The sequence below is a fragment of the Rhinichthys klamathensis genome, unplaced genomic scaffold (genome assembly GCF_029890125.1).
Source record: "Rhinichthys klamathensis goyatoka isolate OS25496 unplaced genomic scaffold, OSU_Roscu_1.1 h1tg000657l_1, whole genome shotgun sequence".
Lineage (NCBI taxonomy): Eukaryota > Metazoa > Chordata > Actinopteri > Cypriniformes > Leuciscidae > Rhinichthys > Rhinichthys klamathensis.
Genome location: NW_026607100.1, coordinates 60,607 through 348,964, shown reverse-complemented (window position 1 = coordinate 348,964; position 288,358 = coordinate 60,607). Strand labels below are relative to the sequence as shown.

The 288,358-nt window shown below is 39.6% G+C and overlaps 7 protein-coding genes and 1 long non-coding RNA gene across 12 annotated transcripts in view; 6 read left to right on the top strand and 2 right to left on the bottom strand.

Moving 5' to 3' along the window:
- dscamb (Down syndrome cell adhesion molecule b) overlaps positions 1 to 18,342 on the bottom strand; it is a 173,110-nt gene extending 154,768 nt beyond the window's left edge. For both annotated transcript variants that reach the window (XM_056241621.1, XM_056241622.1), the window contains exon 1: positions 17,984 to 18,342. In XM_056241621.1, coding sequence (XP_056097596.1) covers positions 17,984 to 18,026 — 43 coding nt within the window. In that variant the 5' untranslated portion in view covers positions 18,027 to 18,342. The remainder of the gene's footprint in view (positions 1 to 17,983) is intronic.
- A 24,203-nt stretch (positions 18,343 to 42,545) lies between these two features.
- bace2 (beta-secretase 2) lies at positions 42,546 to 69,432 on the top strand. Its single transcript, XM_056241639.1, has 9 exons — positions 42,546 to 43,018; positions 52,697 to 52,785; positions 61,677 to 61,893; positions 62,577 to 62,708; positions 64,679 to 64,813; positions 65,038 to 65,139; positions 65,221 to 65,370; positions 65,776 to 65,944; positions 68,731 to 69,432. The coding sequence occupies exons 1-9, from the start codon at positions 42,740 to 42,742 to the stop codon at positions 68,970 to 68,972; spliced, it is 1,515 nt and encodes a 504-aa protein (XP_056097614.1). The 5' UTR covers positions 42,546 to 42,739; the 3' UTR covers positions 68,973 to 69,432.
- A 6,837-nt stretch (positions 69,433 to 76,269) lies between these two features.
- atm (ATM serine/threonine kinase) lies at positions 76,270 to 163,777 on the bottom strand. Of its 3 annotated transcripts, XM_056241630.1 has the most exons (62): positions 163,368 to 163,756; positions 161,771 to 161,892; positions 161,544 to 161,689; positions 161,227 to 161,391; positions 159,592 to 159,757; positions 159,272 to 159,510; positions 155,828 to 155,997; positions 155,384 to 155,556; positions 151,904 to 152,272; positions 150,126 to 150,329; positions 149,802 to 149,903; positions 147,559 to 147,793; positions 146,816 to 146,947; positions 142,454 to 142,579; positions 139,354 to 139,446; positions 138,036 to 138,228; positions 137,735 to 137,928; positions 135,927 to 136,009; positions 134,521 to 134,685; positions 132,383 to 132,458; positions 130,962 to 131,092; positions 130,779 to 130,887; positions 129,241 to 129,411; positions 128,984 to 129,159; positions 127,517 to 127,760; positions 127,258 to 127,376; positions 126,785 to 126,911; positions 126,489 to 126,688; positions 121,573 to 121,747; positions 120,203 to 120,367; positions 118,708 to 118,840; positions 118,491 to 118,586; positions 118,124 to 118,295; positions 117,374 to 117,515; positions 115,157 to 115,333; positions 114,867 to 115,044; positions 114,643 to 114,754; positions 109,557 to 109,715; positions 109,119 to 109,227; positions 108,452 to 108,540; positions 106,888 to 106,990; positions 106,642 to 106,790; positions 104,420 to 104,524; positions 102,395 to 102,514; positions 95,005 to 95,233; positions 93,388 to 93,558; positions 93,167 to 93,286; positions 90,931 to 91,148; positions 90,642 to 90,849; positions 89,758 to 89,886; positions 89,528 to 89,668; positions 88,871 to 89,009; positions 87,717 to 87,799; positions 87,489 to 87,629; positions 87,065 to 87,181; positions 85,033 to 85,182; positions 83,758 to 83,923; positions 80,829 to 80,915; positions 80,626 to 80,740; positions 80,402 to 80,465; positions 80,168 to 80,313; positions 76,270 to 76,501 (listed from the first exon to the last, which is right to left on the bottom strand). In XM_056241630.1, the coding sequence occupies exons 1-62, from the start codon at positions 163,437 to 163,439 to the stop codon at positions 76,321 to 76,323; spliced, it is 9,291 nt and encodes a 3,096-aa protein (XP_056097605.1). In that variant the 5' UTR covers positions 163,440 to 163,756; the 3' UTR covers positions 76,270 to 76,320. The 3 variants fall into 3 exon arrangements, with proteins under 3 accessions (XP_056097605.1, XP_056097604.1, XP_056097603.1); XM_056241629.1 differs by lacking the exons at positions 76,270 to 76,501; positions 80,168 to 80,313; positions 80,402 to 80,465; ... (24 more) ...; positions 115,157 to 115,333; positions 117,374 to 117,515 and having other exon boundaries at positions 117,994 to 118,295; positions 163,368 to 163,529; positions 163,659 to 163,777; XM_056241628.1 differs by lacking the exons at positions 76,270 to 76,501; positions 80,168 to 80,313; positions 80,402 to 80,465; ... (24 more) ...; positions 115,157 to 115,333; positions 117,374 to 117,515 and having other exon boundaries at positions 117,994 to 118,295; positions 163,368 to 163,529; positions 163,636 to 163,760.
- On the top strand, positions 124,002 to 254,047 carry LOC130076525 (uncharacterized). The gene is made up of 2 exons (XR_008805660.1): positions 124,002 to 124,045; positions 253,848 to 254,047. It is a non-coding gene; the product is annotated as an uncharacterized LOC130076525 (long non-coding RNA).
- nop53 (NOP53 ribosome biogenesis factor) lies at positions 169,417 to 179,665 on the top strand. The gene is made up of 12 exons (XM_056241633.1): positions 169,417 to 169,644; positions 170,274 to 170,350; positions 170,441 to 170,528; positions 171,080 to 171,288; positions 171,367 to 171,422; positions 172,831 to 172,926; positions 173,019 to 173,117; positions 177,013 to 177,174; positions 177,260 to 177,435; positions 179,137 to 179,203; positions 179,290 to 179,366; positions 179,518 to 179,665. Exons 1-12 carry the CDS (start codon positions 169,439 to 169,441, stop codon positions 179,576 to 179,578), a joined length of 1,374 nt encoding a protein of 457 aa, XP_056097608.1. The 5' UTR covers positions 169,417 to 169,438; the 3' UTR covers positions 179,579 to 179,665.
- Positions 189,049 to 225,518, top strand: LOC130076523 (gap junction delta-2 protein). Its single transcript, XM_056241637.1, has 2 exons — positions 189,049 to 189,941; positions 224,543 to 225,518. Exons 1-2 carry the CDS (start codon positions 189,871 to 189,873, stop codon positions 225,384 to 225,386), a joined length of 915 nt encoding a protein of 304 aa, XP_056097612.1. The 5' UTR covers positions 189,049 to 189,870; the 3' UTR covers positions 225,387 to 225,518.
- Positions 254,048 to 277,629: 23,582 nt separating the features above from the next.
- Positions 277,630 to 281,388, top strand: dmac2 (distal membrane arm assembly component 2). Its single transcript, XM_056241638.1, has 6 exons — positions 277,630 to 277,775; positions 278,617 to 278,813; positions 278,988 to 279,068; positions 280,200 to 280,339; positions 280,704 to 280,866; positions 281,077 to 281,388. Exons 1-6 carry the CDS (start codon positions 277,758 to 277,760, stop codon positions 281,273 to 281,275), a joined length of 798 nt encoding a protein of 265 aa, XP_056097613.1. The 5' UTR covers positions 277,630 to 277,757; the 3' UTR covers positions 281,276 to 281,388.
- A 1,078-nt stretch (positions 281,389 to 282,466) lies between these two features.
- sirt2 (sirtuin 2 (silent mating type information regulation 2, homolog) 2 (S. cerevisiae)) overlaps positions 282,467 to 288,358 on the top strand; it is a 12,692-nt gene continuing 6,800 nt past the window's right edge. Inside the window, exons 1-7 of one of the 2 annotated variants that reach the window (XM_056241635.1) lie at positions 282,467 to 282,616; positions 282,780 to 282,826; positions 283,630 to 283,681; positions 283,759 to 283,869; positions 284,075 to 284,116; positions 286,694 to 286,800; positions 286,893 to 286,949. In XM_056241635.1, coding sequence (XP_056097610.1) covers positions 282,607 to 282,616; positions 282,780 to 282,826; positions 283,630 to 283,681; positions 283,759 to 283,869; positions 284,075 to 284,116; positions 286,694 to 286,800; positions 286,893 to 286,949 — 426 coding nt within the window. In that variant the 5' untranslated portion in view covers positions 282,467 to 282,606. Of the gene's footprint in view, positions 282,617 to 282,744; positions 282,827 to 283,629; positions 283,682 to 283,758; positions 283,870 to 284,074; positions 284,117 to 286,693; positions 286,801 to 286,892; positions 286,950 to 288,358 lie in introns of both variants that reach the window. The other variant, XM_056241636.1, reaches the window with a different exon arrangement.

Genomic DNA, 288,358 nt, shown 5'->3' with positions numbered 1-288,358 from the left:
TTGCACCGCGCAAGGACGTTTTGTTGCTTCGTCGACCAAAGCGCAAGGGGATCTAGCTAGACCAGCACAAAACAACAAGCACGACGCCGCACACACTCGTTTGGGCTTGCGAGCCGGCCAAATAGTTGGTTAACGTTACGTTTTGAGTGGATGACGAGCGCGAGACGCCGAAATGGATGCCAATAAGATTCTGAATGGAAAGTTTACTTTTAAAAAGTTGCCAAATGGTCCCATTGACGAGACCAAAGTGATCTGTGTGTTTTGTCGTTGTGAACTGAGCTATCATCATCGCAGCACGTCCAGTCTGAAACACCACTTGATGATGGCCAAGCACACACACACACACACACACACACACAGCTGATGCGAATTCTCCGCCCCCTCGTCAACATCAGGACCTCGTCAGTATTTCTTTCACCCTTTTATTGATGGACAGTGTTACATTGTGTGAGAGATTATTTGCTCCAAGTGAGAATGTTAGTGTGAAATTGAACACAATATATGCCAATGATGTTTTCAATTAAAAACATGTGCACAAAGCAAACCGATCCACTTTTCCATGTTGATAAGAGCATTAAAATGAGAAAAATAATGGGACAAAAAGAAATCAAGAGACATTTAGAATAGATAAAAATGTGCGATTAATTGCGATTAATCGCGAGTTAACTATGACATTAATGCGATTAATCGCGATTAAATATTTTAATCGTTTGACAGCACTAACAAAAACATTTTGACATTTCATATTTTGTCACAGAACTTCTCGAACAAACAAAACAATGATGTGTTCTGGGCTAAATGTGCTCGTTGAATGCGTACATATGATAGTATTTTTAGCTGAGATCTCGTGAAGAGCTTATTAAATGTGTAAAGGAGTCAAAACAGCGGCAGGAATCCCTTCGTCACACACACACACACAAAGAACTGCTGGTTCTGATGCCTGAACTGTGATAAGCAACATCATGACTATGACGAGAAAAACAAGGTATGCTTGAGCATTCTGTCTTTTTCAGGGTCGCATCTTGCAACATCACATCCTGTTTTTGGTTTGTTTAGCTTTGGTCCGTCTTGCGTTCATATTTCAGTTGAACCGCACCTTAATTCGTTTGGAAGCGGACCAAGACCCATCTTTTCAGCTTGTTTGGTGGCACCAGTGTTCAGATGACAGCGTTCACACTTATTCAAATGAACCGCACTAACAGAGCAATCGCACCAGAGTTCGCTTTAATCCAACCAAACCTGCCAAGTGTGAACACACCCTTAATGCCTCAAACCACATTAAGCTTTCTCTTCATAGTGGTGTTCTATGGGAAAACGCTTAACGTGCAACTTATCACGTTGAGTGATATTCTGGCCAAATCTGTTCGGCTGCGTATAGTGTGCATCATCAGTAAGGTGTATACTGAATGGTCTAATAATATCACTGTCTTTAAACCTAATTAAACCCAACTAGCCGGCCGATGAGGAAACCCTTGTTTTGCCCTCCAGGGGGGTGTTCCTACACAGGTGTGATGCCACATGAAAACTATAAATATCTCAAATGGCATGTATCATGACTAGAGTCCAGTGAGATGTACCATCGAACGCTCCACACGCGTGCTGAAACTGCGCAGATCCGAGCCGATGTGGAGCTTCGTTCCCGCCCTGCTGGTTGTGCCAGGCCTGGTGTGGATATGTGGGATATCTGCTTCCCAATGACAGGCTCTGTCAGGGGCCTGGGGTAATTAAGCCTGCACTCAGCACACCGCCTGGGGGGCTTCGGGGGGGGGGGGGGACGAGGTGCCGAAGGGAGCGGCTGGGGACGGAGGACAAGGTAGGGGTGAGCAGGACAGGGTTTTTGCCACTGTGAGTATGCACTTCTCTCCTACAACCCCCACAGGCTTTAGCACTCGCAGCACTTGCCAAATGACTGTCTCCCAATTTGCTTTCATGAATATTAAGCAGGACATGACAGACGAGAAAATGCCTGCCGTCTGCTCGCCTGTGATATGTGCAGACAGATCGGCTCTCTGATGTCGGCGAAGGGTAAAGCGCGCCGACTGTGGCCCTGCGGTGCGCCTCTGATTCCCGTTGTCATGTTTTAAACGAGCGAACGTGAGCGGCTCGTTAAGAGCCGACTTGGCAGCGGGCTGAGATCGGAAAACGAAAGCGCCGCTGACTTTAATGTCTGAATTTGCCCAGCTGATGGCACGAACAAGGCTGTTAGTCAGGCAATTTTCAATCTAAGCACTTCCATATTCAAAAACTTCTAAATCTATTATGGCGAACCACTTAGCCAAGCACAGCAAAGATAATATTTATCACCGATAGTGTCAGGTCGGCTCTCTGGAGCTGATGCTAAAGGCTACTGACTGACGTCTCTTAATTCCAAAAGTAATTAACAATTATCAAATTAATTTAACCTACACACTACGTTACACATCCAATCCATTTCTAGACTTTCTGAGAGCATGAACAGATGACAAACACAACTGTTTTTTAATTAATTCTAATAAGCACTGTGTGTCAAGAAGATACAACGATTAGCTACTGCCACATTTCATCAATTTCGATTTTGGATTTAACAGATTGTTATTTACAAGGATATACAAGAATAATATACAAGATTCAAGTTAAGCATAAGCCTATACTATGCAAATATCAATAAAGTGGAGTCAGTGTCATTTTTATAAACGTGACCCAATTTAACCCAATATAAAAACGCAGATTTGTTAGCATTAGCAGAACTGATCTCATCTAACAAAAAATATGGGTAACACTTTAGAATACTGTATCTTACTTACTGCATAACTAATAAGGAATTATTGAAGAACTAGTAGGTAATTCTTCATTAACTACTTCTTCACTACTGTTAATTACTAAGGAAGATGTGTTAACTAATCAGTATGTAATAGAATTGTATGATTGTGTTAAGTTACAGTTAGTTAATCAATAACTAATATATTCTGTCATACCTCCTGAAGAACTACCATTAATTATGTATTAATTCAGGTTCAAGAAAAATAACTATAATTTGCAAACGTTCCAATTAAGATATAAAACTTTTTTTCTGAATGTTTTTTCTCTGAACGCTCAAAATTTCCAGTTTTTTAAATGTTTTAAAGTCCCCCTGTAGTAAATTATTGTATCCCTTAAAGCTCATCTTTAATCACCAAAATTACATATAAAAAAAATCCTTGAACTTTTTTCTTCATGCCTTAAAATATCTTGAATGTAACTCTACACCCTTGCCTCATTTAGTATACGCGGTTTAATGAATATGCAAATGAGCCCCGCCTCCACTCACTCACTCAGCTCAGAGATCCACTGGTTGACGATCACGCGTTGATCTGATTGGTTACAAGGTCGTTTGTGACGTCAGAAACACCAGCGATTTCAAACCGTGTTTTTGAGACTGTCTTTGGTTCACTGCAGTTTTAAGGAGAAAATACTCAGCAATGCTGTCGACTTATGAATTTACACATGATGTGTCTTAAAGCATATTAAAAACACCACATAGACATATAAACAATATTAAAAGCTGGATTTTCACAAGGGGAAACCAAGGGGGACCTGATCGTTCTTCAAACTTTATGAGAACGTTACTTTTAAATGTTCTCTGAACGATCTGAAACAGGAACATTTAAAAAAACGTTAAACGAAACGTTAAAGAAATAAAAGCTCCATGAACGATGCATAAATAATGTTTTTGTGCTAACGTTTGTTTTAAAAAAACAGATATCTTTGAATGAATGTTTTATTAACGTTACTGGAAGAACATTTGCTCCTAACTTTAAGAGAACCTTGGCAGAACATTAGCCAAAGTCCTGAGAACATTCCCTGTTAGCTGGGAAAGCGTCTGAATAAACACGAAACACATTGTCACTGGCGAATCCGGCCAATTGTGGAACAGCTGTGTCATCATCAGAGCTTGTGCAGCCGTTCATTCTGCACAGAATGAGCTTCAAGTCAGACACTAATCTAATTCCATTCACTTATCGCCTGGTACACAAAACATATGCTCCAATCTCATTGGCTGGCTTTTTGTTACATTTGAGGCATTTAAGGATGTCACAAGTACTGTAACAGTATTTTGGTAACACAAAATCTGATTGTGTAAAAAACCAGATCTGATATTTGATTGGGTCTCATCTCAGATTAGATATCAAATAATCTTTGATGATCAGGTGACCTTCAAAGACCACACTGCAAAGACAGCACAGGTTTTTATTAGGTTTGCATTGCACAACATCAGAAAGGTCCTTCCTAAATAAGCCAGCTGGACTCCTCATCCAGGCCCTTATCACTTCTAGACTGGACTATTGCAATGCTTTTCCGGCTGGACCTCTAGCATGTGCAATCAAACGTCTACCAATGATACAGAACGCAGCAGCTCGGCTGGTCTTCAACGAGCCCACGTCATGTCATCCAAGATATTCATGTCTTTCTTTCTTCAGTCGAAAAAGAAATGAAGGTTTTTGAGGAAAACATTCCAGGATTTTTCTCCATATAGTGACTTCAACGGGAACCAACGGGTTGAAGGTCCAAATCTCAGTTTCAGTGCAGCTTCAAAGATCTCTACACGATCCCAGCCGAGGAATAAGAGTCTTATCTAGCCAAAACATCTGTCATTTTCTAAAAAATAAACATTTATATACTTTTTAACCACAAATGCTCGTCTTGCACGTCCACGACTTCACGCATTACATAATCACGTTGGAAGGGTTAGGCGGTAACCTGACGTAGGCGGAAAATATAGGGCAAAAAACTCAAAATCATTCAACATCATTGTTTTAGGGTTGTTGTTTTTTTGTTTGTTTTTTTGTAAAGGGCGTTTGACCTAGTCTTTGCACGTTGGCTTTGTAAACACTAGGTCGATACTTCCGCGGCCGCCTACGTCACGCATGACTTTTCAACGTGATTACGTAATGCGTGGCGCATCGCAAGTGCAAAACGAGCATTTGTGGTTAAAAAGTATATATATTTAAAAAAAATTTAGAAAATGAGCGATGGTTTCTCTAGATAAGACCCTTATTCCTCGGCTGGGATCGTGTAGAGATCTTTGAAACTGCTATTTGGACCTTTCCCGTTGAAGTCACTATATGGAGAAAAATCCTAGAAATGTTTTCCTCAAAAACCTTAATTTCTTTTCGACTGAAGAAAGTAAGACATGAATATCTTGGATGATTAAATTATCAGGAAATTTTAATTCTGAAGTGAACTACTCCTTTAACAGTTGCTGCTTGCATCAAGTTCAAAACATTGATGTTTGCGTACAGGACAGTCACAGGCTCTGCACCCAAGCCCCTGCGGTCAGTGAGTGAGCGGCACCTCATGGTCCCATCACAGAAAGACAAATCTCTTTCCTGAACATTCACAGTTCCTCACTGTGGGAATGATCTTCCTAACCCTACCCGGACAGCCGTATCCAAGCTAAGACCTCATCTTTCCCATGAACACTTAACTCAACGCCTGCTGATGTTGATTCAAAAGAGGATTTCTGTGCTTTCACTGTTTCTCTCCCTGTGAAACGTAGTACCAGCACTTCTCATGTTATTGCCTGATTAGGATGAATTGCTTTGTTGCATTAGTCATTTGTAAGCCGCTTTGGATAAAAGCACCTGCTAAATGAATACATTTAAAGGTAGATATAAATATGTGAATAAGGCCTAACAGTGTGAATTCAGCCTAAAGAGGAGTTCACATTAAAGTCGGCACCAAATAAAAATTCATCCTTTCGATTTTCTTAATGTTATATATTATATGTATAGATTAAATTGTGAACGATTTATCCGTGCATTTTACCTCATAATGTTTAAACCTTTTGCTGAAAACGTCAAACTTCTCTCTGGTGACGTATGCAGGACTTGAATCCTTTAGTCCGCTTAACCCCCCCGTCCCAGCCAGCTCATGTTCATCTGCCTCCACTTTTTAGTGAAACGCTCACATCTGAAAAACCAATCAACAACTGATGCAAGTCCCCGCCCTATTCTTTATTTATTTTTCAGTAATCCATTACAGTCGGAGGTACATCACAATACGGAAGAAAAGATCTTCAGTTTTCTGTGACCATAACAGCGATTGGCAGCAACATAGCAACTAGATATTTTAAACTATATCACATTTGTGGGTGAACTATCCCGTTAAGACACAAGGTGCATCCCAATTCATGTGCTTATGCACTATTTTATGAGGGAAAGTAGTGCAATTAGTGTGTTCAGACTGAAAATAAAAAAAAGACAAAGTGCACTTTAAATACCCGGATTGATGCACTTAATTAACCGGGGGGGAAAAACAAGTGTGGATTGTTGGACACTTCTGCTGCGTCCCGATTCAGAGGCTGCACCCTTCGAAGGCCGGTTGCATCACAGCGGCGAGTGAGACGAAGGCTGTCACAATTCAAAGGCTCCTTCAAATGCGTCCTCCTTTCCCAGAGCAATGAAGGATACAACAGATGGATCCAAATTACATTTTTTAACGTAAGTATTGGGCTTCAACTTACTCAAATATCTAATGATACAAATGTAAAGAAAAAAAACCCCAAAAAACTTTAAAGCGGTTCAAATGTTGACTTATATCTTACTAAGATGCAATTATATATAGTTTACACTCTTTATTATATACAGAAATGGACCACGGTGAACATATTTAGACAGTTTATTATACAGTAACTTTCAAAAAAGACCAGTCCAAATGTTACTCTTGTCGTCAACGGCAGCTGTCAGAGTTGATAGGCGACAAGAGCAATCCTCTGTAGGCTAGACCGTCCCATTTAACAACGCTCAGTCCGACCTGTGTGGCCTTCGAAGGATGCAGCCTCTGAATTGGGACGCAGCTTTCATACAATCAACTGTCACAGTTTTAGTTACACAGCAAAGTGCTATTAGACTCCGATGCTGAATGACAAAAGAACCGTATAAAATTCACAAAGTATATAGTGTATAGTGTGCCATTTGGGATGCAACTACAGTCTTAACATAGTGGCTTTGTTTATGCAACTGGCCCAACCATATGAACTTTACGTTCTTAGTCAGAGACCCAAGTAGCCTGGGAAAACCCAGACAACTTCTGGCAAATTTAGATTTGCTCTGAAAGTTAGTCTAGGGCTCATTCAAGCTCATTTCCAATCCGCCGAAATCGAGGCACCAATCAGAAACGTTGGGGCGGGCTTTACACGATGACGACAGCGCTGGGATTTTGAAGCAGATTTTGTAGCCTACATTACAAAGATGGATGCCGCCGTCGAACATCACTCGTTCGAATCAGCTATCGCGTCTGTTTTAAGCGATTTGAACGTTTCCTTTTTGTTAAAAACCGAGCAAAGAACAGCACTCGGAGATGTGTCTCCGCCGCTCTGCATACGTCATCTCCTCCATCGCTCTGATTGGGTTTAGGTCTATCCGCGACGTCCGTTGGTGACGCCCCTCTGGAAATGATTTGTCTATGACGCTTTGCCAGACCATAACTCAGTTACAAATGAGAATGGTCTGGTTTTAACCAGGCTAAGACCCAAGCCAATCTTCTGAGAAAACAAAACAGTTTTGCAAAGTTGCAGTTCTGTATGATGTAGGAAAACTTACGATTTGTAATAAAATTAAGCATGCAAAATGCACCCCAAAACCTGGCCTCAGTGGGACATGAGCACCTCGTAAACAATGTATGAACGAGTTTGATTGAAAACGTGCTTTTGATTGGACAGAATATGTGATGAGGATGCTTGTATCTCCTAAATGCGAATTTTGTCATTGTTTTGAAACACACCAGCTTATTCATAACCTTAAGGCTAACATATTCATACTAAAAGCTAAAAAAAAAACGTACATTTTTATTTCAGGGGGCCTTTAATGATGTTTTAATTTGAAACAAATTAACTCGCCAAACCATGAATGTACTGAGGCAATACCATGTACAGTGATAATCAGTACCACAATACTTACATATACCATGGTAAATGTCCAAAAAGCCAAAGTATGTATGGGGGGGACGTGGTATTGTCATGGTAACATGAGTAGTACCGTGTTAATTTTGGTTACTTTTCTGTACCAATGATTATTTGTAGCCACTAAATGTTATCTGTTATCTATATTTCTTCTCAACCTTTAAGAAAATGTGTCTAATCAATAAAATCTGACTTCTAATCTTGGCGCTTCCTAAATAAGAGTCTGTTATTGGACAGGGGCAGAGGGAATAAAAAATTAGAGGATACAAGAGCTCTTTAGTGGGAAGTCAAAACTCCTCTGTCAACATACAGAGAAGCCTCTATCAAACGGCTCAAAGGAGAGACTACGAGACCGGTGTCCAGAGAGGCCGTCCTGCCTCGACGCTTCATAATGATGTAGAGCATCTTTACAAACAAGCATCCTGCCCTCATTAGAGCCAGCGAGAGGTTCAACAAGAGCCCTCATTGTGGTCAGCGCGATCGACTCCGGATAGTGGCTTTTCCCCCTGCTTGGCACGTGAAACTGTTCTGGGTTCAGTAAAAGACTTCCTCTGTGTCGTCTTTATCATGGTGCAGGTGTCTGTTTCAATAGCATCTGTACACATCCGTCTTATGTGAGCTCGCAAAGGCTAATGCCCAGCTCGGTTAGCTGTGTGCGCTAGTCAACTCGCGGCACAACGATGCCAAACATCACAGTACACCTGGTCATTACTGAGCCATTCCTATATAAGACAATATTTCACTATCTCTACAACACAAATGCTATATGATGATTAATGACACTGATGCTAATTTACTGACAAAGACTACTTGAAAGACTTGGATTCCTCACCAGATCCAGTTTCAGTAGTGTGGTATTCAGTATAATTGATACAAACAAAAGACCATAGTGGAAATGTTAACCTTGTAACATTAGCTAGCTGACTTTGCAACTGATCACCCTATTGAGAAGAAAATGGCTTTCATACAGTAAACGTTATGGTTTCGTCAGAGCCACGGTGTAGCATGAATACAGACAGCATCGCTGATTTTATCACCAGAGACTATTAAGCTTTTTACTAAATTAAGATTATTTTCTGTCCCATTGAAATTGACCTTCATTGTCCCATTTTTTTAAGTCAATGTGAAATGCACGTTATTCCAAATATAAAACAATGTTTATCTATGTAATCTTTCAAGAAAGAAAGAAAGAAAGAAAGAAAAGGAGTTGTGAATCCTATATCGTGCACACACATTGGGACACTGGTCGGGACCCTGACTCGCGACACATTGGGCCACTGGTCGGGACCCTGACTCACAACACATTGGGACACTGGTCGGGACCCTGACTCACGACACATTGGGACACTGGTCGGGACCCTGACTCACGACACATTGGGACACTGGTCGGGACCCTGACTCACGACACATTGGGACACTGGTCGGGACCCTGACTCACGACACATTGGGACACTGGTCGGGACCCTGACTCGCGACACATTGGGACACTGGTCGGGACCCTGACTCGCGATACATTGGGACACTGGTCGGGACCCTGACTCGCGACACATTGGGACACTGGTCGGGACCCTGACTCGCGACATATCGGGACACTGGTCGGGACCCTGACTCACGACATATTGGGACACTGGTTGGAACCCTGACTCACGACACATTGGGACACTGGTCGGGACCCTGACTCACGACACATTGGGACACTGGTCGGGACCCTGACTCGCGACATATTGGGACACTGGTCGGGACCCTGACTCGCGACACATTGGGACACTGGTCGGGACCCTGACTCACGACACATTGGGACACTGGTCGGGACCCTGACTCACGACACATTGGGACACTGGTCGGGACCCTGACTCACGACACATTGGGACACTGGTCGGGACCCTGACTCGCGACACATTGGGACACTGGTCGGGACCCTGACTCGCGACATATCGGGACACTGGTCGGGACCCTGACTCACGACATATTGGGACACTGGTTGGAACCCTGACTCACGACACATTGGGACACTGGTCGGGACCCTGACTCACGACACATTGGGACACTGGTCGGGACCCTGACTCACGACACATTGGGACACTGGTCGGGACCCTGACTCACGACACATTGGGACACTGGTCGGGACCCTGACTCACGACACATTGGGACACTGGTCGGGACCCTGACTCGCGACACATTAGGACACTGATGACATTATATTACCCGGTGACATGACTACGTCCTCATTGTACAATGTCACTACTGGTATTTATGAACAACAGCAGAACTGCTATCTTTCTGACTTAAAAAAAAAGTAATTTACAGTGTTTACAAGTTACAACTAATGCGAGTTAAGTTATCAGATTATTTTTTTCAAGTAACTAGTAAAGTTACGTATTACTTTTCAATTAAAAAAAAAATACCCAAGTTACTTTTTTAAATAAGTAATGCAAGTTACTGTTTTCCCATTTATTGACTGACAGCTCTTCTGTCCTCATTAAATCGTGAGTACGTTCAGAGGCGTTGTGTGTGAACATCATGATTATTGTAGTTCTAACTGTGAACATGCATTTACTCATCTCACTTTAACAAAAACAGATTCAGTATTCCTGAAAATGATTAAAAACACTAAAATCCAAACTCAGAAGATTACGCAAACCTGCAACAATTAAATATGTTAAATTACATAAATATACTTAATTTGTATGTATATGTTAATAATATATGTATTTTTAATAATATATGTTTAATCTCACTTTATTAACCAATGTATTTGCTGCTGGAAAAAGTAACATATTACTTTCCATAAGAAGTGACTTAAAAGGGTAACACTTTACAATAAGGTTCATTAGTTAACATTATTTAATGTATTAACTAACATGAACTATAACAATGAGCAATACATTTGTTACAGTATTTATTAATATTTGTTAATATTAGTTAATATAAATCCAGCTGTTCATTGTTTGTTCATGTTAGTTCACAGTGCATTAACTAATGTTAATACAACCTTTGATTTTAATAATGTATTAGTAAATGTTGAAATTAACATTAATTAAGATGAATTAATGTTGTAGAAGTATTGTGCATTCTTAGTTCATGTTAACTAAGGTAGATTACTAATGTTAACTAATAAACCTTATTGTAAAGTGTTACCCTTAAAAGTTTCTAAGTAATTAGTTACTTTTTTAAGGAGAAATGCATACTTTTAAAAGTAATTTTATGATAAATACTTTGCTTGTTAACATTTCTGCAAGGATTCGGCGATTGAGACACCCCTTAATGGGATAGTTCACCCAAAAATTGTTCCTCATTTATTCACCCTCATGTTGTTCCAAACTTGTATGAGTTTCTTTCGTCTGTTGAACACAAAATAAGATACTTTGAAGAATGTTGGTAATCAAACAGTTGATGGACGCCACAGACCTCCATTATAGGAGAAATAAGTCCATCAACTGTTTGATTACCAACATTCTTCAACATATCTTCTTTTGAGAAAGAAACTCATACAGGTTTGGAACAACATGAGGGTGAGTAAATGTGGACAAAATGTTCATTTTTGGGTGAACTATCACTTTAACATGGCCGACTCCCTGATCAGAGCCCTGACTACTGACCCAGCGAGCTGATTGAGACGCACCCACGAGTTTCTAGAAATTACCATGAAATTATTTTCTTCAGAATTAAGAAGAATTAATCTTCTGAGTCTGGATTTTAGTGTTTTTAATCATTTTAAGGAATACTGAATCTGTTTTTGTTAAAGTGAGATGAGTAAATGCATGTTCACATTTAGAACTACGATTAAGCAAAATTTCCCACTACCCATTGTCATAATGCAAAAAATATATAAAAAATCACATTCTCATTACTGTAATCCAAAAGATAATTACAGTATCATTGTTACAATAGAGAAATGAAATCATCTTGTCCGTTAACTACTGGATTTGAACAAGAAGAAAACAATATTTTAATTTTAATTGAAAATGTATTATAATATAATAAATAAAGATAATGCCACAATGCTAACTACTACTACTACTAATAAAATCATGGTGAACACAGGTAAATTGTAAACACTTTTGCCAAAATGCCCAATTATCCAGAATTAACCCTAATTGTCCTAAAATAGACTACATTTTCTTCAAGCAAAATATAATTTCTTTTACTTTTGATTTTAGAATATATATAACCTGGCCAATTTTTTTGACAGTTGTATCTAAATGGACAGGTTTTGTGTGTGTGTGTGTGTTGTTGTTGTTTTTCTGTTTTAGTATCAAAGTGGTCCAGTCCATCTGTAGGGCTACAGCGCTGTGGTGTTTTCTGAAGGAAGGACACAGTGCACCCCACACACACACACACACCCCTCTTCTCTGCAGAGTGTTTCTCCTTCCATCTCAGGTTGTCACGTTTCTTCCCCCCCCCCCCCCCCCCCCTTCTTCATGTGTGCTAGCAAGGTGACAGGAGACCGCTGCTCCACACAACCAAAGCCAGCCAGCCAACCGAGCAGACACAAATATATTCAGAGCATTTAGTACCCTGGATTAATCGAATTATAATTTAATCATCTGATCAAACAGCAATTAGCATAATCACTTGTGGGGAACAGCTGATAGAGGAGAGAGAGCAACACATAATAAACCTCAGGCAACTGCCGCTCTAATGAGACATTTAACTGCTAAAACACACATCAGAAAGCAACATCTTCATGCTTTCTGGAGCTGAGACAGCTGTTATGAGCTGAAGGACAGTAATGCGTTTCAAACGCAGACATTTAACAGGGAAAAGTGCATTACATTATATATAGAAGCGGCCTATCCTATGTGCAAACTGAGAACACAATTATTATGCGACATTTGTAATGCAAAAATGACAACATGATGTGATAACATAACTGTCATTAAATACATTTGACAAAATGATTTACACTTTGTTATGATTTACTATGATTTTGCAGCATTTACAGCAACTATGGCACAACGTCATGGTTATGATGGTCAAATCTCGGACATGGGAATATGAAAACCATATTGATCCTGAATACTGATACCGCAACAAAGACCTTCTACATATGGTTGATGGCATAGTGAAGATGATTTACGTGTGCGATTTCATTCTCTATATGAATAATGTCGAAATGAACAAGAACAAAACGCATGACCACATCACGGCTGCACACACACGCATGGCAGACATCTGGCCAAAGTGGCAGTGCTCTGAAAGGGGGCAGCTAAAAATACCGAGCACCAACTTGGTCTTACATCTTACAGTCTATGCCATGTTTAAAAATATATCACGATGTTGAGAAAGCAAGCTCTGGTCATTTGTCACCCTGTCACTTTCTCCCACCTAGGTCAGAGATGCCTCAGCCTACATTCCTCTCTCTGCCTCTCCTTTTAGAAATAACAAGACAGCGGTGGAGGGAAGCACATGAATACTGAGATGCAGAGATACAAGTCACGGGATGCCGTCTTACTGCAGGCCTTGATGACAGACACATTCATTTGGTTTGATGGATATTAGGTTGATGTCATTTGCACATATTGTAAAGATAAAGCACTGCATAAAACAATAAATAAGGAGGTTTTAAGTTTTTTTTTTAAACAAAGTCCTCGTCCATACTTATTTTGTCAAAATGTTTTTTTAAATACAATCTAATTTGATATAACCCTATATATATATATATATAGGGTTATATCAAATTAGATTGTATTTTTTTTTAAATTGACAAAATAAGTATATATATATTATAACCTTATTATAATATATCCTTATATATATATATACACATTTCTAGAGTCTCAGAAATAAGAAAGCCTCTTGGAGTGTGTTTTGATGTTTTGAGAGTGTATAGTTTCTATAAAATATAACTAGCTAAAATAGAGAAATTATGATTATAGAACATTAAATGAATTATTTTTTTCACGGTCAAGGCAAGTGACACATTTACTTACTTTCCTGTCAAGAAATAAGTAGGTTTTTCTTTCATTTTTTCAAAGTCCTCATCCATTACTTATTTTGTCACAATCTTTTTTTTTTTTAAATATAATCTAATGTGATATAACTCTATATTGTTTATATATATAACCTTATATAGCCCTATATATATATAATTTTAAAACAATTCTAGAGTCTCAGATATAAGCAAGACTCTTGGAGTGTGTTTTAAAGTGTGGTTTCTATTAAATATAACAAATATAACGTTTCCTTTCTTTCCTTTCTCCGAGTGTTAATACGAAGGACGAGAAACCTCTTTTTTGGAGCTACATTTAAATGTGATAAATAATGAAGTAAATTGAAATAAGAATTGTTTGAAGACGGTTCCCTTAAATGTGCATGCTTTTGAAACAAAATATAGTTCCAGCAACAACAAAAAATACTAATAAATACTTAAATAATCAATTCACAAGTAAATGTACAGTACCAAGTAATGAATAAAACTGGCATCACAATGTGACAGGACAACTGTTTCTCCATGTTGTCCTCAAAACGACCTCTAAACATGTTCGTCCTCTAACATGACAACGCCCGGGTCTTTCTCGGCCAGCAAATCATCTCAGCAATACCGCTCATTTCATCACAAATATGCTTTTTGGCATTTCGTGGTTGAATTGCACTGATATCAACAACACTTTACATTACAGTCCTTCATGCATCCTTAAGTGCTAAGGATACAGTCCTTAAGTATAAGCACATAAAAACGCTGTAATCTAATATTATCCAAAGACAAACGGTGAAATCAGTGGCTAACATTAAAATCAGTGGGTGGTTCGACTCATTCAAAGTCTCATCTTGATGAAAAGATCCTGTTATGCCACATGTGGCAAGGAAGCGGGGGGAAAAAAAACAGCTAAACTGCTAAATAACTGAACGAAGTGAGCAAAAAATGACACTGTGAATTGCAACATAAATGTGTACTTGAGGATTGGGGGTGTTGAGGACGCGAACTCCGAATCTTTATATAGGTAGGATTGCAGGGCGCAGGTCTTACAGGACTATCTCACAAACCGGAACAGATGGGCCTCTAATCAGCAAACTGCCTTAATTGCCCCCAATAGATTAACAGTTGCACACAGCCAAATTTAGTCAAATCATTCCTCGCATTTCTCCTTTAGACTCGTGAAGGAATCCCAGCTAAACCTGAAATGAAGTCATTATTCTGGATCATATCGTTCTGATTGCTCGGTGTGATTCAGTCAGCGCGAGGACTGAATAATCCCCAATAACAACGGCATGTTTTTGCGCAGGATTTAGCCGGCTGAGATTATAATCCGCTGCGAGACTTGCATGTGTTTTTGTGGACAACAAGTGACGGATTATCATTTGAGAGTAACAGATCCGAGGCAGTTACATTCCTCATCCCGAGTCCCTCATTGCTTTTACTCGGTTTTGCTTTAAATCAAGGTGCTAAAAATTCCCTTTTCTGCTGAAATTCTGGGTTACACTTTATTTTAAGGTGTCATTGTTACAGTGTAATTATATAAGTACTGAGTAATGTTAAGCAACTATGTATGGGTTAGGGTAGGATTAGGATTTGGTTGAAAGTTAGTTGCATGTAATTATGCATAATTTACTGTTATTACTACGGTAAGTACATGTAACATATGTAACGAGGACAATGTCAAATAAAGTGTTACCAAATTCTGTTATTAGATGTATAGAACATGCATACAACATGGCTGTCGTGCACATGCAACAGTTGAAGGGTGTATGTTTTAAATTGAGATTGAAAACGTTCCATTTTTCAATCAAATTTTTTGATTTGATCATCTTTGATGAAAACATGTTCCTAAACGGTAACAATAAGATGCCTATTCAACCGATGCTCTTTTATTGTACGTCAGGGGTCATTCATTCACACACACACACACACTCACACACACAACGGCCTTATTTGATGCGTGACTATGGCTCTAATAATAGAGGTTTCCATAGTGACAGGCCAAGCAGCATGTGATAAACCTTCTAGACTAGAGGCTCGAATGTTCTAGAATACAATGCTTTCTGAGACGAGAAAGTGGCCACTTACTGTATAACGGGAAGGTTATGTTCATCATTCTCAGATGATCATAGAAAAAGGGGCACAGAACAAATCACATTTGTCTAGTTATATTCATAACTTTTCCCCAATTAACAAATTAGCATATTAAGATGTCAACAGCTAACCCCTGCACGCATAAGACATGAGCTGGTTTTATACGGCAGAGAAATAGCCAAAACACACGCAGAAAAGCTACAGAGAGAGCGTCGTCGGGCGATGGTGACGGATGAGTTCCTACTGCTCTTTTATGAGTTTCAGCTGAGGCAGGGTGGCGCAATTTCAATTCAAAGTTATTACAAAATACATCTCAATATTTTTTTTTTATTTCATATTCGCCCCGAGTGAGAAAAGCCTCGGCGTTTGGAGCTCAAACAGCAAGAGTGCAGGGTGCATTTATCTCCCTCCTCTGAAGAAGGGGATTATTCTGTTGTTTTCTTTCGTAACATCCTCACCGCCTCAAAATGACTGCCATTCAAAGCTTCACATTGAGGATTTTGCCAATAGCCATTTTACATCAAATCTTTTTTTTTTTCTTTTTTTTTGGTCCAGGCATGGGTCTCTGTTCCCCTTTTTTCCGCCTCGTGCACTCGACAATGTCTGTCTGTCTGCAATTTTTCGAGAAGATAAGTCTATTTTCCCGTCTCGCTTGACTCTGTTTTTCCCTCCATGGCTCCCTCCTTACGTACACACCCTTCCATGTTTGCACCTACTGACCATCTCTCCAGTTCTGCTGGCGAATCACACCTTTTTACACTGCTGTGAAGATGCAGGACTGAGAACAGGTGAAGGGAAATCATGCTTAAGGCACAATCGGCCTTTTAAAATATAAAGATGGCTTTAAATTTCTAGCTGCACACACACACACACACACACACACACATCCACGCAGGCGCAGTCCCTTAAGTACACACACACACACTTATCAAGGCGTTGTGTAGTATTTTTCATCTACTTCCCTGCATTTGTCTTATGGACTATTTTTTTTTTTTAAATCACTGATTAATTTGTGTATGCTTCATATTAAAATCTCATTTTAGATATGCAATTCCAAAAAGTATGACCATCGAGCTAAACACATCATTTGTTTTTAAAGACTTCAATTTAGCATATAACACATTTAGCAAAAACAGTTAGGCCTGCATAATTTGTGTTTTATTTGTGATAACATGTGATAGAGATTGTATTATATTAAATTTAATCATATTTAATTTCCTCTGCTATCCACCTACTGTGAGGCTCAAGTGTACAGCAGGGGTGTATTACAAAAATAACTGGATGAAATAACTTCATTTGACGTGCCCGGTTGAAATATTGAAATATTCACGGGGTTTAATTGTGCGCCGTCAAATGATTGTTATCATACAATAAACACTATTACTCGATTTATTTATAATCATCGTAAATAAACAAAGCCTTTATAAATTAAACAATATATTGCAGCCATTAATTCAATTAAATTTGAGTTGGTTGATTTAAAACAGTAGTTGTACGGATGGGGAAGGGCGCAGCACACATAACCAATTTAAAATACGTTAGTCATTATAGATAAAAAAAAAAAGAGGAGGAGGAGGGGGGGGGGGGGGGGGGAGCTTTAAAATACGATATGCAACACTGAAAATCGAAAGCACATGGATGAGTAGCTTCTACAACACTCAGTGTGATAAACAAGAGGTCACGTTCATTAACATCTTCCCATGCGTAAAACAACCGACAAGAAACCTGTGCAATACCTGCCGGTGGCCCCTGTGTGTGTGTGTGTGTGTGTGTGTGTGTGCGCGCGCACAGGAATCATTATATGAGGCTTTTTGCAGTACGCAGTGCTTATATAGTGCTGGCATCATCAAGGCCATAATGTGACTAATGTAAGGTGTTTTTTTCCCCCATAAATGATTAGAGGAGGGGAACTCTCCCAGCCTATAGGTGACCCCCATGACACCATTACAATTCTTGAAATGAATTTGCATACAGTACACCCTTTCCTGAATGTCCTGATGAGGGTAAATTAAGTTTGAAATTATGAAGAAGAAAAAAAAATGAAGACTAACCATTCAGGATGCTCTGGAGAAAGAGAAATGCCAATATCCACATGCCCCGCTGCGTTCAATCCCCAAGCTAGATTTTCCTCTTTTCACTCCGCACACTTTGTCCACAGCTTTTTCCTGATCCCCCACTCAGAATGCCAACAGTCAGGTTAAAACAAAAGCCAGTCCAGATTTCCTGTGCCAATGACTTGATAGGATCTCCACCGTGCGTATTATGTGCGCGCTTTTGCGCCCGGTCGTTGCGCATGAAGGATGTGCGGATGTTCTATAGTGTGATTGTCTTGGTTAAAGCTCGGATGCTCTCCGGATGCTGCTGTGCTTCGGGGGGGTTGGAGGGGGGTGGGGGGTGATGCTGGATGCTGGATGCTGGATGCAGGTGCGATGCTGATTCAGGAGCGCCTTTCAACGGAGCAGATGGTGATGCGGGAGGAGAAAGAAAACTTTCAAAGCAAAAGCAACGGTGCCGTTCAAGCGTGTCATTTAAACCAGGGGGAACCAAGTATTTTTGAAAAAAAGGGAAGAAAAGGAACTAAACAGGGGAGTATAAATCATAGATGTTTAATCAGAAATGGGAATGGAAAGAAAGTCCGGAAAAGCTGAAGCGGCAGGAACAAAGGTGAGATCCCAGAGTCAGACCATCTTCTTGAGCACCTCTCGCCGTCCAGCAGGCTGCAAGCAGGCGCATCTTCCTCCTGCGTGGCGCTTTAATCGCATTGGTTCGTGTGCTGCTAACCCTCTCTGCCTCAGAGCATTAGAGAATAACCCTCTCTCTCTCTCTCTCTCTCTCTCTCTCTCTCTCTCTCTCTCTCTCTCTCTCTCTCTCTCTCTCTCTCTCTCTCTCTCCCCTGCCTCCACAGTCTGGCTCACTGCTCACTGCCTTAAAGGAGCCGAGACACTCCTCTGAAGGCTGAAGGATGAGGAGGACACACCTATTTCAGGTGCGCACTTAGTATGAACGCGGGAAAAAGTCCCGCGCGCTATCTTAGCTCGCGAGTCTTTGTTATCAACGTGCCAAAGACCTTCTCCGTGCATTTCTAGGTCTGTTCAAATTTGAACTTTTTTAAACCAGACTGTACTTGTGTTGTCGTCAATGTGTGTAGGATTTAAGAACGTCTATGCTTAGAGCATTCTTTAAAGTTCACAGAATAAACTTTTAGCGGATTTAAAATTGTATAGTTTTTTTCTTCTGGAAAACATAAACTTACCTTTTTACTCAGGGCTGTATGCATGTTCTGCCCAATAAAATGAAAATACCAGCTGCTAATGCTGCAGGCTAGTATTAGTAAATAACAAATCTTGATTTACGGGCGATGTTGTTTGAAAGACTTCTAGCCATTGCGCCATTACTACCCAGCAAACATTGATCCGACGGCAACGTCGTGTCCCTGGCCAAAAACAGTCGCGGTAGGACGTCATAAATCGGTTAAAAATATGTAACATGACATTTCCTAAAAATGCATTCAGGTACGTTTGTACATGTGTCCAGTTCTCTGTGGTTACATGTATAATTGTTCTGCTCGTATGATTAATCCGATTAGACCACATTATTTATAGTCAGTAGGCCTATTTTTGCGCTTTGTGTCTATAAGACGTTGTTTTTCTGTAAATTACTGATAACAGTTTTTGTTCTTAACAATTAATTTAGTCGAACTGTTGTGCTTGACAAAGCCTGTATAGGCCTACGTTTTTTGTTCTGTTTTTTTATTTTTTTTTTTATTGGCAAAATAGAAGAGTATGTTACAAATACCAAAGCCTGTATAAAACATAATGTAAAAGAAACTCACCTCACTTTAAACCATGTACAAGAAACAAGACTCCCTTTCTAAATATGGAAAACTATCTAATTGAAATAAATTCAGAATTTTGGGAAAGAAATAAAGTATTTTAGAAAAAAAGAAAGAAAATGGGCTTGTGAATCTGTACATTTCCTAGCAGACTGATAAAAATGTGCACCATTGGCACTATACAACAATTTAAGTACAGTAGCCTACACCTTGTGGCCCAAAACAACACCTCACCTCTGCATCCTACTCTAAAAAATGCTGGGTTATTTCAACACAAATTTGGGTAAAATATGGACAAACCCAAATGTTGGGTTAAAAATGTAATTTAAAATTTTAACCGAACTTCAACTTTCACTTTCAACTGTAAATTTTTTTATTACATTTTTAACCCAACATTTGGGTTTGTCCATATTTGACCCAAATTTGGGTTGAAACAACCCAGCATTTTTTAGAGTGTATTAGCATCAAATCTCTGTGACGTATATGAGGTCTCGTGAGATACCAATTCTGTAAGCTCAACTGTCTGGAAAACGTTCTTCTGATGTATATAAAACCCATTTTGTTGACTTTAGCTGTTGCAACATTTTCACCATTTAATGGTGTTGATACATAAAAAAAAAATGCATTGCATTCTCAGCACTTCATCAAGGGGGCTATAGCTAACATTAGCATAAACTGTCCTGTTTTATGGTCATACTGTATGCATGTTGGAGTAGATCATGTTAGAGCATTTCAATGTCATGCTATTAAAGTCACTGCGCAGATGGCAATTATTTAAACATCTCCCAGATAATACATGCATGTCTGGACGGTATTTTTGATGTGGTCTGTGGCTATATATCGAGAAGAGGGCGGGACCAAGTACTGAACCCTGGGGCACTCCCTTTACATGCATTTAGACACCCCTCCTCTGTAAGATACACTGATACTGTTCTTTTGTCTTGCCCTTCTTCACCCAACTCTTTAAACCCAAACCGAACCCTAATCAATAATTTTTTATGCTTATTTACTCAATGAAGATTACAACATCACTGCACAAGTATATATTTGTTTATCATATTCACTTAAGAAATACTGAAACAAAATAAACCATAAACATTGTAATACGATTCCTCTTCTGCAATCCATATTCTACTGATTCTGTCATTTAGCTTCAACCAGATAGGAATTTGTCCCCCTCTGTAGATTATACAATGGAGGGAACAGTTGCTTTAATGTGAAATACTTGTATGACAATGACAGCTGGATCACGTGCAGTGTGAAACTCAATACACCAGTCCTCTCTCAGGAGCACACTGTGTGAACCACTGACTGCTATTGTCATGTCATAAATCAGGGTAACTTGTACCTTCAATATACATGAAGGTAACATTCAATCACAATACAAGCAATGACGAGTGCAACAAGTGCAAATTGTGATAGATGCAAAATAGCAGGACTTTATGTCCTAGTAGTGTAAATAGTAGTTAGATTCTATAAATACGTAATACTGTAAATCAGTGTTTCCCAACTCAATTCCTGGAGGTACACCATTTTGGTTGTCTACATCATCTGACATATCTATTTCTGGTCTTGGAGTCTCTACTAACGAGCTGATGAGATGAATTAGGTGTGTTTGATTAGGAAGATGTGTAGTGTTGGTGTGCCTCCACGAGCAGGGTTGGGAAACACTGGTGTAAATAGTGTCAGATAGTATGTGCACCCCAGTACATTATAAAAAACAGTTTGCAATAATAACAGTGTCGGCGTCATGAGCGAGCCCATGGTGGGGCTTGCAAGGGGCGACTGACTACTTCAGTCACTGTGCCACTTACTTTTTAAAGTCATAAATAAATGCCTTATTGGAACCTTACTTATCCCTATCCCGAAAGCCCACACTCCTACACCTGCCCTTAACCCTATTGAACCTGCTGATCAGTAAAGGTGTATCCAAAGATCCAGAAAAGGAGCCAAGTTGATCCATTTGATCAACACGTGGACACCACATCCGATTTTAATTACATGCCTATTAAATATCCTTTTATCCATTTTTATTTAAAATAGGAAAAGAATAGAAAAGGGATCAAACTCAAGTTGCTTGCGTCAAAAGCTGAATCCACTATCCTTACTGTCCATGCCGCTGCTCCTGTTACTACTGTGTTTCTTCTATAATTGTATTTAGTTCAACCAGACAGTGGTGGGTGGAATTAGTGTAAATAGCATTTTCCATCAAGGCACATCTGCTAAATTAATAAATATACAGATTAACTCATTTGGCAGAGTTTTTTTTTTTAATCTAATGCAACTTTGATTTAAAAGAATTTTTTTTAACTATTTTTAAATCAGAGAGCAGTATAATCCCAACCACATTATGCAAGTGATATACGATTACATGTTAAAGCGATCCGTGGGATGATGTGGAAGATATTTTGCATGTTCTACACTTGGTCAGTATGACATTGACCAGATACATATAGGGTTATTATACCCACTTGGTATCGAGAACCACAAAATATGACACTTGTTTTTAGTGGAACACATTTAAGGAACTTCTTAAAGTCACACATTAACATGTTAATATAATTCTTAAGTTGAATGATTGCAAACAGATTTGATAACTTGTATCTTGTGAAACGACTGGCAGGATTAGATGAACCAACTCCTCCCAAACCTTTGTTTATAACTCCATTTATAATTAATATAAAAACATAAAGCTTGTTATGTGCTAATTTCTTACTCAAAACACAGTTCGTGACCTATTTTTAGTTGTAAAAATTCAGTGAATCCAGAACCCTAGTCACTCAAACTGAATTAATTTGAATCGAATTGTGTCCAGATTTCAAATTCTCTGTTCGATCATATAGTAAATAATTGTAATCGAATAAAATCAATGTCTGACCAAATATTTAAACCATTAATACTGACTTATTTTTCAGGTTTTGGTGTTGTGTACTTTCACACGCATCACAGTGTTCCACTCCTCTGTCATAATGAGCCATTTCAATATACACATACGCAAGTTGACAGTCAGTAAGTCAGTCCTGGTGAGAGCGGCCTCTTTGTTTTGACAACTCCACTGAGGCCTAGTGTTACCTTACAACCAAACACACACCGGTCTATCGGCGGCCAAATGTCAGCCCGCTGACTTCCAGACATCCTGCAGAGGATCAGGTTTACCTTTCACTACGTTGCCCATTAGCCAGGAATAGATCCGTCTAGAGCAACGCCATATGATCTCTTTTGTTACCTTAAACAAAAAGTGGCAATAAAGACATGAGGCGCGTGTTGAGAACTAAATATAACAACATGTAAAGTTATCCGCTGGCTATGCTGTCACTAATGCGCCATTTTCAAATACATGCCCATGAGAGCCAGAATTCACCTTACACATCCCCATTATTTAATCAACCCTTGTGTCATTCCCAATTTGTATGCAGTTATTTTTTTTCCATGCAACACAAAAGTAGAATTAAAATGGAAAATGATTTGCTAAAGTGTGTAACAGACACCTTTCATGCGAGTTGTGTCAGAGGCATGTTGCTACATTACGGATGCTATACTTAAGAGGAGACTTAACATGACTGATGTAACATCAGTTATAACTTAACTCACAACAAACTGACTGGCAATATCTGGTATGTGCAAACCCAATTCAGCCCTTAACTTCCTCCCAAACTAACGGTTTCACTGACACAGTCTTATACATATAGGTATTAGACATATAAAACATATTTTGAACAGTTATCTCTCCTTCAAAAGTTACATGTTTTCATGTTTCTGGTCTTATCTGGTGACAATATTAAGAAATTTCATGTGATGTGTCTGTATGAATGTAGACTAACAGCTGCTTTTAGAGCAGCACAAATGAGAGACCAGAACACGCTGGACAGACATTTGCCACGTGTAGGCTATACATGAAATATAGATTGAAAAACAGATTCAAAAACATCTAATGTCCTATTTAACTATTTCACATGTGTTGCTATTTATTTAAAAATGTGTTGGTGATTTAAAATCGATGGTCTTGTGAAGACATGTTATTTGATTGGCTCAGGAGACAGCTTTTTTTCCCTGTCCTCTCCCACGGTACAAAAATGGCTCTTTGGGGTTTGACATTTACTAGGCATCACTGTAAATAATAATAATAGTAACTTTTACAAAAAAAAGAATGTAAATATAAGGTAGGGTGGTAGCCAAAGAGCACAAAGAAGTCTCAGGAGTAGACAAACAAAAACAGCACGCAGGAGATCAATGGAGAGTTAATAACAGGAACTTGGGAGATTGCATACCACACATGAACAAATGAGAACATACAAGGATTAACTGGGGTTAATCACAGGGCTTAAAATACACAGGTCAAACAAAGAAAACTAGAAGAGACACAGGAGAAACTAATCAGTAAGTAAGGCAAGGAACTTGAGGGAAGGAGGAGCCTGGTAGAGCCGAAGGGATGGAGGGCTGAGGCGCAGCCGGAGGCCCAGAAGTCCACGGCTGAACCAGGACGATGATGGACCAAGGCGGAGCTGGAGGATTGAGGGAGCCCGAGGGATGATAGGCAAAGGCAGAGTCAACGGACTAAGGTGGCCTGAGGTGTAGCCAGGGAATCCGCCTCACATGGCCAAACTGGTGTTAGAGAGGCCCGAAGCGGAGCAGAAGAGCTGAAGGAAGCCAGCAGAGAGAGAGGAGCCGAGCAGCTGAACAGCACCAGTAAAGAAGGTGGATCCAGGGAAGTGGATGGAGCCAGCGGAGGGGGCAGGGCAAACGGGTGAGGGATGATTCCAGATAATAATAATAATTAATAATATTAATGTGTTTTATTTATAAAGCACTTTTCCTAATCTTAAGGTCTCTGTACAGGGAAATAATTTTATTTTTATTTTTATTTAACCAGGTAAGCACGTAGAGAACACTTTCTCAATTGAAACGGCGACCTGGCCAAGATAAAGCGAAAGGTGCAAGACATACAAATAGTTACACATTAAATTATACAAAATACACTATAAATACACAAGGAATAAAATTTTACAAGTTTTCTGGACAATAGAATAGGTAGTGTCGGTATATAGACAATGAGTACAGCATAATCTATAATAAAAACATTAAATTGTTACCTAAAAAGTAGCAAGGCAACTACATAAGTAGTAAATGATACTGGGCATGATTGTGCAAGATATTGTACAAATAACATATAACACATAAGATAATGTGCAGGACAGTGCAGATATGGTACCAAGGACAAAAGCACTAGAGCAGAGGTAAATTGAAAGTGAAGTTATAAGATGGGAGGTCAACATGTACATCGAACAGGCAAAAGCTCTGATAGTCGATTCTTAAAAGAGCTGAGAGAGATGGTGTTCTCAAGTTTCAGAGTCTTTTGTAACTCATTCCAGTCGAATGCAGCTGCAAACTGGAAGGAGCTACGGCCGAAGGAGGTTTTTGCTTTAGGGATAACTAGGGAGATGTACCTGCTAGAGCGCAGGTTACAGACAGGTAGAGCAATAGTAAGGAGAGAGTTTAAATACAGAGGCGTTTTGCGTAGGAGTGATTTATATATAAAATGATACCAGTGGAACAGGCGTCGAGTATGTAAAGAGGGCCAGCCCACTAAAGCATTTAAGTCGCAATGGTGGGTATTAAAAGGAGCATGGGTGACAAAGCGGATGGCACTGTTGTAAACCACATCTAACCTTTTTAAAATAGAGGTAGAGGCAGATCTATAGATGACATCGCTAAAATCCAATATTGGTAGTACAGTCATTTTTAACAGTGTATGTTTGGCAGCATAAGTGAAGGAGGCTTTGTTTCGGAATAAAAAGCCAATTCTGGATTTAATTCTGGCTTGAAGCTCGTTAATATGGAACTGAAAAGACAGTGAATTATCCAATCATGTGCCTAGATATTTATAATTGTTCACGTAATCCAGTCTAGATCCATCCAAAGTCAAGATACTAGTCAGTTTGACGGGTACAGGGCAGGCAGTGTGCGATTAAACAGCATGCATTTAGTTTTGCTCGAGTTTAGAAGCAACTTAAGTCCCCAGAATGCGTGTTGAATGGCGTCGAAGCTCTTTTGGAGGTTGATTAGCACAGTGTCCAATGCAGGATCTGATGTGTATAGGATGGTGTCATCTGCGTAAAGGTGGACCTGAGAGATACCAATAGCGCGAGCAACATCGTTAATATACACAGAGAATAGTATTTGTCCTAGAATCGAACCTTGTGGCACCCCCATCGAGACATCGATAGGTCCAGACATCAGACCCTCCGATTTAACATATTGAACCCTGCCAGAAAAGTAGTTGGTGAACCAATCAAGGCAGTTTTTAGAGAAACCAAGGCTACCAAGTCTGCCAATAAGGATGCGATGATCGACCGAGTCGAAAGCCTTGGCCAGGTCAATAAATACGGCTGCACAATAATGTATTTTATCGATGGCAGATGTAATGTCATTTAAGACCTTGAGTGTAGCAGAGGTGCAGCCATGACCAGCTCGGAAGCCTGATTGCATGGCAAAGAGTGTGTTGTGGGATTCAAAGTGTTTGATCATCTGCTTGTTGATCTGGCTTTCGAAAACCTTAGAGAGACAGGACAAGATGGATATGGGTCTATAACAGTTGGGGTCCAACGTGTCACCCCCTTTAAAAAGGGGGATGACTGCTGCTGTTTTCCAATCTTTAGGGATCTCTGAGTATACGATGGAAAGGTTGAAAAGACTAGTGATAGGAGTGGCAATGATTGCTGCTGAGAGTTTCAAAAAGGACGGGTCTAGATTATCAAGTAGACATGGGATCCACAAATGGGACCAGTTCATCCAATAAGCCCAACAGGACAGCCTGAGGAGGAGAGAGTTCTGGGCTGGGAACTTTGGTGGGGACTGGCTCCATAGATCACAAATCAATGAGCCATAGCTTCTCCTCTGGCTCTGGGGTGGACTGGTCTACCGGCACTGACTCCAGAATGGACCTGAGGCAGGCTTGGGCCTCAGCACAGATCGGGGGAATCGGACTTGATGTTGTCTTCATCAGTGACTCCCACGGTAAAGGAGGATCCGCACACCCATGAGGTGTAATTGATGAAGTCGATTAGGGGACGGCGGCCCAAGTATCTGGCCCAAGATGTCATTCATCCCGCTCCAGAAGGGGGACTTGAGTGGCTCATCATCTCACCACACCTCATGGTACAGTTCCAAGAACTCCTTTACATACTCCTCCAGTGAGCATCCGTTTGGAAGATTTCACATAATAAAGTTGAACAGGGTCAAAATCTTTCAGCCTCGGACAGTCATGATTGCTGTCTCAAGGGTTTGGATCTCACCCACTCTGAGGCAGCTTTTATGGATGGCTCATATCCTCATTGCGAGAACATGACTGTCAAACCTGCGATTGTGATGTTTCTACCGGGTCAATCCCCACAGGCTTCATCTTGTACATTGTGCCCAGTGGAGTTCCCGGATGACTTTGACGGTGCATCACATGGCACACATGATTGCTCATTTGGGGCTCCGGATGATGGAGAACTATCGATAGCAGCATCAGATGGTGGGCTTGTGCTTTCCAATGCTGAGGACTTGGCTGGATTCCCACCCTCAGGTCCAGAAGCTCAGTTTGAGTGGCCTCGCTTGCAAGGTGGCCTCTACGGTGACAACGTCAAGGATTTTGCCCAGCAGTTCTCGGCAGTCCAGAAGCAGACAGTGGTGATTAAACACATCCTCCCTCCCTCCACTGCCCCCTACAGGCCGTCGAGGTCATCGTCGCAGAGGGTGTCCGTCTGTGGCTTCCACATCAGCTCCTCTGTATCCCGAGCCCACAGCCCGGCTGCAGCGTTGAGCTGCCTGCAGGAAGGTGATGCAGCCCGCTCGTCAGCTGAGCATTAAAACCCCAAGAAGGCTTCCATGCGTCCCTGATACAATGACCCAGAGGTGAGAGGAGCTGCTCTTTCCCAGGAGACGGTGAATGCACCTCGGTGGAGGGCCGGGTGGAGAATCTTTGGTTTATTTTTCTTTTTGTTCTGCCACTCACCCAAGTGGTAGCGGTACCCTAATTTTCATAGAGAGATTTCACATAGGGTCATAGCTCACAGCCAAATCATAATGGATGCAGATTTCCCACCTCCTCATGTTCAGGTCAGTGTGGCACATTCAGAGGATGTGCGGCTTCCTCAACTGTCACAGGCTGGTTCCCATGTGAATCAGGGCCTTTCTCGCTGTGAGGCAATAGTGGTAACCAACCACTAAGCCATTATGTCCCACTGTTCATCAGAGTATGTTTTATGATATCAAATATTAGAAATACCATGACATAGAAATTAGGCTGCATAAATTAGGTCAGCGGGAACCCCCATGACCCGATGTACTTGTTACATCATAAGAAGAATGGCATCTACGCTAATGTTAGTCTTTCTGCTTATTCCGAGGTTTACTGTAATCAGCCGGATCCGGGCCGTATCCAGATCAGATGGTGGACCTGTGCCTGGACACGACCACAACGCATGATGTAGTCAGCCGAACCCGGGCCGTATCCAGATCAGATGGAGGACCTGCGCCTAGACACGACCACAACGCATGATGTAGTCAGCCGGATCCGGGCCGTATCCCGATCAGATGGTGGACCTGTGCCTGGACACGACCACAACGCATGATGTAGTCAGCCGGATCCGGGCCGTATCCAGATCAGATGGTGGACCTGCGCCTGGACACGACCACAACGCATGATGTAGTCAGCCGGACCCGGGCCGTATCCAGATCAGATGGAGGACCTGCGCCTAGACACGACCACAACGCATGATGTAGTCAGCCGGATCCGGGCCGTATCCAGATCAGATGGTGGACCTGCGCCTAGACACGACCACAACGCATGATGTAGTCAGCCGGATCCGGGCCGTATCCAGATCAGATGGAGGACCTGCGCCTAGACACGACCACAACGCACGATGTAGTCAGCCGGACCCGGGCCGTATCCAGATCAGATGGAGGACCTGCGCCTAGACACGACCACAACGCATGATGTAGTCAGCCGGACCCGGGCCGTATCCAGATCAGATGGTGGACCTGCGCCTAGACACGACCACAACGCATGATGTAGTCAGCCGGACCCGGGCCGTATCCAGATCAGATGGAGGACCTGCGCCTAGACACGACCACAACACATGATGTAGTGAGCCGGATCCGGGCCGTATCCAGATCAGATGGAGGACCTGCGCCTAGACACGACCACAACCCATGATGTAGTGAGCCATATCCGGGCCGTATCCAGATCAGATGGAGGACCTGCGCCTAGACACGACCACAGCGCATCCCTGAAGTGTCAGCAGAGATTGTGTCAACTAGACTCTCCCCTGTGAAGGCCTCATCGACACGACAGCCATCGGCCCTGATCCTCAACAAACCTGTCTCCATATCGGCGGGACTCCGATCGTCAACATGATGGAACTGGATAATATTCTGATTGTTCCCATCCAATATGACTTTTGACCTGTAATGCTGCCTGAATCATAATCATACACTGTTCGTTCACTGGCCAGAGGAGAACTGGCCCCCGACTGAGCCTGGGTTCTCCCAAGGTTTTTTTCTCCATTCTGTCACTGATGGAGTTTGGGTTCCTTGCCACTGTTGCCTTTTTCCACCTTTCTTGCCATTGGCTTTTGGCTTGCTTAGTTGGGGACATTAAATCTAATTCTCAACAATAATATTTATCTGCCTGCATTGACACCATTATATGAGAACTGAACTGAGCTGGACGATGACATCACGATTTTCTCCAGAGCGGCTATATATATATAAATTAACTAAATTAATAACTTTATTACAACAAAAATGAAACATCACAGAACTTACTTAAGCTGGATTGTGATGCTTTTTTCTTCTGGAAACAAACTTTGTTGCATTATATCCCTGTTATCTCTGTAAAGCTACTTTGAAACAATCTGTATTGTAAAAAGCGCTATATAAATAAATGTGACTTGACTTGACATGGCAACATAATCACAGTGGTATTGGGTCTCGTGTGTGGTAATATAGCATTTTTTAATCTTTGATACGAACATAGGCCAGACAAGCTTTTTATGGCCCTTAGAGAACTTGGAAACATTTTGGAGTGTGTAAATCATACTTTTTTAAAGATTGTTCATATGGAAAGGGTGCATTAAGAACTTATAGAGCCACATAAGGGTGCATTTTGGGGTGAACTATCCCTTTAAGTCTTGCAGACGTGCTGTCTCTATCAGAGCAGAGTTTGTGCTTGTAGGAGAGAGATGACCTTTGGGACAAGGGCAGATTGACTGAGCCTGACAGGACGGAGACAGTCTGTAACATTATTGAGCTAAAAGTCAGCTCAAAGTCTACTGTGATAAGATCATTTAATTGAGAAGGGTCTCTAAAATCTGACTTTGTCCTTTCATGAATAGGGAATAGGCATTTCATTAGAATAATTGGGAATATTGTTGTCAGTTAAAGGTGAAGTGTGTAATTTCTTTGCTTTCACTGGAGGCACCAAACAGAATTGCAAAAAAAAATCATAATTTTTTACATTTTCTTAAGAAAATGTGAACATGCACAATGCTAGGATGGTATTTTCTAGGAATGTGCCAGGGTGTGTTATGGCAAAATAATGTATTTTTTCATAGAATTAACTTTTAAAACCAGAAGATAGTATATAATATAGCATATGGATTTATTTTAGTATCATTGAGATACTTCTGTGGTTTTTATTAATATTTTGAATGCATTTGCATTTTTATATTTTCTGTTTTTATTTTAGTTCAAGTTTTAGTCATTTTGTTGTCTGTTCGTAATTTGTATTAGTGTCTTTGTAAATATGTCTGTAGAGTTTTTATTGATTTTTATTTAAATTTTAAATGTAGCTATTTTAGTACATCAAGGCCTGGTTTCACAGACAGGAATTAGATTAAGCCAGGATTAGGCCTTAGTTAAATTAAGACATTTAAGTAGCTTTTATAAACGTGCCTTAGAAAAAAGAAAAAAACATTGCTCGTGTGCATCTTGAGACAAAACAATGCTGCAAGTTGCTTTCAGTTAAGACAGCTCAAATATGCATTTTTGTCTGGAACTTAATCCTTATCAGTGAAACCGGGCACAAGTCAATCTAAATGCAAAAGAAAGTACAAGATTTGCTATATTTTATTTTATTTCAGTTAATGTTTTTTTAAGTAATGAAAATGATTTAGATTTAGTTAACTATAATAACCCTGACAGTATAGCAATGATTTTTTTTTTCACGAGTAAGTTTGTTTGCATTTCATTCCTAATTCTATCATCTTACAATATTCTTGAATGCATTTCCCTACATGCTGAAGACGTGTGATGAACCAGCCAGTCAATTTTCGGCTCTCAGCCTCTGTAATGTCTGCTCTTTGCACACACGCCGTCTATTCTTCTCAGGTTCTTCCCTGATGTGACCTGCCACAGTAAAACAAGCATCCCACACCCGTGGCAGCGACCACCATCCTCACAGCCTCCCACTGGCCACTCGCTGCGCTGCTGTGTGACACGACAGCCCCACCCTTACACTGCAACCGCTGCTCGCCTGCCATTGGCTGGCCAGAAGGCATGGGGTAGAATATATGTGGCCAACCTTGAAGTACTAAACTAGGGCACTGAGAGGGTTAGAATGCTAGAATAAGGGGAGGAGAGAGAGAGGGAAATGTTGAGGGAGTGGTGGGAAGGCGGGGTTGGGGGGGACAAGAACAGAACAGGGCTGTGTGCTTTGTGTTTTCCCCAGTTTCAGCACACAGCACACTTTAGCAACATCACAGGGCAATAACCGAATGACTGTGATATATTGTTATACAGATCATCTGCATCTGAGTGCTGTTCATTTATCATCTTGGAAAAATGGAAATTTAAACAAAATATATACTCTGAACTGAATTATCTTAAATGTTGTTAGTGTAGCCCAGGGTTTTCCAAATGGGGTTCGCGAGAAAATCTGCTAATGATTAATTATATCAAATGTACAATTAAAATAAGTATATGGGGCTGTGGCATAATCGTGATGCACCTTTTGGGAACATTGTGTGTGCTAAGGTTTGCTTTATTTACTTATTCACATAATTGCATATAACTCTAATAAATGTACAGCATTTCAATAGTATTCTGTCTAATTTAAAAGCTTGAGGATTTAAAATCTCGATGGTTTGAACTTTTGGAAGTGAAGAATTTAAGTAATGAAAAATAAAGTCATTATAATTATTATCAAATATTCATTTTTCATTTTATGATGTGATTGTAATTTATGCAACAGAAATATATTTCTGTCTTCATTTTTATAATTAGAGTTAAAACACTGATGATGATGATGATGATGATGATGATGATGATGATGATGATGATGTTGATGATAATAATTAACAGGCCTACATAATAATATGTCTGTGGGGTTTGTCCAACAAAAAAGTTTGGGAACCCCTGGTTTAGTAAAATAATACAAATTACTGTATGCCAAATAAATACAAAAAATGTGAAAGGAATTACTTCTGGTTAAATTGTTAAACTGCATACCTTGCAAATCCTGTGCATTACATTTTGGGATACAGTATTTTGGTGTATGCCAAGACGGTTCACTCCAGTTACAATGAATGGGAGCAACTGCAGCACACAATAGTAAAAGGAAGTCCCGCCTTCTAAATGAAATAGCCAATCGGCAATTGGTAACGTCATCACATCATTGCAGATGCTGGTAGAAGCTCCAGTTCCTGCAGAAACTCAACCTTTAGAAAGAGTCCTGAGACCACTGGCTGGACCAACCTGAAATATACGCTTTTTAATGCTATTTCAGCATATCAGATTTTATTGCTGGTTTGAAATATAGTGTTGAAGTGCTAGACGTTTTAGAGATTTCAGTAAATATGAGTGGGTCTTGCATGACCAAAACAGCTGCCTGGAGGCGATGAGAGAAACAGACTATTGAAAGGGATTTTGGTGGTGTGTTCTGTTGAATACTTATAAAAACTATATAAGTGCATACAGAAAATCCACAAACAGCATAATGCTGAAATAGCAAGTAGTATGTTAATATGCTAATATAGTTTTAAAGGTACCTCAGGTTTCAGCACGACTTCCAAATCTAGAACAAATTTGAAAAAGTGAGTCTAAGACAGAACCAAACACACACGTAATGAGTACAATGCAATACTTTTATCTCTTGGTAGAGACATAGTTTCACAAAAGTTAATTTACTTATTTTGATTTACTTTACGGCCATTTTCATTTATTCTAAATAAGTTCGAGATGATACATCTATGGCGCTGCCAGTAATTGACCAGATCAAGGTATCTTACCCAGACAGCAACATAGTGTCGTCTGTGTTATCTAGTATGTGTTGTACACGTTGAACGTACATGTTGAACCCAAAAGTACCAGATATGGCCCGGATCTGGGCCGACACTAAGTTGCTGTCTGGGTAGTAAACAGGTTCAGGGCTTGACATTAACCCCCGCCAACCCGCCGAATTGCGTGTGTATTTCAGTAGTGGTGTGTAACGTAGTCACTCCTACTAGCCAATTTGGCGGGTTGAATTTAAAATATATAATATATACATTTTTCAATGATGGTCTTTTAAAAAGGCATCTACAATAATAAACTAAGTGCAATGTAGTGTTGTCAAAAATATAAATTTTTCGATACATATCGATACTGAAATATGCGAAACGCTTCCAATACTCATTTTCCGAAGAACAGATCCACGATACCAGCTGCGGTTTCTCTCTCTCTCATCTCTCCGACAGCCAGTTACTCACAAACCCGCCTCCTCTCACTCACTCGTTTCATTCGCTCCGGGTGAATATTACATGAATATGTTACAGGGCTTGAATTTCGGTGTGGGATTACGTGTACTACGCATACATTTTACTCATTCCCATCTCACATCCAAAGAGCGGCACATAAAGCCGCCTCTCAGCACTCAACCGAGTTATTTTTCACTGCTTATCGCGCTTAAACAGTCAAACACACATAAAATAATATCAAAATGTCGGTCTTGGCGAGTGTTCACGTAAACACAGTCAGTTATGTTTTAAGTGAATGTAAACAGTTGAGAAAGAAAACGCATGTGTAACAGTATAATGGATCAGTGTGTTCGGTCTTAAAGTGACAGCAGCCTAATAAACCTACTGCCAAATTACGAGATATTATTAAAAATATCAATATGTCAGTTTTACCCCATGGTATTGATGTCAAAATTGTGGCCAGTGAAAATTGGGAACTTTGGGAATCCTCAAGCCACAGTGGCTGGTGGGCAAAAATGTTAATGTTAAGCCCAGGACAGGTTGTCATATGTGCCTCTTTCAGAGCCACTTCCCAGATCAAAGTGATTGCTATAGTGATCATCACTTAATGTGATTTCACCAATAACAAAATGTTCCTGGATCAACATCTTTGTTGATACTGGAACAACATTCAGTTAATGTCAAGTTTAGGTTTACAACAAGGTTTAGGTGCTTCTACATCAGTGTTATTCACTGTCATTTCCCTCATATTTCCATGATAAGTTATGGGTAGGGTTAGGTTTAGGGGAGTGGATATGGTTAGGACAATGTTTTTGGACAGGAATGTTGTTCCAGGATCATCAAAAGATGTACAGTATATCGTTTTGTGTTTGACGCAATTAGATTAAATGACCAGCAAGTGTGTCATTCTGCTCATGAGCAACTGTAAAACAAATCAAATAATAAATAAATAAAAGATGAGTCCAATAAAGCTTGTGAATTTGACTGCTCAGCTTCACAACTCAATCCAATACCGGGTTGCAGTGTTGCCTAGTAACGATGGCACACAACTGACCTTATCTCGTGCGGTCATAAAAATGTATGAAGTCCCCCCTATTTTCCTTCCTCGGTTCTCTATTCCCCGCTCTCCATGCACAATCACTCGCATGCAGCCAAGGGCAAAGCACACTATGCATTTTCTTATTCCCTACTACAGCACTGCTATCGTGAGTGTGTGTGTGTGTGTGTGTGTGTGTGTGTGCTTTGCCTGGGAGCTCCCTTGTTTCATTACAGCGTTGTTATCTGAACCAGAACACTGTCTCACAACACACTCTGGGTAGGAGAGAAGCAGATCACATGGTTTAAATTTAACACACACACACACACACACACACACACACACGTTTCTATATGGGAGAGGGAAAGGGAAATGTCTGAAAGGGAGAGGGCTTATAGAAGAGGCTGTACCTTTATTGGATTGGCCTTGACAGTGATAATTTCGGCAGAATCCATTCAGCCTCCGGGGGGAGGACAGACACCAGCGTTCAATAACACCTGACACTTTTTTCCCATCATCCACCACACTGAGGCTACAATGTAATTCTACTGTGTCTGTTGCAGCATTGCGCCAATTTCGTTGGAATATGATTTTACCTCTAAAGATCGAATAAATGTACAACTCTGAAACTGCAGGCTGCTTTAGGCGACACTGAAGAATATTTATTGATGTTTTCAAAGGCAAGCATCCATATTGCTTTAGCAGATTTGAACAAACCTCCATTTCGAAGTATTAAACCTGGGTGTGTGCCTCAAACATTTGTATGTGCTTAATTAAATTAATATACTAAATTAATTAAATACAGTTTATTTTGTAAATCCAGAAGATATGTTCTGTATTCCAGACCTGTATGTTCTTCAGTAAAAACAAGAAAATGTCAAATTTCAGTTTACATTTTGATGTGTTTTTTTTAATTTTGTGATATAATTTATCAATTTAAATATTTTAAGTCATCCAGCAGCCCCCTTGGAAGTTTGTTGAGGCCAAATACCACTCATATTTTATTTAAAAAAGAAAAAAGTAAGCATTTATTGTGACGATATTCACCAAATGTTTTGAATGCGGCTGATTTCGGACAGATGAAACTCCTAAACTGATCCACGTTTGGCCGGAAGCTAGTTATTTCACTTTATTAAGTTTTAAATATGGATATTCTTCTTACACAAACGCATCGCTTCGCTTCAGAAGGCCTTTATTAACTCCTGGAGCCGTGTGGAGCACTTTTATCATGGATAGATGGACTTTTATGGACATCAAAACAGAAACAGCAATTCACTGCCATTATAAAGCTTGAAAGAATTGTATTCGTCTGAAAGAAGAATGTCATAAACAGCTAGGATGACTTGAGGGTGAGTAAATCATGGGCTAATTTTAATTTTTGGGTGAACTACCCCTATAAGTTTATTCCGTGCACTGTCAAGTGCTTCATCAGATTGTGTATATATATATATATTGCATCGCGTGCTGTCGGCATCAAGCCTGGTGAAATGTAGCCACACTTTTCATCTTTTCCACATCTTCACCATCTATCGTGGTTGGGATGCTTACACCATACAGCCTCACGTGTGAGCCACGTCTCTGGGCGTAATCGCAGTAAACGTAGTGTTTTTCCTTGATGCCTCGCCACAGCCAATCATGCTGCATGCTTATTGGCTCACTGACGTTCACGATATTAACCCCTAAGATATCGAAATTTGGTAACGAACGACAAGACAATTTTTAATACTAAAAGATATTGAGGCAATTCGGTCGGTGCCTAAAAAGTATCGAACTCAATACCCAGCCCTACTTATAGTCAACAGAGTGTGTTAAAGGGACCATCGAAATAAAGTGAAACCAAAACGTGTTCTTTCTGTCCTAACTGTGTATTCATGCTGGCAGGGGTTAACAGGGCCATGCTAACCAGAGACACCTAAACCCCTTGGGTCTAACATCTCATCGTTCAACTGTCCATTTTCCTCGTCCTCCATCTTCTTCAAGGGTAAATCGTGTCAAGTCATGTTAGATTGAGTCAGGTCAAGATTCAAAGTGATTTTGCACACTGTCATCCACGGCGCATCTGTGTCACATGAGAAAAAAACGGATTCGACTGCACTGTGAACGCAGCCAAAAGTGGATTGAACTTTTATTGGCGATTCTAGGCCTTTTCTCCTCTGTGTCCTCTAGTTCCTTTTCAAAGGAGCCGGTGATCAACACACCTCGCGGTCATATCACAGAAGGTGTTTGTGATGCCGAGTGCAGGACGGCTCCGGCCCCAGGGGGCACCGTGAGGCAGCGAGGGTGGCAGCAAGACTTCACCACTCGACCTCCCGCTGTCCTGGGAACAGCTGCGGCGCAGTGTGGCGCACCAGCGTCTGTCGGGGCGCAGATGGCGGGCGAGGGTGATACCTCAGAGATGGCAAGCGGGCGATGCCCCTTAAGAGAGCAAGCTGGCAGGTACAGGGACGCTGAGCTTAACCCTGCCAGGGAGCGGGTCGTCAGCAGTAGTGTAGTAGTGTGTAGTGTGCAGCGATGCTCACTGCAGTACGGACAGTTACACACCGCAACAGACTCGGGTGTGGGAAACCTAGTGTACTGTTGCTGAATGCTGTAGGGTTCGCTTTAGATACAAAACAAGCAGAAAGAAAGAAGGAAGGAAGGAAGGAAGGAAGGAAGGAAGGAAGGAAGGAAGGAAGGAAGGAAGGAAGGAAGGAAGGAAGGAAGGAAGGAAGGAAGGAAGGAAGGAAGGAAGGAAGGAAGGAAGGAAGGAAGGAAGGAAGGAAGGAAAGAAAGAAATCAACTTTTCCTGATGTTTCTCATATGGTTCAGTATGAGAAATCCAAAGAGAAGACAGCACAGAGCTATAAAATGAATGTGGATCACCAGTGTGATAAATATGACAAGAAATCTTATGTTTGTTTGTCAAAGGCCATTTGAGACAGATCGAGACATCTTCTCTTAAGTCACCTAAGGAGACAACTGAGATTACTGGACTCTTTTTTTATCAGGATAAGCACGACACTTGAGGAAAAGTCTCCATTTGTTCTCCAATTAATCTCTGGTGATTGACTGCGGTCATGAAGAAACAATTGAGAAAAGCTGCTTTTTTTCTTCTTCTTCTTTATTACAGACAGGACTGAAGATAAACCCAGATGAAAACTGATCAGAGATTCGTGGTAAATAGGTTATTGGCCTTTACTTTTAAATTATAACATATAGGGCCCTTATCATACACCCGGTGCAACGCAAGAGTTTTTTGCTAGTTTCAGCCCGACGCAGTTATCATTTTCACGTCCTGCGACATGTTTAAATGCATTTGCGCCCATTTGAGAGCCCATGTGCTGCTGGTCTGAAAATGAGGTGTGTTCAGGAGCATTGTTGACAAAAAAAAAATAGAAATATATCGACCAACAAAAACCTGGTCTAAATTCAATGGCGCAGTATTTTTTTTTGTTATTTAAAGAGCGCGTGAGTAATATGCGCCTACAGGCGGGTCCACAACGCGCGTACACTTTGTCCCGTAGATGGACTACTCACGCTTTAGCCTCGCGCACGAGCAGATCCGTTTCCTCCCTAAAGAAGCGTTCAGTTTTTCTGCTTGCGAATTCTTCCATGTAAATAGCGAATCCGCCATAGCGCGAGCGCAACTGGCTTTTAAAGGGAATAGGAGATGAGACTCTGATTGGTTTATTGTACGTTATGCCCAAAACACACCCATTACTCATTAAGAGAATAGGGACAACCCTTTTAGACCATTTTTCCCGTCGTTAAACTACCAAAAGTAGATTTGGACTCACCCTGAGAGCACTTGCACTTGCGCTTTAGATCATGAGCTTAGATCCTTAAAAAAGTCTCAAATTTAAAATAGTCTCAAAAATAGTCCTTAAAATAGTCTCAAATTTCATAGTCTCAAATTTGTATTGGATGTTCCTTCTGAGCTTCCTTAATGTGGATATCATCTGATCTTAAACCCTTTTTCTTATAAGATCTAAAATGTTTTATTCCTAAACAATCCCAATTTCATTTGGGGTAAACTGACATGAAAGGAAGTGGGAATAGAGAGAAAAATAGTGACATTATGTGATCTTTGGTTTAAACATACTGTACTCCTTGTACAGTGTTTGTGGTAATCCAGCTAGCTGGTTTGGTGTAATCAAATAACATGTGCCTATTTTGAAAAGTTTGACTGGAATTACTGTAACATCGACATGTACATAACCAGCTGTTCTTTAAAGTAAACCCTTTTAAGAGTAAATGTGTGAAGATTCTCAGTTATCAAGGACAATTATTTTCTAATCAACTGGATGTGTTTGTGGCTCAGGGACTCTTCTTTAAATACATAGCCAGTGAGAGTTCACCAGTTACTAATGATGAATCTTTAAACAAGCTTTTAGCAGAAACGCTCTGCCTGATTCAATTTAGCGGTTACGCAAGTAATACACACTGGAGATATAAAACAACATAAAACTATCTGTAAACATTCAGATATAAATTAATACTTGCAAAGCAGAGAGAATTAGGGGAGAAAAAAAGGATGCTCCAGCTCCATTCTCTATTACTATATTTTATTAGATTTATCAGGTTTAAATGTTGCCTTTCATAATTTATTAAAGGGGTGGTATAATACCCTTTTTACGAGATGTAGAATAAGTCTTTGATGTCCCCAGAGTGTGTATGTGAAGTGTTAGCTCAAAATACCCCACAGATATTTTTTATAGCATGTTAAAATTGTCACTTTTTGAGGGTGAGCAAAAACGCAACGTTTTTGTGTCTGTCCCTTTAAATGCAAATGAGCTGCTGCTCCTCGCAAAGGGGGCGGAGCTTCAAAAGCTCGTGTCCTTTTACCTCACACAGACATGCACTGAAAAAATGTTTAGCCTTTTATGTTCAAACCAGAGTCAGACAATGATGGAGAGACTCAAGAGGAAGTGACAACATGTAGAATGCAACAGGACATTTCTGCATGGTTAGTTGATGAATTTATGTAGTTTGTGTGTAGTTATCTTCTAGTCATTAGCATTGTCATGATAATCTATAAATCGCATTCCCAGGGGAAGGGTTTATGTAAATTTTAGGGTTTGTGATGTCACTAACCCGGGAGCAATGTCATGTAGTCCCTGAGCTGTTTGTTGTAGTCCTTAAAAAGCAATTTCTTTAAAATAAAATATCTCCCTTTGCTTTGACCTTTGAGCGTTATAACTTTTCAGATGCATTACACACTAACTAAAGTTAGAAAAGTGAAATCATAATCAACCACCCCTTTTATATTGGTATCTGTTTATATATATATATATATATATATATATATATATTTATTTGTTTATATTTTATTATTTAATTTTATATTATATGCTTTATTTTTTACACTGTTGGCCATTTTATTTTACACTATCCATTTACTTGTTACTTGTATCCATTTGCACCATTTCCTGCACTTCTTTGGAAATATATGGTAAATATACAGTTCATGTCATGCCAATAAGTTCACTAAACTGATACTAAAAAGTAAACTTTGCTTAGAGCAGGGTGTCCAGACAGCAACATAGTGTCGGGCCAGATCCGGCCCACATCTGGTACACATGGATACCGGATCTGGGCCGACACTTGCTGTGTGGGTGGTACATTTCTGTTTCTGTGTTTCTGAAATTTCTGCCCACTTTTGGAACTGGATCTTTGCTTCACTAACCCACAGCAAAAGCTGCTCCATCACCTGCACACTAAATGGTCCAGGGTGGAAATTAACATTAGAGCAAAATCATGTGGACAGGTCACTCCTACACACATCCCTTCCTTCCCCCTTAATCCCAGATTGTCCAGCTCCTCTTCCCTGCCTGTAATTACACAATATCACCATGCAAGATGCCAACAGATGCACTGCGTCTAAGACAAGCATTATGGACTTAGAGATGCTTCAGTAATTCGGCCTGCAGATTACTCTATTGAACAGGTCTTAGGTCGAGCGGCAGAAATGTACAACAGGTGGTCAGTTTCAGGGTGAACATGGCGTGAGACTGAGGGGGGTGTTATAAGAGGAAGCGAGCATATGCTGTTAATAACCTTAATTAAATATTAGTTTTTAATATGAAATATTAGGAGACACTCTGTAATTGTTAAAGATAAATACATGTATTTGGTCACATGTTTTACTGGTTTACTTGTTTTTTTAATAAAAATATTTAATAATCTTATAGCCTATGTTTTTATTCATTTTATTTTTTTAGTGTTTTGCATTTTAATAATGCACTTTTTTATTTTCAAAGGATTGTGGTGACTTCACTAAATATAAAATGCTATAACCCACCATCTTTCCACACAAAGGTGTTTGGACGTGCTGGGTTAAAATGGCAGTGGTTCTGTGGAGGAAGATGGGTGTTGTCTTAAGGCAAAAGGACGCTGGTGCATTTACCTCTGACTGGTTCTGTGTCTTGCTCCTCAAGGCTTGTTCCAATCAGGGTTCGTGGAAGATTAGGGAGCAATGTTCCAGGAAAGGCGATTTGGACTGTAAACGGTTAGCCTGCTCACTCCGATAATCTCCCTCATTTACCGCACAGCTTGTTAGATGGGGTTAGTGAGGAGTGAGGAGAGGTGTACTGTGCCCTCATCTGACGATCAGCGGTACTGCAAGACAATGGCCCGAATGCAGGGAGATTTATGAACAGAACTCTGCTCATGTAGCCTATTGTAAAATATGTTACAGTTTCTCTCAGTCGCTTTGGTACATTTCTCGAATCATCCTCGACATTTGTAAAACAGTAAACTGTGCATTTCTCAAAACAATTCGTACAAATAGCAAAACACGTGCAAAAGCCAGTCTCTTGCTCAAAATCCTTAGTTCATCTCTCAAAAGTAAATATCTGTGTCAATGAACATGTCAGTGCCATCAGAATGAAAAGTCCTTGTGTCATTGTGTACGGATAAGACTATAAGATAGTCATGTTGTCAATATAACAGTGTACTCTGGATGGATGTTCTGATGTAAACTATGGATAACGTTTTGATGACAATTATTGTAAATTGTAGCTTACACACCTAGTGGGAGTTTGATTGCAAGAGACTGGACAAGATTCACATTTACGCTTTTACTGTTTGTAGCTACTGTAATTTGTTGACAGACCATGTCATTGCAATACAGAAAGGAAAAGACAGCACTGCATAGCTGTGAAATGTATAAATATGCTTGATTATGACAGCTTGTTCAACCGTTTTGCATGTAAAGACTTACTGTAACTTATGCTATGAACTAATGCCTAAATGTTGTGGGGGGTGAGATTATTCAACCATTATAATACATTTTGATCAACATGACATAAACAATTGATAATGTAGGAAACAGCAGAGAATTGTACGTAATCATTTGCATGGATGTACCAAAGCACACGCAACTTGTTCAAAGAAATGAGAAACTGCATTTTTGATGTGCATTGTATTTGCTTTAATGTAAATATATATAAAAGACGTGTACACAAGGGTCCACAAAAAGGTTATGAATGAATGTCATTGTTTTAGTTCCTATATCAAAAGATAGATAGATAGATAGATAGATAGATAGATAGATAGATAGATAGATAGATAGATAGATAGATAGATAGATAGATAGATAGATAGATAGATAGATAGATAGATAGATAGATAGATAGACAGACAGACAGACAGACAGACAGACAGACAGACAGACAGACAGACAGATAGACAGATAGATAGATAGATAGATAGATAGATAGATAGATAGATAGATAGATAGATAGATAGATAGATATTCCTTCAGAAAACACAAATAGTTATCATCAATATGGTAGTCCTACTTATTTTTTCGTTAGACTGAACACAGCAAGATTCAATTTACTCCCCAAAAGATTTCCCCCCTATACTGACTTTCAACTTATCAGCCTATCAGCCCGGCCGGGCCGTCCATAATGCTGCCTAGGCAGACAGTACACTAACTTTTGAGACACAGCCCAGTATAGGCTACTATAGTGTTTCCCTCTCCATAGCCTCTGGCCCTGTTTAAACGCTGGAATGTTTGCGAACGCTCGTCATATCCGTCATGTGCTCTTTCAGGAAGTTATCAATTGAACACATTACACACACATACCATATATCCCCGCGGCATCTGTCTGGTTCACACACTCTCTGCCGAAGATTATTCCCATAACTAATAATCAGAATGGAACTTCAGCCGTCAATGACAGAGTTCTGCACTTTGAAGCAAAGCTGAGTGTCTGTCAGGGTGAAGTTTGGCGAGATGCGGCTCTACTACGGTCTCCTGATACTTTCTCTCTCCTTCTGGACGTCCCATTCATTGTTTAAAATACCTTTGAAAATATTTGCTGGGAATTTCGACCCGTCTGTGCAGCTGGACCTCCGGCCTTTGCGACAGAATGAAGGCGCAGTGGGGAGCGGACTGTCCCTGGCGTCAGACCCAGCGGGCATCGTCAACTTTCTGGACATGATCAATAATTTAAAAGGAGACTCTGGTAGGGGATATTACATGGAGATGGTCATTGGGACTCCGGGACAAACGGTATGTAGCCTACACATTTTGAAACCTCAATCTTTTTCATGTTTTCCTTATGAAGTGTCAAAACATTTCAGTGTCCACTCCAGTTAAAACCCTGCGGGATATGTTTTGCATTGTAACTTTTACTAGATAGCCTACTCTGTCATACCCCCTTCAAAAGTATGTAGACATTTAAGTCGCACGAGCAAGATATCAAACCAACCATTATTTATTTGAAAGAAGGATAGCACAAGCACACACGTTTCACAACAAGAGATGCGTTACATTTGACATATGCTGTTCAAAACTAGGGCACACAGTGTTTTGACACTTTCTGGAGGTCAAACACTTGTGGAAAATGACCATAGTTGTGATGAACTGCACCTGTGGTTACTCTGAGAGGAACTGACATCATTCGTCCACTTAAAAACAACTTGGGACAGGTAAAAGACATTGCAAAAGAAAAGTGAAGTTACTTCTGAGAAAAGCAGAAGCATGCTGTGATATTTTATTATCTAATGAAATGACATTTCAGATATTTGTAGGGATGTGTTTTCAACCGTTGTCATATGGTTTGGCCCTTCACGGTCTCGTTCAAAACTCGGCTGATCTCTGGTTAGCTGTTACTGTGCTTCAAAAACATCAGATTAGATGGGGTACTGCAGGCCAGGCTGATCTCAGAGCAGTGTTTCAGCCTTTAAGAGCAAATCAGTTCAAGAAGCATGTGATGTGAAAGTCTCTATGAGACGCCTTGGGCGCAGGAGGGAGACCAAAGACCCCTTGATCTTTGTGCTGAGAATAAGTAAGAGCCAACTCACATGGGTTCACATGACAGCGGGCCCCTCCATCAGAGCAGCTGACTCAGATTAGGGCCTGGAGGAGATGCATGTGTCTCTACAGGCTTTATGACCAGTCGCAATTGTCCATTTCTCTTTCTGATCAACAGTGTTTGGTTAATATTAGATGTGTTGATTGTGTAGATGGTGGAAGGTTTTAAGTGACCGGACTTTACCGTCTGCCCCTCACAGCCTCGTTTTCAAACCTGACTATTTTAATCGTTCAATACATTTGATTCTTTGCTAAATTATATTGTATTTTGAAATATGAGATCTGGACAAATTTGGACCGTAATGTGATTAATTTGTTTTGGGATGATTCATAATTAAAGCACACACACGCACACACACACACACACACACACACACACACAGTTCAGTGCAACATGTGCAGTGCAAGTCTGTCATATAGGCGACATAAAATTATAATGAGAACATTATAATTGTGTGTTTGGGGCATGGCTTTTAAAAGTGAGACTTTAGTTTTTGTACCCAGGCTCTCAAAATTGTATAAAAATTTGGATTTAGATATATCGGCCAATGTATCGGATATCAGCTTTCAAATATAAAGAATTATCGGTTATCTGTATCGGCCAAAATGTTCATATTGGTGATCTTTTTTAAAAAGGTAGTAAAGTGTTTTTAGAATATCACAAATTATTAATTCAGAAATATCATTACATTTTAGAAGTTACACTAAATGCCGTTTTGCATATTGTATATTGCTTTGTGATATTTGAGGTCAAATTATTATTTTAAGAGAATGTTTTTCCTTTTTTCTCTGCATGTTGGGTACACCACATGATTCAGTTTTTTCAAATATTAACACAGTTTTGTAAAAAAGTTTAAAAGGAATAATAATGAAAGATTATGCCAAACCACAAAAAAAACGATTTCATTCTTCATCTTCAAACCTGACAATTTTTTTAATGTCTTTATGCCTTCCAAAAATATCGAAATGAATTTTCAATTTAGGTTTGTAAAATCTCTAACCCTAAGAATGCGGAGTTCAACCGGCAAAGCACCACTACTTAAATTGTTTAAAAATTGATGCATTAAATTTTTGTTTTCAGGTAGAAGCATTTTCTACTATAAATGTAATTGCATTCCTCTCTCTTCAGAAAAAATGAAGCTTGACTGTAAGTGATCATAAATCCTTCACGCAGTGTGTCTCTCTGGAAATATTGTAATGAAATCTCCAGTGTCATTGAACATCATGTTTATTCTCTCATCTCATCACAAACGAATGAGTGAGGTGAACTGCGAGAGGCCAGGATCTCTGCGAATATGTAATTAAGGGTACTCATGTTAATTGAGGCGCTCTTTCTAAACGAGCCACTAATTGCGGAATCTGTCGCATGTGCGGAGGCGTCGGACTGGAGTGGCTCACATCTGCTAATTGGTACAAACAGGTAGCAGATGCGTTCCCAGTGACAGAGCGCCTGCCAATTAGCTAAGCCACCTCGATAGGGGTGATTAGAGCCCGCTTCACCAGTAGAGGAGCCATGGGAGCGCAGAGAGGAGGAGCGCAGGGAAGGGGCCCGGTTCCTGGAACCAGCGGGAGTGTGTGTGTGTGTGCCAGGGCCCTGCTGCGGACACACTTAATGTTGACCGAAAGAAGCCAGTAGTCATGACGGGAACATTGCCATAGTGAGGAAGTTGTCCTTAAAGACCCCCTGAAATCAAAATTTTAGCTTTTATGAATGTGTTAGCCTTAAGGTTATGAATAAGCTGGTGTGTTCCAAAACAATGACAACATTCACATTTAGGAGATACAAGCATTCAAAACGTACAGTCTCTCACTTCCGCTATAAGCCTAGTTCACACTACATGCTTTTAAAACGTCGGGCTGAACTCTGCGGTTCACACTACATGACTTGCTCTCTGTGAAATCAGGAGTGTTCAAGTTGTTGAGCTAGTTCACACCACACGACACAACGTGATTGATCCGCAACAGGAGGTAACGCACTACACGAGTTGACAACAACTCTTTCACCCAACGATTCTATCTTGTCTACAAACCACGTTTTGTCACGAAAAATCACGCGATAAAACGAAACGGAAATGACGCGAAACAGCACGCGCGCCAATACCCAGCGAAGAAGAACACAACACGCGAACATGCCTTGCTCTGATTGGCTGTAGCTCATGACATCACGTGAGGTTGAGTCGTGCGACAGCTCTGGATATCTAGCATGCTAGATATTTTTCTGGGCTCGGCGACGCGTCTGCGAGGCGTCTTTGATGCGTTGTTGGCTCTTTCATACTAACAGATTGGCGAGCGTTCATCGCCCGCTAATCCCCCGCGATTTGCACGCGATAACACCATGACCTGTCGGCGAGCTCAACGATTTGCAAATCGGGCTTAAAATCATGTAGTGTGAACTAGGCTTAAAACGGATCACGGGATTTTATGACATCACCGCGGACTCCAGCTCCTCATCACATCTTCTGTCCAATCAAATGCTCTCTAGAATCTAAAGCTCCGCCCCCTCTGCTATAAATACCACCTGGCCAAAGCGACCGCTGACACGTCACAGAGCAATATGGGTTGGAGATGTGTGTTCGGTTGCTCAAACGCTCGAGTTTTATTCTGTTTTCCAACTGTACGTTGGTTAAGAATGAAATGGCTAAAATGTATTCACAGCTCTACTATTGAATCCAGCGTATCATCAGCGCTCGGATTCGCTTCCATGGGGCTGTCAAGTACGACTTGCAGTCTGTGAGGTAAACTAAACGCTATTGGCTGTTTGAAAAGGGGGCGGAGCCATTCAATATGTCCCGCCTTAGCTTCCTGTTTCAGTGGAAATTGCGTCAACGCATCAAACAAAACTGCGCGATCCAAAGCACTTCAGTGGGCCTTTAATGTATCCTCCAGACTTATTAGTTGTAAGGCAAGCACCACTGTTAATACTGAAAGTATTATTGTAAGTAGTATTAAGTATTAAACTATTGTTATTGTATTTATCTCTCCACCGAAGAATGTGATTGCAACCGTGATCGAAACTGGGTAGGAAACAACGGTTGCACTTTGTGCTGTTTGCCTGAAAATTTGTCCTTGATAATCGTCTTGAGTTAAAGCTGGTAAGGAATGAGGAATTACACACAATAAAGGGCAACTCTGATAAAGTTTCTGCTTACTTAGAAGAACTAGTTAAACACAATAAGAGGATTGTTCCTCTTGAATTTCTTTCACACCCTGCACAAACAGAGGCTATGCTCAGAAAAAAAAAACGTATTCATTCTATTTCTGTACTTTACTAAGCAAATACAAAGCAGACACATTATTGGCCAATGCTTGTTCTTATCAGTTTACTTATTAATGTGAAACTATGTGTACTAATGTGCATCTTGTGACAAAACATTGGCACTGACAAGATATGTCAAGGGAAGCGGAGGGGAGTGGCTATCAGACTCTAATGTTGAATGACAAAATAACCATATCAAATCATACACTACACGGTTAGGTACATAGTGCGTATATTGTGTATATAGTGCGTCATTTAGGACATAGCTGTTTTTTTCATACTAAAGTATGTGTATTATTTTCCATATTACAGTAGACAGTATGTAGTACAGACGTATTGTATTTCAAACATAGCCGGGGCCTTTCATTCTCACTTTGTCCTCCTCCTTTGAATAGATCTAAAAATCATTACTTAATAACAATTGAAGATTTCCCATAATGTTTAATTCAAACACTGCATTAAAATGTGTTCCTAGGTTTAAGAGTTTAAGTGTTTTTAAATAAGCTGTTAGGATCAGTGCAGTGGAGCAGATCTGTGTGTATATTATGATGGCGTTAACGATGAGGAATGCCCATAATGGCCTCTTTGGCAACTGGGTGAGATGGCACAGCTCTGTTATCTCATTAGTTCCCCCTCGTTGAACCAGCGCTCCAACAACATTATTCCAACTGCTGTGACCGCCTCGCAAGCGTCTGGCAAACAGAAACATGTGTGGAGAGGCTAAATTGGAGGGCTCTATGCCAGCAGGGTTTGATGGTTTTTAGGTGGTTGACATTTGAGGCACAAAGATTTAATATAAACTAAAACAATACAAGATAGTTGTTTGGACAGCTTTCGGCACTCTGAAAATTTGTGATTATTTTCAATTTGTGAAGGAAGGAAGGAAGAAAGGAAGGAAGGAAGGAAGGAAGGAAGGAAGGAAGGAAGGAAGGAAGGAAGGAAGGAAGGAAGGAAGGAAGGAAGGAAGGAAGGAAGGAAGGAAGGAAGGAAGGAAGGAAGGAAGGAAGGAAGGAAGGAAGGAAGGAAGGAAGGAAGGAAGGAAGGAAGGAAGGAAGGAAGGAAGGAAGGAAGGAAGGAAGGAAGGAAGGAAGGAAGGAAGGAAGGAAGGAAGGAAGACTCATTTGTAATCTAGACTACTCAAATCAATCATTAGTTTATTTTTGTTGCTTAGACAGAAAACCATTCTGATATAATGTCATATTTAATATTATTGTTATAAGTTTATGCCTACATTTTTAAAAAAAAATATATATTACGCATATCCAATATTACCAGAAACTCTTATAATGTTAATTCTGATAAACTACTAAAATATTTTTACTTGGTGACATCAGATTTGGGATTATCAATTGATTAAAAACTTTGGTCAAATGAATTGTGTGATATAGTAATTAATCAAACTAATCACTAGTAATAACTATATTAGCTGAGAAAGGCTCCCAAATAAAGATAATTCAAAGATGCTACATTATTATGGCTGACTACAAAGACAGTGGATCTACTGTTGAAAGACAACACACCTCTGTAAATCCCCTGGATTTTATGATCTAGAAATAAATCTTGTCAGAACTTTTGCACCTTAAATGTAAAAATTACAACCTGTGCAATGCCACTGAAAACCAGTCACACATTTCAGGAAAAAACAACAACTTCAAAATATAGCTGCAAGCAGCAATTACCGGGGCCAAGCGCAAAGAAGACGATAAGACATGCCAACATGGCTGAAAGTTTCTGACCAACCACAACAATGAGCAATTAAAGACATTTTAAGATGATTTTAGGCAAAATGGCTGATTAATCATATATACAGTCACTATTAATATGATTTCACGGTTTATCACTTTCGACCAATAGGTGGCACAATTACAAAATTGATGTGATGTGGTCAGAGTGTGGTGACAATGACACATACAAAGTTTGCTGTCAATATGTCAAGGCATTGCAGAGATAAAGCCTGAATAGTCATTTTGTCATCATACTTCAACTTTGCTGCTGTATATGAAAACTGTTTTGTCTATCAATACAAAATCCATAGCTTTTAGTCAGCACGGTCAGGAGATGATACGATAATTACAATTAGATTTTGGTGAAAATCGGACAAACGGTCTAGGACGAGTTTGAATAAGTAGGTTTCGAATGAAAATCAAGATGCCGGACAGGAAGTTTGGTCAAATACGGCAAACTCGGTATCTATGTTCTCGGCCTGACCCAAGAGATCTATTAATACCAGTTTCATTGCAAAAGGCTAATTTATTTAAAATTTATTAGCATTTTTGGAAATTTCATTATAACTTTTGACCAAAAGGTGACACTGTCTCGAAAACTTTTGAGTACCTTCAGGGCATGGTGCTGATGGCACATATTGAGTTTCGTAAAGTTACACCAATGCATTCATTAAGTATAGCATTTTATATCATACTGTATTGATGTCAATGGCAATTTCATGTTTTGTTCTATTATAGCGCCAACAAGAGGCACAATCCTACCATTTTTTTAATGTGTCCTCAGAGTGAGCCCATACATGTGTGTGTCAAATTTGGTGACAATATCTTATTTCATTTTGGAGTTATACATTTATATGTATAAACACATAAATTCCCCACACCTGACTTTGTTTGCCTTTTCTTGCCACTTCACTTACTATTAATATTTTATCATTTGGGCATTAGTTTATGGCTAACGACCTATGTTTCCAAACTTCTGACGGTGATTTCGTCTCGATCGATCTAACGGGATATTTGCAAATGTTTTTTAAACGCTAAATCACAACACTACACAAGCCGTAAGACAAAACCTAGCATGTTTGGTATCGTTGAACTCAGCAAGGATTCGGGAATCTAAGGAGATGACTCCCGTGAAAATAAGTCAACCACACCCAGAGTTATAAGCATTTGAAAAATAAATGTTACCACTAGGTGGCGCTGGTTAGAAGTTTCTCTCAGGCTCCTTCAGGGCATCGTACTGATGACCCATACCGAGTTTCGTAACGATACATTCATGCGTTCATAAAACACAGCATTTTGATACAAAATTAAAAATGGCCAACTCCTAAAATGGTCGACATGGAAAAGTTGGATATTAGTCGACTCGACATGATGTCCTGAATCTAACGAGACCACGTTTATGATTTTTGGACAAACCGTTCAGAAGTTATAAGCAAAAATAGCCATTTTTCGTATATCTGGACTAGTAGGTGGCGCTGTGCCGAAATGCAGCTTATTGCCTCAGGTCTTGCTTGTGATGACATGTACCAAGTTTGGTCTGAAAACGACAAAGCATTGCGGAGATACAACCTTTTGTCTGTTTTTGCAAGCGCTGATTAAAATTAGTTTGCGCGGTATTCAAGAACGGTTTGATGAATCAACTTGAATTCTTTAACTTTTTGTCGGCATGGTATGGTCTGAAGATGATCTGGTTAAATTTTCGTGAAAATCGGAGCAACCGTCTAGGACGAGTTCGAAAAAGTAGGTTTTAAAAAAAAATCGAAATGGCGGAAAGATTTACATGACAGAAAATTACGTCATATGGTGCATTCGAAACGGCTTTTTGTTTCTAGCCCTTATGGTTCAAAAGTTATTAGCATAAACATGAGTGAAACTTTGGACAGTTGGTGGCGCTAGAGGGATTGATTTAGAGACTCCAAATTTGCTATGGTGACTGTTTAGACTGTCCTCTATCAGTGTGCCAAATTTCATAACTTTCCCGCAAGCGGTTCTATGGGCTGCTATAGACTTCCATACGGAAGAAGCGGAAGAATAATAAGAACGCCAACGATTTCAAGATGTGCCTCCGCACTTTCAGTGCTTGGCCCCTAATAACCTAACTGCATAAGTGTGCACACCCTTTTATAATTGGGTATGTAGCTGTGTTCAGAATGAACTAATCATCAAGCTCATGTGAAAGTACACTCCTGTTTTGTGACTCAAAATAAACCTCAACTGTTCTTATAAGATTTTTCTGACATCTACCTGGTTGCATGCCACTATAAGAGTCATGGGCCACAAAGAACATAGGAATAACTCGGATCAACGGGATCTCATTGTTGAAAGGTATGACTCACGTGAGGGATTAGATATACCATGGAACAAAGTGAAGTCAGTCAGGAACAAGTGGGGAAAGTATGGCACAACAGGGATATTGTCAAGAACAGGGTGTCCTTCTAAAACTGATGAGAAGACAAAGAGAAAACTTGCCAGGGAGGCTGTCAAGAGGCCTACTGCAACATTAAAAGAGTTTCAGCTCTTTCTGGCAAGTACTGCTTGCTCTTTACATGTGACAAATCCGTATCCAAGCCCAGCTAATCTTTGCAAATATATATATCCACTTTTCCAAAACAATGAGGAAAAATGTGGTGTTGTCTGAGACCAAGATTGAACTTTTTGGCTGAAATTGTACAAGTTATGTTTGGTGCAAAAGAACACCATACAAACGGTGAGGCATGGTGATGGCAGCATCATGCTTCGGGGCTGCTATTCTTCAGCTGGAACTGGGGAATTTAGTGAAGGTGAAGGGAATCACACCTCCTCTCCATCCCTCGCTCATAGCAGACTGATGGATGGAGGGGAGTCGTTAAGGATATTCTTCCCAAACCGTCAAACTGATCCAGAGTGGAAAGCAAATTTGCAGATTTTGATTAAAGATTACCACAACAAACAATTGTTTTTCTATGTATTAACTTGCTCGGATCTAGTCAAGTCTAGTAATGTGCGCTATGAAAGTAAATGAAACTTTAAACATGCAAAAGTTCTGATATGACTTATAATTTTTTTACATCACAAAAACAAAACCAGCTGTTGGTTGTTAAAATGGGTGTGTAGACTTTTTATATCCACTGTAGACATTTATTTCCATATATTTAAACACTATATGGCCAAAAGGATTGACCCCCTTCTAATTATTGGGTTTGGTTAATTAGGACAAATCTTAATGCTACGCCATACAATGGCATTCTAGAGAACTGTGTGACTTCACACAACAGAAGGGAAGGTCCCTTTTTTATTCCAGCATGGCAATAATCCCATGAACTGCCTGCGAAAAAGCAGACATGAACCCCACTTAACACATTCAGTATCAAGTATATGCATATCCCTGCATGTTCCAAAATTTAGTGGAAGACCTTTCCAGGAGCGTATAAGCTGTTGAAGCTCTTGATGAACCTGGTAACTCTCATATGATATGGGATGTGATGTTACAATCCTTAAAGAGCTTTCCACATGGAGATAACTCCACCCACAATAATTACATCGCTAGGAAAGTAGTCCCACTTGAAAAACAAATAAATTAGAGTTTATAGCTCAACAGTTTTTAACAAAAAGAAGGTAGACATTTCTGCTTAATAAAAAAACATTCCATTAAAAGTACATTTGTTTGTTGTTTTTTTCTTTTACATTACATTTAGGCACTTTTACCCAAAGTGACATACACTGCATTTAAGATAAACATTTACATTTTATCTGTTCTTTACTAGCCGAGTGATGTTGTTTATTTTCTGTGGTAATCAACAGCATGTTACAGATGATAAGAAGTTATATTTAATATGGAGTATTCCTCTGAAATGTCATTATTACCAAGTAATGCATAAAAAATGAGTGTAACATCATTGTTTTCTGTCATTGCAGCTGAACATCCTGGTTGATACTGGAAGCAGCAACTTTGCTGTAGCTGCAGCAGCACATCCCTACATCACAGACTACTATAAGAGAGCACTGTAAGATCACATCCCTACATCACAGACTACTATAAGAGAGCACTGTAAGATCACATCCCTACATCACAGACTACTATAACAGAGCACTGTAAGATCACATCCCTACAACACACACTACTATAAGAGAGCACTGTAAGATCACATCCCTACATCACACACTACTATAACAGAGCACTGTAAGATCACATCCCTACATCACACACTACTATAAGAGAGCACTGTAAGATCACATCCCTACATCACACACTACTATAACAGAGCACTGTAAGATCACATCCCTACATCACACACTACTATAACAGAGCACTGTAAGATCACATCCCTACATCACACACTACTATAACAGAGCACTGTAAGATCACATCCCCACATCACACACTACTATAACAGAGCACTGTAAGATCACATCCCTACATCACACACTACTATAACAGAGCACTGTAAGATCACATCCCCACATCACACACTACTATAACAGAGAACTGTAAGATCACATCCCTACATCACAGACTACTATAACAGAGCACTGTAAGATCACATCCCTACATCACACACTACTATAACAGAGCACTGTAAGATCACATCCCTACATCACACACTACTATAACAGAGCACTGTAAGATCACATCCCTACATCACACACTACTATAACATAGCACTGTAAGATCACATCCCTACATCACACACTACTATAACAGAGCACTGTAAGATCACATCCCCACATCACACACTACTATAACAGAGAACTGTAAGATCACATCCCTACATCACAGACTACTATAACAGAGCACTGTAAGATCACATCCCTACATCACACACTACTATAACAGAGAACTGTAAGATCACATCCCTACATCACACACTGCTATAACAGAGCACTGTAAGATCACATCCCTACATCACAGACTACTATACGAGAGCACTGTACGATCACATCCCTACATCACACACTACTATAACAGAGAACTGTAAGATCACATCCCTACATCACACACTGCTATAACAGAGCACTGTAAGATCACATCCCTACATCACACACTACTATAAGAGAGCACTGTAAGATCACATCCCTACATCACACACTACTATAACAGAGCACTGTAAGATCACATCCCTACATCACACACTGCTATAACAGAGCACTGTAAGATCACATCCCTACATCACACACTACTATAACAGAGCACTGTAAGATCACATCCCTACATCACACACTACTATAACAGAGCACTGTAAGATCACATCCCTACATCACAGACTACTATAACAGAGCACTGTAAGATCACATCCCTACATCACAGACTACTATAACAGAGAACTGTAAGATCACATCCCTACATCACACACTACTATAACAGAGAACTGTAAGATCACATCCCTACATCACACACTGCTATAACAGAGCACTGTAAGATCACATCCCTACATCACAGACTACTATACGAGAGCACTGTAAGATCACATCCCTACATCACACACTACTATAACAGAGAACTGTAAGATCACATCCCTACATCACACACTCCTATAACAGAGCACTGTAAGATCACATCCCTACATCACACACTACTATAAGAGAGCACTGTAAGATCACATCCCTACATCACACACTACTATAACAGAGCACTGTAAGATCACATCCCTACATCACACACTGCTATAACAGAGAACTGTAAGATCACATCCCTACATCACACACTGCTATAACAGAGCACTGTAAGATCACATCCCTACATCACAGACTACTATAACAGAGCACTGCAAGATCACATCCCTACATCACACACTACTATAACAGAGCACTGTAAGATCACATCCCTACATCACACACTGCTATAACAGAGCACTGTAAGATCACATCCCTACATCACACACTACTATAACAGAGCACTGTAAGATCACATCCCTACATCACACACTACTATAACAGAGCACTGTAAGATCACATCCCTACATCACAGACTACTATAACAGAGCACTGTAAGATCACATCCCTACATCACAGACTACTATAACAGAGAACTGTAAGATCACATCCCTACATCACCGACTACTATAACAGAGAACTGTAAGATCACATCCCTACATCACAGACTACTATAACAGAGCACTGTAAGATCACATCCCTACATCACAGACTACTATAACAGAGCACTGTAAGATCACATCCCTACATCACACACTACTATAACAGAGAACTGTAAGATCACATCCCTACATCACACACTACTATAACAGAGCACTGTAAGATCACATCCCTACATCACAGACTACTATAACAGAGCACTGTAAGATCACATCCCTACATCACACACTACTATAACAGAGAACTGTAAGATCACATCCCTACATCAGACACTACTATAACAGAGCACTGTAAGATCACATCCCTACACCACACACTACTATAACAGAGAACTGTAAGATCACATCCCTACATCACACACTACTATAACAGAGCACTGTAAGATCACATCCCTACATCACACACTACTATAAGAGAGCACTGTAAGATCACATCCCTACATCACACACTACTATAACAGAGCACTGTAAGATCACATCCCTACATCACACACTACTATAAGAGAGCACTGTAAGATCACATCCCTACATCACACACTACTATAACAGAGAACTGTAAGATCACATCCCTACATCACACACTACTATAACAGAGCACTGTAAGATCACATCCCTACATCACACACTACTATAACAGAGCACTGTAAGATTGCATCCCTACATCACACACTACTATAACAGAGCACTGTAAGATCACATCCCTACATCACACACTACTATAACAGAGCACTGTAAGATCACATCCCTACATCACACACTACTATAAGAGAGCACTGTAAGATCACATCCCTACATCACACACTACTATAAGAGAGCACTGTAAGATCACATCCCTACATCACACACTACTATAACAGAGAACTGTAAGATCACATTCCTACATCACACACTACTATAACAGAGCACTGTAAGATCACATCCCTACATCACACACTACTATAACAGAGCACTGTAAGATTGCATCCCTACATCACACACTACTATAACAGAGCACTGTAAGATCACATCCCTACATCACACACTACTATAACAGAGCACTGTAAGATCACATCCCTACATCACAGACTACTATAACAGAGCACTGTAAGATCACATCCCTACATCACACACTACTATAACAGAGCACTGTAAGATTGCATCCCTACATCACACACTACTATAACAGAGCACTGTAAGATCACATCCCTACATCACACACTACTATAACAGAGCACTGTAAGATTGCATCCCTACATCACACACTACTATAACAGAGCACTGTAAGATCACATCCCTACATCACACACTACTATAACAGAGCACTGTAAGATCACATCCCTACATCACAGACTACTATAACAGAGCACTGTAAGATCACATCCCTACATCACAGACTACTATAACAGAGCACTGTAAGATCACATCCCTACATCACAGACTACTATAACAGAGAACTGTAAGATCACATCCCTACATCACACACTACTATAACAGAGAACTGTAAGATCACATCCCTACATCACACACTACTATAACAGAGCACTGTAAGATCACATCCCTACATCACACACTACTATAACAGAGCACTGTAAGATTGCATCCCTACATCACACACTACTATAACAGAGCACTGTAAGATCACATCCCTACATCACACACTACTATAACAGAGAACTGTAAGATCACATCCCTACATCACACACTGCTATAACAGAGCACTGTAAGATCACATCCCTACATCACACACTGCTATAACAGAGCACTGTAAGATCACATCCCTACATCACACACTGCTATAACAGAGAACTGTAAGATCACATCCCTACATCACATACTACTATAACAGAGAACTGTAAGATCACATCCCTACATCACACACTACTATAACAGAGCACTGTAAGATCACATCCCCACATCACAGACTACTATAACAGAGCACTGTAAGATCACATCCCTACATCACACACTACTATAACAGAGAACTGTAAGATCACATCCCTACATCACACACTACTATAACAGAGCACTGTAAGATCACATCCCCACATCACAGACTACTATAACAGAGCACTGTAAGATCACATCCCTACATCACACACTACTATAACAGAGAACTGTAAGATCACATCCCTACATCACAGACTACTATAAGAGAGCACTGTAAGATCACATCCCTACATCACACACTACTATAACAGAGCACTGTAAGATCACATCCCTACATCACACACTGCTATAACAGAGAACTGTAAGATCACATCCCTACATCACACACTGCTATAACAGAGCACTGTAAGATCACATCCCTACATCACAGACTACTATAACAGAGCACTGTAAGATCACATCCCTACATCACACACTACTATAACAGAGCACTGTAAGATCACATCCCTACATCACACACTGCTATAACAGAGCACTGTAAGATCACATCCCTACATCACACACTACTATAACAGAGCACTGTAAGATCACATCCCTACATCACACACTACTATAACAGAGCACTGTAAGATCACATCCCTACATCACAGACTACTATAACAGAGCACTGTAAGATCACATCCCTACATCACAGACTACTATAACAGAGAACTGTAAGATCACATCCCTACATCACCGACTACTTTAACAGAGAACTGTAAGATCACATCCCTACATCACAGACTACTATAACAGAGCACTGTAAGATCACATCCCTACATCACAGACTACTATAACAGAGCACTGTAAGATCACATCCCTACATCACACACTACTATAACAGAGAACTGTAAGATCACATCCCTACATCACACACTACTATAACAGAGCACTGTAAGATCACATCCCTACATCACAGACTACTATAACAGAGCACTGTAAGATCACATCCCTACATCACACACTACTATAACAGAGAACTGGAAGATCACATCCCTACATCACACACTACTATAACAGAGCACTGTATGATCACATCCCTACACCACACACTACTATAACAGAGAACTGTAAGATCACATCCCTACATCACACACTACTATAACAGAGCACTGTAAGATCACATCCCTACATCACACACTACTATAAGAGAGCACTGTAAGATCACATCCCTACATCACACACTACTATAACAGAGAACTGTAAGATCACATCCCTACATCACACACTGCTATAACAGAGCACTGTAAGATCACATCCCTACATCACACACTGCTATAACAGAGCACTGTAAGATCACATCCCTACATCACACACTGCTATAACAGAGAACTGTAAGATCACATCCCTACATCACATACTACTATAACAGAGAACTGTAAGATCACATCCCTACATCACACACTACTATAACAGAGCACTGTAAGATCACATCCCCACATCACAGACTACTATAACAGAGCACTGTAAGATCACATCCCTACATCACACACTACTATAACAGAGAACTGTAAGATCACATCCCTACATCACACACTACTATAACAGAGCACTGTAAGATCACATCCCCACATCACAGACTACTATAACAGAGCACTGTAAGATCACATCCCTACATCACACACTACTATAACAGAGAACTGTAAGATCACATCCCTACATCACAGACTACTATAAGAGAGCACTGTAAGATCACATCCCTACATCACACACTACTATAACAGAGCACTGTAAGATCACATCCCTACATCACACACTGCTATAACAGAGAACTGTAAGATCACATCCCTACATCACACACTGCTATAACAGAGCACTGTAAGATCACATTCCTACATCACAGACTACTATAACAGAGCACTGTAAGATCACATCCCTACATCACACACTACTATAACAGAGCACTGTAAGATCACATCCCTACATCACACACTGCTATAACAGAGCACTGTAAGATCACATCCCTACATCACACACTACTATAACAGAGCACTGTAAGATCACATCCCTACATCACACACTACTATAACAGAGCACTGTAAGATCACATCCCTACATCACAGACTACTATAACAGAGCACTGTAAGATCACATCCCTACATCACAGACTACTATAACAGAGAACTGTAAGATCACATCCCTACATCACCGACTACTTTAACAGAGAACTGTAAGATCACATCCCTACATCACAGACTACTATAACAGAGCACTGTAAGATCACATCCCTACATCACAGACTACTATAACAGAGCACTGTAAGATCACATCCCTACATCACACACTACTATAACAGAGAACTGTAAGATCACATCCCTACATCACACACTACTATAACAGAGCACTGTAAGATCACATCCCTACATCACAGACTACTATAACAGAGCACTGTAAGATCACATCCCTACATCACACACTACTATAACAGAGAACTGGAAGATCACATCCCTACATCACACACTACTATAACAGAGCACTGTAAGATCACATCCCTACACCACACACTACTATAACAGAGAACTGTAAGATCACATCCCTACATCACACACTACTATAACAGAGCACTGTAAGATCACATCCCTACATCACACACTACTATAAGAGAGCACTGTAAGATCACATCCCTACATCACACACTACTATAACAGAGCACTGTAAGATCACATCCCTACATCACACACTACTATAAGAGAGCACTGTAAGATCACATCCCTACATCACACACTACTATAACAGAGAACTGTAAGATCACATCCCTACATCACACACTACTATAACAGAGCACTGTAAGATCACATCCCTACATCACACACTACTATAACAGAGCACTGTAAGATTGCATCCCTACATCACACACTACTATAACAGAGCACTGTAAGATCACATCCCTACATCACACACTACTATAAGAGAGCACTGTAAGATCACATCCCTACATCACACACTACTATAAGAGAGCACTGTAAGATCACATCCCTACATCACACACTACTATAACAGAGAACTGTAAGATCACATCCCTACATCACACACTACTATAACAGAGCACTGTAAGATCACATCCCTACATCACACACTACTATAACAGAGCACTGTAAGATTGCATCCCTACATCACACACTACTATAACAGAGCACTGTAAGATCACATCCCTACATCACACACTACTATAACAGAGCACTGTAAGATTGCATCCCTACATCACACACTACTATAACAGAGCACTGTAAGATCACATCCCTACATCACACACTACTATAACAGAGAACTGTAAGATCACATCCCTACATCACACACTGCTATAACAGAGCACTGTAAGATCACATCCCTACATCACACACTGCTATAACAGAGCACTGTAAGATCACATCCCTACATCACACACTGCTATAACAGAGAACTGTAAGATCACATCCCTACATCACATACTACTATAACAGAGAACTGTAAGATCACATCCCTACATCACACACTACTATAACAGAGCACTGTAAGATCACATCCCCACATCACAGACTACTATAACAGAGCACTGTAAGATCACATCCCTACATCACACACTACTATAACAGAGAACTGTAAGATCACATCCCTACATCACACACTACTATAACAGAGCACTGTAAGATCACATCCCTACATCACACACTACTATAACAGAGCACTGTAAGATCACATCCCTACATCACACACTACTATAAGAGAGCACTGTAAGATCACATCCCTACATCACACACTACTATAACAGAGCACTGTAAGATCACATCCCTACATCACACACTACTATAACAGAGCACTGTAAGATCACATCCCTACATCACACACTACTATAACAGAGCACTGTAAGATCACATCCCTACATCACATACTACTATAACAGAGAAATGTAAGATCACATCCCTACATCACACACTACTATAACAGAGCACTGTAAGATCACATCCCTACATCACACACTACTATAACAGAGGACTGTAAGATCACATCCCTACATCACACACTACTATAAGAGAGCACTGTAAGATCACATCCCTACATCACAGACTACTATAACAGAGAACTGTAAGATCACATCCCTACATCACACACTGCTATAACAGAGCACTGTAAGATCACATCCCTACATCACACACTACTATAACAGAGCACTGTAAGATCACATCCCTACATCACACACTGCTATAACAGAGCACTGTAAGATCACATCCCTACATCACAGACTACTATAACAGAGCACTGTAAGATCACATCCCTACATCACATACTACTATAACAGAGAACTGTAAGATCGCATCCCTACATCACACACTACTATAACAGAGCACTGTAAGATCACATCCCTACATCACACACTACTATAACAGAGAACTGTAAGATCACATCCCTACATCACACACTACTATAACAGAGCACTGTAAGATCACATCCCTACATCACACACTACTATAAGAGAGCACTGTAAGATCACATCCCTACATCACAGACTATTATAACAGAGCACTGTAAGATCACATCCCTACATCACACACTACTATAACAGAGCACTGTAAGATCACATCCCTACATCACACACTACTATAACAGAGCACTGTAAGATCACATCCCTACATCACACACTACTATAACAGAGAACTGTAAGATCGCATCCCTACATCACACACTACTATAACAGAGCACTGTAAGATCACATCCCTACATCACACACTACTATAACAGAGCACTGTACTAAACTACTATACGGTTCACTGTAAGATCAGAACACCTCACAACTACATCACACTGTTTTATAACAATGCATCCAGACAAAACTTACATTAATTAATTCCAGTCTTTTAATGTTTGTTAGTGAATTATGTTTGTAGTGCATTAGTGATAAACCAAAGTTATGATGGTTTGCTCAGTTCCAGTACATATCAGAGCACTGGGAGAGCAGTTGCAGTAAAATACACTCAGGGAGAATGGGAGGGGGAACTGGGAACTGACCGCATCACCATTCCTAAAGGGCCCAATGGTACCATCACCATCAACATAGCTGCAATCCTCACCTCAGAAGGCTTCTTTCTGCCTGGAATCAACTGGCAGGGAATTCTTGGACTTGCTTATCCTCTACTGGTTCGGGTAAGTCACATGATGGTGTTACATTGGTGTTTTATTTATAAAAGGTGTGTTATGTTAGCATTAGCAGTTTGTGCAAACTGTTTAATTGTGCTCTGCTATTGTTACGTGATAAGTTCACAAAGGTGTGGCTCAGATCCTCAAACATCAATGGTGTTTTGAGTTTGATAATGGTTTATGTACTCTACTAGTGAACACAATAGTAAGGTAGTTGTATATTTGCTATTATTGTGACAGAGTCAGAAAATAATTAATAATTGTAAATAGTTTGTTTTTTCAAATATAATATTTGTGTTGGTTTCAAAGCAGTGTGACAGGTTTTTTGACATGTACAGGTAGGTACCTTGGTATTCTTTGATGGATGGTCCCACTTTATATTAACAACTTGTGTAAATGCATATTGTTGTTATAAAATGTAGTTAATAATTCCTGTTACACGTGTACTTACTGAAGTGAAAAAATTGTTGTTACCAATGTCCTGTTACACATTTGTATTTGCACATACCATTCTGTGGGTTGTTACATGTGTAGGTACACAAATATTACAGCTATAGATATTATGTACCAATGTGTACTTACACTATAGGTAAAGTGGGACCATTTGGATTTAGACTATTAGTATTATATGATCTGAAAGTACTAAGAGCTCCTTAAATAGCATATATTTTGTCTTTTTCTCCTCTCAGCCCGACCCGTCGGTGGAACCCTTCTTCAACTCTGTTGTGAGGCAGACTGGGATTCCAGATGTGTTTTCTCTCCAGATGTGCGGAGCAGGAGTCTCAGCCAGCACTACAGCTGACCCAGCGGGCGGCAGCTTGGTGTGTACCAAACCTGAAGCCGTCTTACATTGAACTGCAAAAATATACAATCCAAATTTGTACAAAACTAATCCAACTACTTGGAGTGAACCGCTACTGTTGTTTGTTAACATGAAAACGATTCAATTTTTAAATGAAATAAGTTTCTATATTAAGTATCTCTATTAATATTTATTAATTTAGTCACAAAACATTCTTTAAATAACTTCATCTATAAAATAAATGTAACTGTCTTTGGTAATATCACAAAAATACTTATGGCAAGAGCTGTTTTTGTTTAGCCAACAGCCCATCACTATATAACTTAATTATTTTTAAATTAAATGTTATTTTTTTATTAGCATACCACTTTTGGTAATGTTTCTAAATTAGGGAAACAAAATGTGTTAGATAACTTATTAATGTTAATATGATGGAAAGCATTTTGAGTTAAGCAACAATGTTTTTAAAATTGTTAAAATCCCCCTGTAGTCAATAATTTTATCCCTTAAAACTCATCTTTGATCACTAAAATGACATATTTAAACTTTTTTTAACTTGAAAACTATTTCTTCATGCCTTATGCAACTCTATACACCCTTGCCTCACTTAGTATACGCGGTTCTATGTATATGCAAATGAGCCCCGCCTCCACTCACTCACTCAGCTCAGAGATCCACTGGTTGACGATCACACGTTGATCTGATTGGTTACAAGGTAGTTTGTGACGTCAGAAACACCAGCGATTTCAAACCGTGTTTTTGAGACTGTCTTTGGTTCACTGCAGTTTTAAGGAGAAAATACTCAGCAATGCTGTCGACTTATGAACTTACACATAGCTTGTCTTAAAGCATATTAAAAACACCACATAGACATATAAACAACATTAATAACTTGATTATCACCACAGGGGGACTTTAAATGATAGAAAATGTTCGGTACAGCTTATTCTGCCCAAGAACTGCAAGAAGATGTGTAGGTTTATTAGAAATATATCATTATATACGGCACCACAATATTAGACTGAAAAGCGTATTCAAACAAGAAGCAGCAGTCTCTATGGACTATTTGAACAAATCTGAAGAGTGGACCAGAGTTTGAGCCCATTGTCTACAAAATCAGAGACCCTGATCACAAGTGGCCCCTGGTAAAACATTTGAGAACATTGTTATTAACAGGTATTATTGATTTTAATCATACAAGTTGGTGCCGTAAGTAGCATTCAGGATTCCTGCTCTCATATATCAGACCCGTTTACACTCTCAAGGACAGATGAGATTGGGCTTCTCAGTGCTACTCAAGAAACATAATAAGCTCAGTGCGTCTCTGTGTCTCACACCTCCGCTGCCTCCTATAGGATGGCGTGTCTCGTTAGTGAGAAGCTAATTAAGCTAAAGAGAGCCCCCTGCTGCCAGCACATTCTGTTAGCAATACGGGAGCGCTGGAAGAAGAGGCGGCCACGTGTCCCGCAGAGAGGAGCAGATGGGAAGAGTGTGTCCTGTGTCCACCGCTGAACAATGTCCAAAGCCTTTTGGAAATATTTGACTAGCCTCTTAATTAGATGCTATTTGCAGAAGTCAAATGCCAGATCTAGTCTGTTTTCTTTTTTTATTATCTTCATTTGAATGTATTTTCATAATCTTTTGCTTTTTCTAATATTCTTAAATATAAGGAAATAGATACTGTAGATCCACACTTAAAAAAAAAGAGAACCTGGGGATTCAGATGATAGCTTTTCTGTCAAAATAGTTTTTTCCTTTTTTATTTTGCAGTTTTAAGGAGAAAATACTCAGCAATGCTGTCGACTTATGAATTTGCACATGATTTGTCTTAAAGCATATTAAAAGCACCACATAGACATATAAACAACATTTAAAAGCTTGATTTTCACCACAGGGGGACTTTAATATCTTGGAAGATTTTTACTATAAACAAAGGAAAGATGATATGCCTCAGATGACATGCTTCTATGTCTTTGTGTTGCGTTTCAGATCATGGGAGGAGTTGAGCCAACCTTGTACCGGGGTTCAGTTTGGTACACGCCAATCCTGGAAGAGTGGTACTATCAAGTGGAAGTCTTGAAGCTTGAAGTTGGAGACCAAAATTTAAACCTAGATTGCAAAGAGGTACATGACACAGTCTAGCACCAAAAAATAAAGGAAATTCAACCAGAAAATCGAGTCCATCCCTTTAGAAAAACACATTGATAATTACTGGAATTGAGCCAAGGGCGAGTTGAAATTGTACCTTTAATGGCTGCCAGTGGAGTAACTACAGCATTCGATCAAATATACGGCAGCGATAAGAATTAGTGATCTTGTTTTTCTCTCCCTTTGGTCATTTTGTTCAGTACAACTCGGATAAAGCCATTGTGGATAGCGGGACGACTCTACTGCGACTTCCTGGAAATGTGTTTAGTGCTGTGGTGGAGGCTATCATGCAAACATCATTGGTACGACCTTCCGTTTTTGGCTAATTATTTACCTCAGAAACACATTTTGTGCGTATTTAAGGGGTTCTCCTGCTCTCCTAGATTGAGGATTTCTCTGCTGGATTTTTTGACGGCACTAAGCTTGCGTGTTGGATGAGAGGAGAATCACCATGGAGGCTTTTCCCCAAACTCTCAATCTACCTCAGAGCGACGAACACCAGCCAGTCCTTTCGCATCACCATCCACCCACAGGTCAGGACTATCCTTAGAGAAACTGAATACAAATCATTTCATCTTTGTTATATTTAAAACAAAGACTAATAAAAATGACTAGAGCACATAACAAAATTCTAATGAAAACTGAAGTGTATTTTTTGGGGACAATCTCTTACCAAACCTTTGTCTTTACGGGTGGACTGTTTGTGTCTGAGGAAGAGTGTCTTAAAATTCAATGTTTGTTGAATCAATGTGTCCCCAATGGTGGGGGGAATCGTCCCGTTACGGCACCCCTGCTTGTACACAGGACCCTTAGGCTCCAAACCCATGATGTACTTTGTGGTTTTTGGTGTGATGTTGTTGCATATTTTCTTAAATCGAACAGAAACTGAGATTGTACATAGCTCGCAGGTCTTTTGACATCAGTTTTTCTCTCTGCAGCTGTACGTCCAGCCAGTCACAGATATTGACGGGACATTGGACTGTTTCCGGTTCGGAGTCTCCCCTTCAGCCAATGGCTTAGTCATTGGAGCCACTGTGATGGAGGGCTTCTATGTCATCTTTGACCGTGCACAAAAGAGGGTGGGCTTTGCTGTTAGCACATGTGCAGGTAGGTGGGACACAAGTAGACACTGGGGTTTGGGAGACGTGTGCCCAGGGGTGTCACAGCTGCATTTAGGATCAGCTGTCTGCTTCGGGACTATTTAATTTAAAGGTGCAGTGTGTGGATTTTAGCGGCATCTAGCGGTTCAGTCAGCCCACCGCTCCCTTTCGGAGAAGCTACGGTGGCCAAAACAGGACAGACATGTCGTCGTCTGAGACATTGTGTCAGTGTCTTATTCGCTGACTTTAGCTAGTTAGCACAGTAGCGAAGCAATGCCAACAAATAAATTACACTTTATTTATGCAAATTCTGAAAGTAAGCATTATTGGTCACTTGATTGGTACACTGTCCTGTTACATGAAATTACAATCCAGTGACACGTTTTTCAACATTGACAAGGGAAAAACGTTACTTCTCACTATGAGAATGTAGCTAAAGAAACCAAACAAACCGTTTTCAATTAACGTTACATTGCTAAAGTTGGACTAACTTACCTGTCCAGCAGAAAACAGGCAACTTCACAGTCGTTTTATTTAATTTTCCTGCATCAGCATCTTCCATCTGGAAATCCATCTTTGCAGACGAAGATTGACACTATGTGCAAAATAATACAACTTGGCGTATTCCAAAATGGCGACTTAACTTGTAAGGGGACCTGTGGTGTATGTAGATAGAAATGGCTCAAGGTTATAAAAACATAATGGTTCATTTTGTTAGATCTTTATTAGGGATGTAACGATTCACTCGCAACCGCTTGAAAATCGATAAAAATGTGTGACGATTCAAGTCGGTTGAAATGTTAAACGAATCGCGATACACGTTGTAAACAGCAGGGCGCGTTTAATTTCCGTAGACTAATAATAATCACCACCGTGAGAAGCACAAGTCACCTCCGTTTTCATGTAAAAGGCATTAATACGACAATTGCGAGAGCCACGGAGATCACAAGGTGCATCAGTGTTTCCGTGGCAACCAGGTGTTGTATTTATTTTACTATCTCTTTCTCTAAATGTGTTTTTTTACTTTTACTAGTGTAATGATACAAAAAATAACAAAATTAGAATCTTGCCTTTATTACAATGTAAAACCCCTGTCAATTTGGTACTAATTTTACACAGTCTTTTACATAGTGTGCGAATGTGTCCAGCCTCTTGACCAAACAAACAGAAAGACTGAGTTGAAACAACCTTGAAGGGAATTTTTTTAATGTAGTTTTATTATTTGACAAATATATTTTAAATTAAAAAGAAATGTGCAGCATTTTGTCTGAGAAATAATAAAAGGGACACTTTTGTCTTAAATCTCATTTGTTAAAAAAATCGTGAGAAAATCGTATCGTGAAACCAGTATCGTGAATCGTATCGCATCGTGAGATGAGTGAATCGTTACATCCCTAATCTTTATACACCACTCAAAACATAGGTATTATAATGCATTTCTGACAATAGATCCTCATAAATTTTACACACTGCACCTTTAAAGTGTTGAAGAGCAAGTAGGGCAGGGGTCTAATCTAGTGCCCCGTGATGTGTTAATAGTTTATCCTTTGACAATCCGGCAGGCAAATCAGTTTTCAGTTTGTGTTTGGATTGGCTTTTAATGCTGCTGATTTTAGTCCTTCTATATTTGCTTATATTGAGTGCTGCAGGGATCACATAGAGGCCACAACCCAGAAATGAGTTGTCCTGGAGTCCAGAAGGTCTGTGGTGAACAGAAGCCCAAGATATTTGCACGTTGTATTCTATGACATAAATTACATGAGTAGCTGCATCAGTAATAAGAACGCATGAAGCTGTTCAAGCAGAGGGTTTGTTCTTTCTTTTGATATATTGCATGTTCAGACGTTCATACAACAGAATATTCTGGCGGCCATGAAAGTTTTGTGAAAATGATCAAAAACGCTTGCAGTGGCTGACATTTTATTTGAAAAATGTTTAAATGTAAAAAGTCAAACAACATCACCCTGAACATGAAACCACATCTACTCACTGGTCTGCTTTCACAGCCTCGTTGTCTCTTATCACTCATCGGGATGCAGAGCTACATTTACCTCTTCTGAAGATTGTATTCAGTCTTCAAAATTAAATTGAAGAAGACTATCATGATGAACAAAACGTGTAAGAATCATAAGCTTTTGTTGGTCACAGAGCTTATTTTCTGCAATAATATAAAATCCTATTGGGATTACGTAATGTGTGGTGCATCCCAGAGCTAGTGCAAGACGAGCATTTGTGGTTAAAAAGCATATAAATGTTGATGTATTTTTTTTTAAATTAACAATGTTTTGGCTAGATAAGACTCTTATTCCTCGGCTGGGATCGTGTAGAGATCTTTGAAGCTCCACTGAAACTCACATTTGGACCTTCAACCCGTTGATAACCATTGAAGTCACTATATGGAGAAAAATTGGGAATGTTTTCCTCAAAAACCTTAATATCTTTTCAATTCACATTTATTTTATAGCGCTTTTCACAATACACATCGTTTCAAAGCAGCTTTACAGAAAATGCACGAGTCCACATTACAATTTAGAGAGATCTGTTATCAGAGCTGACTGTCTTTCAGAAATGTACATCTACAAATCACAGTTAGCTAAAAACGTATTAATTTAAACAATGTACTTCAGGACCAGGGTTGGGAACCACTGTCTTGACGTGCATGTAGAAACCCAAATCTACTTTGGGATTAACTGTTCAAATGGCGTCAGGATTGTTTGTGTGAGTGGACTAGTGTGTTACTGCAGCCATCTTGGTTCTGGTTCTCTCTGTATACCTCTCCTGTCCTCCAAACAGAAAACGGCGGCGTACCGTTTGCAGAGATTGCCGGGCCGTTCCTAGCCGAGGGCGTGGCGTCCGACTGCACCAGTGGCGTGTCTCTTAGGGAGCCTATGATGTGGGTGATCGCATATGCTCTGATGGGCATATGTGCAGTGGTCCTGATCGTGCTCCTCATCCTGCTCATCCTGCCCTGCCGATGCCACCGGGACGGAGAGATCACGGACGAGTCCTCGCTGGTGCGCCATCGCATCAAGTGACGTCAGGCGTCGATGGAGGACGAGAGCAGGGCTGAGGGGAACTCAGGGCAGGTAACAGGCGAACACACTGCACTGAGCTGAGCTCTGGGTGAGGGACTTTCCCCAAACATCACAGTCCGGTTCGTCAAGATGCCAGGATTTGGACACTTTTTACGGTAGATTGAACTTTTCAAGCAGGACAAAACTACTGAACGATGGAGTAGTCATGATTATACATGTGACTTTGATAGTAATCATAAATGCCAAAATATGAGCATCAACATTACCCTGTACTTCACTTCAAAGTATGCTGCTCTTTTTATTCTTAGTCTTCAATATAATTGTGTCACTAAAGCTACTGGAAATCAGCAATGGTTTCGTGGTCCAATGAAGTAAAGTTTATGTACTGTTCACATCTAGAGGCTTTGGTTTCCTTTTAGATGCAGTGCTTTGAAAGGAATATTTCAGCCAAAAATGAAATTTGTCATAATGTACTCACCTGAAACCTGTGTAATGAAGATGTTTGGCTCTGCTCTTTTTTCGTACAATGAAAGTAAATGGGGAGGGATGCTGTTGAGCTCAAATTATTGCTTCAGAAGACTTGTTATACAGCACTTAAAACCCTTTTTGTAAGGTAATTTGATTTAGTTATTATTAATTCCTTCAGATTTCTTTCATTTCTGATCTGGGTTTTTAAGAAAGATTGGCAAAAGAGCCAGGAGAGAATCTTTAAAAGAGTGTGCTGTCTTTTTATTGCCTGGTGTGCTTCTTGGACTTATTTTTATGCTTTTTGTAATTGATTTTGGATTGATCTTTTGTTTCCTAATTCTTTAATTTACATGTGTAGTCCTACCTGCTAAATAAATTGTTAGACTGGAATCTTGTGAAATGATTATTTCTAGTCGAATACAGGGCTTTTCACACTTAAAATAATTAAGCCAATTATTATCTGATTTGGCAAGTATGTACGTGACGAAATTAATTACTGTAAAGTTATGGCGGGTTTGTGATGGTGAAGCTGGTGTGAGACCATGACCCTATAATTTAGCTATGAGAATCAAACATCTAAAATAATGGTCAATATTTAATGAGAATCTCAGTCTAATTCAAGTTTATTTAGAGTAGGAGAAAGGGATTTAATTGATTTTGCAATTGTTGTTTTAACAGAAGCAGAGGAAACAGGAAACACTACCATTCAATATCCGGTTCAATTGTTGGGTCAGTATTTTTTAGGTCCATCCCCATTCATTGTATGGAAAAGAGCAGTGTAAACATTCACTAAACATCACAAGACGATCTCACATAAGAAAGAAAATCATCTGTGAAGTCATGTTTCTACAGTAGCCCTGAACGGACAAACGCGTTTTGTCACTTTGTTGTTGTTAGTGTTTTATTCGCTGACTTTAGCGAGCTTCTTTGCACGGACACAATGATGAACAAGTAGAAATAATATTCGCAATAACATATCGTTTTACTGAATAATCAAGTAAACCTATTCCTTACTTTATCTTTGTAAAGAACCCTCATTGCTTAACTGGCTACTCTCTGCTCTCTTAGACGACGACATCACTTCCTGTCGGCCACCGGAACTTCTGTTGGTTGCAATTCGTAACCTCACCACTAGATGCCGCTAAAAATTACACACTGCACCTTTAACTGATGTGATATGTGATTCAGGGCCAGATTTAGTAACAGCTTGCATCAGCACAAACTCTCTTGTGGTGTTAATAAATTAAGAGTGGGCCGTTATTTTTGCAGCTGACCTTTTTAAGAGTTTCCCTTTCAGACGCAAAATGTATGGGAGGAGAGTATTTAATTGAATCATGCGACGTGATTTACTAAGGTTTGCGCTAGTCGATTTACTGGTATTTGCGCGACGATATCGTTTGGCAAGCCACGCTATTTTCAATGTGATGTTCCTGTATTGTTAACACCTGATTATCATCGGCTCTGCTTGTTTGCAAGTCTACGTTAATTTGCGCTGCTCTTGGCAATTGTGTTGGTCATTATGGAAATGTTCATTGTCAGTTGATTCACCCGCAGAACTTGACCTCATCTGCACTTTTATGGGATTGCGCTCTCACGCTAGCTTGCCCTGTTTAATAAATCTGACACTTAATTTAAATTGAATGATTATAAATGTATTCGAATGATTTTATTATTAACCAGGTCAAACTCCATTGACAAGATCTTCCCTCGTTTATGACATAACGTTTCCCTGCCATTGACAAGTAGTTCCTCCAATCCATGTTGTCATTTTTATACGGTAGGGGGCGCTGTTACGGATCGTCTGAAAACAAGTGGCGATGATGATCTGCGTAAACTAGAAGGAGCTTATAGAACAAGTAAGCTAACGCGATCATCAAACACTCAACAGCATATAAATCAAAACTGCCAGATGCTACCCAATAGGCTTTATGCCGAGCGTCACGTGACCAAGCCGGAAAACAGATCACATCGCTTCCGATTCAGGTCTTTTGTATGTGCTTCATGACATTTTTTGCGGTTTTACTCAAGATAACTTATCACTTTCTCTGACAAGCGGATGCAATGAGACCCGTTTTCCGGTTTGGTCACGTGACGCTCGGCATAAAGCCTATTAAATATCGACCAGGACGAGGCCATTACAGTTTTGTGAATATGATCAAAAATGCTGGCGAGGAGTTAAATGTTTAATAATTTGTCAGGTGATGGTAATTTGGATGCACCCCAAAGTTTGTATGTTTTTCAGTACTTTCCAATATCCCACTGTATTCCCCACAAGCATGGGTTTTAGGCGGGACAACTTGTTTGTGTTACCAATGTGGAGTGTTTGTGGTAATGCCTCTAGAGATCCTCCATATGGACTGTCCCTGAAGTATTGTATTCCATAAATAGCTTTGGATAAATCAATGGCTAAATCATTACTAATATCAACTTGGGAAAATCAGTAGAACTAGCTAGATTTTCAGTATGTGGTTTTTATTTTTGGTTTCTAGGGTTTTTTGGTCAGTTTTTGAGGAGTTGCACACACACTGAAGTGGTTTTGTGAGTTATGTAACAGCCTCTCGGCAACTGTTTTAAAGTAGGTTTGCCTCATGAAGCCTCTAATGAACCTCAAGCGTCTGGAATGATCCTTCCACTGACTCGTACGCTCTTTATGACTTCATTAACTGCAGCCACACATTGATTAATGAAGCAGAGATATGTGGTGAACGGTCTCATGGGATACTGTAGCAGGCAGAGGTGTACAGTAGAGAGGTTATCAGGGGTACAAATCTGCTTCTATCGCCAGACATACAGCGCCTTACGAAAGTTTGGAAACACTCTAGGTTTCAAAGTGGACAATATCAGCATGAAGTCTTATTTCCTGGCTTGAATTATATTGTGAAGGATATTTAGCTATGATAGTAATCAGTGTTGAGTATAAGGTGGTTTAAATGTTTGAAAATGATGAACAGTTGAAAACATTAATTAGAAAAGTGATCAAATGTAATCAGTTACATTACTTTAATAAAGTAATTGAAATACGGTAGTTACACTACTTATTACATTTTTAATAGGGTAATCTGTAACCTGTGCTGGAATCATATTCCTGCGCTAACATTACAATGTTTTCGATGAACAGAAAACCCTTTAAATAACTGTATTTCTGATACAAGCACAACATGAAAGAAACCATTTCCATGAACAATATAAAAGCTACAGTAAAAACCTGCTATTTGAGAGTTACATTGCAATATTTTACAGTATAACTAAGTTAACTATATGGTTAAGTTGGTTAGCAATACAGTTAATAATTTCCTTTAAAATAAATATATTTAAATATTTAAAAAATACCCATAGCTTTACATAAAATATTCAAATGTTCTATCACCTTATAATTTACAGTATGGTGACTGTATATTTGAGTATATCTTATGTACGTGTTTTTGTAATTTATTATTCTTTTGTAAAATTGTTTTGTTTAGATCATTTTATTCAATTTTGTGTTCATGTGTGTTTCTCTTATTTTAGTGTGAGCAACACTTAATGTTCTTATGATCTATGTTGCCACTGTATTTTCTATGCTATAGTGTTCTGGACACAAACAAAGGTTATCCCGAGTGAAACGGGCGATTGTCTGGATTAGGGGTTTTCCAGCTCTTCATATACAGTTTGATGATCCCCATGTAAAGGTACGGTGGCGCATTGCTGCCACATACATATTTTTCCACTTAAAGGTATTGTAGGTAGAATTTAAAAAAAAAACTTTTTGCCAAATTTGTTTAAAGTAACAACAGGTCGTTTTTTGCTCCCGGGCTCCCCCTACAGTTGGGAAACAGTATTGTCCTCTACTACTGTCGTAAACTCTGTCATCCTACATGCACGTGCATTTGTTGACAACCAGGATAGCCCTGAACACTGTAGGAGGAGGTCACATGCAGGTGTTCTCGCGTGTGTGAAATGTCTTCATCCCAGGTACAGTGGCATATATTTCAGCATGTCATATGAATATAATTTCATGTGTTTTATTTTTTTTATAACGACAAATGATCGCGTTTACAAGCCAGCGTCATTATAGTAGCCTAGTCTATTGGTTACCGTTTTACTGGATCTATATGATACTTCAATGCAATGTTTGAGTGGTTGATAATAACCATATATCGTCAATATTATAATATCAAGCTACCATAAATGAATCTGCAAATTTTACAAATCGATTTGCATTATAGCTTGAGGCAAGACAAATAAACAAATATCACAGACATGTTAGGTATCCTAAAATATGATTTTATTAATAATCTTCCTCCTTTCTTTGTACATGTTGAGTAGACTACACTTTTTAGGTCAAACATTTGCTATTGGCATTTCATCGATTGCAAAGTTCAAATCAGAACGAGAATACTATCGCGATAGCTAACCATCAAAAACTAGAATATCGTTTACTAGCTACCAGATTGATAATTCGCTACTACTCTAGCGAATTAGAGAGGTTAGAGAGAGGCATTCTTTTTTCGATGGGGCGTTCGATGCTCCCTGCACACGCAAGGTCTCTCGCTCGCTTTCTCTCTCTGGCGTCCGCGCGCGTTGCAGCACAGTCTCTGTCTCGCGTGCGCGCTCGCTCTAGATTCCGGGAGATTTGAACTAATTTGCGGTATAACTTGTCGATCACGAGTGGCTCAACAGGTAGAGATCTATAGATAAACTCATCTTTCAGGCATTTGACCGACCGGGTTGACAATTTAGCGTGAGAAACCGGGTGTGTGGCGTGTGAGCGTGTGAAACCAATGAAAAGCGGGTGTCTCACGGCCAATGCGTGAGAGTTGGCAGCTCTGCAATGTTGATCCTCGTTCTGCCTTTAACGCGATCACTTTCTCTTTTTCTCTTTTTGCTTTGCTCCGATAAAACCTTTGCTTTCTTGTTTTTCTGTGCTGCTTCGGCCATGACTATAACATTTGGCTCGCAAGTCCGATTTTAAGGAAGTGGGGGTGGTGGTGGAAGTGACGTATATGCCGTAAAGCAGTCGAATTTTGTAGTTCTCTTTGTTCGCCGGTTACTACCCGAAACCCGAAGTTTAAAAGTACGATTAAAAACGCTACAGACCCCGTCAGGCTATGGCAGACGTGTCATTCAACCTATTGTAAGTCGATGTACCTTCACAAGAGACTTGGAAATATATTATGAAGGCTGAAAAGTTACCTGTTGTTACTTTAAACTTTCTATATATATATCAATGCATAATTAAAATGTAAGTACTCTGGAAAAGAGAGTATAAAAATCGAGTGTCTGTAGTCCTCTCAGGGCTGTAATAAACACAGCTACTTATCTCCATTCACTTCCACCCCCTCCATTCTGGGCTCCTTCCAAAACCACGCCCCCAAAACACATGAACACGCGATGCCGACAGCTCACAGCTGGAGGACGCGCTTACCAGCGCCGAGCGGAGAGGAGCGGTGCATGTAGTGACATCATGTCAGACTCACATGTAATAAAATACCTAACTTTATCATTATGAATATAAACAACTGACATGGCTGTTAGTACTCACTATCAAGCTAGCATATCGATACTGGTAAAGTTTAAAATATATTGAGTTTGATTCGTTAACGAGCTAGTAACATAAAGCAAAGCTAAAAACAGGTTGCATTGATACACGTTTTCCCATTACAATCAGTTACACTGTGATGAAGGTGAATTTCGTGTAAGATTCATAACATATACGCCGTGTTTTGCATGTAATTGTGTCTCTTACTAGTCTCTTACCCTCCTCGAGTCAAACGAGTGCGCGCATGTGGGCAGCGCATGTAGCAGCGGGGGTGTTGCCATGGTTGCGAGAGAGTGACAGTCGCCTAAGCCAATCCTTTGTTTCGTCCCGGATGGAAATAATGAGCTGTGTTTAGTGCAGATTAAACGGTCTAGAGTCACTCGATTTTTATACTCTTTTTATCAGAGTACTTACATTTTAATTATGCATTGATATATTTAGAAAGTTTAAACAAATTTGGGAAAAAGTTTTTTAGACCAAAAACGACCTACCCTACCTTTAATTATATCGTAATAAAGAGAGGTTACGTTGTTAAAACATCTTTTCTCGTAATAAAGAGGTTATGTCATTAAAACAACATCTTTTCTCATAACGACCTATTTCTTCAGAACATCTCGTTATTGCGACATAATTAATCATATGTATGTGGCAGCAATGCGCTACCGTATAAAATATTTCCTTCTAAAAAAATTAAAGATATTAGCTGATGGATATAAATAGTTTTAATATATAACGCCCAATTTATACTGTGTGAAAAAACGTATTATAAAACCCTTGCAATTCCACATGTTAAATAAAAAAGAAACTAATAGTCATCTTTTTACTATCAAAAGTTAGTTTTAAACTGAAATGATAGACATATTGAGAGCTTAACAGTTTAACCGTGATTTATTGTGCATCCAATATATCCAATAAGTAATATCTGTACTGTGTATAAGGTACACATTACAACATGAACCAAACTGATCATCAATGCATGTGATAAGCTTTTGTTTAACTTTACTCTTTCTTTTCAATTCCATTGTTATCTATGACATTGAATAAAATTAGTTTTCAATTTGTTCCAGAAGCATTATCGATGTAAATGTTTTGAACAAAACCTTACAAAAACAGATCCGACTGTTCACTAGAAGCATTAGGCTATACTAAACATAGCTAAGTGCCAAATATATTCAAGTCATTTAATTATATACAGGCTAATAGTGCATTTTAAAGATGGACGTTCAGAGTTGATGAACCTTCCATGTCACGAAGCGCATGAGAATACAGTCATAAGGCACTTCCACTGTCTCTTGTTTAGATTATTTCATATGCAGATTTCTTTGGTGTAAGAATCAAAGTGGCGAGTGCTGCACGTGTGTATCAGACCCAGGCCTGCCACCCGGGGAACAGGCGGCTGAGGTTTTTGGGGTCCATGGCCTGCTGAATGAGGAGGTTTACCTGGCCCCCCACGCTGAGCACCGTCCCGTCCTCAACACCCTTCAGCTTCTCCTGCAGGCGCAGTAACACTCGCTCCGCCACTTTATTAAAGCTCTGACTGTCACTGCACAAACACAACACACCTGACTGTTAGACACGTGGCCTCGAACTGGACAAATGTGTGTACACAAGCTTAACACGTCTGTATGTCCATTTAAAACCTCTTAGCAACTCTATACTGTAACTACAGCAGTACTGAGGTAAATGGATACAGTCAGACCAACATTTATTCAGACACCTTCAACATTATCAGTTTATTCGCTATAGTTTAGAAAATGGTAATAAAATATGACAAGAACTCGGTTTATATTTCACTGGTTTTGTCCGTCCTTCTGTTAGACTCTCACAGATGAATTATGATGAATATCTGTCAGCTGTTAAATGTAACTACACAATTAGATTAGCTCAACCAATCACCAAGCAATGTTTGATTTTCTTCAGTTTAATTTTGTTCAGTCTGTGGTGTAAAAAGGTTGCATTAGAAATTTAAAGAAAAACACTAAAGCAAAACATGGTCAGGTCAAAGTGTCTGAATACTTTTTGGTCCCAAATTTTTATAAATGTTACTGGTAGTCACTGTATGAAGAATTTTTGGGTATAGTATATCTCACACAGTTTACTTTATTTTGCTATCCTCACTTAAATAAATGAACTATAGTGTCCTGCACCCACTAGTAAAAAAGTATCACATTTATATCTGGTGTCTGAATAATTTTTGGTTTGACTGTATACAGCAGTTATAGCCAAATCCTGTCATTGCGCAATCATAATTTAAGAGACCCAATTCTAACAATACGCACATTCATTCATATTTGCTATGGAAAAGCCCTCTAAATTACTAACATGATCAAAACTCGCTGAAAATCCTACTGTTCAAAATCTACTACATGCCGCCTGATTAATAGTTCTTTTTGCTGTGAAATCTTTACTGTTTTTTATAGTAGTAAATGTAAGATAACTTGTATATTGTTAGTAATATTTCAAGATGAACACATACTGGACTGAAGCAACTCGAAGTTTACTTTATTATCCATACATCATTGTTTAGATACATTTTCAAAATGTATTAAATATGATAAATCAGGCTTTTAAGTAATGCTTTTTTGTACAATCATCATTTTTGTACATTTTCATCTTACTTTTTGGCCATATAAATATCAGCAACTGCACCAAATTGAATATGTTTGCTCATGTTAACATGTTTGTTTTTTTCTTAAATGTGAGCTCTATATTCTCCTCTATCATATATATGATCCATAAGCCTGATGTATCAAAAAGGATGCTCAATAAAAAACATGCAAGGTTTTTTTTTTTTTTTTTTTATAAAATAGATTTTTCTTATTGTCGGGCTTTAAAACTACACAAAGCTCATGAGGTGTAGTTTATGATTAATTGCAGACATTCTTCCTAAGCAGTGTTTCACAATTTATACCAGCGACACGTTCAAAATAGGGCTTCATGTTCAAGGGTAAACGGATATTACGCCTCAATATTAGAAGTAATAGGATGTTTAACGCCTGTAAAGGTTCAAACTAGTGCTGGGCCGTTATCGGCGTTAACGTGCTGCGTTAACGTGAGACTCTTATCGGGCGATAAAAAAAATATCGCCGTTAATCAAAGTTGGGTTGGGATCATAAATAGCCTTTTCGAATATCGTTATATTTTCGCGCAATTCTAATGTGTAGTATGACGCCGCGCCTACTGTCACAGATCGCGCAGTAGGGTGTTTTCCTGTCAGGGACACAAGGTGTACTTTTACTTTGTTACGTTGGGCGACGTTCCTCTCGTTACTTTATTTTAATGCAATACGTTGTTAAATGAGTTTATTCCAAGCGCGCTGTGTCCTTTGTATGGGCATGAGCGATGCTCATTTACAAATGAATCACTCTTTTGAGTCGATTCTGTTCAAAGACTTCATCAAACAAGTTGTCAGATGATCTGTCTAAATCGGTTCGCGAATCAGTTGATCTGTTCAGTTCCTCGCGCACTGAATCGTCTGAAGCGCTTTCAATTCACACTCGGAGTCGAAACAGGAAGATTTAAGAGCATCAGAGCGTTGGATGAAGTGGCCGATCTACAGTCTAGTCTAGTGAATGCAAATCTGCAAATGCATCATATTTTTGCCAGCGATAAGGATCTTTATTAGTTAAACATCTTCGTATGCTGTCTGTGAATGAATGATTCCCCAGGAGGATACATTCGATTTCATTTCATTCAGGTAATACATTGTGTGTGTATTGCGCGTGTATTGCGCAGTGGCATAATCACACGAATAGTTTACATTGATTGAAACTAATTTGTTTAAAAATGAGGCTATTGCAGTAACAAGTCAGGTTCACATAAAATTCTTATGACAAATGATGACATTATTTTTTGATCTAACGAGCATTGGCGATGCAAAAACGGACTGTCGTGCGTATTGTTTTTTTCTTCTTCCAATTAGCCTACTATGTTAAAAAAAGGACGAAAACATGTTACTTGTTCAATTAATAAACAGTTTGTTTGATGACAAATCGCTAAAGATGAAATTGGCCTCCCTTTCTGTCATTGCGGTTTTTTTTTTTTTTTTTTTTTTTACGATATTCGACTTTTGCTCCTCGATTGTCGAATGGCATTGTTGGCAGAAATGCACATCCGTACGCGAGGCAAACTATTCTCAAAGACTTACTTTTAGTCATTATTTGGGTAGCACACATATTCTGAATGCCTTCGGGAGAATTCAAATGAGCCATTTTAATCTAGATTAATTTCAATATTAATCTAGATTAAAAAAATTAATCTATGCCCACCTCTAGTTCAAACGTAGTGTGAAAAGCTGATATTTGTTCATGCTCAACATTAAGTTTTAGTGCTTTAAATTCTATGCATGTTCAGGGCTCCAGAGCAACATTTGAGAGCAGTAGCACCAGATCTGAGGTGTGTTTTTAATCAGTTAACTTTATCATACAATTACTATCGTTTTGCATTAACAAGTGCAGTAACTAATGACATTACGTTTATTTCTTGTAAATTCACATTTGACAGACTGTCAGGTGGTTGGTTTTGACATTGGCTGTCATGAGGCCATTATAACATTTTAATGATAAATTCAATTTGTACCACATATAGTTGAGGTCAAGAAAAATATTCATGACACAGTTATAATGGCCTCATGACAGCCAATGTCAAAACCAGCCGCATGACAGTTTAATGTAATGTTAACCTATAAAGCTGAGTGCTTTCTTAAGTTTGATCATTAATCTGCTATGTCATGTTTATAACATATTTATGACAATTTATGCTGTCTTGGTAACACTGACAGGTTATGATGTATTGGTTCATGTCAAAGTGTCATAACAAAGACATCTCAAACAATGTTATATTTGCATTCTAAATGTCATAATTGAGCGAATGACACTTAATGACAGTTGTCATAAACATGTATAAAACATCCTTCATATTCATGACATGTGTCATGTCATGATTATGAAGGTGTCATGTCAGTCTTATGCACACCACATCCAGTAACGTGTTACCGATGTTTCTCATATGCGACAGAATTGGCGGCTCTTATCAGTTGGGCGATGTGGTGGTCGCACCAGTGTGACCTCTAACAAAATTTAACAAAACCTCCAAGAAAAAAGGTTGCGAAATGCGACCACAGCTGACGAACCGGACGTGAAATAGCTCACCGAATGGACCAGAGCACGGGACTCTTAAGTGTGTACACCCCCAGGGAAACGAGCGTTACCTGGCCTTGCGATGCGCGTCGATCTCGTCCGCCCCCGGCGTGGGGTTGAGCGTGGCGTTGAGCTCCGCCTGCTCATCGTGCTGCTGCAGGTAGAAGGCCTTCAGAGGGTTCATGGTCCAGTCAAACAGAGGGTCGTACAGCAACACCTGCACACACACACACACACACACAAACATTCATTTACCGACGGATGACAGCTGTCAGGTGTGAGATGGGATACATGAATCTGTGTACCTCCACAATGGTCAACAGGGCTTCCTGAGAACTCTTCATAACTTCCATTGTTTTCTCACAACATCTAAAAAAACATAATAATTGTTCAGTTCCTTTCACAGAAATCAAAATACATTTTGTTTATAATGTCACACAACATCAAGAGTCCCATTTTGGGTTTTTTACACTTGAAACAGGTTTAGTGGGTTCACAACGCTCGCTTTGTTCACATGTGAAAGACTGACCTCCGGAAGACGCCCTCCACCCCTGTGATGCCCATCCCATCCACAATGTCCCGAGACAGCCTGAAGGGAACCGTCTCAGGGGTGGGCAAGATTTTACCCTGCTCGAACGCAACACCTGTGCGGAGAGACGACAGAGGTGAAAATGTAAAACACAGGAAAAGAGCCGAGACCTTCCGAAGCGTTTGTTTTGGGTGTACACATACCGAGGTCGATGTGGACCAGTTCTGCAGTCTGTTCATCAATGAGGATGTTCTGAATGTGCCGATCGCCCAGGCCGACGATGTAACCCACTGTCAGACACAAGACACATCACTACTTTCACATCACTCACATGATTGTCTATGAAATCCAGGAAATCATATTGTATTTTAAAGGGGTTGGGAAAATCTGAGGCCAAATGTATCTCCGGGACGGAGAAATGACACATCACCAGGGTCAGACATGAACTTTTCCATTAATACTGGAACGGTATTGATTTCCAGGGAGGGGGGAGGGAGGGGGGGGTATTTTTACCTTTCTAATTATCTAATTAAATGTATTCGTGTTGCCTAACTTGCCTTTTACGTCAAGTAGGCCTACATACATTTAACCAAGTACTTCAATCAATCAGAATACTCCAGAGCATTATCAATTAAATGTTATCAACATTAACAAAAGGCATCTTTACAGCTAAGGTAGAGCAGAAGCTGCATTTATGTTTATTCACACAGACCACGGTTTGTACAGATACCGTAAAATCAAATCCCAGGACTTTTCAAGCACTACTTTTTTAGTTTTCAAAGACTACAATCAGAGATCGCACTTTTTAAACAATATTTTCAGTGTTTTTTAAACTCAAATTACAGATATAAGGTATCCAAAATACAACTTATAACGTATATAATATATACATTTATTATTACAAAGGGTATAACTGTTCAATAAATAATATTTGACATTATAATGTTGCCGTATTTTGTATCTGGTGGGGGTTTACGCAGTGATAATTTTGCGTGAGAAGATTTGTGTTTTTTTCTGAAAAAATATGACATTTCATATATATTGCACTTGAATAAGTTAAGCACTTTTCAAGTACCTCTTCGTAAATATGCCTGTTTTCAAGGGTTTTCCAGGAGTTACGTTTCAAAAAGTCAAATTCAAGTACTTTAAACACCTTGTACAAACTCTGACAGACTGTTCAATGTTGCTCAAAAGTGGTGATTAATAATAATCACTACTACTACTACTACAATAATAATGTCATTTAATAAAATACATGGACAAACTGCATGTCATATTCTGGCTACACAGACATTTGTTTAATTGTTCATTGCTTTCTACACATTAGAAAACCAAGACTTCACAGTACCGGTAGTTATTTTCGTAGCATGTAAAACATATGATATAACATACACTCACCGGCCACTTTATTAGGTACCCCATGCTAGTAACGGGTTGGACCCCCTTTTGCCTTCAGAACTGCCTCAATTCTTCGTGGCATAGATTCAACAAGGTGCTGGAAGCATTCCTCAGGGACTTTGGTCCATATTGACATGATGGCATCACACAGTTGCCGCAGATTTGTCGGCTGCACATCCATGATGCGAATCCCCCGTTCCACCACATCCCAAAGATGCTCTATTGGGTTGAGATCTGGTGACTGTGGAGGCCATTTTAGTACAGTGAACTCATTGTCATGTACAAGAAACCAATTTGAAATGATTAGAGCTTTGTGACATGGTGGAAGTAGCCATCAGAGGATGGGTACATGGTGGCCATAAAGGGATGGACATGGTCAGAAACAATGCTCAGGTAGGCCGTGGCATTTAAACGATGCCCAATTGGCACTAAGGGGCCTAAAGTGTGCCAGGAAAACATCCCCCACACCATTACACCACCACCACCAGCCTGCACAGTGGTAACAAGGCATGATGGATCCATGTTCTCATTCTGTTTACGCCAAATTCTGACTCTAACATCTGAATGTCTCAACAGAAATCGAGACTCATCAGACCAGGCAACATTTTTCCAGTCTTCAACTGTTCAATTTTGGTGAGCTCTTGCAAATTGTAGCCTCTTTTTCCTATTTGTAGTGGAGATGAGTGGTACCCGGTGGAGTCTTCTGCTGTTGTAGCCCATCCGCCTCAAGGTTGTGCGTGTTGTGGCTTCACAAATGCTTTGCTGCATACCTCGGTTGTAACGAGTGGTTATTTCAGTCACTGTTGCCCTTCTATCAGCTCGAACCAGTCTGGCCATTCTCCTCTGACCTCTGGCATCAACAAGGCATTTCCGCCCACAGAACTGCCGCTCACTGGATGTTTTTTCTTTTTCGGACCATTCTCTGTAAACCCTAGAGATGGTTGTGCGTGAAAATCCCAGTAGATTAGCAGTTTCTGAAATACTCAGACCAGCCCTTCTGGCACCAACAATCATGCCACGTTCAAAGTCACTCAAATCAACTTTCTTCCCCATACTGATGCTCGGTTTGAACTGCAGGAGATTGTCTTGACCATGTCTACATGCCTAAATGCACTGAGTTGCCGCCATGTGATTGGCTGCTTAGAAATTAAGTGTTAACGAGCAGTTGGACAGGTGTACCTAATAAAGTGGCCGGTGAGTGTATATGATATATGTAAAACCTATGGATAAATGATATAAAGAATGTGAGCAAATTGCATTTCCCTTCATCACTGAAGCGGTCCATGACTTCAGTGAATCCTTGACTTATATTGTATCTGCACTCTGCTGTTTATGATGAGAGAATCTACGGGACAGCAGCTTTTACTCAGTGAGTGTGAGCAATGAACAAAACCCCAGTGTGTTTTCAGCGCTGACTCTCTTTAAACGCCTCGGACTGGCCTCTGCATTCATAGCCTCAACAGAAACGTCTGTGATTGGTTTTAATGCTCAATGCTGCATCTAAATGTCATGTCGCAATCAACACTTTCATGACAGCTGTATTAGACTTATTTAGAAATTGTACAGAGGCATTCTCTGCCTCCTTATCTTGAATTTGGAGACCATTTTTGTTCATTTTGGGTGTATTGTGCCCCAAGCCCCCGTTAATTTCCGACCCTATAATCAGTTTATGGTCAAATGGAAACTTTGTGGAACTCAAATGGAAAGTTGTGTGTATGTAGTGTGTATGAGTACCGATAGAAGAGGTGGCCACACTGCGAGTGTACGCCAGCTGTCTCTCCAGCCACACTGCAGGATCTAGGAAGCGCTCCATGCAAAAGTATCGGAAAACTGGCCGGAATTTCCGGCACACTTCTGAGAAAGCCTGAAGTTTGTCATCGAACTCCAGCCTTTGAGCCTCCTACATCACCACAACGAGAACATGAGTCAAATATTTCATAAATAATCGTTTTTTTAAAGCTGCAGTCCGCAGTTTTTCCTCTTTGTCGCCATCTCTGTTCGAAATCTGCAATTGCAGTTATTCGCGGAATTATCAACTTTACGTGAGTTGTAGTTCGACACCCTCGACACGGCACAGCGCGGATGAACACAGTGTTTGAGGAGAGTGTGCTGTCAGTCACCGCCGGTGTGGATACTGGCATTCAGAATCACAGATTATTCTTTTTGGAAGTATGACCAACATAAGAATTTTCACCGGAAAATATAATCTGAACTAGTAAGTAACATCCACTTTTGTTCTGGTTCTGACATTGCAGTAAATCGCGCTGATTAAATCTAACAATCGCTTATCACGCAAAACCGTGCAAATTATACTTTGTTCTCAAATTGTTAATGTTAACAACGTCAGCATTGCGTGACTACATGTAATGTCCTTCCGATATTATCCTTGTTTTCGCATGGGCCGGTTGCAGTCTCTTTTTTTCTGTAGCCTCTCCGAAGTCCGAACGAAATCTTTTGCATTTTACAGCGGGTGAATCTGTTGTCTTTGGTGATTGTCATTTGAACCTTTCTGGATCCGCCATCAAATTGATAAGTTTAATTATATCAAGTGCTGTGAGAAAAGGCTATAAATCTCCACCTCCAACATCCTCACACACAATATAGCCTACTAGCCGAGACTCTTCTTTATGTGTACAGATGTGACGTAATGACTCAATATAGTCTACTAGCCGAGACTCTTCTTTATGTGTGCAGATGTGACGTAATGACTCAATATAGCCTACTAGCCGAGACTCTTCTTTATGTGTACAGATGTGACGTAATGACTCAAAGACATGCTCGAATCTCCCGCGGGAATCCACCAGTACCACTGGAATTAAAAACATTATTACAAGCTTACCGCGTTGAATCGAGCTAAAGCAGAGAGTTTTGAACACTGGCTGGTTATGTATTTTCTCAAATATGTATTTTGGATAATTTTTAACCCAAAAAAAGCCACGGACTGCAGCTTTAAAGACAATCCCTAATATGACAAACATAGTAAAATGTCTGTAAGAATGACTCCAGTACCATCATTTTCTTGCGACAGGACATGTTGGGCCAGTCCTGTGGGCGGAAGCGTTTGTGTGCCCCCTTCTGTGGGTCCACCAGGAACTCTCCAATGGGCACAGTACCAGAACACCACTCCAAAACACCACTGCGCTGGGAAAACGGCACCACCTGGGACAAACACATGGCTCAGAGTTGATAAAGTGCTTCTGAATGTTTCTCCGTGTGCGAGTGTGATTCAATGAAAGCAGCGCATTTATATCGAGCGATGATTAAACTGACTGGAACTACCTGTGTAGTCAATTATATTCATAGAACTGCGTATACTAAATGAGGCAAGGGTGTAGAGTTGCATTCAAGCTATTTTAAGGCATGAAGAATGTTTAAATATGTAATTTTGGTGATCAAAGATGAGTTTAAAGGGATAAAATGATTGACTACAGTAGGGCTGGGCGGTATGACGGTATATATCGTTACCGCGGTAGAAAATGTCAACCGTAACAGATTTTTTTATTCCGTGTATACCGCGACATGCAAATAAGTGGGCGTGGTTAACTCGCGTGCAACGTGCGTGAGACTGAAACACAGCGAATTATAAAAAGAAACACGGAGAAAGCAGATCAAGATGATCCACAAAGGAATTACATTTTCTAAAGGGTTGTTGTTAACGTGATATTTTCGGGGGGGAAGGCGCAGCAGTTAACTAGAGCAGTGCAGCACCCAGCTACAGATTAGAGGAGTGTACGCTCGCAACGGGGAAAGCTGGACAACAACAGTTCATATATCAATATCGTAACGAATAGAAATAACCTTAAATAATGTATAGTTATCTGCATCTTTTCATCTCTTATGTATAGTTTTTAAACACGCAAACAGTTTGCCGCCCGTGGTAATGAACAACCTGCTTGTTAAAGTGAATGTATAATCCTGTAGCCTATCTGAGGCAAAATGACTAAATATGCATCGCGAGTTATATATTTCTAACTCCAAACAATTGGCCACTGAACCAGCTGATAAAATCTTCCTTTGATTCGATACGTGATTACAGGTTGACACTCAAATTAACCGATCGCATTTTACTGATGCAGAAGACGCGCGCGTGCACACGCACTGAGGGAGCGCGGTGTTCACCGGGCTATGGTCAAATAATGACGCAGTTACAGGTGTGTATCATTTAAACTAGGCTACTTTGCCAACACTAACAGTAGCTGCTGTTCGGTTTTCAAACTGCTGCTCACCTTCTAGTCACTTCTGAACTTCTATTGATTAAAGCGCAGGGTGACGGGTTGCCAGATATCACAAAAAGAGCAAAACAAGCCCCTTAAAAACGCAGTGTAGCCTAAGCAGACATGGCACAAATGTACCGGGGAACACATTTAAACATAACTAGTATTACTATCCTACAAAATTAAAAGGAAATAAATAATTTATCATGAATAGAATAGTTCAATATAAAATATTTATATTATAAACTGATTGATGAAGTAAAGCATAACATGAGATTGAAAAATTATTCAGAAACACTTTATTTAAAGTTTAATTGCACCGATGAGTTGTATTTAATATCAATCAGTTGGGGGAAGTTCATCTAAAAGTTGATGAGTGTGTTTTGTTTATATTTAGCTATCTAAATAGTTTACCAAAGAAATAATTTACCAAATAAGAGAAACAGAAAACAATGTGAAGTACTTTTCATTTCTAAAGTATTTGGGTTTATTTATTATGCAAAGCCCTTTTTTGTCGATTTTTCGAGAATAACTACATATATAAATAACTATATCGTGGAATATATCGTTACCGTGAAATAAAATTAGTCATACCGTGAAATAGAATTTTGGTCATACCGCCCACCCCTAGACTACAGGGGACTAATGCACACCTTTTCAGCCAATCAGAATCGAATATTCAGGCAGACCATGGTATAAAGTTTTTAAGTGTATGCACATAAAGCTTAAATCATAGACATTATCAAAACATCTGAATACTGTTAGCAAATGTTTTAGTTAATAAAACCAGATGTGCGATCAGGATAGTGTATGAAAGGTGTCTGTACTTTGTAGCGGCGGATGTTGAGTTTCCTCTTGCGAGTTTCTGCGTTGCGCTGGAGAAGAGTGGAGCACATATGAAAGACCTGCTGCATCACTGCGTCCTGCCTCAGATCGTCCTGACCCTGTGTCGAACACAGCACCTCACTTCAGATTCAATTATTAACAAGACTGATCGGCAAACCTACACATGTTTTAAACAGGTAAGAAGATTAAGACATGTCCAAGCAATTTTGGGCCGATTTTGTCCGCACACAAACGAATCTAACACAAACGAAGGGGTCTCCAGGGGTTCAGTGTCCTAATACTGCATACATATATAAAAAACACAAAACTACTAAGTGAAATACGAAATCATCTTTTTGACTCGATGTGATTATTGAGAAAAAAGAAAAACCCTGAAGAGGTGATCGTGTTCTTGGATAAGCAGACCTTGACCAGCTGTCTCCTGCTCTTGCCGTCTGAACCCTCACAGTCGATTATTTTGGGGAGGTTCACACCTCCAGCAAGGTGAAAGTGAGGTTTGAATGACCTGACAGTCACAAGGTCTTCATATTTGCCTGATGGGTCCACCTGAAAGAACAACAACAGACTCAAGTAACCACACCACAGAGCACAGGCTTCTCTGACGAACAAGATCCTTCAGTGATCATGTGTCACCTTGATGTCCATGGTGGGGATGACGACATCATTGAGGTCTTTGATTTGCATGATGGGTTGTTCCGGTGGGATGGGTATGGCTTCTGCACAGAAAAGACAATCATATTTAACAATAAACAGTCTGTAGTCAGAATATAACATTTATAACGTTGACCATTTTGACTAAGTCTATAAGTGCCACTTGCCTGAAAGTCACCATGAAATCAAAATGTACAATTCTTGTTTTTTATGGAATATTACAAAAACATTATATATAAATTATTTATCGATGCACATGCCTAATTCCTAATGGACAAAATCAATCCCGCCCTACATTTGTTCTTGTTCGAGAAGCATATGTGTCACCATTTTCGTTTCTTACCTACTTTACCAGCACTATTAATGTACAACTCTGATAGGAACCATAAAATAATATTGCTAATTAAATAACTGCTAATTAGTAAATTAGCTGGTGCTTTGATCCAAAATGACTTGTTGTACAGGTAATTTTGTGAGTGAAAAATGGATCTTAAAACACTGGTGTTTTAAAAACAAAAAAGTGTAACAATTGGTCAGTAAAAGCAAGCGCCTAATCCTAAAAAAAAGTATTAGTCCACTTCAGGACATTATACACGATTTTGTTTATACTTCATTTAAGATATGCAGTTTTTGCAATCATATTAAAATTTGAGACATGTCTAAAGCCATGATGCGTGTCATTTTGTGCAATAAACACTAAATACTCAAATAAACTAAATAAATAGATACAAATTATAACTACAATGTTTAAATTAAAATGAAAATAAAAATGTCAAGGTGGGTAACAATATTGACTCATTATTATCAACAATTTCACAATATAGGCTGGCAAGTTTGATAAGGGCTCTGACATTGATAAACTAATACTTCTCATATATTAACCCTTAAAAAAGAAAAACAATTTGTGCAAAGATTTGAACAGCAATTAAATTACTTTTTTGTTTTTCTAAAATGAACTGAAAATCAACTCAACATACATCTATTACTTATCAAGAAAACACTGATTTTGTCAAATTAGTGCTTAAAACTTTTTTGGGACACCAAGTACACTAAAGAACCTTTAAGTGCAAACTGACTTGCATTATAATGGGAATAGACAGGAAGTGAATCTCCTCAGATGGTTGACTTTTACTCACTCTTTTCAGTTTTATGGCGACTGGCGTCCATGTATGCCAACGTGATGTAGGCATTGCAAAGTGTCTCAATGTCTTTGACCATCTTGGGCCTCTTTTTACGAACCACGTCAATGATCTTTCGAGCGACCTCGGCCCGTTCCTACAGACCAACACATTTAATTAAGTTTATCATTTAGTAACAACGTTAGTCAGGACATAACGCTACTGTAAAACTTTTGGATTTCTACATAGTATGTTTCCATGTTTTATTAACAGTTCATATTAGTATTGTGTATTTAGCATGGTAACTCAGTTTCCAACTATTTCCACAACGTATTGTATCATGAAAAACTAGTTTGGGACTGCTATTTAATAGCCTTCCCTTATACTGTTATTCATCAGTGTTAGTGATATTCTTACAGTCTATGTGTATGTTAAATAAAGTGGGACTTGTGTGTGTGTCAACTATTTTTGAGAAATAAATACTTGATTCAAATTCCTGACAATGTGGGTCATGGCTTAATGACAATGGGAAAATGTGTGTCCCATGGCCAAACCAGTTGAGAACCACTGATTTAGACATTATAGCTAGATATGAAAAACTCATCTCATAACAAATGTTTAGCCAATGCAGCCAAAATGTAAAAGACTTATGATTCTGTCTTCTGTGTTTTATACCAAGTCCAGAGGTGAAGGTTGGCGGGCACTGCTCTTGGATATGCGACTGCGAGAGAAACTCTCATCCTTGTTGGCGTTGACCAGTGCCAAAATGATGAAGAGCGTGTGGTGGGGGTGGTCGGTGGATGACTGACAGATCAGCTGACGACAGAACATGTTTCAGTTGTGCGTCTATGGTAGATTTGACTTATGAGGTTCAAATTCTGAATAAAAAGAAAGGCGAATGTTACCTCGTTTAGCACATGATGGAAGCCCACGTCCTGCGAGGTCATGGAACTGGACACTTTAGTGCCCATGCGAGCAGCCAACTGGTACATCAGGGGCAGGAACTTATATGATGGGATTTTCTTTACACCACTCTAATAAAAACACAGATTACAACTCAGAATCTGTAGATTCTAGACCCTATTAGAGTAGGGCTGTCACTTTACGTTCCAAAATCGATTGCTCAATCGATCGGACCAACCAACACAAGTTTCGAAAACAAAAATAGGGAATCAAATTTTGATGCTTTTTAATATTCGCTATTACTTCAATGCAAATGAACAAGCGCGCCGTTATTTGTTGCGTAGTGACGTGTGTGTTCATGTAAGCCAGAAATGAGCAGATTCTGTGCAATATGCTGTATTTAATGTATCATGAGGACTCATGAGTTGTGTATTTGCGCTAAATCCGCGCAGATTTGGCTTACACGAACTTCCCCAGCAAAGTGAGTAGGCTAACATAGAAACACTCCAGATTGGCTCGTGATTTGACAGCGTTACCCGCCAAAGTTCATTTTTTCCCGCATTTGTTGGAGGGTGTTCATTTCAATCCCTGAATGTTGCACTCCTGTTTATCATTGTGCACGAAACTACACGCCAATAAATCATCAGAAATATTGCTGACTTGTGCGTGTCTCAAGCGTCCTCTTTACGTTCGTCCTCATGCCTGTTAGGTGTCCGTGGATTTGCCTATATTTGGTGTTGAAAATGGAAACGTCTTTAGACATGGAAATCGCTTCAATGAACACGTATGTCTCAAAAATCGAACAGTGACAGCCCTAATTTAGAGACTTTCATCTCTGCTTCCTCCATGTTGCAGTACTCTGGACTTCTGGGAGATGTTGTCATACCTTCATCATGTCATTCACGGTTTTGACATCTGCATTCTCCAGCCAGAGCGAGGCCAGTCTGAAGACCCAGGTGTCATGTTCTTCTCCCAGCTCCAGGCACTGAATGTAGTTCTCCACGGCCTTGAGAAGGAAGCGGTTGCGGTCGGCCTGTAGGTTAGCCAGTGCCTTGACGTCCAGCTCTAGTTCTCTCTGAACTTTCACTGTGTATCTGCACAAAGACATGTTTAACACTTCGTATATGTGTAACTGGTGAGCAAAAGATTTCTACATAAGATGGTTTCACGCTGACCTGTTGTTGACGACCTTCCTCTCCCGCATCAGGTCCACTTCCTCCTTGGCCTTTTCCAGAAGAGCATGCTTGTTCTCAAACTCAGACGACTTCATGTAGTTTTCGATGCTCTGGTACTGTGCGTCAGAAAAACGGGCAAGCGAAAGGAACGCCTGGGTCTTCTGGCTCTGGAGTTTAGCGTCTGAATCTCCACAGTGGTCCTCAATGACCTCCACTGCCTATCCAGCAACAACACATCATTAATGCAAACACAAGGTTATGGTACCATGCTATGACCATGGCACTTTGATATTTTTAATTATTTTATTTATTAAAGTGTCTTGCACTTACATGCCCAGCCCAAATAGGCTTAAAAGACACTAATGACATAAAACAAACATAATACAAAAAGTTGACCATCATACAAATCACATAGGAAGATGACCATCATAAAAGATACATTACCATAATTTTCACAATATAAACAAACAAAACAAGACACCGTCAATTTGCTGCATGATTTGGGTAAAACATCGAATTTAGATTTTTCTTATAAAAAATGTGATATAAAATGTGATTTAAAAAAATTCCAGGTTTGCTGTGCTTGTTTGTAGGGCTGCACAATTTGGATTCAATTGTGTGGTTTATATTAATATGGCAATAATAATAATAATTGAATTTATATAAATAAAAAAATACTGAATAAAAACAAAATAAAAAAGATTACTACTGTAATATTTCACTGTAAAAAAGTATTTAAGAAATATAATATAATAATCAAAAATATTGTGTAAAAACAAATTGCCGCACTTACATTTATAAAGCACATACATTTATTTCATTAAATTGCAGCCTTTGCGATTTGATAATCACACCATATCTTCCTCAACTTCACTATGGTGACCCGCATTAGATATTGATGGTGTATTGGCTCAACCTGTTCTTACGGTTCGAGTTACCTTCGATTCCACACTCCTTCACTTCACACATTTCTTCTCCCACCAATGAATGCTTTCTTCATCTCCACAACATTGCCAGGCTGTGTCCTATGCTGACTCCACTGACGCTGAAACCTTTGTTCATGCATTCGCTACATCACGTCTTGGCTACTGCAATGCTCTATTTTTTTTGCTCATGAGGACTCACGAGTTGTGTATTTGCGCTAAATCCGTGCAGATTTGGCTTACACGAACTTCCCCAGCAAATGAGTAGGCTAACATAGAAACACGCCAAATTGGCTCGTGATTTGACAGCGTTACCCGCCAAAGTTAATTTTTACCCGCATTTGGCGAGTTGGAGGGTGTTCATTTCAATCCCTGAATGTTGCACTCCTGTTTATCATTGTGCACGAAACTACAGGGCAATAAATCATCAGAAATATTGCTGACTTGTGCGCGTCTCAAGCGCCCTCTTTACGTTCGTCCTCATGCCTGTTAGGTGTCCGTGGATTTGCCTATATTTGGTGTTGAAAATGGAAATGTCTTTAGACATGGAAATCGCTCCAATGAACACTTATGTCTCAAAAATCGAACAGTGACAGCCCTAATATTGATTGATTCCCAATAATCAATCAATAGACTCCAGAACATTCATAATTCTGCTTCAATGGATCTCACCTTTTCCAAAAAGTGTTCTCACATCCCCCCCATCCTCCACAATCTACACTGGCTGTCCGTTTCCCCATCAAATCCAATATAAATTCCTCCTCATCATTTTCAATGCTCACCACTGCCACTCTACAATATATTTATGATCTCCGTCACCCCTACTCCTCACTTCGCTCGCTTATGTCCTCCAGTAAGGGTTCTCTTGTCACACCCTGCTTCAAGCTGTCAATATTTGGATATTTGGAGGTAGGCGTTCAGTGTTGCCGGCCGCTCACAAATTGTAGAATTGTACAGTCGCTCCGGGACATCTCCAATATCCCTGACTTCAAGAGAACTGAAAACCCACCTTTTCCTTAAATGATGTTGTGTGTGTTGCTGTATTACGTACTATACACTTGTTCTCTCCTACTTTATTGTTGTATTTTTCCATTGTTGTATTGTAAAAACGTCCACGTATAAAATAAACATTATTATCATTATTTTGATTAAACACACAGCCCTACTTTGATATTTACCATTGTACAGAATTGTGTTATAAAGCTTATTCTACAATGGCACTAGAACAGAAATAGTGCACACTTAGACTACTTATATGTCACAGAATTCCTTTTATTTCCCATCATGCCTTGCAGAACATATGAGTGCTTTACCCTCTCCAGGTATTTCTCCAGTATGATAGCAGGGCTCTCCAGGCAGGATTCAGCCAGCCAGCTTCCACACAGTCTCAAACACTCAGAATACACCGGCACCACAGCAGGGTTCACACACACCTGTCACACAAAGGCGTTCTGTGTCATTCAGCAGACATGCGAGCACATTTGGCGTTAGTGAAATGGACTATAGAAGCCACCTTAGCCACATTTCAACTCACTAGATCCTCCAGTTTTTGGATCATCTGTTTGAGCAGCCCCAGAGCCAGCCCGTGTTCCTTCTTCACCCAGAACACCTGAGCCTCCTCCAGCTGGCAGGCCCACGAGCTGCTGCCAACGCCCCCACTGACCAGGCTGTGCCGCTTCATGTGGAAGACGGCCCGCTCGGCCAGCTAGAACAACACATGCATGACATATGCCTTTGCAATACCATACAAGGGGCATTGTATTTCATGACAGAGCACAAACACACTTTTCAGGCAAAATATTTCACAAGGTTTGTTAGGTATTAATATATGAAGCAAAAGTCTTATTGTTGAAAACGTTGTTTGATTTATGCGACTATAGGTCGAGTTTACCCGGGGATACATACAGAACACTCATGTTACTCAATTCTGACTTTTTTCTCACAATTGTGAGATATAAACTTGCAATTGTGAGTTATAAAGTCCAAATCTAAGGAAAGATCACACATACACATCACACTTTTTTCCTCACAATTCTGACTTTATAACACGCAATTGCGACTTTATATCGCGCAATTCTGACTTTATAACTCCCAATTGTGTTATAAAGTCCGAATTGCAAGATATAAACATGCAATTCTGAGAAAAAAGTCAGAATTGCGAGTTCATTTCACGCAATTGCGAGTTTATATCTCACAATTCTGACTTTATAACGCAATTGCGACTTTATATCACGCAATAAAAAGTCAGAATTGTGAGATAAAAAGTCGCAATTAACTATTCTGTGGCGGAAACCAGCTTCCATAGACATCGGTGTTTATACAGTATCTGAACTACAACCTTTTATCCCAGCACTTCTGTGATCATTTGAATTATTATAACACAAAAATGATGATACTGTGTGGTTAAAAAGACTGTTTGTGAAGCCGTTTCATACTTATACATGACAACTGCTCTCTCTGGCTCATATAGGAATAAGATCGCGTGGGTGTTTGAATCGAGATCACGATATTTTAACGATTAATCGTGCCGCTCTATCACCCAGTGATAAATTAAACCATTTATATATAATACATCCTACTTTACCTGCATACATACAGTATACTCACGTAAAGCAAGATGTACTATATTAAATCTTTGCTGCCTGATTGTTTATATCGTATCAAAATGTGAATTGTTTAATGCTCAGCTCTATATATATATAAAGCTGCACATATATACAACTTTATTCCACATACATACAGTACACTCATGTAGAGCTATATATAATATATAGTTAATCTACCTGATTTTTTATTTCATTGCAAAATCTAATTATATTATCGGCCAGCTCTTTATATAAACTTGGATATATAAATATGTCCAACTTTATCTGCATACATACAGTATACTTGTGTAGGGCATGTATTGTGTACACTATATAGCAAACTACCTCACAAAATGCAAACTATATTATCGCCCAGATCTGCTAAAAGTGACTTTAAGGCATTAAGATGTTATATTAAGCATTAACATCATGATTTTCTGTAAAGCTGCTTTAAAACAATGTGTATTGTGAAAAATGCTATACAAATTAATTTGACTCGTCCATATGATCACTACACCAATGACACATGAGTCAAAAGTCTGGCTAACTGACACACAGACACAGACCTGAGTGTTTCCTGCAGAACGAGCCAGTTTGCACAGCTCCATCAGGTGGGAGGAATAGGCCGAGATCAGATCATTCTTCTTCTCTGTCTCTGAGGAAATCAGTGTTTCCTGTATGGAAGAGCGCAAGGCTAAGACGGGCTCCACCAGACTGAAATCACTGTCGGTTAGGAGGTCAGAGTGCTGTTTCCACTTCCTGTAGACTTCATTCAGGCTGGAGTCCGTTATAGGCCTGGCAAGAACAGAAACATACTATATATTAATATACAGTCATACAGTATACACTCATTTCTTGTATTTGGATCTATATCTAAAAAAAAAATAAACCACTTATTTAACTTTTTTTAAGGGAAAGTAATTAAATGACAGTAATTATTTACTTAATTATGCATTACACCAAACACTGCAGCTATGCGTGTGTGATATCATGTTATTTTCAACATTAAGGGTCAAACCACTTCCAGGTCTCACAAAAAGGAGTAAAGTTCTTGCATGAACATGGGGTTGCTTGAAAAAAAAAAAAACTTGGCATCTGCTTTGTAAAACAGATTTTTAAAGATTGTGTATGTCTATATAAAAACAATAGGTTACTGTCGTAACCCCGGTTCTCTGAAACATCGAGTGGAGAGATCCACCTATGGGAAGGGCATCCGTACCTGACCTCTGCAGAAGCATCCAATTGCACCAAGTCTGGCTAACAGACAGAAGCGCGCAGCCAATGCCAGGTGAGGCCACACCCCCTTACCTACGGGCATATCACAGCTGGGCGCGCTGCTATTCCTCAGTAAGTATATTCGCTTCTCGTGCGGCAAGCGGGGCAAAGCTGGTGGATCTCTCCACTCGATGTTTCAGAGAACCGGGGTTACGACAGTAACCTATTGTTCTCTTTCATCATCTCGTTTCGAGGTCCACCTATGGGAGAGACATGGACAGCTCCCCGATTGCCCAATACACTCACAGTGAGGTTCTGAAGGCCAGAGAAGGACGGTCACCTCAGAGAGGCGGTGCCTGACACGTCCCACAAACATGACCCTGCAAGTTTTCCGCCACACTAACTGCTGTGGACAAGCAGGGCATGAAACATGCATGAGACACATACATGATAATGGCCCCCGCACCACCAATGCACATAGCTAAACCCAAGAAGGAATGCGAATGCTTGGTGACAGGAATGAACATGGCCAGCCGGCCCATTCACTCCTCGTTGGTTAACCAAACGGGGCTGTGGGAAAGGGCTAAGAGGACCCTACCCCTAGGACCGAGTGTGCCACCGAAGTTCTGGTGACATCCAACCGGTAGTAACGCTCAAAGGTATGAGGAGAGGCCCAGCTGGCCGCGGAGCAGATGTCCTGCAGTGGCACTCCCCTGAACAAAGCCCAAGAGGCGGCTAAGCCCCTTGTGGAATGAGCTCTGATGCCCCTTGGGGCTGCACTCCCTTTGCTTCCTAAGCCATAGTATACCGTCCATAAGCCAATGTGAGAGGCATTGCTTTGAAATGGGACTCCCCTTGTGCAGGGGAGCCCTTGAAACAAAGAGCTGGTCGCTCTTGCGGAAAGCACTGGTCCTGGTCATTATGCTTGCAGAGCACGGACGGGACACGGAGCATTCAGCCCCTGATCCTCCGGGGAGGCAAAGGGTGGAGGGTGAAAAGCGGATAGCTCCAAAACCTCCGACGTGAACGCAGGGAAGCATTTCGGCATGAAGGCCGGGTTAGGCTTAAGGAAAACCTTATCTCCACTTAGGGAGAATTTGGCGCACGAGGGGTGAACCGAGAGTGCATGTAGCTCACTGACCCGTTTAGCAGATGCCAAGGCCGAGAGCAAAGCTGTCTTGAGGGACAGCAGCTTAAGGGAAATACTCCCCAGAGGCTCAAAAGGATACAGAGACCGCGCTTCCAGCACCATGGAGAGGTCCCACTCTGGGATAGATTCAACAGATCTCCTGATGACCAGCAAAGAGCGGCGTGCACCCTCCATAAATCTGCGGGTTAGAGGGTGCTGCCTGACGGTGGAGCCCCAAAACCCACATGACAGGCTGAAATCGCAGCCAGGTAGACCTTAATAGTGGAAAAGGACCTGCCTCTTTCCATGAGGTCTTGCAGGAAACACAAAATATCAGGCACCGAGCACTGATAAAATGTGCAACCACGCCCATCATACCACCCTTCAAACACTTGCCACTTACAGCCATATAGGGATCGCGTGGAAACGGCCCTAGCCTTCTGAGTAGTGGCGATTACACGCGGCGGGAGCCCCAGTGCATTTTGGTTCGTCCTCTCACGGGCCAGGCCCAGAGAGCCACCCTGTCCGGGTGGGGGTGGTAAATCTCCCCGTTGGCTTGGGACAGTATGTCCGTGCGAGGGGGGAGGCGCCATGGCTCGGCGTATAACAGAGCGATTATCTCTGCCAGCCATGGGGCTTTGGGCCACCTGGGTGCTATCAGAATGAGAGACAGGCCGTGCTCTCTCACCCTGGCCAGTGTGAAAATTATCAGGCACAGGGGAGGAAAAGCATACAACAGCACTTTGGGCCATGGGTGGGCCAGTGCGTCTGCCCCGAGGGGCGCGTCCATGTCCTTTAGCGAGAAGAACATAGGACAATGGTGATTTTCGTGCGAGGCGAAAAGATCTACGGCTGCCTGTCCAATCTCATCCATAACCTCTTCACTATCTGCGGGTGAAGACGCCAATCCCCGTGGATTGGGTTTCCCCTCGATAGCAGATCCGCGCCTCTGTTCCGAATGCCCGGGACATGAGTCACGCGTAATGACAGAAAAACCTGTCTGCTCCACACCAAAAGCCTGTAAGCTAGAGCGTGGAGTTTCGACGAGTGCATGCCACCCTGACGGTTGATATAAGCCACTACCGTGGTATTATCGCACCGTACTAGAACAGGATGTCCCTGCAGGCAAGGCAGAAAATGATTCAGAGCTTTCCAAATAGTAAAAGCTCTAAATAGTTAATGTGCGCTGAACGTAGTCTGCTCAGCCACAGACCGTTCACCGTTCTGCCTTCCTGGGTGGTTCCCCAGCCTGTTAAGGACGCATCTGTCGTCGAAACTTTTCGCATCGTACCGTCCCGAGGGGGGGTTCCCCGTGCGTAAAAGTTCTCGCTCTCCCAATGGCGCAAGGCCGCCGAGCAGGCGCGCGTCATCGTTACCGAGAGGCAGAGATCGCAAATCGGGCTGAAATGTAGTGTACAAAACCGATTTCGTGAACGTTCTCATTCTCAGGAGACCAATGGCACAACTTGGATAGATGAAGCCATGAGATCCTGCAGCCTGAGGCATGTGCGATATTGTACTCTCGCCCCTTCACTGAACTGAGACAAACAGTCCATCAGCGAGCGAACGCGCTCTTGAGAGAGACGCGCTCGCATGGAGACTGAGTTCAATTCCAAGCCCAGGAAAATGACATTCTGACTGGGAGTCAGATTGTTGTCGCTCGCATTCACCTTGAACCCGAGGGATGTGATGTGCTCGAGCACCCGGCCGGTGTCCAGCGACACCTTCTCCTTTGATTTGGCTATGATGAGCCAGTAGATCAGAATTCTCAGCCCTGATAGTCTCAGGGGCGCCACGCCCACCTCCGCACACAGACAGAAAGTTCGGGGACTCAAATTGCGCCCGAACGGAAGAACTGTGAATTCGTAACAAACGCCTTGGTAGGCGAAACGAAGATATTTCCTGTGTGGAGGGTAGATGCTTATGTGAAAGAAAGCATCTTTCAGATCGACTGATGTGAACCAGTCGTTCTGCTTTATGGCACAGGCGAGAGAGGCTTGTGTCACATTCTGAAATTGAATTTCCTCAAATGTTTGTTCAACACTCGAAGGTCCAATATAGGGCGGGGGGGCGCCACGCCTTTTGGAACATGAAAATACCAGGAATAAAAACCATGGTTTATCAGATTGGGTGGCACCATCTGAATCGCCCCCTTGTTAGGAGGGAGGAAATTTCCTCTTTCAGAATGTGTGAGGCGTTTTCTTCTGTGTGAGAAGAGAGAACGCCGTTGAAATGCGGAGGTTTTATTGCAAACTGCAGCTTGTAACCCTGGGTTACAGTACGCAAAAACCCACTCGGGCGCTGAAACGGCTTGCCAAGCCGCTTTGTGACTCGCGAGCGCCCCCGCTCGGGCCGGAGCGGAGCTGTATGGGCCCAGCTGGTTCATTTGTGATGCAAAGGCGCCATCTAGTGGGAACACTAGAGGCGACATGCAGGGGTTTGGAGGGATTTCCTCTCTCTGCAGTGAGAAGTTTTCTTTGCGGAGAGAGGTCTTCTCTCCAAAACGAATTCATTTGATTCGTAGCTTTGTGTGTTTTGTGTTGGGCAAACACTGGGGCCGAAGCCTTTATTGACAGAGTGAGGGAAACATAGTGTGGTGTCCACTGTGCTGAACTTTCCCTCACAAGGTGCCCCCAAAAGTGGGAAAAACACATATCTCCTGAACACATGAACTGGGCAGTCTCAAGTGCAGGCAGAAAAATAATATCCGCGGAGAGAGATACTCTCTCTGTAACGGATTTATTTAATGCTTTTTTTTTTTTTTTTTATGTTATTTAGTTATGCGTGTGTTTTGTGTTGGGGAACACAGGGGCCTTACACACACAACGTCCACTAAAAACACGTCGGCTGGACAGCCGCAACTGAGCTGTGTGAGCCCAGTTGGTTGATTTATGAGGCATGACGACAGCCCCCTCCCCCGTAACTTGTTGTTGTGGGGGGGAAGGGGACACACACACACAAGGTCCACTAACATACGGGCTGGGCAGCCACGAGGGGGGATTAACCGACCGTAGGTGGGAGACCCTGTTAGTTAACGTTACTCCCAATGGTCGAACAACAGGCAGGCCGCTTGCGTTCGGGACCGCCTTCCTAGGAAGGCATAAATTGAAAACCTCAACACGTAATAGTAACAAATCAAGGCCCGTGAGACCGTGTTAACAGTCTAGCGGGACGCTCCAGCCGTTCAGACTGGGCGGTGGTCCCAGCGTTTACCCGTCGTACATATTCCTATCCTGGTCGGTGGCGCTCTGTGGAGCTGGCCACACAATGTTGAGACGAACGGCCGCTCGCTCACAAACTTCCAGGAGGATGGACGGAGGCAAAGCCGCGTGAACGCTAGCCTAGGGAACGCTAAAAGGACCGCGTCATCCCCGTCGCCGGAACCGACCGGTTCGGCAACGAGAGTGAGGTTTTCCCGCGAAGATGTCCTCTTCAGGGAATGCGGATTGGGCTGATGTCAGCTCAAATATTTTAGAGAGGTGGCGCTCCGGGAGTTCCCCGGTAGCGCGTCATCATCACCGTGTCTCTCCTCCGAGTCAGAAAGGCCGAGCACGGCGCGCTGTGTCGTGCAACTAAAAGCCGGCTTAGTAAAAGCTACATGGGCAGCAATTACAATGACCGCAATTCCCCGGGTTCTCCAAAGCTTGAGCGTGTTAAGCCCAAGCAGACCGCGCAGAACGAGAGGGTCCTTATAGCGGTGATGAGAGCACCACACGCGGCCGGGCAGGCTTGTCGTGATAGGCTGTTCCCCGGGGGAAGCGGCTGTTTAGACGGTCACATAGCCATGGGTGGGCCAGCGGTGAAGAACTCGGAAAAATCCGTGGCGGGCAGCCATGTAAAGGAGGAGCAGGTGAAGGACAGCGAGAGCTCGGGCGGCTCCGGATGCAAAAAACACAGCGGATAGGCTGAAGAAACGACTGTCACTCACGTCTGGCGGAGGCTGATCTGGCGATATGTCCTCCTGAAGACTCGAAAGTGAGCAGCGTAACGTTAATCCAACCGAACTGTGTCAATGCAGAGATCGCGAGAAGCGAATGTCAACTGAGGAATAGCAGCGCGCCCAGCTGTGATATGCCCGTAGGTAAGGGGGTGTGGCCTCACCTGGCATTGGCTGCGCGCTTCTGTCTGTTAGCCAGACTTGGTGCAATTGGATGCTTCTGCAGAGGTCAGGTACGGATGCCCTTCCCATAGGTGGATCTCGAAACGAGATGATGAAAGAGAACTAAAGCTTTCCGTTTGCATTTCCATTTATATCAAGAAGACCCTTTTATTGATCCCTGAGGGGAAATTAAAGTGTTAACAGAAAGAACAAGACAAAACTAAATAAACAATACAATCAATACTCACAATAACTCAAGAATATTTAGCACCATGCAAAGACCTAATTATCATAGCAAACTCAAAAACACCCCCACTCACACTTACGCTCTTACATTGCATTATACCTTAACCGCCAAACATACGCCACTCATGTTCTTAGTCCGAGCCAAAAACTAGTTTTAGTTCAGAACCCTGCAGGATTATATCAGAATCAAAATCAGGGTCGCTCAGTTCTGCTGGCAAGCTGATCACTTGAACCTAACATCACATGTGACTAAGGACTACATACACATGAAAAATAGGGCTGTGTTGATTGGCTGAGGAACATTTACAAGCCATTAAACTACCATGTCATCATAGAATCATATTTTTAAATGACTGTCAATGAGAAAGGCCCTGTCCCAAATGGCACACTCCGGACTTGTGGACTTCCTCAGAGTCCACACTTCGGTGACGTCATGTAGTGCAGACCTATAGGGCCCTTAGCGCGAGTCCACGAGGGCGCATTGAGAGGTATTTTTGGGACAGACTCGATCGTCACGCCGGAAACAGGAAGACGGTCTGATTGTTGTTATGGACAGGAGCTACAGGTTCGGGGAAATATGCTGCCTATTGTTGTTGTGTTTACATATGACTCAGTAAAGCCCTGATATTCTGTTCTAATTATTTAATAAATCATAATGCAATCGTATTATTCAGCTCGCTATTATTAGCCTAAGTTTGAGACATCAACCACTGGCCGATGATCATACCGTGAGCGAAATCTCCTCCCATCCGTTGTCTGATTGGCCTTTCGCAAGGATTCCTGGGTAGTTAAAGTGCGTGGAGCCTGCATCTATGCGGGCTTCGCGGAAGACCGCTTCAAGGGTACAAAGGGGGCACGGCTGAGCACACTTCAGAGCGTTAAAATGCTGAATGGGACGGCCCACGGACTCGTAGACTCGACGAGCACGCGCAATTTAAGTCCACGAGACCGAAAGTCCGCATGAAGTGCGCCATTTGGGACAGGGCCAAAGATGCTCTTTGCGCCCAGATAGTTTAGTCACAAAAGCTACATGGATGCTAACCAGCACAAACTTGACCTTGACTTGATGGAAACATTTACAATAACATTTGAAATCTATGAAAATTTGACTCTAAAGTTCTTAAATTCCTCAAGAAAAAATCAAGTTTCAAGATTTGATATGATACCCAATTTAAGAACTTGAGAGTCAAATTTTCATTGCGTAGTAAAGTGTTTCAGGGAAGAGTGCTTTTGCTTCTATGATTGTAAGATGAAAGTGCAGCCTGACCTGGAGAAAAGCTCCTCGACACCCCGCAGCTCGCTGATCCTCTGCAGGTTACAGAGAGCAGGATACAGCGAAGACACGGCCTCCAGACTCCCACGACACAACTCCTCCACCTCATGACCTCTGGCAGAACAGGAGAACACATACAGGTCACATGGGTGATGCCTCGTGGACAGGATCTATATCTGTAAGTGTTACTCGTAAAGTGAGGACAACAAGTACCCACAATAACATCCAGTGTAGAGGCCCATTCTCACCAAGACAGATAACTATAACGATAACTCCATAAGCATCCACACCAATGCCTAATATCGTTGTTTATTATAAGAGTGTGCTGCAGCTTTGTCGTCTGCCACTTTAAATGCTAAAACACTTTAAAGTCGGATGGATTGAAAAGTTGGAAGTTATTGACTATTGTCTAATAATGTGCATTGTTATGTGAAGACGTGAAAACTTATTTTCAGTTAAAGAAATTGTATAAACTGCAATCTATTCTTTTAACCAAAGACTTTGAGACTTGTTACGCATTCTTGTATTTGCACACGTTGGATTATTGTAATGTTTTATATTTAACTCTCTGGGGTCGGCGGTCTCGCCGGCGATACCAGCTGACTTTTTTCCTTATCAGTGCAAAAGAGACTCAAATTACTCTGTTAATTTTGATCTTACATATAAGTGTTGTACATCATTCGATCCTGTTAAGTTTGTATTTTTTTTGTGGAACCTCATAATAAAAACAAAGTGTTGTGCTTTTCGCCTAATAAAGAAAAATAAACATGATGCGCGTTTTGCGTTCTCTCTGTCAGTGAAGTCCATTCTGAAACGCGTCCGAAAAATCATCTGTAACTCTGCAAATACTCAGTCAAACAGGTATACAGGCACACAGGCATGAAGCCTGAATTATCTTCTTTTAAATGAAGTAATTTATATAAAAAAAATTTTTTCTCATTTTATGCAATCTGTACGAAAAGAGAGAGATGATAGTCGTTCTCGTCTCAGCTCATTAAAGTTAATTTGACCACGCCCACGGAGCGCGCGCTCATTATGGTACACATTATGGTAGCCCTGTGTGTGCTAAATAGAGTGTAATTACACCTTTGCCAGTAATATGTTTATAAGCAACTGAAAAAAGCACAAATGTCAGAGTATGTCAAAACATCTCAAGGACCCCAAAAACACCTTGGACCCCAGAGGGTTAAGCATTAGTTGTATGCCTTCAGTATGTCCCAAAAGCTGCAGCAGGACTTTTAACTAATACCAGGAAAAGCGATTATATAACACCGGTGTTGATATCTCTTCACTGACTATCTGTAATATGCAAAATACAATACAAGGTTTTAATGTTTGTCTACAAAGCACTGCATGATCAGAGTATGTAATTTACGTACAGCACTTTAGTCTACTTTTTTTGTGGTTTTGAAAGTGCTTTATAAATCAATTTTGAGTTGAGTTGAGAATATTACTAATTCATATAAGGTCACCATGCTTTTACAGAGCAAGACATGTACCCGGGCTCGCTCAACATATTTTGTTCATCCTGGAACAAAATTCCTGTCCAAAATTTGAACTCCCACCCATAACCCTACCTCTAAACCTAACCCTACCCATAACATTTCTCTAAAACCAGAGGGAAATGATAGTGAATAACACTGATGTAGAAGCACATAACCCTGGTTGTAAGCCTAAACTTTGTAAACTTGTACCTCAAATCTGATTGGTTGATTGAAATGTTGTTCCAGGATTACAACGATGTTGCACTTGGGTGAGATTAGGTTTCACTTGTTCCTATACGCAGAGTACGCATTCTGTGCTGTACGTATAAGCCACTTACCTTCTAAAAGAGTGCAATAATCACGGTTAAATCAAATAATAGATATTCAATATTCGCGACAGGCCTTGTTATCGTTATAATTGTGGTGTGGACGTCCCTATTGTCATTGAATTAGAACGATTATATTAACTTTATAGTTATTGTTATAGTTATGGTCCTTGGTGTGAACAGGGCTTAACACGGTGTAAACTGGTTACCTGGCGTAGTTGAGGGTTTGCTCAAATAGGGACAGTTCTCGATCTCTCAAAGCTTGGAGGGAATTGAACAAGGACTCATTGATGCCAGGCTTCAGCTTCTCATTTCTGAAAAAAAAGAGAGAGGGTAAAAAAATCTTCACTACAGTTGAAAGCAAGTATTGATTGAGCTTTCGCGCTAAACACAGACACTGGAGCTTTCAATGTTGCTGCTATATAGCGTCGGATAGAAAAAAAGAAATGAAATACAAAGACGAGTGTGTAAATGACGCATCTACAGAGAACAACGCAGCCATTCCTTTCAACAAAAACAACTAGAGAGTGTATTTGTGTGTGTCAGTGTATGCGCACGCTGTAGGGATCTTTAACAATATTCATGGTTCTAGCCAAGAGGTCCGGTCTCTATATTTCCTTCCCAGCGGAGGTACGGACAATACTTTTTTGGAACAGTAATACATTTCCATCGAGGCAGTAAAAAAAAAAACCTAAACAACACTCAAAATAGTCATCAAAGATGTGAATGTTGGGCCTATAGAGCCAAAACAGTGATGTAATGTATCCAAAAAAGTCAATATTTCTTCCAACTGGATATGAATATAAAAAGGTTCGATTAGATGTTTTAATAGGCTATTTTTATTAATTTGTTTATTTTACATTTAGACACCTACGTCTATATGGCACATAGAAGGCCTTGGGACTGAGAAAACATACAGGGGATTCAGGTTCACCTCTTAAGAAAAGTATATGGACCAAATGTACAAAATCTAATAATCAAAACTCTCATCATGAGGACAAAACAAAGTTAACTAGTAATTTAAAAGTGTTTTTGTCTTTTCCAAATTATATTTCGAAATGCTCTTTATATGCTGATTAATACTTCTAAATGTATGAAAAAACGTCTAAAGACGCCACAGATTAACTGGTTTAGTTAAACGATCAGAATCATCTGTATGACAGATCAAAATAACCATATTAGCGATTCCCATTTCTCATTTTCTGCAGTGTTTTATCAAAATTATCTATTTAGCTGCTCGCCGTGTTTCTGCTACTGTTGTTATTAAAATAACAGGGTCGTCTGCAGCCCTTAATGTGGCGCTTTACGTTTTAAGCGAAAGAGAGAGAGAGACACGCACGAAGAGAAAGGGCTTGAATGAAGCACTTTGGCTCTAGATAAAAATATTATAGATATAGCTCTGTTGTTTTGATGCTTTGCTCACTTCAATCTTCACATGTTTTCAATGACCACTTTAAAGGGTTAGTTCACCCAAAAATGAAAATTATGTCATTAATGACTCGCCCTCATGTCGTTCCAAGCCCGTAAGACCTCCGTTCATCTTCGGAACACAGTTTAAGATATTTTAGATTTAGTCCGAGAGCTTTCTGTCCCTCCATTGATAATGTATGTACGGTATATTGTCCTTGTCCAGAAAGGAAATAAAGACATCATCAAAGTAGTCCATGTGACATCAGTGGGTTAGTTAGAATGTTTTGAAGCATCGAAAATACATTTTGGTCCAAAAATAACAAAAACTAGGACTTTATTCAGCATTGTATTGTCTTGCGGTTCTGTTGTGGATCCGCGTTCAGTGCCGCTGCTGACGTAAGACGCTGCTGACGTGTGTCTGGTGTGTGTGTGTGTGTGTGTGTGTGTATTCTGGACTAAATCTAAAATATCTTAAACTGTGTTCCGAAGATGAACGGAGGTCTTACGGGCTTGGGACGACATGAGGGTGAGTCATTAATGACATCATTTTCATTTTTGGGTGAACTAACCCTTTAAGTCATTCTTAAATTGATTTACATGTACTGTAAATCTGTTTTGTTTGTTGTGTTTGTTTATGTGATTCTATGTAACTTGTGTAATTGTCGCCCCAGGGCTCCCTTGTAAAAGAGATTTGAATATCTCAATAGGACATCACCTGGTAAAATAAAGGATAAATAAAAATCTGTAGAAACGGTAAAATGGCGCAATTATGTCCCGCGGTCCGGGTGGAACCAAGCCCACTGATCTAGCCTATGTGACGTGGTTGTGTATGGTCAAAATAGTTTTTTGAAACATGTTTGAAAATTATCGGGAGGTTCTCGTCTCGTTATTCCTCTCACACAATGCCAGCCGCGACCATACGTGCATCAGCGATTTCCTCCGAGAGAACAGAGCCTGCGAGCTCGTACGACAGAAAACTTGTGCGCGCCCGGCTTTAAAGAGTGTCGATCCAAACACGCACCTCTCAGGAAGGTCACAGTCCCACTGTGTGCTTCTCCAGGCGGCCTGAAAGCGCAGCTCTCGGAGGTCAGGACTCCACTCCACACCCTCTCTCTCCAGCCCGTGGAGATACGTGCGCAGAATACCACACAAACCCAAGTTCTGCAGACCCTGTCACACACACACACACGCTGCTGTTACCCAGAAAACACAACTTTAAATCGCATCTGCAACCATCCTCATGATGTGGCAGAAGCATCAACCGTACCTCCACTATGCCGATCTGTCGAGTGACCTCTGGGAGGTTGGAGTGAAGGTCATATGAAACCAAAGCCTTTTCCCACATGGCCTCATGTTCATACGTTCGAATTCTGGAGACCACATACACACACACACACACACACACACACACACACACACACACACACACACACACACACAAAAAGAAAACATCAGCACCTTTACATTTAGATCTTAATTAGTAAGAAAGTAAAAAATAGCTACAGGGTAACACTGCAATAAGGACCATTAATTAACATTAACTAACATTACAGCTTTGTTTAATGTATTAACTAACATAAACTAACCATGAGCAATACATTTGTTACTGTTTTTGTTAATCTTTGTTAACGTTAGTTAGTAAAAATACAGCTGTTCATTGTTTGTATGTCATGTTCACAGTGCGTTAACTAATTTTAACAAGGTTTTAAAAAAAGTATTAGTAAATGTTGAAATTAACATTAACAAATGCTGTATAAGTGCAGTTCATTATTTGTTAATGTTAACTAATGAACCTTATTGTAAAGTGCTACCAAAAAAAAAACAAGTGTTCATTGCTAGTTCAACTTTCGTGTTGAAATTTGATATGCATTTATGAAATGAAAAACAAGCAGAATAAATTTGTGTAAATTGTTTGTAAAGTTGTTTTGATTGTCAGTATTTTCAATTTGTGCAATTTTTTTTACGTGCTCCCAAGCACACGTGAACAAAATCATCTGAAAGCTTTGTTCTCTTTTAGGCAAACTGACCCTGCATTTAACATAATAATATACAGTATAATGACCAAATTAATTATCCAATAAGTTAAATGTAAAAAAATATATATATTTCTTTAATAAACAAAAATGACTGAAAACAGCCTGGCTTTCTTTTTATTATAGATACTTTATTTTACAGTCCTGTTCCACATGAACATACTATGTATTTATTATAGTTATTACAATAACTGGGTCAGAACCTGAACCTAACCTTAACCAATGTAGTCAACCAGTACTTTCTTAGGTAAATACACTGAAAGCACACATAAGTGCATGTACTGTGAAATAAAGTGCAACCAATACTATTATTCTGATCACCAGTAGATTTTTTTTTTTGCCAGTTTTAATTGTATTATTTTCGTAAGGCATATGGCCAATTAGTCTCTTCTGCATTTATGCAATATACTGGAGCCAAACCTGAGGAGGAAGTCCAGAAGATCCCACAGCAATCCTGTGGTAATTATGGGTGGTGATTATGCTAATGTGAATGAACGCGTAAAAGTGCCCTATTTACGAATAATTGGAATTCATTACCGTTCACACGTTTAACTATCAAATCTACATAACATAAACAAAAAAAGGTTAATGAAGCATTTGTGAACCCAAAGGAGAGTTTTAGGAAGGTATATTGTTTTGCACAAATTACTTTGAATTTACTTAATTTGTATATTTATTTTTAATTTATATATTTATTCCTCATTCGTTTTTGAATGAGGCCCATTGTGCATATAGTGTACGTTCATATTTACATTTATTGAAACAGCTGGGTTTATCTACTGAGTTGAAGAGTCTCACCTAGTCAGAGGACTGATTAACTTCCCCCCTCCACATCCATACAGGCTGTCAGGCTCTCCAATGCACCTGTACACTTCAATCAGAAGATCCTGACACAGACCAATCAAAGTCTTACTGAACATCCCAGTGTTTTACTGCAGTATAATCAGTGGAGGGGAGTGTGTGAGCGGAGCAGAGTGGAAGTGGAGTTACAGTGGCTACGCTTACATGCAACCACTCCGTTAGTAATCGGGTTGACGGCTCAATCGGACTGAAAGCTTCATGTAAACGCCTTACTCGATCCGAGTGAGCTCGATCCCAACGACATTTCGATCCGATTGAAAGGGGGGGTTTATTCCTTTTCTAATCCGATCGAGAGGACATGTAAACACTTGATCGGATTGAAACCCAAACTGAAAATGACGTTGAAATAGCGTAGCGGCGTATGACACGCTGTGTTCATGTTGAATAAAGTGTCATATTAATGTGTGTCCCCTCATGCTATAATCCTCAGCGTCTGTGAAGTGGAGCAGGACAACGGCCCACCAGTCCTTGTTTCGGATTCTCATCCAGGTTCGGATTCATCAATCAGAATGAATTCAGTCCGATTGAAACAAAGGTTGTGCATGTAAACGTAGCCATTGAAGAGTGGACTCGCTCCACTTCTCTGATACCCATCATCACCCACCTGGAGACTGATGCCAGAGTCTTCTAAACTCTTCTCATTCACGCTGCTGATGGACAGAGTCTGGCTGCTCTCATCAAACGTGATCCGTTTCGACACTCGAGACTGTGAGCTGAGACACACACATGCCATTGGTCACTACACGGCTCTTCAAACAACGAATGAATCTAGAGCAGGGATGGGCAACGTCAGTCCTGGAGGGCCACTGTCCTACAGAGTTTAGCTCCAACCCTGAAAAAAAATCACCTGCCTGTAACTTTCTAGTAATCCTGAAGACCTTAATTAGCTTGTTCAGGTGTGTTTGATTAGGGTTGAAGCTAAACTCTGTAGGACAGTGGCCCTCCAGGACCGAAGTTACCCATCCCTGATCTAGAGTGTAAAACACTGTGGTCGTGATTACAGCAACCGTGAATAAGCAAGTCAGAGTGTCACCGGCAGCACCTTCGGCTCTGCTCCATGTCGGACCTGATCTTGTCCACGTAGATCTCAGAGTACAGGAGCGCGGTGAAATGGGCCGAACACACCTGGGCGGCTCCAGCCACCTCCAGGTAATTCAGATCCAGCCAGAAATTAGAGTCACACACCGTCCCATATTCATTACTTAAAAAAAAAAAAATGTTACAGTTTAAATCACAATTACTGCACTTTACAATGTAACAATGTACTTTAAATGAATAGTTCACTTAAAAATTAAAAGTGTCATCATTTACTCGCCCGAAAAGTTGTTCCAAATCTGTATGAGTTTCTTTCTTCTGTTGAACACAAAGGGAGATAATGTGAAGAATGTCTGTAACCAGACAGTTGATGGACCCCATTGACTTCCATAGTAGGAAAAGGGCAAATAGTACATCGTACATCATCACTGACTTGCATAGTAGGTCTGGTTATTAACATTTTTCAAAATATCTTCTTTTGGTTCAGCAGAAGAAAGAAACTCATTCAGGTTTGGAACAACTTGAGGGTGAGTAAATTATGACAATTTAAATTTTTAAGTGAACTATTATTTTAACTATTTAACCAGGTCTCATTACAAATGCTCAACAAAGCAGAATCATGGTATCCCACAAATATAGTTCTGTCCACACTACAATCAGCAAATGTGTATATATATACACTCACCTAAAGGATTATTAGGAACACCATACTAATACTGTGTTTGACCCCCTTTCGCCTTCAGAACTGCCTTAATTCTACGTGGCATTGATTCAACAAGGTGCTGAAAGCATTCTTTAGAAATGTTGGCCCATATTGATAGGATAGCATCTTGCAGTTGATGGAGATTTGTGGGATTCACATCCAGGGCACGAAGCTCCCGTTCCACCACATCCCAAAGATGCTCTATTGGGTTGAGATCTGGTGACTGTGGGGGCCATTTTAGTACAGTAAACTCATTGTCATGTTCAAGAAACCAATTTGAAATGATTTGAGATTGTGACATGGCGCATTATCCTGCTGGAAGGAGCCATTAGAGGATGGGTACATGGTGGCCATAAAGGGATGGACATGGTCAGAAACAATGCTCAGGTAGGCTGTGGCATTTAAACGATGCCCAATTGGCACTAAGGGGCCTAAAGTGTGCCAAGAAAACATCCCCCACACCGTTACACCACCACCACCAGCCTGCACAGTGGTAACAAGGCATGATGGATCCATGTTCTCATTCTGTTTACGCCAAATTCTGACTCTACCATCTGAATGTCTCAACAGAAATCGAGACTCATCAGACCAGGCAACATTTTTCCAGTCTTCAACTGTCCAATTTTGGGGAGCTCTTGCTCTTTTTCCTATTTGTGGTGGAGATGAGTGGTACCCGGTGGGGTCTTCTGCTGTTGCAGCCCATCCGCCTCAAGGTTGTGCGTGTTGTGGCTTCACAAATGCTTTGCTGCATACCTCGGTTGTAACGAGTGGTTATTTCAGTCAAAGTTGCTCTTCTATCAGTTTGAATCAGTTGGCCCATTCTCCTCTGACCTCTAGCATCAACAAGGCATTTTCACCCACAGGACTGCCGCATACTAGATGCTTTTCCCTTTTCACACCATTCTTTGTAAACCCTAGAAATGGTTGTGCGTGAAAATCCCAGTAACTGAGCAGATTGTGAAATACTCAGACCGTCTGGCACCAACAATCATGCCACGCTCAAAATTGCTTAAATCACCTTTCTTTCCCATTCTGACATTCAGTTTGGAGTTCAGGAGATTGTCTTGACCAGGACCACACCCCTAAATGCATTGAAGCAACTGCCATGTGATTGGTTGATTAGATAATTGCATTAATGAGAAATTGAACAGGTGTTCCTAATAATCCTTTAGGTGAGTGTATATATATATATATATATATATTAATCTTATTCAATTCCTCAAATGAGTTTCTTCAGCTACGGGCACTTTTGGCCCAGTGACACTCTCAAGGTCTATTACATTTTTTTTTTTTTTACAAACAATAGTTATGTTTCCATCCAAATGTTACAAATTTAACTTATTTGAAAAACTAAAATATTTCCCCAAACATTTGTGAATAAAGCACCCATGTGTTCAAGAGAACATAATCGCCACTTTCTGGTACATTGAAGTTTTTGTCATCAGGGAAAGCCACTGTGGCTCTTATTTGTACATCATAAATGACTTGCGCCTTAGAGCGGCAGACGAAACGCAATAAACGCTGTCATATTGTCTTGATACCTAGTGTTTGTGAACGCAATCGTGTGAGATATTTAGAATTTATGCGTATTTTGGCATTTTCATCCAGGGTTTTTTTATGCAACATCATAAAATTCGCATTAAAATAGGTGGATGGAAACATAGCTAATATTCAATTGTATACACAGTACATACAGTAGATTACATTTATGTCCCTTATTCCTGTTTTTGTCTAAAAGTCATCAACATTTCCACCACATCTGACATGGTTTCATAATCCATGGTGAAATGTCTTTAGTCATGCTAAGGCTTATTTTTAAAGATAGCAATCAATGCACCGTTAAATCACACATCTGCATAATTTGACAGCAAAATCCAAAAGTTTTATAGTGTGTAATTTTTCATTTGAAGCAGGTAAACAAATACATTAACATTATTTAATACTTACTCAGCAAGGACTCATGAAATTGATCAAGTGAAAGAAAAGACACTTAAAATTTTACAAAGGATTCTATTTCAAATAATTACTGTTCTTTATAACTTTCTATTGATGAAAGAATCCTGAAAAACCTTACTGTCCTGACACACACATACATTATATATATAAGTATATATATATATATATATATATATATATATATATATATATATACACATACATACATACATATTACACACACAGCATTTTGATTGGTTGACTCCACGCAGCATTTTATTTTAACCACCATCTGTTGCGGTGCGTGCAGTAAAAGTTGTTTGCTATTCGAATCAACAATGGAGTTTAAAAAATTCGACCGATAGACCAGCGACGAGGTTCAGACTTTATAAAGCTTAAGTTCAGACGATGAAATCCAGAGGGAACTGCAAGGTAGCGCGCAGTCCTTCGTCACCAGGCTATTTGCCTAATCTTCACGGCACTTTAGATTGCGGTAGAAACGCAGACAGCAACAGGTCTGGGGGAAAAAAAGATCCTGGGACAAATTGCTCTGGGTAATTTCGGTGGAAACTTGGCTATATATTTATATACACACACACAATATATATATACAGGTCCTTCTCAAAAAATTAGCATATTGTGATAAAGTTCATTATTTTCCATAATGTAATGATAAAAATTAAACTTTCATATATTTTAGATTCATTGCACACCAACTGAAATATTTCAGGTCTTTTATTGTTTTAATACTGATGATTTTGGCATTCAGCTCATGAAAACCCAAAATTCCTGTCTCAAAAAATTAGCATATTTCATCCGACCAATAAAAGAAGTATTTTTAATACAAAAAAAGTCAACCTTCAAATAATTATGTTCAGTTATGCACTCAATAGTCAATACTTGGTCGGGAATCCTTTAGCAGAAATGACTGCTTCAATGCGGCGTGGCATGGAGGCAATCAGCCTGTGGCACTGCTGAGGTGTTATGGAGGCCCAGGATGCTTCGATAGCGGCCTTAAGCTCATCCAGAGTGTTGGGTCTTGCGTCTCTCAACTTTCTCTTCACAATATCCCCCATATTCTCTATGGGGTTCAGGTCAGGAGAGTTGGCAGGCCAATTGAGCACAGTAATACCATGGTCAGTAAACCATTTACCAGTGGTTTTGGCACTGTGAGCAGGTGCCAGGTCGTGCTGAAAAATGAAATCTTCATCTCCATAAAGCTTTTCAGCAGATGGAAGCATGAAGTGCTCCAAAATCTCCTGATAGCTAGCTGCATTGACCCTGCCCTTGATAAAACACAGTGGACCAACACCAGCAGCTAACATGGCACCCCAGACCATCACTGACTTCAGGCATTTTGGCGTTTCCTTCTCCCCAGTCTTCCTCCAGACTCTGTCACCTTGATTTCCGAATGACATGCAAAACTGAGCAACAGTCCAGTGCTGCTTCTCTGTAGCCCAGGTCAGGTGCTTCTGCCGCTGTTTCTGGTTCAAAAGTGGCTTGACCTGGGGAATGCGGCACCTGTAGCCCATTTCCTGCACACGCCTGTGCACGGTGGCTCTGGATGTTTCTACTCCAGACTCAGTCCACTGCTTCCGCAGGTCCCCCAAGGTCTGGAATCGGTCCTTCTCCACAATCTTCCTCAGGGTCCGGTCACCTCTTCTCGTTGTGCAGCGTTTTTTGCCACACTTTTTCCTTCCCACAGACTTCCCACTGAGGTGCCTTGATACAGCACTCTGGGAACAGCCTATTTGTTCAGAAATTTCTTTCTGTCTTACCCTCTTGCTTGAGGGTGTCAATGATGGCCTTCTGGACAGCAGTCAGGTCGGCAGTCTTACCCATGATTGCGGTTTTGAGTAATGAAACAGGCTGGGAGTTTTTAAAAGCCTCAGGAATCTTTTGCAGGTGTTTAGAGTTAATTAGTTGATTCAGATGATTAGGTTAATAGCTCGTTTAGAGACCCTTTTCATGATATGCTAATTTTTTGAGATAGGAATTTTGGGTTTTCATGAGCTGTATGCCAAAATCATCAGTATTAAAACAATAAAAGACCTGAAATATTTCAGTTGGTGTGCAATGAATCTAAAATATATGAAAGTTTAATTTTTATCATTACATTATGGAAAATAATCAACTTTATCACAATATGCTAATTTTTTGAGAAGGACCTGTATATATATATATATACAATTTCGCAAGCAAAAAAACTCCATTGATCATTGTCGATAGTGTATAATGTATGAATCACTGATCACACATAAGTCGCTTTCAAACTAACTTGAACATGAGCAAAATCTCCGTGGAAATCCTCACGCAAAACTCTCGAGCAGCAATAAATGTTACCACCCCTAGGGGCAGTAGGGGTGCATGCTTAATCAAAACATCAAAATAAGAGCATTAATAATAATTATATACTTTAGCCACACAGAATTAGATAAATGAAACTTTCTCCAACCTCCCAGGTGCCACTGGGCGGCCCTGTTGTCTGAGATAGTCTATGACTGCCAGCATGCTGCGGAGTGAGGTTTTGTCTATCTGGCTCTGGTTGGCAACATCAATAGTGTTCCCTGTTAAAGCAGAAAAAACGCTCACTTGTACAGAATAGAGAATCTCTAATAAGGCAGCACTGCAGCAGAACAAGTTGTTATTGTCCTAATGAAGACTAACATGGTTCTGCACCTGAATCGGAGAGCAGGGGGGTGGTGGGGCGGCTGGTGGGGGAGGAGGGCCTGCGGTACTGACTGAAGAAACTCTGGATGTGTGTAGATAACAGCTGCCTCCAGGAACCCTCCACATCTCCCAGGAGAATATCATGAACAAAGAGCGGCAGCATCCTCTGACAAAAATCTGTGTTCACCTACAGCAATAAAGAAGTTGCTTTAAGTCTGGTTTCCGTTTGGGTCAGACAAACACACATCAGCATTATAACACTGGATCACCAAAATAGAGGAACTTTTTCATCAGTGTACCTCACATAAAGGTCTGGTGAGAAGCAGAGCTTCGTTTCGGACCCCTCCACTGTCTAACAGGGCCATACACAGGTTCTTCAACCAGTCCTTGTGTACACCAGGTGTCACCAACCACAGGTCAGAGCTGTCCAGCCGGTCTCTGGACTCTGAGCTCACTTCCATGGTCACGATGGGCTCCTGTACAAAAGAGCAGATAAGTCCTATAAGGTGTGGACCGTAGTATGGGTTACTTTTATTACTGCAGGTATTATTTAGTTGTCATTTAAAGGTTTATTTATTAAAATATCTATTCACTAGGGGTGTAACGATACCCTCATGTCACCATTCGATACATATCACGATACTGAACTCACGATACGATATTATTGCGATACTCCAAGACATATAGTTAGGCAAAGGTTAACGAAAAAAGTACTGTTGATTAAAATGCTAAATTTGTATTACATTGTGTGTGTAAATGAATAGGATTGGACTTGGTGTTGAAACCCAATACACAGGACAATAGAAACACCAGAATAACAATATTCATGATTCTGAAGCTGAAAATACAGAATTATTTTAGACGAATAGCTTGCACTCTTTCACCGACTAGATATATTTAAAATAATGTAGGCCACTTTTTACTGGTAACAGACATTTGGCATTATCAGGACCCATAAATATTGCCCCATTGCATTATTAAACATTGTATTCAACATTATATAGTAGTGCTGACACTAAAACGCTGAAAACTTGAATTTCTTCTCACACAGTCATTTTCATTTTGGGTGAATTAATTATACACAATACATATTGTCACTATCCACGATACATGTTGTTGCATTTTTGTATTGCAATATATTGTGACACAATATATTGTTACACCCCTACTATTCAATCATTTGTTTATTAAAGTACCTCTATTATGCTTTTTCGGATATTACCTTTCATGCAGTGTGTAATATAGCTGTTTGTGAATGTAAAAAGTCTGAAGTTTCAAAGATTATTTTCTCCAAAAAGAAAGAACCGATTCTGATCTGACTGAAACAAGTCATCATCAGTAAAGCCCGTCTCACTTCCTGCTCGAATGCATGTGGATTTGCAACAAATTTGCAAAATGCCAGTCTATGGTCTTCATTGGTGGCCCTCGAACAACGTCTACATTGACCCTCAAACACTGTAGATGTAGCTGAGGCCTGGAAGAGTTTGATTCGTGCTGACGACATGTCGAGAAGACGCTGTGTTATGAGCTGTGAATGCAAATTCATATTGCACGCACTTCCAAAGGATGAGGAATCAGATATCGAATTGCCATCAATACCGTTCATATCACTGTGTATCAAGTGCTGAGGAAGACCCGGAGCTGAAATTAAGATTAAGATGCATGTTTAATTTCCGAGCTGTAAGCGGTCGACCAATCACAACAGAGTGGGCCATCTGACCAATCAGAGCAGAGTAGACCAATAACAACAGACTGGGCCATCTTACCAATCAGAGCAGAGTAGACCAATCACAACAGACTGGGCCATCAGACCAATCAGAGCAGAGTAGACCAATCACAACAGACTGGGCCATCAGACCAATCAGAGCAGAGTAGACCAAATCACAACAGACTGGGCCATCTGACCAATCAGAGCAGAGTAGACCAATAACAACAGACTGGGCCATCTGACCAATCAGAGCAGAGTAGACCAATCACAACAGACTGGGCCATCTGACCAATCAGAGCAGAGTAGACCAATAACAACAGACTGGGCAATCTGACCAATCAGAGCAGAGTAGACCAATCACAACAGACTGGGCCATCTGACCAATCAGAGCAGAGTAGACCAATCACAACAGACTGAATCATCTGACCAATCAGAGCAGAGAAGACCAATCACAACAGACTGGGCCATTTGACCAATCAGAGCAGAGTAGACCAATCACAACAGACTGAGCCATCTGACCAATCAGAGCAGAGTAGACCAATCACAACAGACTGGGCCATTTGACCAATCAGAGCAGAGGAAAGGAAGGGTTTATTGAGACTGAATTTCACTTGATCAAACTGTTTCAGACGAGGCGATTTTTTTAAACTTGGATGCATGTAAACCTATTGCAGGAGATAATAATTGACTTGTTGCATAATAGAGGTACTTTAATGGTTCATCAATTCACAAATATTCAGCGTGCAGTTGGAATCAAGCGTCCATAAAAAGGATTTTATGTAGACATATGCAGATGTGAGACACTTGCCCGTCTCTTGGCAGAGCGGAAGGGGTTTAGGTACGCCAGCAAAGGGTCCCTTTTACTTTTATACATCTCTCCGAAATCAAGCCCAGACTGTGTGGCCAAGATGTCCTTTAAACACACACCAGCAGCCTGACGCACCGTAATACTGAAATAAAACAGACAGAGAACTATGATGTAAGTGATGCAGGCACTTTCAAAATAAATACTATTAGAAAGCAAATACTAGAAATTGTTTTGTGTGAATTTGTCATGAAGTTGATCCAAGAACAGTGTGAAAGTTAGGGATGCACCGATATGAAAATGTTATCCGACACGATCATTCTTTATATTTGAAAGCCGATAACCGATCTATTGGCCAATAAATCTAAATCCAAATTTTTTTTTAATTTTTGAGAGCCTGATTACAAAAACAAAAGTCTCACCATGACAAGTCATGTCCAAAGCACACAAGTATTTGTTCTCGTTATAATTTCATACTCGTAATATAATTTTGCACTGAACTGCATTTTCCTTTTTCAAAGTGATTCCAATCATATTTCAAGCAATTCAAAACCATCATGGCGAACAGTGTTCATCTGAAGGAAAAATCCATTATTTATCGGCTTTAATTTATCGGCCAAATTTTCTTATCCAGACGATAACAATAACATTACAAATGAACATATATCGGCCGATACCGATATGGTTTCCGAATAATCGTGTGCATCCCAAGTGAAAGTGTAAGATCTGCTAAAGGAAGTAGTAATGAAGTGCCTGTGATGTGTGAGCGCATTGTCCATGCAGTTCAGGATGATGAAGATCCACTGAAGAGGAACATCTGGGAACATATAGGCTGCTCTAGCATACAGCTGGTCTTTCCCATGATGCAACGCAATGGATGACAGGTCAACTGGCCCAAGTTCTCCCAGGCACCGACCAACAGCCTCTGAGGAGCAAATGATACAAATCCCTGTCACTGACTACCAACAGTAAATCACGGTTCCAACAAATATTTTGATGATCACAATTCATGGTTCAATATGTCCAGCTCGAACTTTAACAGGACATCCATCAACATTTCAATAAAAAACTGCACCTGTTAAGTCATTTCAATGGGGTCTTTATGTGTATGGGAACTTACTCAAGATGTCTCCTCCACCGGGGTGGTTAGCTGCGATTTTGCAGAGCTGAAGGAGGTTTAGAACCAGCTTAACCAGAATACAGCTGGCAGGATCGGCTAAACAAATATCAGATATGAACATGAGCATTACCAAGACAGCGCTAGTAGAGTTAAATATATAAAGAGCTATAGCACCTTTATCTGACGGTAGCATAAACAATTATAATGTGATTCTGACCATGGCATTCTTTCAAGAGTTGTCCTATCTGCTGTTTGTGGCTGTGAAGTTGCCTTTTCAAATCTTTCAGTCCCTCCAAACGCGCCAGGGGCAAAGAATCACAAGACGTCACAGACAGAAAATGCTCGATTTCCTGCGACAGACAGAAAAACAGGAACAGGCACATAAAACGATGTTTAATAAGAGCAGAATTACATAATAAGAACAAATTGTCAATGGTGTCCCATATCAACTGTGATTAGGATCATCAACCAATTGAATTATTTAATTTCAAAATCAACTTCTCCAGTTTAAATTTAGTTCATTATAATCCAACAACACAACATGTAGATATACACTACCGTTCAAAAGTTTGGGGTCGGTACGATTTTAAATACTTTTAAAAGAATTCTCTTCTGCTAACCATGGCTGCGCTTATTTGATTAAAAATACAACAAAAATCAGTTATAGTATTAAATATTATTCCAGTGTAAATCAGCTGTTTTCTGTGTGAATATATAGTAAAGTGTAATTTATTCCTGTGATCAAAGCTGAATTTTCAGCATCACCAGTGTCAGTGTCTTCAGTGTCAAATGATCCTTCACAAATCAGTATAATATGAGGATTTGATGCTCAAGAAACATTTATTATTATTATCAATGTTGAAACAGTTGTTGGTCTGTCAGTTGTACAGTTTTTTTTTTTTTTTTTGATTCTTTGATGAATTGGAAGTTCAAAAGAACAGCATTTGTTTGAAATAGAATCTTTTGTAACATTATAAATGTTACAAAACATTTATAATGTTTGTAACATTATACAAACCCCCCCCCCCCCCCCCCATCATGAGTGGACACGCCCCCTGCTGCTGAATGGCTCATCCCCACCCCCCATCATGAGTGGACACGCCCCCTGCTGCTGATTGGCTCATTCTCCCCGCCATCATGAGTAGACACGCCCCCTGCTGCTGATTGGCTCATTCTCCCCCCCTTCCCCATCATGAGTGGTCACCCCCTGCTGCTGATTGGCTCATTCTCCTCCCCCATCATGAGTGGACACGCCCCCTGCTGCTGATTGGCTCATTCTCCCCCCCTTCCCCATCATGAGTGGACACCCCCTGCTGCTGATTGGCTCATTCTCCCCCCCTTCCCCATCATGAGTAGACACGCCCCCTGCTGCTGATTGGCTCATTCTCCCCCCCTTCCCCATCATGAGTGGACACCCCCTGCTGCTGATTGGCTCATTCTCCTCCCCCATCATGAGTGGACACGCCCCCTGCCGCTGATTGGCTCATTCCCCCCCTTCCCCATCATGAGTGGACACGCCCCCTGCTGCTGATTGGCTCATTCTCCTCCCCTATCATGAGTGGACACGCCCCCTATTGCTGATTGGCTACAAGTGTGTTGTGCTGCTCGGCCCAATCCACTTTCAACAGCATTTCTCAGAAATCACTTACTGCAACTTTAATGTTAAATAATGTGGCTCTACGCAGCATTTCTGAAAAAGAACAGATGTTGACCTGTCTGAGAGTGAAGGCTCCAGAGCTGTATTTGAGGGCATGTTGGGCGGCTCTGAGCTCTCTGAAGTCCGGTCGGTCCGGGAAAGGCTCCAACAGGGGAATGGACTTTCTCAACATGCTGTTCTCCGGGTTTTCTATTACCAGGAATCTTAGCAGACGGAGGACCTAAAAGCAGCCGCATGTACAACATGTCATATAATGAATAATCAGTCAAATCATGCATCACACTTGTAAACTTGAAAATTATATTATTTTGTTAGGGAACACTGTTAACATCGTAATTTACTTTAATGTGCTTTCAATCAGTACTGTAATTCAGTTTTGCATCCACCTCTTGTGTCACGAGTCTTAACAGAAACTTAACAGTGACTTAAAACCCTAATTGCAAAAAAGCATATCAATTTACATTTCCATTTCAGTTATTAATTTCCAAAAATATTTAGATATTTCCAAATGAGTTCTTTTCCAGTCGTTGGATTTCATGATTTCTGAAAAAGGATTTTTAAACACATTTTGTAGACATTATGGCGGTGTAAATATTTTAAACTTTTAATTTGAACAATGTATGAATATACATTGTTCAAATTAAAAGTTAAAAATATTTACAAAAGTTTAAAATATCTTAACTATACATATTTCCTCGACTTGTCAATCATCATTTTAAAAATCCTTGATATTTTAGATTTTTTTGTGTTATCGCTTAAAAATTCACACACTCTTGTGGCCAGATGTGTTGGGGCCAAAAATGAAAAAAAATTTGGGGCTTTAAAGGGATAGTTCACCCAAAAAATTCTGTCATCATTTACTCACCCTCATGTTGTTCCAAACCCGTAACCAAACAGTCGATGGACCCCATTGACTTCCATAGCGTGGGAAAAAAAATACTAACCGTCGGTAAACATCAACTGTTTGGTTACCGACATTCTTCAAAATATCCTCTTTTGTGCTCAGCAGAAGAAAGAAACTCATACAGGTTTGGAACAACTTGAGGGTGAGCAAAGGATGACAGAATTTTCATTTTGGGTGAACTATCCCTTTATTTGAAAGTTAGATGTTGTTTTTTATGGTAATAGGTTTCCTGTGGTACATCTGCTGTTTTCAAACACTTTTTTTTTTCAATTTACAGATACTAGGTATCTAAAACACTTATAATAAAAATTAAAAGAATACAATTTCAGAATTCGAGAAGTTTGAAGAGCTGAATATTTTTTTTAGACATTGTTTTATCTTAAAACTTGTTTATTTTGAATCATTTTAGGTAATCTTGAGGCCCCTCGGACGTTTGCTGAAGCCCCCTAGTTGAGAACCTCTGCACTTGTTTGTGACTTAAAACAAGTTTGTGACTTAACACTCTCTCTGTTCTCTCTCACCTGCTGAGATATGGCCGACTGTTCGGTGACCTGTGCTGTGAGGGTGGCCACTATGACCTGCAGGTGACTCTCCAGAGCATCATCACAGTATTCAACAGCCGTCTGACAGACCAGCGACAGCAGCTCACAGCACAGGGACAAACTGCGAGAGGACACCTCATCCTGAGGACATGATCTGCAGCAGAACACAAGAGCTCAGTCATTCCCAGCTAAATCAGCCTGTAGACTCTATTTCCCAACCTGTCTCCCACTAATGACTGCTAATTATTCATTTGTCATCTAGCTGATAACCCAAAGGGCCCTATTCTAAAGCGAATGGCGCAAGTGCACTTAGGGCGAGTCCGAATCCACTTCTGCTTGTTTAACGAAGGAACAAATGGTTGGCGCTCCCGGCGCATGGTCTTAAAGGGTTTTCCCTATTCTCTTAATGAGTAATGGGTGTGTTTTGGGCGTAACGTGCAATAAACCAATCAGAGTCTCATCTCCCATTCCCTTTAAAAGCCAGTTGTGCTCGCGCTATGGCGGATTCACTATTTATATGGAGGATTCACTATTTATATGGAGGAATTTGCAAGCGGAAAAACTAAACGCTTCTCTAGCGAGGAAACGGATCTGCTCGTGCGCGAGGCTAAAGACCATCTACGGGACAAGCCGGATTCCACCATATCTTTATGAACACAATATTCATCTTTTACTTTGTAATCCTTTTATTTTTAATATTTGGCATGTTTGTGTCCCGCTGCGCGTCCCTGTGTGTGTAATAAACAGAGTGTGCACACATCGTGGACCCGCCTATAGGCGCACATTACTAATGCGCTCTTTAAATAACAAAAAAATACTGCGCCATTGACTTTAGACCAGGTTTCAGTTGGTCAATGGCGCAGTCTATTTCAGTTTCCTCAAAATAGCAATGCGGCAACAATGCACCTGAACACACCTCGTTTTCAGACCAGCATACTGGTACCAGCTCTTTGATACCAATCTTTCATTTGAAAGCCAAGTTTCTAGTATCTGTAAAAACCGCATTCTTCCATCTTAAAAATATATCTAAATTATGACATATGCTCTCAATGAAAAATGCGCAACAGTTAGTTAATGCGTTCATAACATCAAGGCTAGATTATTGTAATGCTCTACTGGGTGGTTGCCCTGTATGCTTAATAAACAAACTCCAGCTGGTCCAAAACGCAGCAGCTCGAGTTCTTACCAGAACCAGGAAGTATGACCATATTAGCCCGGTGTTCTGACGATTTGTGCTGCCTTGTCGAAAAATGATACCGTAGCGCGAATCGATCACAGAATGTCGATTAATATTAAATGAAATACAATTATAACACAATTCTAAGTTATGAGTAGCCTCTGTATACTGTAGACTACTGTTTTTATTTTTAAAACGGTGTGAAAAGTAAAAATTATCATCAAATATTCATCTTTGACTTGTTAAAGCACACCTTTCCTTAGTAACTGAAACTTTCAGTTATTCTTGTTCAGCTGACTGACCGTACAAATATTCATATGGTAGTTGGCATTTTTAAAAGGGAAATTACTTTATAACACATGAAAATTTACCTTTTGTTAAAAAAAAACTGAGTCTGCACATGCGCATAACCAGTAAGTAGCAAATCTCGATGGGGAGCATGAATCGTCAGAACACCGGTTCTGTCAACACTGCATTGGCTGCCTATTAAACATCGTATCAATTATAAAATATTGCTGACTACTTACAAAGCACTAAATGGTTTAGCTCCACAGTACTTGAGCAAGCTCTTAACACATTATAGTCCTTCACGTCTATTGCAATCTCAAAACTCTGGCCAGTTTATAGTACCTAGAATATCAAAATCGAGCCTTTTCCTATTTAGCACCAAAACTTTGGAACAGTCCACCTAACATTGTCTGGGCAGCAGACACACTCTGTCAGTTTAAATCTAGACTAAAAACACATCTCTTTAACCTGGCATACACATTGAACATTATACATTTCTATTATTCAAATCAGTTAAATGATTATTAGGCTGCATAAATTAGGTCAGCTGGAACCGGGGACACTTCCTATAACACCCGACGTACTCGTTACATCATAAGAAGAATGGCATCTACGCTAACGTTAGTCTTTCTGCTTATTCCGAGGTTTACTGAAGTCAGCCGGATCTGGGCCGTATCCAGATCAGATGGAGGACCTGCGCCTAGACACGACCACAGCGCATCCCTGAAGTGTCAGCAGAGATTGTGTCAACTAGACTCTCCCCTATGAAGGCCTCATCAGCACGACAGCCATCGGCACTGATCCTCAACAAACCCGTCTTCAAACCGGCGTGACTCCGATCTTCAACATGATGGAACTGGATAATATTCTGATTGTTCCCATCCAATATGACTTTTGACCTGTAATGCTGCCTGAATCATAATCATACACTGTTCGTTCACTGGCCAGAGGAGAACTGGCCCCCGACTGAGCCTGGGTTCTCCCAAGGTTTTTTTCTCCACTCTGCCGGAGTTTTGGTTCCTTGCCACTGTCGCCTTTTTCACCTTTGTTGCCATTGGCTTGGCTTGCTTAGTTGGGGACATTAAATTTAACATTTAATTTAATATTCAACAATAATATTGATCTCCCTGCATTGATACTATTATACAAGAACTGAACTGGACGATGACATCACAGTTTACTTCAGAGTGGCTATATATATATATATATATATATACTACCGTTCAAAAGTTTGGGGTCAGTGAGAATTTTATTTTTATTTTTTGGAGGAAATCAATACTTTTATTTATCAAGGAATAATTAATTTGATCGAAAGTGACAGTAAAGACATTTATAATGTTACAAAAGTCTTTTGAACTTGCTATTCATCAAAGAATCCAAAAAAAAAAAAAAAACTGTACAACTGACAGACCAACAACTGTTTCAACATTGATAATAATGATAAATGTTTCTTGAGCATCAAATCCTCATATTATACTGATTTGTGAAGGATCATTTGACACTGAAGACACTGACACTGGTGATGCTGAAAATTCAGCTTTGATCACAGGAATAAATTACACTTTACTATAGTATATTCACACAGAAAACAGCTGATTTACACTGGAATAATATTTAATACTATAACTGATTTTTGTTGTATTTTTAATCAAATAAGCGCAGCCATGGTTAGCAGAAGAGAATTCTTTTAAAAGTATTTAAAATCGTACCGACCCCAAACTTTTGAACGGTAGTGTATATATATATATATATATATATATAAATGAACTAAATTAATAACTTTTTTTTTTAAACAAAAATGAAACATCACTGAACTTACTTAAAGCTGCAGTCCGTGGCTTTTTTGGGGTTAAAAAAATATCCAAAATACATATTTGAGAAAATACATAACCAGCCAGTGTTCAAAACTCTCTGCTTTAGCTCGATTCAACGCGGTAAGCTTGTAATAATGTTTTTAATTCCAGTGGTACTGGTGGATTCCCGCGGGAGATTCGAGCATGTCTTTGTGTCATTACGTCACATCTGTACACACACATCGGTACACATAAAGAAGAGTCTCGGCTAGTAGACTATATTGAGTCATTACGTCACATCTGTACACATAAAGAAGAGTCTCGGCTAGTAGGCTATATTGAGTCATTACGTCACATCTGTACACATAAAGAAGAGTCTCGGCTAGTAGACTATATTGAGTCATTACGTCACATCTGCACACATAAAGAAGAGTCTCGGCTAGTAAGCTATATTGAGTCATTACGTCACATCTGTACACATAAAGAAGAGTCTCGGCTAGTAAGCTATATTGAGTCATTACGTCACATCTGTACACATAAAGAAGAGTCTCGGCTAGTAAGCTATATTGAGTCATTACGTCACATCTGTACACATAAAGAAGAGTCTCGGCTAGTAGACTATATTGAGTCATTACGTCACATCTGCACACATAAAGAAGAGTCTCGGCTAGTAAGCTATATTGAGTCATTACGTCACATCTGTACACATAAAGAAGAGTCTCGGCTAGTAAGCTATATTGAGTCATTACGTCACATCTGTACACAAAGAAGAGACTCGGCTAGAAGACTATATTGAGTCATTACGTCACATCTGTACACACACACATCTGTACACGCACATCTGTACACATAAAGAAGAGTCTCGGCTAGTAGACTATATTGAGTCATTACGTCACATCTGTACACATAAAGAAGAGTCTCGGCTAGTAGGCTATATTGAGTCATTACGTCACATCTGTACACACACACATCTGTACACGCACATCTGTACACATAAAGAAGAGTCTCGGCTAGTAGGCTATATTGAGTCATTACGTCACATCTGTACACATAAAGAAGAGACTCGGCTAGTAGGCTATATTGCGTGTGAGGATGTTGGAGGTGGAGATTTATAGCCTTTTCTCACAGCACTTGATATAATTAAACTTATCAATTTGATGGCGGATCCAGAAAGGTTCAAACGACAATCACCAAAGACAACAGATTCACCCGCTGTAAAATGCAAAAGACTTCGTTCGGACTTCGGAGTGGCTACAGAAAAAAAGAGACTGCAACCGGCCTATGCGAAAACAAGGATAATATCGGAAGGGCATTACATGTAGTCACGCAATGCTGACGTTGTTAACATTAACAATTTGAGAACAAAGTATAATTTGCACGGTTTTGCGTGATAAGCGATTTTTAGATTTAATCAGCGCGATTTACTGCAATGTCAGAACCAGAACAAAAGTGGATGTTTCTTACTAGTTCAGATGACATTTTCCGGTGTTGCTATTTAAACAACATGGCGCAGGAAGTAAAAATGATGACTGCGTCGGGCTGAAACTAGCAAAACACACTTGCGTCGCGTCTGGCGCTGCATTGCGTCGAGTGTGTGATAGGGCCCTAAAACAGCCCTAATGTGTGTGTGAGCAGACCTGCTGTTGATGTGGTGAATAAGTGTATAGATGATGTCCCGCAGCACAAACGCCCATGCTCCGCCCAGCCCGCCCTTCACCTCCCTGAGCAGCAGGCTCACAAACAGGTGGTACATCATCAGTATGCGGTGCCGCTCGTAGGCGTTGGTGGTATCGGCAGCCTTCTGACAGATCGCTATGAGAATCCTCTGAATGGACATCTGAAACAAACAGAACAAACACAGACAGGCACCAATGCACATTTATACGGTAGCTCAGGGGAAATATTAACATGGAAGTTTGAGTGTGAGGCTCACGGGAGTCTTTGACAGGATGGAGACTAGAGACTTGTGGTTGGCACTGTGGCATTTGCTCAGGTAATCCAGCGTGGCTTTGATCACATATGAGCTGAAGAATGGCGGGTTTGGCGCAGGATCCAACTCTCTAATTACAAAAATGCAACATGTTTAGGAAATTTCTTATGATTCATATAGGGTGGCAATAATATAATAAATTCCAAGTGGAGTTATCAGTGAATTTGTCAATGCTGGATGAGCAATTTTTTAAATTTATGTGCATCTTGCCGTTTCCCTCCAGAGTTTTTTTTTTTCTGCATAAAAAAAGGTGGATGGAAACAGCTATTTTAACTAAGAGAGAAAGTTCTCAAAGTTTCAGTATGTTTTCGTAGTGAATCAACTCTCTTTTATCTCAAATAAACAATGAATATTGATTCCTCATGCTATAATCCTTTTAATGATCTGTAAGGTGGCACGATAAGAAATAAATATACCCAGTAAATTTCTGTAGGTCTCCACTATCCGCAGACGCTCCTCCTGCAGTCTCATGCAGCGTCATTAACAGCTCCACCACAATGTCAGCCAGGTTGTTGCAAATCAAACTGTCAATTTGCTGAAGGAAAAAGAAAACTGTGTATATAACTAGTTCTTGAGCGGTGTACCAACTGCATCTACAGAAAGATACAGTTTAAGTGTAGATCAGTAATGTACTAAATATCGGTTGAATGAATTGAAACACAACTGTGTCCTCACCTGTTTACCCAGGAAGTTGCTGTCCTTCAGTATGTCGTACACCCTGTGAGCTTTCTCTCTCTGCAGGGCCACATGGGTGTCTTGCCCAGCGAGGGCGAAGTGAGGCAGGATGTTCACCATGATCTTGGGGAAGCAGTTAGCCAGCAGCTGCTTCCAGTCTTGAGCCAAGTGATCCCCAATGGATTTCACCTCCTCAAAGTCATTCAGGAAGACCAGGTGCGGGATCAGCACATGGTAGGATGACCTAAAATTATAAAACATAGTTACAGACAGTATAATCAGAGTACAATACAGCATATTTACAGAAGAACTCGGCCAAAAAACTTCTGAACGTGTTCTGATACTGAGTATTGTAATGTAGTATTTTTGCAATGCAAATTTTAAAATGATAATGAATAATTGACCATATGCACGGTTAACTTCCTGGTTTTTGATAACCAATTTATGGTGAACTGTTAGCTGTCATTCTGTACATCGACACAAAATCATCAATAGCTGACTTTTTAATGTTGATTTACATTTTAATGCGGTTATCAAACTTACCTAATTTGCCAATAAGCAGTTTTATTGATTGCAATAAAGACTTAAAGCTAATGGGAATACTGGAATAAGAAACAGTCACACAATAAATACAGAATAAAAACAAATTCAGAATAAGTCTGTATTTGGACATGCACACACACACACGCAACATTTTTCCAGCACTTCAAATGTTATTTTTTTATGTGATGACCAAAAACACTATTTGTTCATCCTTCTGAGATTGTCCCCATTTGTAAAACCGAACATTTTCAGATCCAACATTTGATAGAAAACACTTTTATTTTTAAATAAAAAATATATAAACTACCACTATAGCCAGTAGAAGGCGGCAGAGGAGCATTTATTGGCTCATATTAGCCATTACCTGTAATATGTTCTTTGCTTTTGAAAAAAAATATTAAATCCCTAGGTTTAAGAATATCTTTTTGTAGTGAAGTATGGAAGTTACAAAGTCTCATGAAGAACAAAAACTTTTCTTCAAACTGCGAATGAATTACACAGAAAGCACTCCCTTTATAATCACAGAAGCTGTCAGGAAATCTCCTATTTTGTTCAATAAATCGAACTAAAGTGCACAACAAATCTTTAATTTACAGTGTGGACTCTTTTTATGATTGCTGAGAAAGGAACACTGAGGGACGCGTCTTTCTATGGCGTTTTACGTTTGAATAACTAAATTAATGCTAGGCCTGACTATTTAAGTGACTATATTTTGATTATAAACTAAGTATTACACTATTGATGCGGTTAAAGTTTACCAGCTGGCTTATATTTTTAAGGAAGTTATTAAGAACGTTTCGTGCGTATGCTCAATTGCCATGAAAATAAATAATGTTAAAATAGCCTTAAAATAGGGCTGAAATACGAGCAGCGTGTTTTTGTGAGATTCAGCCTGGTAAAGAAGACGACGTCAGGAGCACACACCTGTAAAACTCGTCCAGACTGCAGAAGCCCAGCAGTGTGTAGGGGAAGGACTGCAGCGTGTACCTCGAGTCGGACTGTTTCTGGTTCAGCCACTCAGCCACTAGGTAATATAGGTGTGAATGGATTAAACTCTTGGAGTCCCTGTACCCGAGCGACCGGGACACACCTCTCAGCACCTGCAGAGTCACCACAGAAAAACCTTTTAACGGAGGATACAGAGGAACATTTGGACAGTGTTCAGTGTTGAATATCTTTACCTTATTGATGAGCTGTTCACCAATGCTGTTCTCCTTGTAGGACTGAAAGAGAGCGAACAAGGCTTGCTTCTCGCACACGGGGCTGCAGGACATCACCACAGACACACTTTTCAGCAGGGTGGCCCTTCGATTAAACGTCTCGTCGGGCAAGTCTTCTGACGGACAGCTCTTCTGCACAACAACAGCATTAAAGAATTAGAAGTATATTCTTAGGATGTCAAACCAAGTCAATACCATAACTAAAGATTTTTTAGTTAAATATTTCTGAGCAAAAACTACAAACTTGTTCACTTAAAAATCTTTGTATATCTGTTCTATTGGTTTTCTTTTCTTTCTTTTTTAAATTTTTTGTAATTTGTGCTCTTTATTTACTTGAATAATTACTTGTAAAAACTTGTTCATAATTGATTGCTACATAACATTGTTTTAATTCAACATTTATAAATCAACACAATTAATTTTGTTTATTTAATATGTAATTTTTTTAATAACGGTGTATGTTCAATAGGATATAGGATTTAAGAATCTTGAAAACTCACTTATCTTGAAAAAAAATTATTTCATTCATTATCATAAATAATAATAATTTGTTACATTTATATAGCGCTTTTCTGCCTATAAATGACCTATAATCAGGTAAATATCAAACATTAAAGAATTAGAAGTCTATTCTTAGGATGTCAAACTAAGTTAATACCACAACTAAACTAAGATGTTTTAGTTAAAAATTTCATCGGGTGTTTTTTTTTCTGAGCGTTTACAAGTTTGTTCACTTAAAATCTTTGTATATTTGTTTTCTATTGTTTTTTTTTGTTTGTTTGTTTTGTTCTACTGTTTGTAATTTGTGCTCTTTATTTTGTAACTGACTATTTACTTGAATAATTCCACACAATTAATTTTGTTTATTTAATATGTAATTTTTTTAATAAAGGAGTTTTAAAATATAAAAGGAACATATTTTTTTAATATGTTCAATAAGATATAGGATTTAAGAATCTTGAAAACTCACTGGTATTGATATCAGCTACTGAAATGTTAGTGTTGTAACAACCCAAGTCTTTTCCATAATTATTGCATTGGTTATGCCATAAATGACCTATAATAAGGTAAAGATCAAACACAGTATAGCGTGAGTTTTGCCCTAAGTTCTGAGAACGTATTTTAATATCTAAAGTCTTTTGATTCAACTTCATTATGCATCAAAATTCATTGATGCAATGGGCAACGAGTTATTAAAAAATAAAAATTCATAGCACATTAATTTGAACAACATTTAAATTTAATTAATTTTATTGTCTAGTCATAAATAAGTTTATCTTTAATTTCTGGTAAACTGTATTGGATTTCTTGGATTTTTCTCAGAAAATTCCCACAGAAGTCCGATCTGTGCACATAATAAGCTCACACAACGCTGACAGAGAATGGACAATGAAATGAGAAAGGCGCTATTTAAGCCATTTACTATATCCTTCACATGTAAGACTGCATATAAACACACTATTTCCTTAGACGTTCAAATGAAGGTAAAGGAGTTATACCTGCCCGCTCATTCCTTCCTGAGCCTTGAGGTAAATGTTCTCAAACGCCGTCTGCTGGTTCTTCATGGGAAGCATCATCTTGCCTTCCAGTCCGTTTTTAAGGAACAAGCTAGAATTGAAAAGCCCATGTGAATAATGGAAGAGCAGTTTCAGCAGAAGAGCGTGCACTTGAGCTCAGCCCACCTCTCCACAGACAGTGCCGCCAACATGCACACGTGGTGATGTGGGTCCGCTAAATGAGCCGAGAGGACCGCGGACACGGGCAGCTCCTCGTCCCTCAGCGTCAGCGTCGCCCACTTACAGCAAGGGTCCACCTGGGGGAAACGCACAGGTAAAGCTACATATGCAAACCTCTCTTGGAAACAGCTGTTTACACGGACTTGAAAGTCGAAAGATGATGTAACTGACTTATCCTATAAAATAGTACTGCTTAAAGCTGCAGTCCGTAACTTTTTTAAGTTAAAAATAATCCAAAATAATTATATTAAAAAAAACTTATTCTGCCAGTGGTCAAAACTATCTGCTTGCCATAGCTAGATTCAAAACGGTTAGCTTGTAATAATGATTTTAATTCCAGTGGTACTGGTGGGTTTCCGCGGGAAATTCGAGCATGTCTTTGCGTCATTACTTCACACCCGTACACATAAAGAAGGAGTTTCGGCTAGCCGGCTATACTGCGCGTGACGAGATGTTTAGATGTATAGGCTTTTCTCGCAGCACTTTACATGATTAAACTTATGGCATCCAGAAAGATCCAAACAACAATCATCAGTGTCAACTGGAGATTCAGCAGTTATAAAACCCAAAAGACTTCGTACTTCGGATTTAAGGTGGCTAGAGAAAGAGAAAGAAACCGTCTCATGCGAACACAAGGATTTAAACATCGGCGGGGCTTTTGAAAAGTGCGTGAACTCCGTGTTTTGAAGGGGTTCAAAACGGAAGAAGAGACGGCTTTTTTCTGCTGAACAAGTAAGACATTTCAATAGTTCAATCGTGTAACAGTACATTTTCTTAATTCACACAGTTATGGAGTTTCCTTTGTTGTGCCTTTCTCGTTTTGCTATTATGGAGAATATGAATTCTGAACTACACAGGTAACCATAAAACACATTAAATTTAACATTAGTCACGCAATGCTGATGTTGTTAACATGAACAATTTGAGAACAAAGTAGGCTATGATTTGCACGGTTGCTGTAAATCGCGTTGATTAAATCTAACGAAGCTTATCATGTCGAATGCTTTTTCCCCCTTAGTTGGTCAGAACAAAAATGGATGTTACTTACTTGTTCAGAAGACATTTTCTTATGAAAATTCTTATGTTGGTCAAACTTTCAAAAAGTGAATCTGTGATTCTGTATGACAGTATCCACACAGCGCGGTGACTGACAGCAGCACTCGCCTCAAAGCACTGTGTTCATCCGCGCTGTTTCATGCCGATCTACAACCCACGTAAAGATGATAATTCCGCGAATCACTGCAGTTACAGATTTCGAACAGAGAGATGGCGACAAAGAGGAAAAGCTACGGACTGCAGCTTTAAATGTACCTTTTACTATTCATTTTGTACTATTTTACTGGAATCCAAAAGCATACTGTACTTACCTCCAGCAAAGCCAGTAAACACTGCCTTAGTGCCACTCTCACAGCTGAGGTGCATTTGCCGGATTTGCCTAAGATGCTGTACAAAAAGACTGGATTTAACCTTAAGAAGCTCTTGAGGAATCCCAGGTTAAATCTGATCTGAACTTGCATCTCTTTTTTTTCTTTTTAACAAAACAAGTATTTCTTTACAGTTAAGTAATTACCGTTACAAAATTAAGTAAATGTATTAAAGTAAAACCATCTCTAAAACGTTTTGAAATCAGAAACACCATAGTACCATTTAATTTATATATTTAACATTAATATTGATCTGTCTGCATTGACACCATTATATGAGGACTGAACTGAGCTGGACGATGACATCACGGTTTTCTCCAGAGCGGCTATATATAAATGAATTAAATTAATAATTCATAAAAAATATATATTTTATGTAAATATCCCGTCTGTCCACTAAAACGTTTTATTTTTTCCTAAGGCCAGTGTATTTTTCTCAATTGTTTTCAATGGGAGTGCCATGTATTTAAATCTGGCAGCCACGGGACGATGCGCTGATCGCTTGCTGTTTTTTCCCATCACTGTTGCCGTCCAATCACAGTAGAGGAGGGGCGGGACAAATATCACATATTCTGTATCGACTGAAAAATAAAAATAAACGCTTTAGTGGACACAGCCTAAATGATTACCATATTCAGGTACCATGATATTCGAATCTTACTCAAAAGACTGAGAACTTCAGTACCATATATCATAGTACTACCATGGTACATTTTTGTTTGTACATTTTATTAATGATTTAACTTCACTGATAGTATCGGATAAGAACAAAACTTGAACAGAATTGAGCTGAATAACGATATTATTGTCTTCAGTAGCTGAATTGAACTAGTTTCATTATGAATGAACGTTACAGTTATTGAACTGAATCATCACTGAACTGAATTGAGCTGAATAACGACACTATTATCTTTTGCTACAGCTGAATTTGAACTTGTCATATTTTAAGTTTGCGTCACTACCTATGTTTCCATCCACCTGATTTTAATGTGCATTTTGGGATATCGTATAAAACGCTGGATGGAAGAGCCCTAAATTAAAAAAAAATGCGCATAAAATTATTTATTTATTTTTTTGATAAGAAGACATGCGCATCAACTACAATGGAAACACATTTCCTGATAAATCCCTTGATACGCTAACCTGGTTAAAACCAGACCATTCTCAGTTGTAACCGAGTTGTGGTCTGGCAAATAGACAAATCATTTCCAGAGGGGCGTCACCAACGGACGTCGCGGATAGACCTAAACCCAATCAGAGCGATGAAGGAGATGAAGAGAAACATCTCCGAGTGTTGTTCTTTGCTCGGTTTTTAACTAAAAGGAAACGTTCAAATCGCTTAAAACAGATGTGATAGCTGATTCGAACGAGTGATGTCCGACGGCGGCATCCATCTTTGTAATGTAGGCTACAAAATCTGCTTCAAAATCCCAGCGCTGTCGTCATCGTGTAAAGCCCGCCCCAACGTTTCTGATTGGTGCCTCAAATTCGACGGATTGGAAATGAGCTTGAATGAGCTCTTTGCCAGACTAACATTCAGAGCAAATCTAAATTTGTCGGAAGTTGTCTGCGTTTTCCCAGGCTATTGATACGCAACAAAAACATGACTTTGCCTCAACAGAGGATGTGATTGGTCCGCTGGTTGATCCAGTTATCCAATCACATCGCACAGCATCTCAAATGTTGGTTTGGTCGTTCTGAAATGCCTGAGCATCAGAATGATTTGGTTTAATTCCCTCCAGAAGCGTCTCACACGACTGCGTTCCCAAAACACCAGCATCCCAACACAAGATATCATGCCAGCGTTTATTGCGTTTCGCCTGCGCGCTCCGAGATGTCCTTTATGATGTACAAAAAAGAGCCAGAGTGGCTCCCCTGGTTACAGCAACTTCCATTTCTATAATAGTTCAATTTTGCCCACTTTGAATGGAAACACAGCGACTCTTTCTGCTACTTCCCTGTGTGTTATTGTGAAGCTGCTTTGACACAATTTCTATTGTAAAACACGCTATAAATGAAAGGGGTTCCAAAAGGAATAGTTTGGTTCATCGAGGTCTTGGTGGCCTCAGTTTCCCACTCACCAGAACCCGGACACGACTTTGAGCAGCGCTCCTTTGATGTGTGCCAGGTCGTCGTCCTGCTCGCTCGCGGCGGGCGCTCGGCCCAGGCAGCGGATGGAGGGCAGGAGAGAGCACAGGACGACAGCACACACCTCCTGGTCTTGCCGATACAGAGAACAAACATCCCTGCATGAAAACACACAAAAGGAATTAGAAAAAGATTGGTAGTGGAATGCACTACTGGCTAAAGTTTGGAATAATTCAAGATTTCTCTTCTGCTAAAAAAGGATGCATTTAATTGATCAAAATCAAAACGGGTAGGACAGTAATATTGTGAAATATTATTACAATTTAAAAAAACTGTTTTCTTTTTTAACACATTTTAAAATGTAATTTACTCCTGTAATTGCAAATCTGAATTTTCAGCATCATTACTCCAGTCCTCAGTGTCACATGATCATGATTCATCTGTAAATAATACACTAATAAATACACTAATATGCTGATTTGGTGATCAAAAAACATTTCTTATTATATATTATCATTGTTGAAAGCAATTTTTGCTGCTTATATATTTGTGAAATCATGATACACTACACTTTTCAAAAAGAGAGTGATGAATACTTTTATCCAACAAAGACGCAATAAATTGATCAAAAGTGACAGTAAAGACATTTATACTGTTACTGATTTTGGTAAAGCTTTATAATAAGGTCTTATTTGTTAATGTATTAACTAATATGAACTAACAATGAGCAATACATGTATTACTGTATTTATTAATCTTTGTTAAAGTGAGTTAATAAAAATACAGTCGTTCATTGTTTATGTTAGTTCAGTGCATTAACAAATACAACTTTTAAATTTTAATAATGTATTAGTAAATGTTGAAATTAACTAAGATCAATAAATGCTGTAGAAGTTGATTAGTTAAATACTTTAGTTAACGTGAACTAATAATGTTAACAAAAGAAACCTTATTGTACCGAGATTTCTCCTTCAAATATAATGCTGTTGATTGAATATTTTACTCATCAGAGAATCATGGAAAAATAATACATTAGTTTCCACAAAATTTTTAAAAACGGTTTTCAACATTGATAATAATAAGAACCGTTGGTAATAATTGAGCACCAATAAAACTTAATTTTACATTTTTTATAATATTTCACAATATCACTGTATTTATTTATTTATTTATTTTATTTTTGATCAAATAAATGCAGACTTGCATTTGAGTGAGAATTAGAATCTACTTTAAAAAACTTAATTATTCCAAAGTATTGACTGGTACTTCAATTTTACATTTTCAAATACACTTTAGAAGAATTTAGATATTACTTGTTCGATCCATTTATTAAAATGAACTTTAATGCACCAAATATAAGATGTTGAACAGAACATAAGGGAAATGGAGGAATCCTTACGCCAGAGGCCTGAGAAGAGTATCAAATTCTTCAGGATCCAGAGATGAGACTTCAGCTGGGAGTTTCTTCAGCAGGGAAAGATACTGTACAAGTAATGGATGATAAAGACTCGCATTAGATACAAGATGTGCTAGTATAAGATGTGGACCATATTTCATGACAAGTCAAGTGTTTGTCTATATGTAGTCTCTCTCAACCTTGAAATAAGTAATAAGTTTTAAAGTCTGAATGGTTGAATACTACAGATCATGATGCCAAACCCCCTCATGGAAGAAGAAATCTGTTGTGTTTACAACTGTGACAATGAGCGCTTATCGGGATCAACATCTTTTTAATAAGGTAAACTGTATTTTTTATTAAAAAGCCCTACTAGGGACAAGTGTCGTGAATTAGCTTTAGCTAAAAACACTATGTTCCTTCCTTAGATGACTGTTAAAGTTGATCTATGTTATTTGTGTCTGTCCCTATCTAAATAAACTATTAAATAAATTAAAAAAACTAAACGCTGGATTTGGAAGTATGTGAAGTTTGCGGCTCTATTGTTGCAGTAAACTTGCACAACTTTGTGGTGAAAATCAAGTTTTTAATATTTTTTATATGTCTATGTGGTGTTTTTAATTTGCTTTTAAGACAAACCATGTGCAAATTCATAAGTCGACAGCATTGCTGAGTATTTTCTGCTTAAAACTGCAGTGAACCAAAGACAGTCTCAAAAACACGGTTTGAAATCGCTGGTGTTTCTGACGTCACAAACTACCTTGTAACCAATCAGATCAACGTGTGATCGTCAACCAGTGGATCTCTGAACTGAGTGAGTGAGTGGAGGCGGGGCTCATTTGCATATTCATAGAACCACATATAGTAAATGAGGCAAGGGTGTCGAGTTACATTCAAGATATTTTAAGGCATGAAGACAAAAAGGAAAAAACATTTCAAATGTTTTTGGTGATCAAAGATGGGTTTTAAGGGATACAATTATTGACTACAGGGGGAATTTATAATAATAATCTATTAGATGCACGCTGGGTTGTTATTGTAGGGACAACATTTTCACGCCCCTGAACATAACGCGGAACAAAACAAACTGTGATTGGTTGCGTCACACATCAGTCAGATGGCCCTTGGCCAATGAAAGCTGCGATGGAGTCCAAGACCTTCTGCCGTCAGTCTGAAGGTTTGTCTACAAGAGGCTACTTTCCTAGATGACCCCACGGACAGTCTTTAACATAATTCAATGTTTCAATTATATAAGAGTCAGTCAAGCGGCAACCTTCCCGCCTCTTTCTTGAATCCAAAACGGAAGAGACTTAAACTGCAATTCATCGACTGGCCTTTAGAGACAGGCTGCAAAATCCCATAGACCGCCCATGTTAACATGCCCACCATTACAGCAGAACAAAAATATGTTTACAGCCTGGTACAAAAAGTGGTTTTGGTCTATATAGCGAATTTTGCCCTTCATGACAACTGTGAGGGGGGTGAATTTTTTTTATAACTCATCAGTTTAAATTATATTAAGCCTTAAAGGTCTGCATAATAAAGGGCGTGGCCACTTGAGTGACAGGTGAATTTGCCGCTGATGTCACTACTAGCCGTATGTCTGCTGTCTGTTAGCCATCACGTCACCTCAGCTAATCCCGCCTCTTTGCCCATTTTCGGTTACCCGGGAGTGGCGCGCCGGCGACGGCCAGCTCCGCCCACTTTGGGCTTCAGAAATGCTCTCCAGAAACCTACGGGTGACGTCACGGACACTACGTCCATTGTTTTATACAGTCTATGAAGTAAATACATTAAGAAATCATAATCACCATGTGGAGGTGAAGCATCTGAGAAAAGTCTGTGAGGTCCAGTAGTTTGAGCAATTTGCGTTGAGTGTCCAGAGGTTTGAAGGAGAATCCGCCGTTGAGCTCTGAGGATCCACAGAGCGACAGGAATCCAAGCACAGACAGGAAGGCCAAGTCTTGCCTAGATAAATGCTCCTCAGATAATGCACTCTTGGTCCCTACGATCGAAAATGAAGAAAAAAAAATCAATAACGTGATCTTAACAGCTGCGAAATATGAAATCCCATCCCTGATTATCTTGAGCTCTCCAGTCTCGCTTGAGCACCTGTGCTGAATTTTGAATCACAAGCTTCGTCATTGGACTGGCACGGTCTGGAAGTGCTGTGGTGCGTCCCGTCTCCATCTTCAAACAGATCAATCTCCTCCTGATTGTCCGTTTGGTTTCTGCTCACATCCACATCTTCATCCATTGGGTCGTTCTCCATGACTGCGTGGTCCTTTTTACTCGAGTTGCTCAACTGCAAAAGTAAAAGGTGCACTTTAGATGAGTGTCATTCTGGAATAGATAAATAACAGGAGTTTGTAGGGGTGTGTGATATGATTTTAGACTGTGAAACATTAAAATGTCTCCACGATCTGCCATTGAAGAGAAATCGTAGTATTGTGCAACAGTGCAATCAGTTCTGGCGCCTCCGTCCCAACATACTGTATAGTAAGGGTTAATTAATGGACGACGGCGAGGCGTGTGCGTCGGACGGTTGCCTCCGCCGAAGTCCATTAATACCTAGACAATGGACACCTCGAAGGGCATTAACCCGCTTATACCATGGTCACTTGCCAAATAACACATTTTTAAAACATTAGTTTATATTTTAATTCGTTTTACAACCGAAATCTAAAGTTTTTACAGACAATAACTTGGTTTCCCTGGTTACGCCTGACGGTTTATTTAGCAAACGGAGATATTTATAGTCCGCTCATTTCTCCGTTTTATTTACAATTTTTCTTTCTTCAGCAGGATCCCAGTCATCAAAGTTGTCAAATTCTCCAAAAAGGTTCAAAGAAATAACGAAGTCGCTCATTGTTGTATTAGTAGGCTATGTATAACGGCTAACTAGATGTTTGTTTTGATACAATACAATTTAAACGGATACTTTGACTGCCTGTTGCTATGGTTACTCACAGCTGATGTAGCCAGCGCATTTATTTATTAATTTCGAACGTTTAACAGTCAGTTTCACCAGAACTCCTTTACTAGGTGTCCTCTATCACTTTTTAATGGACACCCAGCAGCCAATCAGAATCGAGTATTCAGCCAGACCATGGTATAAATATATTTACATCACGTTTAGCAGTATACACACCGGCCTCATTAGCACGCTGTTCTGAATTTTTTACATAAACTTATCATATCACACACACCTAGAAGGTTGGTTGTGAAATCTCAGTATCATCTCTAACTGAAAAAACATAAATAATGAAGTAAAACGTATAAAGTCTGTGTTTTCAAAAATGTTAAAACATTTTTTTGGTGATCAAATTTACATTTTTGCTGCTTATTCATAAACAAACATGTCTCCCGTAACTTCCTGTACTCATTCAGGAGACATGGACATCTGAAATGAAGTGTCAGTAAGTCTCACCAGTTGCTTAGATATGTCACACAGGTCATTCAGCAACCTCACAGGCAAAGTCTTCATGAATAAAATGCGAGATATGGTAGAAACTTTGTCATCCTAGAAAAAAAATATAAAATCAGTGGAGTTATTCTTGATAAGGATTTTTAAAAATGCATCATTCAGACCTATGAACCTGTTTGACCAAAACTGTGAAAAGAACTGACTTGAAAGAACAATTTGGCTCACAAGGAAGTTTTACACAAGAGCCAATGACAAATTTTGGAGCAAAAAAATATGTATATTCACTGTGCAATCCAATAACTCAAACAACAGAGCATGGCACTGGCAACGGCGAGGTCATGGGTTTTTGATTTGCAGAGAACGCATTGAGTTGCAACATAAGGCACTTTAGATCAAATCTTATGCCAAATCCATAAGTGAAATGACCTTTGAAGAGATAGCCCAACGAAAAATAAAAAGTTTTTTAAATGTCAGGGTTTTTTTTGTTGTTGTTTTTTAAGTTAATGGGCTCCAATGTTCAGTTTCCAACCTTCTTCAAAACATTTTCTTTTATTATTGTCTGCAGAAGAAGAAATGTCAACCAGGTTTGGATGGAAAAACTTAAAAGGTGACAGAATTAAAATTTTTGGGTGGACTATCCCTTTAAGAAACATTGGAATTTTTGATTGACCTGAAAATACACTCACCTAAAGGATTATTAGGAACACCATACTAATACTGTGTTTGACCCCCTTTGGCCTTCAGAACTGCCTTAATTCTACGTGGCATTGATTCAACAAGGTGCTGAAAGCATTCTTTAGAAATGTTGGCCCATATTGATAGGATAGCATCTTGCAGTTAATGGAGATTTGTGGGACGCACATCCAGTGGAGATTTGTGGGACGCACATCCAGGGCACGAAGCTCCCGTTCCACCACATCCCAAAGATGCTCTATTGGGTTGAGATCTGGTGACTGTGGGGGCCATTTTAGTACAGTGAACTCATTGTCATGTTCAAGAAACCAATTTGAAATGATTCGAGCTTTGTGACATGGTGCATTATCCTGCTGGAAGTAGCCATCAGAGGATGGGTACATGGTGGCCATAAAGGGATGGACATGGTCAGAAACAATGCTCAGGTAGGCCGTGGCATTTAAACGATGCCCAATTGGCACTAAGGGGCCTAAAGTGTGCCAAGAAAACATCCACCACACCATTAGACCACCACCACCAGCCTGCACAGTGGTAACAAGGCATGATGGATCCATGTTCTCATTCTGTTTACGCCAAATTCTGACTCTACCATCTGAATGTCTCAACAGAAATCGAGACTCATCAGACCAGGCAACATTTTTCCAGTCTTCAACTGTCCAATTTTGGTGAGCTCTTGCAAATTGTAGCCTCTTTTTCCTATTTGTAGTGGAGATGAGTGGTACCCGGTGGGGTCTTCTGCTGTTGTAGCCCATCCGCCTCAAGGTTGTGCGTGTTGTGGCTTCACAAATGCTTTGCTGCATACCTCGGTTGTAACGAGTGGTTATTTCATTCAAAGTTGCTCTTCTGTCAGCTTGAATCAGTCGGCCCATTCTCCTCTGACCTCTAGCATCAACAAGGCATTTTCGCCCACAGGACTGCCGCATACTAGGGATGGGCATTTTTCACAAACATTGCATTCGAATATTCGGGCTCATAAAAATCGAATATTCGAATATTCGTTTATTTAAATTAAGTTTAATGAAAAAGACGTTATTTTATAAGTTTTTTTTTTTTTTTACGTTTTTGTCACCATTTCTGAACAAGCTTAGGCTACAATTAGGCAATATACACAACAAGCTTACGATATATGTTAAAGTTTTCTTTTAGTTGAAAACATTAAACAGTAGGCCTATGTGTAAACAAAAAAATATTAAAAACAAAAGCATTAATAAAAGCATGCTCAAGCAGCGCGAACGGGAAAAAACGCCTAATAAAGCAGATTGCGCCAGATATCATACAGAACGTACACACACTCGAGTCAGCATATCGTGTTTATATTGTTTCACGTTTATATTGAGAAAAACAATATCCACATGCAGGGGCGCCGCCAGCAATTTATGCTCGAGTGAGAAAAGGCGCTGCGCTGACAGACGCTTCAGAGACACAAAGATAACGGTGTTCTAAGTTTCTAACAGCACTTTGCGTTTTCTGTTCTTAAACCGGTCTCCCTCAACGAAACTTAAAGGAAGTATATGTCTCAAAATCATTTTGCTATAAGATAAGTTATCATCTCGGATCACGCGGGGTCCAGCTGCGCTTACCTGCAGTCGTGAATGTCTGCAGTGATGGTCAGCTGTCTTTCCTCATTCGACTGTTTGGATTTCATGGGATTTCTCATTGTGGTGATGATATTATAACTCAGATTAATTAATTAATTTGATCAAAAGTAATTCCATTTAGTAAGATCATTTTCAAGTAATTCCAAACTTCGCGAGGCAGACAACAACATTATGTGATCAAATATACACAACTTGTTAACACACTCCACATCGCCACCCAGTGCATTTAATTATAACTGCGAGCTAGTGGTTGGGATTTATCATGGATTCACTGCATCTACGGCCAGCAAAGCAATGTAGTAAAATTCGAATAGTATTTTATTTTTCGAATAATAATTACAGATCGAATATTCGAAAATTCGAATATTCGTGCACATCCCTACGGCATACTGGATGTTTTTCCCTTTTCACACCATTCTTTGTAAACCCTAGAAATGGTTGTACGTGAAAATCCCAGTAACTGAGCAGATTGTGAAATACTCAGACCGGCCCGTCTGGCACCAACAACCATGCCACGCTCAAAATTGCTTAAATCACCTTTCTTTCCCATTCTGACATTCAGTTTGGAGTTCAGGAGATTGTCTTGACCAGGACCACACCCCTAAATGCATTGAAGCAACTGCCATGTGATTGGTTGATTAGATAATTGCATTAATGAGAAATTGGACAGGTGTTCCTAATAATCCTTTAGGTGAGTGTATAATTAAATAAAAACTTATTATTACAGTATTTGTAAAATACAAAACTATAAATATTGAATAACAACATATTTAACAGTCATACCTTGTATTTGGTGATATACTGTGGCTTACCTTTTCTCTTCTACTAATACTATCAGAGCACAACAGCATCACTGACTGAATTGATGTGATGGTGTCGTTCTCAGCCAATCTGCTCTTTGCCGTTGATAAGTAATGACTAAATTCCTGAACCAATGCCTACAAAGGAAGGAAAAAGTAATTAATTACCAGGGTCTTGAGTAATGAGTTATTTATATGCATTTTAAATAAAATAATCAAGGCTGTCGATGGTAGAAAAAAAATACACAGATATCTGAAATTTTTTGTACCAATAATTTGTAATCATAAATACATTTTCAATTGAATCTCCAAATCATTGTGGAAATAACAGAAATACAGTATTTTAGATATTTGATATTTAAAATGTTTGTTTAATGGCATCTTTCTTCTGCTGAACACAAAAGAAGATATTTTGAAGAATGTCAGAAACCAAACAGTTAAAGGGTTCGACTTCCATAGTATATATATTTTTCCATACTATGGAAGTCATTAACTGTCCGGTAACATTTTTCAAAATATCTTCTTTTGTGTTCAGCAGAAGAGAGATATTCATACAGGTTCAGAACAACTTGAGGTTGAATAAATGATGACAGAATTTTCAATTTGGGGGGAACTATCCATTTAAATGGATATTATTTATTTATTATAATTTCTGGGAATAAAATAAATAATAATATCTTTTAAATTAAGAAAATTTAAAGGGGTCATACATGGATTTTTTTAATATTTTTTTTTTAATATATATATATATGTTCCTTAAGGTACCTCTTAAAATGTTAAAGTCCCCCTGTGCTGAAAATCCAGCTTTAATGTTGTTTATATGTCTATGTGGTGTTTTTAATTTGCTTTAAGACAAACCATGTGTAAATTCATAAGTCGACAGCATTGCTGAGTATTTTCTCCTTAAAACTGCAGTGAACCAAAGACAGTCTCAAAAACACGGTTTGAAATCGCTGGTGTTTCTGACGTCACAAACTACCTTGTAACCAATCAGATCAACGTGTGATCGTCAACCAGTGGATCTCTGAGCTGAGTGAGTGAGTGGAGGCGGGGCTCATTTGCATATTCATAGAACCGCGTATACTAAATGAGGCAAGGGTGTCGAGTTACATTTAAGATATTTAAAGGCATGAAGAATTTTTTTTCCAAGGAAAAAACTTTTTAAAATGTAATTTGGGTGATTAAAGATGAGTTTTAAAGGGCCCCTATTATGGATTTTTGAAAATGACCTTTCAAAACATAGACCGTAGTGTGTAACATAGCTCTAAGTGAATGAAAAAATCCTGCAAAGTTTTAAATCTGAAAATGCACCGTATATTAAGTTATTGTCTTTCAAAAGCAAGAGATGACTCTGAGTCAATTAAATGAATTGTTTTTGAAACGAGTCATAAGCCGTTTTGTCGTGACGTCAAGACGAAACATTAGTATATTGCCTGCCCACGCACGCGCAGACACCAGGGAAAAGTTGAACCTCGAACCTCAACCCGGCAGCTGATTCCAGTGGACACTGGACAGCATCATGTCGAGGCGGCGCTGTGCTCTATAATGTGAAGGTAAAGCCAGTTTACTGCAGGATTCGCAAACCGCTTTCTCTTGAAAGATGGTGTTCAAGAAACTTAGTTTTGAGTTTTATATTGTGTAGGTCTCCTGCTAACTCACATTATTACTGTCTTACTGAAATATTTCTGCTGATCAGCTGTGGGCCACTATTAGGCCTACCTATAAATGAATGCAGATTGTCTGTCGTTCTCTATACTTTGAGGAAATATTTGTTTTATTAATGTTTATGTTACATCAGATCATTCACTCTATAGAGCTCGGCTAATGTACATTGCATACGTATTTCCACGTATTCACCGCAATATATTAGAAAAATACTCTGTAAATAAATTAGTACAAGTAAAATAATCGGTTTGTTGATGGAAATGCACTTGTTAATGCTGATGGTGAGGAATTACAGCTGTAACATCTTATAATGTGCCTCAAACTGAGTAGTGTATCACTGTGAAACGTCCTGCTCAAGTCGTCCTTGCGATGGAGGTTCGGGTTGAATAACGAGCTCTTCCAGTGTTTCATCATCGGACTCACGCTCGCATTAATAGGGTCAAATCGACCTCATTGTTCGTTACTGTGTTTAGTTTACAGTGTAGGAAGCCTCGGGACACGCATAGCTGACGTTGTTATGGCAATGGGCGTTTTTTTTTCTCGACGTGCTGTACTCGGTAGACCAATCGCAACAGACTGAGCTGTCTGGCCAATCAGAGCAGAGTAGCTCGCGGAAAGGAGGGATTTAGAGAGATTGATTCATCTCACGAGTCGTTTGAGAATCATTTTACCTGATGCATGTAAACATGTTGTAGGAGACTCCACAACAACATCAGGAAACTTTAAAATAGCATAATAGGGGCCCTTTAAGGGATACAATTATTGACTACAGAGGGACTTTAAAGTTTCATGCACAAAAAAAGAAAAAAGAAATATTTTCAACCCTCACTCTGAAATTATCTGTTTTTAAGGGGTGGCCCCTTTAAGGCTTGTCAGTAAACAGCCACTGTTATGATTGGCTAACTTCACTGCATAGGAAACGGTATCAACGCCCACTCGCTATTGAACATGAGTTAGTATTTTGAACACATTATCCATATAAAATAAAAATATCATTTACATTATCAAATTGCTTACTTACAGGTTGCGATAGCTGCTATCAGAGCCAAGGCTGCTTCATCTTTCATCAAAAGGGGCTTTCGCGCCGGAGGAAACTTTTCATAGTTCCTAGAACTAATGGCGGAAGTACCCGGATTTTGGCGTATTCGCACCGCAGGAACTGGGAACGATTTAGTTCTAAGAACTCCTTTTGGAGAAACTAATTGAGCTTCTACTTCAGAGTCGGTCTAAACCAGCACTATAGGAACTACCAGTGACGTTAGTGTTCGCTGATTGGCCGAACGCACGCGAAACACCAGCAGCCGCCATTTTTAAAAAGGTTGTGTAAACACACACGGATTATATATATAGCCTTTATATTAACTCTACGAACATGGAAAACAGATGAACATCTTAAACCTTTATGCTGAGGAGAAAATCCAGCACAACTTTGAGGGGACCAAGAGAAACATGATCATGTATTTCTGCTCAGCGTGACACTGGACATCAACCACACGGCATACGCTAATAACTTTTCATTACTGTCTACTTTATATGTATAACAGTTATAGCTAATAACGTATTAGACAGGACTGTTAGACAGATTGTAAACTAATGAACACGGAGAATGCGAGCGCTGTTTGTTTGCTCAGGCTCTGGCGTTCTCAGCACCGTCAAAATAAAAGTCACAACAAGCGCAGCTCACGTCACTTCAGAGCTCCTACTGGCGGTGCGAATGCAACCAGAGAAACGTTCCTAAAGGAACCATTAGTTCTCAGGGAAACACACTGGTGGCTAGCTCCTAAAACTAAGTTCATATAACTATGTTGCGAAAGCCTCTAAAAATTTCTGGTAACGCTTCCTTTTACAGTACAGTACTTACGTGTACTTACAGTGTACTTACCTAGAAAGTACTGGCTAATATAAGGTAAGTACATGGGTTAGGGGTAGGTTTAGGGGTAGGTTTAGGGTTAGTACCTAGTTATTACCCAGTAATTATAATTATTATAATAAGTACATAGTAAGTACATGGGTAACAGGACTGTACAAGGAAGCGTTACCAAATTTATTTGCAAACTCTCAATTACACTGTGCCTCATTCATAAAACAATCTGCAGTCAAATGCTCAGAACAAACTTCAGACACGATCTGGGAAGCCATTCAAATAAAATGAGCTGTTTGAACAGGACGTCTCAAAGCATTTTTTAACTCCTCATTTGTCCTGTTGTCGACAGACTCAAGTGTGTGGATACATCAGAATCTGAACACACATCTGTAAACTGTATCCAGTGTAGACAGCATCACTGATTATAATGGCTTTAGACGTGATGCTCACATCCAGGGAAAGCAAATGTCAGCCGTTAAGCGACTAAGCACCAGTGGGCGAGGCCTATGGTGCGATGATGTATAACTATTCGTCGATGTCTTGCTCTGAAGGCAGTCATATGCAAATATATTGTGTGACGTCACAGATCCCACAATATCCAAATGAGCCATTTTCAGAGCTTGATTAAATAAATGTTGTGTTTACAATGAGGAGGACTTTTTAAACTTGCAGAATGTTAATGGTACAAAGAAGTCTATCCTTCTGAAATTATCACTGATCATGGAACAACTTTTATGGCTAAACTGATGAAGCTACTGTACAAACAACTGGGCATTAAGGGAATCAGAACTACAGCATTGCATTTCAAACCATATTGATGAAAATAAATGGATGGAAAACCCCACCTTGGCTTTTAGGAAGAGGGGCGAGCGACAGGCCTCTTCTTCGGTGAGGAGTCCCATACACACGTACGCAGCCAGAACTCCAGTGAGCAGCGAAGCACAGCGCAGCACACACTCGTGAGGAGTGTTTGAACTCTGTGGAGAGAGTGAGGGGAGATAAATGAAGACACAACAGATCAGATCTAACTGAGTTCATTCTTTACATAGTGTGAATCAAATGTTTATCGGTTAGTTTCAGCCCTCAGTTTTAGCATTTGTTAAGCAAAATGTGTCTATTATAGTATAGCGGTGTTTAAAAAAAAAAATGTTAATGTTGTTATCGACATGCTAACAATTTACCATTGCTTTTGACATTCATATTCTATTCGAAAAATTAGAATATCGTGCAAAAGTTAATTTATTTCAGTAATTCAACTTAAAAGGTGAAACTAATATATTATATAGACTCATTACAAGCAAAGTGAGATATTTCAAGCCTTTTTTTGTTATAATTTGGATGATTATGACTTACAGATTTGACTTGACCCAAAGTCAAAATTAGAATATTGTGAAAAGGTTTTCATAAGCTGTAAGCCATAATAATCAAAATTATAACAAATAAATGCTTGAAATATCTCACTTTGCATGTAATGAGTCTATATAATATATTAGCTTCACCTTTTAAGCTGAATTACTGAAATAAATGAACTTTTGCACGATATTCAAATTTTTGGAGTTTCACCTGTAATATAGTCTACTATACTTACATCGGGAGAGTAGCAGTTAAAGAGCTGCTCAGCGACAGACAGGAGACTGAGCTCTAGTTTGCTTCTGAGAGCTTGAATAACAGTGAACTGTGGTTTCTCTGAGTAAACACCGTCTCTGTCAGCTGTAACTTTAGTGCTGGGAGGAGTGTCATCAAAACTGAACTGCAGGAAGAGACTTTCAACCTCTGCCAAAGTGTCTTTCGCCTCAGTGAGGGAAGAACTCTGGGGAGAGAAACTGTATCGGACACAAAGACATAAAATCAGGCATAACCATTAATATTATTAGAGACATTAGTAACAATTCTCAACTTTTGAAGTCACCATAAAATCAATATTGACAATTATTTTCTTTTTTTTTTTATGTACTATTGCAGTATTTATTATAAATGATTTACCTGTGCACGCCATTATTTGTATTTATTTTGTTTTATTCATGTTCCCTCATAATCTTTCATCAAAAAAACTTCCTCTGCCTTGTGCAGGAACATCTCTTCTTTTCCGTAATGATGTGTTTTTTGGCGCGAGGGCGGGACAAACTGTCACTCACATGAGATCCACCAATAGCAAACCACTATGGCCTAAACGTTAGTCGACGAGAAGAAGCTCGACCAAGATTTTATCAGTCGGTTAGTCGTCCTTGTGGTAATTACAGTATGTCGGGTAGGAAGTTCAAACGTTGACTTATGACTTACCATTTACATTTTACATGTAGTCAAGGGCGATTCCTGACCTCAAGTATTCGATTCCTGACCTCAAGTATTCGATTCCTGACCTCAAGTATTCCACTCCTGACCTCAAGTATTCCACTCCTGACCTCAAGTATTCTGACCTCAAGTATTCCACTCCTGACCTCAAGTATTCGATTCCTGACCTCAAGTATTCCACTCCTGACCTCAAGTATTCCACTCCTGACCTCAAGTATTCCTGACCTCAAGTATTCCACTCCTGACCTCAAGTATTCCACTCCTGACCTCAAGTATTCGATTCCTGACCTCAAGTATTCGACTCCTGACCTCAAGTATTCGATTCCTGACCTCAAGTATTCGATTCCTGACCTCAAGTATTCCACTCCTGACCTCAAGTATTCCACTCCTGACCTCAAGTATTCCACTCCTGACCTCAAGTATTCCACTCCTGACCTCAAGTATTCCACTCCTGACCTCAAGTATTCCTGACCTCAAGTATTCGATTCCTGACCTCAAGTATTCCACTCCTGACCTCAAGTATTCCACTCCTGACCTCAAGTATTCCACTCCTGACCTCAAGTATTCCTGACCTCAAGTATTCGATTCCTGACCTCAAGTATTCCACTCCTGACCTCAAGTATTTGACTCCTGACCTCAAGTATTCCACTCCTGACCTCAAGTATTCCACTCCTGACCTCAAGTATTCCTGACCTCAAGTATTCGATTCCTGACCTCAAGTATTCCAATCCTGACCTCAAGTATTCCACTCCTGACCTCAAGTATTCCACTCCTGACCTCAAGTATTCCACTCCTGACCTCAAGTATTCGATTCCTGACCTCAAGTATTCGACTCCTGACCTCAAGTATTCCACTCCTGACCTCAAGTATTCCTGACCTCAAGTATTCGATTCCTGACCTCAAGTATTCCACTCCTGACCTCAAGTATTTGACTCCTGACCTCAAGTATTCCACTCCTGACCTCAAGTATTCCACTCCTGACCTCAAGTATTCCTGACCTCAAGTATTCGACTCCTGACCTCAAGTATTCCACTCCTGACCTCAAGTATTCCACTCCTGACCTCAAGTATTCCACTCCTGACCTCAAGTATTCCACTCCTGACCTCAAGTATTCCACTCCTGACCTCAAGTATTCGATTCCTGACCTCAAGTATTCCACTCCTGACCTCAAGTATTTGACTCCTGACCTCAAGTATTCGACTCCTGACCTCAAATTTTCGACTCCTGACCTCAAGTATTCCACTCCCTCAAGTATTCCACTCCTGACCTCAAGTATTCCACTCCTGACCTCAAGTATTCCACTCCTGACCTCAAGTATTCGATTCCTGACCTCAAGTATTCCACTCCTGACCTCAAGTATTCGATTCCAGAATTGGAATCGATTTTCGATTCCCAACCCTAAATATACCCCACAAGAAATGTGCAAATATAGTTGCTGATCTGGGTACTCCATGTTTACATAAAATCTGCATACTATGCACAGTAGACATACTACAACAATAGTATGAGTAGTAAGTTAGCCACTTTTGTTACACTCACCTCTCCGGCTTCAGGCTGCCCATCAGAAACGTTAGTCCTGCCCTGCTGTCTTTCAATGTCAACGACACTAGAATTCTAGGAATGAGGTTCAATGGAAAATCCCTACAAAGACAAAAAATATTATTCAGAAGGCTACCAATATTTACAGTACATTAGTAGCAACTTCAGTTGAAATTCAAAGGTGAAATGTAGTGGCTTCCCAACAGAATTCGAGAAATTGAATAAAATGACTAATCACTAAACTACATTTTTGAAGGAAACCAGACTGGTGCTTTCCCATGCAGAACTGGCCACTACGCTATGCTAACTGGTGATATGCTGGACCTGGTGATGATGAGGTGGGGTCTGCAGTTCTCCTCCGTCTCCTCGTTGTGTTCGTTCATGACCAGCCAGCTGATGATGGAGTCTCTCAGGGTGGGCGGCTCTCCACCCGTCTCCATCAGCACTCCACCGATGACGTCACGACTGTGAACGCTCTTGGGCACGGAGCACTTCAACAGGGCCTGGGCCAAGCTGAGGGCGCCAACGCTGAGGAGGAACATTAAGAAGAGAGCGTTACTGAGAGTTTTGAAACATCAGATACATATTCCAAGTTAAATGGAAATAGAATTTAAGCTTTATCAAAAACATCCATTGAATGTTACTTCTGGAGAAACTTATTTTGACTCATCCTTCAGTTTGGAAAACAATAGCCAGTATATGGGGCAAGTGTAGCAGAAGATTGAAAAGTAGTGATGTATTCAATTATTTTTCAAAATTTCTGCTCATTTAAACTTTCCCCAAATGTCGAAATTGTTAAAATGATTGGTAACACTTTTCATGAAGACCTATAATGCATGAATACAAGTATTACTGTTTTATAAATACATTTATAATGACTCACTAAGACGTATACTGCATTATAAGAACAGTTAAAGTTACATTTATATTATTTTTATAATTACTTATAAGTCAAGCATTTGCTTTTTTAATTGGCATGCTCATAATCCATTATACACTGATTTATAAGTAGTAATTAGTCAGTCGTACTGTTCCATGAATGTATTTTATTCAACCAGCATTTCTATAATTTTATTATATAATAGTTCCGTTTTTTTAGTAATTCAGATTTATTTCTGTCAAATAAGTGAATATATTGTTATTAATAGCCATGTTGTGTTCTTATAAATACTTATTGTGAGTGATAATACAGTTACTAACCTCACTATAAATGCATCATTGATGGCTTTAAGTAAAGTGAAATATAGGATGCAGTTTTCCTAAAGCAAAGGTTAAGAAATCATGAAGATTTACAGATTTTTAATCTGCATAAAGAACAATAATTACTTTAATAAAATAATGGAGAAAAAGAACACACAGAAATCATTAATACAAACAGTTGAAAAAATATATATTTTTACATTTTTAAACATACTAGCAACAATATTTTTTAAAGTATAATTCCAAACTGCTATAATATGGCTGAGGAGATTTAGATTTCAACAAATCATAATTACCATTCATGACCTCTAATGCAAACAGTAGCCATTAAAGACATAATTGATAACCAACTGGTACAGCAAACAAGTGTCTCTGGAACTATTTTATATTTGATTGTTTATAAGTCAGTGTAAGTATGATGGATTATGAGCATGCGCATTGAAAAAGCAAATGCATGAGCATTTAAGTAATTATAAAAGTAATATGAATGTAACTCTATAACTGTTCTTATAAAGCATGGGCTTCATATAAAGTGTTACCAAATGATTTGTGATAATTTTGGAAACAATAAACATGGGTTAAATGATACATTTATCAACCTATTCCTATGGAATATAATTTAGAATCAAAAACCTGGAATTCTTTTATAAACTCATTGTAAAAGTGCATATATTTATAAACATAAAAATCGCACCACCAAAAAAAATCCCAATCATATATATCCTTCAGCATATTACTGTAAATTATTTCTTTTTTATATATACTGAGAGATGAGTGCAAATTATTTTCTGCATAACTGATTTAAGTTGCATCTAACTTTAAAAATTAATTGAATAAGGAACTCCAATATTGTTACACTCAAGCTAAGCTTGTAATGCTGAAGACTGTGCAAAGAAACTCACAGAGAAGGCTTGCAAACGGCCCCAGCGAAGACTTTCCAGAACTCTCGATCGACGGGCTCCAGGGATTCCTGCACTATTGTGCGCAGCAGTTCCAGACTCAAAGTGCCGGTCTGGGCCGAGCCGACTCCGCGCAGAGCCAGAGCCCAAACCCTGGCCCACAGTCGGGCCAGCTCCGCCGTGTGAGCCGAGGCGTCGGCTGAGGCCGTGGCGTGGCAGAGCTCCCTCAGGCAGCGCAGGACGTACGGGCCCCTCTCGCCCCGGCGCTGCTGCTCGCCCTGAAGCTGGCAGAGCAGACCCAGCAGAGGCACGAGCTCGTCCGCCGGCAGCATCCAGGGGTACCGGGATATCAGAGCGGCTGCCACCTGTAACCTGTCCACGCACATGAAGAGATGCTACACTGCAAACACGCAATATTCAGATACTAGGGGCCAGATTTACTAAACAGGGCAGATTAGCATGAGAGCGCAACTCTTATAAAGCACGGATGGGAAGTTCTGCGCGTGATCTACTGATGATGTGCAAAAATGAACTGTTAGTAAATCTGGCCCTAGGGCTGTCAAATGTACCGGTATTACCGGTACCAGTCAGTCGGTAATAATAAAATTTAAATTGTTGACAGTACCAGCATTTCTGCAGTATCGAGTACCGGGTAAACTCGGGTTACTCGCTGAGAGACGCTGCTTTCAAACGCTCTCGTTTGTGTTTCTGTTTATAGCGTGTTTTTACAAGTGTTGAGCATTGTAACCAATCGCAATCATATCTGTTGAGTGTGTGAACGCAATGGCCAATCAGAGGTGGTAGTCAGCAAGTTAATCAGAATCCGTCATTGAATCGGAAAGTGCGATAAGTGACAGTGATAACCAACGGACGAGACAAAAGTGGAAACCATTTTTAAAGTCCCCCTGTGGTCAATAATTATATTCCTTAAAACTAATCTTTGACCAAAACGACATATTTAAAATAAAATCCTTGAAAAAAAAATGAATCATGCCTTAAATATCTTGAATGTAACACATTGCCTCATTTAGTATACGCGGTTCTATGAATATGCTAAATGAGCCCCGCCTCCACTCACTCACTCAGCTCAGAGATCCACTGGTTGACGATCACACGTTGATCTGATTGGTTACAAGGTAGTTTGTGACGTCAGAAACACCAGCGATTTCAAACCGTGTTTTTGAGACTGTCTTTGGTTCACTGCAGTTTTAAGCAGAAAATACTCAGCAATGCTGTCGACTTATGAATTTACACATGGTTTGTCTTAAAGCACATTAAAAACACCACATAGACATATAAACTAGGGGTGGGCGATATCTCGATATTTAAAATATATCGAGATATTTTTTAAACACGATATGGATTTTGACATATCGTAAATATCGATATATTGTTTATATTTAATCCTGATTTCGCCACTTTGCTTGTTTGCCTTCTCTGTGCTGTGCTCGCCCCCGCCTCCTTGCTTTTGTTCCCCCTCACCTCGCGTGTTGTCTCATTCAACAATTGTCTCATCCGCAACCAGCCCGGAGGCTACAGAACTCCGAGTGTGTCTGCGCGCGAGCGACAGAGCACGAGAGAAACCGAGTGTGAGCATTAATTGCATTAGTAAATTGGTAGCCTACATACTACAATATATAATTACTAAATAAGAGGCATGGAAGTTCGATTAATGGACTCCAGTAATCAGTAATACCACAAACGTCTTGTTTTAAACTATTGCAGGGCTCGAATTTCGGCGCGGGTATTGCGCATAATTCTAATCATTCCCGCAGGTCTCCCATTTATAATGCGGGAAATTCCCGCAATCGTAATCCACACAGATTATAAAATCAAATCATTCTTTTAACAACTATCTGCCAGACGCAATTTCACAAACAGCGTGAGTGTTCAGCGGTGCCCGCTTCTTTCTCGTCTCTCATAATGTGTTGTGCAAGGCAAGCATCAAGAGCTGCGGCGATAAAACACACTCGCGTTTAGGAGTCGGGACATGATGGATATTCACTCGCACAATCGGGCCAGCAGTGCATCGTGACTGAAGTTTACCATTTGCACGTCTTTTTAAGTCTTACCAGTTTAAACATTCAAGCGATTTTAAACTAATCAGTGCTCGCGCGCTCTCTGAGAGATTATTTTCTATGCGCACATTCATAGAAAATCCGCCTTAAGAACAGCTGGCCAGTAACAAAAGTTATTTTTCGCGGATTATATTGCTTTAACACGCAAAATTGTCAATTTCGGTCGTCGTGAGTATACTCTAAACATAGTCGGTTTTGTCTTTAATAAGCATAAAACGCATGCCAGTATAATGAACACAGGATCCGTGCACTACCTCTTAAAGTGACGGCAGCCATATGTGTCATTCATTTTGTTGTCAATACAACAAAAGATAGCTTTAAGTTAAAGGAATCAGGATTAATAACCTATGTATTTAATTTATTCAGGACTAAAATACTACTCAGTGTTATTTTCCATTTGATTACTTTATTCAGTTTCTGTATATGAATCACGTGATTAATAATGATGACGAAATTCAGGCCCTGTGTTTAATTTTTCTCATTTGGTTACATTCTGTTATGGAAAATTAATTTTCTATTGATTGTAGGCCTATATTTTGAGTTGTATTCACATCCATTTTCCTGTAAAGATATCGAGATATATATCGAATATCGAGATATAGCGAAATATATCGAGATATATTTTTTGCTCCATATCGCCCAGCCCTAATATAAACAACATTAAAAGCTTGATTTGCACCACTGGGGGACTTTAAAGTAGTAATTTAACAGTTTTTGCTCCCAAAATAGGTACTGACTAGAGCTGCATGATTCTAGATATTTATTATTTTTTTGTTTAAAATAGTGATCACGATACTCCCACCAGTTATGAATAGACAACTAAACAAAATAACATGTAATTAAGGGGATAATTGCTACAGTCCATTTAAAGAATATTTAATACATTTGAATTTGTTTGTTTTTAAATCAGTTTGAATGAATGATTTAATGACTCAATCATAAAGACCACTTGTTTCATTACTGGATGAATCAGCATTTTTTTTTAATGAATGATGAATGATTGAATGAATGATTCAATGACAAATAATGTACAGTCACCTGTGGACACCTACTGGTGTAACCATGTCATTGATACAATCGTAATTTGAAGCATCAAGTTACTTTCAAAAGGTGATTTGCTCTAAAAATCGGGACATCTGAGTAAGGCTTAAAGGAGCTGTATGTAAGATTGTGGCCAAAACTAGTACTGCAATCACTGTCAAATTACTGTAGAGCGGTGTATTAATTTAACACTTTATGTCAAAATTATGACATTCTTAAATTATTTTAACTGGATACGGTCAATAACAAATGTAAAACTGGCAAAATGACCTCCCTTCAATCAAAGCTGAAAGATTTATACAGATATAATACAAATTGTTTGAATGAAGGATTATTTGTGCTTTAAACTGAAATAAAACCGTACCAGGGTATAATGTCGAAGTCGCTGTGGTGGGGCTGAAGTTTGGATCGTATCCCCTCCCAATTGGTCAGCGGCTGCTCGATTCGCCTGCGTTTGCAGCTCTGCGGACTGTCCCGCTGGGTATCCCGACAGACTGATGATGTCACTTCCTGAACGTGAGTGCTTTGACGGAACAACTACAGAAACACGGCACATTCGTGAACACTGTAAGCCATTAGAAGTCAACAAATCAGAATCTGATGGAAACAAGTGATACACAAGACCACGCTTTGTTATTATAAAAAGAGTAATGGTGATGATGGTAATACTATGGACCTCTAATACATTGATATACCATGGTATTTATTTACTGTACTGGGATTTAATACTCCAAGGTACGTGATTAATATTAAACCAGGGGAATAATGACGACTGAGCAGCAACAGCATTAAAACATGCATGAATCACCTGGTGGCAGACGTCAGCGGTCAGTTCAATGAGATTTTCTTTCACAGCAATATGCCGAGAGCCAGTGGCATATTTCCCTCTGCTGCCGATCTGACTGATCTCACTGACGAGGGCATCGTAGAGGGCGCAGAGCTGACCCTGCCATCTGACCCAGTCCTCCGCGTGCGCACCTGAGCCAGTAAAGAGTCACGGTCAAGACACGGTAAAGCTGCAGTGCTGCATTTTTGGCGCTCTAGCGGTTAATAAGCAGAACTGCGCGCGTCTTGCGGAAGAGCTGCGTCTCTCTGTTTATGTCTCTGTCACGCGGGCGCTGGGCTACTCCGCAGCTGTACGACCCCAACCAGCCTGAAATAGTCCCAATATAAACACTTATTATAGGTGGACCGCAGTGACTCAGGATAAGACAGAAACACAGTGTGGAAAATGGATTCATGATGAACTCGCTCAATTGATCATTTTTGTCCCTGAGTTCAATATGCACAACCCGCTTTTTCCTGAGCATGTGATTGGCCAAGACTTTCCGTCCCTGGAACGAGCTTCTCGTCTAGTACAATCCTCTATAATAAACAGTAGATGGCATCATAAACCAGGCGTTCTCCTAAGCTTCATGACCTTCACTGGCTACCCGTGGCATCACGTATCCACTTTAAGGTATTGCTTCTAACGTTTAAGGCATTAAACGGTCTTGCACCTCCATATCTGTCTGATCTACTTTACAACTACCGCCCTGCATGGTCTCTCAGATCAGCTGAACTTGGTTTACTGTCCATGCCTCGTTTCAGGTTGTCTACAGTAGGTGGAAGGTCATTTAGTGTGTTAATGCTCCAAAATTATTGAATTCACGACCCCTTACACTTCGAAATATCTCATCTGTGGCTACATTCAAGACCCAGTTAAAAACATATCTATTTAACATGTATTTCGTTTAATGTGACTGTATGTATCCTATGTAATGTGTGTGTGTGTGTGTGTGTGTGTGTGTGTGTGTGTGTGTGTGTGTGTGTGTGTGTGTGTGTGTGTGTGTGTGTGTGTGTGTAAATGTATTGTAATTCACAATGTAAAGCGACCATGAGCTACGGAAAGGCGCTATATAAATAAAACTTCTTCTTCTTCATAAAGCCTTTTTTTTATTCACAGATGATTGCTTTTAAAATATATAATTTGGGGTTTAAACCATTTTGCCCAAATAGAAGAAAAAACATATCAGGTACAGTATGTACAATATGTACACCTGGGCTGTGTAAACTTTTCTTTTTTTCATATTTTTAAAATAAAAGTTTATTATGCTCACCAAAGCACATGTATTTAATAAAAAATAATTAAAATATAAAATAAAATAATAAATAAATAAAATTGATCAGTAATATTGTGAAATATTATTACTTTAAAGAACTGTTTTCTATTTTAATATAATGTAATTTATTCCTGTGATGGCAAAGCATCCAGTCTTCAGTGTCACATGATCCTTCAGAAATCATTCAAATATGATGATTTGCTGCTCAAGAAACTATATTTTTATTATTATCAATGTTGAAAATAGCTGTGCTGCTTAATATTTTTTGTGGAAAGCGTGTTACATTAAATTGTCAGGATTTTTTTGGATGAATATCTATTTAGCATTTATTTGAAATTTATCTAACAATGTAAATGTCTGTACTGCAACTTTAGATCAATTTAATGCTGAATAAAAGTATTAAAGGGATCCAGAAATGCAATTTCAGATTTTTATATCATGTTTCTCATGTTTAATTTATAAAGATTGCAATGTTTTTTGCACCAAAAAGGTCCAATATTTGTTAAAAATGTAAAAAAAAATCTATATATATATATATATATATATAAAAAAAATCTCTCTCTCTCTCTCTATATATATATATATATACACTCACCGGCCACTTTATTAGGTACACCTGTCCAACTGCTCGTTAACACTTAATTTCTAAGCAGCCAATCACATGGCGGCAACTCAGTGCATTTAGGCATGTAGGTCAAGACAATCTCCTGCAGTTCAAACCGAGCATCAGTATGGGGAAGAAAGTTGATTTGAGTGACTTTGAACGTGGCATGCTTGTTGGTGCCAGAAGGGCTGGTCTGAGTATTTCAGAAACTGCTAATCTACTGGGATTTTCACGCACAACCATCTCTAGGGTTTACAGAGAATGGTCCGAAAAAGAAAAAACATCCAGTGAGCGGCAGTTCTGTGGGCGGAAATGCCTTGTTGATGCCAGAGGTCAGAGGAGAATGGCCAGACTGGTTCGAGCTGATAGAAGGGCAACAGTGACTGAAATAACCACTCGTTACAACCGAGGTATGCAGCAAAGCATTTGTGAAGCCACAACACGCACAACCTTGAGCCGGATGGGCTACAACAGCAGAAGACCCCACCGGGTACCACTCATCTCCACTACAAATAGGAAAAAGAGGCTACAATTTGCAAGAGCTCACAAAAATTGAACAGTTGAAGACTGGAAAAATGTTGCCTGGTCTGATGAGTCTCGATTTCTGTTGAGACATTCAGATGTTAGAGTCAGAATTTGGCGTAAACAGAATGAGAACATGGAACCATCATGCCTTGTTACCACTGTGCAGGCTGGTGGTGGTGGTGTAATGGTGTGGGGGATGTTTTCCTGGCACACTTTAGGCCCCTTAGTGCCAATTGGGCATCGTTTAAATGCCACGGCCTACCTGAGCATTGTTTCTGACCATGTCCATCCCTTTATGGCCACCATGTACCCATCCTCTGGTGGCTACTTCCACCATGTCACAAAGCTCTAATCATTTCAAATTGGTTTCTTGAACATGACAATGAGTTCACTGTACTAAAATGGCCTCCACAGTCACCAGATCTCAACCCAATAGAGCATCTTTGGGATGTGGTGGAACGGGAGATTCGCATCATGGATGTGCAGCCGACAAATCTGCGGTAACTGTGTGATGCCATCATGTCAATATGGACCAAACTCCCTGAGGAATGCTTCCAGCACCTTGTTGAATCTATGCCACGAAGAATTGAGGCAGTTCTGAAGGCAAAAGGGGGTCCAACCCGTTACTAGCATGGGGTACCTAATAAAGTGGCCGGTGAGTGTATATATAATTTTCCATCCTCTGCAAGGAACACTCAATTTTAGAAATGAGCTGCTGTGACTGGCTAACTTTATTGCGCCGAAGAAGATCTTTAATACACCTTTCCTGTAGCTCAAACAACAATAGTTTGCAACGCCAAGGTCATGGGTTCGATTCCCAGGGAAAGCAAGAATTAATAAGAATGTAAATGTGTACCTTGAAATGCAATGTAAGTCGCTTTGGATAAAAGTGTCTGCCAAATGCATAAATGTAAATGTAATAGAATTTTCACACTATTAAAGAAATTGCAAGTTACAATGGTGTGTTTGTTTAAACAAATGCTAAAAAGCAGTGCATTTTAAATGACGGTTGTATCATCACCTGTCTCTAAAGTCTTTGCCCCTTTTGGGTGATGAACACAAAGCTGCAGCTGGAAGAACTTCACGAGCTCCTCTTTCAGCGCGGAGCTGGGTCTCATCTGAGTGTAAACGTACAGCATAGCGGACAGGACCTCCTCGCCCAGGGCACACGCCCTCTTCCTGCAGGACAGGAGCACCGAGCGCAGGAACACGTTCACTGCAGACACCAGGTTCTCCAGCACCATCAGCTGTCTTTCTGCCCTGAGGAACAGCAGACCAACACAAGTTAAGCATGTGATTTTATCAGAAAAAAAAACATATTTGGCGTGCGTTAAACGATACCTGGTGTTGCTCAGAGCCTTCAGGAAGAAGTTGAAGAGAGTGTGGGACAATCCCTCCGTTTGGACACAACACCCCCAGACAACCGTGTAGAGGATGCGACTCACTTGGACTCTGTTAATGGACTTGGATCCCCTATTGAACAGCCCACAGTACAGATCCAACAGACCTTCACAACAAACAAAACAACAACAGGAAGGCTGATTAACATTATTAACAAAACTAAAATGTAACGTTATTAGCAAAAAACAAAAAAGTATGGATAATGCATGTCATTATTGCAAAATAAACACTGACCTGGGTTATTTTAAAGTCCCCCTGTGGTGAAAATCAAGTTTTTAATGTTGTTTATATGCCTATGTGGTGTTATTAATATGCTTTAAGACAAGCCATGTGTAAATTCATAAGTCGACAGCATTGCTGAGTATTTTCTGCTTAAAACTGCAGTGAACCAAAGACAGTCTCAAAAACACGGTTTGAAATCGCTGGTGTTTCTGACGTCACAAACTACCTTGTAACCAATCAGATCAACGTGTGATCGTCAACCAGTGGATCTCTGAGCTGAGTGAGTGAGTGGAGGCGGGGCTCATTTGCATATTCATAGAACCGCGTTCAAGACACATTCAAGATATTTTAAAGGAGTAGTTCACTTTTGAAAAAACTTTTGCTGATAATTTACTCACCCCCATGTCATCCAAGATGTCCATGTCTTTCTTTCTTCAGTCGAAAAGAAATTACGGTTTTTGATGAAAACATTCCAGGATTTTTCTCCATATAATGGACTTAAATGGGAACCATACGGTCCAAGGTCCAAAATACAGTTAATAACAGTTTCAGATGCAGCTTAAAATGTCTTTAAACGACACCAGACGATGAATAAGGGTCTTATCATGCGAAACGATCGCTCATTTAAAAAAAAAATAACGTTTAAGTTTTATAAGCTCACATGCCCGCCTTGCTCTGTTCTGTGTGACTCTCCTGTTCGAATTCGTTCATCAAAATGAACAAATCTTTTTTCGCGTCATTTGATTCATTTAACGACCGAAATGGACGAATTGACTCGGAAAAAGATTTGTTCATTTTGATGAACGAGTTCGAACAGGAGAGTTACACAGAACAGAGAAAGGCGAGCATGTGAGCTTATAAAACTTAAACGTTGTTATTTTTTTTTTAAATGAGCGATCGTTTCGCATGATAAGACCCTTATTCATCGTCTGGTGTCGTTTAAAGACATTTTAAGCTGCATCTGAAACTGTTATTAACTGTATTTTGGACCTTGGACCGTATGGTTCCCATTTAAGTCCATTATATGGAGAAAAATCCTGGAATGTTTTCATCAAAAACCGTAATTTCTTTTCGACTGAAGAAAGAAAGACATGGACATCTTGGATGACATGGGGGTGAGTAAATTATCAGCAAAAGTTTTTTTAAAAGTGAACTAATCCTTTAAGGCATGAAGAAATTGTTTTCAAGTAAAACAAGTTTAAATATGTAATTTTGGTGATTAAAGATAAGTTTTAAAGGATACAATTATTGACTACAGGGGGACTTTAATGTTTCAGAGTTCAATACAAGAACCTCAGGGAATAGGGAATAAATAAATGGATAAATACACAGAAGCGGGGATGGTACACTCACTGTGCCACTGCTGCTGGCTCATCTCACACCAGTATTTGCGCACCGACAGGACGTCCTTGAGCAGAATGCTGCTGTAGTCCTCGCCGTACGCGCCACAGCTGAACGGACTCTGCAGGACCTCCACCACATGGGACAGCAGCTCGGCACACTTTAACTTCGGACCACCTGCAGAACAGAAGCGGGATTTCCTGTAATGGATGTATTGCGCTTATGTACAGTGATGAACAACCACAGTGAAATCTGCAATGGGTACAGAGCAAACTCTAGTGCTGTCATGACATGAACAGCGACTGCAATATTAGGAGCTCAGACATTACGTTGGTTGGCGCATCTGATGAAATACTTCATCAGGCTGCTAATTTCCTGCATCTTCTTCTGCCGGTTGGCATGCGTGGTGGCGGATACGTTGGCTTTTCCTGACTGTAGAAGCTCTGTCTCTTTCTGAAGGAACTTTTGTAAAAATCTGTAAGGAGAAACCATTATGAGCGCACTGTCAGCTCACACCTTAGACGCACATAACAGAAAAATAAAAAGTGAGATAGACCGGAAAACAGCATCCCAGGTGAGCTGCTTGGAGCCTTTGGAGACTTTGCATCCCGACGTACGATCGAGTTCCTCCACTGTGTCTGGCGAACGGATGAGTCTCCTGAAGCGATCCACCTCTTTCTGAAACAAAAATTAAATAAATCAGTCAAGTTTTATTTATACATCAATTTATAACTGAATGTTTCAAAGCAACCTCACAGTCTGAATTTGCAAAATTCGTCTATATTTAAATGACTTGATTTAAACAGTTTCTGGTCCCCATTGACTTTCATAGTAGAAAATAAAAATACTATGGAAGTCAATGGGGTCCAAAATATCCTATTTTGTGTTCAGCAGAGGAAAGAAACTCATACAGGTTTGGAACAACTTGAGGGCGAGTAAATCATTTTTGGGTGAACTATCCCTTGTTTTGAAAACACCTGTATGATAAACGTGACGTTTCAGGAGCGGGCTTCAAGTCAAAATGACAATGCAATGCAAATAGTCTCAAGAAAATTGTTTGTATTTTTTTTTTTTACTTGACGGTTACACCACTTGACTAATTTACAGTATGTCTATTCACTGAAAATCAGGATATATTTTTAAATTGATTAAACATTGTTCTACATTGCCAAAACAGGCAATGTGTCCAAAGACATTAGTGATCGACCGATAGCCGGTGTTACCGATATTTTCCCTGATATTTAAGCATATTTCCATAATCGGAGAAAAGAGAAAATAACTTGCCACCCTTAATTAGTACATTTTATTTAACTTAAAAGCCATTAATGCACAAATGAGATATGTTGCATGAGTGTTATGCAGTTTAAACTTGGTGCAAAAAAAATAGAGTCACGTAATCCATCAAATCCTGTCCCAATTAAGTTTTTATTAAGAGCCTCTTTAGTGACAGACAGTGCTCTTTATTTTTTGATGTAGAAATGTGTTTTGCGATGTATGTACAGAGGTAGAACATCACAGAATTTACAGTATATAAAAGAAGTTTTAAAACAGTTTTGTTCAGTTCTGTTATAACTGTCAAAACAAATATAATATCGGTTCTGTAAATCAGTTATCGGGCATATAAACATGCAAATAATCAGAATCGGTATTGGTTATTAAAAAAAGTCAATATCAGTCGATCTCTAATAGACATCAAATGTTATTATATGATAGAGCACCACACTATCAGATAACTATAATACTATATAGATAATTTTCAACGTAAAAATGTAGGGTAAATTACAGCATTCGGAGATATGTCCACTAAATATAGAAAAACATACACTGAAAACATTACCAAGTTACATCTAAATTTCTATATAGGTATCATTGTCAAATATTGATAATCCATATCATCCAGGGTTTCTGAAAGTACCTCGTATGTTGTTTTTATAACATGGACGGGTAATTCATTAATATCTTACAATGATTACTCAATTTAAATCTCGTTCCTCAATTCATATTTAGAAACTGAATTTAAAAGCCATTCTCAATTTAACGCTGATGTTTTATTGGCTGAAAATAAAAATGATTTGGCATGTCTGAAGTTGAGGTGAATGTCAGCCCTCATGGTCATTGACTTATTCATAAGAAAAGAGATGTTTCACACACACCTTCCTCTCTGTGGCTTTCTCATTCTCCAGTCCTCGACAGCACACCAGCAGCTCGTGCAGAGCCAGACTCATTGTGTTTCAGAGGAAAGGCATCGGTTGTGTTGTGTTTTGGAGTGTGTACAGTGTGACAAGTGTCTATTTAACTTTACATCTTGCTGATATCTGCTCACGAGAGCGTCATCACATCACTAATAACCCGGCACACAGATTTAATCTATTCAATACAAGTAGAATAGCACTAAGCCTTCTCTGTTATATGTCTGCTTACAGTGCTTTATTTATCATACATACGCTTCTTCTTCAACTTTCTTTTCCCCTGTTTTCCATGCGTCTCTCACACAACATCAGTACCGCCTTCAGCTCTTCTTCATCTTCACTCACGACGCCCGAGCTTCATTACTGCCATCTTTAGGGCTGGAGAAGTGCTAGCTCGTGAATCTTCTAGTCATTGATTATTATATTGATCATCTATAAACCGTGTTCCGGGGGCGGGGCTTATGTTTAATCACATCGCGCTGACGTTTGAGACTTTTAGAGCTAGGCTAACTGTACAATGCTCATCCTTCTGTACATAAAAAGAATTGTGGGCTCAATGCAAACCACATTTTTCACATTTTAAAAATTACTTAAAATTATATGTAACGTTAAATCTTTTGGAACAAAAAAAAAAGCGTTGAAAACGTGATGCTTTGAAAGCACTGGATTTTTATGTTAAAAATGTCATTTCCTGGCAGCTAATGTTAATGTCATATTGTTAATATGTAATACCTCTTGTTCTCATGGTATTGAATTAATAAAAAATAAAACAATACTCATACTTCATTTATTTTGGCACTGCCCTTATCTGTATATCTATTTATTTGTTTGTTTGTTTGTTTGTTTGTTTATTTTGGCAAAATTTACTTGATTTCATTGTTGGAAATGTTTACATTACTGTGAAAAGATGTTACTGGTATTATTGTAAACTCCAAAGATAAAAAACCCTGCACTTACTTATTTTTTTATGGCTAAATTTCACATTCATAAATGTATATTTTCAGGGGGGGGGGGGGGGGGGGGACATGTTTTATTGCATTTAAAAATGAAGTGAAGCATTATATTAATGAGTCATTAATGAGTCAATATTGCCCTTGAAGAAATAATAAGCTATTAGAATTTCACAAACACTTTTTAAAGTATTCCTATAATACTGTTACCTCCCCTAGCATTTGAAATGTATTTTATTTGTATTGTTTGTTTTTATATGTCTTCAATAAAAATAAAAAAACATAATTTAAAAACAAAACACAAACAATGCTCATCCTTTATAGAAAATGCTAAGGCCTATAATAAAGTATGGAGTCATTTACTGTCTGGCTGTAGTTTAGAAATGGTAAATATAAAATTGACAGTATGAAACAAATAAATGAATAATGTGCATTTAACTTCGTGAAATACCATGAATACAGTAAAATACAGTTTTTATATAAATTGGACTAAATTTAACTTTAATTTTTAAATACGGAAATTAAGATATTCCATGCCAATATAAGGGAAGAAAAGGACTACAGAATAATATTCTCTAATAGGAAATGACCATTTATTCATCAAATTTCCATAAGAAAGAAACTGAGCTGACTGATCTAAAAGGTCAGAGCGAAAGTAAATTCCTTTATCCATCCAACTCTGTAAATAAAGAGATTTCCGGTTTTCCTGTAATATAAGCATTATTCCACAAGATTACTTTATGTGGGGAAAAGTTATTCATACTGTTATACGTTCAGATACACGTGCTGATCGCAGGGGTTTCGTGTCAGATTACATTCATACTGTTATAAATGTCATAACTTCAGATACGTGTCCGTGATCGCAGATGTTCAGTGTTGTTCACAATATACTATTCAGTTACGGAATGACCATTTCACTTCAGCTCAAAGTCTACACATCAATTCTATCAGAACCGGAAAGAGATTTCCGGTTTTCCTGTAATATAAGCATTATTCCACAAGATTACTTTATGTGGGGAAAAGTTATTCATACTGTTATACGTTCAGATACACGTGCTGATCGCAGGGGTTTCGTGTCAGATTACATTCATACTGTTATAAATGTCATAACTTCAGATACGTGTCCGTGATCGCAGATGTTCAGTGTTGTTCACAATATACTATTCAGTTACGGAATGACCATTTCACTTCAGCTCAAAGTCTACACATCAATTCTATCATGTGTCCTATCACACAAGACAAATCTGCCGTTTAACCCGCTTTTATTCATCTCAGAATTTGTTCCACTGCTCGTCTCTAAAAAACCCTCACAATTATCCATAATTTCACACTCAATTTTATTTACACAAAAAGAACATGAGTCATGACATGAAGATGATGCTTGAAGAACCGGTTGAATCAGGGCTTGCAGATTCTCATGTACAATCTCCAAAGCCATCACTTTTCTGAAGAGGAATGTCACTCAGAGAAAGAGAGACAGATGAATCAAGATGAATTAATACAAATGTTTGTCGTTCCAAGCCCTATCGACTTTCATTCATCTTCAGAACACGAACACAAAAGATATGTTTAATGAAATCTGAGGGCTTTGTCCCTCCATTGACAGAATACCATGTTCAAGGCCCTAGCTAAAGACTTCATTAATGTAACCCATGTGACTACAGTGATTTAACCTGCACACAAAAAAAAACATAATTTACCATTTTATTTACAGAATATTAATCTCCAACACAGGAAGAGCATCACAACACATACATAATATTTTGTAAGAACAACACATGCTTGTTGCGTTGATGCAAGAGCAGACGTTGTTGCGTGAACATGTGTTAGAGATGAATAATTTGTAAGAAAAAAATGGTAATCAATGGAACATAAATATTTCAGAAGGAGAAAACCATGCAGTAAATATATGGACTGTTAAATTAAAATGTGCCAGATGCACGCTTGTGTCTTTCCAGAAGATGATTCAGTTCCTGTGATGTACTCTTCTGATGATCTACATATTTTGAAGGTTGATGGGAGCCAGTCTGATGGAAACACAGTTTATTGATTTGAAGAGGCTCTTCTCTCGCTCCTCATCATTCTGGCTCTCTGGCTCTCGGCATTCTCCTGACTCAGTTTAACACCAGGGACAGCAATGCTTGGGCGAGCTATAAGGAACAACTATGTGTGGCAGACCTCAAGTTCATCTCTTCATCCAGGACAGCGAGGAAAATATCATACAAATCCAATGACTTGGGGCCAAAACATCTCAGTTTGGAAAAGGGACAACATTTTCAGAAGTACAGAAGAACCTTTGATCTTCACTAATGTCCACTTTGTTCATCATTTTTGCTCAGTGTGTTTAAATCAGCTGGTGTTTCGGTGAAAGGAAGAAAAAAACACATATTGGCACCCTTGGTAAGTATGAAAAAAACCTGACTGTGAACCTTTTTTTTTATTATCAATTTCCCCTCTTAATGTTTCATTCAAAATATTCACAAAAATCTGATTTATTTAAAGTCAAAGAGTTGAAAGAAGAAAAGAAAAAACATTCCACCTATATTTACCTTCTCCAGTTTATGTTAGGGTTAAAACCAGAGCACCTAAACTTATGTGGCAGAACTACATCTAACGTAATCAGAATTTATTTCTAGCCTTTATTTTCTTTAATAGTAGAATGATATGCACCACCATTTTGGGTAAAACATTGACTTTCATTATTATACACTAAAGTAAAAGTTAATCCTTCTTTCTGTTGTGTAGCCTATAATACAAACATTTAAAGAAAAAGAAAAAAAAGAAAGAAAAAATGACCACAGAACATTATTCCTTCACTCACGTAAGTACAGATACTCATGTTTGAAAAGACTCAAGTTTATAATGTAAAGAAGTATGGGCTCTGAGTCTGACTTAAGTAAAAAGTAGTCATTACTACTCGTTTTAGTGTCACGCTGGTAACTGGACCTCACATCAATGATCACATCATTATATATTCCCAGCATGCATTGCAGCAGTAAGCATGTCACCGTTTTTGAGATTCATACGCTGATTCTTGATGTCTGTGTTACAGTTTTAAAAAGTACTACACTAGTGTTGAATCAGTGTTTGTAATTCGATAATTTAAATGCACTTAATGGGTTAATTCACCCAAAAATTAGCCCGTGATTTTCACACCCTCCTCAACTCATCCTTGGTGTAGGACATTCTTCTTTCAGACGAATACAATCGGCGTTATATTAAAATATGCCCGGGCTCTTCCAAGCTTTATAATGGCAGTGAATGCATAAATCCACAAAAGTCCTCCACACGGAGATAAAGGCCTTCTGAAGTGAAGCGCATCGCTTCAAGAAAAATATCCATATTTAAGACTTTATCGACTAAAATAACTAGCTTCCGGCAGACGGCCTACGCAAGAGTAACTCGTGATGCTTGTATGACTTAGGATCGAGGAGTATACAGGGCTGGGCAACAAGCCAAGCTCCTCCCACATCTCTCTTTAAAGTTCTCGTTTTAATCTTCTAATTCGTGACTGGTGTTTTGTTTTGCTTTATCCGTTCGTCATTACGTTGTGCGTCGGGTCAAGGGTCACTCTTCCACCGTAAATCGATGTGTACGGTCGTCTGTCAGAAGCTTGTTATTTTAGTTGATAAAGTTTTAAATATGGATATTTTTCTTACATTAACACATCGCATCACTTCAGAAGGCCTTCATTAACCCCTGTAAACGTGTGGAGCACTTTTATCATGGATGGACTTGTACATTCACTGCCATTATACAGCCAGGGCATTTATTAATATAACTCCGATTGTATTCGTCTGAAAGAAGAATGTCATATACACCTAGGATGGCTTGAGGTGATTTGATTTTTGGGTGAACAATCCCTATAGTTCCTATAATAATCTAACACTTTCAATCAGTGATAAACTTTGGGATGAGATCTGTGACTTAGATTTATGATGGTTATAACATCATCAACAAACACCCAACAAATCACACATACTTTCTCTTGGCATTTTGTCTTAAAAAACACACAGTCACAGCAGCCGAACAGGCTGACAACAACTAATGTTGAAGAGTCGAGAGCCTAACTAAAGCAAACACCGATCACCATAATGGAAACTACAAACTTTATTATTTTCAATAAATCATCAACATCTAAACCTCTGTTGATTCTCAATAAGAACTTTTGTAGATGTTTGACAGAAATAAAGTCAAACTGTTTAGTAATAAGTGAAGCTGGTAATGCTGTTTAACCCTCCTCTGCTGAGATTTGTTAGTGTTTAATGTTCTGTTGTTGGGATTTAAAGGGTTTCTGTTGTCTGAGTTTTGTGGGTCACCATTGTGATGAAGAGCAGAGCATGTGCTTCAGTCCAGAAGAAGATCAAAAAACTTTGAGAATATGTTGCGTTTTGTTTTATTTATAAGGCATAACTGTATTTATTCTTTTTCAGGTAAGTTTTCAACATGCACAAAGTATTTGCAGTTTAATAAAGAGAAATAAATGCAGTTTATCACTGTCCTGACATTTTTTGTGTCTGTCTTTGTATTAACAACTTACAACTTAGAGTCAAATGTTTCCCACATTTGTTCTAAGTAAACTCAACTAATTAGGCTACATTTTCGTGTAAATAGGCCTATATTGTAAATATATTTTTCAAAATATGAAAAGTGGCAATTCATTATTCAATATATTGTAATATATTATTTCATGTATTGGTCATTATATTTTCACCATATCTAATATATTGATCATAAATATATGGAAATATATTTTCGTCCCGCAAGGGTTATTCCACCATATTTCGCAATGCACTTTCTCCCATTCTGTATATAAAGTCTTTGGCGATGGCTACATTAGAATAGACCAAACACAGACATTTGAAATTAAACAGTAAGGATTTTTAAATCATTTTATAGGAAATTTTAAGGCAAATCAACATTTATATCTGAGATATTACCACCCAAGGGATAGGGGCCACATTTTGGATTTCCCGCCCCTCTTTGTTGAGCTCACGTGACCTAATTAAATATTCACGAGTCGAGTCCACAAACGTATAGGCTCCTCCCTCATTCCCCCTCCTCCTCCTTCTTCTTCTAACCATCATGGCGGCCGCCAGGAAGCACAAGCGCATGGCGGCGTCTCAACCCGGGTTTCTGTCTTTTAACTCGGGTCTGGATGGAAACACTTCGGATATTAAACGGCGAAAACGCGTGAACAAAAATAAGAAAAAGAACTGGAACAAATACAGTGATATCCAGGATGTGGAGGAGTTTCTGGACGACGTGCGGCTTCAGGAGAAAGCAGCTGGGTAAGTCATGGGTAAATATGGGTTATTATCATCATTAAAGTTTAACATTGATGGAAGTGATTAGACTTCTATATTTATATCTATAGCCTGCTTTATTCCAGTAGAATATAAAACATTATTGTAGGTTATGTGTGACTGAGTGCGTTATGAAGAGTTGAAAAGTGTCACGTGGCTGTTTTTATGTAATGCGTAAGTTAACCATTGAGTCATTAAGTTTATGTTGTATTATTGATAAATGCTCATGTCCTTGGATGTTTGCATTCGCATTTTTATATATTCGCGTAATTTAAAATGCATGCACTATCCTGTGTATATTTTGCTGCATATTATGTCTAGTTGATTTGTTTTGTGTATTTTTTTTCGTCACTTAAAGTCACCCTTCTGTGTAATTAACCAGTCTAACTTATTAATAATTTTTATTTATTTTGATGCTGTTGTTTTGATTTCCACTTACTGTTGCATGGCTGATTGTTTGTCTTCATCATTTTGTATGTTAAAAAGATGAGAGAGAAAAAAAAGTGATGATAAAATATATATTGTCTTCTAACACAACCTTTCAGTTAACCGGATACAGGAGATTCTGAACAAACACTGATTTGTTAATATTCATTTCCTTTCTTCATTCATAGGGGGTTGATAGCTGAAAAACCCGATGCCAGTCTCTTCTTTGTGGACATTGGTGAAAAAGACAAAGAAACTCAACCACGTAAGTTTAAAAAGATCCTCTCTTTATATAGCCTACTATGTCATTGTTTTTGCTCCCTGCCCAATCCATAACTGTTCTTCTTGTTATTAGAGACGACAGTTAGGAAAGGTAAACGCTCCAAACCTCTGCGGATAGATCTCATTCTTCAGCCGGATTCCCGCGTACCTGCCCCCAAAAAGTGAGTACAGTACGACTGTAAAATGAACTTTCAAAATGACCCGTGATCTGCATCCTCTTCTGCCCGCTGATGATCTCATCCTTGCGCTCCCAGTATTTCTTTGGGAATGTGAAGATAACACAGTGGAGCTTGGAGGGCTGTTGTGTGAACAGCCGTCCAGGATCTGAGGGCATATTGTCAGGATTCAGTTATTAAACTGTCTTGCAATATCTTCGAGATGGATGATAATATAGTTTAGATTTTTGCAATTCATTTAAACAACCATGCAGTTGAGATTTTCTATGTAGTATATATATCAGATTATGTGAGTGTGTGTGGAGAAACTTGGACATATTTATATATCCAGCTTTATAGAGCTGTGTGATTTTAATATATATTTTGGGTTTTGTGACGATATAAACAATCCCACTATATAGCAAATCTCTGCTTCATGATTAAGTATTAAGGAAAATGCATCATAAAATCCATCTATAATATAAGGTTAATCTGATCGTCTCCAAACCATTTATCCCCAATTTTACATGAGCCTGATTCTCCTGATGTTCTTTCAGTGTCTTGGCGTTCCAGCAGCCCAATGGTAAAAAGCAGCGGCGCATGGCAGAGAAAGCGGCGAGGTTGGCGGCCATGGGAGTGTTGCCTCGAAGAGAAAAGCTTCTTCAACTCCGAAGAGCTGCCGCTGCCTCTGGGCTGCCCGTTAAACAAACTCCAGTGGCCAATAACAACCCAGCGAGAGCGTTTTATGACCTGTGGAGTGCAGGCCGTGAGTATCTTCACACTCTCTGATATGTCAGTAATGTAAACAAGTGGCGTAATGTTGATCAATGTCTTTGTCCAACAGCGCCGGAGACGGCCGATCCCTTCTACCTTGAACAAACTAAACAAAAGCTTGTCAAGGTGAGACTGAGCAGTGTGTTCTTTTGTTTTGATCATTATCTTTAGAGAAGTATTCACAGTCATTTGGACAATGGATGTAGCTAGTGGTCGGCCAAAATTATATAAGATATAATTATTGGTTTTTCAGTTTGACCGATAAATGTTGTAAAAGTGGAACTTTTATTTTGACAACGCTGAGAACTTCAGACGCACAAGGAGCTCCTATATAAAATAAAAATACCATAGACCATTTTGGTGTTTGTAAACAGTGATGACAATAGCAGTCTATGGAAGCCATGTAAAAAATAAATAAATAAAAAAGGTATTTGTGAGTTTATATCCAATCTTCTTAGATCTTCCCTTTTTTTCCCCCTCAGAATTGCGAGTTTATATCTCAATTCAGAGAAAGAAAAGTCAGAATTGCAGTATATAAACTCTCAAAATTGTGCGTTATAAACTCCAAATTTGGAGATATGAACTTGCAATTGGGAAGAAAAAACAGTCCGATAACATTTAATCCCTTTTTTTCTCACAATTCTATGTAAATGTTATAGGTTTAAATATTATATCATGCCCTCTATGAACTGCATATGTGAATATTATGTAGATCTATTATAGGGTAATTCGTCACAGGTTTCATCAGTCCTGTCTTTAAAGCTAAACGCAGACGTTTCTGGTTACAAAGTGCATCTTCAACGTTAGCAAAGTCCCTTTCAAGGAAAGTGTTCACTCAGCGGTCATATTTGCTACTTCGACATCCAAGACCCAATTCTGTCTACTTGAATGGAGGAATTTCAAAAACTGCCCACTGAACTGGCAATTAAATAACATTAACTAGCGGAAGCTGCAGTGACGCGAAGACTTTATCAATCAGTGACTGGCTCTTATTTAGAAGACGGGACTTGTTCCCACATATTGTGCGTAGCACTTCCTCCCATTCATAAGTAATGTGAGTGCGAGTCTTTATACATCTAAAGTCTTTGTATGTCAGAATCATTCAGAATGCAAACAAAGATGGTCTTCATTTTTCACAGAACATATCAGAGGCACAAGACATGTTTTCCCCCATTATTCTGTAGGTCTCGTCCATTTTCCTCCATTTGTTACCACTATTTTTCTGACATAACTGTGACATCTACTCCTAAGTGGTCTATAGATTAGCAGCTTTTTGATTCTGTTATCGGTTAAAGAAATTTATTTTTCTTATTTTACTCATTGAAGTATTAAATATGATGTAAAATATAATTTCAGCATTTATTATGCATGTTATTTTCTATCTTTAAATTAAATGGTGTGATTGTCATAAATATTGGCTTTATATCCACCATCAGCCACTCTGTTCTCTCGGGTATCATCAATCGAAACATCCACATGTGTAAGGTTTAGCTGTTGTGTTCATGTGCTGAATTTGTTCATGTTCCTCTTTAAGAGACCAGACAGGCTGAATGAGAAACCTTCAGTTCTTCCTGCAATTGAGGTCGTCGGTCCTGGAGGCTCATACAACCCAGACTTCTTTTCTCACCAGGTATAATGCCGCCTGTTTCTTCTACACACAGCTCTTTACATCCGAAAACATTCATCTGCAAAGAGTTTTACGTTGCGTGTGTGTTTTTCTAGGACCTGCTTCGTGAAGCCCATGAGGTGGAGGTCAAGAAGCTGAAAGCAGAGGAAAGGTTGGCACGTCAGCTGGCTGTGAAAGAGGACATCGCCAATGAGGTACAACCTTATGCTAACAACATAACTCAGGGGTTCCCAGACTGGGGTACGTGAGGTGGCAGTCAGACGTTTTGCCGTTCATTTACAGGGATGCTAACAGCGCGCTTTTCGGCGCCTCCTGCTTTTTTCATGTCAGTTTGGGTGACTTCTGTGAATTGTGCAGATCCGAAGAGTTTTTTCAGTAATTCTAAATTGCCTCCACCAAACAAGTAAATAGGAAATAAGCAAATCAGAACACAGTGCGCCAAAACAGCAGTAGGAGCGCAAGCTTGAACCACTAGTGTTTCTTCTTGCTGCGTATCTTTTACTGGGGTCTCCAACACATCGATCGCGAGCTACCCGTCGCTCATGGCCTGATTGGAGGTAGCTCGTCAAGGGGCCGTTCACATGTCGTGTGTTATGCGCGCTCAAGTTCGTTATTTCAAATGTAGGCGTGCTCATCATTGAAGCGACGTGCTCTTTTTATCCAGGCGGAGCGGGATGAAAACACCTCAGCTTTTCAGAATGCCGCAAGCGCACCGCAGGTCATGTGACATGAACCAACCAATCAGCTTCACCCTTTCCGTAACAACGCTGAAAGCTCAGTCAACATGAAGGATGGGGGTGCACCAAACACTACGGGTGTTTTTCTCTTCTCCGTAAATAAATCTTGTAGCAGAGCTACGGCAAGCGTTTTTCGGTGGTGGAAATCCATTAACTACTAAATCTTCTTTGTCGTTGTTGTGGAGAGCGCAGTGCATGGTTGCTTAGCAACGACAGACGCCACGGGAAAATCGGACCTAATTTTACTATTAATAATAAAAGATAAGCTAATGTGCTTTGTAAATGTCAGTAATTTATCTTTTTTGACTTGTTCTTTTTATAAAAATGATTTAAATGCTGAAATATGTGAGGTTTATCTTTTTATAAAACCTTTTTTCTAGTCAATTTTCATTTTACCCTGTGCCTATAGGGGTGGGCTGGGGATGGCAGGGGTTGGTGGCAATGCAAGTTCTGGTATCTGGATATTTGCCGCGGGGCGGGCGAGGGCTTCGATTACACCTCTCTTTTTTGATCATACATGTGTTTGCATCCCTGCATTTAATTCTACCCCACCTTAAAGGCACAATATGTATGATTGATTTTTGCATTAAAATATTGGTCAGTTTATTTTAACCTCTTAACCTTCTCCAGAGCGTCGGCGCACTGAAGCGTTTTTTTATTTATTTAGTTCAAATATACTATCAGATTTAATGTTATACCTTGACAAACTATACATCATTAAAAAGATATAAGACTCAAGATTCAGTATTTGACCACTATTGTATTCTGAGAAACTTATAGTGACAGTTATGTCTTAATTTGTGTCAGGAGTTATGAAATGAAAAAAACGAGTCGATACCTTTAATATGAATTATGAGCGTCAGCTGGTCCATTCATAAAAAACACTCCGTGCTGTCCTCATGATAGCGATTCACAAAACAACGTCCCTGAGGGCTTTTAGCTCAACAATGTGCAGATGTGGAGAAATATTGATATATTCTCATAGATTCACATCATATTTCTATAGACAGGAATAATATTTATTGAATTTATACCCAAATGCGTCGATGTAATCATAATGATCGCTTCTTCCTGAGATGTGCTGTGTTTTCCATTCATACCAATAGCATGGGGGCGCTATTATGTCCAATAAAATTCCATATATGGATCATGAAGAAGACCCATAGTCATGTGACATTCCAGGACGTCACTGAGTGATACAGAAAGTACAGAGATCGCTGTAACATGCAGATAAAGATGTTTTGAAGACAATAAACATGATTGCAATGATATTTGAGTTACCTGTGTTCTTCAAGCCATGCCAGGTATTTCATAATAATAGATTATATTTATAATGTAATGCTAATCGATATAGATTTCATCATTGTTCAGAACACTAAATAATACATTTTCTGTCTGATTTTTTTTTTTATCTGAAGCCAAGTTAGATCACAGAAGATTATTTAAAACACTAGACTTGCGTTATATAGTGAGTTTGGAGCGCAAACATAGTTTTAATCTCATAAATGGTCGTGTATTGATGGTGTGCTAAGCTAACATGCTAGCGAGCCCAGGCGCACCTGCCACGAGCAGTTATTGTTTTATGATTTTTTTCTAAATAGGAATGCTTACTGAAATGTTTCAGTGCATTTGATACCAGTTTCAAATATTTAGTGAGAACTTTGATAAAAGAAATTAGGGTTTGAAACCCTATGAATAGCTTGTGAATAGCCAGTCGTTAGTAGCTATAATGCAGACAAAAGAAATGCATATTTAGAGCCATAATAACCAGTCTGGAGAGGTGTAAATGTGTGCAGGGGAGACTGAGACTGAATGGGGCACCACAAAACAATAGAGACAATAGACTGAATAGATGACTCAGAAGATGACTAAACATCAGTTTGCTAATAGAGTCTAATCAAAATAAAGTAATTTGACATGATCTTGAAAAACATTTAACTAAATACAGAGCTTTATACTTATCATTTTCAGATTTTAAATATAAAATGGTCAGACATGTGGCTTTAGCTGCAGTGCATTTCTAGATTGCTCCAGGGCCAACTTCAATTTTATTTTCATGAAGATGTTTCATAAAAATAAATTTCTAATAACTTTACAAAACTTTGAAGCTATTTAAAATTGTTTTTTTCATTATGACAATAATTAATTCTACATTTACAATAAACAACCAAGTGTCAGCTTTTAAATGAGATCATACTTGTGCTTTTAGTGCAAAGGGTTCATGAACTGTATCTGTTTTAGTTTGGGTATGTCATTTCTGGGGATTTTTCAATAGTGGGCTTGAAGCTTAACAGGTTAAGATGTCTGTGTTGGTGTAATTATACATTTAAATATTGAGTAATAATAAGTAACTACATGCTCTTACTATAGGGGTAGGATTAGGATGTTGTTCAGGGTTAGTTGTAGTAATTACTATAAATTGTGCTTAAAGCTGCAGTCCGTAGCTTTTCCTCTTTGTCGCCATCTCTCTGTTCGAAATCTGTAACTGCAGTGATTCGCGGAATTAGCATCTTTACGTGGGTTGTAAATCGGCATGAAACAGCGCGGATGAACACAGTGCTTTGAGGCGAGTGCTGCTGTTAGTCACCGCGCTGTGTGGATACTGGCATACAGAATCACAGATTCACTTTTTGAAAGTTTGACCAACATAAGAATTTTCATAAGAAAATGTCTTCTGAACAAGTAAGTAACATCCATTTTTGTTCTGACCAACTAAGGGGGAAAAAGCATTCGACACGATAAGCTTCGTTAGATTTAATCAACGCGATTTACAGCAACCGTGCAAATTATAGCCTACTTTGTTCTCAAATTGTTCATGTTAACAACATCAGCATTGGGTGACTAATGTTAAATTTAATGTGTTTTATGGTTACCTGTGTAGTACCTGTCCAGAATTCATATTCTCCATAATAGCAAAACGAGAAAGGCACAACAAAGGAAACTCCATAACTGTGTGAATTAAGAAAAGTTGAAGTTCCAGTGAAGTACCACTGGAATTAAAATCATTATTACAAGCTAACCGTTTTGAATCTGGCTATGGCAAGCAGAGAGTTTTGACCACTGGCAGAATAAGTTTTTTTTTATATAATTGTTTTGGATTATTTTTAACTTAAAAAAGCTATGGACTGCAGCTTTAATTACATGCATGTAACATATGTAAAGAAGACACTGTGTTTAGGGTTTTTTGGATATTTTGAATTATTTTTTTATATATATATATTTTTAAATGGTAAGCATTATACAGCGCTGCTGTGCGGATCTTAGGTAAGCTGGCGCTCTGTTTCCACTCCAGGTTCAGATGGGAATGTGTCCACATGCTGTTCTAAATATAGATGTGTTTGTGTTTCTGCAGGAGAGCAGCTTTAAAGAGCAGGTGGAGGGATTGATCGAAGAAGGGGATGCTGAACCGGAAGAGCCAGAAGGGGGCAGCGAAGACACAGTCATCGGGCCGACCGCAACGCAGGAGAAGAAAACTGAGAAACAGAGGAGGAAAGAGAAGGCCCAAAGGATCAAGGTAAGGAAGCAGAATGGATTTGCCTCTTGTCCAAGTTGGGGATGAATCTCTTGATTCACATTCAAACCTTTAATTTATCAAACAGGAGTTGCGGAGGAAGGCCGAGCGTCAGATGATTGACAGGCAGCAGCAATTGTTCCAACTGCGATCCATCCGTGCCAACCTGAAGACGCAGGAGCAGAGGACCAAACAGAGGCAGGCTCAGCGGAGGGCCAATCAGGAGGCGCAGAAGAGCATGCCTCGCAGACTCGGCAGACTCAAGTGCGTTCACTTTCTGGCTTTTGTTCTCCAGCTGTGTCTGACATGACATCATGATGGGAAAAGAGTGATTCAAAAATCAGTGGCAATATCTTGAAATAGGAAATGCTTGTTAATAACTTCACACACCAGTTTGAGTTTGGTGCCTAATTACATAGGCCTTCATGAGTGGTCTTGGTTTAGGCAACGCTATTACACACAGCTATGTTATAATATTATTAGACCAATTCAGTTCATTTGAGAATCTATGAGTTTCAACAAAGTTCTTCAACCCTTCTCCTGGAGACCCACTGCCCTGCAAAGTTTATATCCAACCTGCCTCAGCTCTTGAATTTTCAAGCGGTCCTTAGAGTCCCCCTGTAGGCAATCATTTTATCCCTTAAAACTCATCTTTGATCACCAAAATTACATAATTTAAACGTTTTTTTTTCCTTGAAAAAAATGTATTCATGCCTTATAAAATCTTGAATGTAACTCTACACTAGAGCCCTGCGCGGGACTGTTTTCTTCATCCCGCCCGCGCCCGCCGAATTTCTGACCATTACCTCCCGCTCCCGCAACGTATGTGTTACACTCCCGCCAGCTCACGCAATATGTATGTCCAGTCCTGTCCGCACCCGCAAAACTCTGAGAATTTATTCCCGCACAATAATAGAGATGCATTGATTTTGTGTCTTCTCCCTTCCCGCAGGAAAAAACACGTATTTGTATTGCTGTTATTAAAGAGATTCATGGGGTTGTTTGTTTCGTTTCCCTGGCCTGCATGTACTCTGACGCACTGATCAGGAAGATGAATAGTAGCCTGGCTAGGCTTTTGGGGAAATCTTAAACGCTTAGGCTACCGCGTTTTTTTGTTGTTTTTTTTGCCGCCCATTCCCGCCCGCAGCAAAGTTCAAACCGCCCGCTCCTGTGAGATTTGCGTTGGGTCCCACGGGACTCAATCCCAATGCAGCCCTCTACTCTACACCCTTGCCTCATTTAGTATATGCGGTTCTATGGATATGCAAATGAGCCCCGCCTCCACTCACTCACTCAGCTCAGAGATCCACTGGTTGACGATCACACGTTGATCTGATTGGTTACAAGGTAGTTTGTGACGTCAGAAACACCAGCGATTTCAAACCGTGTTTTTGAGACTGTCTTTGGTTCACTGCAGTTTTAAGGAGAAAATACTCAGCAATGCTGTCGACTTATGAATTTGCACATGGTTTGTCTTAAAGCATATTAAAAACACCACATAGACATATAAACAACAGTAAAAGCTGGATTTTCACCACAGGGAAGTGTTTGTTTGGCTGGTTTAGGTGTGTTTGATGAGGGTTGGACCTCAAATTTGCAGGACAGTGGGTCACATGTGTTAGCATTAGGAGTGTTTTATATATATATATATATATATATATATATATATATATATATATATATATATATATAAAGGTTTTTTTTCACATTATGTTCAACAAAAGTTTTCACACATAGATTGATTAAAAAAATCAATGAGATTATCTGAACATTACGCCTCTCCAGGTGAGATTTTCTGACATGTTACTGATATTTTGTTGAAAAAGCGCATATATTGGCATCAGGGCCGTTTAAGATCGTCAAGCCCGGTTTTGGACCATGTTCATCAAAAGTGTCATGCACACAATTTAACAAAAACACAAAGGTTGATGATGTAACCTTGTTTTTTGATTGTTCCTTTGACAGGTTTCAGGCACCTGATCTCGATGTGCAGCTGAGCCATGAGCTCGCCGGGTCTCTTCGCAGTCTGAAGGTGTGTGTTTAACTGTGTCTGCGTGCATCTCTTACTCTGACATCCAGTTGCATGTTGTTTGAAATAACATGTTTCTTGTCATGCAGCCAGAGGGCAGCATCCTAAAAGATCGATTTATGAGCTTACAGAAGAGAAACCTTATTGAGCCCAGAGAAAGAGCCAAGTAAGTTCGATGTTTTACTGCTTTATTTGTATAAAATGGACGTTACGATTAGGAGTGTTAGTGTGGAACTGGAGGCTTTGTGGCAAGCTGAAGCTACAATGCTTTCTCTTTTTTTTTTCTGTCTTTTTAATCTTTCCTTTTCTCTTTTCAGGTTTAAGAGGAAGTACAAGGTGAAGTACTCGGAGAAGAGAGCGTTCAGGGAGATAGTGTGACCGCACAGTTGTTTCTCAGTCCTCCAACAAATTATTATAGTGTGCTATTCATGTTGCAAGAAGAAAATAAAGCCGTTATATTCCAACAACCTCTTGCCTCAGTGGTGTTTTTGAAAAACTCAAGTCAATTTTCTTTTGTTTTTTCTATGTGCACTGTTGCAAATCACCTTTTCAGAAAATCATCCTCTAGTGCCTCCAGTCGGCCAAAGGTGACTGTGGCCAGCGGGAAAATCCATAAGATGTGAGGATTGTGGGGGAAAAACCCCTTGACAGGAACCAGACTCAGCTGGGGGAGCCCATCCCCCCTGGAAAGACACATTACAATAAATATACTGCATATGCCTAATATTTTATAGTTCCATAGTATGTGCAATGCTAATCATATGTTCATTGAATAATTTTTGGACCTCTTATAAATCATTATTGTGTTGTAATGTGTTTTTGTTCATTGTCGTTGTAGTGAACGCGGTCAGTTAAAGCTAAACGGTACACTCATACTCGCACAGCTGCAGATTGTGGTCGTTGCTCTGGGCATTGCCTGCTAAACAGGCTAAAATTAAGGCCAGTAATGTCTCTTATTTAATATGCCAATGTAAGAATTTTTGTGACCCATTTGTGAATGAGTAAAAAAAAAAAAGTATTGAAATATGGAAGTTATGTCTCCACTGCAGCAAATCACATTGAGAGGAATTGAGAATCTCACAAATCAACGCATTCGACCTGACCTTTCATTTACATGTACATTTTTGAGACGCACTATGGTATTATGCAAACTGACAATGCTGTTATTTTCAATCTTAAAGGGATAGTTTATCCCAAAATAAAAATTCTGCCTCATGTCGTTCCAAACCTGTATGCCTTTCGCAAAAGAAGATATTTTGAAGTTGGCAATCAAACCATTTAGTTGATTATTGACTTACATTGTATGAACGGAAAAACAAACAAACTGTGTGGGTGGGTATCTCAAAATACCTTTGTTTCAGAAAAGAAAGAAGTCAAACACTTTTGGAAAGACATGATGGTGAGCAAATGATGACAGAATTTTCTGAAATGTGTTTAGATGTTATAAAGATCTTCGGAGAATGGGCATGCTTGCATACTTATGCTAATTTTAGTATAATGCTTTTTGTGCAAGGTTTCAGAATTTATAATGTCTTACATCCTTCTTTGTATTTTAAGCTGTCCTGTTGCTGCCATTGAGATAGAAAGGGCATAAAAAGTACACTTAAAAATACATTTCTTGACTCATAATTCTGTTGCAATCGAATCAAAAATGCTGAATAAATGTTAATATTGTGATAACTGTCATTGCTCACTACATTAAACAACAAAATGAGGTCATGTGACCACTACATTACACACTATACTGTAAAAAAAACTAATAGTTTTGAGTATTTTGAGGTTTTGTTTAGTATCAAGTACAGTAAGACGTGCACTTTGTATTTCATTTTTAACTAGGGCTGTATAACGATTAATCGCACCCAAAATAAAAGTTTGTTTACATAGTATGTGTGTACTGTGTATAATTATTTTGTATATATATATATATATATATATATAATTTATATTAAATATAAATATTTTATATATAAAAAACAATTCTTAAATATATACATGCCTGTGTGTATATTAATATATATATATATATACAAAATAATTATACACAGTACACACATATTATGTAAACAAACTTTTATTTTCGATGGGATTAATTGTTTCACAGCCCTATTTTTAACATAACCGCTGTCTCACTTTTGACTGAGGTGGGGAGTGTGTGTGTGTGGGGGTGTGTGTGGTGTTTCAGTCCCATTATCTTAAGCTTTAATTAAGGCCCCTGCCGGGGAAACGAGGGCTTTCCCCCATTGCTTCTCCCCTGTTAACAGTGCGCAGGCAAAGCTGATTATCATGCAGTCATGGGTGGTAATCTTACCTAAAGAGACGCCCACCCTGGCCATCGTCTCTGATCCTCGCTGTCCGGTGGAGCATCAGTAATCCTGCTCTGCTGCACACGCCAGATTCACCCCAATAAAGTCCTATTCACATCTGCACATCTGTGAAGCTTGCTAATGACAGACACACTAATTGAATCTTGTGTTGTTAGGGTTGTAATAACACATTAATAGAGGTGTTATAAATCAAAGTCTCTTTGAGTATTTCTAAGTAATGCTAGATTTCTAGTTTTAGATTTTGACAGGAATATCAAACCACACCTGAAACAAATTAAACTCAATACAAAATGCCTTCACTGCTTCTTGTTTTAGTCAGACTTCTTGCAGTGCTGAGGTGATGTGCAATGACTGATGGGTAATTATTGTGAAGTTGTGTATTGATGCACCTTTATTCACTACACCTACATCTATACTACTCATAACCCTGGAAAAGAGATCTACAAGTCAGTGTTGTTGCCATGGGTAATGACTGGGAGAACTTCAAAGCTCATAAACATCAGTGTGAATCATTAAACAAGATTAGGGAAAGTGGACAGTCACAAGAGGATTAAACTGAAACAAGAGGATGACGAGCCAACGCCATAAGAAGTCAACAGTTGTGTATCTTTCAAATCAGCTATATTGTGAAAGATACTCAGTTGTGTAAAACTGCTCTAATGTGTAAAGGTGTTAAAAACCTGCTCTGTTTTTACTGTTCTGTCATGTAAATGTAGTGTAAAGCTATTCTGTTGTGTAAAACCTTTCTGTTACGTAAAGGTGGTGTAAAGATGACCTGTGAAAAGGTGTTGCAAAACCGCTGTTTTGTAAAACGTATATGTTGTGTAAAGGTGGTGTTACCATTGTGTAAAGCTGTTATTTTGAGTAAATGTAGTGTAAAGCTAGTCTGCTGTGTAAAACCTGTTACGTAAATGTGGTGTAAAGTTGTCCTGCGGTGTAAATATAGTGTAAAGCTACTCTGTTGTGTAAAACTTGTTACGTAAATGTGGTGTAAAGTTGTCCTGCGGTGGGCTAGAGCATCTTGCCCCAGCGGACTGGATTCCTCTGCTAGAGAGAACCAGAGACGGCAGTGGGTCGTTGTCGCCGAGGCAAATAGGTTCACTTCTGGCCTGCCAAACCGCTGCCATATCATCTCTACCACTTCCGGGTTGAGCCTTCACTCCGTCGATGGAATTCTGCGGCGCGACAAGAAATCTGGAACCACGTTTGATACCCCTGGGAAATGCATTGCTCTGATGCTTGCAAAGCGAGGGAAGGCCCAAGTAAGCAGTTCCTGTGATACTTGAAGGGATTGGCTGGACCTTGTGCCCCCTTGATGGTTGATGTGATAAACCACTGATTTGTTGTCCGACCTGACGAGAATATGCCTGCCCTTCAAAAATGGAGCGAGGTGCTTCAGAGCTCGCAGAACTGCACGAAGTTCCAGGGTATTTATATTCTCGCCTTTTCCCGAGGACCCCACTGTCCTGTGACTGCTCTGTGTTGCCAGACTGCCCCCCAGCCAGTAAGGGACGCATCGGTCTGGACTATCTCCCTCCGAGAGGGAATCATGCCCAGAACAACCCCCTTGGTCAGATACAATCTGCTCCTCCAAGACTTCAGGGCCAGAAGGCATCGCTGTGTCACCTTGATCAACCTGTTCCTGTGCCAACTGGGGTTCAAGTGGAGACTGTTCACCCATATTTGAAAGGGGCGTAGTGAAAGGAGGCCCAATGGTATGACTGCCGCTGCTGCCGCCAACATACCTGTGAGCCTGAGGAAGCACCTGAATGAAAGTCTGGCCTGCCTCCAAAACCATTGAAGGAGGAGTAGTATATTGTCCACTCGTTGTTCTGATGGAGCGGCTTTCATTGACAGTGAGTCCAGCGTGAGACCTAGCAACCTCACAGACTGACTTGGAATTAATCGGCTCTTGCTGAAATTCACAGAAAGGCCCAGTCGAGTAATATGTTTGAGCAGCTGTGTGATTTCTAACACTGCCTGCTCCTGAGAGTGGGAGCAAAGAAGCCAGTCGTCCAAGTATGGAAGCACCTGTAGCCCTTTGGCTTGGATTGGAGCCAGTGCGGCCGCCATGCATCTGGTGAAGACTCGTGGCGACAGAGAAAGGCCGAATGGGAGGACACGGAATTGATAGACCTGGTCCTGGAATGCAAATCGGAGGAACGGCCTGTGTTGAGGAGCAATTGCAACATCGAAGTAAGCATCCTTTAGGTCTACCGTAGTAAACCAGTGCTGCTGCTTGACCGCCTGAAGAACATCGGTTATGCGCACTATACGAAATGGTAAGATCTTCAGGAACTTGTTGAGGCCGCGAAGGTTGAGTATGGGCCTTACACCGCCATCTTTCTTTGGAATGATGAAGTAAATGGAGAAGAACCCACCTAGCCGTTCTGACCAATCTACTGGTTCGATGGCACCTTTCTCCAGGAGTTGTGCTACTTCTTGTCTTAAGGCAAGTGAACTGTTGGGGTCTGAGACTACAGTCATCCTGACCCCTTTGCAGGCGGGCGGCCGCCGTTGGAACTGCAGCTTGTACCCTTGGGTTAGTGTTGCTATAACCCATGGGTTGGAAGTTGTTGCTTCCCAGTAACTGAGCTGCTGATAAGAAAACTGTCCGACGTCCGACCGCGGACCTTCAGGACCTACGTCCATGGCCTCTAGCATCCCTGGTGGGCCGTTGGCCAGGTGCTCTACCCCTAGGGGCCTGAAATACTTGCTGACCCCGAGCCCGGGGCCGCTGAGCAGAATTTCCTACTCGCGGTGATCTCGGAGGCTGGCCCCTGTGAACATCACCTGAGCGTGTTGAAAACGTAGAGCGTGGTAGATCATACCCCCTAGAAGGCTGACGGTAATTTAGGTGAGCCTGTGGAACTCTCCTCAGGTCAGCAAACTGATGCCTGGTCTGATTCACCTGGACACTACGCTCCAGTGTCTCCTGTGCAGCTGGCCCAAAGAGTTGCCCTGGAACTACTGGAAGGTCCCTTAGTGTTCTTCTACATGGCTCAGACAGAGGTGATTGTGCAAGCCAGACTTGGCGGCGTGCTTGTGTGAGCGTTGACATCAGCCTTCCCAGCTCTCTTGTCATGAATGCTATTGCCTGAAGGGAGGCATCACTTAAGTTTTGGTTAAAAGGATCACTCCCTGATGATTGAAGGGATTGAGACAGGGCCAACATGAGATGGGAGAGAGAATTGCCAATGTGACCCATACGTGCTGCTGTGTTATATGCCTGGATAAGATGGTCATCTGTAATCCTACATTGAGGCCGGGGGCAACGAACATTAGGCCTCAATACCTACTCTGGGGAAAGAACAAAAGAGGCAATAAGTGGATCAACCTTAGACATCTGACCCAAGCCATAAGTGTCTGCATCCTGCATCGCAGCCAATGCCCTGCTTGCACTAGTGGGATGCGTAAGCGACCTAGGGTTAGCCCAGCATCTTTGCAACTCCTCGATATAATCCTTTGATGGTGGAATTGTAAGAGGAGAGTGTTGCGCTGAACCTCTGAAAAAAGCACTAGAAGAGGTTGCCACAGCAGGGGCTGTGTCAAGACCCAAGCGAGCCAATGCAGCCTGAAGAGCCTGCTTCACTAGCTCTTGCTCTGACTGTGGACCTTCTGCAGATCCATGACCAGCTTCCTGGGAGCCATCATGGGAGAATTGGGATTGATGATCAGATAAAACCTGCACCTCGCCATCAACATCATCATCATCATCGTAGAATTGGCTTTGAGAAGCGGCCATTGAAAGGATATCCTCCTCCCCAATGGGTGACTCCATAGCAGGGGCTTCGACTGAGGATACTAGTCTCTCACCCGGTTGCAACTTCATAAGCAAAGCCTTAATCTGAGCAAACTCAGCCGTCAGCACATCCACCTTCTTCCCTAAAGGGTCTTCCTTGGGTCTTTTACCAGCGGAAGCACTGGTTGATTCAGTATTTTTACGCTTACTTGTTGTTTTACGTGGTGGGGGTGGAGGTAGCGACTCCCCCAAAAGCCCTTCCACCATGGTTATCCTCGAAGTCCTCCTCTCCCAAGACATGGCGCTACAGTTCATGCAGGCATCTTCTGTGAGGCCCTGTTTAAGGTGTTCTAGGCCTAAACAGGAAGGGCAGCAGTCATGCCCATCATCCGCCTGGAGAACAGCCATGCACAATGTGCAAGTATGAGGTAACTTTTCCATTCTGGTTTCGAAAGATATTTGGTAGATCGAGCGGAATCACTCTGACTGTCACTGTCCTAAGCAAGCCTTGCCAGAAAACTTACTAGAGAATAATTTCAATACAATATATTATACACACAATTATTGAAGTGTACATGTAAATATACTACAAAAATCCTATCCTATAATTATTGTGTGTATCAGTGATGGAGTACTCGAGTCCTGGACTCGGACTCGAGTCGGACTCGAGTCCTTATTCTCTGGACTCGAGTCCGACTCGAGACTCCATGCTCTGGACTCGTGACTCGACTTGGACTGATGACTATACTTGGACTCGGACTCGAGAATATAAAATCAGACTTGAGCATTCATCAAATGAATGACGTTGTTTCTGACTAAATAGGTTATAAAAATTTGATATAAGATGTTAAACTTTTCCTGTTTCGGGGTCCAAGACCAGCCGTGATCTATTTTTTCCCTCACAGACACTGCTACCGCTCGCTCTCCTTGCTTGACAACACACTCACTGACGTCACTCACTTTACGCTGCATTCTCGTGAGAGAGATAACGCAACACTCATTTAACACTAGATAAATTCCTCTACATCTAATCAGCAATTTCGATTTTGGCACGCTTTGCAGCAGCTGGGCTGACCACTAAGGAGCGAACGTACAGTGACGTGACATAACTGCCAGATTTAAACTATGCTTTCGTGCTATGGCTGGCGCTGAGCCAAATTCGGACGTGCTCAGCGCTTAATCCCGCTAATCATACACAATAACACAATTATGTTTATTTTAGCTAACAAACTAGACGGCGACCTTGACTATGTCACACATCGCAACCACTCTTTTCCTGCAGAGTTACAACTGCTTATAGCACTGCATTTTCTGGGGGTTTTTGCCGCAGTTACATTGGGATTTAGTTTGCTTTTCAAAATTTCAAAATTGTTTTTCTTTCACCATATTCGTCAAGAAGAATGCATTTCTCCTCCTCTGTCCAATTAGGCTTTCTTTTTTGTTTTCTTTATCCATTCCATTCCAGTTGACTGATCATCCAAAAATGTATTTAAACAATTAAATAAATATAATCGTGCCACAGGTAGTTGACAATGATTTGATAAGGTCAAAGGCAATTCTAGTGATAGGCTATCATACACATTTCTAGCTGCAAGAAAGAGTGCCTGAAAAATGTTGCTTGATTTGGCTTAAGTGTATATAATTTCGACTCGGACTCGAACACGGGACTCGAGACTCGACTCGGACTTGAACTCAGGTAATGGTGACTCGACTTGGACTCGACTCGGACTCTTCTTTGGTGACTCGGACTTGGACTCGGACTCGAACACTGGGACTCGAGACTCGACTCGGACTCGACAGTTGGTGACTCGACTACAACACTGGTGTGTATATTGTTATACATATATATACAAGGGGCACCACAATGCTAGACTCATTCAATAACAGAATAGATGATTATGCAGCTATTGTAGCTCAGATACCAATCGCTATACAGAGTGCACACCCTCCAAGCGCGGTCTTACTAACTTACCTACAGCTGCAAGTTATTATGGCCCTTTCAACTAGCGAAAACACTCTGTCTAGCGACCAACACAATGCCAGGAAAACGAGAACGAACCCCAGCATCAATGTAAACAAACTCACCAGCCGTGTTGCTTATTTGGTTATCAATGAATCCGTTGCAGCCTCTGGAGGACGCGCAGTCGCGAGACACCAACAAATGTTTTCTGTTGCGAAGCTGTGAAGAACGGATTCGGGGTTTCTTTTTTTTTTCTTTTTTTTACATAATCTACGACCTGCATACGTGCACGCGAGAAGATTACAGGGACAGTCTGCAGGAAGTCACAGGGTTAAATAGGGGAGCACCCCGAGTCATCCCGGTCACGAGGGACATTGTTTGTATTAGACTCGACCTATGCATTGCAACGAGAGATAGTATCCAGTGTGAAGCACTGCCTCTGGCGGTCATGAAGAATGAAATAGAACAGTTTTACAAACCTCTACACAGCAGAACATCTTTACACCACCTTTATGTAGAAGAGCAAGATTATTACAGAACTGATCTGTTGTGTAAAGCTGGTGTAACCATTCTGTCATGTAAATGTAGTGTAAAGCTAATCTCTCACGTAAAGGTGGTGTAAAGTTCTGCTGTGTAAAGGTATTGTAAATCTGCTCTGTTTCGATAAACTTCTCTGTTGCATCAAGCTGCTCTGTTGTGTAAACTTTCTCTTCTACATAAAGGTGCTGTAAAGTTGTCCTGCTGTGTAGAGGTTTATTGAGCAGTTCTGTTGAAAAGATGTTGTAAATCTGCTCTGTTCTGCAAAACATATCTGTTTAAAGGTGGTGTAACTGTTGTGTAAAGGTGCTCTGTTTTGTAATTGTGGTGGTGTAAGGGCTCGTTCACAAGAGCGCGTTTCTGCTTTGAAAAACCCGAGACGCGAGCAGTAGAATTGGGAACGTGTAGAATGTCTAGAGACGCGTTTTATAAAAGTTGAACTGATTTTAACTTGAGCTCCTCGTTTTTAGAACGCCGTATCATAAAAGACCCAAGATGTGAGCACAACGTTACACACATCCGTCAAGGGTGTGTTTACAAAGAAAAACAATGGCAAAGTAGCGCATTGGAATTAGAAAAGCGTGTTCTCTATGAATGGCCCTTAAAGCTGCCACTGTTAAATGCTGATTTGTTGTGTAAAGCTGTTTTCTTTCTCTTTTTTTCCATTATTTCCCATTTTTCCATCTCCTTTCTGTCTTTAGATCATCAGCCTTCAACATGTGTCCGTTTAAACATTTTTGCACATTTTATTTGTTCAATTCTGCCAATTTGTTATTTTGCTCTATTTCCGCCATTGCGAGAGATACAAAAATGGGATTGCGATTGGAAATGAAAGGAGGGGTTTGGTTGGATATGTGGTGTGTGGATGAGAGGAAAGGAGAGGAGGGGTAGCATGATGAATTCTCCCACTAATCCTTTGGACACACGCATAAGCCAGGTGCCCACAAGAGAGAGAGAGAGAGAGAGAGAGAGAGAGAGAGAGAGAGAGAGAGAGAGAGAGAGAGAGAGAGAGAGAGAGAGAGGCTTGTAGAGTGAAAGGTGAATGAATAGGGTTAATTAAAAGAAGAACTGTTTAAAATAAAGAGTGCCATCAGTTGCCAACAGAGACTCGTGCAACAGTTCAAAGGACTGTGTGTGTGTGTGTGTGTGTGTGAGACAGAGAGAGAGAGAGAGAGAGAGAGAGAGAGAGAGAGAGAGAGAGAGAGAGAGAGAGAGATGGTGGGAGGCGGCACACTTATCATGAGTGACACAGAGAACGTCAGTGGAGAGAGGGAGGGAGAGCTAAGCAGAAAACGAGAGCGTGGCAAGACAGTGGCTCATAGTGACAGCAGGGGTAGAGAGAGGCAGAGCGAGTGAGCGGGGAAGCAGGGGAAGAGGAAACTGACAGTGGGGGGAAAAGAAAAATGCAGGAAAGACACTGAAGCTGGGATGGTGGAGGAGAAAACAGGAGAATGCAGACTGCTTGCCAAGGCTAGATAGAAACATTAGGAAGCAACAGTGAGGAAGCAGAGAGAAAGTGTGATTTGTTCAAATGTGTGTGTGATGTGCAACTGGCGGTGCTTAAATCGGAGCGTGGAGTGTGTGTGTGTAAGCGGGTCTGATTGTCCGTGCGACCAATACTGGCAGGAAAACGTGCTCGGTGGATTATGAGAGATCAAGAAGAGGACGATTGTGTGTGTGTGTCAGGGTGTGTGTGTTTAATGGTGAACAAAAGGGCTAGGTGCAGCTTGTCCGCGAGCGTGCGTGTTTAGACCGTGCAGCTGTGCTTGAGGAACGGGAAAAGATAGTCCAGATAGTTGAAGCACTTGAGGACAAAAGGGCATCCAGGGACAGTTCTGCACTCTTAATGCAACTGCTGTCTGAGTACTTCAAACCCTAAAAGGGAAAGCAAACCGGTAAACAGAGACTGTTGAAGGAAGATAAGGAGAAACCATGTGTCTTCTCGAGCCATCATCAGAACTATTTGTAGAACCGAAGCATCTCTGTTGCTGGTGACTACCTCAAAGACAAGGAACGGAGACGTGGGGTTTCTTCGGAGGTCTTCGTGAAGGGTCGGCGGGGTCCAGTACAGTGTCCGGTGATCCCTGGATGTCTTCAGCAGAAAGCCATGGGAGAGTGGACCATTCTAGAGCGCCTCCTGGAGGCCGCCGTGCAGCAGCACTCCACTATGATTGGAAGGTAAGAAATGCAAGATCAATGCAATGATCGGCGTCAGTTGTCTCAACGAAATGATTATTAACTGCGACCTTTGCTACGGGTCTAACGATTGGTTTTTAATGTTTCAAATACTGTGCATTCTCCTCTCGTGGGTTCATATGCAGAGGCAACTACAAGAAAGCCATTGATGGGATGAATTTCTGAAGAGTATAAACACTGTCAAGGTCCTTACACACCGAGTCCGAAATTCGCGTCTGAAATGTTCGCACGTTAAAAAATAAATACGTCCTCGCGTTATGTCAATCACGCTTGCACACTGCCTCCGAAACTTTCGTCCGCCATTAAAAAAATCGAATCGGGTTCGATTTTCTGCGTTTTTCGCATCCGTAGCAAGCAGTTTGAATGGTGTTTTGACAATTCAGAGCCACCGAATCACGAATACGAAAAAACGCATACGAAATTTTCGAATGCGTTTTTTGTCATTCGGTGGCTCAAAATGCTTGCTACGGATGTGAAAAACGCAGAAAATCAAACCCGATCTGATTTTTTAATGACGTACAAAGTTTCGGAGGCAGTGTGTAAACGTGATTGACACAATGCAAGGTATTTATTTTTGAACTTGCAATTCAAATTGAACAATGCAATTTCGGACGAGATTTTCGGACTCATTGTGCAAGGACCTTCACTCTGTTTAAACGGCACAACATGTCAACTTCTGTGTCTACATTAGTTTGGAGCAGAATTATATCATCGCGCTTCGTAACTATTTTACATTTTGACGAATTGGTGGCTAATTCATATGAATTCGTACCATCTCAGTTATACGCATTTGTCCTATTAACGGTTACGTCCAGGGGTGCGGTTTGGGGTGGACATCGTACAAAATCGCCACCTCGTAAAATAGTCATATTTTCCCATGAGATCGAGTTGTCGAAGTCCCTAACCTCAAGTATTATACAGAGAGCAGAGTGACTCGTCCCATACCATTTTTACTATGGACATGAGTGAACCATGTGGCTTATTAAGTAGTAATAAGTGCTATTACTTTTCTAAATTGATTTTCACTTGGCAAATGATAAAACTGGCAATATCTGGGGCATGGCTTCACAGAGACGGTTTGTTTCACTGCAAAACAAAAGCACACATCATTCCAAGGTAATAGATGCAAATTAATATACATGATATAGCAAAAAAAAAAGCAAAATCAGGTAATGATTTAAATGCAAACACTAAATATATATCACTGGTTTTGCTTATATATATATATATATATATAATATTTATATATGGGATGAATCGGTGGATTATGAGAATTACTGTGCAGTGGCTCTTAATCCTGTTCCCGGTGACCACAGCCCTGCACATTTAGTCTTTTTTTATCTGATGCACCAAGTTTGGTTCATGAATCTCTCCGCTAATGAGCTGACAATTTGATATGGGTGCATTAAATAAGGGAGAAACACACAATATGCAGTTCTGTGGGTCCCCAGGACCAGGATTAAGAAGCTCTACTGTATGCAGTTATCGGTCCATAACGGTGGCTTATGGTGAAGAGAGAAATGACCTCGCGGCTGAGCTTTCCACTAATCCTGCGGGCACCGCGAGCTCCTATTGGTCGATCTCAAGCTTCAGTAGATCCAGTGTTTGAACCACTGAAGCCAGCGAGACCTCAAGTGACATCGCCTGCTCGGGTGATGCTATTTTCTCTTACAGTTTATCCCCTCACGTTCTCTTCTTCCTTTGCAATTTGGATATGAATGCTAAAACAAGCATTGCATATATATATATATATATATATATATATATATATATATATATATATATATTCTAAAAAGACATTGCTTGATGCTTGTTTAAGCTACATGTGGTTTTAGCTTGGCACTTTTCTGTGTGCTGTGCCCTGTACAGTTTTCTCAGAAACACACTAATTTGTCTTAGCCTGTCATCTGAATTCATCTCGAAGGCAATCACTGTCAAGCTCAAGCAGTGTACATTGAGGCAGTCAGCCAGAAGACATGGGGTGTGAAATGGTTCAGACATCCAAACAGGCATCTACCAATGCTTAGCATTCAGGTTCTCGGTGACTCACCTACTGACAGCGTGTCATATATCAAATGATCGTCATGGGTCACGACCATCTAAAGCTATGATGTAATGGATGACTCCACCTCATCCAGGCACACAATAAAAGACTCAATTTGATGTTTTGCTGAATCTGCAGTTCATTTCTACGCCAGAACTCAGAATACACATCGATTGCACGGCAGCAGATGCTTGCATTTGTCTTTCATTCACAAGACAAAATGATCGTTTGCCATGATTTTCGCTTGCCATTGCATCGATTTGGCTGGTCAGACACTGAGCGACACTTTCATAGAGGTGCCGATGTGCTGAATATGAATGATTACCCTTATCAAATCTCATTCACCAGTTACTGCCCCCACACTCACACTTCAGTGAGCGCAGGCTACTTGGCAGCCAATGGTGAACCGCACTACGCTTGACAGGGTATGCCTCAGTCTCGAGGGACTGTTTCATTCATTATGTTTGGCATTGCTGAGGGGATGTGGGTAGTTTTCTGTATTTTTCTGATGTGAGCTGTTACGAGGAGGTTAATGAATGTGTGTAAATATGAATGGCGCTGCCAAAGAATGTTCTTAGCATTTCGACGCAAGGCTCTTTCTTTTGTGCCACGGACTACCTCGAATCGAGCAACATGTTAAAAACACTTTTATGTTTTTAAGAGATCAGACACCTGATTTACACACGAAGATGATAAAGCAGGTGAAAATCCAGCCCCTTCTCATCCCAAGGCGTCATCAAACTGACGCCTTGGGAATCATTTTGACCATGCTTCAACATTCAATGCTTTAGGCACCCTTTAACGTCAGTTACATGACGCTATCCTAGGGCGTCATCTTACTGACGCTTTACCTTTAGAGTCATGTAACTGACGCTTCCTACCCCCGACCTAAACCTACCCGCGTCATCTAACTGACGCTAAAGGTAAAGCGTCAGTAAGATGACGCCCTAGGATCGCGTCATGTAACTGACGCTAAAGGGTGCCTAAAGCGTCGAATATTGAAGCATGGTCAAAATTGTCATTTAGTGATGCCTTGGGATGAGAATGTGTTGGAAAATCCCATTGGCTTCCAGAATCCAATTATCAAAGGGACTTGAAGGTCCCAGCAAGCAATAGCCGTCAGTTCCCCGTCTAGGTTAACCATAGACCCGATATAGTCCGGCTATGGGTAACCCAATTCTAGCCAAAATACCATTAACATTGAATTTGGTTACATGCCGTTTTTGCCAAGATAACTTGTGAGATGTACGATATTCCATCATGTAAGCAAAGTAAACAGTGATTACAAGGTGTTTGGTTTAATTTCTTCACTCATTTCATTTCTTTATCTAATTGATGACTATTCTTGGGCGATGGTTTAGACGTCTATTAAACTTTCACTAGCAGCCCAAATTTTGCCTTGTTTTAGCCTAGACGTCAGGGCTGTGTTTGGACGGCTATTAGACGTCATTTAAACGCAAAATTGCTTGCTGGTCTTTTTTTTATTATTATTATTTGTGGTTGTAAGCAACTACACTTAGCAAGCACGTGGCAATAGAGTGCTGGAGGGATGACGTGTTCCTGTCGGCCAAAACCCGGAAACCAGTTTTAGCACTTCCTGTTCCATCGTCCCAAAGTCAATGGGCTTTTTAAATGGGTTTTAAGTTAGGGCCTGTTTGCTCCTGGTCACTTCATGTGTTTTTACTGATCGGATAGCTACTGTATCTGGCTTGTTAAAACGGTCCCGTTTACACTTGGCCACGTGTATCTTGCGCAAAACAAATATGAATCTGATATTCAGTTCCAGCACTATATGCAAATTAACATCAACGAAAACAACAGATATGAGCTGCATTTTATTTATCATCAGCTAATTTCAAAATCAAAGATGGCAATGGGAGAGAGAGCGGCTTTAGCACTGGTAAGATCATTCAGTCTCACTACTTTTAATGAAGATTAAAGCGTCTGAGACTTACTTTCAGTTTAGCGCTGAAATATGTGGCTATAACATGTCATACAGCCTATAAGCCGTGCTCACATATTTATTTTTTTACATTTTTGGAAGAGTACATTTGACATGGTGGTTAATATGGTTAATATGGATATGTGGTTTCAACAACCAGATGCATTTGCACTTGTCCAGTTTCGTCCCAAATGCATCTCAGAGGGCATTTATCTGATCAGAGAAAAGGCAGGAAGTGACCAGGTGTAATCAAATAGGTCTGTGGTTAACACAAGCTAAAGATATTTTACTCTACGACAGCAAATATTGTCTTGAAAAAGGCTTAAAAATGGCTGAGAAATGAGACTACAGCAATTGTCTGAACCTGAATTGGGTATTCTTGTAGAAGACAAGAGAGTTTCGTCCAACAAAAGACAACTACACAGCAGTTGTTTCATACCTCAGTTGGGGAAAGTAGCACCGATGCACATGTCTTTACATCACAGGAAAATATCACACACAGCAGACTCATACCTTGCTTTGTTGCAAATGTGCTTGCAACCAAGCAATTACCCAGATCGTCCTAGCAACCACACTGAACACCTTGGAAACTGCACAGTGAAACGCTCAAAAACACCTCAGTAACCACATACAAAATTAGCAGGCAATCATAAAACCACAACCCTAGGCAAAATCCAGTTTAGATTCATTTATAGTCATTGAGCCAATATAATCACCTAATAAACCCATCCATAATTTATAGATGATTTATTTAGCTGCGCTCTGAGGTTTACGGGAGGCGGTTTTCAATTAAATGCTCATATATAGGGAAGGGGGTGGAGGAATGTGGTGGGCGACTGTACTTGTTCTGAACAGCTGTATCATTTGCAAGCTGTTATTCACTAAAGGACATCTTGAAATAGACAACGCGAGATGTGCGGCAGACAGGTGGCTGTGCGTTTATAGTGCTCACAGGGAATATTTACGGATACAGTGTAAGAAATACTTTTGTTAGATTCATTAGAAATGTCCATGTACATTGTGATTTATCTAACATTCTTTGACTTTGGCCATTATTGTCTGTGAACAAGCAGATTGTCTCGCATGTCAGCTGTCTATTTGGATTTATCTATTAAACCTTTTACACTATCTTCATCTTCATTGGATCTAAGCGTTACGGCTATATGAATAAAGGTGACTTGACTTGATTATTTAATATGATTGAATATTAAATAATAGTGATAAGATAGTGAAAGATAGTGTAACTCACTTTACCATGGTTACATTATTTCATGGTGTGTTCAAGTCCTCCTGGGAAGTCGGTATTTACGAGGTGGGAAGTCGTGTTTACGATGGCAGGTGTGTCTATGGTCACTTTCGTCGGAGTAAGATGGCGGTGTACTTTCTCTTCATTAATTACACAATAAATACAGCAAGGTTTTTAAACTCTACTTCTAGAAAGTGAAGAACAAGGAATGTGCATCAGGTGTGTTTTACTTTTTTATGTTTTTAATCCATATGTAATTGCTGATTCTACTTAAGAAAAACTAGTGAATTGAACTTACTTTGGAAACTTAGTTGATTTAACTTGATTACACTGTGTACTGTGAACTTTTAGGTGGATGCAATAGTTAAACTAAACAAATCTAGTACATTGTACTTAAGATTGGTAAGTGTATTGTACTAAAGGCATGTTCACACTGTTGCAAATTTCTGGAGCACAGAATTTGCATAGTAATAATAATAATAATAATGAATATCATTTTTAGTAAATACCATACAATTAGAAACGGTTTGATAATAGCTATATATAGCTATAACCAGGCCTTAGCCATGATTATGACAAAAAGTCGACATTGACATATTCAATTAAATTTGAGTTGAAATCGAATAAGTCAGTTATGACAGAAAAGTCGAAATATTAATATCATCTTTTACAGGTATAAAATAGAATTCACACCATCATTGTAGACTGTTCACATTAATTGTTTTGACTGAGTGTTATGTCTGTAAACTCTATTTAGTGTTAGCGATCGGTGCTGCACATGGTTAGCAAATGTGCCCGTTGGTGTTATTGTAGGCTATGTGTTTCTTGTTATCCTTTATTCATTAATTCTTTTTTATGAGTTTATTTCGTGCTGATTCACTGATAGTGTGAGTATATGACGTCATGTAGCCTATGACATTTGATCATTTATTCAGAAAATATTTAGCCTAAAGCTTAAAAGTTCTCCTCTGAGTGTCCGTGTCTGTGCTTGGAGTGTCTGATGCCCATAATCAGAATCAGAATCAGAATCAGAAAGAGCTTTATTGCCAAGTGTGCTTGCACACACAAGGAATTTGTTTTTGGTACTGAGGCTTCCAGTGGACATATACAAATACAAATACAACAAGAAACATAATACTACAAATTATAAGAATAAAAAATAAAAATATAAATATATGAGAATAAAAGTATCACAGTTGGGTTTAGTCAGAATAGACATTTTCAGATTTACAGATTATGAACATATTTACAGTGTTTTGAATATTATAAATAAATAAATCTACATATAAGTATTACCTGGTAATTATAGGTAATTGAGGTAAGTATATAAACTCCTCCAAAAGGCTCCTCTTACAAAAGGCTCATTAATAAAAGTTAAGTAAATCAATTCAAATCAAATGTACCAACACAATATAACATATTTATTAAATATTTAAAACGTTACAAAAATGTATGAATATGCTACATAAATGACGCATTTTCTTTAAGCTGCCTGGTTCCAGCTGCTGGTCCTTGGCTTTGATTGCCAAGCGCTGTATCTTTTGTGGAGGTGACTGGTCCACACCTGCATTGTCCTGTTGAAGGAACAGACATATCATGTCATGCTGACCAGATTCAATGAGTGATTCTTAGAGAATATCTTAATACATGTTCCTTCTACAATTTCAATATGAGGGTTCTATAAACTAAAAAGAATATGATACCAGTCATTAAATTATTAAAGTGTTTACATTATTAAATCTGAAAAAAAGGAGGGAACTTACCAATGCTCTCTTCCGGTTCAGCTGGGACCTGGGCTGAAGGCTGCTCTGGTCCAGATTCTGGCCTCTCAGTTTAGGATTCAGCTGCACCTTCTTGTCAATTTCAACACGTGTTTTATTTTGGGGAGGTGGCTGACACACACCTAGATTGTCCTGTTGAAGAAACAAACACAATCATGTCGAGTGCTTGTTAGACTAAATCTAAACACATATCTTTCTATAGTTTTGAAATACTAAAAGGATTTGAATAGAGGGCCTAGAAAACATAAAAGCATATTTGAAGTCAATGTTTAATTTTTTTTAAATACATCTGAAAATAAGTAAAAACAAGAGATGGGAGGGACTTACAGTGTCAGGCACGGGTGGTCCCTGAATAGAAGACGCTTGAGACCTCTACTGCAGAGAAGGACTTTGAGGCTTCTGCTGCTGCAGCCGCTCCTGCTTAAGAGGCTCAGAGAAATGTAGCTTCCGCCAATCTTGAGACTTGGGGACAGGTGGTCCCTGTGGAAACCCAGTGGGCACAGGTGCATCATTGAAGGCCAGGGATGAGGTGAGGTTCAACGTCTTAGAACTGCCATGCACAGGTGTTTCCTGTTGGGACCTGGTGGGCACAGGTGCTCCCTGTGTCTTGTTCTGCCTCCACTGCTTCGTGGACTTCAAGGATGTGGGGCATGGAGTTTCTACCGCCTCAACTGTTCCCCACCACAGTCCTGAGGTGAGGTCCCCATACTCAGGCTCCTCAGAGATGGGACTTGAAACCTCCATGATTGCCCACCACTCCCCTGCTGCAAGGGCCATGGCGAGCTCATCTGAGAGTTCAGGACATAAGGACTGCTCTGCACTCTCAGCAAACCGATGGGAAAGGTTGACATACTCATATTGGATTTGATAATGATTTAAAGAACTGAACAATACTGTAAATCTGTAAAAAGAAAGACAGAGAAATGGAATAGATGAGTTGAGTAAATGCATACGAACCTGGAAGCTGATTGTCTTAGTTATCAAAATACTCTAAAAAAAATATTTTCTACAGTGTATGCCCATGGGCCATGGCTGTCCATCAGAAGAGGCAAGAGTCCAGTCTAAGAGCCTCCTTAAAATCTATTCAAAATGAACAATTAAGCTGAAAAAGTTAAGTTATTTTTTATCAATTTAACTATGTATAATGTGGACAACTAAGATGCATACAATGTAAAAATATATATCTTTTTCTATCATGCCTGGTAATAAAGGCAAATTTTATTTACTGCACAAATAGAAAACGATTACAGCAATAAAGGCTCAATTAAACAAACCAATGAGAATAAATATTCAAATTGAACCAAATTTGCCATTAAAGGCATAAGAAAATTACCTCCTTTTGCATATAATCAGTTACAGTCAGAGATACAGAGATATAACCAGATCTGCCATTGGTTGGTCAAAACATATAACGGATCTCAAAGCAAGAGAGATTGAAAAACAGGTTCATATACGAATTTATCATATTAAAGGAGTGGTGGAGTTCCTCGCAAAGACAAGATGACGTCTATGGAGCTCTCCATTTATGAATACATTATTCTCTCAATCAACACAACACATTAAATCAACAAATACAGACTGACCATTCAACCATTAAATATCAAGAATATAGGAGGATATCATCTGTGTATGGAAGCATATCAACAAATAGCTAACGTTATATTAAAAACATCAAATCCAATTTACATATTAGCCTCCCTAAAAATGTCCACACAATTTACCACCACTGTATACCTATTCATGTATCTGCATTGAGTCAATAACATATTGTTTAAATAGATTCTAATCTGAGTAATACAAATATTAAAATTCAAATCTCCAAACCCTGAATAAAAAGCATACTCACCATCACTCGCCGACTCGCTACAAAACGCAAGACACCTCTGCACTCATTAAAGGGGTCATATAATGCCATTTTTGTACAAGCTAATATGATTCTTTAGGGTCTAAATTAAAAGTTTGTAATATACTTTAATTAAAAATTCTCATTAGTATTGTAAGAAAACACTTATTTTACCTGGTCAAAAACAGCTCTGTTTTCAGCACACCGTTTCAGTGCATATGACTTTAAATGATAATGAGCTTTGCTCACCCCGCCTCTCTGTTCTGCGCATTCACAGTTTGTAACACAATAACACAATAACCATAACGCGTTGTTCATTATAAACGTGGGATTATGAATTATATTGAGAACGTCATACATAGAAAACATGCCGTAATGTACCCTGAGTGTAAACCGACGCATTCATCGTGAAGCGTGCAGCTGGCGATTTGCAAAGATTATATAAATATTAATATAAAGATTAATAAAACGTTACACTCACTTTAGTTCTTCTGAAGGTTCAGCAGGAAGACGAATAGGTTCCGATCCTTTATTCAGGTGCAGCTTCTCAACAAATCCAGCTTTATACTGACCCTCGTTTATAAAGCAGTCTGGTGTGTGAAATGATTCGCGCAAACATGAACGCATTGACGTTGCTCGTGGGGAATATTCCCTTCGAAAACAAACTCAGCCACTGCGTCTTCAGCGGTTCGGATTTAGGAACATTAAAATGACTGTGTTCGTTATTACACCCAAGAACAGAACACCACAATCGCTTAGACGCCATTCTGCTCATAGACAGTGCTCCAGCATATCAACAATGACCGCGCCAGTCCGCGCAGACTATGATTGACAGGACGAGCGAGGGCGGGTCTGTGTTGAATCACAAGCTGTCAATCAACAATCGCGGGAGGGGCTTCCGTTTTATTGACGTCACAAAAACGAACGGCTCAATTTGAGGCAGGGGAAAACATATAAGGAGATTAAAACAAAAACACTGGATGGATTTTTATCATTATATGATGGTTGTGTACAGGCACTGCCAACACACATTTCAGTACAATCAACTTGTAAAAGTGCATGTACCATTATATGACCCCTTTAATGTTCTCAACGAACGTTCTACAGATGACATCACAATGGAGCACGGCGCTCAATAAACTCAAGTGTTTGTGAGTGCCGGGAAATCTATGCTGTTTCGTTTTTAAAACTGGACATGCAATATAAATACAAAGAGTGACTATATAATCCATGATTGTTCATAAACATAATTTACTGTTACTGAAGTTTATGACAAATTTTTTTCTTAGGTGCTACATGCTGAATAATGCTGAATAATTCTCAAAATGAACAGCTTCTTATTTTTTTCTTTATATATATATATATATATATATATATATATATATATATATATATGTGTGTGTGTGTGTGTGTGTGTCCTTTGATAAGTTGCATAATTATTATCTCTATCAGTTTTCTTATGTATTTCTGTGGTTTTCATGTGTTTATGCTTTGCTACTTTCAGATTTATATTCAATTTACGATTATTTTATTATCATTACTGTTTTCATCTAAATACATGTTGCAAATATTTTGGGTTGTATAATACGCGTTGCTTCAAATGAATACAATCTATTATCGTAGCTGGAGAAGGATATGTGTGTGCTTGGTTATACGTGCATCTTCGCGTCATTGCGTAGGCCTATCATATATATATATATATATATATATAAAATATCCATATTTAACAGGATGTTTTGAATTTCAAGTTTAATTGTTTGGTTTTAGAATAGAGTTTTATAAGAAGATCATTTTAAAGAGAACTGTAGTAGAAAAGTCATTCTGTACCATACTCTGTGACTTACACGCTCTGCTTTCAACCACTTTGTCTTTAGCTTTTAGTTTTTTTTCTTGAGTGCATTATGTGCTTTATTTCTAAAATGTTGTTGGCAGGCCAGTAATGTTTAAACATTATTATTGTTGAACAAAATAAACATTCTAGTGTTTTGCCAAATGTGTTGTCTGTCTTTGTATTCTCAACTTAGAATTTTGAGTACAACTTGCTTGATAAATTTAAGGCAATCAGTTTCCACACATTCCTCTAGTAAAATGAACAAGCAGACATGTTGAGATAACTGTTTTGTTTAAGTTCTGCTTACAAATCTCAACTTAAATCTGTAAGTTGCCTGAACTTGAGTTCATTAAGTTACCTGTACTCAAGTTTTATGGTAACCTCTACAAATACACAAGATAACTCTACAAAGAAGTAGAGAGTACTATCAAGTCAAAAATTATGACCTAATTTGCTTGAAAAATTTGAGGCAATCAGTTTCCACAGCTTTTCTTAGTAAAGTCAACTTATTACTTTTTACAGTCTTTATCATATTATATTGATATATTATAATAGCTTACTTAGCTGTAAATAGAAAAGCCTGACAATATCACTGCTAAATACCTTTAATATTGTGGTATTCCGCCATTTTGTTCACTGACACGTCCTCAACTCTTAAACATCAGGGCTTAAAGAAAATCCCGAGCTTCCCGCTCGTATTTACGACATTGTGGAGGCGTTCATGTGTGTTCAACTCGTAAATACGATCTTTACGACATGAATTGAACGCACCATTTCACCAATAAAAGAGATTTTTATCAAGAGCCAAATCAGATAGAGATGTCTTTTTATAATGTAGATCCTTCATGCAGATGCCTTGTTATTATAAATGTCCTTCAAAGTAAATTTTAGAGCAATTTTTAGACTTTAGAAGAAAAAAAACATTATTTTGAAGATAATAGACAAGTATTTTATCAAACGTACGCTGCATTTTATTCGTACACATAAATGCCGCAGTTAGAAAGTTAGAAAGTTTCATGATAACTATGGCGTACTGTTCTACAGATTATATATTTATAATTGGGTTATTTCATTTTGGCAAGTATTGGGGGGATTGAATATGCATGCAGAACAAATTCCATGGCATTTCTGCATTCTTGAAGGAGACGCTGAACATACCGTCGAGTCGAACGCAACTAATCCCTTCAGAAAAGGGAAGGGATCACAAAATATGAGTTAGTCATTCCCAGCTTCCCCCGAGAGTGATCACTTCAATTGTTCTGCACTACCGGCTGAGGGATGCTCACTTTCGAGGTATTTATAGCGGCACAGATTTATGGGTATCATGTGTGCTTCTCGACGTGTATCCGTGTGTATTTTTAGAGAGTGGCACCTTCACCACAGTGGATTTGACTTTCCATCACACCATCCAGTCATATTTGACTGTTCAATCATTCATTCATACCATGTCATTTCTATATATATATTTAAACATCCGTTTACAGATTCATTACAGCTCTGTTCACTCACATACACTCGTGCGTGACTTGAGTCCCACTGTGACTTCCTGAACCACAGGCTGTTGGCTGTTTTCTGTTCCTCTCTCTGCCCTCCACCCATGTTTTCATCTCTTCTACGGTTTTAGCCTTTGGATTATATCGGTTATTCATTCGATTCTGTGCAGGGAAATAACACGAAGCCTCAGAGGAGATGTGTTATGACACACATTTCCAAATCATCAATCCGTTTGCCACTCAACATCAACAAGCATTTCATTCAGATTAGAGACCACAAATGTATATTGTAGACACAATCGTCTTCAATCTCCGTTACAGCAAGATTAAACACAGATGTCACGCCAAACTGCGATTAGGAGTTCAAAGAAGGGATGGAGTAGAGCGAGAGACATTTATCGCAGAGATGTCTCCAGCACTTATTGAAGCGTCTTCTGTATATGAAAAAGCTGACGCTGTTAAACTCAAAAGTTCACTCAGAAATTAAGATTCTATCATCATGTCCTCGTTTGTTCCAATCCTGAAGGACTTCCTTTCCTACAGTATAGCATTTGATGTGACTAGAAGCTCCAAACGGGAGAAGAAGAAAAAAAACACTATGAAAAAATATGAATTCTGTGTTATTTTTGTTCTCTCCTAAAGCTATACTTCTAAAGCAATACTTACTGAAAAACTTCCTCATTCCTTCAAATCTTTATGGAAGCTTGTTTCCGCCACAGAATAAAACATTGTAAAAATAACTCAATTAACATCAAGAGTTTTTTTTTTACCGCTGTTCTATGACAGTTTTCCAGCATCCCCTTGGACAGCACGCCAAATACGCATATCCTTTACTCTATCTAATTATATGTAAGTGTAAACTCGTGAATCGCACAATTGAAAAAGTCAGAATTGCGAGATATAAAGTCAGAATTGCGAAATATAAAGTCAGAATTGCGAAATATAAAGTCAGAATTGCGTGTTATAAAGTCCAATTCTAAGGAAAAAAAAGACACAATTGAAACTTTATATCATGAAATTCTGACTTTATAACTCGCAATTGCGAGAAAAAAGTCAGAATTGTGAGATAAAAAGTCGCAATTACCTTTTTTATTTTTTATTCTGTGGCGGAAACAAGCTTCCATAAATCTTGCTTCACTGAATAGTTCACCCAAAAATGGAAATGTATGGCATTCTTTCGTCTGCAGAACAAAAAAGAAGATATTTTGAAGAATCTTGTAGCCACACAGTTTTGGCGACCATTGACATTTCTCAAAATCTCTTTTTTTACGTTCCACATAACATGATGACAGAATTTTCAATTACCCTTTATTTTGATTGTCCACTTTAAACATTCTACTATCTATAAGTAACTTTGCAACTACATGTCAACTAACTCTCATTAGAGTATCAGTAGACTGTTAGGTTAGGTTATGGCTAGTAAAATAAATTAACGTACATTAAAAGTTACTTATAGTCAGCAGCAGAATAAAGTGTTAGATATTAAGCAGACAGTCTAATCCTCTAATGAGAGTTAGTTGACATACAAAGTTACATATAGTTAGTAGAATGGTCTAAAGTGGACCATCGAAATGAAGTGTTTACATTTTTACATTTTTGGGAGAACTATTCTTTTAATTCAATTCAAGACAGTTTTGATGTCAAATATTCAAAATGCCATTGGTTCTCATGGATCTCAAAACCAAATGCTAGCATTGAATTTGTGCAAATGAGATTTGAATACTGTCTTTAAAAAAAAAAACATGCCACTTCTGACCCCTTCAGTATCAAAAGAGGTTTTAATGCGACTCTGGTTCTGTGTAAATGAAATCTGTAAACTTGAAATTGTTGTTGCATAATCAGTGCTTAAAGCTCTTTTTAGTGTCAAGCATGCCAGAAGTGGCTTCTGTGCACTTAAAGTGTAAAACAGCTTTGTGTTGAATGGTACCACACATCACCTAGCTAATGTTTTCCTGGGAATTAAATCACAGCTTTTATGCAGACACACTGATTATAAAGAAGACAATGTAGTATTCACCATCAGATTTTGAAGTTGTGTGAAGATGTGTGGCAGTTTACCGTGGAGAATTGTGGGATGACATGGGATTTAAGGAGCCCTCCAAGCTTGCCACAGGAGCCCTGTGAGGACAGGAGAAGTTGTCAGTACCAATATACCACAACACGAGGTTTAGGGCTGATACTGTGCGGCTGTGTGAACGTCTAGAGTACGTCCCTCAACACCGAGGCAAAACAAAGACAAATCTGTTAACAGAATATGCTTTACAGAGCACTAACCATTACATACACACACACACACACACTGACTGATCTGACTGACACCACCAAAAAAAACAAAAAAAAACACGTGTTTCAAAATTCCACCCAACAAACACACAAAATGAAAACAAATATCAGATCACACACACAAACACACACACACACACCACCAAAGGCGTCTGTACCAACAGTATGTCACCATTTACTAACACATCATATTAGCAAGACAAGCGTTCTTTCAGGGGCACGTCAACCTCCTGCTGCACTATAAACGTAATTTCCCATACACACACACACACACACACACACACACACACACACACATTCACATGTGGCAAACATGTAGGAGGGCTGGCATAAATATTTCTGCATAGCAACAATCACATGCACCCTTCATACTACTTACAGTACGACTTCATTCAGACATTTCTACAAAACTTCCTTGGAGAAATTAAAAAAAATAGAAGCAAATGAGAATTTTTTTTCTTGACATGCAGCTTTAAAATTAATGTGGTAGTCTTCATATCGAAACCTCTTTTGGGGTTTGGGTTAGGCAGATGTTTGTCTTGTAAAATCTGAGCACAGTTTAACAATTTGAGACCTTTTATGAAACTGGACAGAAGGACGTTTGTGAGTTTATTGGGGTCTGAGAAGCAAATCTCTTTTTACATCTCGCTTTGCTCTCCACTGATCTCTGTGCTGTTCAGGAAGATACAATTGAGATTCATTCGCCATTTCTGTTCTAACACATGTACAAAATGTGGGGGAAATACAGCTAAAGAAAAGCTCTATGACCCATGAATGAAATTATACCTCAACCTGAAACTACTTTAGCCTCATTAGATGTTGACAAATCTCCATTCATTACACACAGACATATTGACAGCATCCGAAATCGCATACACTTCTGTATAGTGAGTGAAAAACAGTAAGTGAAAAGAGTAGTGTGTACTAGTACCTAGTACACAGTGAATGTAGTACGTCTGGATTAAATTCACTAAACACTACACACAAGGAGATGTACAGAGTTAACAATACAGTAGTCATTTTTAATCAAATAAAATGCATAAGTGAGTTGTAAACATCCGATTGTAGCTTTGTTGATCCCCATCAGTTTGGTTGTTAAGAAATGTCTTTGTAGACGAGGATAGAGTTCAGGTTAGGGGAGCGTTGTTATTTCGTTTTCTTGTGTGTCATCTTCCAAGCGCACGGCAGTGGAATGGTTTTAGTCATTCACTCGGAAAGTCAGAGATATCAATTACAAATATCCCACAACACAGCAACTGTCTAGCAGGACGTGACTTCACAGTGACAAACGAGTGCGTTAGATGTGCGTAAACCCTGTATAATTCAAACAAAGCACACATCGGCACAGCAGTGTAATCCTACAGGGATGCTGTTTTTACTTAGACCAGCAGATTTAAAACAATAAAGGTTGAGAGAGAAAAGCTTTCCAAGTTATGCAATGTACATACAGTACGTAACCTCCAAATCTACTCTTAAAGATCCACAGACGCTTCACACAAATACACGACTCGTTCCAGAATTGCGGGTACATTACAAGTGGAGAAAGAGAACAAAAAATAGGATTTTTTTTTCTGTTCAACTTTTTTTATTTAAATTCAACATTTTCAATGTTTGCTGCTCTTAAACTTGTAAGATTTAAAATATTAAGACTGAACATCAATGTACAATACAGAAAAATCTGTCAACTCTGTTATAGACAAATTGGGTTGACGATAACAGAGTTGATATTTTCCACCATTTTGTGCTTTAGCTCAAATGCTAACCTCAAACCCGATACCACATGGCATGTCTAAAAACAGAATTTTATGGGTTTTCGCCATATTATCGTTTTTTAAAAAGTGAATGAGAGATTCACTGCAGTATCACAATAATAGATTTGACAAATAATCTACTATTGGTGTATCCTAAACATTTTGTACAAATTAATGAGAGAAGAATAATGACATACTTCACTGCTTTCCAGAGTTTCACGCCAGAGGAAGTGACATCACTTGGTGCAATTCACATGCTTTTTCTGCAAATGCTTTGGAGGGTTAATTTTGTTTCATAACAGAGGTAACAGAACGTAGCCCCAGACACAAAATCTATTTTTGTATTAATTAAATTGCATAGAATATATATTTTCTGTATTATTTGTAATTGTTTATAGAGTAAACACAAAAAATATTTTAAAATTAGACTTAATTGTTTCATGATAATTCAAGTTGAATGTATGAATCAGGAGGCAGAGACATTCAATAACAGGTGGAGTGGGAGTCATTTAGTTAATATTTCCAATTAATTTTTTTCCCTAAATATACACAAAGCATTATTTTTAGAGATAGTTTAATATAATTTGTGTTATTATTCAAAACTGATTAAAAAAGTGTTGTTGTTTTTTTAATAAAAGAAAGTTTATCTGGGAGACTCGAAATGTACCCCCACTTAAAGACCTTTTAGGACCTTAAGACCTTAAAGGACTTAAAGACCTTTAAAAGCCTTATGCAATTGCTCAATTGAAGTCAAACACAATAACGGTCACTTCCGGTTGCTGACTGTGTGCGCGTGTGTGTCACGCAGGATTCTGGAAGTCAGTGCGGGGAAACGTATGGTTGTCCTGGCACAAACCTGAGCGTGGGGACCTTCCTCTCCTCTGTCCTTCTGCCTAGACCTCTCTATATCAGGACATGTGGGTCTCTGCTGGGTTCGTGGAAGGAAGTACCTAAAATATACCTAAAATAGTTTGATATAACTGCGGTACTGAACAGCCCAGTCTCACATAGGAAACAGTGCTTTACCCATGAGGCGTTGAAACATCACCCTAGTAATGTTTTAATCACAATTTGGAGAGTTTCAGTTGAGTGATGCCGAATACGGAGAGACGGAGGCAATGTCTTGAGATGTTTTTCATTACAGAGCTGTATGAAGTACATTACCTAAGATAATGTGTTTGTCCACCGAGACGTCAGAAGAAGCTTCTGCAGAATTCATTGATGTGAGGATGTGAGATAAGCTTCATGTAAAAATGCATTCCTTCATTTCTAGTCCAATTTTCTTTCTTTGCTTTTTTCATTGTGTAAAAAAATAAATAATGCAAAAGGTTTGTGATTCTTTAGCTATGAAGGTTTTCAATTGCAAGCTTTCAATTTACAATTAAAATTGGATGAATATACATTTATTTTATGAAAGGATAATTTTATTAACATATTTTAAGAATATTTTGACAGTGTAAGAGTTATAACAGAAAACTAGCAATCGTTACGTAGGTCTATCTTAGGAAGTTCAAGTCAGGTTTTTGGAAATTGCGTTTTGGATTATATTAGATTGGATTATAACAGTGCAGATAAAATACGGGTACGTTTACACAACAACGATATGCTGAAAACAGAAACGTTTTTTTCTTTGAGTTTTCCGCGGATCCGCGAAAACGACTAAAAATGCCGTATTCCTCTGCCAGGCCACTAGATGGCGATGCAACAATATAGACTGAACACGTAATACGCATGTCCATGATGTCATCGTCTTCAGAGATTCGCGTTTTTGTTGTTTACACGGAGACCGTTTTCAAAAACTTGCACTTTGAAACCCGTTTTCAAAAGTTAGCGTTTTCCGGCTCCCAAAACGCAGCTGTCCTGTAAACGAGCGGCCGAAACGCATTAAAAGTTTTACGTTTTTAGTTGAAAATGCGGTCGTGTAAACAGCCCTGTAGTTTTTCCCACCAGTCATCACCTGTCATGGACACTCATCAGATCACTCACTCACTCACACCTGTTCGTTTTCACTTCATTCTCTCTGTGTATTTAGTTCCTCTCCGTTCAGTCTGTTGCTGTTGGTCGATGTTCGTGTTTGCTGCACACTGTCTACCTTTTTGTTTTAATAAACCACATTTATATTTGTATCCTGTCTTCAGCATCTTCATCTTCTTGTGACAGTGTGAACAGCTTGTAATGAAACTGAACTTGCTAGGTTGTCTATGAATGATATATATGACACATGAAACAAAAAAATGCTTATACAATGTTCAGGATAATGCCAAAATAGCTATTCTGTACTGTAAAGTCAATGGGCCCTATCTTGCACCCAGCGCAATTGACTTTGTACACCGACGCATGTATCATTCCTATTTTGCACCCGTGCAAAGCGGACTTTTCCCTCCACAGACGCACGCCGGCAAACTAGGGAATGAACTTGCGCTCCCTGGGCGGTTCAGCGCAAAAAAGGAGGCGTGTTCCGGCGCAAACAATCCCTGGTGCTATTTTGCAGTTCCAGAAACTGATTGCGCCACTGACCAGAAAAAACCTAGTCTAAAGTCAGTGGCGCGTTGCGCGTACATTCAGATGCTATTTTAAGCGCGCATGCTTGGCCATAATACAGAGTGTGAACAACACGCATACACTGTCCCGCCGGTTAATCCCGCCGGTTAAATAGCAACAGCGCCGAGATCCGCCCACAAAGTTACTTGCGCTTTGCGCTTGACACTTGCGTTTCAGATCGTTTAAATAGGGCCCAATGTGTCATGAAAAAAAAAAGATTAATTCAAACTAGTCTCACATAGCCAGATTTAAAGTCTATAGTCTCTTGCTTTCTTAACTGCTGCTTTCTCACCGCTGTCATTTGTGTTGTGTGTTTACTTTGTTATTGAGAGGAAAGCGCGCTGCACATATTTACATATACATCTAAACATCAGCAGCGTAGACGGCATCGGGAGGTTCGTTAACAGCTGCAAAGATACCTACAAAGCTATTTAAAAGGTATTGTACTTCTAAGCAAATAACGAAAGTTCACTTTTCTGATAGGGGCCTTGAATCACAATCAGTCTATTGAAGCTATTGTGGCTGCAGTTCACTTGACAGCCACCGGTGTCGCTGTAAGGGTTTCTGAATCCTACATAAAGCCCCTTTAAATTTACAGCTACTCCAAGAACATTCACATTCAGGTGTGTGCCACATGCACACAAGACACCACGCTTATAACGTAAGCAACTCTGGTCATACAGTAAGGCAAACATGCTCTATTGGTACGGACGGTTGCCAGCTGTATATTGAAAAAAAAATATTGTGGAAATCTTGCACCTATTTTTTATTTCTTAGATAAAACTGCCATTTACTGGTACTGTTGGTGTTCAGAAGGCATTTAGGTCTTAAATATCAACTACTGTAATTATCAATTGTCTCCTTTCTTGTATGTGCACATGTGGCAAAACCCATCCATACTGTCATATTTGCATTGTGTTTCTGATTACATTTTAGTAAGCAATTAATAATTTGTACACTGAAATAACTATGTTTGAAATAACTATGTTTAAAACACAGTTCCAATCCCTCCCAACAACGTATAAAAGGCCGTTATATGCCCATACATTATGCATACAGACGTGTGTTTATGCATTATAATAGTTTGGCCTGGGTGGAAAATCAAAAATGGAATATTAAATAGTTACCATAATTAATGAATGCAGTAATTTAAGCGATGGTAAGATATGCATGTAAAGCAAGTCCCAGTCACACTTCACAGTCCGCGGCGCAGCTGAAAACGCCACGAGCTAAAACTGCACAGGAACATCAGCTTTCAGGTTCATTGATTCAGACACTAAAATGAACAGGAGAAATGGTCTTTTATCTTCTCTCCTCCATTTTTCCTTCTATCCGACTCGTTCTCCTGATTTTCTGAAGCAGTAGGAAAGAGAAAGAGCTGGGTTGAACTGAACTACATGATCGTTTGTTGCATTATGAAGAAGGCTTTTCGAAACTAGCCGTTTCTTCGTGCCTCTCGGCTGCTATGTGTTTTGTTCGTCAGTCGTCAGTGTGCCGGTGTAATTGCTGCTATCACACTGCTAGAGCTCAAACAGAGGCTGAATAGAGCGCGACGGCTCAATATAGCAGGTCCTTATCACATAACTGAGGGAAAATCACTCTCTTGCTCTCCTTTCCCCTGTTCTCTCCAGCTTTCTGCCCTGTGTTGTTGCCGTGGCAACAGGCAGAGGGAGGAGAGTGATGCTGTGGGTACCACTGACGGGGGGCGTTTTGGGGGATTCTCGCCCTCACGGACTGAACGCCTTCACACCTCCTTACTACACACAGTCAGAGGCTTTACAGGCTAGTGGTAGATGCACTTGATATCTAGTGTCCTTTCTCCACATAACAGTGCTTTCAATGTATTAATCAGGGAAATAAAGGTCATTGTATTACCATGTTGATTGATGATGTTACAGAATTTTACACTGTAGTGTATTAATTTAATTCTTTCCCAAAAAGTCACCTCTATTTATATAGCGCTTTATACAATACAGATTGTTACAAAGCAGCTTTACGGTGATAAACAGGGAAATAATGATTCAATGATGTTAAATTCTTCTGTTAAACAATAGTGTAATTGTTCAGCTGAAGTGTTGTTGGGATGAGCTCAGTGCATCTATAAAGCAGCTCTGGAGAAAACAAATACTTAGAGCATGATATAAAGGTGCGGTCAGTCACATTTACCGTTGTTCGGTAAATATTTGCTGGCAAAATCCTGTCATTTCAATTTAATTCATTTAAAATGACATCAGATTTTCCCATGCAGATTTTGCAACGTGTTCAAGTTGGTCATGTGGATTCATGATGCATATTACTTCTGTATAAGCTATGCTTCAAACATTAATAGCATATTTATTATGACATAGCTTATTGACAGTAGACAATGGATCTTTTTAGTCTCTGGAAATTTGACCTTTTTCGCCTAAACTTACATTTTATTTTATTTCAATGGACATTCTGTTGACTATAACTTTGCAAGATGTCAACTAACTCTCATTGGAATATTAGTCGACTTTAGACTGTTAGTTAGGTTAGGGTTCGGGTTAGTTGAGAGTTGCAAAGTTACTTATAGTCAGTAAATGTCTGTTGAGGAGCATCAAAGTAAAGTTTTAGCCGATATTAATCAGACAGTCTACTAATACTCTAATGAGAGCTAGTTGATGTAGTTACTAGTAGAAGATATAAAGTGGACTATAAATAATGTGTTACCCAATAAACTCCCAACTTGAGTATTAAAGTACCCCTGTGGTGAAAATACAGCTTTTAATGTTGTGGTGTGGTGTTTTTAATATGGTTTAGGACAAACCATGTGCAAATTCATAAGTCGACAGCATTGCTGAGTATTTTCTCCTTAAAACTGCAGTGAACCAAAGACAGTCTCAAAAACACGGTTTGAAATCGCTGGTGTTTCTGACGTCACAAACTACCTTGTAACCAATCAGATCAACGTGTGATCGTCAACGAGTGGATCTCTGAGCTGAGTGAGTGAGTGGAGGCGGGGCTCATTTGCATATTCATAGAACCACGTAAAATAATGAAGCAAGGGTGTTAGAGTTACATTCAAGAGATTTTAAGACATTATCCAAATTTTTTAAACAAATTTAATTTTGGTGATAAAAAATGAGTTTTAAGGGATACAATAATTTACTAGGGGGACTTTAAACTTTGTTTTGTACATTGCCCTGTACTGTTTGTTGCACAGACATGAATGAGACCTCAAATGGTGTGGCTTGAAAGATATTTAAGAATTATGGTTGAGGCAGATATTTTCAAGTGAACCAGATGTTTGTTGAACCATCACTTTTGTTGCACTCTGATGTGATGTAAAAACTAGTTGTGGTTTGAAACGGCTGGGCCCTTATATCTGAGAGCCAGAATGTGCAGCAGATTTAATGCCTTTGGCTTGTAAGACTAACAGTGTTTCTCTGTAAGAACAACAGGATTGACTGTCTTGCATGCATCTGCTAATTTTGAATTTGTCGACATTTAGGAGTACAATATACAATAGTGGCCAAAAGTGATGTCCGGAGGGAATATTTGTTTTTAATGCTAATTCTAAACTTGGTTATGATATACAAAAAATGCAAACTTAATCTAATGGTTTTATTTTACTATGCATAGAAAAACAAAATGCTCATAGGAAAAAGCAAATACTGACTACAACATAATCCGTTATTAATATTTCATTGGTTCTGTCTTATTTTTTTGCATGTGTTCATAATTTATTTGTATGACAGCCTAGCCAAAAATTGGTTTCATTTTGATTTAATGTTGTGACAGTCGTCAGTAGCCTATTTTTTTATGTTTCTGTAGAGTTTTTAAAATGTATCGTTTTATCAGAAGCACTTGCATGAAAACATGTTAATGTACTTTACATTTATTTGAATGATTATCCTAATAGGCCATGATGAATTATGCATTTGATAACCAATATAATGTCTATATAAGCTTGGTTCTTTTCCAAAGAAAGTGACTTGTGCCAATACATATACCTGTACACAAGACAAAGCAGACACTTTTATCCCCACTTTGTTTTAAAAATGACAGTGTATTTAAAATTGTAATAATACAGGTTTGTTGTAAATGTAATTGTATTATATCTTTTAGATTGAATGTGTCAGTTGCAATGGCTGGTATCACTGGGATTGCATGAGCAGACCAAACTTTCAGACCCTGTGTGAAGTGTGTTAATGAGTGTGTTTAAAGAAAAGTTTTTGCTAATTATATGTCATGTAATGTAACTTCTCGTTTGTAAATAAAACTTCAACACAGAATCAGTTGCTCTTTTTTTAGGGGGTGGGGGGATTATTGGGAATGTTTCCTGATAATATGGTGAGATTCAATTGTAAAAAGTCACTAAAAATATTATATTTAGTTACACTAAGTAACATTTTGGCTTATGTCTAAAAAACATTTATTGAGGTGTATGAGGTTTATTTTGTTCTTGGAAAAATAAATATCTTTGTTTAATAATCAATACAAATTTAAGGTTTGACCCAAACCATAAATATAACTTGATAAACTCTAATAAATTTGGCTGCAACAAATGCGTTTTTTTTTTTTTTTTTTTTTACTTCTTCTTTAATTTAAGCAGTATTTAAAATAGCCTAAAAAATGTATTTTTGGACAGGAAACTAATGAGAGAGACAGCAGGTGAGCCAGACAGGAGGAAGATGAAAAGAGATAAAAAGAGAGAGTGTGCGGGGAACTAGTGAGGAGTTGGTGGGGGTTTGGGGAATAGATAATCTAACGCTATTGGATGGCATTAAAGAACTCGTAATGCAAGAATCCCTCTATTGGCGGCAGTGCAGATTAAAGGTTGTGGGTTTGGCATGTGGAAGATATTATATAATTCGTCCTCTGATTAAATTTACTTTTACTATTCACTAAAATCTCATATTATTTGTCAGTGTTGTGTGTGTCTGTGTACATGTGTAATTCCCTGCACAGTTTTTCCTTTCTCCATTTCCCAGCATTGGACTCTTCCGATCAGTCTTGCTTCCTACTCTGTTAACCACACAAAGACAACATACTCCTACAAAGTGCACAGTGCTTCCAATGAGTTGCATAAAAGCATAAAACAAAGAATATATTATCGTTACACACCTTGGCAAAGTCACCTCAGAAATGTAATCTTTGGTGAGTTTGGATTTCATGTCCATGTGATGAAATATTAGGGAAACATGCAATTGAGCACTGCTAGCAACATGTGATCTTCATTTGTTTTTCTCTTAGCATCAATCATTTTAATGAAGTGTGTCATTATGTTTTTAATGTTAAAATATGCCAGTTTAATGTGATGAAACAACGAGAATGGGAATCATGGGGGAGTATTCTGGGTTCGGGTCAAATTCCGAGCTTGGAGCCCTCCCCCCGGACAGCACGCCAAACACGCATAACCTTTACTCTAATTATCATATGCAAGTGTGAACTCGTGAAATTGTTAATGTGTTATGTGTATGCCAGGTTAAAAAGAGATGTGTTTTTAGTCTAGATTGAAACTGACAGAGTGTCTGCTTCCCGAACAATGCTAGTGTAACATTATGAAACTGTTCTTTAGTAACATTACTTGTTTCCCTTCAACAGGTATCTTAAAGGATTCAAAGAGAGGAAGAAAGACTGATATACCAACAAAAAAAAAACTCAGTTTATTATCACCAATGGCATAGTTAAAATGTTGAATGTTGGCAAATAATACTATCCAGCAGCACACAAATGGCCAACAGCAAGGCCTCACTATCACACAGAAACACAGTGCAACAGACACCTCAATCTCAGTTTAGCACAGCACCCTAAATAGGGAAAAACTCTGTACACAGCAAGCTCGGAACTGAATAGTACATATGAAACCACACAAAATCTACACTAGAGGCTAGCTTTGGGCAAGTGCAGCACAATGTTATAATACCGTTTGCCAGACAAAAAAAACAACAACCATCCCTTCAGAAAAAGAAAGAAAAAGAACCAACAAAACAAATAAACAAAATGTACAATAAACCTTGGAGGTACAATATAATTCTTAAAATTACAATAGGGGAAAAAGCGGCAATTACACCCAGAAGCACTCAGTTTCGTTCCTGTTTACAACGACGAACAGCAATACGTCGCCAGTGTGAATGAAAAGCTCTCGTTGCTCCAGCTCACAGCTGAGAACAAAGACGATGCGCCCCAGGATAAATGAATTACTCTCGTCCCACTTTTAAATGTCGCACTTGATGCACGCTGACTGGGCCAACCAAACAAACAATTCATCAACCCTGTGTGCTGCTTTTATCTACTTCCTAGTTCCAACCACACCCTATAGCACATGCGTGGAAAACTACGCAAAGCCTGCAACAAACTCCATCTGTAGGAAGGGAGTAGGTATAGGTAGCCTACTTAATCTGGTTACACTAGGAAGACTGTTCCAGAGTTTTGGTGCTAAATAGGAAAAGGATCTACCGCCAGCAGTCGATTTTGATATTCTAGGTATTATCAACTGGCCAGAATTTGAGATCGCAATAGATGTGAAGGACTATAATGCGTTAAGAGTTCATTTAAGTTCTGGGGAGCTAAACCATTTAATGCTTTGTAAGCAATTAGCATGATTTTGCCAATGCAGAACCGGGCTAATATGGTCATACTTCCTGGTTCTGGTAAGAACTCGAGCTGCTGCGTTTTGGACCAGCTGGAGTTTGTTTATTATGCGTTCAGGGCAACCACCCAAAAGAGCATTACAATAATCTAGCCTTGAGGTCATGAATCAAGTCGGTACTAAAATTTAAAAAATGTGACGATACCAGCATTTCCCTCTTGCATTTTGAGCGGATTCTTAAACACCTCTGATTGGCTATTGCGTTCACACCATGCTTCCTAATGATATCTCCCAAGGGTAGCATGTACAGGGTGAACAGCAACGGTCCTAGTACTGAGCCTTGTGGTACGCCATACTGAACTTGTGATCGATAAGACATCTCTTCATTTACTGCTACAAACTGATAACAGTCAGATAAGTATGATTTAAACCATGCTAATGCAATTCCACTAATGCCAACATAATTTACGAGTCTATTCAAAAGAATGTTGTGGTCTATAGTATCAAATGCAGCACTAAGATCCAGTAACACTAATAGAGAGATACAACCACGATCAGATTATGTATGTGAAATGGAGGCCAGATGGTATGAGCTGTGCAGGGAAACCTCACTCCCCTGGCCTCTATTGCAGCTCTGAGCCCCAATTTTGTTCATCTTGGATATGAATGATGATATTTTTAATGAAAACTGAGAGATTTCTGTCCCATGAAAATCCACCAACCCCCGTCCCAAACTTCAAAAAAACAAAGTAATGGATATCTTCAGACTACTTGGATTTAACCACCTGATTGCTTTTATAATGTCTTTATGAACTTTTGGAAGCTTGAAAGTTTTGGTGGAATGAACTTTCAAAAGAGGGACAAAAATCCCTTGTTTTCATTTTAGTGCCCCAATTTTGCTATTTCAAAGATTCCTAATTTTGTTTTGGAGGTCTCCTACAATAGTTTTACATGGTCAAAATACACTTTAATTTTCTCATGATATATTGCAGCATCATGTCTTTTCTCACAGTGTCTGAAATGGTTGGAATAATGATTCAGTCTCTCTAAACCCTCCCTTCTGAAAGCCAATCACAATCCCTTTAACTGTTGATTATCACATATCTTTGAACTGGGTGTACGTTTTTCCCCCTGTCCACTCCAGACATAAACTCAGACTGAGCCTGGAGAAACAGAAACACTGCTGCTGATTGGGTGCAGATTAAAGCTGCCTCTTTGACCTCACAGCTAGACAACAGGAACGCAGTGCATAAATCCATCATAATTGAGGGCTCCAATCACATAATTCACTTTCCTGATGTGACACTTTCTACAGAGCACATAGAGAAACAATTAAAAGCATAAAGTGAAATTGAACTGTAAAGCATTCAAAGATTTAAAACCTACATTAATACTGTATTAAGAATGTATACAGTTTACTTTCTATAAAGATATATCCTCATTTCAGAATTGAAGTAAACTAATTTTGGTCTCTTTTTGTGTGCTGGTTCTGATTCCAGCCGACAGACAATATGGGACACACATGATTAATGGAAATAATGTCAGGGAAAATGTTTTTAAGGATAGCCTTTGTCAGACTAGGATTTAACATTTTAGAGTCTATAGACACACATCTGACAAATTTACACACAAGTTTATTTGACATAATGAATTTGGCTTAATTAATCAATAGTTGACGATGAATGACGAAACCTAACACCAAGACCATGTTTATGTGGTTCTGAGTCAAGATTAAAAGTTTGTTCACACCAAGGACAATAAATACAATGATAAATATAAATATATAGTTCTAGAAATCGTTCAAAATATACGAGAATAACAGAGTCCACACCACAACAATAACGGCACAGAGAAAGGATATCGATGGAATCACTTCCAGAACAATTTTTGGTCCCACTTTAAATTAGATGTGTTTACTTACATAAAAAAAAATAAGTACAATGTAATTATTGTGTTTATATTGTATTGCATATTGTAAGGTTAGGGACAGGTATGGGTAGGTTTAAGGGTGGGTTAAAGTCTAAGTAGACATCAATTACAGCTGTAATTACAAGCATTTTTTTTTTTTTTATATAAGTACAATGTAAAAACATGTATGCACACAATAAGTTCATTGTATCAAATGATTAATTCAAATGTTAGTAGTTAAGGACTCCTGATATAAAGTGGGACCCAATTTTTCCAGCTGATGAACGATAAAAACACTGACAGCCAATCAGGATACATCCTGTTTGAGCGCTCGACCAATTAAAGCAGCAGATGACAAAACTGCAGCAAGTGCTTATGATAAACAGAAATATATCGTCAGCTGGTGTGGATGCTATAATTATTTTTAACGTTATCATTCTTGGTGTGAATGGGCATTAAGATTCCCGTTATATCGTTAAATCACTCGCTTGAATAGATAAACAGATGTTGTCTACAGATGGTTGGTTATGGTTTCTTACGTCAAACATGTAGTTCATTACAGTTCATGCACTTTAACCCTTTTGTCTAAACAAGCGGTTGTGTTTGTGTCTGCTGAGGTCTGGGTTGTCTGGCATATGTTCAAGTGCTGAATTTGATTTAAAAATGAATGAGATCTGAAAAGCCACTACACTTCTGGAAGAAATATATGGTAAAAGCCTTTTTGAAGAACATGATGTTTCAAATGTACATTTAATACACTAAACAGCATTCACAACCTCATTTCACTTGGAAATGTGATGTATTTCCAAGTAATACACGATATTCAAGGGGGGAAAAAAGAAAATTGAGAGTTGATTGCATTGTGAAAAGTGGGCATGCCATTCAACAATGAAGCACCAGTGCCAATAGCTGGCTTCACAGCATTTAGAATCAAATCATTACGTTGAGTTTCTAGCAGCTCTCTGTTTAAATTTCTTAGAGGTGGGAGATATGGTCAAAATCCTTACCATGATATAATTCATTTTCAACCACAGTAAGGAACGCCATCACGTTATAGAAATTCTGTCTGAAATCAGAGACGCTACATTGAAATTAAAGCCATTGAAATAAAACCCAACAAGTTCTCAACATTGTCGATTAAATGACTGCTCATTACATTTGGAAAATTTTCAAACTCACATCAGGCTCTTTGACAACTGGCTATTTTTTACTTAAGACAACCAAATAGTTTCTTCATTGATGCTTTCTGACTCTTTACAGCCATTATCTAAATCCCGTAATTACTTTCTCCCACCGGGTGACTGACCATCAGACTTTTCACCTGCGACATCTGATCATATATTCATTGATACTTTTATACTTTTAGAATGGCTTACTCTTGCTTTGAAAAAAAAGAACAATATTTAAATCTCTTAATTGCCTTTAAACACCATACGACTGTATTCTGTGTGTGAGTTTGGTTGAAATGTGCTATATGAACAGAACTACAACTGAAAACTGGTTGTTTGTCACACATCATTGTCATACCCGGCAAAGAGGCCACGCTTTGCCGGTTTTTCTTTTCTGTCAATTGCTAATGTTATGAGCTGAAAATTACTGAAAATATGAGTATGGAGGAGACTGGACACAACCATGTATCTGAAGGGGTTTAAAAAATAAATTCAAAAAAGCATAAAATGCAAAGTCCTAATATTTTTTATAATTGTTTAATGACTTATTAAGATGTCAGGCATTACACAGGCCTACTGTGAGTAAGAAAAAGGAAGTGATAACATTTACCACAAAGCAGAAAGTACGTAATGATGTGTGCCAGAATATAACTCCATTCGCCATCATTTTACTATCATTTGATAAAGTAATGCTGCCATGACTTAGAAAATGTACACAAACGTGTCTTTTACTTGAAATGTGCTTTGTACTTTTTGCCAGGTTTTGTGGCTATGCAGCTTTGTTCAGGGAGGCATAAAATATCTGGTTCAATCCATCTGGTTGTCTGTAGTCAAAATGCAAAGCAAAAAAGTATTATTTTTTCACAAACTTGATCAATGTAGTTTACAAGAAAAATGGGCCTATTAGAGTTTTGGAATTGCATTTAAGTAAGTCATATTTTATTGCAAGCAATTTTTTTGTTGTTGTCATTCAGGACACGACATGACCGACCGTTAACAAATGCAAATCAGTATTTAAAGCTGCGTCTCTATATTCGCTCAGAGTGAGAGTTTTTAGACATATCATGTGCATAATGCAGTAATACCTCTGGTGTCTAATGTGGCTCATGAGTTCAGCACAATGGCAAGATGTCAAAATTTCCAATTTATTTTTTCTGTCCAGTCTGACAGCTACTCTTTTATCTCCTTCGGAGGTGGTGTTAATGCTAAAGTCATTGCTATGGTGACAATTCTAGATATAATGGATATTGAGATATGCTCTCCAAACAAGAGTTGCTGGGTTGCATTTCCCAAAAGCATAGCCAACTATGGTCGCAAGTTCTGTTGAATTGTGTTGTTAACCATAGTTGGCTTCGGGAAACGCACCCCAGATTTCATCAGTTGCAGAAGGACAGAGTGGATTGTCAGAGTTACAGATCAGATTGGAAAACCAATTCAGTATTGAATATGCAGAACTTGATTTCACCAAATGCAACATGTTCCTAGATCGACATCTTTGTTGATCCTGGAACAACATTCCAATCAACCAATCAGATTTGAGGGACAAGTTTTTTATGTCAAGTTTAGGTTTACAACCAAGGTTAGGTGCCTAACATAATACATTGGTGTTTTCCCTCTGATTTTAGGGATCAGTTCGGGTTAGGTTTAGGGCTAGGGATATGGTTAGGATTCAATTTACGGACCGAAATGTTGTTCCAGGATCATATCAATATGTTGACCCAGGAACGTGTCTAACTCGGCAAAATCAGGACTGCATTGAATATATGTGCCTAACCTTTCAAGCCTAAACATTTGTGGTTAAAGAGGATGTGGTTAAAAAGCACGCCATATCCACCTTTCACTTCGCACAGAATAATCCACAGGTGCTAAATTACAGAACCTAAAAATACATATGCAAATACCCTATTTAAAAGAGCCAATCATCTTAAATGTAAGTGTGTAAAGTCCAAACCCACTCAGTGTTTTACTCCTTCCTTTTCTTACAAACATATGCAATCTCTCTCTTTATCCATCTCTCGCTCTTTCCCTCAATCAAACACTGGTACAGAAATAGCCCTAACGGTATAGTGACAGCTGAGGTGTCAAATCTAAACTGTTGCTATGGAAAAGGGGAAGAGAACATATTTTACTGCCATTATGCCACCAAATTAATGAGCATAGAATAGCATTGCCATAGGTTAAAGTACCAGCAGTACCATGTTAACAGAGCTTAATAGCACAGAAGGAGCTATAATTAGAGCTCGAAAGAGCAGAATTGTTTCAAAATTAGAGCTCTTGATTAAATGTGCAAAGTTGCTCTTGAAAGTGGAAAATGCACATTTGAATAGCAAATGCGAACATCTGCAATGCTAATTAGCTGGTAGCCAAAATAAGGGAGACCAGGGCTCCAGACTAACTTTTCCACTGGTTGCACTGGTGCTACCAACTTTCTCAGTTGGTCGCACCAGCATATGATTTGGTCGCACCTTTTTTCTGCCATGGGATTAATCAATGCATGCTGATGAATAGTGGTTTTAATGGACCAAGGCTAGCAAAGGCTTTCTGGGTTGCAGCATAAATACCTGTAATATATTAATTATCATTGCCAAAATTCAGGATTTTCATGGATTTTGGACAGTAATTTTAATCTGTAATTTTAAGCATTTTACATTTGAATTATATACAATCTATCTATTTACATTTGAATCATATTCTATCTATCTATCTATCTATCTATCTATCTATCTATCTATCTATCTATCTATCTATCTATCTATCTATCTATCTATCTATCTATCTATCTATCTATCTATCTATCTATCTATCTATCTATCTATCTGTCTATTATCATCTTTCTATCTTTTAAAAATCATTAAACATTCAAATGTATGCATTACATTTTAAAAGATTAGAGTATTATAATAAACTGATACAGATTTTTCGTTATTAAAGTTTATAGTTGTAACAAAAAGCAGAAATCTCACACTCCTTACCTTCTGCATTTTATAATAATTTCCTTTTCCTCTGTCGAGCGATCATGAGAGTAATCGCTCGACAGAGGAAAATATAACCGCTGAAAAGATGTAGGAGGAAGGGGCTCTGTGTTTACTTTCGTGAGACCATTTTTATCATTTTTATATGCCTTAATTCGTGAATTCGTAATGCGCGTGACGTGTACGTTCGTCAATAAATAAACTGCACGTGTCTTGCGAAAGAACATTGTAGACGGAACTGCTCTCCGTTAATGTCTATGGCAAGTCTATGGGCGAGTCACGCAGGCACTGGGCTACTCCGCAGCCGAGACGAGCCCGGGATAAAATAGTCCGAATATAAACTCGTATTATAGGCGTACCGTACACTGTAAAAAATTCACCCGTATATTTACAGTAAAGAACTGGCAGCTGTGGTTCCAGCCCTTTACCGTAATTTTACGGTTTCAACAATGCTGTAATTTTACAGTAAAGAACTGGCAGCTGTGGTTCCAGCCCTTTACCGTAATTTTACGGTTTCAACAATGCTGTAATTTTACAGTAAAGTACTGGCAGCTGTGGTTCCAGCCCTTTACCGTAATTTTACGGTTTCAACAATGCTGTAATTTCACAGTAAAGTACTGGCAGCTGTGGTTCCAGCCCTTTACCGTAATTTTACAGTTTTTAATTTTAAGGCTGTGCTGTAATTTCACAAAGTACTGGCAGCATAAAGTTAGAATATAAATACTGTTTTTTATTGACTCTATTGTCTGATATCTATTAACATCCCTATATGTAGCATAATGTATACAGACATTCCAAACAGACTTTTTACTCAATGGAAAAAATAAAGACAAAATAGATTATGTATTAGTACATTGTTTGCCATTTATTTAAAATAAGTAACAGGTTTTAACAATACATTAACAGTATTTAAGGAAAAAAAGTCACAGAAAATACATTTTAAAAATCAATGAGAGGAACCAGTAGGCAAACACAGAAACATTACAAAGAGGCAAAAAAACACACACAAAAAAAACGAACAAAACACTAAAACCAGCCAAAATGTCACATCAGCAACCAGGCCAGAGATTAAGTCTGGGTCTGAGAGGAAAACATTGAGAACCAATGGATGAAAAATCCTTGATAGAGGAAAAAAAAAAAAAACACTGCCAAAATATCCCAAACCTGCTTTTGAATGATCTGGCCTGAGAGGAAGTCCAGATCTGAGAGGACATAATCACGAGAACCAATGGGTGAAGAAATGTAGGAAGAGGCAAAAAACAGCCAATACGTCCCACATCAGCTTTTGACAGATCTGGTCTGAGAGGAAATCCAGGTCTGAGAGTAAAGAAAATAAAGCACATTGCAAAAAGTGATCACATACTCTGCAAACACTTTTAAAAGAAACATAAAATGATCATGTTAATGTACTTAACTAATCTTAATTCTTTTGTCACTTAAAAAACAACACCACGATCGTAACATTAATTCACAAGACCACCGTGGATGAATCAATGTCTTCTAAATCTGAAGCCAAACGATAGATGTGTGTAATAAAAATATTAATCGTTTTAACTCATTTTATTTTTGTGTAAGAAAAACAAAAATAAAATAAATACTAAATGAACTATAAATCATTACTTACGATCTACTGTCATTAGAGTGTTCACCAGGGACATGGTGACGTGACAGAGAATTGTGAAGGTCATGTGTCGGTCATCCTTGCTTCTGGAATATCAAATGCAAAAATGGTAACGTTACTGCATGATTGTGCACAAAGTTTGCAAGTAAGTTATACATGGCGTGAAACTCACCAAAGATTAGGGCAAACTGTCTCAGTAAAACATTTACATCAAGTGAAGGATTCCTAGGAAAAAAAGAAGAAAATAATTATTTCGAAATCTTTAACCAAGCAAAGAAAATCGACGTCAGAGTGCGGAGAACATTGAATAGTGAAATGCCTCAGCTGTTGATAACTGTCTGTCTGCAAAAACGTGTTTCGCGCCGCAAAGAATATCCGTCTCTGCCTCGTCTTTCAAACACAACCTCTTTGACTTAATACTATAACGTTAGGCCTAACTTACATGTGAATCTCACAAAAACGCAGGTACTTGCATCACTAAATCGAAAAAAAAAAATACATATCTAATTCGCTTTGGGAATTTTAATATTATTTGCATGGAAACTAAACAAATTGACCACTACATTTTAATTACAACATTGGATCTGGATATGTCGAGTTGTTTTGTAATTATTCTCCATCTTATGTGCATGATATTATGCGAATTGATGCATCTGGTAAGATTCGCACCGTGTAACGTTACTGAATCACAAATTCATATAAATCGAGTTAAGGGTTAGGCTACTACAAAAGAAAGCCCAACTAATTTCTAAATGGTAACAACTTTAGCCAAGCAAAGAATTCACATTAATAATCGCATAGATTTAGTAATCGGAGCTCAGAGAGCATTCATCAGCAGCTAGGCGAAATGTCTCAACCGTCGAGCTCTGTCTTCAAAACGCGATTCGCGCTCAGTAAGCAGTTAAAAAAAATACCTCATGAAAAAGGCGATTTTACAGGTTGGGACTCTGGAGCAACATAATAGAATAACAGCAAAGAAATAAACTTACCTTGAACAGTGGCCTTCTTTAAGACAGCAGGAGTGTTGCGAAACCATTTTGTTCTTTGACTGCTTTCTGTTCGAAAAGAGACCGCGTTGAAGATGCCCCGCTTCCAAGACTGTTTTTTCCAGGAACAAATTGGTTTACACATAAATGCTGTAAATTTACAGCAAGCAATTAATTTATGTAACATAGACTGTAAATTTACAGGATAAAACTGTTTATTGAAATAACAGTATTTTACTGTTGGAAATTGGCTGTATTTTTACAGCAATTTTTAACAGTGTAGTGATTCAGAATAAGTCAAAAACACGGTTTGGAAAATGGATTCATGATGTAGCCTACTCGTTCATTTTGAACATAAGTTACGGACTGCAGCAGCTGATACAACGGCGTTCCGTTGCTCAAGCGTCCACTCGCACAAATGCGACCACATAAAATTTTAACTCGCACATTCTCAAAAAATGGTCGCATATGCGACCAATTTGGTCGCAGTCTGGAACCCTGGAGACATTACGTCAGTGGAAGGTTTTGTGTGTGTGTGTGTGTGTGTGTGTGTGTGTGTTTGTGTGTGCTCTATTCACATCACACATCAAATTGTCCCTCTCTTTCTCTCCTCCAGGATTCTCCTGACAGTTGTGGTGATATTCCGTATCCTGATTGTGGCCATTGTTGGTGAAACAGTGTATGAGGATGAGCAGACCATGTTTATCTGCAACACCCTCCAACCTGGGTGCAACCAGGCCTGCTACGACAAGGCCTTCCCCATCTCCCACATCCGATACTGGGTCTTCCAGATCATCCTTGTTTGCACGCCCAGCTTGTGCTTCATCACCTATTCAGTGCACCAGTCGGCCAAACAGCGTGACCGTCGCTACTCCTTCCTCTACCCAATCATGGAGAAGGACTACAGTCGTGAGGGTACCCGCAAACTACGCAACATTAATGGTATTTTGGTGCAGCATTCTGACAGTGGTGGCGGAAAGGACGAAGCTGATTGCTTAGAGGTAAAGGAGATCCCGAATGCTCCAAGAGGCCTCCTGCATGGCAGGAGCTCCAAGGTACGCCGACAAGAGGGAATCTCTCGCTTTTACATAATCCAGGTGGTTTTCCGCAATGCACTTGAGATAGGCTTCTTGGCGGGGCAGTACTTTTTATATGGCTTCAGTGTTCCTGGCATTTTCGAGTGTGACCGCTACCCCTGCCTGAAGGAGGTGGAGTGCTACGTATCACGGCCCACTGAGAAGACGGTCTTCCTAGTGTTCATGTTTGCAGTGAGTGGGATCTGCGTCGTGCTCAACCTTGCCGAGCTCAACCACCTCGGCTGGAGGAAAATTAAGGCTGCCATTCGAGGTGTGCAAGCCCGCAGGAAGTCCATCTGTGAGATCCGTAAAAAGGACATGGCCCACCTGTCACAACCGCCAAACCTGGGCAGGACCCAGTCCAGTGAGTCTGCTTATGTCTGATCTCCATTCATCCAAATATGGCGTCACAAGGAGTCGAGTGGAGAGTGGAATGCTAAAATTACAAGGCGCTTATGGTACTTGTGCAAATGTTTATAATGGCGAAGAGGGAGTGGCTCCACATAGCCACACCCCTTTCCCTCCCTGTTTATTGCGTATGACAATGTTTGAGGAAGTTTGCACGATGTAAGGCTTCTGGAACAGCACGTGAAGATGAGGCATGGAGGAATTTGAAAGTCTCAAACTGTGCACAAGCATCGGTGGAAGGGTGAAGAGCGTGAGGTATGATACTAGAACTGAAGGACGTCAAAGACAGAATGTTATGGAAACAAACGAATCTGGGATTGTTTTCCCACTTTTCTCACTCTCAGATCTTGAGGAAAGAGGAATGACCAAGAAGGATACTTAGCAGGAGAGCTTAGCATGACTATAACCTCCCACTTTTTCTCAACCGTTGTCACTGAGATGGTGCCAGAAGAGGAATACTGTTTAGGTTTGCTCTCCTGGCAGTGAATCGGCCTAAAACAAACAACAGGTGAGATATAAACATTGTTACAGCAGTGGCACCTTCACTTTGATGTATGATTGAACAAACATTAGCATCGTTTTTGTAATCTCTCTCTGGTTGTCGTACGAGACTAGGAGATGATTATTACCTCTGCGCAAATTGTGCCCTTCCACAAAGACTCTTACGTGTTCCAGTCAAGTATTCCTCTCTCTTGTGGTGCATGAATGTGTGTTTATATGGATGTATGTGACCAAAGTTGAAAGAATTTAGAGACTGCAGATTCCTTTTTATTCATTTTATTATGATACGTTTTTTTTTTTGTAAAAAGGTTGGTGCCATCAACGTAAATGACTGTTTGTTTGTTTTCAGATCATTATTTAAAATATATAGTTAAAAGATTATTACAAAGTTAGATTATTTATGTTTATTGGGAAACGGAGCCAACCCTGCTAAAAGGATTTCCATGCTGGTCCAAGGGTGGTTTATGTTGATTATTGCTGGTGGAGCAGCATAGCCACGGTCTGTGTCTGAAATCGAATACTTCACCACTATATAGTATGCCAAAAACAGTATGCCAAAAGAGTAGTATGTATGATGAATGAAGTGCGCATTCGATGGACACTTTAAGGCCACAAAAGAGGATTTATGAATGGCAGTGAAGCGACGCAACTGTCGTAGGTCACGTGACAGTAACAATGGCGGATGTAGCACGTCAGAATTTCATTCATACTACACACATTCATACTATATAGAACGCACTTTTTATCGGTCGCAAAGTGAATCCAAATTCAAATGTAGTACCTACTCACAGTATGCGATTTTAGACGCACCAATGCTGTTCACCGGAACAGAAATATGCTTGGTAACCAGCATGGTCTTTCTGGTGAATGTGATTAACAAAGGAAATCTTGTTTGTTATGATAATGTATATGCTTGGTGGGGACACCCGTACAAATGATTGAAAAAACAAAATGTGTCCGGATGTTTCTATCAGACAAATTATTATCAGAAAGCATAAAGGTATCTTTCAAAGGCATGTTTACAAAGCTTTATCTGTCAAATGACTTTTGAAATGAAAATCGATGTTCAGTGTGTGTTATTAAGAAAAAGGAATAATTTAGTGTTTTATTAGCTTTTTCTTCTTGTCACGTGTTTATCAGCATGCCTTTATTAGTAAGAAAAGACGAAGCGTAGAAAAAATATATATGTTTGCATTGCACTTTGTGGGATGGGAAGAGTGGATAAAAGGAGAAATTCACCACTGTGGGAAGGACATTAGTGCTGGGAAAGTGAGCCTTTTGAATTGGTCCATCCTAAATAAGATCAATGATGAGTATGTGCGTGTATGTAGCTGTGATCCCCTGTGTGCCTTTGTTTACACAGTGTGGGATAATTAAAGCAGGGTGTACCGTCTCTTAACAAAAGACACAAATTACATTGAGTTGTCATTCAGCCAATATTAGCAGCAGCTTAGGCCCACTAAAGAAAGCACTTGTGCCTACACCGCCCTGACTAACCTCAGCACGTGCACATAAAAAACAAGCCAGTGTAGACAGAACACAGTCAACTAACACAGGCCAGCTCGCTGACATACCGCAGACGCAGAAAACACTGACAGAGAGAAAGAGAGGAAACTGCAGAGTTAATAGCAACACAATGTGTCCAGACTTAGGCATGTCTTATAGAAAGTCGTTCACAGGAAAGTGTGTGTTTATGTTTAGCTGGACAGTTCAGCCACAGTTCTGATTCAGGCCAGAAGTCAGCGTGAGCATGGATATTGTCGTTCACATCTAAATTGAATGAGAGGTATAAAATGGGTCACGTTTATGAGGCCTCGCATTTGTTTTACTGTGAATGTAAGCAACTCGTAAATGATCCGTAAAACCTCAGAAGCAAATGCAGACTTTTCTGTACATGCAACTCTGTTGCTTCCAAGATGAGAACCAGGATTTCTATGCTTACATTTACACCCAGGGTGCTAAATTAACTCGCATCAAGCGGCAAATGCAATTGGCAAGCACATAAATGAAGCTGCTTGCCAGTTTATTAGGAACTGTAAAAGACTGCAATAATCTGAACCTTGATGAAGTGATGATGCAATTTAAAGACATCTTTAAAAAAAAACTAAAACAAACAAACAACACCGGCATTTGCCAGCATGACGAAAAGTTAATTTTGGATGTCGTGTATGCACTCTAAAAAAATGATTTATTAAACAGTATTTTTGCAGCATACAACTCAATCTTTTTGAAAAAGGTTTGGAGAAAATGCTAGTGAATATAAAAAGATGTATTCTCTGACGTCTGCTTATATTAACCAAATTCGGTTTGGTAAATTAATCTTGTTTTAAGGAGGCTAATATGAAAAACATTATTTTTGCAGTGCATCTATCTAGGAAGAAACTCATTTTAATCAGAACAAAAAACACTGTGCAATGGCTGAACGAAAGGTTTCAATTTGATTGTATCCTCTGCAGATTTAATAATCGGGACCAGTTTGACATGTAAATTATATAGCCATTATTGTGTGGGGTAAAAAGGAAATGCATCCCTTCTCTTGGGACCAAGCACATCCTATATCTGTCTCTTTTTAGTACGCTGTACCTTCTCCTGAAAATCCCAGTTCTTTTATCCTGATCTAAGGATATAGTATCTCTACCAAAATCATAACCTCTGTAACTATGCAGCGTCAAAGGGCACCTTTTACAAGCGTATTATTTTCAAGTGCAGTTCAGAGATTATGAAGATTGATTCCCCAAGTGAGAACTTCTTCATGTGCTTGCATTAATCCACTCTTCTCCTCAGTCTATTTTCAGAAATCCTATATCCAAGTTTAAATACTAGACGAAAAAAGAACAATGTCCAATTTTTGTTTCTTCTTTTTATTTATTCCAGCTTGTGAATTATGTCTATGTGTGTTACTCTTTTATACCGTGCTGTAATATGAGGGTTTACCGCAGGGGGTATTTAAAGACCAGAATTATGAAGTAAAAATGTGGCTTTACTTGCCAAAGTTATATGCAACTTCATAACGAAGTGGGTTTCAGTGAATGGGTTGTTTACTGTAAAGCATGAATGACTGATATGGAAAGCATGTTTTTATTCTTCTTTTCCCTCTCTTTTTTATGAAACACAAAAGCAGGGACAAGTAAACAGCATGGTTAGATTAGAAAACTGGTCAAAGTGGCAAATTCTTGAGGTTTTAATGGGCCAAAATTGAATCAAAAGACTGTAGCAGGTTTTTTACTCTTGTTACAAACGTATGCAACACTTCATTTTCAGCACAAACTTTTGACGTGAGGGACGTATTTTTAAGGTTACATGCACCCCGTAGTCACTGCCAGATGATTTTGTAGAAAATTTTCACTAACAAAAGGTTTTATGGAGACATAATTGATGTGCAAGTATCCAGCCTGCTGTTTAATTGACTATATGACGTTAATCTACTGCCAGTGAGATGAAGATATTAATACAGTCATAATGGCAATTAAACTCCCAGAAAAACACAGTGGACCAGTGCAAAATGTCTCAGGTGTCAGATTTTTTTTTTTTAAATTACCTTTTCAAATGACATGTTTTAAGTGTTTCTACAATTACTGTTTTGTGTATGGTATCTTTGCAAAAGCCAGTTAAAAGTTTGCCCATGTTTTATAGGGTTCTAAAACTAATTTGATAACAGTGAATATTTTACGAACATGTTTATCAGGATGTATACATTACAGGAAAATCTGAATAATATCAAAATATTGTTGATTCAGGAACGTGTCTTACTTGGCAAAATCATGGTGACCGAAGCAACTAACCCTGGTTGTACGACAAAACTTCACATAAACTGTAAACTCAAATCTGATTGGTTGATTTCAATGTTGTACTTGGTAAAATCACATTCACCCTACCGAGATATACATATTAAGTAATGAATACAACATTCCCGCTTAGCTCAGGAAAAAGAATCATTCTAATCTCATTCTAATCCCTTTCGAATGATCATCAAATGTCACAGAATGCTCTCTGAGCGACTGCCAGAAATCACGGCGCCCACAGTCACCAGAGCCTGTGTCCCAACCACACTTTTACCAACCCAGGTTTTCCTCTAAATCCCTGACTCATGACGAATCCCTCATTTCGGCATGGACAGTTAAATGAGATTATGCATTTAATCTGTTTTCCTTCACTGCTGTATTCCCAAAAAGCCATTCTTTAGTTTTAACCCTCATATAGGGTAAGCTTTTCCTTCCTCTTTAAGTACAAAACTGGTCTAGGATGATAGTTAAGGGGAGCTTCAAGCGATTACAACTCCACGTGTGCTGCCAGGGCTGTTTGACACCCGCTGCACAAGCCGTACTAATCTCTCAGGAATAAGAAGAGTCGCGGCTCCTAATCCCGGCTAGCTGCTTACATGGACGTATAAACACAGGATTAGCATTTGGCAAAGGCAAAAGGGCGGGCGAGCCATCCATCCCTCGTACCTGCACCATCACAGGACAAACCACATCAACACACGCAGCTGTAACTCAGGATCTGTGCAAAGGCACCAATCCTATAAGCAACGTTTATACACAGAGCAGCATGAGAAATCAGGGCCCCTTCTGCTGACAAGGGAAAGATTATTACAGGACAACTTTTCAGTTTATCGCAAAGTGTGACATCAATGTAATTAGCCACATGAAACATGATAGACGAGTGACTTTGCTTAGCTCTGCCCCCTTGGCTGCTGTTGCTCGACAAGCTTTACAGAGCGTCCCATGAATGAATTTGAATACGGAATATTTTTTAGTTATACAGTAATATGATTAAAAACTGTAGAATCAAATGCTTATCACAGTCAAACGAAAAGAGAAAAGCCTAATTTCAAAGTGATTACAATTGCGCCACTATAATGATTGCCCTATCAACAAAGTTTTAGTCTATAATTTCTGCCAAATATTCACTTTATATTCGACTTAAAGGGATAGTTCACTTTGGAATTAATTTTTGGTATGTTTTAGCTTACCTCAAGGGCATCTAAGATGTAGGTGTCTTTGTTTCCGCAGTAGTTTCAATTTTGATATTTTTAGGTCAAACCGTTCTTGTCTGTCAGTCATATAATGCAGGTCTATGGTCACCACCTCAAAGAGCATGCACAGAGAAGTCCAAATTAAACATGATTTATTGACTCGTAAATGTAAGTACACATTGATGACCTAAGACACGAAACGAGCAGTTTGTGTGAGAAAACGAACAGTATTTATATCGTTTTTACCTTTTGTATACATAGCCATGTCCAAGTGATCTGAGGGCGCCGGCGCTTCGGTCTTTTCCGGAAAGCGCCGGAAGTGATCTCTCGCGCGTGTACGGCACTCATACAATTGTTTTATTTTTTATTTTTTTTAATTGTTTTCTTTTACGACGGTTTAAACATCCTGGATAAGCGCGAATTAGTACCATTTTAATTAGCCGTCTTACCTACAATCTCTGTTCTGTGTAAACAATGAGTGACGTACACGCGCGAGAGATCACTTCCGGCGCTTTCCGGAAAAGACCGAAGCGCCGGCGCCCTCAGATCACTTGGACGTGGCTGTGTTTACAAAAGGTAAAAACGATATAAATACTGTTCATTTTCTCACACAAACCGCTCGTTTCATGTCTTAGGCCATCAATGTGTACTTACATTTACGAGTCATTAAATCATGTTTAATTTGGACTTCTCTGTGCATGCTCTTTGAGGTGGTGACCATAGACCTGCATTATATGAATGACAGACAAGAACGGTTTGACCTAAAAATATCAAAATTGAAACTACTGTGGAAACAAAGACACCTACATCTTGGATGCCCTTGAGGTAAGCTAAAACATACCAAAAATTAATTTCAAAGTGAACTATCCCTTTAAACGAGCGAAAGCTTGTCTAATTATATAGGGGGGATGGCAATAGTTGCTTATTAAGGCAATGCTTAGTCAATTTAAAGGTCTTATCCTAACTCCTAAAATAATAGGGGTTTTTTTTCTCACATAAAGCAACAGTTCTTCAGTTATTAATAGATGAATAAATGCAGATGTTCGACTTGTGATACCTTACGCCATATGGTAAAGGGTAACGGTGCCACCTGATCGTCCTTCTGAGATTACAATGTGCAACCCTTTAATCCTCCCTGAAATAAACAGTCTGATTACTTTATCTAATTAAAATGGGTTAGATGAGATCATGTGCACTGAAAAGGGTTTATTAATTAATCTTCATTTAAATGAGATTTTCTTTTCTTTTTTTTTCTTATTTTGTGTGTGGAAATGATAGTCAAAGGTCAACGCACAATTGTGTTCAACCCAGTGTGCAAAATGTGATGTTTCCTGAAATATCAAATGGGTGCTGCTAAAATGCTTGAGTAATATAACTTTTACTGACAAGCTGTACATCAATCGTTAAGTCTACAAATGCCACCATATCTCTCAGCCCTGTTTCGATCTCTTTCATAGAATTCAATCCAAATGAACAATTGATTTGTTACTTACTTGTTTCCACAAGGAAATCTGTTGTTTGGAACACAGATTTCTGTTTTGTAACTGACCTTATTTGAAGGTTTTCTTTCTATATGTTTCTGAATTGTGGATTGTGTACTTAATTAAACACCTTGAATGAACTCAATGATGTGTCCTTAAGTGTGCGTTTTTGTGTGTATGCTGTCAATTAAATTGATATATTTTCGTGGATATTTGGTGAAGATTAAAACAGTTGCCTTCTAGTTTTATTCAGCTATTACTTTAAATTTAAGGAGTTAATGTTAGTCCATAGAGGCCAGCTGCCACTGTAAACCCTAATGTTGTCTTTAGTTAAACAATCAAGTGTACTTGACTAAACATTACTTTAAATTTAGCATTTTGGCCCTGTCACTCAAAAATATAAGTTCAAATAACTTATTTACCTTCAAAATACATAAACTTAAGATTTCAAGTGCTGTGAGCTCAAAATCATGATTTATCCTTACAAAAGGTCATTTTCACAAATGTTGTTTTCTTGACTGTGAAATGAATACATTCATACATGCTTTCTTCAAGTGCAAGGTGTCATTCTTATTTTATCAGAAAACAAATGGCTTTCATTATATTACAATTATTGATCGTAATGGAAATAAACTGATTTTTATTTTTAAATCTGATACTTTAAACTTGATAAATAAACTTTAATACCCATATACAAGTGTTTTTGTAATACAGTACATCCCGTGTTAAATTTACACTGCTCATTGTTTATATGAGTCCACACTCAAGAGTGTTATAAGTAACACTGAACCAGTGTTACGATGTGGTTTTGTGTCCTGTCATGTTTAGTGGTTCCCTGTCTTGTCATTAGTTTTCCCAGGTGTTTCCCATTTACCACGCCCCCTTGTTATCCTATCTAGCTCGTGTGTCCCTGATTATTTAAGCCCTGTGTTTCAGCCTTGTCTTTGTGAGTTCTTGTTTAATGTTTACGTGTATGTTTGTTGTTCTTGTATCCTGTTCCCGAGTCCTGTATCCAAATTTAGTTTGTTAAATAAAGCGTGTGCTGCATTTGGATCCTGCTTCATCTCTGCCTCAACCGCACCACGTTACAACCAGTGTTAAAGTTAATGAGATAATTAAACACTAATAAGTTGTTTGAACTCAATTGATTTGAGTAAACTCGGTCCCTCAATTTAATTGAGTAATGGGGTCTCCCAAAACGTGCATATTTAAGTGTACTTAACTTGGTGCTTATGTAGACTTGACTTAAATTGTTAACCCCCCAAACCACACCCCCAAACCCTTCTTGTCGGTCATTGGCTGTAACAGTTTGTTATGTTTCAGGGAGCGGGTCGCCGCAGTTTGTTTTTGTTGCTGTTTGTGGAGCCTGAGCTGTCTACAGAGATCGCGTTTTTTTTACAGTGTGTTCAGGGGACAGGCAGCCAGCGGATAGTGAGGAGATGTTTGCTGTATGTGACAAAAAATGTTTTGGCCTAAAAAACGTGTGACATCGCTTAGAGCACCTTTAACTTAGTGTTGATTTCAAGTGTACTTGTATATTTAAGTACACAGCAAAATCCCCCGTGTTAAATTAACACTGCTCAGTGTTTATATCAGTCCACACTCAAGAGTGTTAAATGAACACTGAAGCAGTGTAAACACAATCACCACCATCAGATGACCTTTTCTATTTGTTCATCTGGTTACAACTGAGTTACAGCCGTCAAACAAAATATAAAGTTAATGAGTTAAAGCTCCTGTAGGTAACTTTTGAAAAAAATGTATTTGCTAAAACTGTCATTATGTCCTGACAGCAGAATATGAGACAGATAATCTGTGTAAAAATCAAGCTCCTCTGGCTCCTCCCAGTGGTCCTATTGCCATTTGCAAGAAATACACGCTCCCGGTCAGAAACAACCAATCAGAGCCGGGAGGAGTGTCTTAGCAGTGTCAGTCACGCTCGTGTACGCGCTGATCACACCCCTCTCTTGCACAGCGCGAGCGCCGGAGCGCGAGCCGTCGTTCAAACTCAAGATTGCCGGCGAGCTGCAGCTGTGCTTATGACGGAGAAACAACCTAAACAGCCAATTCTCGAGTGACACCTGCTCATAAAACAAAGAGGTAAAAGGAAAAAGACCGATGACGATAAACAAGCGAAAAAGAAAGAATTACACAGAGCCCATTGACTCGGTGTCAAAACTCTAGCCGCATAACATGTAGATAAAATGTCACGCACTCTGCTAAGCAACAATTGAAACCTGCTAATTCACTGGCTTGTCATGTTGCTGAAATAATGTACTAGCACACCTTATCTAGCATTATATATCGCTAGAATAATTACTTACATACTGTAACGTTAGTTACCGTTATATTAACGTTATCTTACTAGCTATTTATAACTTATAGAAAGAGTGCAACGTTATAAAGTTACATGTAGGCTATTGCAAAATACATAATGATTTGAGGACCAAGTTTGTAGTCAAAGTATGGGCAGGCCATAGTCAATGTAAAGCATATTATTGACGTTTAGTCCCTATTAGTGAATATGCCATATAACTTTTTATCCGCTGTTATCGGTGGCCCTGTTTACTAGCCTGCGCGTTCACGACGGGCTCCGCTGTGGAGGACGAGCTGTGGAGGGAGGGCTGTAGCGCAGCAGAGAGCAAGGGGGTGGGACCTGTAAGTTGTGCTGCTTCAAATTTTCAGGCTAATGCCGAGTTCAGACTGCACGATTTTCAAAATAATCGTGTCACTGTTGTTTTCACACTGCATGACTATCTGGGGTAACATTCAGTTGCTGCTGTGTTCACACTGCACGATGGATCGGCGACAGGAGGTTTCACACTGCATGACTTTACAAAAGAAAGAATCGCCGACAACTTCTGCCTGGTCCGCAAACTACGTTTCACAACCAAACAAACGCGAGAAGTGATAGGAAATAACGGAAGATCGCGCGTGCGTGAGACCGGAGTTCTCGCGCGACACTGAATTTGTTATTAAAAATGATAGCCTACAAATGGTCTGTGCACTGATTTGTAGCGAAAATGAAAAAAAAATAATAAACAGTTTATGCAGGAAATGGTTGGGAAGACGAGGGGAGCAAGGACTGTGTTTTGCAAAGAGAGTTGGGGGTAAATAAATAATTTTGCAAATGACGTCCTGCTGTTGCTGCTGGTCATGCAAATGTTTGTGCTTTGTTTCTGTTTGATATAATTGTAAATATAGGCCTATCTATTAAAATACTGATATTCTGGTCTATAACTCCTCCTCCTCCCTGTATCTTGCTCTCTCATTGGCTGTCGGTCATCGCCGATGTAGTTTTCAGTCAGAACACATTCACACAGCAGGATTGTGAATCGCCGACAGGTCCAGATATTTAGCATGCCAAATATCTCACGGGCCTCGGCGACTCGTCGGTGATTCTCTCAGATCGTGTCTTTGCTCATTCACACTGCGTGATTGTCACTCGCGTGAACGAGCACCGATTTGCCTGTGATTTCGGGCATTTGTCGGCGATTTCTCAAAACCTGTCGGCGAGCCAAAATCGGGGCTAAAATCGTGCAGTCTGAACTCGGCATTAGTCAACGTTTTCTCAAAACTCCCTACTGGAGCTTTAAGGGTCAAGAGCCCAACTAAACAAACACTGATCACCACAACGGTGACTTAAAAATTATGGTTTTCTCCTTGCGTGTTTCTGCTTGTTATCATCAGGTGTCTTCAATAATGTTCAATCATCACTCAATTATTCACTTAATTATCTCATTAACTTTAACACTGCTTCAGTGTTACAGTCTACATAAGCACCAAGTTAAGTACACTTAAATATGCACGTTTTGGGAGACCCCATTAATCAATTAAATTGAGGGAACGAGTTTACTCAAATCAATTGAGTTCAATCAACTTTTTTCAGGGTTTTCAGGGTTTTCAGTGCAGGCTTAAAGAAAAATGTTTATTTAAACACTTTACCTGTTACGGTATATACTGATCATAACCCGCTAGTATTTTTGTCGAAGATGTATAATCATAACCAACGACTCATGCGTTGGTCGTTATTCCTGCAAAACTACAAGAAGGGTTCTGAAAATGTTGTTGCTGACGCCTTGTCGAGAGCATAATAGGTAACTAAATATATATATATATATATATATATATATATATATATATATTTTGGTTGTGTCAACGTTTCAATATCTTGTCTTTAAAATGAATTTAAATCTTTTAGGGGGGAAGTGTTACGTACTCGTACGTATTCAAAGTGTTGCAATATGGAGATGTGGGTAGTTTGTTGTTGTTGTTGTGTGTGTGTGTGTGTGTGTGTGTGTTTCAGGTGTTCGTTGGATCAATCTACCACCTGTCAATCTTCATGAAGGACGATGACGTTTCGGTTCACCTCATCCAATCACATCTCACCACTTCATTCAAATACCCGTGATCACTTCCATGTCAACAGCTGTTTGCTCACTTTGGCATACTTGTTTGACTCGCTGTCCCTGATAATCTGTGTGTCTATCGTTTGTTCAATCTATTGTCAAATAGTGGTAAGTAGTAACCAAAAAGTGTTCTGTTATTATACTGTTCGTCCTGGTCAGTTAACACGGAGTGTGTAAGGCTGGGACGGAGGGAGCAGGTTAGTAGGGGTGGGCGACATACACTTTGCACCACTTAGGATATTTTGAATGTTAGAAACACTAGTTTAGGAGTTTGTTCTGTTTTATTGATTTGTTTTAATTTGGCATCTCTCGTGGTCGCCTTCCCACCTTGGGTTTTGTTTGTGTTTAATATGTTTATCTTGTTTATTGTTCTCATTCATTGTTTGTATATATTGTAAAAATTATTTTCTTCACTCATTCATCATGGCACTGTGGATTAATAAATCCTTTCGAGCTGAGTTTTGAGAGATCGGTTTCTTTTTCTTGCTCTGTCCTGCACATTGAGGTACACATACATATTTTTAAAAGTGTTATTCCCTTATTCCCTAGACAACGTAAATAGGGACGTAACATTATGAGGTTCATTCTCATGTTTATTTATTCATTTATTTTTATTTATTTTTCCAAACAATTGAGCTGCAGAACATGTTAGGTTCTTTGAGCAGCAGTGTTATTTGATAAATGTATTTAATACAGTCTTTATATGATGAACAGATGGAATTTAGGCTTTTATTCACATATAAACATTGATCACCTCACACATCAGTTGTGGTAAATGGAAGCTCAAGCATGTTCGCTTTGATGTGTGAGAACAACTGTGGTTCCATTCTCGTGTTACGCAGCACATTTAAGCTTCTGCAAGAACCAATGAGATTCATTCTCGTGTTATCCAGCAAGTTTGAGCTTCTGCAAGAACCAATGAGGTTCATTCTCGTGTTATCCAGCACGTTTGAGCTTCTGCAAGAACCAATGAGGTTCATTCTTGTGTTACGCAGCACGTTTGAGCTTCTGCAAGAACCAATGAGGTTCATTCACGTGTTACGCAGCACGTTTGAGCTTCTGCAAGAACCAATGAGGTTCAGTCTCGTGTTACGCAACACGTTTGAGCTTCAGCAAGAACCAGTGAGGTTCATTCTCGTGTTATCCAGCAAGTTTCAGCTTCTGCAAGAACCAATGAGGTTCATTCTCGTGTTATCCAGCAAGTTTCAGCTTCTGCAAGAACCAATGAGGTTCATTCTCGTGTTATCCAGCACGTTTGAGCTTCTGCAAGAACCAATGAGGTTCATTCTTGTGTTACGCAGCACGTTTGAGCTTCTGCAAGAACCAATGAGGTTCAGTCTCGTGTTACGCAACACGTTTGAGCTTCAGCAAGAACCAATGAGGTTCAGTCTCGTGTTACGCAGCATGTTTGAGCTTCAGCAAGAACCAGTGAGGTTCATTCTCGTGTTACGCAGCACGTTTGAGCTTCAGCAAGAACCAATGAGGTTCAGTCTCGTGTTACGCAGCATGTTTGAGCTTCAGCAAGAACCAGTGAGGTTCATTCTCGCGTTACGCAGCACGTTTGAGCTTCTGCAAGAACCAATGAGGTTCATTCTCGTGTTATCCAGCACGTTTGAGCTTCAGCAAGAACCAATGAGGTTCATTCTCGTGTTATCCAGCACGTTTGAGCTTCTGCAAGAACCAATGAGGTTCATTCTCGTGTTATCCAGCACGTTTGAGCTTCAGCAAGAACCAGTGAGGTTCATTCTCGTGTTATCCAGCACGTTTGAGCTTCAGCAAGAACCAGTGAGGTTCATTCTCGTGTTACGCAGCACGTTTGAGCTTCAGCAAGAACCAGTGAGGTTCATTCTCGCGTTACGCAGCACGTTTGAGCTTCTGCAAGAACCAATGAGGTTCAGTCTCGTGTTACGCAGCACGTTTGAGCTTCTGCAAGAACCAATGAGGTTCATTCTCGCGTTACGCAGCACGTTTGAGCTTCTGCAAGAACCAATGAGGTTCATTCTCGTGTTACGCAGCACGTTTGAGCTTCAGCAAGAACCAATGAGGTTCAGTCTTGTGTTAAGCAGCACGTTTGAGCTTCTGCAAGAACCAATGAGGTTCAGTCTCGTGTTACGCAGCACGTTTGAGCTTCTGCAAGAACCAATGAGGTTCAGTCTCGTGTTACGCAGCACGTTTGAACTTCTGCAAGAACCAATGAGGTTCATTCTTGTGTTACACAGCACTTCTGAACTTCTGCAAGAACCAATGAGGTTCAGTCTCGTGTTATCCAGCACGTTTGAGCTTCAGCAAGAACCAGTGAGGTTCATTCTCGTGTTATCCAGCACGTTTGAGCTTCAGCAAGAACCAATGAGGTTCATTCTCGTGTTATCCAGCACGTTTGAGCTTCTGCAAGAACCAATGAGGTTCATTCTCGTGTTATCCAGCACGTTTGAGCTTCAGCAAGAACCAGTGAGGTTCATTCTCGTGTTATCCAGCACGTTTGAGCTTCAGCAAGAACCAGTGAGGTTCATTCTCGTGTTACGCAGCACGTTTGAGCTTCAGCAAGAACCAGTGAGGTTCATTCTCGCGTTACGCAGCACGTTTGAGCTTCTGCAAGAACCAATGAGGTTCAGTCTCGTGTTACGCAGCACGTTTGAGCTTCTGCAAGAACCAATGAGGTTCATTCTCGCGTTACGCAGCACGTTTGAGCTTCTGCAAGAACCAATGAGGTTCATTCTCGTGTTACGCAGCACGTTTGAGCTTCAGCAAGAACCAATGAGGTTCAGTCTTGTGTTAAGCAGCACGTTTGAGCTTCTGCAAGAACCAATGAGGTTCAGTCTCGTGTTACGCAGCACGTTTGAGCTTCTGCAAGAACCAATGAGGTTCAGTCTCGTGTTACGCAGCACGTTTGAACTTCTGCAAGAACCAATGAGGTTCATTCTTGTGTTACACAGCACTTCTGAACTTCTGCAAGAACCAATGAGGTTCAGTCTCGTGTTACGCAACACATTTGAGCTTCTGCAAGAACCAATGAGGTTCATTTTTGTGTTACGCAGCACGTTTGAGCTTCAGCAAGAACCAGTGAGGTTCATTCTCGTGTGTTAAGCAGAACATTTGAGCTTCTGCAAGAACCAATGAGGTTCATTCTTGTGTTACACAGCACTTCTGAACTTCTGCAAGAACCAATGAGGTTCATTCTCGTGTGTTAAGCAGAACGTTTGAGCTTCAGCAAGAACCAGTGAGGTTCATTCTCGCGTTACGCAGCACGTTTGAGCTTCAGCAAGAACCAATGAGGTTCAGTCTCGCGTTCCGCAGCACGTTTGAGCTTCTGCAAGAACCAGTGAGGTTCATTCTCGCGTTACGCAGCACGTTTGAGCTTCTGCAAGAACCAATGAGGTTCAGTCTTGCGTTACGCAGCACGTTTGAGCTTCTGCAAGAACCAATGAGGTTCAGTCTCGTGTTACGCAGCACGTTTGAGCTTCAGCAAGAACCAGTGAGGTTCATTCTCGCGTTACGCAGCACGTTTGAGCTTCTGCAAGAACCAATGAGGTTCAGTCTCGCGTTACGCAGCACGTTTGAGCTTCTGCAAGAACCAATGAGGTTCAGTCTCGTGTTACGCAGCACGTTTGAGCTTCTGCAAGAACCAATGAGGTTCATTCTCGCGTTACGCAGCACGTTTGAGCTTCTGCAAGAACCAATGAGGTTTATTCTCGCGTTACGCAGCACGTTTGAGCTTCTGCAAGAACCAGTGAGGTTCATTCTCGTGTTACGCAGCACGTTTGAGCTTCAGCAAGAACCAGTGAGGTTCATTCTCGTGTTACGCAGCACGTTTGAGCTTCAGCAAGAACCAATGAGGTTCAGTCTTGTGTTAAGCAGCACGTTTGAGCTTCTGCAAGAACCAATGAGGTTCAGTCTCGTGTTACGCAGCACGTTTGAACTTCTGCAAGAACCAATGAGGTTCAGTCTCGTGTTACGCAGCACGTTTGAGCTTCTGCAAGAACCAATGAGGTTCATTCTCGTGTTACGCAGCACGTTTGAGCTTCAGCAAGAACCAATGAGGTTCAGTCTCGTGTGTTAAGCAGAACATTTGAGCTTCTGCAAGAACCAATGAGGTTCATTCTTGTGTTAAGCAGCACGTTTGAGCTTCAGCAAGAACCAATGAGGTTCATTCTCGTGTGTTAAGCAGAACATTTGAGCTTCTGCAAGAACCAATGAGGTTCATTCTTGTGTTACACAGCACTTCTGAACTTCTGCAAGAACCAATGAGGTTCAGTCTCGTGTTACGCAACACATTTGAGCTTCTGCAAGAACCAATGAGGTTCATTCTTGTGTTACGCAGCACGTTTGAGCTTCAGCAAGAACCAGTGAGGTTCATTCTCGTGTGTTAAGCAGAACATTTGAGCTTCTGCAAGAACCAATGAGGTTCAGTCTTGTGTCACACAGCACTTCTGAACTTCTGCAAGAACCAGTGAGGTTCATTCTCGTGTTACGCAGCACGTTTGAGCTTCTGCAAGAACCAATGAGGTTCAGTCTCGTGTCACACAGCACTTCTGAACTTCTGCAAGAACCAGTGTGGTTCATTCTCGTGTTACGCAACACATTTGAGCTTCTGCAAGAGGTTTTGTTCTCATGTGTCAAGCAGATTCAGTTGAGCTTTTGTTTATGATCACTGATCAATGTTTAAATATGAATAAAAGCCTAAATTAAATTTGTACATCATATATAAAGCAATCGAGTCTCTTTGGAAAATTTGGACTAAACCGCTGAATTAATATGGATAAGTTTTACGATCTCTTTATGAACTTTTTGAAGTGTCAAATTGGTAGTTGCGTAGCTGTCTATGGAGGGACAGATTTCATTAAAAAAAATCTTCAAATGTGTTCTGAAGATGAACGAAAATCTTGCAGGTTTGGAACGGAGTGTGACTAAATAATGACAGATTTTACATTTCTGGCTGAACTATCCCTTTAAATAAATATGACATTTAGAGTAAATTAACACCAGAGCAATTCTTTACATGATTTTTTATTAATAAAGTTCGGGAGGAACACGTTCAAATTGCCTATCCAATCAGTACAAGAGGAGGCCTATATATATATACACTCACCGGCCACTTTATTAGGTACACCTGTCCAACTGCTCGTTAACACTTAATTTCTAAGCAGCCAATCACATGGCGGCAACTCAGTGCATTTAGGCATGTAGACATGGTCAAGACAATCTCCTGCAGTTCAAACCGAGCATCAGTATGGGGAAGAAAGGTGATTTGAGTGACTTTGAACGTGGCATGATTGTTGGTGCCAGAAGGGCTGGTCTGAGTATTTCAGAAACTGCTAATCTACTGGGATTTTCATGCACAACCATCTCTAGGGTTTACAGAGAATGGTCCGAAAAAGAAAAAACATCCAGTGAGCGGCAGTTCTGTGGGCGGAAATGCCTTGTTGATGCCAGAGGTCAGAGGAGAATGGCCAGACTGGTTCGAGCTGATAGAAGGGCAACAGTGACTGAAATAACCACTCGTTACAACCGAGGTATGCAGCAAAGCATTTGTGAAGCCACAACACGCACAACCTTGAGGCGGATGGGCTACAACAGCAGAAGACCCCACCGGGTACCACTCATCTCCACTACAAATAGGAAAAAGAGGCTACAATTTGCAAGAGCTCGCCAAAATTGAACAGTTGAAGACTGGAAAAATGTTGCCTGGTCTGATGAGTCTCGATTTCTGTTGAGACATTCAGATGTTAGAGTCAGAATTTGGCGTAAACAGAATGAGAACATGGAACCATCATGCCTTGTTACCACTGTGCAGGCTGGTGGTGGTGGTGTAATGGTGTGGGGGATGTTTTCCTGGCACACTTTAGGCCCCTTAGTGCCAATTGGGCATCGTTTAAATGCCACGGCCTACCTGAGCATTGTTTCTGACCATGTCCATCCCTTTATGGCCACCATGTACCCATCCTCTGATGGCTACTTCCACCATGTCACAAAGCTCTAATCATTTCAAATTGGTTTCTTGAACATGACAATGAGTTCACTGTACTAAAATGGCCTCCACAGTCACCAGATCTCAACCCAATAGAGCATCTTTGGGATGTGGTGGAACGGGAGATTCGCATCATGGATGTGCAGCCGACAAATCTGCGGCAACTGTGTGATGCCATCATGTCAATATGGACCAAACTCCCTGAGGAATGCTTCCAGCACCTTGTTGAATCTATGCCACGAAGAATTGAGGCAGTTCTGAAGGCAAAAGGGGGTCCAACCCGTTACTAGCATGGGGTACCTAATAAAGTGGCCGGTGAGTGTATATATATATATACAGTCAACTCATCTATGTTCCTCGACCGTTTTCAGCATCCCTCCACCACCCCCTCTCCTCACATTCGCCTGGTTACTAACCTAACCAGAAATATGGGGGAGTACTCTGGATTCGAGCCAAATTATGAGCTCTGAGCCGTCCCCTCGGACAGGACGCCAAATACGCATACTTTTTCTCTATCTGATTATTTGTAAGTGTGAACTCGTGAACTGAATAGATGGACTTCAGAGAATAAAACTAATTGGGATTTATTCATGAAACACAAGCAGAATAAATTCCTGCGTGTAAACAGTTCCTGAAATAATTTTTATGTAAATTAATTCCAATAAATTAAGTTCCGGTTCCCCATTTCCTTTTCAAGGAATTTATGCACTCTACATTAAACTGTATGACCCCAGAACTATTCAGGAAAGGTAAGATTGAATACTTGTTCATTTAACAGTTGCCTCCAGACTATGTGAAAATCTGTTATGTAAAATGTAGAAGAAATTCTGCACTCATTCCAGGTCACTAATCAAATATGCAAATGTGTTTTGTTTGTTTGTTTTTTAAACTGTTTGTACAAAGGTCAGATTTCACAGAAGATGCCCTTTGAAACATCCTCAATATACCAGGATAAAATGGATCATCAGGTTTAGCACTAATGTGTGGAGTCCATGCCAGTCCAAGTGCTGCTGTCAGAAACAGCACAAATGACAAAAAAAATGCTAAATAGGAGCATTTTCACAAATGGTTTCAGACTTTTGAATCCAACTGCGTGTTGTTTATATTAAATCAGCCCTGCGCTGAATTGCACAGTAACCTAATCACATATTAGTCATTGTAACTACTATATTAGCTGAAAAAGATCTAATTTCGAATGGCTTAATGGTTGCATTAATGAGTCAGTGCAGTTCCTAGATCAACAAAATACACAACAGCTTCTTAATAGCAGTGGTCATAGCAGGAATATGGTAATTATAACGGAAAGGCTAATGAACTGTCATGAATTAAAGATTTAAGCTGCAGGAACATTTTCTTCTAAATGTGTTTTTTATTTGAAGCATAATGCATCATATGCGAGTCATGGATTTGTACACGTGTGACATTAGATAGTGTTTATTTTCATTTATTGTACACATCTATGTGTGTGTGTCATGTCAAGCCCCTCTACTGCCCGCAGTCACGTGGTTGCGAGTTGGGATTGAGGGCCTGTTGCCACGGCAATAAGCCAGGCAGTAATATCTCTAAGCGCTACAGGGATTATTGTGCGGACAGATGGGTGAGAGAGCGTCACTTCCTAAGAGACGAGCAGAGATCACGGCAGGCTCCGCCCACATGCTATATGTCATAATCGTTAGCATCACCACCTGCAGCCGCCCGCATTCATCATCTGATCTCCCACAGTGAAAGTAAATGTCACTGTAATCACCTTTGATCGACGTAATACATTCACAATACTGAAAAAGCAGACTCGTTCTGGTAACATATTCACGCACCACTGAGAGATTCAGATTATAATAGCCAGCATTAGCACTGATTTGCTATTTAATGCTTGCTCCTCTCATTCGTTGATAGCATCAGCTATCAATGGATTGTGCATGTGGAGCAGTGAAATTATTATAAGTTCAGTAATGACATGTACATGCACTCTGCCTTCAGATACTAATGACCTCTCTTTGACACCCCCGCGAGCAGGAAAAATGGCTTCAAACTGCTCTTCACAGCTCTCGTGCTGGGGTCGAGGTGGACGGCTCTGCCTGACTGATCGTCTCTTCAGGACTAATAGATGAAGAGGAGAGCGGTTTGCACCCTACTGAAAGAGAAGAGAGAGACTGAAAAGAGAATAAAGAGCGCTAAACCGCTTAGTGCATAGGGTGTGAAGTGTGCATTTTGTTCAATGGTAAAATACTTTATCCTGTCCCAGAGTCATATTAACCCTGAAGAGCCTTACATATGAAATAAAAGTCCGCAAATATATATATTTTTTTAAAGTAGAAAAACTGTATTTTAAAAAAAAAATGTTTACATATGTTTTTTTTTTTTGTAGAGTATTCTATTTGATACATCAGGTTTTTTATGGCTCATATAGTATGATATATGAAAATATGGAGCTCATGGTCAAGGAGGGAAAAAACACTTCAATGTATTCAGAGGCAAAAATATGCAATTTGGTGCAGTTACTGATATGACCAAGTCAATAAGATCTTTACAACAGACAGTATAACAGATTATTTACATAAAATGTATATAAATACCCATTGTCACTCCATATCTCAATAATAGGTCTTAGTAAGATGATATTTAAATGCTGTGCAAATTCTGTTTGTTTGATAGGAGCCTGGAATGAATGGAAAGGGTTGCATTGGTGCCGTGACCCGGGTGGGAGAAAAGTTTAGGTTAAGCATCCTTGTTAGCACGCACAACTCCCATGGCTGAGGAAAACTCTATGGTCATGCTTGTTGGTTATTGTTTGAAAGTTTAACTTGATTTATAGATATTAACTTGATTGTATGATATATGAGCAATATCACATGAGTAAGAGGCCGCAGGCAATTACAGCAGTGTTGAAATAGAGCCATGTCGCATTCCTACTCATGTGATATTGCTATTGATATTGAACAGTTAGACGGCACAAGTGTGTAAATAAAAGAAATGACAATAGAGTGTCTTTAAAACATCTCTTTTGTGGGGAACTACTTCATTCCACCACGGATTTAAATCTTAAATTGATCGTTTAAAAGATTAGCCTCCGCACACTTAGGGGCTGTTTACACAACACTGTTTTCAACTAAAAACGTAAAACTTTTTATGTGTTTTGGCCGTTCATTTACATGACAACGCCGTTTTGGGTGCCTGAAAACGCAAACTTTTGAAAACGAGTTTCAAAGTGCACGTTTTTGAAAACGGTCTCCGTGTAAATATAAAAAACGTGAATCTCTGAAAACAATGACGTCATGCGTATTACGTGTTCAGTCTATAGTGTTTCATCGCCATGCAGAATACAGCGTTTTTAGTCGTTTTCTCAAATCCGTGTGAATGGGGGTCGTTTTGACAATGACAATTTCAGATAATTTGTCTGTACGCGGGAAAACTCAAAAGAAAAAAAATCTGTTTCGAGCATATCATTGTCGTGTAAATGTACAATAATTCTAAAACGTCACTTTAGAACTAGCAAACGTAAAAACACTTATTGTTTTATGCAGAATAGAGTATAATGAGAGAGAGCAAGTGTAATAGCGAGTGTAAGAGTGTAATAGGCCTATTCTTAAAAAAATAATCATTTTGAATGTCAGCTGAGGAAAGCAATATCTTGCCTTATTATCCTTTTAACAGTTATTGGGATTTCTAATGACAGCGCTTTTCAATGCATTTGTCGGTTGCTTCTTACAAGGTGTTGTTTAATGTAAAAAAATGTTTTACTTGTTTACAACCTTGTTTCAGTCCCCTTTAATATAAAAGTCTTTGCTACTGACTCACTGATAAAGACCGTCTTTGCCACCTTCTAACAACGTAATAATGTACCTTTCAATCATTAACAGACCCTTTCTCATTACCAAATACGACATATTTATATAAAATAAAATTTTATTTATTGAACATTAATAATTAAATGAACAATAATAGCCATTATAAAAGTATAAGAAGTTCGTACTCTAGAAAATAAACACAAGCAAACAATTCAGTCAAAAGCACAAAAGCAGCAAATTCCCGAAGGACTGGCCGAAATAAAGCTGTTCTCGGAGGGTGCATGTGCATGAGCTCACATCTCCCAAAACGTCTATGTTTATGTACAAAATACAAATGGTATATTTGAGGTATAAACAACAACTGTTACGTCTTGTTTAGGTTCATGTTTCATGTCAGTCATGTTTCATGTCTTGATTCCCTTGCCCTCATGTGATCCTGCCATGTGCTTCCCTAGTCTTTTGTGTTTAGTAGTCATTGGTTAATTGTCTAAGGGCCTTTCTCAATCTGTGTTCTTGTCTGTACTTGTGTCCTTGTGTTCTTGTGAAACATCATCTTTTGTGGCCCAAGTACTGTCCCAATACACAAGTTTGCATTTTGGCAAGAACAGTTAAAAATCCCGGATGTGTTCTTGACACGCCCATTTTACCGAGGATGCATCAGCTGGTAACTTGTGTGAACTTGACGGCAGAAATATCCCAGCATTCAATTCGGCATTCGAGGAAGGAGAGGCAGGTCAATACAGTATTTCGTTTTTCTACAATTACGTACACTATTTCATCACTAAATTCACTTCTGAGAACATTTGATGCGAGAAATCAACTGTGTAGATTTCAAATATTGGCATTTTACGAAAATGTATGGCTAATCGAAAATGTGCTCAAACGTTTTCGGAAGTGAGAATCTCCATAAGCGCCTGCGGGTGTAACGTTAGCTATCGAGCCAAACGGCCAGTTTGCTCACAGACTCGTTTTTCCCCACAGCCAAGAGACCATTGCAGCCTGGCTGTTATCGTCAATAATTCTCGTTATGTTTGGGTACTGCAGACGGTGTCTGTGCGGGGGTATTATTGCGCAATACCAGCAAGAACACATCGTCTCAAACTGTCAGCAGCGTTCTGTGTGCTCGTCACCTTGTGAGTTCATTCTTCCAAGAACAACTAGCAAGAGCGTTCTCCCCAAGAACACAAGTCCGTTCTTTGCATTCTTGGTTTTGAGAAACACCCTAAATCATGTTCCCAGGTGTGTCTCGTTTAGTCATTAGTAGTCTGTATTTAAGCCCTCATGTTTGCCATGTGCCTTTGTTTTATGTTTGATCTTGTTTTGAATAATTTTAAACTGCACTTGCACACTTGCCTCCAGTGGATCAATATATGATCAACAACATTCTCACCTAAAAAAAAAAAAAAAAAAACTCTTAAATTTGTAAAATTCTAGTAGGTTTGCTCCTCCGCCAGTGATGCTCGCTGTGAAAAATACTGCCAGTATAGATCCGGCAGAAACAAGAGGAGTGATACGAATTGAGAAACGGTTTCCGTGTGATATTAGTAGAATATAGCATATCTAGAAAAGGCCTTCAGCCAATCACATTAGAGAACCAGAACTAACCTTTGTGTATATACACACACATACATATATCCATTGTGTTCTCTTTTTTTAGCTTGTTCTTGTTCTATACATATAGATAAATTCTGATATTTTCTTTCAGCAGTGGTATTTATTCTTGTTAGGTAAATGTGTTTAAGTTCTTAATATTGCTCATAATTATCTCTTGATCCTCTTGAGTAAAATTGTGCTGACCTTTGAATGATTGACTATTCGCTGCAGACATTACTTTCATGTGCATGTTTTAGAAGTAATCATAAAATCAGGATTAAATTCTTTACATAGAAGGTTTAGCCTATATCACATCTTTATAAAGTTTATATATACCTTCTCTTTAAGACTGTCCATATAGCTTATTTAAAACCCTCTGGGGTTCTTCGGGTCAAAAATGACCCGAAGCGTTTAAATAAAAAAATGTTAAAAATCGTAGCTTCATCTGAATGGTCCAAAACTTGGTGACTTTATTGGTACTTGGTATATGAACACCCAAAAAAATTGGGGACAGGATTTGAAAAGTCTAAGTGGTCGTAAAAAAAATAGTCACACTCAGGGTCTTCGGGTCTAAAATGACCCGCATAGGAAATGAATGGGAAATTGGCAAAAATATGAAAATACAAAGTTTTTTTGTGCATACAATCTACCAAACAGCCAGGATGCAGAAAAAAAGCACACAACAGTGAAGGGGTGAATCTCTTAAAACAATGGGTGACAAAATGCTTTCCATTTGTTCTCTTTATAATGCAATGTTCAGGTTTGAATGTATTATAAAGTAAAACTGCCACTTCAAATTATCATTTAAACCAACCAAAAAAAAAAAAAAAAAGACAAAAATAGTCTTTGAGAATCTGTTATATATTCAAATCAACAACCTGAAAAAAATGAAACAATATGTGAAAAAATCACTAGAGTGTTTCTACCAGAGGTTTCTACAGAGAGCTGTAAATCCACTAGTGGTAAAAATGTGCTATTGTGTGATAAAAATGCTCAGTGTGTCCACCAGATGGCTACGATCTCATTTCAAAAATTGCTTTCATGAGGCCTAGACTTGACTCTAAAATGAAATACAGCTTTAATAAAAAATGTTTTTAAATTATACATATATATAAATTTTCTATTATATTCAATGGGAAAAAATGGGTCTTAATTATTGCATAAATATTAATTATAAATCATAAAATTATCTCAAAACACCAAAAAAGAAAAGAAAAAATATTATTGAACAAAAATATATTTCATTGATTTTACTCAAATAAAATGTATCTTAATGCCGCCCTCCGGGTCATTTTTGACCCGAAGGTCCTGAGTGTGAGCCATAAATGAAGTACCCCCAGAACATGTTTATGTAGCACACAAAGATTTATATCATTTTCAGCATGATAGTAGACATCATTTAGTAGTATATGTAGGTTTCTGGGAGACCAGCAATGAAATTGTCTCTTTGTGGGTAACTCTACTGCAGTGATGGTGAGAGACAACAAAGACAGAAATAAACAAATGTACACAGGATAAATTATGAGAGAAAGGATCAACAAACAGAGCATGCTACATGAAAACATACTTAGAAATGGGTAGCAGGCTTAAATAATGGATGTAACAATAGATAGACATTTAGACAGACAGAAGCTAAGAGAGAAATGATTTTAGAGGGAAAGAACTGCAGTAAGTTTGAAAGAGATACAGAAAATGAATGGCTCTGTCACAAAGTTTATAGTACACATGTAGCCGCGTTTCCGTTACCCTTCAAATTGCGCAAATTGAAATTGCGAATTGAAAATACGCCCAATGGAAACAGTAAATTTCGCAAAACCTCCCATATATCCAAAAAAAGTTGACGCTCGCATGAGGTGGTTTTTCAGGCAATTCGAAAAAGGAATATTTAGCAAAACTACAATGGAAAGAGTTCCTTTTCATAGGTCTCTCAACACTGCGAATTTCGCTATGGGAACACCTTTGGTGTGGACGAATGTCTGAAGCCCTTATACCATCACGCCAATTTGATTGGCCAATTAGCGCTTAGCACCACCCTTAGAATATTAGTGTGCTGTGCACTATTTCCTCAGAGTTCATTCCTTCAGGAAGCGGATTTTCTGTTGCCCGTAGTAAAGCGTGTTTGTCGTGTTCTTTGCTATAATTCAGAGAAGTTTTACCACTCCTCTCAAGCGGACACGATTAGTTTCAAGAAATGAATCGACCCGTGTGACAGGTTCAGCGCAGGAGGAGACACTCATGACAGGTGCGTGCAATGTCTGGGTCTTAAACATGCCCAGGCGGCGCTTAATCTATCTGACTGTCGTCACTGTGATAGCCTGCGTTTGAAAGTTTTGCGCTCTAGACTCACCTGCTTTCTGAGGAAAGAAGGCCTTGCGTCTAACCCCCACCTCTCCATTTCTGCGGTTGCCGAGGCGCCGCACGAGATGGATGCTTGGGGTGACGATTATGAGCTCGAGCGTGTAAGACTGGAAAACTGGTTATAGGGAACGACCACTTCTTGAGAAGACAAAGAACCCACTGCATAGTAGCATTTGGGCTCACTCTTGTGAAGGCCCCATCCGAGACTAGAGGTCTCACCTCTGAATCATCCTAATTTACATTTCTTCCCCTCATCCCCCACTCCTTCCCCTTCATGCAGATCACCTGAAACTCACATAAGAATATATGTATGGTTTGATGTGAATGATTATCATTGAGTATTATGTTTGGTATCATTTGAAATGTCTCAAGAATGAGTGGTACAAATGTCTCATTCCCAAAGTATAAAACAAAAGGTAATAAGGCTTTTTAGAAGTTTAGAGAAACTGGCACACAAATAAAGGTGGACAAATGGTCTCCACGCCCCCACCCAAGAGGTGTAACCTCTGAATGGAAATTTCTGGCTATTTAATGGAAGGCAGCAAGGGGTTCGGGGCTCTTTCTGTATTTAAGATAGCCCGTGAGGATTAGCTCATGTAGTTCTTAAATGTTGGGTTTGCATCTATTTCTCTATGATCTTTGAACTGATAATGAAATTGGCATAATACTTTTACCTGACATAATAAATTGTTATATTTGATTATTCTAACAGACTTTGACTTTATTTTCATTGGAGTTAAAAGGAATAGTCAAACATTAACGTATATTTAATGATGCACAGATATCATTGAAAAACTTTCATTTTATGGAGTCAGATGAAACGAGTTAATACATAAGATAAAATGTATTGTATTTAACTAAAAATCTCCTTGCCATGGGAAAAGACGGAACACGCGTTGAGACCTCCACCGCTAATTTGAATGCCGCCATTGGATCAAATTAGACGGACTTACAAGCGCATGGAGAGCGAGCAGACGAGCTTACAGATGCTTGCAGATGAGCGCGGCTTAGACCCCGTCATTTTCGTTTGTGCCGATTTGCGGCCTACTCCAGAAGCTCGCAATGTGATTTCTTTCGGTTGTGGCCTGTTTGACGATGATGTTTTGTCTACGGCGGTCTCTGATTCTGAGGAGCTTATAGGTGATTTGTGTGGCTCTCTCCCTCTGAGCGGACAGGAAAAGCGCACTTCTCCATCCTATAACGAGCTGTTAGACGTGTTTACTTATGCTGTAAACAAGCTGGGGCTGGATTGGGACAGCGAGGCTGCTCAAACTCAGGCACAGTCGAAGCTGGACGATCGCTATTTGACTAGCCGAGCCCCGTAGGCCTCTCCCTTTCTTCCAAGACCTCCACCACGAGGTTTCTAAGTCTTGGAAGCAGCCTTTCTCGGTGCAAGTAACGAATCCCGCGGCCCCGGATTTTGCCACCTTCTCTAAAATGGCGGATCACGGCTACGCGGCAATCCCGAGCATCGAAGACACTCTCGCGGCCCCTCTCGCGCCTTCTTCGGCTCTGACTGGGCAGGCAGCAGCCTTTCTTCATTCAATGGCTGTACTTCAGGCAAAGCTGCTTAAAGAGTTGGATGAGGGAGAAGGCCTGACTCCAGAGGTTGTTAAAGAGCTCAGGCGGGCCACTGACTTGGCGCTTAGAGCTACTAAGCACACAGCAGTAGGCCGGTCCATGACGAATATGGTGTCAGTAGAGTGCCACCTTTGGCTCACTCTTACTGACATCCAGGAAAGAGACAAGACCTTCTGTTGGATGCCCCCATGTCCAAGGACGGCCTATTTGGTGAGTCTGTGACCGCTGTGGTGGAGAAATGTTGAGCAGCGAAACAATAATCTGCTGTTTTCCGCCAGCTTATTCCACATAGGGCTAGGGTGAGCGAGCGACAACCACCTACAAGTCCGTTCACACTCAAGTGGTGAGCCTCATATGGCAGCCGTTTGGCCGAGCAGAGGTAGACTTGTTTGCTTTGAACATGACTACCGTATTTTCCGCACTATAAGGCGCACCGGATTATAAGGCGCACCTTCAATGAATGACCTATTTTAGAACATTTTTCATATATAGGGCGCACCGGATTATAAGGCGCATAAGATATTGCAGTCAAACGTTTGACTGGGTTTGCGTTATGCATCCACTAGATGTGCTAAAGGGAATGTCAACAAAACAGTCAGATAAAGTCAAACTTTATTAAGCGTTCTGACAACTCCGTTCACTCCCATGGTAACGTTGTTCAAACGTTAAAGGAGAACTCCGGTCAATTTTAACATTGAGCTCATTTTTTGGTCAGTACAGATAACAACGACAAAAACCGGTGTTGCCTACACCGTGTTATCCTCTTTTTAAAATTTGCACCCTGTTGACTTAAACGGGACAAGTTTTAAACCTGCTTTTAGCCTCTTAACAACCTTAATGTGTCATTACAAGTGCACAGCCATGTGAGTGAACACGGTGAATCTGACTGAAAATATGATCATATAACACCGATTTTATCATCTCTGCACTGGTTACCTATTAAGTTCCGTATCAATTACAAAGTACTACTACTGACCTATAAAGCCCTTAATGGTTTAGCTCCTATGTACTTAACGGACCTTCTTTCGCCCTACAATCCACCGCGTTCTCTAAGATCACTAAATTCAAGGCTTCTGGTCATTCCTAGGATATCGAAGTCCACGAAAGGAGGGAGGGCATTCTCGCATTTAGCTCCAAAACTCTGGAATAGCCTTCCCGATACGGTCCGATGCTCTGACTCGCTGACACAGTTTAAAACTAGACTAAAGACGTGTCTCTTTAGTCAAGCATTCACATAATGCTTACCTTTTAGTCCTCTGCTATGCCATACGGAACCGTTTGCCACTGAAACTGCTTAACGCACCAGTGGGGCTCGACAGCCTTATAGACAAACGGGTCGGTCCGTATGGTTGCGGTTGGGTTGCGGAGAGTTTGGGTTGCGGAGAGTTGTGAGATTATGGTTTTCTAACACCTACTCTCGTGTAATGGAAATCATTATGAACATCAGCTATGCTAATTATTTCCCATCTGCCTTTCTGCTGTTATCTCGGGACGCTTGTCCCGAGAAAAATGGCGTTCGTAGGCTCCAGTTTGGTATCCTGCCTCTCACGGGGATTTCGGATGCCTCAACGCCTGTGATGAGAAGACCAACGCCTGTGAAGAGACGACTCAACGCCTGCGAAGAGACGACTCAACGCCGGCGATATGTTATCCCCTAAATATTACATGATTAACTAAATGTATTTTTTCCAGGTACTCTCTGATATGCACTTACTGTAAAGCTTCTTTAAAACCCTATGATTGTTAGCCAGAGGAGAACTGGCCCCTGACTAGCCTGGGTTCTCCCAAGGTTTTTTTCTCCATCCAATCTGATGGAGTTTTGGTTCCTTGCCACTGTCGCCTTGCTTTTGGCTTGCTTAGTTGGGGATATTTAATATTCAACAATATTATTGAACTGTGTTGTACTACTTTCATGTTATCACTGTGAAGCTGCTTTGATGCAATCTGTATTGTGAAAAGCGCTATATAAATAAATGTGACTTGACTTGACTTGACTTGACTGCAGTAAATGTTAAATATATGAATAAAAATTATGTTTATTCAGCCAGCTCACATACCCGTATTTTCTTCCTGTTTTCGGTCGAAGTTCACAGTAGGCTATTGTCGAGTGCGCGAGCGCGATCATTGGTAACTAAGCAACAGTGGAGACTCAGACTGTCAGCTGTCAGCCGATGACGGTGCTGTGTGGTGTTCTGAGAATATCAGCTCAAATGGATAGTTCATCCGAACCAGATGTTGAACACACGGAGGAGGTTTGATCGCGCGCGCGCGAACTCGACAATCGACTACTGTGGACTTCGGCCGAAAACAGGAAGTAAATACGGGTATGTGAGCTGGCTGAATAAAGAGATTATTCCAAGGGGGTAATCCATCAGCCGGAAGTTGAAGCCTCGCGGGAGCCGCCATTGTAGCAGACGATCACCTGCTGTTAGCATCCCATTGACTCCCATTCATTTTGGCGTCACTTTGACAGCGAATAACTTTACATCTGAGGCGTCCAAAGACTTCATTTGTCCATTATTAATTTCTAAAGAAACACGACAATGTATAAAATGTTCCATTACTTTGTATCTTACGTTATAGCCCCGTAGAAGCCGTTTTTTTTTAAAATAGGCTAAAGATTGCGTCATAACCACGGAACTTTCTGTCGCACAATAGAGACATTACCGTATAGACAGGAGGAGAAGCTCGCAGGCAATCTTTAACTGTCTATGAGGCAATCGGGAGGACATGGAGGCACAAAGTCAAGGTAGAAGCCCATAAATAGAGAGTCTATAAAAGCAATGGGACAAAATATTTCAACAACGTTTTTGAGGAATTAGGTGATTTCAGTTTATCTTGGCACAGCTACTAGAAGATTTTCAACTGCCAGACTGTCGTCACGCTCAGTTTGAGCCTGCGCAGTCGCTCAGACATCAGACAGGAAGTGCAATAATCGGGCTTCAAGTCTTCTCCGCTGAAATCAATGGGGTCGCTCTGTCCATTTCTTTTACTGTCTATGGATTATTCCTGCCTTCGTGAAAGCTCGGATCACAGTTGAGACTGATATATCCTCCCAGGCATCCACGATCCATTGGCAGATAGTGGCGTAAGTCGCCCGGCGCTGTCTCCCCGTCTTGGTGAACGTGTGTTCACCATCCATATACAGTATAAGGCGCTCAGGATTATAAGGCGCACTGTCGATTTTTGAGAAAATTAAAGGCTTTTAAGTGCGCCTTATAGTGCGGAAAATACGGTACGCACTGCCCACTCTGGTTCTCCCTGTCTCCTCCGTCGCCTCTGAGACTGGATGCTCTGGCTCAGGAGTGGCCCAGGGCCAGGCTTTATGCCTTTCCACCGATTCGATTACTCCGAGTAAAAGAAGAGTGAGACATTTTTTGCTGGTGGCCCCATTTTGGCCCACTCAGATATGGTTTTCAGACCTGGTCAGTCTGTTAGTTGGCCCTCCATCGGAGGTTCCCCTCAGATCAGACCTGTTGACTCAGGCCCAGGATACAATTTGGCATCCCCATCCGGATCTATGGAAGTTGTGGGTTTGGCCCCTGAGCGGGGCGCGCTAATGTATTCTGGACTCTCGGCTGAGATTACAGACACTATCCTTAATTCTAGGGCCCCCTCTACGAGGCATTTGTATGCTTATAAATGGAGGCTGTTCACCTCCTGGTGCAGCCAGCGCGACCTGGACCCAGTTCATTGCCCTGTGAGTTAAATACTGGAGTTCCTGCAAAGTCGGTTTTTGGAGGGTGCGGCCCCGGCCAATCTTAAAGTGTACGTGGCGGCTATTTCAGCAGAGCATGTACCAATAGGAGGTGTTTCCTGGTTTCTCGTTTTCTATAAGGGACGAGATGGCTTAGGCCTTTCCGCTCTGTACGAATTCCCTCTTAGGATTTAGCCATTGTTATGGAAGGTCTGGCAGGTCAGCCGTTCGAACCATTTGAATCTCTGTCAGAGAAGTTTTTGACTCTTAAGACAGTTCTTTTGGTGGCCCTTTCCTCTCTTAAGAGAATTGGGGACCTGCAGGCTCTTTCTGTCAGCCCTTCCTGTATGGACTTTGCCCCGGGACTGGTTAAAGTCTTGATGCATCCAAGGCCAGGATACGTTCCTAAGGTCGAGTTAACCCCTTTTCGTTCCCATCATGTGGTTTTGGAGGCTTTTTCCCCTCCTGATTCGGAGTCTGGGAGTTATGCACCGCCTCTCTGCCACTGCCCGGTCAGGGCACTGAAGGTCTATGTCGACTGCTCAGCCCAGTGGCGTAGATCGGAGCAATTGTTTGTGTGTTTTGGTGTTAAAATCAGAGGGGCTGCTGTCACCAAACAGAGAATGTCTCATTAGGTGATTAAGGCTATCTCGGCGGCTTATGAGGCGCGTGGTTTGGCTTCGCTTCCTGGTGTGCGTGCCCATTCCACTAGAGGAATGGATTCTTCTCAAGCTCTTTTTAGGGGCTCTTCTTTGGAGGATATTTGTGTTGCGGCAGGATGGTCCTCTCCGAACACTTTTATCAAGTTCTACGGTCTGGATGTGAGGATGGCTCCCGGCTTCCAGGTCTTATATGCTTGAGCCGACACTTTCCACAGTCTTCCAGCTATACTCAGCTATGTGAAGGCGTTATGGTATAATCGTTCCCATAGCAATATTCGCAGTGTTGAGAGACATATGAAAGGGAACGTCTCGGTTACGCATGTAACCTTTGTTCCCTGAATAGGGAACGAGACACTGCGATACCGGCCTTCTCATACTTGAATAGTGCTTCCTTCGTCATGGAATCTGAGGAAATAGCGCGCAGCACACTAATATGAAGCATACGTGACGTATTCTTAGGGTGGTGCTAAGCGCTATTGGCCAATCAAATTGGCCTGATGGTATAAAGGTCTTCAGAAATTCGTCCACACCAAAGGTATTCACAGTGTCTCGTTCCCTACTCAGGAAACAAAGGTTACATCCATAACCGAGATGTTTTTTCCACATTTCTGGTCACCTGGTGTACGTAAAAGTCAACCATTCTTTAAAGACGACGTTTGTGTCATCTTTTTTTTATGTGATGTTTGTGTTATTTTTGGACAGAAGACAAGAGTTCTTCATTAAACTAATTAACAGACAAAAGTATCACGGGAATACTGGATTCTAAACAACAAAGAAATGGCACAATTTATCAAGACCTTGAAGTAGATAGGAGGGAGAAACACCTCATATGTGCCGCTCACAAGTATAAGGGTCTTTCTATTAAAGCTTGGATAACACGCCTATGTCTCCATCCATTAAAAATAATGGCTAGTGCGGTGTCCTACCAACATCCGACGGCATCATTTTTGGAATGACTTATCGTGAAAGGAAAAAAAAATGACATTTTAGTTGCATAACAACGGTTAATGGAAACGCCTTAATTTGACGAAATTTAGAAAATATCGCAAATTTTTTTTGCAAATCGGTAATGGAAACGTGACTTGTGAATTGTGATGCCTTAAAATTCTGCAAATGACAAAAGCATAGTAAACTGGTACCACACAAGCCAATCAAACACCAGTGTAGCGTGACACTCGTGCCTCCACACACACACACACTCTGGCAGCTTGGCAGCAACACTGTCACACGACACTGTGCTGTGGCCATGTTTGGCCTGCAACCCTGCCCACACATGCAAAGAGGAACCACAGTGGGCAGTAGGAACGCCAAGACCCGGGTCACATCCACGTCACCAGCCCTGAGCGCTCAATATAGTCACAGTGACAGCCGTAGTAGAGAGGACACACAGGCTCTCCTGACAAGTGTATCCCTCCCAGTCTTACACACACACACACACACACACACACACGCACACAAACACATGGTTATGTAATCCTGCCACATGCAGCCTGCACTTTTTAAGCCGGTCTTGACTCCTGGCTTGGTTCAGTATTCTGTGTTGACAGTATTTACTTACAATCTCTAACAACGAACAGTTTATCCCAGGAAAGATAGAGAATTACGAAGACAATAGAACAATATGCTACATAAAGCAAAGAGTAGTAAACTGTTAATATGAACACATGATAAGAATGTGGAATATGATTAAAAACACTATAGACAGATTTGTAAGCTGTCATTGTTGAGATCATTTGCCTGTTTGCCCACCTGTTATAACAGTCCTTCTCTCCAAATGACAGATCAGAATTACTGATTGTTACATGTTTTAAACAAAAACATGAAAAGGGACTGTTTCTGAATAGATCACATAATATTACAATGATCTAATGAACATTTTTCAACATAAACTGAGCAACCTTTATGGTTTATGATTTGATATGTACCGTGATGCTGACTGATTATCATATACCATATTTACATGGTTTTTCAAGATAGTAGTAGAAATATGTTTTTCAATGGTCGGAGTTAACGCTGATATCCAGGGCTGATGGCTAGTATAACGCAGATATTTAACATATCACATATATTGTACACCTGGGCTAGACAGACTACACAAAAAAAACTAGTCAATACAAACACATAGGTATTTTTTTTATGTGGTATTTATTTTATTTGTCTACTATAGAAATTATGATTAATAATAGATTTAAATATTTTATATGTTCCACAGTTAGTTTCTAAAGACAAGAAAAAAAGTCATTTAAACACTTTAATGTTTTAAAGTAGCCTATAACTAACTCATTTAATATGTTAAAATGAGATAACATTCTACAACAATAATTGTATTTAATTTTATTTGGTAATACTTTATTGTGATGCTCCCCCTACATACATTCTGCTGACTATAAGTAACTTTACAAGTACATGTCAACTAATTCTAGTAACCTTAACCTCAGTCTAACAATCTACAACAATCTTCTTATACTCTAATGAGAGTTATTCGACATGTAGTTGACAAGTTACTTATAGTTAGTTGAATGTCTAAAGTGGACTTATCAAAAAGTTTAACCTTTTATTTTTGTTTTTCTTTACAGTACTGATGATTTGCAACTGAAAGTTTGCCATTCAATGGCAAAACATAAGAATTAAATAACCCACAGTTCATCAGTAAATAACAGAACAACTAAGATTAATCATTCAAATTAGGAATAGTTAATCTCTAAAACAAAAAGTATTGAACCATTAAAAACCAGTTCATCGTACAACTTTAAAAACAAGAAGTATTATTTATCATGGCCATGTTTAGTTCTCTGTCTTGTTTAGTTTTAGTCTTATGCTTGCTTCACAGACTGCGATTTTGGCAATCCCATAACAAATCACACTGTACAACATGGATCTAATAAACTTGGGTATCACGTGTGTAGACTCTATGATGATGACACCTATTGAATCATAGGCTACAACACTAGTATAGAATAATAAAACGTCATCAGCATAAACAAATAGAGCACGATGAATCGCACTTTGGCAATTGTGGTTTTTATGTGCGCTAAAAAGAGGAGGAAGTGAATATGGACGCGGTCATGGCTTGGGAAAAGAGGACAATTTTGCAAATGGAGCTTGAAGTAAATAGTTTTAAGTTTTGTCACCTTGATCAATACGCCATTTCGTGTTGCATTTTTATTGGCTAGTCAAACACACTGTGAGATGATCATGATAAATTTCTGACACTGTCAGAACGTTTTCGGCAAGCTATCTTGGTCACAAGACCATGACAATGGCCGTCATTTGAACCACTCTCACTGTTCCTTTGATTACCTTCCTCATACATTTAAGCCCTCGATATTCCTCAGTTCTTGTTTCTCGTTAATGTTATGTGACTTTAGTTTTTTTTTTTTATTAAAAACGAACATTTACTCAGTCAGTGTGTAACTCATTCATGCATCCTCATTAATCAACTTACTCAGTTACTATATACTATATACAGTTACTTAATATATCTATACGTCAAATGGATTGTGCCAAAATCAGGCTGATAAGCAATAGTCTGATAAGCGTAGTCTGAACCCGCCATAACTTAAATTACACAAAATAAACAAATACGCATGCAGGCCATGTGTAACCATATGCATGTGTAGTGAAACATAAAAAATTGTATTGCCATTATAAAATAGTGTAAAATAAGTCTTTATGTAAGATATGATGCATGGCCTTGACTGTATTTAACTCAGAGAGTGACCACCATATGTTGACCGTCAGCTGTAATCCTTTCCCATTGAAGTCATTCTCTCAGAAGGACCGACAACAGTCGAGACAAGGGCAATATGTCCTATGTGAACATAGCCCAGGAGCTTTTCTGTTCACCTGTCACATCATTCATACTTGAAAATCGAACCAATGAACACTGACACGAATAGAAGCTAAAGTGAACAGGACTTTCAAAGACACTGCTATTTACCCAAGCGTTTGGACATGGACATTTTTTACCTGGAGTATTTTAAAATGCAGGAAAGATCTCATAGACTTAACAATGAAAGTGGAAGCCATAATTAAGTACAGGAATACCATATAGAAACTGCCCAGAACACCCTAGAAACCACCCTAGAAACCACATAGCAATGGGCTGGCAACCACCATCAACACACTAGCATTGTAGCAGTGAGATTTGTACAAGAAAGCACTACTCAGATTTTCTTCACAGAATGTAAATCTAGTTTGACTGTAGATTTACATTTTGTTAACAACTTAACGTTGTGTGCTCTGCATTCTGCATTCAACGGGAAACTCAAGTTAAAGCTTGACTCTTATTTAGATTTTATTACTCAACATAGAAATATTGAGACAAAAACAACTTGTAATTTAACATTACCTATATTGGACAGAAATAATACATGACACACAACATGCACACACATCTATAGCCAAACTTCAAGTGTTGTTATGATTATCATCTTATTGCACTGTTGAAAAATTCCAGAGTTATCTATGTACAGATTTATTGTTAGAGAACGTGCATGAAAACTTTCCATGACGACAGATATCAGACTCTGACATTTATTGCTGTTCATTTCAAGTTTGCAGCAATGTATCCCGACTGCCCTCATAATCAGGTCGCAAGAGAGAAATGCATCTTTTTGTGCAGTTAAGCTGTCTCTTTTCATTCTTAATGTTTACAGTAGACGGATCATTTGGATCACATGGAAGGTAAGGAGTGCAATTTTATGGTAGAAAATGTTCTTCTATCCCAGTTTAAGTAAACCATTTATAGGCTGACCTCCTGAAGAGCATAAACACATTGGCCCTGTGGTTCTTTCCAAACACTACTCTGTTTGTTTGAACGGCCTGACATCAACTTCTTGCACACTGAGACGTTGCTAACTTGACTTCATCTTTTAATAATGTGACAGTAGTTCAGTTGTCTTCAAAATAGTATAGTTTTTTTTCAATAACAGGCTACTTTTTCTAACAATGAGCGATATAGTGTGTCTGTCAATTTGTAAAAAAAAAAAAAAAAAAAAAAAACTTTAGATCTGAAGTAAAAAGACCATGGGCCAGATTTACTAACAGCTTGTGGCAGCGCAAACCCTCTTTTGGTGTTAAAAAACTACTGTCAGGATTTACTAAAGACACACGGTGAAAAAAAAGCGCTGAAAAGGCTTGGACAGTTATTTTTGCGGCTGACCTGAGGAGTTTCCCTTTTTCCCTTTCAGGCGCAAAATTTATGTGAGGAGAGTATTTAGATGAATCACGCAAGGTTATTTACTAAGGTTTGCCGCCCAAAAAAAGCAAGTCTTAAACCAGACGCTAACTGGTAGATCGCGTTGGTCATTATGAAAATGATCTGACTGACTTATCTGTGTTCTTTAATTTGCGTGTCGTCAATAGATCACGCGCAGAACTTTCCACTCCCATCGGCGCTGGTTTGGAATTGCGCTCTCACGCTAATTTGCTCTGTTTATTAAATCTGCCCCCATGATTTGTCATTTTATTCAGAAGTTTCCTCATAATACCTAATGATGGTAAATCCAAGGGATGAGCCATGCAGGTTGATTTTAGTGCTAAACACAAGGACAAATTTGACCCGAATTTGGTGCCGAAACCAGGAAGGAAGGAGGAAAGCGCTGTCAAAGAGCCCTGGTCGCTGTGGGAAATACACAGTGCTAGTGTTGTCACGGTACCAAAATTTCAGTATTCGGTACCAATACCAGTGAAAATCCACGGTTCTCGGTAACAATTTCGGTACCAAAGCTTAATTTAGATTAAATTTACAAACATTAAAGTGTATATCCCGGTTACAAAGATGGAAACTAGTATTAAAAACACTTTACAAGATTCCATTTGTTAGATAACATTAGATAAAATGACCTAACAATAAACAATAGTTATATACTGTAGAAATTATTCTTTTTTCAAATATATTGTTCACTCAATGTGTTGATGTTAGATAACGCATTAAGTAAGGTTATTAAATGGTATCTTATTGTATTGTTACCAAACTATACAGGAGATAAAACGTGTTTTATTTGACTTGATTGTACTTTTATTTAATCCAAAACTGCGTTCATATTTCATTTTAAAAGGGCTTTTTAAACCTGCTAAGAGTTATCCAGCCAAGAATAAGCCTAGAACTGCTTTTCTGATGGACTGATATTAATGACACAAATAGGGATGCACCGATACTGACACCAGTACTCGGGTGTCGGTCCGATACTGTGCTCATGTACTCGTAAAACTACCTAGATACAACTGCACCCGATACCACTTTAGGGGCCGTTCACATATCGCGTTTTTTGCGTGTGCAAATTCGTTATTTCAAATGTAGGCGGGATGAAAACATCTTAACATCTCATCTCAACAGGTCATGTGACAAAAACCAACTGATCAGCTTCGGCCTTTCCGTAACAACGTTGAAAGCTCGGCCGGACAGCTGGTCATCGCTGTACAGGGCGGCTTTTTATTTCTCATCTCCATAAATATATCTAGTAGTAAAGCTAATAAGGGCCAGAAATCAATTAATTATTTGCTGACACTTCCTCGTCCTCATGGAGAGCGCAGTTTGCACCGCTTTCTCTTCTTTCCACAAGCGCTTGCTCTCCCGTGGCGTCTGCAACCATGAACAGTGGCGCGGCTGGAAAAACGAGCCATTTGTGCCGCATCGCTTCTGTTATGAGCGCGCTTGCCGCGCACCTACATTTGAAATAACGCGATATGTGAACGCAAAAATCGCAATATGTGAACGGCCCCTTATGGCAACGTGACATTAGACTAATCCAAAATATTTCCATATGTGGCTCTTTCCACAATTCTTGTCAACAAGTGGATTCAGAGGAACGCATTAGCAGCGCCGCCGGTCGCCATGTCTCAGTGTTTTTATGAAGAGGACGCAACTGTACACCTTTCAGACAGCGCATCAAGAACCGGATTAACCCAGTACTTCGGTACCACCTGTACTTAAGAAAAGCTGGTACCATAATGGTTTCATTTTTTTTAGTACCGACTTGGAACCGAAGTACCAGGTCTTTTGACAACACTACACGGTGCCATCGAGCACTAGAGTAACTTGCTGGGGGGACGGACAAACTCGCTGCAGTCCGCCTGCATTGTGGAGGAGTCCGCCACGATGGAGAGGAGTAGGGAATGGGGACTCACTGCCAGTTGCCTGAAGCCGGAGGAGTCAGAGGGCCGCCCACCGAGGGGTATCCAGCGCCACCGCTAGGCATCGCGGAGGAGTTTACCCAGCTGGTGAAGGACCGGATGGCAGTGTGTTTAGGGAACCAAACCAATAATTAATTTGTTTCCTCTTTTTCCTCTCTCCTCTCTCCCTTCTCTGTCTCTCCTTTTTTTTCATCTCCTTTTCTCTCAACTCATCTGTCCTGACCCAGGCGGAGGTAGGACTCTATCGCAGCTTTCATTGGCCAAGGGCCGCCCAGAGGCCATCTGACTGACATGTAACACAACCAATCACAGTTCGTTTTGTTCCACGTCATGTTTAGGGGCATAAAAATATAATGTTGATGTCTCTACAATAACAGACCAGCTTGAATAAATTATTAATTCAAGAACATGCAAGTTTACTGCAACAATGGAGCTGCGAACTAACTTCGCATACTTTTGAAAATCTAGCATTTAGTTGATCCTGATAAGCGCTCATTGTCGCAGTTGTAAACACAACAGATTTCTTCTTCCACGAGGGGTTTCGTCATCATGGCACTTGTTTTCAGGCGGACCGATAAAGAACGCGACACACACGTCTTCCGGACATCCTGTAGAATTCAACCAATCAGATCATGACTTCGGAACTCCTGAAGTGTTTCCAGAAAAGTGTGCCATACGTTCAGCGAACGGTTCATGGGCGTGACGTCTGAGGCTGAGACTAAGGTGACACAGAAGGTCCAGGAGACCAAGGCAGAGCCATGGGCACGAGCAGCCAAGGTGAAGCCAGGGTTTCGGAGGACTGAGGCAGAGTCGGTGTGGTCGAGGACTGAGGTGGAGCCGGAGGAATGGCGGAGCCCGACGGAGCCAAAGGGGTGGAGGGACGTCACAGACGAAGGCCCATAAGTTCATGACAACGGCAGAGCGACGACTAGTCAAGATGGAGCCAGAGGGAAGAGGAAGCCCGGTGGAGCCGAGGGGGCGAGGAGCCACAGTGGAGCCATCAGGTCGATGGTCTGAGGTGGAGTGATGGGCTGAGAGGTTCTAGGTGAAGCAAACGGGTCAACAGTCCAGGGTCGAGCTGGAGGAACTACCAGACAAAGGAGGATCCACGATGAGTTGAACAGGTAGCGTAGGAGAAGACAAAGGGCTTATGGTAGTGCGGCGAAGTGAGCTATGTGATCCTACTCCATCTCACTGATGGTAAAGGGGGATCCAATGTGAAAAAAACACAGAGAGGCTATCTTCGTCATATGAGATGATGTACGAGATGATGTACGAGATGAGCAAGGTCTGAAAATCCTCTGTGTGTCTCTCGAAGGAGTGATCCCCCTGGGAGGGGGGAGGAGGAGGATACTAAGGTCCGTTGTTCTGTCACAGAGTTGGTTGCAGCAGAGACGAAACTGGATCGAAGTGCAGCAGTCTTTATTTACAAATAAACTCAAATCTTTACCAAACGGATTCTCAGGATTAGGCAAAAGAACAAGATCGGAAAAGAACAACCAACAAAGTACAACGATAAAAACTGACAAAGAACAAGACAGAACACATAACCATGTGATAATACATAGACAGAACTGAAGAGCAAATGACAAGACACACCTGAACTAAACTAACAATCTATCAGAAGCTATAGAAACAAACAGGCAGGGGGCGGAGTAAGACAGAACTGAACTAATTATCCCAGAAATCAAAACAAACTGAAAATGTGACACTAGTACACGTATATTATGGTGTGGTGAATGTGCTGGATCTAAACTCAAGCAGTATTAAGTTGTACTTACACGAACTTTAAACCAAGTAGCGACTTTAAACAGTTTTTGACTGTACTAAAGCAAAAAATTCCATAATATGTTTGCAAATATTTAGGAAACATGCTGAGTTCACATAGCCTACTCCTTTCTCTGAAAAACAATGCTATAGCCAGTTATTTTACTTTAAAATGTGCGTTCCGTGGCAGAATGTCTGTTTTTGTTTTGGTCTGTGCGATATTGCACGTTGCCAATTTACCCAATAGTCTTTCGCCACTACAGGTTGCCAGTTGGCAGAAAACACAGCGTATATTGCGGCCATGAAGCCAAGGAACAAACTGGGTCATAGATCACAGATTCTACCCGACCTAAAAAGCCTCCGCACACATCTAAAAATTTCAATGAATGGGAGCATATTAAAACATGATATCAACTCATCATAAATCAATAAATTACCTCATCAACTTACAGTGTGTATATCTCCTTGCCTTCCATTGTCAATTGCGCTTGTTCCTGTTGTGTGTCCTCAATCTGGCAACCAGTGTCGAGTCTGATGAGGAGGGGGCGAAGGAAACAACTCCCTCCAATATTTGGAATTTGGACTGCAGTATCCATTTCAACCACCAGATGTCAATCTTACATACTGCACCTTTAAATACACACACCAAAATTGGTAATTAACCAACTGAACAACAGGTGTAAACACTAATCAAACAATGAGTAACCATAGAAACAGATAAAAACCAAAAAAACGAACTGAAAACAAAGGAAACTGAACTAAACATGCGAAAATCCACCCAAACGGAGCTTTTCCACTGCATGGTATGACTCTGCTCGCTTCACTTTGGCTCGGTTTGCTTTTCCACTGCAACTTAGTACCGCTTCAAAGTGGGTGGGATTATAGACTGATCGTTATAGTTGCGCCACCTCACCTTCTGACCATGATACAGCCATTTCTTTTTTCAAGTTGCGTGCAACGGTTGTTTAAAGCAAGTCATTTAAAAAAGTCGTGTGAACAAATTATGGTTGTTGCCAATTATTTAAATCTAGTAGGTTTGGTGTCTTATGTCGCAAATCCAGTGACGCTCTGATTAATCAGTGATCTGCAGTGTTTACACGTCTCATTTTAGTATCAGTACGGCTCACTTGGAATCTCAACCGAGGGGGTACTAAAAAAAGTACAACGTACTACTGTACTGTACACAGTGGAAAATCCCCCAAAAGTGAGCTGTATCATGCAGTGGAAAAGCGCCAGAAGAAAACAGACCTCCAGTAACATATATTAGGTGTCTTTAATAATAATAATAATAATAATAATTCATTACATTTATATAGCGCTTTTTCTCTGGACTCAAAGCGCTTCACATGGAAGAGGGAATCTCCTCAACCACCCTCAATTAAATTATTATATACTTGTATTAAAAAATGGTAAGGTACAATATACATGTGTTCATGTTTTATTGCAAACCACTTTTGAGGTGGAATATGGTTAAAGTTAGGGACGGGTTTTGGGGTATGGTTATGTTTAAGGGAGGAATTATAGATGTAATTACATGCATATTTGTTAAATATGAGTACAGTGTAAAAGCATGTATGTACACAATAAGCGCATTGCATAAAATGATTAATTAAAATGTTAGTAATATAAAGTGGGTCCAATTTGTCTTATACAGAAGCAGGGAACACAGTAACCAGAAACAGAATAAACTAGTTTTACTGTAAAAAATAAAAATACATAAATTAGATTAATTACTGGCATATCACATCTAAAAGTCTGCATGCATATTCAAATGTGTGCATGAATTAATAATTACTCTGAGTAATCATATGTAAATTGTATATAAATACTGCATTGTTGGGTGGATTTCATTAAAGCCAAAAGCATTTATTGTAAATTAATTTTTAATTAAACGGAATGCATTATGCATAAATATATTGCAGGAAAAGGTAGTTCTTTGTTCTCTGACAGCAATATAAATATACCATTACATATGACATGATAAACTAAACACTGGTTTATAATATTTACTGTAATAAAGTTTATAATATTTACTCAACAAACGTCTTCTTAAAACTTTATTTAGTGAGTACAGGGAGCAATAGATTCATTAAAACCTGAATGTTTTGTAGTATCATTTAACTTTCTGTTCAGCTGTTATAATAACAGTCTGTGTTCCAGCAGGGCCCTTTTTGAGTGAGTGTCATGTTGTGCTGTCTGATGCTGATTATCACCTGCTTACAACATGTTCTTATTCAAGTCATGCAGGCTATCAAATTAAAAGTTAACACAAATGGGGAGACTGGTTGTCACACTTCTTAGTCCTGTGAATATCACTCGGAATAGCTTTATTTTTGAAAGTCAGTTTCAGTAGACACCTTCAAGTCTCAACAACAAAATATAGCTGCAAGCAGCGATGAAAGGCCCAAGCCCTGGCGCCACCACCACCCCGGTGGCTTTGGGTAGCGGCGGGCAATATGCATTTAAAGTGGGTAAATGTAAAAGAACTACGTCAAAATTGTTTGAACATGCCACATTTACTGCAGCAGCTGGTGCCACTATGATCATGAACCACAACAGCCACATCCATGAGATAATTTAAATGTATATAAAAAATGTATATTATAAATGTAAATAAAAAATTTAATTCATACATTTCATGTCATAGATCCTATAGGTGCACTTTCAAATGAAAGTGAATTTATCATCTGCAGCTCAAATGTTTTTATGTCCATAAGTATCTATCTTAAAGTTGTTGTTTTTTTTGTGTGTTTTTTTGTTTCATTTTATTTACCTTATTAACCTAATTATATAAAACTATGTTACCGGCGGACGACCGTACACATACAACGCAAGTCGACTTGCGCCACAAGAGTTACTCGTGATGCTTGTATGACGTAGGATGTAGGAGTATCATAAGCTTTGACGCCTCTCGCAGTTCAAACAAACAGGGCTGGGCAACAAACTCAAGCTCCTCCGACATGTCTCTTTAAAAATTCTCGTTTTAAACTTCTAATTCGCGACTGGTGTTTTATTTTGCTCTATCCTCTGAGCTTCCGCATTCGTCATTACCTTGTGCGTCGGGTCAAGGGTCACTCTTCCACCGTAAATCGATGTGTACGATTTATAAAGTACACATCTAGTGTACTAGTTATTCTAGTAGAAGCTAGTTATTTTAGTCGATAAAGTTTTAAATATGGATATTTTTCTTACACGAACGCATCGCTTCACTTCAGAAGGCCTTTATTAACCCCTGGAGACGTGTGGAGCACTTTTATCATGGATGGATGCGCTTTGATGGACTTCAAAACAGAAACAACCATTCACTGCCATTATATAGCTTGGAAGAGCCAGGACATTTTTTAATATAACTCAGATTGTATTCGTCTGAAAGAAGAATGTCATATACACCAAGGATGACTTGAGGGTGAGTAAATCATGGGCAACATTTTTGGTGAACTCTAACCCTTTATCCAGTTAAAAGCACACAGCAATGAATGGTTTAAACTCTAAACCATTACCAGTATAAAATAGATTGACACACACACACAGAGAGAGAGAGAGAGAGATGCAGGGTGAGATCAAAGGATCAGTTACAGACTGTATATATATATATATATATATATATATATATATATATATATATATATATATATATTGTCACGATGTGGGGTTGTGTCCTGTCATGTTCTTTGGTTCCCTGTCTTGTTCATTAGTTTTCCCAGGTGTTTCTGATTTTCCCACGCCACCTTGTTATCCTGTTAGCTCGTTTGAACTTGATTATTTAAGCCCTGTGTTTCTGCCCTGTCTTTGTGAGTTGTTATATGTTTCAGGATTAACGTGAGTGTTGGTTTCCCAGTGTTAAGATTCTTGTTCCACGTTCTGAGTCTCTGTTTGAGTTTATAGTTTGTTTAAGTAAAGCGTGTAAACTGCGTTTGGATCCAGCCTCCTATCTGCCTTCACCACATCACGTTACAGAACAACTCACCGCATCGTGATCCAGCAGCCATGCCTTTCTGGAGTCCAGACGTCCAGATTCTCCGTCTCCGTCAAGAGAATCGCGCCATCGAGGAATATGTCGCAGAATTCCTTGAACTGGCACATCTCGCGCAAATGAGCACCCAGTGCTTGTTGATCGCGGGGGATTATCGGAACCACTCCGGTCTCTGATGCCCGAACCTGATCCGCACGGGTCTTTAGAGTGGTATATCGACCGGTCCTGTTGTGGAGCGGCTCCTCGTTTACCGTGGGCGTGGAGAAGCTGCGAGAGCCTGCGCTTCACATCAGCCCGGTCGTGCCCGCGCTCCACAAGCCTGCAATTCACGTCTGTCCAGCCGAACCCGCGCTTCACGTGAGCCAAGTCGAGCCGGCTTTTCACGACATGCCTGAGCTTCTTCCCGCCGAGACCGACATGCCTGAGTTTCTGTCTTCCGAGCCCGCGACTAACGTCTGCCCAGCCGAACCCGCGGTTCACGAGTCAAGTGAGTCAAGTCCCGAGTCAAGTCCCGAGTCAAGTCCCGAGTCAAGTCCCGAGTCAAGTCCCGAGTCAAGTGAGTCAAGTCCCGAGTCAAGTGAGTCAAGTCCCGAGTCAAGTGAGTCAAGTCCCGAGTCAAGTGAGTCAAGTCCCGAGTCAAGTGAGTCAAGTCCCGAGTCAAGTCCCGAGTCAAGTCCCGAGTCAAGTGAGTCAAGTCCCGAATCTAACCAAGTGAGTGAATCTAGCCAAGTGAGAGTATCAAGCCCAGTGACTCGCCGTCGCAGGAGGAGGAGGACTCGTTTGGTTCGCCAGGCTCCGGTGGGCGTTCCCAGACTCCTCGCCCTGCCGGCCCCGCCTCTGCGCCTTGCCCTGCCGGTCCCGTCTCTGCTCTTCACCCTGCCAATGTCTCTCAAGCTCCATGAGACTGTCCCAGAGTCTGTTGCCAGCCCGGAGGTTGTCCCCCTAGGTTCTACCAAGTATTTTTTGGGGGGGGCAGTAGGAGGTCCCACGAGAGGGTCATGGAGGCAGCGCTGACATGGACCTTGTCGGCGCTATCTCCTCCTGAGCCTTCTATGGCCTCGTCTCCTGCCAAGTGTGCTCCGCCCTGGTCTCCTGCCAAGCCTGCTCCGCCCTGGCCTTCGCCTCGTCCTGCTCCGCCCTGGCCTTCGCCTCGTCCTGCTCCGCCCTGGCCTTCGCCTCGTCCTGCTCCGCCCTGGCCTTCGCCTCGTCCTGCTCCGCCCTGGTCACCGGCCCAGTCTGGTCCGCCCACGCTCTGTGGCCCAGGCCCGCCTTGCCTAGGTCCAGGTCCCGTTCCCCTGCATGGGCCTGGCCCCCCATCCCTCCCCCAAGACCGCCCTCCTGGACTTTTGTTTGTTTTATTGGGCTTCAGGAGCTGCCCTTAAGGGGGGGGGGGGTTATGTCACGATGTGGGGTTGTGTCCTGTCATGTTCTTTGGTTCCCTGTCTTGTTCATTAGTTTTCCCAGGTGTTTCTGATTTTCCCACTCCCTCTTGTTATCCTGTTAGCTCGTTTGTACTTGATTATTTAAGCCCTGTGTTTCTGCCCTGTCTTTGTGAGTTGTTATATGTTTCAGGATTAACGTGAGTGTTGGTTTCCCAGTGTTAAGATTCTTGTTCTGAGTCTCTGTTTGAGTTTATAGTTTGTTTAAATAAAGCGTGTAAACTGCGTTTGGATCCAGCCTCCTATCTGCCTTCACCGCATCACGTTACATATATATCCAAATGTACTAGCAAACAAAAGCAATCAATTATGTCTGAAAACTGTTCTCAGCGACAAGGCTTTTCTCAACCCTGTTTAAATACTATGTATTACATTCGTTCTTTCAATCAAAATTCTGCTTATTTTTAACTTGCACAAAAAAATTAATAAAATGTTGTTTTTTTACTTTTTATTTGTATTATTTTAAATGGTGTATAATTTATTATTTTGAAGATATGAGACTCTTCCAGTTTTCCTTTTTGTCATTAATTGAACCCCTCGCCATGGCAACACTGTTCAAGATATCCAATACCAATCGAACAATGTAGCATCTTCAATATATTAGCATCATGTTGTGAAAGTTTGGTGTGAATTGTATGAAGCCCTTCGAAGCAGTAGTTAAAAGTTCAGAGCTTGATTAAAGAAAAATCCACATTCAAACTAAAAAAAGTTGACTTCCTGTTGGACAGAGCTAATGACTGTAAATTAGAAAGTTGTTCGGCTCAATGAGAACAATATATGTAGTGAGAGTTTGGTGACTGTAGATAAAACGTTTAGTCAAAAGTTGGTGCTATTAAGCCCCTCCTACACATCTATTTCTAACGCTTTGCCCAAAAACACCAAATGAGATTATTTAAGTTTGATGCATTGCCATGACAACACAACAGTATTCAAAATATCAAGAATTCTTTTACAGGTGTACATCTGTGGTGTCTTGACATTATTCTGAAAATGTTATAAATAAGAATAAAATAAGAGAGTGATTTCAAAGCATTTTGAAAGTGACACACTTCCTGCTGCCAGTGAAACACTTCCTGTTAGGACTTTGACTCACAATAGTCACATCCATGATCGGCCTCCAACTACGAACACACAGCTGAAGTTTTAATCAAAATCAATTAATGATGCAGAAGTTATAACACACTTCCTGATTCCCTTTTTTCGCCATGAATTTGTTGCCTCGCCACGACCAAACCATTCGAGATATCAAAAATCTACTCACGATGTGTGCAATGTGTCCTAATGGCCGACGATTCCAATGTGTGTGCAAAGTTTCAAGAGTTTTTGAGCATGTAAGGGGCCCAAAAGTCCCCAAAAGATTGAAGATCTACCATAAGAAAATGACAGGGCCCTTCACCCCTTAGCTCTAAGTAGCTATAGAAGATTTACACTGCTATTGTCCAGAAGAAAAAAACAGTTTATATAACACGTGTATATGCATATTGTCACATTATATACACATTATATATACAGGAGCTTTCCTGTAGCTCAAACAGAGTGTTGGCACTTGCAACGCTAAGGTCATGGGTTTGATTCCCAGGGAAAGCAAGAACTGATAAGAATGTAAAATGTGTACCTTGAAAATGCAATGTACACTTTACTTGAAGGGGTGTGCATAAGACTACATGACACCTTCATAATCATGACATTGCACATGCCATGAATATGAAGGAGGTTTCATGCATGTTTATGACAACTGTCATTAAGTGTCATTCGCTCAATTATGACATTTTTAATGGAAATATGACATTGTTTGAGATGTCTTGGTAATGACACCTTGACATAAACCAATACATCATAACCTGTCAGTGTCTTTGTAATTACAACTTGACATTACTAAGACAACACAACCTGTCATAAACATGACCTAGCAGATTAATTATCAAACTTAAGAAAGCACTTAGCTTTATGGGTTAACATTACATTAAACTGTCAGGTGGTTGGTTTGGTCATTGGCTGTCATGAGGCCATTATAACATTTTAATGACAAATTCCATTTGTACCACTGTAGTTGAGGTCAAGAAAAATATTCATGACACAGTTATAATGGCCTCATGACAGCCAATGTCAAAACCAGCCGCATGACAGTTTAATGTGATGTTAACCCATAAAGCTGAGTGGTTTCTTAAGTTTGATAATTAATCTGCTATGTCATGTTTATAACATATTTATGACAATTTATGTTGTCTTAGTAATGTCAAATTGTCATTACCAAGACACTGACAGGTTATGATGTATTGGTTTTATGTCAAGTTGTCATAAAGACATCTCAAACAATGTCATATCTGCATTAAAAATGTAATAATTGAGCGAATGACACTTAATGACAGTTGTCATAAACATGCATAAAACCTCCTTCATATTCATGACATGGGTCATATCATGATTATGAAGGTGTTTGTCAGTCTTATGCACACCCCTTCAATGTTTAAGTGTTACCAGACTTTTTTCATTACTGGATGAATGAACTTTTTTTTTTTTACGAATCTCTTAAATTAATGATTCAATGAAAAATAAATTTCTAATTGTCACTTGACACAACCTAGTGTCGTAACAATAAAATTGATACAATCCTTATTTGAAGCACCAAGTTACTTTCAAAAGGTGATGCTCTACTTTGATCACTGCCGTAGACATCAGTGTTTATATACAAAGTATAAACTTGCATCCCAGTACTTCTGTGATAATATGAATATTTGTGACCACAGAAATAATAACAGCTCAAGACATCAAAAAACAGATTATTCTGGCCCAATAACTTACTATCCAATCTTTGTTATTTTATTTATGCTCATTAAAAATGTGAAATGCTGCATAAAGGACATAATTTCAGAGTTGTCCCTTGACTGTTGCAGTGGAAACTGGTGTTTATTGTAGGTATTGGACAGCATTCATCTATTCAGTCATTGGCTCTGAGTTTCTGGAAGACAGCACCACCTCTTGGTCAGCTCCTCTTCCCCTTACTTACAGCAGTCAATATGAAAAACATTTGACAATACTAGAACAGCTTGGGTTTGGGTTATGAACTCTACAGTAATGGGGGTGATAGCCTTGATTTTGATTTTGTCAGGATTTGTTGCCACCCTGTAACTATTTTTGAGCAGCCCATGGACACTCAATCTGCAAAATACCATATCCATCCTCTTCAGTTCATTTGGAGCTACCACTAACAGTTTGACCAAATACATCCAAAGCCTTAGAAGCTTCTTGGCTATATATTTCATAGCCTCTGGATGCTGGTTGAATTTGTATAGACCTAAGGGTGTCCTAAATGCATAGGCTTTTTATCACATAAAGGGATGTTATAAAATAAAGATATGAAGTCCATTGAACTAAATACAGTATCACCCCCAATATCAGGACCCAAGTGCTAAACTGCAAAACAGAAAATTAATTTGGAAAACAAAGAAAAATAAAGGGAAATTGTCGACTGGTCAAATAACCAGGACTAACTCCCACCAGCAAGGCGAGGGCAGAGAGATCAGTAATATCCAGGCAGAGGTCAGAGCCAGGTAGTCAGACAAGGGAAACAGACAGACTGCAGGGCAAACACAAGGGCAAAGCCAGAGCCAGGCGGGGGGAGGGTCAAAGCCAGATGGTCAGATCAAGGAAGCAGACAGTCGGGAGGGCAAACACAAAGGAAAGTTAGAGCCAGGCAGAAGGTCAGAAACCAGGAGTCAGTTCGAGCCTGCAACCAAAGTCAAGGGGCTTGACTGAGGCTAGAAGGCAAAGGCCAACAGAAGGTTGGTGCAAAACCCCGGGCAGGACAAGGCAAAGGACTGAAGCTGACACAGAACAAAAACACGACAAGATGGGGCAAAGCACTACAACGATTAAAGAAATAAAGCAACTGGTGGATGCACAAAAAAACTCTGGGATACGACAAAGTAACACAATACTTACTGCACAGAAAAATCCACACGTACTAACCTAGAATACTGTCTAACACTTGATGGCTGCTCTGTCAAGTCTTCGTCGTTGGTTAGGAACCTGGGTGTGCTCTTTGATAGCATCTTTCATTTGAAAGCCACATTTCTAGCATTTAAAAGAAAATCTTATTTTTTCCATCTTAAAAATAAATTAAATTACGACATATGCTCTTAGTGACAAATGCAGAAAAGTTCATTCATGACATCAAGGCTAGATTATTGTAATGCTCTGGGTGGTTGCCCTGCACGCTTAATAAACAAACTCCAGCTGGTCCAAAACGCAGCAGCTCGAGTTCTTACCAGATCATTGCATACATTTTTAAATCTTGCTGATTACTCATAAAGCACTAAATGGTTTAGCTCCCCAGTGCTCTTAACGCATTATAGTCCTTCACGTTTATCGTGGTCTCAATTCTGGCCAGTTGATAATACCTAGAATATCAAAATCAACAGCAGGCGGTAGATCCTTTTCCTATTTAGCACCAAAACTTTGGAACAGTCTTTCTAGCCTTGTTTGGGAAACAGACACCTCATAGAAAAAAAAGAAAGAAAAAAAAGAGATCTCTTTAACATCTCAAATGTTTCTCCTAGACAAAAATGAAGTTACTTTGACATCAAATGGAGACTTTTGCTTGAGTCTCCTGCTTCTCACACTTGTTTCCTGAGACAAAAACTCTAACACACTCACAATGGTCTCTTTTATCTCAACAACATCATATATTTATGGAGAGAAAATGAGACACGACATGAAAGAAACATAAGAAAGAAAGAAGAGAAAAAAAAAACGCAAAATCAAGGACACACATATGAACAAACATACAATATATAGTGCAAAGAAGTTTCACAGCACTTCCCATAACATCTGATGTACTAGTTACATCATAAGAGGAATTGCATCTATGCTTATATTATTCTGTCTCATCCTTATCCAGAGATTTCCGTAGTCAGGACCAAAACACAGCCCTGAATGTCAGCAGAGACCATGACAACTAGAGAGAGATCCCCTGGGAAGACCATGAGAACCAGGAAAGTCCTCTGCACAGACCCTATGTTTTCCACAGAGCGGCTTTATAGATCAACTCAACTCATACCAGAATTGATGAACTGATTTAAACTGAACAATGACTGTTTACTATTGTCTTTTTAGAGTTGCTTTATAGCAGAATTGAATACTGTTTGCATCATTGAATCATTACTTTCCTTTTTTATAACTTGTAAAGCTGCTTTGTAGCAAATTGTATTGTCTAAAGCGCTATAAATAAAGGCGACTTGGCAAGTACAGGCAGGAATGCAGATAGAGAACAGCTAAGGGCTACACAAGGGAGCATGGGAAGGGAAAACAAGGGGATGAGTGAACATGTTGGGTACTTGCTGCACAACTAAACTGATTTTTAGCTATCAGTCATAAAAGGAATATGGGCGCCTGGCGTCTTTAGTGTTTGTTTTCTCTGTGTGCATTCTCTCTCTTGAGGAACGGTACCTGCTGGACAACCCGTTACATTTTCTGCCAAATATGAATCTGTGTGTATATTGTTAAACTATTAGCAACTATTGTTATCGCTATTGTGTACTATAATACTATAATAAAGAGTGAAAAAAAAATGGGAATATACTGCCAAATATAATGCGATATTACATATTACACATGCAGTACCATATTGATCACATATACATCTATATATTATGAAGTGTATTACTGAATATAAAATTACATACATTATGATATATTAGAAAATATATTCTCACATGTTTTTCAATATATGAAAGTGGCAATTGCTTATGTATTATTCAATATATTGTAACATATTAACACAATATATTATTCTGTATATTTTCAAATATACTGTTAATCCATTTAATATATTGATCATTCATATAGGGAAATATATTTTTTTGTTTTCGTAAGGGTGAGGAGTTAACAAACAGCTGTTAATAAAATGCATCACATACTGTACACCCCCAAACATGGACACACAAGATTCTGATTATTATATATTATAGGTTTCTTACTGAATAAATTATTTATTGTAGAGTGCTTTTCAAACCTAAAGTTAATATTCATATTTAAGGATCCTGGGGCTGCCCTTATGAAAAAAAAAAATTTCCAATAGGATTGGGTTGGGAGATGAAGGTCATTTGGGTTGGTAAGGGTCAAGAGAGCAACGGGGCTATAGTAATATTCATAATTTACTCTCCCTCAAGTTGTTCCAACCCCAAATGAGTTTCTTTCTTCTGCTGAGCACAAAAGAAGATATTTTGACAATGGATGGGAGGGACCCCATTGACTTCCATTGCATTTGTTCCCCATACTATGTAAGTCAATGGGGTCATCAACTGTCGACCCATACATGCTTTTTTTGTAATAAGGAGGACTTTTTAAGCTATACAATTTGCAGGATGTTTTAATGGTACAAATACCTCTATGTCAAACGATCAAGGCAACATGACCCCTTAACTTTACAATCATATAAGTTTTGGCACAATAGTCTTTTCAATGTATTTTCATAAACTGTAGTTGATGTGAGAGTGCTTGCGTCAGTGGTCCAAAGACAAACCTTTTGGAGGTGTGCAAGTAGCTCTTTGTTTTCATCCACTCGGGCTACTTACCTTCAGGAAATCTTATTTTGAATGTCCAAGTCTTGCAACAGATTGTCTGACCCACACAGAGATCTGATCTCACCCAAGTCAGACTGGGATTACACGAAGAGACAAAAGCAACTTCCCCAAGTATTGGTGGGAGAAACAGAGCTTTTCTCGAAGCTCCCAATCAACTGATCCAATCGAAATTATTCACTTAGCTCACAATACTACACGGTGGCGACATCTGCTGGTCAAAACATGTAAGTGCAAACTTACACACACCACTGATATATACATGAGACAATTAACTAAGTTACTACTGTTCTTTTTTATTATACAAATAAGCCAATAAAATGTCTACATTATAAAACTAATCCAAACTCGGTTAAAAAGTATGTAGACATTAGTTCATTGGGTTCGCTGAGATCGCGCCTCCTAATGTCAAATCTCTGAAATGACAGAAGAACAAAACAAACATGGCGGCCTCCTTGCTGGTGAGTTCTTACTGCCCTGCGAGCATACATTTCGTTATTGAGGAAATTGTTGCTGTTGTATTTCTCTCCACAACACCACCAACACCAACGCCAAAGTGTTACATTACAATTTGGTTCATTTTATAATCGAGACACTTGTGCATAGTTCTATACTACCAAAGAACTAGCAAAATGCACCATGTTACCATGTTTATACCATGGTAATGTAATGTTTTGCTGTTGTTTTGTACCTGGTACCATGGTGTTATGAAGTAGCTACCTAAAGTGTAATGTCAAGGAATTAATTTATTCGATTCAAATTCAGGAATTAAATCAATTCCTGAAGCAGAATTACATAATTTTAATTTATGAACGTAGAATTTAAAATAAATAGGCTATTTAAGAAACTGCTTCAATATTCATATTTAATGTCATTTTCAGTATTAATTAACTTACGCATAAACATATTAATCCAGCACCACATATGGGGTATTTTCAGAAATATTATATGCTGGTAATATTCAATGTTTGAAATGCCAGCTATAGAAATTAATTCATCTCATGTTCCAGCTCATGAATTGAAAGAAGGCTGATTGTTCAGAATTATAATTGGTAACCTTTATACATGTCCTGGAACTTGCATTATATATCACCGTACCGTACAGATCTATCATCCATGAAGTACTTTTGTGAGGGCTAAATTCATGCTACAGTTTCACATTCTATATATTATTAGTCTAAGTTTCATCAAGAATAATTTGTTGTTAGCTGGAATGCTTTTTAATCTGAAACGTGTTCATCTTCTTAGTAGCATCATGTTGTAAATGATCTTTCTGTCTCATATATTGTCTCTGTATATAAGTCCCATGGCATGCGGAGATGTTCAGCACACACGTGTGCGGCTGCTGCTGTTGCTGTCAGGAGGGGTTTGAGTTCAGCTGCTCCTCCATCCGTCTTCACCAGGCTCTTATTAAAACTCAGTCGCTACTTCTATGATGTGGAGCACATTGTAGGTTGGAATGACTGGGCAAGGACGAAATTGGTCCGAAGCAAGAATACGTAAGTGCCAGTGTGTGTGTGTGTGTGCTCAGATGTGTTGTTTATGTTGTCTTATTGCCCAATAGAATATTTCACTGTAAAAGAAGACCATAGTGGCTGTATAGCGTCTCTATAAACAAATCATTTTTTATTTATTTCTGCTGAAATTTTGACTTTAAGGTCTTTTTTCTGTAGGTTTTTTGGTTATGCACAGCAGAATTTTGGTGATAATGTAGGAGCGGCCTATTATATTCTGACTCTCAGAGGGAGCTTCAGGTAAGAGTCCATGATGTGATGCCCCTTTTTTATATCTTATTTTTTTAATGTCTGTTAATCAATTAAAAACTACATTAAAATTACGGTTTTTTATGATAGTAAATTTTTTTATTTATTTTTTATTTTTATGGTACTAAATTATATTTATACCGTAGTTATAATCCATTTATTAACTTTTTGAGCATAGGCCTGAAAATGAGATGTCCAACTTAAACTGTGGTAAATCTTGGATGCTTCGGAGCACAGACTTAAGTTGGGTCTCTTTTTAAAGAAGACACTTAGCAGTGAAAAAAGCTTTTAAAAAAAAACAAAAATGTATAACAAGCCATGGATTTAAACAAGTTGTCTTCCAAAATTGAGTTTTATATGTGAGAATGAGCTTTCAGTAAGATTTTGTTTGTACCAAACAAACGTTTCCACTTGATGAAATTCGCTTCCCATTAATTTCCAATGCGGTCATTTTTGTACAAGTGTGACTCTCTTTTTCATTTAACCTTTTTGAATAATTTTTTTGTTCACACATAGCAAGTGCCAAAACCTTCTAGCTTTCATGCCAATCTAATGAACTAACATGAACATGACATTTATTTTTTAAACCAACATTAACAAAGGTTAATAAATTATGTTGTTCATTAAATAAAATCATTGTTAGTTTATGTTAGTTCATGTATTAACTTATGTTAACAAATGAGACCTTATTGTAAAGTGTTACCCTTGAAATTAAATCCTTGACTAGTTTGACTTAATATTTCATAATTATTTCAAACAAAACTGCTTAATTACTATTTGTCTGCCCAATCAAAATCATGTGGTGCAGGGAAGAAGGCAGGAAATGAGATCATAGAGAAGACCTGCAGAATGTGTGTCATGGACAGGAAGTCCTTAAAGGGATAGTTCACTTTTCATTTTGAAGTGAACTATTCCTTTAAAATAATAATGGTATTGAAATGAATGGTATACAAGTTTGTATATGAAATATAACAATATGAAACCAACATAAATGCAGTAAGTACATATAAAAGAACTTAGCTTTTTTTTAAACTTGATATTAAATATATTTTTGGACACTTTTATATGTCATTGATCATAGAACGTTTATGAAGCCATCCAGCAAGCCTTGTGTCTCTCTAGATTTGCAGGCCAGTCTGAATGGTTTCGTCCAGACTCGAGAGGAAGATTCAGCTATGACTTCATGAACACACCTGACGCACAAATAGAGGAAGTGGATCTGAGTGGCACCATAATAAACCACAATGGACTCGACAACCTTGGTAATCAACTTCTCCTGATGTCTCAGCCTTTGACTAGTCAAGTATGAAATCCTTCCTTATTTTGAAGCCAAATTATGTTTCGAGATTCAGACGGCAAAGCAGCAGCTAATATGGTTTCTGTTCTTGGTGTGAATGGGCCTTAAGCCAATGTGCTTTCCATTCTTATCAATAAACGCTGTTTACATCTGTTCTAGGAGTTGTCATGATTGACGTTGAACAGTATAGACGTAGCCAACAGAAAATCCCTTCCTGAATAAAATGGGAACATAACATGAAGATTCTGAAGTGTTCAGCTGCCAGTAAAACATATGGTTGTGGTGTATTTTTGTTCTCTGGCTCACTCAAACTAATTGTCTCTTCTCAGTAAAGCAGAATAAACTCCAGAGTCTCTCTGTGCGAGGATGTCCTGAAGTGGACGACTGGTTTCTTGCACGTCTTCATGTCTTTGGAGAAAGTCTGCTGGAGTTGGACGTGTCCCACTGCCCTTGTGTCACTGTAGGAGGTCTCGCTGCATTACAAAACCTCAGGTGATTTAATTAATCTGACTTATGCCCGAAAATACTGTTTTAGTAGTCCTTTGGTTAATATTTCAGTCTGACATGTGTCCCTTTTTTTTTTTTAGGACAACAAATAACCAAATCATACCCTGTATGTTTTTTTAAACCTTATTTTCTTTGTTATTTGAATCATTTGAATCATTTATTGTGTTATTCCCCCCCTCTGCCTTTACCCCACAGAAAGCTACAGCGTCTGGATATTTCGGGACTTGCCCGGCTTCAGAGTCCAGGCCTGGTCCGGATCCTGCTGGAGGAGATGCTGCCGCACTGTCGGGTCACTGGAGCTGAATACGAGCAGGGCCTGATCCAGCCAGACACCCGAGAGCCAACAGAGGAGGATCATGAAGCGTCCGCAAACACTGCAGTCAGACATATATAAACTACATGGCTGAGTTACTGTGTTGCACCCATGTATGTTCTGTGTACTTATATATAACTGTTGTAAAATACATTGTACTTTTGAGACAGACACAATAAAGTTTTATGTGTAAATGTTGAGAACTTGTTATTATTTATTCCATATAAATCGCTGATTTCCCACTTGCACTTTACTTACAGTCTACTTACCACAAAACCACTGAGCAATGTAAGGTAGCTATGGGATAAGGTTAGGACGCAGTTAGTCAACAAGTACATGGTATGTACATGCAAAACTGTAAAATAAAGTGCTACCACTTTCCTTTATGATACAGCACTGTGGTGGTACATGGTAATACTATGGTACCATCCATAAAGGTGTTGAGTCTAAGTCAGGTGGAGTAAATCCTGTAATCCTTTTTATGGAGGTGTGAGGATATTAGATCTAAGTGTTAGAAAGACTGAGGCACAAGCAATGGAAAGGTGGATGAAGAAATCTCGCTATAGGTAATGTTTTTCTTTCATGTAAATATTTAAACAATAGCGACTTTCAATCAAAAAAGAGAAATATTAGACTTAAAAGTTGACTTTACTGTTTATAACAACTACATTGTCATTGAAACAAATGTTTTGAACAAATATAATATAAGAACAAATCATTAGTTTCCACCCGGAAGATCTGATCAATAAATTGCAGATAACTATTATGTAGAAATAATATAGAATTGTAAATAATGGTAATTTTCACGATAGCCGATCGAACTGGGTGTGCACGCGAGGTCCAAAAGCTGTCTCTAATTGGTCAGATCAGATGGGATAAATAAATAAAAATTAAATAGCTATACATTTTCAGTTTCATTATACAGGTGTAAATGATTTATAAATGATCGACACTTATGAGAAGCGTAGATGGCATGTCATGTGATGCGTGTTACTTTTCTCTTCACTGTCAGGAAGGACCAATCACACTAGTCGTTTGTAATCGCTGGATCCGTGTTTTAGTTTTATATCCATTACAAGGGCGGATTTTCATTTGTCCGGTACCAAATCCTTTACATTAATGCATTTAAATTATCGTACTTTTAGCTAATATAAAAATATAAAATATAAAATATAAAAATACAAAAATATAAAAACCGGCATGAGATTTAAATGGCAATCCATGAGCCTCCATGCGCCCTCTTGAGGAACAACAGTATGTGCCATATTAAACATTTTCTATCAACATTAGCCAAGCCATCCAAAGAAATATTAGCGACGCACACAAGCAACTGCCCCTTTAATAAAAACAGTACTGTCATCTCTTAACTTTATGTGTTTTGGAATTGTATAGTACTGTTTGAAAGCGGATAGATGTCTGAAGGTAATAATGATTATGCCTTTGTATAAATGGGTGTTGTCAGATCCAGTTAGCCTTTAGCAAAAGAGAAAGCTAAGTGTGTATTGGAAGTTTTTCGCTGTTTGTGTGATTGATATTTGTTATTATGACAGTCACATCAGTGTGATATGATTTTTGTGTCCTGTAGAGGTTTCTAAAAGGGCAGAAGAGGAGGCTGAGACACCAGATCTCGAGGTAAACAAAGATACAATCGTGAGTTGTTTTAATAGAGATGCATGTGTGTGTTAGTATTAATTATACATGTTCATTATACCAGTCACACGACACTAAAAATATCATACTCATCAAGGCCATATACCACAGTAATACCATGTAATTTGGGGCTTTTAAAATGCTAAAACACTTTTTTTTTGGGACCTTGTAAATACATTATATGAAGTGCTCTGAATTATTTATCGAAATACCATGGTATTACCACTTTGTGCCATCACTTTACCATGGTAGTGCTACATTATTATTATTATTATTATTATTATTATTATAAATATCAACATTATTATTGGCCTATATTTTTTCAGTGGTTAAAAATAAAGTAAAAATTAAATAATAATAATTAATTTAATTAATAAAAAGGTTTGTTTTACACAATATGTACTAAAAAATTGAAATTGAAAAGCTGCCAATAGAATTTGAAACTGACATGAATGAAACTAATGCATCTGTTAATCAAGCAGGCATCGTTATCAACCAATGCCAATAATTAAAAAAGGCCAAATTTCAGCCGATATATTAGTATATCAGTCATATTTTTTTAGTGTTTTTTCTTTCACAAAACGTGTGTGTATGTATAGGAGATGAATATGTTAGACAAACATGAGACAAGTAAATTTAGCAAACATCCACCATGTACAGTTCACACTTTATTTCTTACTGCTACTATATTATTAATAATTTTTTTAAGAGTGAGTGTTGTTTTCTATTATTGGAGTGGATTGGTAATCTCTGTAATTATATTTTTAACTCTTTTTTTCTTGCAGGGTCAGTCTGAAGACAGCAGTGACGAGGGTGAAGCTTCGGGAGACACTGAGAGTATGTGTCAAGGAATTTTTCCTTTAAGTACATCTAAAGAGCTCATGTGATCTTGGCTAAAGTTAGATGTTTTTCAGTGGATTTCCTGCGCAGTCTCTTCTCGCGGACTCTTGGTCTGAGTCCTGGAGAGAAAGTCTTGGATGAGCTGACCCTGGATGCGGTCGCCCGCTACATCCTGAGTGACAAATGTGAGTTGACTTCTCAGATGAGGGTGGTAGGTGTGAAGTGTGTCATTTTTTCAATGTTAAAATACTCTATTATATTCCATTATAACAACTATAAGAAAGCCAATTGAAGGTTGGCTTCCTGAACAGTGTAAACACTGTGGTGCTGAGAAATGGCTTTGTTTGAGGAGTCGGTTGTTCAGGAAGTTTGATGTGTCTGTGTCAACAGGCAAGAACATTATCTGTATGGTTGGAGCTGGAATATCTACATGTAAGTAAATATCTTATCATAAAATGCGATTAAATTAAACATAGTTGTTTTTAAATAGATCATATCCTGATTTGTTAAAGTCCTTTTATAATGACAGAGCCCTTTTAAAACCTCTGGCCTATGTTTCTTGCATTAAAAACAGTCATAATTTAGTTTTTTAGATAATTTCCTATCACTAATCCTTAGAATTAAACAGGCTATAGTACTTGTAGTATTTTCTGCTGCTGTATTTTATAGAGTCCTGGGGGAAAAATAAGAGACCGCTGCAAAATTATTGGTTTCTCTGAATTTGCTGTTTATAAGTATGTGTTTTAGTAAAATCAACATTTTTGTTTAATTCTATAAACTAGTGATAGCATTTATTCCCAATTTCAGATAAAAATATTGACATTTAGAGCATTTATTTGCGAAAATAATAATTGGTCAAAATAAAAAAAAGATACCAGACCTCAAATAATGCAAAGAAAACAATACAGATTGTTTCAAAGGAGCTTTACAGTGATCAGAAGATTATGATTTAATGACACACAAAAAAACTTCAATTCTTCTTTAAATCAAATCTAAAAAGACAATAGTGTAATTGTTTAGCTGAAGTCAGTTCAGTGTTGATTCAGTTTGGTTCAATAACTCATCAATTATGAAGTGAGTTCAATTCATCTATAAAGCACCTCTGGAGAAAACAGTGATGTCATCGTCAGCTCAGTTCAGTTCTCATCCAATAGCGTCAGTGCAGTCAAGTCCCTAATATTGCCAGCAAGCCAGAGGCGACAGTGACAGAAATGTAGGAGATTGGGTTGGCCATGACAGGGTCTTGATCTTTCTGCAAATAAATGCTATAAATGATAATATTATTATTTGAAGCTCGGAATAAATTTTATCAGTAGCTTATAGAATGAAACAAAAAGGTTAATCTTACTCAAACACATGCATACTGTATAAATAGTAAATCCAGATACACTGATCATTTTGCAGTGGTCTCATTTCTTTCCAGAGCTGCATGAATATATTCTGTAGATGCAAATTATTTGTGGTCATACTATTTTATTTTTTAAATGTATTTATTATTGACTTCATTAATGACTATTTTACTAAAGGTACACTGTCACATTTGGCCCTCTAGTGGTTAAAAATTAAAACTACATGCATTTTGCAGAAGAACATTGTTTTGGTTGTGCTTCGGCTCTGCGTGACTGTGCGGATGAATATTATTCTTCTGCTAATAAAACATTCACTACTAGGCTTAAGAGATATAACCTGTTTAGAAGGAAAGCTGACTACCTGAAGACGTTACTGTAGCTTTACCCATTAATGCTTTACAATGAACTCTGCTAGGTAAGGGTTAATGCCCGACGAGGTGTCCATTGTCAGGTATTAATGGACGACGGCGAGGCGTGCGCGTGGGACGTTTGCCTTCCCCCGAAGTCCATTAATACCTAGACAATGGACACCTCGAAGGGCATTAACCCGCTTATACCATAGTCACTTGCCAAATAACACATTTTTAAAACATTAGTTTATATTTTAATTAGTTTTACAATCGAAATCTAAAGTTTTTACAAACAATAACTTGGTTTCCCTGGTTGCGCCTGACGGTTTATTTAGCAACCGGAGATATTTGTAGTCCGCTCAGCTCGGAGAACGCCTCAGTTTAGCTAACTTACGAGCCAGAAAGTTAACGTATTTTTTTTCATGTAAGTTAGGCTTGTCTAGTCATGGGCGTTACACTTTCGGTTTTTTTTTACCTATAATTAAAACGCACAGGTAGGCTATGTATAACGGCTAACTAGATGTTTGTTTTGATACATTAATTTGTAAACGGATACTTTGACTGCCTGTTGCTATGGTTACTCACAGCTGATGGCATTTATTTATTAATTTCGAACGGTAAACAGTCAGTTTCATCAGAACTCCTTTACTAGGTGTCCTCTATCACTTTTTAATGGACACCCTGCAGCCAATCAGAATCGAGTATTCACCCGGACCATGGTATAAAGAGCTACATGGCAGTTTATCTGTTCAATAAAACACCGTACTCACCTGTTGAGTAATAAAAACACCATCTCTGCATCGCTTCTACAACATTTCAGATCCCTCAGTTCTCGCCATCTCTGAAAAGCCAATCCAATGTTGGTTCTTGTTTTATTACGAGCTCTGTCGCGTTGCCTTTTCACCAGCAGACGCTCCTCTGTTCGGCGTTTGTTTAAAACGGGCGATTCCCGGAGTTTGGAGATTTACCTGCTCCACATCAAGCTTTCTCACTCGCTGTGACGACTAACTTCTGACACTCACACACCAGACACACGTCAAAGTAGCCGGAGCAACTTCTCTCTATTTATGGATATGATGAGATTCGCACGGGCGAGTAACATGTTCGCAATTTTCCCGTAAAAACCATCATGTCAGATCTAAAATATAAACACTTATAATTGCTTACCGTAGTGAATTAGGTTAAGACAAAAACACGTTTTGGAAGAAGGATTGACGATGTATTGACTCGTTTTTTAAATTGTGTTAATTTTGAACAAAAAAAGTTACATAGTGTGCCTTTAATTAACCTGTAAATTCTTTATAATTTAGCTGCTGGAATCCCAGATTTCCGTTCTCCTGGCACTGGTCTATACGCCAATCTGCAGAAGTACAACCTGCCTTACCCAGAGGCCATCTTTCAGATCGACTATTTCAAGGTCTGGTTGTGATTCTGAAGAAATCCTGCTGTCTTACTCTCATTGTTTGTCATCTAAGAGGACATAAGTCATATTTGAAAGTCTTTTTCCAGAAACATCCGGAGCCCTTCTTCGCTCTGGCCAGAGAGCTCTACCCAGGACAGTTTAAGGTAGTTTATGAATCCTCTCTCTTCTCTTTTTATACTCCTTTGTCTTGAATTGTTTGTTTTTTCCTTCAAATGGAAAAATCCTGCAAACTTTACAGTATGGTTTCATTTGTTAACATTAGTTAACTACATTAGTTAACTTAAACTAACAATGAACAATACTTCTACAGCATTAGTTAATGTTAATCTCAGCATTATTAAAATCAAAAGTTATTTAAAGTGGGTAAATGTAAAAGACCTTCATCAAAATTGTTTGAATATGCCACAGTTACTGCAGCAGTTGGTGCCATGCCATATACATCTATAAATATATGAAGTGTGGTTATTGTAGGTGAAAAGGGGTGAAGTTTCAAGAGTTTTAGAGCATGTTAAGTCAAGTCAAGTCACCTTTATTTATATAGCGCTTTTTACAATACAGATTGTATCAAAGCAGCTTCACAGTGATAACATGAAAATAATACAACAGTTTGTTTCTAGAAGAAAATTGCGTCAACGTCCACCTTAAGTAAGGCAGATCAATAATATTGTTGAAAATTAAATCTCCCCAATTAAGCAAGCCAAAAGCCAAGGCAACAGTGGCAAGGAACCAAAACTCCATCAGTGACAGAATGGAGAAAAAAACCTTGGGAGAACCCAGACTCAGTCGGGGGCCAGTTCTCCTCTGGCCAACGAAGGAACAGTGTATGATTCGGGCAGCATTACAAGTCAGATTGGATCGGAACATTTAGAGTATTTATTTATTTCCATCTGTTTGGAAGTCGAAGTAATCACGCCGGAATGGAGACGAGTTGTTGAGGATCAGAGTCGATGGCTGTCGTGTCGATGAGGCCTTCACAGGGCTGATGAGGCTGGCACTTCAGGATGATTTGGGATGGGTCCAGGCGCAGGTCCACCATAGAGGGTCCCTCGGGATAAACAGAGAGACTAATATTAGCGTAGACGCCATCCTTCTTATGATGTACCAAGTACATCAGGATTTACGGGACGTGTTCCCAGTTGCGGCTGATCTAAACTATGCAGCCTAATTTTGAATTGAGGAAGTCTATAATGTGTTATGTGTATGCTAGGCCAAAGAGATGTGTTTTTAGTCTAGATTTGAACTGACAGAGTGTGTCTGCTTCGTGGAGAATGTTAGGAAGATTGTTCCAGAGTTTTGGTGCTAAATAGGAAAAGGATCTACCGCCAGCAGTCGATTTTGATATTCTAGGTATTATCAACTGGCCGGAATTTCGAGAACGCAATAGACGTGAAGAACTATAATGCGTTAAGAGCTCGCTCAAGTACTGTGGAGCTAAACCATTTAGTGCTTTGTAAGTAATCAGCAATATTTTAAAATGTATATGATGTTTAATAGGCAGCCAATGCAGTGTTGACAGAACCGGGCTAATATGGTCTTATTTCCTGGTTCTGGT

Coding starts and splice junctions, on each gene's coding strand:
- bace2 (XM_056241639.1), top strand. CDS start 42,740: ATGCGGCTCTACTACGGTCTCCTGATACTTTCTCTCTCCTTCTGGACG. Junction 61,894..62,576: donor CTTATCCTCTACTGGTTCGG/GTAAGTCACATG, acceptor TTCTCCTCTCAG/CCCGACCCGTCGGTGGAACC. Junction 65,945..68,730: donor TGCTGTTAGCACATGTGCAG/GTAGGTGGGACA, acceptor TCCTCCAAACAG/AAAACGGCGGCGTACCGTTT.
- atm (XM_056241630.1), bottom strand. CDS start 163,439: ATGAGTCTGGCTCTGCACGAGCTGCTGGTGTGCTGTCGAGGACTGGAG. Junction 155,998..159,271: donor GGCAAAGACTTTAGAGACAG/GTGATGATACAA, acceptor TTACTGGCTCAG/GTGCGCACGCGGAGGACTGG. Junction 118,587..118,707: donor ACTCTTGAAAGAATGCCATG/GTCAGAATCACA, acceptor ATATTTGTTTAG/CCGATCCTGCCAGCTGTATT.
- nop53 (XM_056241633.1), top strand. CDS start 169,439: ATGGCGGCCGCCAGGAAGCACAAGCGCATGGCGGCGTCTCAACCCGGG. Junction 170,529..171,079: donor CGCGTACCTGCCCCCAAAAA/GTGAGTACAGTA, acceptor ATGTTCTTTCAG/TGTCTTGGCGTTCCAGCAGC. Junction 171,289..171,366: donor TGACCTGTGGAGTGCAGGCC/GTGAGTATCTTC, acceptor TTTGTCCAACAG/CGCCGGAGACGGCCGATCCC.
- LOC130076523 (XM_056241637.1), top strand. CDS start 189,871: ATGGGAGAGTGGACCATTCTAGAGCGCCTCCTGGAGGCCGCCGTGCAG. Junction 189,942..224,542: donor CACTCCACTATGATTGGAAG/GTAAGAAATGCA, acceptor TCTCTCCTCCAG/GATTCTCCTGACAGTTGTGG.
- dmac2 (XM_056241638.1), top strand. Junction 279,069..280,199: donor ACTCTCAGAGGGAGCTTCAG/GTAAGAGTCCAT, acceptor GTGTCTCTCTAG/ATTTGCAGGCCAGTCTGAAT. Junction 280,340..280,703: donor CAATGGACTCGACAACCTTG/GTAATCAACTTC, acceptor GTCTCTTCTCAG/TAAAGCAGAATAAACTCCAG.